General features: G+C 44.9%; 1 long non-coding RNA gene across 1 annotated transcript; it reads right to left on the reverse strand.

The window, feature by feature from the left end:
- Window positions 1–55,459: 55,459 nt before the first annotated feature.
- Window positions 55,460–72,017, reverse strand: LOC116972866. The gene is made up of 3 exons (XR_004411934.1): window positions 72,007–72,017; window positions 55,794–55,800; window positions 55,460–55,618 (listed from the first exon to the last, which is right to left on the reverse strand). It is a non-coding gene; the product is annotated as an uncharacterized LOC116972866 (long non-coding RNA).
- Window positions 72,018–288,358: the final 216,341 nt, after the last annotated feature.

Here is a 288,358-nt window from a genome sequence, read left to right on the forward strand (position 1 = left end):
GTCAGGTACTACGGCCACATCAGTTGGGTACTACGCAAAATACAGATGGATTCTGCTTCAGGTATTTTTATAGTACCCGACTAAACCCACAGTCATGGTTCCCAGTGGTTCTCGACATGGTCATTAAAACCCTAATGATTTTCTTAGTAGCCCAGACTTATCAACTCACCCAGTTTCAGGCATAAGCCACCCATGCCACGATAAATTAAACTACTGGGTTTGTAGATTTGAAAAGACCACTGCTGGGCCTGGGTTGCAGAATTGGGAAGACCACTGCTGGGCCTGGATTGTCAGACAGCACTATCGACACGATGACAGCATCCCATCGCATATCCACAAGGGAACATACTTGGTGAACATCAAGAAGTGGGAAGATACTGTTCAAATACAGGAACTACATATTCAACTACAACAAAACCTGTACTGGAGTTCCTGGCAGGTCTTCACCACAATGAAGGACTCAGCTACTGCATCATAAATACAGCCAGAAGTTCTCTGTCAGCCTACTGAACTCAGGCACCAGGACAACAAGCCATAGGGTACCACCCACTGGTGATCAAATTCAGGAGAGGCATATTCAACTCTAATCCCCAGACCTAGGTACACCCAAATCTGGGATGTCAGTGTGGTTCTGACGTACCTTAGGGGATGGTCACCAGCCAGGTCCCTCACCCTGGAACAGCTAACCCTGAAGACAGTCATGCTGATGGCCTTGTCTCGGCACAAAGAGTCCAGTTCCTCCATCTACCACGATTGGACAATATGGTTATAACACCAGACCGTGTCACATTTACCATTCAGGGGCTGGTCAAACAGAGCAGACCAGGAACATCAGGTCCAGTCATGGAATTCCGGGCACACCCACCTGAACCACGGTTATGTGTCATGACCCACTTATTGAATTACATCGACACAATAAGAAATCCCCGAGGGAGAGAAAAAGCCTTATGGGTCAGCCACAAAAAACCTCATGGTCGGGTGACGAGCCAAACTATCCCAAGTGGCTCAAGCAGGTACTGGGAGTTGCTGGAGTAAATACTAACGTGTATAAATCTTACTCCACCAGGGCAGCATCCACATCGGTGACTAAGAGGATGGACGTGCCTATGGACCACATCCTGGCTACAGCGGGGTGGTCTAGGGAGAAAACGTTCCAAACTTTTATAACAAGCCGCTGGCAGAACCTGTATCGTTTGCAGAAAAAGTATTAGAATCTGCAAATATATAATTTAAGCCCGGGGGAGCATTTTGGTCTTGTTATTGTTAATAACACCATTATTGTTTTACAAACAGATTCATGGTTGATTACGATAACATACTTCCTCCCTCGAATGACTTCGGCAGCGAGTGAAGTATGAACTGTTACACGGTTTGAAATCACAGAGCTTTAAAATCTTCACGTAGTCACTCACGTGACTCCGAAGTAAAATAGTAAGAATAAACGAGCTTACCAGTTTGAAGTTTGATCTGTATTTTATGAGGAATTACGATGAGGGATTACGTGCCCTCCGCTCCCACCCTCAATTATAGAGATCAACTGGTATTTTTAGTTCTCCTTTTCTTTACTATGTTTATTTCAATTATTGTGTTTCCTGTGATTCCACACCGCTGCTTTGAAGTATGTCGCGCATGCGTGCTGGACGGGTTCTTCACGTAATCCCTCATCGTAACTCCTCATAAAATACAGATCAAACTTCAAACTGGTAAGTTCTCATTTAATCTTACTATTTTCTATGTTTCTATGTTTCTATGCTTCTATGGAAATTGTGAATAGAGAATGTTGGCATTGGGTGGAGTGACAGGGGTAGGGTCATGAAGAAGGGGAGTGCGGATGGCAGACAGGGGAATGAGGGTGGAGACGGAGGGGTAATGGGGGAAACTCAGCATCCTCAACATATGCATGGCCCTCATACTGGATCTAAGACCCAATGTGGCCACCTTTAGCCTTAGTCGTATTACTTGTGAGGCCGGATGCTGGTCCCTATTGGATGCCCAGGGCCATATAAATATTAACCCATGCAATATAATTGGAATCATTCCATGTGATATTCTGTTGAAATTGAATGACAGTCCACACAAATTCGTGCTCCAGCATCATTCAAATTCCAGGCAAACTTTACTATGTCATCACCATCATTGCTCTGCACAGTGCAATGTTTTGTCTACATCTAACGTATGTGGACTATATGAGAAACATACATTATGCTCCTGCTGCCAGATCCTGTAAGTAGTTGTATATGTGCATGGCATCAAGCTGATATTATCCAAGTATAGAGCTGTTCCAGCCATATCTACTGGTTGGCTGCACAACACAGAATGGCAGTGTGTGATGATCTTAGTGCCTTTGTTCCTGTTCTCCAGTGCGCTCTGAGGAGGACTGGCTTAATTCCATTTATCTTTACCTCCTCTAAACTCATCTACTGCATTTACATCTCCTGATGTGGCCTCCTTTACATCGGCGAGACTATGCGTAGACTAGGCAACCATTTCGTCAAACACATGTGCTTGGTCTGCCAAGGGATGCTGGATCTGCTGGTTGCTAACAATTTCAATTCCCCTTCTCATCCCCATACTGATCTTTCTGTCTTGGGCCTCCTCCATTGCCAGAGTGAGCACCCATTTATCCCTTTCTCCTTCCCCCCTGACCCCTTCCACCTATATTCCTATAATCAGTCTGAAGAAGGACCCAAATCCAAAATGTCACCCATCCACGTTGCCCAGAGATGCAGCCTTTTATGCCCCTGTCCCACTTAGGAAACCTGAACGGAAACCTCTGGTGACTTTGCGCCCCACCCAAGGTTTCCGTGCGGTTCCCGGAGGTTGCAGGTGGTTGCCGGAGGTTGCAGGTAGTGGAAGCAGGTAGGGAGACTGACAAAAACCTCCGGGAACCCGTGGGAACCGCACGGAAACCTTGGGTGGGGCACAAAGTCTCCAGAGGTTTCCGTTCAGGTTTCCTACAGTAAGTGGGACAGGGGCATAACTTACTGATTACTCCAGCACCTTGCATCTTTTTTTGTAAATCTGCATCTGCCGTTTCTTATTTTCCACCAACATTCCTTCCTTTGGCTTCACATTTCATGCTACTTCTATCCTTATCTCCCTAACTCACACTTTTTGTCTTTCCTTGTCAGGACCTTTGCCCAAATACATGCCAATCATAATGCCCCCCACCCCTATATCCACCTATCACTTGCCAGACTTTGTCCTGCCCCCACCCCTGTTCCAGCTTTCTCCCGCACTATTAAAATGTCCTTGAAGAAGGGACCCGACTCGAAAGGTCACCTATCCATGCTCTCCAGAAATGTTGCCTGACCCACTGAGTTACTCCAGCACTTTGTGTCTTTTTTTTATTACAAATTCCTTGGCTGGCTAAAGTTGGGATTCAGGTCACAAACAGTGCATCTGGCAGGAAGCTAAACCTCTGGGAGGATCTGTCCAGTGATGAATTAATTTGAAATTTGTCATGTTGGGCCCATCTGATCGAGGGAAGTATTTGCTAAACTTTGCCACTGAAACAATCCCCCAAGCCACCTCCGGAAAAGTTTAAGCACAAACTATTCAATAGACAATAGACAATAGGTGTAGGAGTAGGCCATTCGGCCCTTCGAGCCAGCACCGCCATTCAATGTGACCATGGCTGATCATCCCCAATCAGTACCCCGTTCCTGCCTTCTCTCCATATCCTCTGACTCCGCTATCTTCAAGGGGATGAAGTGAGCTGTGAAGAATGAGAGCTTAAAAGTTGTAAAATGGGGCCAGGGCAGTTGGTGCTGTGCAAGCAATAGTCGAGTATTTAGAAGCAGATACCAATTCAATGCATTTCACTCCTCAATGTTCATCAGGGAATGGCTCACAGTTTGCCACCGAAATAATGATGCATTCACTGTTCAATGCTGCATTATTGAAATTGACCGATATCTCACGGTTATAAAGAGCTGCGAATCGCCTCCTTTCTGGATGATGTTCACTGTTCTGCTGTTACAGCTCTCTTTGTTGGTTGTGAAAAACAATCCCATGCTTGCACATGAATTGCTTTTTATATGCAGCCCGGAAAGATTAGGCATGGACGTATTTAATGCAGATGTGTATTCCTGCAAGGAGATGCGTATTACGGGTGGCACGGTGGCACAGCGGTGAGTTGCTGCCTTACAGTGCCAGAGACCCAGGTTCAATCCTGACTACGGCCCAGTCTGTACGGAGTTTGTGCGTTCTCCTGGTGACCGCTTGAGTTTCACTGGGTGCGCCGGTTTCCTCCCACATTCCAAAGACAACAGGTTTGTAGGTTGACAAAAAAGCTGGACAAACCCAGCGGGTGAGGCAGCATCTATGGAGTGAAGGAATAGGCGACATTTCGGGTCAGGACCCTTCTTCAGACTGAGGGTTAATTGGCTTCGGTAAAACATGTAAATTATCCCTAGTGTGTAGGATAGAGTTAGTGTACGGGGAACGCTGTTCGGCGCTGACTCGTTGGGCCGAAGAATCTAGTTGCGTGCTGTATCACTAAACTAATCTAAGCTGAACTACACAACACATAGCCTAGGTGTCTCGGAATGAGAACAATTGAAATAGTGGAGTCTCAATCCAAAACATTTGTTAACTACGGATTTTTTTAAACGTATGTTTTTCATCTATTCCTTTCTAACTCGTTATCTGGGAAGATAATTCCATCCAATGTTAAATGTAAGTTGTTGTTGAAGATAGTCATTGTTTGGCACTTGCGAGGGAAGGAAAAGACTTGCCACTAACCACACCTGAATGTGTGTGCAGCAGTGTGTTAACTGGAACCAGGGTCCACCTGAATGGTAAGTTAGTTTCTGTTATGTTTCTTCAACAGCCCAGAAGTGATTCAGCTGAATCATTCCCTGGATGGGAAGGGATATATTGGCAATTCAGAATGGTATGTGACTGAAAGGGGAACCTGTAGGCGGTGGTGTCCCCAAGGGCCTGCTGTCTTATTTTTCTATTTCATGTTGGACACAGTATTGCCAGATACTGATGAAGAAATCTTAGTAAGCAGCTGTTGTGCATTTTGTAGATGGTACATGTTCCACCAATAGTGGAAGGATTGAATGTTTACAGAGGTGGAAGGGATCCCTTTCAAGACTGCTCCACCGATAAGTGTTGAGTTGCTTGAAAGTTGTATGTGAAGCAGGCACATCAGGAGAATTCCATCATGTTCTTACCTTGTGCGTAGAAAATGGTGGGAAGGCTTTGGTGGTGGGTCCTTCACTAGAAGGACATCCAGCTTCTGACCTGATGTTGTGATGGTAGATTTGACTTGGCTGCTCTAGTTGAGTTTCTAGTCCATGGTGTCCCTATTATATTATTGTACAGACATGAGGATGAGGGGGTGATCTTATAGAGGTGTACAAAACCATGAGAGGAATAGATCAGGTAGATGCACAGAGCCTCATGCCCAGAGTAGAGGGACCATGAACCAGAGGACTGAGTTAAGGTGAAGGAGAAAAGATTTAAAAGGAATCTGAGGGATTACATTTTCACACAAAAGGTGTATGGAACGGGCTGCCAGAGGAAGTAGTTGAGTCAGGGATTATTGCAACATTTACAGTGCCCTCCATAATATTTGGGACAAAAGACCCATCATTTATTTATTTGCCTCTGTACTCCACAATTTAAGATTTGTAATAGAAAAAATCAAGTGATTAAAGTGCACATTGTCAGATTTTAATAAAGGCAATTTTTATATATTTTGGTTTCACAATGTTGAAATTACAACAGTGTTTATACATAGTCCCCCCATTTCAGGGCGCCATAATATTTGGGACACAGCAATGTCATGTAAATGAAAGTAGTCATGTTTAGTATTTTGTTGCATATCCTTTGCATGTAATGACTGCTTGAAGTCTGCGATTCATGGACATCATCAGTTGCTGAAATGAATGAAACTTTACTGTCACATGTGACAAGTCACAGTGATATTCTTTGTTTTGCATACTCCAGGTATGCAAAGAGTCGCCATATAAAGGGCGCCGACGAAGTTACAACGTATCCCAAATTCATTGTAAGGCCATTGTTTAAAAAAGTGCTTGTCCAAATACTGAATAATAATCTAATTTAACTGGTGAGCAACTGTCCATTTTTTTTCTCACTGGAAAAGGCTTTGTTTGGAGGATTGAACAATTTTTCAATTGTTGAAAAGGTCAACAATTGACCGGAAGGTCCTCCATCCTCCATTGTTCTCCCCGCCCCATCTCCCCCAGGGCGGTTTCCCCACACTGGCTCTTCCTTTGTTCTTGGTGGCACATCCGCCCTCTGGTACCCACATAGCCCGACCTTGACCGCCAGGCCAACCTCGACCATCGGCATTCTCAACGTCCATCAACCTTGACTGCCAACCTCGACCACTTGCACCCTTAACGACTGCCGACCTTGACCACCAGCACCCCTCATCGACCGCCGACCTCGACAGCCGGCACCCTCAACGACCTGTACCCAGTTTCCTTGCCTTGCGATCATTCCACACGGCCACTGCTGATCTCAAGGCAGTTTGGTGTGCCTTGCTTCATTAGTGAGGTCACCCATGCCTCATACATCCTGAAGTTGCAAAGGCACTAGAGAGATGCAAGCCCTTCTCTCTATGCAAACAAGCTCCTTCAGCTCCCTGCATGTCAGCAGCATTAGAATGATAGAGTGGAACAGTTTACTAGGCTGCTAATTTCCCCAGGGAGCATGAAACCTTTCACTTCACCCACAATGTTGTTTGTGTCTGTGCACACATTAAGGTGACATATCTAAGTAGTAAGGTCTCTTACAGCCAAATTATCCAGCTAGGACCATTTAGCAATGAACTATCAGTTTTCCTTGGTTGAAGCACTGCCTTTTCTACCTCAATCTTCTGAACAATGCCTTTTCCAGTGGGAAAGAAAATGGACAGATGCTTCCCAGCAACATCTTGTTAAATTAGATTATTATTCAGCATCTGGACTAGAACTTATTTAAATGACAGTCTTTCAATGAATTTCCCATTCCTTGGATTCAAATTGCTCCATGGATCATTCTGAGGTTGCCTCCCCAAACTATTTCACCTCTTAGTTATCTGCCTTTTTGACCATGTTTTTAGTCCGATGTCCTAATAGAGTCAGTCATAGAGTTTTTCAGGTGACTGCCAGTGACTGTCAAGTCGTAGCAGGTCGCTGAAAAACAGCGACTGGAACGGCGACTGTCAGAGTGGAACACACATACACACACACACACACACACACACACACACACACACACACACACACACACACACACACACACACACACACACACACACACACACACACACACACACACACACACTAACATTAACATTACCAGTTCGTCATCATTGGTTCTGAAACCTACTGTTTATGTTTTTTCCCCCAATGAGCCAATGAAATTCACTGGTCAGCACCGGAGAGAACCTGTGACAACCTACGACCTCCTGGCGACCCATAACACTGCACCTACGGCATGAGAATTCTCGCTACTCCCCATGGCGGCTTCATTCTAACATTCAACTAAGTGGGACAGGCCCACATGTCTCATAGAAACATATGAAACATATAAAATTCTTAAGGGATTGGACAGGTTAGATGCGGGAATAATGTTCCCGATGTTGGAGAAATCTAGAACCAGGGGTCACAGTTTAAGAATAAGGGGTAGGCCATTGAGGACTGAGATGAGGAAACACTTTTTCACCCAGAGAGTTGTGAATCTGTGAAATTCTCTGCCACAGAAGGCAGTGGAGGCCAATTCACTGGATGTGTTCAAGAGAGAGTTAGGGCTAACGGAATCAAGGGATATGGGGAAAAGGCAGGAACGGGGTACTGATTTTGCATGATCAGCCATGATCACATTGAATGGCGGTGCTGGCTCGATGGGCCGAATGGCCTACTCCTGCACCTATTTTCTATGTTTCTCTGTTTCTATGTCCTCCTGATCTCGATTCCCCTAATCTGGGCAAGAGACTCTGTGCGTCTACCCGATCTATTCCTCTCATGATTTTATACAGTCAAGTGAAGACAGGTGTCAAACAAGCCTGAGTCATTGTCCCAGCAATTTCCTCAATCATTTTCTCGCAGCAACGTTAGATCTCACCTCCATCAAGCTTCCTGCAGGAGTGGAACTAATCTACAGAGGTAATGGGAAACTGTTCAACGTACCGTGACTTCTCTCCAGAGACATGGTCATTCGAAACTCAGCGGTCCTACTACTGCATGCAAGTAACACTTGCACTTGTGTATACTCCAAGTCTGGGGTCCAAGATACTGAAAGGTTGAACTACTCACATGTAGCTTTACAATGCACCAAGATTGCCGTGTTTCTTCAATTCTGCTGGCTCAAGCATCCCCTGACATAATGGACTTCCATTGGAGACTGACTAAACCTTCCACTGTCAAGGCTTGAAATTGTGGAACTCCTTTCCCAGCTCTCTATCTATTTAACTCTAACTTTATTCCTCAGACTCACTTTAATGCCATCTCTGTAACCAAGTTTCCGGTAAACTTGCCTAATGTGTCAAATGTCGTTTGCCTCTGCCCCTGTGAAGTAGTTTGTGAAGTTTCGGTATGGTGGAGGCGTTACATAGTATCAAGTTGTTGTTGCACTTGTCTGAACAATATTGTCAGCATGCTGGGTTTTCTGAACATTGGAGTAGTAACATTATGTTTTGGTTGAACTCACATTTGCCGTGGGCCAGGTCCCTGTGCTTTCAAGATTTTTCACTGCATCTCGGCACACATGACAATAATCTTAAACCTAAACCTAAATCTTTCTTGACAGTTCCAGGTCTGAGTCTTGTCTGAACAAGGGAATCTTGATGAAGGGTCCTAACCTGAAACGTCACCTATTATTTTTCTCCAGAGATGCTGCATGACCCGCTGAGTTACTCCAGCACTTTGTGTCTATCGATGGGAGTGTTAACATTGTGTGTTCACTGAATCAGCAGCACTATCCATAGCTAGTCTAGACTCTGCAGCCTGCCTGACAGTGACTGGATTAATTTGCACTTTCCATACATTTTGTTGTGTGTGTATTGTCTTGCCAAATCTCATTAGCAGCAGTACGAAGTATGCTGACTGTCCCAGATCGGTGCAAATAGACGTGACCCTTTTATATTTGCATAAATTTACTTGTTTCGATTTGTCAGCGAGTCAATACTATCAAGACATCTGCCTGTAATCAGTTATCTCTGTCAGTGAAATCTGATGAGAAATTGTCATATGGTCAATGGACAACTTTGGCAATGTTTGAATTTCTTGTCTCGTTTTTACAATGGCTGGATTGCCTAAAACATGACATTGGTTAATTACATCAATATCATTAATGGTGACAACAAATACCTGTGTGCATCAATAACTTTGAGGCCTGCTTCTGCCAATGTTGAGCCTCGTTATGGCTGTGTAGCTCAATGCTAGAAGTATAGTTATATGATGCTGCGTAATAACTTTATTTCATGCTACGTAGTTTTATTTTGTATTGCAGGCCCTTTTCCTCACTGGAGTGAGGGACCAGATGAAGAGGTGTCCCAACCCAAAATGTTGTCTGTCCATTTCCATGCCCAGATGCTGCTTGACTTACTGAGTTCATCCAGCAGCTTGCTTTTTAACCCTATTCTTCACTTCTTGTACCTCATGATTAGAGCCAGGATTTTGCCATGAATGCCATGTGCCTTTAAAAAAAAGAATTTCACCAGGATAATGCTTTTTTCTGTCAAAATCAGCCTTTTTTTGCTGTTTTGCTAAAAGGTTGTGCTATTTTCTCTAGTTGTACTGTGATCACAATGACGTTTTCTATGTTAACACGTTAATATTAATGTTATTATTAACGTGTTAACATAGTATAACTTACAAGAAAACTTCCACCACCGGGTCGAAACCTGGGGTGCCACCGTCGGTCGTTCATTCGTTCGTGCTGCTGCCCACTGGTTCAGTTTTCTCTAAGATCTATTTAAGAAAGAACTGCAGATGCTGGAAAAATCGAAGGTAGACAAAAAATGCTGGAGAAACTCAGCGGGTGAGGCTCAGTGGAAAGAAGGAATAGGCGATGTTTCGGGTCAAGACCCTTCTTCAGACTGATGTGGGGGGGTGGGGGGAAGAAAGGAAGAGGCAGAGACAGGAGGACTGGAAGGAGAGCTGGGAAGGGGAGGGGGAGGGGGGGGGGAGGGGGGGGGAGGAGGGAGAAGCCAAGGGCTATCTAAAATTAGAGAAGTCAATGTTGGGGTGTAGACCACCCAAGCAAAATACCCAAGCTTGTCTCCTCACTACATTTACTGCTGGCTCCAGTCGCAAATCTAAGTTTTCGAGTGATCAGTGCAAGGCATTCATTGATGCTGGAATTCCACTGTGGAAATTGGAAAACAAATCTCTCAGAGATTTTTTAGAGAAATACACAGAGGAACATAAACCAAGCAAGTCATCATTATGGAAAAATTATGTTGACAGCAACTTCAACATTGTTGTGCAGAAAATTAGAGATAAATTTGCAAGCAACAAAATATGAATCTCAATAGATGAAACAACCGATGCTGTGGGGAGATATGTTGCCAATGTGGTCATTGGTACACTGGCCATCAAAGGAGTATTTGTTGACATCGCAAGTATTGGAGAAGTCAAACAGCTCAACTATTGCTCAGTTGTTTACATCTTCACTTGCTGTACTTTGGCCAGAAGGTAAAAAACATGAGAATGTTATTCTGTTTGTGAATTAAAGTTTTATTGCCCAAAATGTTGCATTTGACTTGCTTAGCTCAAGGACTTCATAGAATTGCCAAGCACAGATGTAGCTTGTTTCCAAATGTCAATCGCCTAGTTTCCAATGTCAAGAAAATCTTCCTCAAAGTACCGTCACGTGTGCAGTTGTTCAAGGAAATGGCTCCCGAGTTTCCACTACATGGTACATGGCTCTCTGCTGTACTCAACTATTTTGAAAAGATAAAAGAAATCGTCAACTATTTTGCAGAAGAAGAATCTGCAGTCAGGATCGTCAGTGAAATCATGCAGAAAAAGTCCCTCCACCGCAATCGTGTGTTTATTGCATCCAATTTTGCAAACTTCCCACAAGCTATCACTTCCCTTGAGAAATGTGGTGAAACATTAGTGAATAACTTGCAAGTTGTCAACAAAGTAATTCGATATTCATAAAGTTCTTGGCGATATAGGTAAAGACATACAAGAAAAATGTGAGAGTGATTTTCGCTAACAAAGATCTTGAAGAAATACAAAACATAGCTAAAGTTCGCAAAGGTAGTTGTAATGCACAAGATATCGACATGAATATAGAGTCTGTAGCTTGTTTCGGGTGTGCACCAGTGACCTCAAGGCACTTGGGAGAAACAAAGCAACAAAGCCGCTGCAAAATGCTCCAAATTCACTGGAAGAATAAGTAAACCAGCATCAGCCTTCTCTCCCATGCAATCATCTCCAGTTAGCGTGGTGAAGGGCTTGTTTCCATGCTGTATCGCTGCGTCATTCTGCTTATCACACAAAACTAGGGTGGTAACAAATCATCCTTAATCCTGAGAAGAACATGTGTAGGCAGGAACTACAGATGCTGGTTTATATCAAAGATTGACACAAAATGCTGGAGTAACGAATCGCCACTGAACCCAAAGATTCCTCTCTTCAATATATCCACACCTGATGAGCATTACAGAGGGGTCTGCCTAATAGATGCTGCATGTAAAGTCATCGCACACACCCATCTCAACAGCCTACACCCAGTGGCTTAAGAGCTACACCCAGACTAGCAATATGGTTTCAGTATATTAAGAGAAAGGGTGGACATGATCTTCACCCTTCAAATTTTTTTAAAATTATTTATTTATTTTTAAATTTTTTTATTAGAAGTACAATAAGTTACAGTAATACACACCACAAATATCTTATTACATTTGTTGCACCCCTTCATTTTTTGAGCTTTAAGAAAGATAGAAATAAAAGAAGTAAGGAAAGTGAGAAAGAGCCGTGAAAGTGCAGGAAAGTGTTGGAAAAAGAGAGCCCATTAGAGAGAGAGTTAGAGAAGAAAGTTAAGAAATAGACCTTAGAAAAGAAGGAAAGAAAGAGAAACAATCGCTCTATGATAAAAAAACTCTGCAAAAAGGGATATACCAACCATATTTTTCATCCCCCATTACCAGATCCTGGCACCATTTATTTTTTTAATTACTATTGCACCTTATGCTTCTAGTAAGCTCATAAATGCAGACCACGTCTTTTGGAAGAGGTCTGCTTTGCCTGCGAGGAGGAGTCTCATATCTTCCAGGTGTAATGTTTCGAACATGTTTGAAATCCACATTTTTATTGTTGGTATAGAAGCGTTTTTCCAGAATTTGAGTATAAGCTTTTTTCCCGTTATTAGCCCGTAATTAAATAAATTATTTTGAAACACGTTTAGTTCAGGGCTACCTTCCGTTATTCCAAAAATAATCCATTCTGCTTTTGGTATCAGTTTTATTTTAAATAGTTTTGTGAAAATTTCAAATATTTCGTTCCAGAATTTTTGGATTTTTATACAAAAAACAAAAGACTGCGCTATGGTAGCTATGGTAGCTTCTTGAGACTGACATTTATCACAAATGGGTGAGACGTTAGGGAAAAGTTTATTTATTTTGGTTTTTGAATAGTATAGTCTATGTAATGTTTTGAATTGAATTAATGTATGTCTTACGTTGATCGAGCATTTATGCACATAGAGTAAGTGTTTATCCCAGCTCTCTTTTGAAATTTTTATAGCTAGTTCTTGTTCCCAGTCTCTTCTAATACCGTCAGTTGTAGGTATTTCTATATTTAAAATAGTGTTATATAAGTATGATATTAGGTTTGCTGATTCGGCCTTTGTCTTCATTGCTTCGTCCAGTAAGTCTGGAGGCATGTTATGATAGTCTTTTGTGTATTTTTTCAGATAGTCACACATTTGAAGATATTTAAAATATTGATTATTTCTCAAATTATATTTCAGTTGTAATTGTTGAAATGATAATAATTTTCCAAATCCATATAAGTCTCCGAGCATTTTGATTCCTATTCTTTCCCATTGTGTAAATAAATTATCCATAGTAGAAGGTTTAAACGACGGATTATTGACTATTGGCGATAAAAGAGATAGATTTCTTAATTTTAGATTCTGTTTTATTTGTTTCCAAGTTCTAATTGTGCTATGTATAATTGGATATTTATTGTAATTTTTGTTATTCAGATTCATTGGTGAGAGGAGAGTCGCTCCTATATTGCACGGAGAGCAGTCCTCTCTCTCCATTACAATCCAGTCCACCTGCTGGGCAGAGTTGTCCAGCAGGTGAATCATATTTTTAATATTTACTGCCCAATTATAGTACATAAAGTTAGGGAGTGCTAGACCACCCAGCTCTTTGGGTTTACTCAGGTGTGTTCTTTGTATTCTGTGGGATTTATAGACCCATATAAAATTTGTAATGTCTGAGTCCAGTTTTTTGAAAAACTTTTTTGGAAGATATATAGGGATTGATTGAAATAGATATAGGATTTGTGGTAGAAAGATCATTTTTATAGCATTTATTTGACCTATTAAAGACATCTGGAGCGTTTTCCAGAATTTAATTTGAGTATTTAGTTTCTTAAGTAAGGGACTATAATTGGCATTAAACATAGCATGATAGTTTCTAGTAATTTCAATTCCCAAATATTTAAATTTTTCTGTGGCTATTTTAAAGGGGAATTTTAAGAGATGTGTTGAGTCTTTCGGTTTTATGGACATAATTTCACTTTTGTTCCAATTTATTCTGTATCTTGAGAAAGATCCAAAGTCCTCAATTAGATTTAGTATGTTTGGTATACTAATTTGGGGTTTTGTGATGTACAGTAGAACATCGTCTGCATATAAAGATATTATGTTATTTGAATATTTTGTATTATAACCGTAAATATCTGGGTGTGTTCTGATTCTTTCGGCTAAAGGTTCAATTACCAGAGCAAATAACAGCGGTGATAATGAACATCCTTGTCTATTGCCCCTTGTTAATTTGAATTTCGTAGATAGTATATTATTAGTTAATATTCTAGCTGTAGGTTTGTTATATAATAATTTTATCCATGCGATGAAGTTCTCTCCCATTTGAAATTTTTGCAATACTTTGATCATATAATCCCATTCTACTTGATCAAATGCTTTTTCTGCGTCCAATGAAATGATTGATAACTCTTCTTCTTGAGGTTTGTGTGAATGCATTATGTTAAGCAGACGTCTCAGGTTATTAAATGAGTGTCTCTTGGGTATAAATCCCGTTTGATCCTCGTTTATTAATTTACTAACATATTTACTTAGTCTTCTAGCTAGTGTTTTCGCTAATATTTTTTGATCCGTATTTAACAATGCAATAGCTCTGTATGAGCCTGGTTCTTCTATGTCTTTATCTTTTTTAAGTATTAATGTAATCATTGATTCTGCTAGTGTTTCAGGTAGGATTTGTTCTTTAAAAGCATATGTGTACATTTTCTGTAAACGTGGTGTAACTATGTCGTAATTTTTTTTATAAAATTCATTACTGAATCCGTCTGGTCCTGGTGTTTTTCCATTTTTAAGTGTGTTTATTGTGTCTTCTATTTCCTTAGATGTAATTTGTGCTCACAGTTCTTCTTGTTCCTTCAATTCTAGTTTTGGAAGATTACAATTGTCCAGGAACTCTGAAACTTTATTATTGTCTGTTAGCGTTTTGGATGTGTATAAATTCTGGTAAAATTGAGCAAATCTTTTATTGATATCATTGGGTAGTGTTAATAATTCCCCTCTATCTGATTTAATCTTTAAAATTGCTTGGTCTTTTTCCCGTATTTTCAGTTGGCGTGCCAGAAGTTTGTGGGGTTTATCCCCAAATTCAAAGTGTTCCTGTTTTGTAATTTGGAATAGTCTTATAACTTTATCTGATAATAACTTATTTAGTTTAAATTTCAATATTAATATTTTATTATGTTTATCCATAGTTGGATCTTTAGCATTATCTATATCTAGTTGTCTGATTTGTTCTTCTAATTGTCTTTGTTCGTTCTTATTCTTTTTGTTTTGAAAAGCTTGGTATGAGATAATGACTCCTCTAATAAATGCTTTGAAGGATTCCCATAGTAAAGTGGGCGATATGTCTGGTGTATTGTTTATCTCAAAAAATGTCCATCTGTTTTTTTAGATATATACTCCCTTGTGGGTCTTTTATAATTTGCGAGTTAAACCTCCAAATCGATTTATTCGTAGACATTCCTTCCAGTTTTAAAAAGAAAGTTAGCGGGGAGTGATCTGAAATCGTATTGGTGTGATATTTAGGGTTCATAGTATAAGGGATTAGTTTTGTATCCACTAGGAAATAATCTATACGTGAGTATGTTTTGTGTACCATTGAATAAAACGAGTATTCCCTTCCAGTCAGATTCGCGATCCTCCAAACGTCTGTTATGTTTGTATTTTTTGTGTATGTATTTAAGAGTTCACTAGTTTTAGATTTCATAATACCTCTCTGTTTTTGCATCGATTTATCTAAGTATGGGTCTAAAACACAATTGAAGCCTCCTCCAATTATAACATTTTGGTAGTTGAACCCTTCAAAAATAATGAAAATAAATTCAAGAACAGAACTAACAACTATTTTATTTTCATTCTTGCAGATATCTTTGACTTTGTCAACCGAGGGTGAAGATGGAGAATTATTCTCAGATGTAGATATTTAAAAACATTGTGTATATGATGATGAGCAGTTATTTGGACAGGTACACGAGAGGAATAGATCAGGTAAACACACAGTCTTTTGCCCAGAGTAGGGGATTTGAGAACCAGAGGACATAGGTTTAAGGTGAGGGGGGAAAGATTTAATGGAAGCCTGAGGAGTGACCTTTTTACACAAAGGGTGGTGGCTGTACGGAACAAGCTGCCAGAGGAGGTAGGTGAGCTGGGTACTATCACAATGTTTAGGAAACATTTAGACAGGTTCATGGATAGGGTAGGTTTAGAGGGATATGGGTAGGCAGGTGGGCCTAGTTTAGATGGGGCATGATGGTTGGCCTGGGCATGTTGAGAGGAAGGGCCTGTTTTCACACTGTATGACTCTAAGACTCTATCATCAGCAATTTTTTTCTTTGAACCACAGCTGAAAAGTGATGGGAGAGCTGCGACCATGGGAGCAGATGGTAGGGAGAGGAAACAATCAGAAAGAACTACCTTCCACACCAGAAAGAGCATTCGATGGACTAAAATGATCCCAATTTTGAAAAAGTTGGAAGCCTCTAATCAATATGAGATGGGCTTCTAAGTGAGACAACAAATAAATAATGAATTGTTTAAGAAGGAACTGCAGATGCTGGAAAATTGAAGGTACACAAAAAAGCTGGAGAAACTCAGCAGGTGCAGCAGCATCTGTGGAGCGAAGGAAATAGGCAACGTTTCGGGCCAAAACCCTTCTTCAGACTGATGGGTGGCAGGGAGAAGAAAGGAAAAAGGAGGAGGAGGAGCCCGAAGGCTGGGGGATGGGAGGAGACAGCCCGAGGGCTGAGGAAGGGGAGGAGACAGCAAGGACTAACAAAATTGGGAGAATTCAATGTTCATGCCCCCAGGATGCAGACTTCCCAAGCGGAATATGAGGTGCTGTTCCTCCAATTTCTGGTGTTGCGCACTCTGGCCATGGAGGAGACCCAGGACAGAGAGGTCGGATACGGAGTGGGAGGGGGAGTTGAAGTGCTTAGCCACCGGGAGGTCAGGTTGGTTATTGCGGACCGAGCGGAGATGTTCGGCGAAACGATCACCCGGCCTCCGCTTGGTCTCACCGATATAGATCTGCTGACATCTAGAGCAGCGGATGCAATAGATGACGTTGGAGGAGATGCAGGTAAACCTCTGTCGCACCTGGAACGGCTGCTTGGGTCCTTGAATGGAGTCGAGGGGGGAGGTAAAGGGACAAGTGTTGCATCTCTTGGGTGGTGCGGGAGGGAAGGGAAGAATTGACAAGGGAGTTACGGAGGGAGTGGTCTTTGCGGAAGGCAGACATGGGGGGAGATGGGAAGATGGGAAGATGTGGCGAGTGGTGGGGTCACGTTGGAGGTGGGGAAACTGACGGAGGTTACTTGTCACGTTGGAGGTGGCATGGAATTGGTTAACTGGTGTTGGTGAAGTACTGATTATGGAATTATCATTTTTGTGACATCTATTTTCTGTCAAGTGTATTTGTTTGAAGCTCTGTCTTCTTTGTTTAAAAACCTTGACATCAGGGAATTGGCAGATGTATGGGCTTTGATCCCAATGGATTAAAAGAAGGTTGTCTGGAAAAAAATGTTTATTAAACAAGTGGCTGTTCTGAACAGGATAACTATTTTCGGAAAGGAAGATATGCCTTGGGCAACATTAAAAAGTTGAGCAGGAAAAAAAGGATTGAGCTTGCTATGTCATGGTGTATACAATGGTGTACAAAAAAGAGCCTTATGATCTGGGGGAGGTTAGCCCTTTGGGTCTGTCACAATCCCTTTATACTATCTGACTTCTTAGCTGCCGAGATTCGCATATTGTCACATTTCTTAATGTTTGTACTTTTCACTTTTGTGCTTTCAGAAAGAAGGGATTTGTATTAAGAAGCACTTTAAGACAGTGGAATATCCTAAGGTGACTTGGTTCAAAGCAGCATTAGCAGACCAAACCCGACTGCAGGAGACAAAAGGAGATGGTAGGGTTGATGACTCAAAAGCTTGGTCAAAGAGCAGGAGGGAGAGGCAGGAGTCATAGAGTCATAGAGTGATACAGTGTGGAAACAGACTCTTCAGCCCAACCTGCCCACACCGGCCAACATGTCCCAGCTACACTGGTCCCTCCTGCGCTTGGTCCATATCACTCCAAACCTGTCCGATCCATGTACCTGTCTAACTGTTTCTTAGACATTGGGATAGTCCCAGCCTCAACTATCTCATCCAGCAGCTTGTTCCATACACCCATCACCCTTTGAGTGAAAAAGCTACCCCTCAGATTCCTATTAAATCTTTTCTCCTTCACCTTGAAACTATGTCCTTTGGTCCTAGATTCCCCTACTCTGGACCCGATCTATTCCTCTCTAGAGTCATAGAGTGTTACAGTGTGGAAACAGGCCCCTCGGCCCAACCCACCCACACCGGCCAACAATGTCCCAGCTACACTAGTCCCACTTGCCTGTGCTTGGTCCATAACCCTCCAAACCTGCCCTATCCATGTACCTGTCCAACTGTTTCTTAAAAGATGGGATAGTCCCAGCCTCAACTACCTCCTCTGGCAGCTTGTTCCATACACCCACCACCCTTTATGTGAAAAAGGTACCCCTCGGATTCCTATTCAATCTTTTTCCCTTCACCTTGAACCTATGTCATCTGGTCCTCGATTCCCCTACTCTGGGTAAAAGACTCTGTGCATCTACCCGATCTATTCCTCCCATGATTTTGTATCTATAGGATCTCCTCTCATCCTCCTACGCTCCACGGAATAGAGACCCAGCCTACTCAACCTCTCCCTATTGCACACACCCTCTAGTCCTGACAACATCCTCGTAAATCTTTTCTGAACCCTTTCAAGCTTGACAATGGAATTTTGTTTTGCATCACCTCATCCTAACCTTGCACTCTGTGTTTGTACTGATCCTCCACTGCGGGATATAACCGATAATAAACCTCTGCCTTCAAGCCAAAGGTACTGCCCACCTTGCAGTACTTTTGAGTAAATCGAGACCTCACACAGCAAAATCTAGATTGCAACTTTTGTTTGCAAACTAAAAAAAGTATTCAGCCAAGAAGTGCGGAGGGAGGATTCAATAATTGAGTAAATACTCAAAAATATCACTGCCTGTACCCTTTAACAGGAATGTTTGGATACACAAGGAATTGTAGATGCTGGAATCTTGAGTAAAACACAGAGTGCTGGAGTAACCCAGCTGGTCAGGCAGTATCTCTGGAGGATGTGGATAGATGATGTTTTGGATTGGGACCCTTCTTCGGAATGAAAAATTGGATGGTGTGATGCAAAGAGAAGGCTGCTGTCTGGAAAAGTGGGAGCAGTTGAAATCGTTGAGCTCTAGTAGCAGTTGAGTATAGTATGCTGATAGGGTACTGAGATATTGAGAGAGCCAAGGATTAAGGATTCACCGAGACTGTGCCAACCAACAATCACCCTCGACACTTGTTCTATCCTACACTCTAGGAACAATTTACAGAAGCCAAGTGACCTACAAACCTGCAGGTCTTTTTGAAACGTGAGAGGTAACCGGATCACCCGGAGAAAATCCACGCGGTCACAGGGAGAATGTGCAAACCCCGTACAGACAGCACCCGTAGTCAAGATTGTACCGGGGTCTCTGGCACAGTAAGGCAGCAACACTACCACTGTGCCACCATGCTGCCCTTGTTGCGGGAAGTGGTGCTGAAGTAAAATGTTAACCATGATCTTAGTTAGTGGGGGAGCAGGCATGAGGGACTGAATGGTCTGATGCTGCTTTTATTTTGTACGCTGTTCCGTTCTCCGAAACCCCAGCTCAAGTTCATTAGAATTGCTGAGGAGGCTAAAGGCAGAGAGCTCAGCATGGGAGAAGGGCGGGCAATTTAAAGAGTAGTGAACTATGTCACATTTTCAGAGATTTTGCATAGTAAATTTTACGCAATTTTTTTTTTACCTTGCCCAAAGTCAAATTACAATCCAAATTTATTCCAATGGAAAAGAGATTTACTGAGGTAGTGCTTTGGGGTGACGGTGCAGAATAAAAGTGGAAAATATCTAGCGTATCACTGTATCTCTGAAAAGGCAGACATGGAAGCTGATGGAAACATTGCTGTGAATACAGGCATGTGTTTACCCAGCCTTGAAAGTTCTGTCACAGCCCGCGCACAATCATTTTTACTGGGCTTGCTACTCTTTATTGAAGTTATATTTATATATATTTTTTAATGAAATAAAATGCTCCCCGATTTATAATGCTTCGACTTACGATATCTCGACTTTATGATGGTGCAAAGCTCGGCAACGGTAGCGAGCGCTTTTCACTTCCAGCCACGTGATCACATTGTATTAAATGCATTTTCGACTTACGATATTTTTGATTTTTGATGGGTTTATCGGAACGTAACCCCATCGTAGTTCGCGGAGCAGCTGTGTATATATATATATGTATACACAATTCTACATTAGTTACTAAGTAGAGAACAATAATTTAAGTCTTAAGGCACTTGAAGTGCCAATAAACAAATGGCTGTCACACTAGAACAAAAGATCAGTCATTTTTATGCCACCTCTTTATCTGGAGGGTATGGAACTGTCGATGACTCTAAGATTTAATTTAATAAATTCTCCCAATATATGATTGCAAAAAGAAAATAGAAATATCACCCAAGGTGCTTATAGTACATCAAACATTTGTGATGTCAACGAATTTGAACATAATAATTGCAATATTCCCCAAAAATCTTCAGGCAGGCTGGGGTATTCTAAATGAAAAATCCATAGAAAATCTCATGTACACACTTAAGCTTATAATGAGGAATAATGAACTCAAGTACACATTGCTAATAATGATTTTGTAAACCACCAAACCCTGCATATAATCCTCATTATAACAAAACATTAAATGTGTTTTGTATTCACTCAGGCAAAATGAAAAACATGCTCTCATTCTTTTGGAATTGGGTCCAATCAATACAAGTGCTAAACTGACACAAAGCTCTAAGTACAAGCAAATCGTCAGAGCTCACAAGCTTCTGGTGGAAATGACTGATTGCTGTAATTCATCAATCAAACCTGCTCTGACCTCTGTTTCTCTCGATCACAAGCAAATAATGATAATAATGCAAGCAAATAAGTCATTTGGGGCTATGAGGGCAAAGTGACCACAGTACATGAATATAGGGAAGTGGGAAAGGCTTGGGCTATCCTAATTAGTTAAAATAGTCGTGCATTTTCCATTATTGCTGTAATTTCTTGATTAAAGTGGTTTTAATAGTCCATATTCATCAGTAAAAAAAACAACAAGCTACTACTCAGTCGCCTCCACAGTGGAGAAACCAAATGCAGGTTGGACGATTGTCTTGTGGAGCATCACCATTGTGGGCGGCATGGTGGTGCAGTGGTAGAGTTGCTGTCTTACAGCGCCAGGGACCCGGGTTTGATCAGCACAGTGTTTGTACGTTCCCCCTGTGACAATAGACAATAGACAATAGGTGCAGGAGCAGCCCGTTTGGCCCTTCGAGCCAGCACCGCCATTTAATGTGATCATGGCTAATTATCCCCAATCAGTACCCTGTTCCTGCCTTTTCCCCATATCCCCTAACTCTGCTATTTTTAAGAGCCCTATTGTTTGGATAGGCATATGGAAATGTGGGGAATGGAGTAATATAGATTATGTGAAGGCAGATAAGAGTTGGTCTTGGCCTTATGTTCACCACACACATTGTGGGCCAAAGGTTCTGCTCCTGTCCTGTACTGTTTGAGCGGGATCTTGATAAGCTGGGCGAGCGCACGGTGAAGAATAGCCAACAGACTTAACTCAGATACGCATGAGGTAAATCAAACCAGGACTGGACCTTCACAGTTAACTGTAGGGCCCTGGGCTCCGTGGCAGAGTGCAGGAATTTTAGAGTTCAAATACATAGTGGCCTGAAAGTGGCGTGACAGATATATTGGGTGATGAAGAAGGTTTTTGGCAAGTTGGCTGGCCTTCATAACAATATATCCTGTGCTGTGGTATCTTTCTCTTTGCATTACCTGTTGTACTTGTGCATGGCTTAGTTTGTACACATGCACAGTATGAGTGGATAGCATAGACATAGAAACATAGAAATTAGGTGCAGGAGTAGGCTATTCGGCCCCTCGAGCCTGCACCGCCATTCAATATGATCATGGCTGATCATCCAACTCAGTATCCTGTACCTGCCTTCTCTCCATACCCTCTGATCCCCTTAGCCACAAGGGCCACATCTAACTCCCTCTTAAATATAGCCAATGAACTGGCCTCAACTACCCTCTGTGGCAGAGAGTTCCAGAGATTCACCACTCTCTGCGTGAAAAAAGAAGTGTCTAGATAGAAACATAGAAACATAGAAAATAGGTGCAGGAGTAGGCCATTCGGCCCTTCGAGCCTGCACCACCATTCAATATGATCATGGCTGATCATCCAACTCAGTATCCCGTACCTGCCTTCTCTCCATACCCCCTGATCCAATTAGGCACAAGGGCCACATCTAACTCCCTCTTAAATATAGCCAATGAACTGGCCTCAACTACCTTCTGTGGCAGAGAATTCCACAGATTCACCACTCTCTGTGTGAAAAATGTTCTTCTCATCTCGGTCCTAAAAGACTTCCCCCTTATCCTTAAACTGTGACCCCTTGTTCTGGACTTTCCCAACATCGGGAACAATCTTCCTGCATCTAGCCTGTCCAACCCCTGTAAGTTTCTATAAGATCCCCCCTCAATCTTCCCTCAATCAAGATGGCAAGCAAACAAAGCTTTTCACTGTATCCCAGTACATGTGGCAAGAATGAACCAGAACCAAAACCAATGTTGGGGTTATTACCAATCTCGGAAACAGTGAATGGGATAAATTGCGCATTGCGATCCCTGTGCCTGATATTGAAATTTAGTCCCCAGATTAATAGCCTTGTGAAATTACAGGCGAAGAAGGCAAAGAGAAAGTGAGATACACTGATCTGTTATCAGGAGACAAACCACTTGAAATGGTGCTCATCACAGCTTTATAAAACTGGGCGAAAGTCCCCTCTGAAAAGCACATCCCCTGGTAATTTGTGTAGGAAAAACTGCAGATGCTGGTTTAAATCGAAGGTAGACACAAAATGCTTGAGTAACTCATCGGGACAGGCAGCATCTCTGGAGGGAAGGAATGGGTGACGTTTCAGGTCGAGACCCTTTTTCAGAAAGAATGGGTGACGTTTCAGGTCGAGACCCTTTTTCAGAAAGAATGGGTGGTGTTTCGGGTCGAGACTCCTTCTTCAGAAGAAGGGTCACGATCCAAAACGTCACCCATTCCTTCTCTCCAGAGATACTGCCTGTCCCGCTGAGTTACTCCAGCATTTTCTGTTTCTGCTGGTAATTTCACAGGGCGATTAAATCCACCTGTCAGCTTGCCTGTGGAGGCTCAAATACAGTATGTAATAAACAGGCCATCCAGAGCAGTATATATTCAGAGTGCTTGTTGGGTTATAAAAGAGCAATAAAATCCTGACATGAAAATAAATAATAGACAATAAACAATAGGTGCAGGAGTAGGCCATTTGGCCCTTCAAGCCAGCACCGCCATTCACTGTGATCATGGCAGATTATCCACAATCAGTACCCCGTTCCTGCCTTCTCCCTATATCCCTTGACTCTGCTATCTTTAAGAGCTCTATCTAATGCACCTGTCCCACTAATGCCCCTGTCCCACTTAGGAAACCTGAACGGAAACCTCTGGAGACTTTGTGCCCCACCTAAGGTGGCCCTGCGGTTCCCGGAGGTTGCAGGTGGTTGCCGGAGGTTGCAGGTAGTGGAAGCAGGTAGGGAGACTGACAAAAACCTCCGGGAACCTCTGGGAATCGCACGGAAACCTTGGGTGGGGCACAAAGTCTCCAGAGCTTTCCGTTCAGGTTTCCTAAGTGGAACAGGGGCATTACTCTCTCTTGAAAGCATCCAGAGAATTGGCCTCCACTGCCTTCTGAGGCAGAGAATTCCACAGATTCACAACTCTCTGGGTGAAAAGGTTTTTCCTCATCTCCATTCTAAATGGCTTACCCCTATTCTTAAACTGTGGCCCCTGGTTCTGGACTCCCCCAACATCGGGAACATGTTTCCTGCCTCTAACGAGTCCAATCCCTTAATAATATGATATGTTTCAATAAGATATCCTCTCATCCTTCTAAATTCCAGTGTATACAAGCCCAGTCGCTCCATTCTTTCAACAAATGACAGTCCCGCCATCCCAGGAATTAACCTTCTGAACCTACGCTGCACCCTCAATAGCAAGAAAGTCCTTCCTCACTGTTCAAGAAAGGAGCGAGAGAGAAAATGGGGAATTACAGACTAGTTAGCCTGACTTCAGTGGTGGGAAAGATGCTGGAGTCAATTATCAAAGAGGTAATAATGGGACATTTGGATAGCAGTAAAAGGATTAGTCCAAGTCAACGTTGATTTATGAAAGCTAAATCATGCTTGACTAATCTTCAGGAATTTTTTGAGGATGTGACAAGTAAAATGGATGAAGGGGAGCCAGTGGATGTAGTGTATCTAGACTTTCAGAAAGCCTTTGATAAGGTCCCGCATGGGAGGCTGCTGACTAAAATTAGAGCACATGGTATTGGGGGTAGGGTGTTGACATGGATAGAAAATTGGTTGGCAGACAGAAAGCAAAGAGTAGGAGTGAACGGGTTATTTTCAGAATGGCAGGCAGTGGCGAGTGGAGTGCCGCAAGGCTCGGTGTTGGGGCCGCAACTGTTTACCATATATATTAATGATTTGGAAGAGGGAATTAGGAGCAACACTAGCAAGTTTGCGGATGACACAAAGCTGGGTGGCAGAGTGAACTGTGAAGAGGATGTTAGGAGGTTACAGGGTGACCTGGACAGGTTGAGCGAGTGGGTAAGAGGCGTGGCAGATGCAGTATAATATAGATAAATGTGAGGTTATCCACATTGGCGGCAAAAACAAGGGGGCAGATTATTATCTCAATGGGGTTAGGTTAGGTATGGGGGAGGTGCAGCGAGACCTGGGCGTTCTTGTACACCGGTCACTGAAAGTTGCCGTGCAGGTACAGCAGGCAGTGAAGAAAGCCAATGGAATGTTGGCCTTCATAACAAGAGGATTTCAGTATAGGACTAAAGAGGTTCTTCTGCAGTTGTATAGGACTCTGGCAAGACAACATCTGGTGTATTGTGTACAGTTTTGGTCTCCTAATTTGAGGAAGGACATCCTTGTGATTGAGGCAGTGCAGCGTAGGTTAACGAGATTGATCCCTGGGATGGCGGGACAGTCATATGAGGAAAGATTGAAAAGATTAGGCTTGTATTCACTGGAGTTTAGAAACATATAAAATTATAAAAGGACTGGACAAGCTAGATGCAGGAAAAATGTTCCCAATGTTGGGTGAGTCCAGAACCAGGGTCCTACAGTCTCAGAATAAAGGGGAGGCCATTTAAGACTGAGGTGAGAAAAAACTTTTTTACCCAGAGAGTTGTGAATTTGTGGAATCCCCTGCCACAGAGGGCAGTGGAGGCCAAATCACTGAATGGATTTAAGAGAGTGTTAGATAGAGCTCTTGGGGCTAGTGGAATCAAGGGATATGGGGAGAAGGCAGGCACAGGTTATTGATTGGGGACGATCAGCCATGATCACAATGAATGGCGGTGCTGGCTCGAAGGGCCGAATGGCTTCCTCCTGCACCTATTTTCTATGTTTCTATGTTTCTATGTTTCAGGTTTGGAGACCAAAACTGCACACAACACTCCAGATGTGGTCTCACTAGGGCCCTGTACAACTGCAGAGGTCATCTTTGCTCCTATATTTAATTTATCTTGTTATGAAGGCCAACATGCCATTAGCTTTCTTCACTGCCTGCTGTACCTACATGCTTACTCTCAGTGACTGGTGTACAAGGACACCCAGATCTCGTAGTACTTCTCCTTTTCTTAACTTGACACCGTTCAGATAATAATCTGCCTTCCTGTTCTTGCCACCAAAGTGGATAACCTCACATTTATCCACATTAAACTGTATCTGCCGTGCATCTGCCCACTCACCCAACCTGTCCAAGTCGCCCTGCATCCTGCATCCTCACCGCATCCTCCTCACAGTTCACACTGCCACCCAGCTTTGTATCATCTGCAAATTTGCTAATGTTGCTTTTAATCTCTTCATTTAAATCATTGATGTATATTGTAAATAGCTGCGGTCCCAGCACTGAGCCTTGCGGTACCCCACTAGTCACTGCCTGCCATTCTGAAAGGGACACATTAATCCCTACTCTTTGTTTCCTGTCCACCAACCAATTTTCCATCCATGTCAGTACCCTACACCCAACACCATGTGCTCTAATTTTGCCCACTAACCTCTTTTGTGGGACCTTATCAGATATATGAAAGTCCAGGTACACTACATCCACTGGCTCTTCCTTGTCCATTTTCCTAGTTACATCCTCAAAAAATTCCAGAAGATTAGTCAAGCATGATTTCCCTTTCATATATCCATGTTGACTCGGACCGATCCTGTTACTGCTATCCTAATGTGCCGCTATTTCATCTTTTATAATTGACTCCAGCAGCTTCCCCACCACCAATGTCAGGCTATGTGGTCTATAATTCCCTGTTTTCCCTCTCCCTCCTTTCTTAAAAATGGATAACCTTAGCTACCCTCCAATCCACAGGAATTGATCCTGAATCTATAAAACATTGGAAAAGATCACCAATGCGTCCACAATTTCTAGAGCCACTTCCTTAAGTACCCTGGGATGCAGACCACCAGGCCCTGGGGATTTACCAGCCTTCAGTCCCATCAGTCTACCCAACACCATTTCCACACTAATGTGAATTTCCTTCAGTTTCTTCATCATCCAAGGCCACTGGCCACAAATAATGAACTATTTATTTTAGCTGGGTGATAACTTGCAACAGGAGGACCGGGATAGAGCAAAGGGGGTATCTGGTCGGTCATAATATTTCAATATGCTTACGTGATTTAGACAAAGGAATTTGCATTCATATTGTATTGCTCAGCTGCAGAATGATATCAAAGTGCTTCGAGAAGGTTAGTCACCGCTACAATACAGGAAACGCAGCAGGTGGTTAGAGCACATTAAACTCAGATGAATGGCTGCAAGATGAAGATGTGTTCTAGTGATTTTGATGGAAAGATCGGGGTCAGAATGGTGAAGAGGGTACTCTTGCTCTCCTTCAGAACAGAATCTGTCGAGTGTCTTGCGAGGTCAGATGGTGCCTCAGTTTATTGTCTCAACTAAAGGCTGCACTGACAACTCTGTCACACTCCCTCAGTGCTGCCTGCACTGGAATATCAGCCATGATTATGTGTTTAATTCAGAATCAGAACGGGGTAAACATGGACAAAAGGCAAAATGGAAAGCTCCTTATCTAAATGCATGCAGCACGTATTACAGTTTAGATGAATTCTAGAGTCAAGAGTTTTTACGGACATTTTCAACCTCTCACTTCTGAGGTCTGAGGTCCCCACCTGCTTTAAAAGGGCATCAATTATACCGGTGCCCAAGAAGAGTAAGGTGACGTGCCTCAATGACTATCGACCAGTGGCACTAACGCCGGTGGTGATGAAGTGCTTTGAGAGGTTGATCATGGAGCAAATCAACTCCTACCTCGACAAAAACCTGGACCCACTGCAGTTCGCGTACTGCCACAACAGATCAACGGTGGATGCGATCTCGCTGGCCCTCCACTCCGCACTGGACCACTTGGACAACAAAAACTCATATGTCAGGCTGTTATTCATTGATTACAGCTCGGCATTTAACACAATCATCCCCTCCAAACTGGTTACCAAACTCGCAGAACTGGGTCTCTGCGCATCCCTCTGCAACTGGATCCTCGACTTCCTCGTCCACAGACCACAGTCTGTTCGTATTGGTGGAAATGTGTCAGCCTCGATAACAATCAGCACGGGAGCACCTCAAGGCTGCGTGCTCAGCCCCCTGCTGTACTCACTCTATACCCATGACTGCGTAGCGAACCACAGTGCGAACTCCATCATCAAGTTCGCTGACTACACCACTATTGTGGGGCGTATCACTGATGGGAATGAGTCAGAGTACAGAAGAGAGATCGAGCAACTGTCCATATGGTGCCAGCGCAATAACCTGGCCCTCAACACCAGCAAAACCAAGGAACTGATTGTGGACTTTGGAAGGAGTAGGAGGGGGACCCACAGCCCCATTTATGGTTGAAAGGGTCAAGAACTTCAAATTCCTGGGCGTGCACATCTCTGATGATCTTTACTGGTCCGAGAACACTAACGCAATTATCAAAAAAGCTCATCAGCGCCTCTACTTCCTGAGAAGTTTACGGAGAGTCGGATTGTCAAGGAAGACTCTCTCTAACTTCTACAGGTGCACATTCGAGAGCATGCTGACCGGTTGCATCATGGCTTGGTTCGGCAATTTGAGCGCCCTGGAGAGGAAAAGACTACAAAAAGTAGTAAACACTGCCCAGTCCATCATCGGCTCTGACCTTCCTTCCATCGAGGGGATTTATCGCAGTCGCTGCCTCAAAAAGGCTGGCAGTATCATCAAAGACCCACACCATCCTGGCCACACACTCATCTCCCTGCTACCTTCAGGTAGAAGGTACAGGAGCCTGAAGACTGCAACAACCAGGTTCAGGAATAGCTACTTCCCCTCAGCCATCAGGCTATTAAATCTGGCTCGGACAAAACTCTGATTATTAACAACCACTTTCTGTTATTTGCACTTTACCAGTTTATTTATTCATGTGTGTATATATTTATATCATGGTATATGGACACATTTATCTGTTTTGTAGTAAATGCCTACTATGTTCTGTGTGCTTAAGCAAAGCAAGAATTTCATTGTCCTATACAGGGACATATGACAATAAACTCACTTGAACTTGAACTTGAGTGTGTTATTTTCATATATCAAGTCAAGTCAGTTTTATTCGTCACGTGCACATAATCATTGTCCCAGATAGAGCAATGAAATTCATGGAGAAAATATGTTGAATATTTAGACGCAGTTGCAAACCATGACATGAGACACGGTTACAAACTGGTCAGAGTCAAAGTTTGGAATTAGGTTTCCAGGGACTTAGTTTTTGGAAGAGTCAAGAACAATGGAAAAGGAGGTTGGAGACGGGGGTAAAGATAGTGGGGAACTTCATAATAATAAAGGCATAGAAAGACATTTTAACTCCCCTTCACATTCTCATACTGATCTGGGTTAAAGGATTAGTTAACAAGCAGAAGCAGTAATTAGGAATAAAATGCTTTTTTTTTGATTGGGACTTTAAATTAGTTTAGTTTAGAAATACAGCGTGGAAACAGGCCCTTCAGCCCACTCTGTCTGTGCCGACCCGTGGTCACCACACACTAACACTATCCTACACACAACAGGGACAACTTACAAAGATACCAAGCCAATTAGCCTACAAACCTGTACATCTGTGGAGGGTGGGAGAAAACCGGGGCATCCCTGAGAAAACTGGGAAGGACGTGCAAACTCCCTATAAACAGCGCCCGTAGTCAGGATCGAACGTAGGTCTTCGGCACTGTAAAGCAGCAACTCTACTGGTGAGCTTCCGTGCTGAAGTTGAGACTAATGGGATACTGCAGTGATTTGTGCTGAGACCTCAGCTGTCATAATGACAGCGTTGTACAAGAGAACCATGTGTAACGTATCTGGGTTATTAAAGCGGCCTTTTCACGGGGCGACTTGACGCAAGAGTTAACCGGAGTTTAACATCGTGGGAACCTCGTGCGATAACAGTGCGGCATTCGTGGACCACCGTGGACCACCGTAGCGCTAACGGCAGGTCATCGTGTAACTTGGTCACTCGGGAGAAAATTCAAGAAAGTTTGAATTTCTCCAAGAGTGACTTGTACACTTGTGGTTGAGTATTGCAACATTATATGAACGTAGTGGCCAGTGCGATATCCGTAATAACTCTTGCGGGTACCGTGGGAACTCCTGCGAACGGTGAACCCGGAAGCTGGACAGAGGGAACAGAAGGTGAGTAAAAATTATCTTATGTGGGATTGAATTTAAAAAATAAATAAAAATAAAGATTTGCATCCGCATATGGACATCAACTTATTCATGAGTTATGTTAATGAGATTCAAGAAAATAACTATAATCTTTAAAAGGGACTTTAAAAGGGACTTTACTGAAAGGTTACGCATTTTTATGGTCCGTGAGAAATTTTTCACATGTACTTCTTTGAGAGATACAGGTCGGAGTCCTTGGGTCCAGGGGTCCGGAACGCTACCAATCAATGTTGTACAGAGACCCGTGTAAGGAGTGAACTGCACATGCTGGTTTAAACCGAAGACAGACACAAAAAGCTGGAGTAACTCAGCGAGTCAAGCAGCATCTCTGGAGAAAAAAAGCTGATGTTTCGGGACGAGACACATCTTCAGACTCAATTCCGATTAAGCTGTCTGAAGAAGGGTTCCGGTGTTGGGGGAGTCCAGAACCAGGGTCCCAGTTTTACAGTCTACCGTGGGAACTCTTTAACTCAGTAAAGTAAAGTAGCCTTTATTGTCATATCAGCGCACAGGCAGCAGTTGACTGTTGCTCTATTCAGTTTCCCAGGGGGTCGGGACGGGACTGGAGTTGGGAGAGAAAGGTGGGGGAGTCGAGGGAGAGGAGGGGGAGACAGATGGGGGTGTCTTCATTTACTGACGGCGGGTGTCTGTCACTGAAACAGGCAGGTGAGATTTCACATCCACCTTGTGTGTGCCTCTCTCTCTCTCTCCCTCCCTCTTACACAGGCTGAGAGACTCTGCCTCTGTGAGTGTACGTCTCTTTCTCCCCCTCTCCCACACACAGTAAGACCGAGGTACTGTGCTCAGTCCATCTGTGTCTCCCACATACACAGTAAAAGATGTCTCCAAATGAGCCAATTCAACCAAGGGAGGATATATATAGTGTGTGAAAAAAAAAGTTACATCATTTGTGTCACATCTTTTACTGTGTATGTGGGAGACACAGATGGACTGAGCACAGTACCTCGGTCTTACTGTGTGTGGGAGAGGGGGAGAAAGAGACGTACACTCTCTTGGGAGAGGGGGAGAAAGACACGTACACTCACAGAGGCAGAGTCTCTCAGCCTGTGTAAGAGGGAGGGAGAGAGAGAGAGAGGCACACACAAGGTGGATGTGAAATCTCACCTGCCTGTTTCAGTGACAGACACCCGCCGTCAGTAAATGAAGACACCCCCATCTGTCTCCCCCTCCTCTCCCTCGACTCCCCCACCTTTCTCTCCCAACTCCAGTAAGAGTTTTTATAGCTATATAAAAAGAAAAAGGGTGGCTAAGGTGAACGTTGGTCCATTGGAGGGTGAGACTGGAGAGTTGTTGGTGGGGAACATGGAAATGGCAAAGGCATTAAACGAGTATTTTGTATCAGTCTTCACCATAGAAGACACAAAAAATATTCCAACGCTGGATAAACAGGGGGCGGTAGGAATGGAGGAGCTAAATACTATTAAGATCACCAAGGAGGTGGTATTAGGGAAATTAATGAGACTGAAGGAGGATAAATCCCCTGGGCCTGATGGATTACATCCAAGGGTCTTGAGGGAGATAGCGGTGGGGATTGTGGATGCATTGGTGATAATTTTCCAAAACTCCCTGGAGGCAGGAACGGTCCCAGTGGATTGGAAAATGGCCAATGTAACACCTATATTTAAAAAAGGAAGTAAACAGAAGGCGGGTAACTATAGACCGGTTAGTCTAACATCGGTGGTGGGTAAAATGTTAGAGACAATTATTAAAGAAACACTAACGGGGCACTTGGATAAACATGACTTCATTGGACAGAACCAGCATGGTTTTGTGAAGGGGAAGTCCTGTTTAACGAATCTGCTCGAATTCTTTGAGGAAGTAACAACCCGGGTGGATAAAGGGGAACCGGTGGATGTGGTATACTTGGACTTCCAAAAGGCTTTTGACAAGGTGCCACATAAGAGACTATTGCTAAAAATAAAAAATTATGGGATTGGGGGTAATATATTAGCATGGGTAGAGGATTGGCTAACAAATAGGAAGCAGAGAGTGGGGATAAATGGTTCATACTCGGGATGGCAACCGGTAACTAGCGGGGTTCCGCAAGGGTCGGTGCTGGGACCCCAGTTGTTCACAATTTATATAAATGATTTGGAGGAGGGAACCAAGTGTAATATATCAAAATTTGCGGACGATACAAAAATGGGAGGAAAAGTAGGGGATGAGGAGGATAGGAAGAGTCTGCAAAAGGATATAGATAAGCTAGGTGAGTGGGCAACAACTTGGCAGATGAAATTTAATACTAATAAATGTGAAGTCATTCACTTTGGGAAAAAAAATGATAGGGCAAGTTATTTTCTAAATGAGGAGGAGCTGCGTTGTAATGCAACGCAAAGGGATCTAGGGGTATTAGTACATGAATCACTAAAAGTTAGTATGCAGGTGCAGCAAGCAATCAGGAAGGCCAATGGAGTTTTGGCCTTTATTGCTAGGGGGATTGAGTATAAAAACACGGAGGTCTTGCTGCAGCTGTACACAGTATTAGTGAGACCACATTTGGAATACTGTGTACAGTTCTGGGGTCCATACTTAAGAAAGGATGTACTAGCCCTGGAGGCAGTGCAGCGAAGGTTTACAAGATTAATTCCTGCAATGAGGGGATTGACATATGAGGAAAGGTTAAGTAGGCTGGAACTCTACTCTTTGGAGTTTAGAAGAATGAGAGGCGATCTCATTGAAACATATAAGATCGTGAGGGGCCTTGATCGGGTGGATGCACCGAGGATGTTCCCAATGATCGGGGAAACTAGAACTAGGGGACATAGTTGCAGAATAAGGGGGGGCTCTTTTAAAACTGAGATGAGGAAGAACTTCTTCACCCAGAGGGTGGTTAATTTATGGAATTCACTGCCCCAGGGAGCAGTGGAAGCAGAAACTTTAAATATATTTAAGACTAAAATAGATGGTTTTTTAGCTGCCAAGGGGATAAGGGGCTACGGGGAGAGGGCAGGGATATGGACCTAGGCATGGTTAGTATAGTAAGACCTGAGTGATCTCCTGGACAAGTGTCGATCGCCTGGATTGGGGTCGGAGAGGAATTTCCCGGATTTTTTTCCCGAATTGGACCTGGGTTTTTATCCGGTTTTTTGCCTCCCCCAGGAGATCACGAGGTTCTTGGGGTGGAGAGGGGTGATAGCGGTATAAAGGGGAGGGTAGTGTCTTGTGTTTTGTGTCTTGTGTCTACTGTTTGTGGGTAAGTGTGTCTGTTTAGTGTTCAGCCATGAGCGAATGGCGGTGCGGGCTCGACGGACCTGGTGGTCTACTCTCGCACCTACTTTCTATGTTTCTATGTTTCTATGTGTAGTTCACGATGTTCATTCAAGATTTAACGGGAATGCTCGGGAAACGGACAAGTCACTCGCACAAATAGCAGAAATGCCGAGTACCGTGGGAACTCTTTATCTACTGCCGTTATATCGTGCGAGACTCGTGCTGGACCACGACCTCTTCACTCTGGTGACATCTTGCGTCAACTCGCCCTGTGAAAAGGCCGCTTTATGCTACAAAGCAGAGGCTTCAGGGATGTAGATGTTCAAAGTGAAAAGGTAAAGAATGAGCAGGTGGAAAATAATGTGGATAAATGTGAGGTCTAGGTTATGTTTTAGGTTTATTATTGACATGTGTCCTGAGGTACAGTAAAATACGTTGTTTCACATATTATTCAATCAGATCAGATAATAGAAACATAGAAACATAGAAAATAGGTGCAGGAGTAGGCCATTCGGCCCTTCGAGCCTGCACCGCCATTCGATATGATCATGGCTGAACATCCAACTCAGTATCCTGTACCTGCCTTCTCTCCCTACCCCCTGATCCCTTTAGCCACAAGGGCCACATCTAACTCCCTCTTAAATATAGCCAATGAACTGGCCTCAACTACCTTCTGTGGCAGAGAATTCCAGAGATTCACCACTCTCTGTGTGAAAAATGTTTTCCTCATCTCGGTCCTAAAAGATTTCCCCCTTATCCTTAAACTGTGACCCCTTGTTCTGGACTTCCCCAACATCGGGAACAATCTTCCTGCATCTAGCCTGTCCAACCCCTTAAGAATTTTGTAAGTTTCTATCAGATCCCCCCTCAATCTTCTAAATTCTAGCGAGTACAAGCCGAGTCTATCCAGTCTTTCTTCATATGAAAGTCCTGACATCCCAGGAATCAGTCTGGTGAACCTTCTCTGTACTCCCTCTATGGCAAAAATGTCTTTCCTCAGATTAGCCTACAAATAAATCTAGCTGAGCTCAAGTACAATAGGTAGAACTAAAACAAAGATACAGAATACCGAATATAGTTAGCAGCACTGTCCAATGTCCGCAATGGCTTAAAGGTGAATTGGACAGTATCTTAGCTTATGGAAAGACAGTTCAGAAGCATGATACCAAGAGGGCAAGAAGCAGTTTCTGAGTCAGGTGGTATGTGCTTGAAGGTGCTGGGGATCTGGTTCGGGGGGGCTGAGTCGAGTAACAAGAATTGGCTGGAGCGGATAGCCAAGGTGGGGAGGAAGCTGGAGCTGTGGAGGCAACGCTCCCTCTCCATAACCGGGAAAAATTTGGTCATCAGGTGTGAGGTGCTCTCGGGTCTGCTGTACTTGGCACAAGTGTGGCCTGTCGCTCCCTCCTACGCCACGGGGATCACCCGGGCCGTCTTCCAGTTCATCTGGGGGTCGAGGATGGACCGGGTACGACGGGTCACAATGTACAAGTCGGCAGACAACGGGGGTAAAAGCGTGCCCAACGTCGCCCTCATCCTGATGGCCACCTTTGTGTGTGGCTGCATCAGGCGGAGTGTAGAGCCAAGGCACGTGGACACTAAGTGTCACTACCTGCTGAGGTTCTACCTGTCCCCGGTGTTGCGAAGGATGGGCCTGGCGCAGATGCCACGCAATGTGCCAGTCAGCTGGACATTGCCGCCCCATCTGTCGTCTGTTGAAAGGTTCTTCCGGACCAACACCTTTGACCACAAGTCCATCGGGCAGTGGTCAGCACGGAATGTCCTGCAGGCACTGCAGGGAAAGGACTCGATGGATCCGGTGGCGTGGTTCCCAGAGCAGACTGCCCAGCTTGTCTGGCAAAATGCCTCATCGCCAGAACTGACCAACAAGCACCAAGACTTGGCTTGGCTGGTGGTGAGGGGAGCCCTCTCAGTTAGATCCTTCCTGCACCGTCGGAACCTCACTACCAGTGCACGCTGCCCTCGGGACGGCTGCTATGGAGAGGAGACGGTTGCCCACCTCTTTGCAGAGTGTGGATTTGCAAAACGAGTCTGGAGAGATATGAAAGGGTCCCTGGAACGATTTATCCCGAACAGCTCCGTCACAGAGGACTCTGTGATTTACGGTCTGTTCCCAGGGACACATTCAGAGACTGACATCGAGTGCTGCTGGAGGGTCATCAACTCGGTGAAAGACGCTCTTTGGTCTGCCCGAGCGTTGCTCACCACCCAGCAGAGCGAGATGTCCTTCAGGGAATGTTGCCGACTGGCCCACTGCAGACTGCAGGAGTACGTGCTAAGGGACTCGCTGAAGCTTGGTGCAGCCAACGCCAAGGCTCGGTGGGGGAGGGCCACAGTCTAGGGTCCTTCCGCTGCTGGACATGGGGGGCACGGTATGGTGGAGACGCCCCTCAAATTAAATTAAGGGAAGGTATCCCACGCCAGGGGGCCACATGAGTGGCACGGGTGGGGGCTTTTTTTTTTTTTTTTTGTGGAACTTGAAATGTCAGATGGAAATTTTCGCACTGTGTACACATTGTATATATTTATTACTTGGACAGGGGCCACAGAGTGGCACTGGTGGGGGACTGTTTGGTGAAATTTGACAAATGTAAAAAAAATTGTACTGGAAAAGAATTTGTATAGTCTCCGAAAATTTCGGATGAATTTTGTTTGAATGGTTCAGGAATTGTATATATTTACCAATTGAATAAAGTATATTTTGAAATTAAAATAAAAAAAAAAAAAAAAAGGTGGTATGTGCTTCTAAGCTTCTGTATCTTCTGCCTGACTGGAGTGGGGTGTAGAAGGAATGTCCAGGGTGGGACAAGCCTTTGGTAATGTTTATTGCTTCTCCGAGGCAGCATGAAGTGTAGATGGAGTCAATAATGGGGAGTCTGGTCTGTGTGATGGGCATCCACAACTCTCTGCGATTTCTTGTGGCCCTGGGCAGTGGCTGAAATCCCAGGGGGGCCAGGGGACACACGCACCCTCCTGTTTTGAGAGGTGGGGGACGATCCCCCCCCCCCCCCATTTTTTGTAATCTGGATTTTAAAACCCGGTGAAATCTGTGCTTTCCGCGAGACAGTGGGAGTGGGACTGCTGATCGAGTGCGTCGTTTGGATGAGAGAGACGTCGGTCAGCAGGCAATGGGGGCGGGACATGATGATTCAGCGCGATGATTGGAGGAGGGAGGTGTCGGTCAGATGCGGAAATAGGGGGGGTGGGACTAAAGATAGAGTGCGGTGATTGGAGGAGGGAGACGTGCCGAGGTCATAGGGTCACAACGGCAGCCCTGGACACAGACCTGCACCTCATCCGCAGCCAGGATCGATCCCGGCCGGCTCTCCGGCGCTGCAATCGCTGCTGAACCACCACTGGACCATCCCCGTCCCCACCCGAGTGCCTCCCACCCCATGCCCGGGGGTGGCCAGAGACCTCCCAGGCCCACAGCCAGCGCAGAGAAGCAGCGCTAAACCCAGCTCAACTCTGCCTCTCCCGCCGGGTTAACCTACAGCCCTGCCTGGACCTAAGGGAAATATGGCCCAGGCTTACAGCCAGTGCGGAGAAGTAGCGCTAGCTCCACGGCTCCAGACTGGTATTCCGTCAGTTCAGGCAAAGCTGTTGGTTAACCCTGCGAGACAGGCAGAGTTGAGCTGCATTTAGCGCTGGATTGAGCTGTAATTACCGTTCACAGGGCCCACGGCAGAAGCCTTTAAAGCCTTGCGTGTGTGTGTGAATGTGCGCATGCGCGCGCGGCCGCCAACAAATTGTGGCCCCCCCATGTCCCCCAGTCCCCTCCATATTTTGATAGCGATTTCCGTCACTGGGCAGAATTGTTCCCAAACCAAGCTGTGGTGCAACTCCATCGAATGCTGGGGGGTGGGGGGGCGTGAGGGAGGGGGAAGAACAATAGAGGACCTAGCATGGGGGGACTGCCGTGAGGGGGGTAAGAACAAGGGGGCCTGGCGTGGATACTTTGTAACTTTGTAAGTGCCCTTCATGAGGCGACTATTTGCCTACCTACCATGGGTATGCAAGCAAAGAATTTCACTGTGACTTGTCACATGTAACAATAAAGTATCCGATTTTAAAATTCTATGGTGCAGCTGGAAAAATTTGTACGGGTCATTAGAGACATGTTGAATTTCTTTACTCTCATGAGGATGTAGAAGCATCGGTGTGCCTTATTGGCTATCACTTCAATAGGGTTGGTCCATGACAGATTGCTGGCCTTATTAACACCAAGCAACTTGAAGCTCTCCACCATTTCATCCACCTTTGTAGAAAAAATAGGAAGGTGGAGTGTTTTTTAAAAGGTATGAGATTGAGAGATGACCAGAGAGACCAAATGTTCTTGTACATGATCCACTGAAAGTTACATTGCGGGTCTTCTTCTTGCGTATGGCGTGCACAGCCTAAAGTTGTAGGACAACTTGCTCTATTTGATCTTATTTGATTGTGCACACCAGGTTGATTGCATTCGTCGAAACAGGGCAGACCACGTGAAGGTTGCAATCTCCCACCCCACATGGAGGGTGCAACAAGCAATTAGAAAAATAAATGCTACATTGGCCTTTCAAGAGGATTTAAATACAAGAGTATAGATGTTTCACTGTAATTATCTAGGACCCTGGTGAAAGCTAATGAACGGCAAGATTATCAGCGTGTGGACACTATAATGTGTGGATACAGGTGCCGCCTGCCTTACACCTGGTGACCCTGAGAGCACAAGGCCATGGGCTGCCTCGTGCTTATGCTTCCAAAGTTCGTATTTCCAGTTTTTCTAATTATCGCATAAATTTATAACAATTAGCTAACATAAAATTTGGAAAATAAATGTGCTGCTTATAAGATTTAGCGATCATAGTCCTCAGTTGCTCTTGCCCTTTCAACCATTTTCCCTAGATCTTTGCGTTTGCTAATCTATGTTGGCTCACAGTTAAAACAATCCCTTCTTTTTAAAAATTTGACATTTGTTTTCAATGTTTTTTCTGTGGATTCACTCCTTTCCACCACTTTAACCATCCCCACCACTGTAATTCTCAGGTCTCTGGCTCATCCTCGATGTTCAACACAGAATCTTTGAAAGGGTGGTGAATCTGTGGAATTCATTGCTACAGATAGTTGTGCAGGCCAAGCCAATGGATATTTTTAAGGAGGAGATGGACAGATTCTTGATTAGTACGGGTGTCGGGGGTTATGGGGTGAAGGCAGGAGAATGGGGTTGAGAGGGAAAGAGAGATCAGCCATGATTGGTGTAGTAGACTTAATGGGCCGAATGGCCTAATTCTGTTCCTACAACTTATGAACTTATGAGCGGAGCTGTCAGCTGCTTGAAATTCCCTTCCTAAACCTTCTCATGTCTCTTCCTCTCTCTACTCCTTTAAGTCACTCCTTGGACATAACCTGTCTCTGGAATCATTTGGCTACAATACTCCCCTCTGCCCTGAGTCTATTTTTGTCTCCTAATACCCTTGTGAAGCACTTTGGGGTATTTTATTTCATTAACGATGATATATGAAGGCAATATATTGTTCCAACAATATAATACCTTATGGATTTCTTTATTTAATTATGTTGGATGATTGCTGGACTGTCAATTAGGAGTTAATGATTAAAAACCTTTAGAAAGTGTCAATAATTCCATAAATGTGATTTACGTCCACAGTTTTATCTCTTGTTGGTTGGTTTCCTGCATGTTTATCCGATGGGTACAAAATCTTTGAATTTGCCTGTAGGCTTGAACCATATTGATTTTGGAATAAAATAATTTTATTGTTTGCTAATAGGCAGAATTCCCAGTCCATTACATCCTCTCATCTTTTGACCTCCTGTTTAGGAGGGGGTCTTAACATTGTCCGTGTAAAGCCTCTACAGTTTCATCTCCAGATTTTCTTCCAGTGGAAATAGATTGGAGGTAGGTACCCAGGATAAAGAGACAGGATATACACAAAGTGCTGGAGTAACCCCGCAGGTGACGACAAAGTCCGAAGAAGGATCCCCTTCCGAAACGTCACCTACCCTTGTTCCCCAGAGATGCTGCCTGACCCGCCGAGTTAATCCGGGGTCGGGGGATAACGCTAGTCTGAAAGGCTGCAACGTGCCAGCCAAATTTGAAGCTGTGCTTCTGCTGGACCTTGCTTCACTTCAACTTTATCAAACACAAAAGTGAACAGGTGGTTATAGAACTAAAATAGATACAAATATCTGAGAGAAGAGTGAAACCCCCCTCTGGATGGGTAAGACAAGGGCAGCACAGTGGCGCAACGGTACAGTTGATGCCTTACAGCGCCAGAGACCCATGTTCAATCCTGACTCTGGGTGCTGTCTGTACAGAGTTTGTTCGTTCTCCCTGTGACCACGTGGGTAGTCTCCAGGTGCTCCGGTTTCTTCCCACATTCCATAGATGTACATGTTTGTAAGTTAAATGACCGGTAAAATTGTAAATTTTCCCTGGTGTGTAGGTTAGAGCTAGTGTACGGGGGTCTCAGGGTGGCATGGACTAGGTGGGCTGAAGGGCCTGTTTCTATGCTGTATTTCTAAACTGAACTAAAACAAATGATTTTTGCTTTATTCAGCTCCATGCAGTGAATCCACTTTTCCAGTCCCCCCATGCTAGGTCCTCAAGTGAATCCACTTTTCCAATATGTTCTGATTTCCAATGGAAGATTTAAAATACTATTTCCCAAAGCCCTGTGTTTTGGAGACTTTGGTTCACTTCAAAGTGGATTTTCATGGTAGGAGATAAGCAGTCACCTGCTCCATCAGGGTCCCACTGCCCCCCGTCCATGGCAGCGTCTCTACTCCCTACCTTGGCCTCATCAGCCACATCAGAGCCCCGAAACCACAGGGGAAGCAAATCATCTCCAATCCCGAGGGACTGCCTGAGAAGAAGGTGAAGGTAAGCTAAAAGAAGATATGAGGTTGCTTTGGCAAGTAAGGTAAAAGTAAATCCGAAGGGTTTCTACCGCTATATTAATAGCAAAAGGATAACGAGGGATAAAATTGGTCCATTAGAGAGTCCGAGTGGCCAACTATCTGCAGAGCCAAAAGAGATGGGGGAGATATTGAACAGTTTCTTTTCTTCGGTATTCACCAAGGAGAAGGATATTGAATTATGTGAGGTAAGGGAAACAAGTAGAGCAGCTATGGAAACTATGAGGATCAAAGAAGAGGAAGTACTGACACTTTTGAGAAATATAAAAGTGGATAAGTCTCCAGGTCCGGACAGGATATTCCCTAGGACATTGAGGGAAGTTAGTGTAGAAATAGCAGGGGCTATGGCAGAAATATTTCAAATGTCATTAGAAACGGGAATAGTGCCGGAGGATTGGCGTACTGCGCATGTTGTTCCATTGTTTAAAAAGGGGTCTAAGAGTAAACCTAGCAATTATAGACCTGTTAGTTTGACGTCAGTGGTGGGCAAATTAATGGAAAGAATACTTAGAGATAATATATATAAGCATCTGGATAAACAGGGTCTGATTAGGAACAGTCAACATGGATTTGTGCCTGGAAGGTCATGTTTAACTAATCTTCTTGAATTTTTTGAAGATGTTACTCGGGAAATTGATGAGGGTAAAGCAGTGGATGTTGTGTATATGGACTTCAGTAAGGCCTTTGACAAGGTTCCTCATGGAAGGTTGGTTAAGAAGGTTCAATGGTTGGGTATTAATGGTGGAGTAGCAAGATGGATTCAACAGTGGCTGAATGGGAGATGCCAGAGAGTAATGGTGGATGGTTGTTTGTCAGGTTGGAGGCCAGTGACGAGTGGGGTGCCACGGGGATCTGTGTTGGGTCCACTGTTGTTTGTCATGTACATCAATGATCTGGACGATGGCGTGGTAAATTGGATTAGTAAGTATGCAGATAGGTGGGGTTGCGGGTAATGAAGTAGAGTTTCAAAGTCTACAGAGAGATTTATGCCAGTTGGAAGAGTGGGCTGAAAGATGGCAGATGGAATTTAATGCTGATAAGTGTGAGGTGCTACATCTTGGCAGGACAAATCAAAATAGGACGTACATGGTAAATGGTAGGGAATTGAAGAATGTAGGTGAACAGAGGGATCTGGGAATAACTGTGCACAGTTCCCTGAAAGTGGAATCTCATGCAGATAGGGTGGTAAAGAAAGCTTTTGGTGTGCTGGCCTTTATAAATCAGAGCATTGAGTATAGAAGTTGGGATGTAATGTTAAAATTGTACAAGGCATTGGTGAGGCCAATTCTGGAGTATGGTGTACAATTTTGGTCGCCTAATTATAGGAAGGATGTCAACAAAATAGAGAGAGTACAGAGGAGATTTACTAGAATGTTGCCTGGGTTTCAGCAACTAAGTTACAGAGAAAGGTTGAACAAGTTAGGGCTTTATTCTTTGGAGCGCAGAAGGTTAAGGGGGGACTTGATAGAGGTTTTTAAAATGATGAGAGGGATAGACAGAGTTGACGTGGAAAAGCTTTTCCCACTGAGAGTAGGGAAGATTCAAACAAGGGGACATGACTTGAGAATTAAGGGACTGATGTTTAGGGGTAACATGAGGGGGAACTTCTTTACTCAGAAAGTGGTAGCTGTGTGGAATGAGCTTCCAGTGAAGGTGGTGGAGGCAGGTTCGTTTTTATCATTTAAAAATAAATTGGATAGTTATATGGATGGGAAAGGAATGGAGGGTTATGGTCTGAGCGCAGGTATATGGGACTAGGGGAGATTATGTGTTCGGCACGGACTAGAAGGGTCGAGATGGCCTGTTTCCGTGCTGTAATTGTTATATTATATGGTTATATGGTTATATGGTAAGTCTGGAGTAGGACCTTAATCCAATAATGGAAGGCATCATGAAGAAATGCTTCATAGAGTAAATTAAAATGCCAGTGAGATGAAAGGAGGAGACATTTGCCACCAAAATTGATACACAATGATCAATTAGCCAGTTCATTGGCTATATTTAAGACGGAGTTAGATGTGGCCCTTGTGGCTAAAAGGATCGGGGGTATGGAGAGAAGGCAGGTACGGGATACTGAGTTGAATGATCAGCCATGATCATATTGAATGGCGGTGCAGGCTCGAAGGGCTGAATGGCCTACTTTTAATCTCCTCTGGCCTGCACGTAATCCATATCCCTCCCCTCCTTGCATATCCATGTGCCTATCACAAAACATCTTAAATGTCACTATCATATCTGCCTCCACCAACACCCTGGTAACGGATTCCAGGACCATTGTCTATATTTTTACAAAATATGTTTCCGATGGAAATTTGACCAGTTTGGGAGTTAATTTTCCACTGTTGGCCTTCGAATACTAATAATGCAATTATTGGCATACAATAATCCCCACCGTCTCAAATATTCACCTCTTTTCCAGAAGCTTCCCTGGCCCCTACATCAATGGGGCATGTGATCTCCACAGGGAGGCAAGGTATCACTGTCAATTCAGAACAAAAAGTCCATTAAATTCCTCTCCTCAGGCAACTGAAAACAGTGGGGCAGATAATGTGGACTGCAGTTAACATAAGAGGCACACAAATGTTATATCTCTGACATTGTCAGGAACTGATCCCAGCTCCCGCCTGCTTAGACCAAGCTATTAAGGAAAGTGAAGATAGACATAAAGTGCTGGAGTAGAGGGCATGTTCCACTTAGGTGATTTGTTAGGCGACCGCCGGTGACTTGGCTGTCGCCACACGGTTGCCGGGGTGTCGCCTGTATGGTTGTGAGTCGTCTCCTCAGTCGCCCAAAGAGGAGCGTTTTTCTGGTCGCCGCTGGATTTTGAAATGTTCAAAACTTATCGGCGATAGTCGTCGACCCCACGTGGGCTTGTTGTAGCTTGGCTTCTCCTGACATAGGTGCCGTCGTAGGTTGTCACCAGGATGGCGTAGGTTGTTGCCAGGATGACGTAGGTTGTCCCCCCGGTGACATAGGTTGTCGCCGGTGCTGACCGGTGAATTCCATTGTCGTAGTTGCCGGCAGTCGCCTAAAAAACACCTAAGTGGGACAAGCCCATTAGTCCAGTCGCTGGTTTTTCGGCGACCTGCTATGACTATGACAGTCGCCGGCAGTCACCTAAATAATTGCCTAGTGGGACAGGCCCTTCACTCAGCGGGTCAGGTAGCATCTCTGGAGAAAACGGATAGGTGACGTTTCGGGTCAAGAATCTGCTTCAGATTGAACCACAGGGGTGTGATCGCTCCACTGCTGTACTGAGCCTTCCGTTACACCGTCTGAGAACCCTATAACACTCTCTCTGCCTTCACAAGTTCAGGGGGTTAGCTACAGCAGTACAGCTGCTATAAGCTTGCATTTAACTGGCTGGAGAAAGACACAAAATGCTGGAGTAACTCAGCGAGACAGGCAGCATTTCTGGAGAGCAGGAATGGGTGACATTTGGGTCGAGACCCTTCATCATATTGAGAGTTAGGGGAGAGGGAGACACAGAGATATGGAAGGGTAAGGTGTGAAAATGAGAGATCTGGCTGGACCTGGTTTAGCAGGCGTTAGACACTCATGGAATTGATCCTGGCTGAAATGTTCAGCTAATAAACGGCACGACCATCAGCTTGTGGATACTATAATTAGCAGGGAGCTTGACATTTTCTTACTGCCTGCCTTACACCTGAAGAGAACCGGATAATTACAGTTTTCAAGCGATTCAGAATCAGATTTTATTCGCCAAGTAAGTTTTGCAACATACGAGGAATTTCACTGGCCAGGTCAGTCATACAATTAAAAGCAACAGACTCAAAAACACATTTTAACATGAACATCCACCACAGTGACTCCTACACATTCCTCTGTGATGGAAAGCGAAATGAAGTTCAAGTCCTTCCCTTGTGTTCTTCCTTGGTCGGGGGCCTCGTGCCCCCGTTAATGGGATGATCTTGACTCCCGTAGCCGGTTACGTTAGGGCCCTCCGTGTCGAGGCATTCAGCTCCGCCAGTTGGCAGCTCCACGCGCCGGGCGATCAAACCTTGCGTCGGGGCTGGTCGAACCTTCTGCAGCGTTGGAGGTCCCGACTTGCCTCTCCCAGGCAAGGGATCCGCTCCAATGTTAAGTCCGCGCCCCGCGGTGGGGCTCACAACAGTCCAAGGCGGCTTCCAGCTCCAGCGATGATAGGCGGCAGATCCCGGAGAATGTGATCCGAAAAATGATAACATCTCCGGGAAGGTAAGAACCTGAAAAAAAAAGTTTCCCCAGATCCCCTCCCCCCTCCCCCCACATAAAACAAATCGAAGTACATTAAATCAAACTTTTAACAAACACTAAAAAATAACAAAAAGATGAAAAAAACGAACAGACTGCTGGCAGGGCTGGCCATCTCCCCGGCGCCCCTGGTGGTAGGGGATTAATGAATATAGGTTTCACCATGTTGCTAGAAACTGTTTGTTGCATCCTTAGCTGAAGTTGATTCTCCTTCCACACTGGGACATGGTCTGCTGAGCTCACCTTGAATGAAAATGTGAAGGGATCTGATGAACCTCCAAGCAATGCTTTGGTCAAGCAATTAATGCCAGGGAGGATACCTGCACAGAGGACAAGTTATCACCCCGCTGTCATGGAGCACTAATCCATTATATTCACTGACAGAAACATTTGGGGTAATGTGTTGGTTCCAGTGCTTCTCCAGGTTATCGAGTTAACAGATCATCAAGTGACTTTGAAACCGGTTTCCCTCAAGAAGTGGACTTTGTGCCTGGTGCAATCAGCAGGCTTAGTCCCGGTCTCTCAAGTACAGAGCCATCCTAACCCCACTGACCTCCCTTAATCTTAATTAAAAAATTTAAATACTGGGACACCTGGTGAGAAGTAAATGGGATATTTTCATTTGTAGGCAGGTTCAGCATTGAAGTCACAGATTTAAGTCTGTCACGGACATATGATTTGAGGGAAATTAAGAGAAAGATCTTTTCAAAGAGAATGGAGAGAATGCAGTAGTTATTACTGGAGGTAGTGCCTAAGAAAAATAACATCATCATATTTAATGGGAAGTTACTGCAAATAAATATGAGAGGGGAAAGATGAATGAAGGAAATATTGGATTGGACAAAGAAAGGAGCTTAGGATGTTGGTATGGAATAAAGACAAAAATATGAACCATTTAGACTAAGAAGCCCCATTCTGTATTGATGGTATTTTTGTTAAACGATATTGTACCTCAACAATCATAATGTAATAAAAAGCAACTGCAAATGCTGGTTAGTAACATAGATAGGCATAAAATGCTGGAGTAACTCAATGGTGTCAGCAGCAACTCTGGAGAAAATGGATCAGTGACATTTCGGGTTGGGATTCTTCTTCCGTTCTAATCCAAAACGCCACCTATCCATTTTCACCACAGATGTTGCCTGACCCGTTGAGTTACTCCAACATCTTGTGTCTATTTTTGTACCTTAACATGATGCGTATACACTTCAATAGACAATAGACAATAGGTGCAGGAGTAGGCCATTCGGCCCTTCGAGCCAGCACCGCCATTCAATGTGATCATGGTTGATCATCCCCAATCAGTACCCCGATCCTGCCTTCTCCCCATATCCCCTGACTCCGCTATCTTTAAGACTGGCCTCCACCGCCCTCTGAGGCAGAGAATTCCACAGACTCACAACTTTCCGTGTGAAAAAGTGTTTCCTCGTCTCTGTTCTAAATGGCTTACCCCTTATTCTTAAACTGTGACCCCTGGTTCTGGACTCCCCCAACATCGGGAACATGTTTCCTGCCTCTAGCGTGTTCAAACCCTTAATAATCTTATATGTTTCAATAAGATCTCCTCTCATCCTTGAAAGAAAAATAGGGCAGCACGGTGGGTCAGAGACTCGGGGTCGATCCTGACTACGGGTGCTGTCTGTACGGAGTTTGTACGTTTTCTCTATGACCTGCATGTTTTTTTCCCCCGAGATCTTCGGTTTTCTCCCATACTCCAAAGACCTATAGGTTTGTAGGTTAATTGGCTTGGTATAAATGTAAAATTGTCCCGAGAGTGTGTAAGGTAGTGTTAATGTGCAGGGATCGCTGGTCAGTGCAGACTCGGTGAGCCGAAGTACCTATTTCAGCGTCGTGTCTCTAAACTAAACTAGACTATCAAGTCTGCGCCAACCAACATGTATTCACTCCATTCTCCCCACAATCTCCACTTCTTCCCCCATTTCTACACCTAACATCCACACTTGGGACAATTTACAGTGACCAAGTGACTGACCAACCCACAGGTCTTTGGGATGTGGGAAGACACAGAAGCATTTGGAGGAAACACTGGTGGTCATGGGGAGAACGTACTGGAGGTTAGGATTGAACCAGGGTCGCAGGAGTTGTGACGTAGCAGCTCTTCCAGCTGCGCCACTCAGCTGTAGAAGTTTCCCTGATGGAATACGGCAACTGCAGAGGTAGATTTGGAATATTTAATCTATGCACTGGGTATATCATAACCACAAATACAGATGAAAAAGCTGCAGAATGTGGTCCACTACAAGAGCTGAAGGGGAGTCAGAAAGTTGCATTCGCTGGTGAGCGTTCATATTTAATTTGCATTTAGAAATAAATATATCAAGGTTAAAGCCGGCAGTGCGAGGATGCAGAAAAAAAAATCACAGGAATGTTATCTAGACCGGAGGGCTTGAGTTATAAGGAGATTGGATAGGACTGGATTGTTTTTGTTGCAGCGAAGTTGGCTGATGGGTGACCTTATAGATGTTTGTAAAATCATGAGGGACATAGATAGGGGAGACAGTCATTGTCTTTTTCCTGTGATTTTGCCACATAACACTAGAAGGGGTTAGACGGAAGGGGAGAGGGAAAATATATTTGAGAGATTTTCACAAAGAATGTGTTGGCTATCCTGAACGAGCTGCCAGTTGAAGTAATACAAGCAGGTACAATTTCATTGTTCAAAAGTCATTGGGACAGGTAGAAGGATAGCAAATGTTAAGAGTGACATCAGCTAAATGCAGCGGGGGGGGGGGGGGGGGGGGGGGGGAGGGGATTGCAACCTTCACGTGGTCCACCCTGTTTCGACTAATGCAATCAACCCCACGTGCACAAACAAAAGATCAAATGGAACAAGTTAACCTACAACTTTAGGCTGTGCAGGCCATACGCAAGAAGAAGAATCTAAATGCAGGCAAATGGGATTAGCATAGATTGATATTTAGTTTGGCATGGATGAATTGACCCAAAGGCCTATTTCTCTAGAGTGTTACTCTATGAATCCATAAATCCTGTTGCCTCTGTGAGTTAGAGAGGTCTACAGGGATTGCAACCCCATAAGTTCCATTCCTTACTAATTTGCCTTGAAAGTGTTTTCTCAAACATGCCCATTAACAGGGCGGCATGGTGGCGCAGCGGTAGAGTTGCTGCCTTACAGCACTAGAGGCCTGGGCGTCCATCCTGGGTGTTCGACTACGGGTATTGTCTGTACGGAGTTTGCACGTTGTCCATGTAGCCTACGTGGGCTTTCTCCTGGAGCTCCAGTTTCCTCCCACACTCCAACAATATATAGGTTTGTAAAATTACTGAGGGGAATAAATTGAGTCCTTGGAAATTGTACTTTTTATTCTCTATATCAAATAGCTACCGAGTAAGTGTCAGAATCCAAGCAAATAAAATCAATTTGAATGTGCTTATTAGGGTTGATTCTTCCCTTTTCTTGCCTATTTTGGTGCAGACACTCATTCTCTATTGCAAGCACTAAACCTATAGCATTTGCATGTTCTGAAACTTAGCTCCACTAAAACTGGAAGCAGAGTTTGACCTTCCAAAACAAGAAAGAATGGTTCATTGTTGTTGATTTGTAGTCCTTATAATAACAGTAGCCTCACACCATGTCAGGTTAATAGAGTTTATTCGGAACAAGCAACACAAGTTCTCACTTGAGAGGTCACTTTAAGACTAACGGAATGCAGCAGACCGCGACGCTAACAAGCTAGTGGGCGTAACTACAAAAGCATGACTCATAGTATGAGCCATTAATCTACATCCCCCCTCTCTTAAAGAATCAATAACGATGTATACCCATAACTAAGCAAAGCAAATATCACGATGACAGACTGGTTTAAAGTCAAACATAGTCCGGATACTTCACGACCGGCCTGCAAACACGACCTGCACATGTACAATAGAGGCCATCTCCATTCTTTTTCACCGGGGAAAGAGCTGGTGATTTCACCGCCGTGGGGGAGTGGACCAACGTCTCTGGAGTCGAAGCAGGAGACTGGGGCGCAGCCAAAGATGGAACTGACAGAGGAACTATCGCAGGCATGAATTGTTGTGCTGGCAAGAGCATGCGAGGGTCACTAGATGCAGATTGAAAGGAACTTGTACAATCCAGATAATAAGGAGGAGGGATAGGCTCCCTCACAGGAAGAAGTACAAAACAACTCACGGAGCGCTCTCACAGGGCTAAATCTGCCGTATACCTGGATTTGCTCAACTTACGCAACATTTCCCGTGACCCTGCCTTGTGTTCACCTGCTCAATGATTATTGTCAAGGCAGACCCGTAACACATTGTCCGAAGCAGAGCAAACATTAATCCCACTTCTGACACCATGTTGATTTGTAGTCCTTATGATAACAGTGGCCACACACCATGTAAGGTTAATAGAGTTTACTAGACCAAGTAGTTCCTTTCAACTTCAAGCCAAAGCACCCAAGCCATCATTTGCAGTGAGTAGTGCCTTTCAACTTCAAGCCAAAGCACCCAAGCCACCATTTGCAGTAAGTAGTGCCTTTCAACCTCAAGCCAAAGCACCCAAGCCACCATTTGCAGTAAGTAGTGCATTTCAACCTCAAGCCAAAGCACCCGCCAACATTTGCAGTAAGTAGTGCTTTTCAACTTCAAGCCAAAGCACCCAAGCCACCATTTGCAGTAAGTAGTGCCTTTCAACCTCAAGCCAAAGCACCCAAGCCACCATTTGCAGTAAGTAGTGCCTTTCAACTTCAAGCCAATGCACCCAAGCCACCATTTGCAGTAAGTAGTGCCTTTCAACTTCAAGCCAAAGCAACCAAGCCACCATTTGCAGTAAGTAGTGCCTTTCAACTTTGAAACCAAAGCACCCAAGCCACCATTTGCAGTAAGTAGTGCCTTTCAACGTCATGCCACCATTTGCAATTAGTTCCTTTCAACTTCAAGCCAAATCACCCAAGCCATCATTTGCAGTAAGTAGTGCCTTTCAACTCCAAGCCAAAGCACCCAAGCCACCATTTGCAGTAAGTAGTGCCTTTCAACCTCAAGCCAAAGTACCCAAGCCACCATTTGCAGTAAGAAGTGCCTTTCAACTTCAAGCCAAAGCACCCAAGCCACCATTTGCAGTAAGTAGTGCATTTCATCTTCAAGCCAAAGCACCCAAGCCACCATTTGCAGTAAGTAGTGCCTTTCAACTTCTAGCCAAAGCACCCAAGCCACCATTTGCAGTAAGAAGTGCCTTTCAACTTCAAGTCAAATCACCAGCCACCATTTGCAGTAAGTAGTGTCTTTCAACTTCAAGCCAAAGCACCCAAGCCACCATTTGCAGTAAGTAGTGCCTTTCAATTTCAAGCAAAGCACCCAAGCCACCATTTGCAGTAAGTAGTGCCTTTCAACCTCAAGCCAAAGCAACCAAGCCACCATTTGCAGTAAGTAGTGCCTTTCAACTTCAAGCCAAAGCACCCAAGCCACCATGTGCAGTAAGTAGTGCCTTTCAACTTCAAGCCAAAGCACCCAAGCCACCATTTGCAGTAAGTAGTGCCTTTCAACTTTAAACCAAAGCTCCCAAGCCACCATTTGCAGTAAGTAGTGCCTTTCAACTTCAAGCCAAAGCACCCAAACAACCATTTGCAGGCAGTGCCTTTGTACTTCAAATAAACCATATTTTCATTTTCAAACCACATTAAGGGTACTCACAGTTGTGTAGACATTTGTTCAGTGTTATTCTGATCTCAGAGGGACGTGACCCTTGGCTTCATCCCTTGCAGAGACTGTGTGAGGCACACCACTTCCTGGTTTTATCGTCCCTCCCCCTCCCTCCAGCAGGTGCAGCAGAGAGAATGGTGATTTTTTTTAAACTTCAAGCCAAAGCACCTAAGCCACCATTTGTAGTAAGTAGTGCCTTTCAACCTCAAGCCAAAGCACCCAAGCCACCATGTGCAGTAAGTAGTGCCTTTCAACTTCAAGCAAAACACCCAAGCCACCGTTTGTAGTAAGTAGTGCCTTTCAACTTCAAGCCAAACCTCCCAAGCCACCATTTACAGTAAGTAGTGCCTTTCAACTTCAAGCCAAAACACCCAAGCCACCATTTGCAGTAAGTAGAGCCTTTCAACTTCAAGCAAAAGCACCCAAACAACCATTTGCAGGCAGTGCCTTTTTACTTCAAACAAACCATATTCTCATTTTCAAACCACATTAAGGGTACTCACAATTGTGTAGACATTTGTTCAGTGTTATTCAGAGCTCCGAGAGACGTGACCCTTGGCTTCATCCATCTTGCAGAGACTGTGAGGCACACCACTTCCTGGTTTTATAGTCCCTCCCCCTCCCTCCAGCTGGTGCAGCAGAGAGAATGGTGATATTTTTAAACTTCAAGCCAAAGCTCCCAAGCCACCATTTGCAGTTAGTGCCTTTGAACTTTAAACCAAAGCTCCCAAGCCACCATTTGCAGTAAATAGTGCATTTCAACGTCAAGCCAAAGCACCCAAGCCACCATTTGCAGTAAGTAGTGCCTTTCAACTTCATGCCACCATTTGCAGTAAGTAGTACCTTTCAACTTCAAGCCAAAGCACCCAAGCCACCATTTGCAGTAAGATGTGCCTTTCAACTTCAAGCCAAAGCACCCAAACAACCATTTGCAGGCAGTGCCTTTTTACTCAAACAAACCATATTTTCATTTTCAAACCACATTAAGGGTACTCACAGTTGTGTAGACATTTGTTCAGTGTTATTCAGAGCTCAGAAAGACATGATCCTTGGCTTCATCCATCTTGCAGAGAGTGAGTGAGGCACACCACTTCCTGGTTTTATAGTCCCTCCCCGTCACTCCAGCAGGGACAGCAGAGAGAATGGTGAATTAAAAAAAAACATTAATATCTCTCTGATTTGTCATCGATGGGAAAAATGCTCCGCACCCATAAGGCGGAGGGGGGCTCTGAGCGAGGTGGCCAAAAATGACGGCCGTAGGTGGTGGCGTTCTGTCGGAATTCGCAGCACATTGGGCCAAAAGCGGTCAAGATCAGAGATTTAGTAATATAGATTAGGAACAAGCAATACACGTTCTCACTTGAGAGGTCACTTTAAGACTAAAGGAATGCAGCAGACCGCGACGCTAACAAGCTAGTGGGCATAACTACAAATGCATGACTCATAACATGAGCCACTAATCTACAATTGTCATATGTACTGACAATGGAACAATGAAATTCTTAGTTGGAGCAACATAATAGGCATGTAAACACAGTACTCATAGTAAACAAATCATAATAAACAAAAAAGAAAAATCAATAAATTATAAACACCCATATGAGTGCAAAAAGCCTGAAGTCTTCAGTCTAACCACGACAGTTCACAGTTCATAGTTTAGTTAGTATTTGTAGTTTGGAAACAACCTATTCCTGAACATGGATTTCATGTTTTTCAGACTTCTGTACAGTCTTCCCAGTGGCATGAGTGAAATGTGTGACCCGGGTGGTATGACCCCTTGATGATGCTGTCTGCCTTTAAAGAACAAATGCAATAATATAGTTAACTAACATTTCAACGGCCATAATTACCTAAAATTTTTACTCTATACCAGTAACTTTGCAGAATACTAAGATTAAACGAGAATTTACTAGTTCGAAGTTTGATCTGTATTTTATGAGGAGTTACGATGAGGGATTAAGTGAAGAACCCGTCCAGCACGCATGCGCGACATACTTCAAAGCAGCGGTGTGGAATCACAGGAAACACAATAATTGAAATAAACATAGTAAATTGAGGGTGGGAGCGGAGGGCACGTAATCCCTCATCGTAACTCCTCATAAAATACAGATCAAACTTCAAACTGGTAAGTTCTCGTTTATTCTTACTATTTTACTTTGGATTCACGTGAGTGCCTACGTGAAGATTTTAAAGCTCTGTGATTTCAAACTGTGTAACAGTTCATACTTCACTCGCTGCCGAAGTAATTCGAGGGAGAAAGTATGTTATCGTAATCAACCATGAATCTGTTTGTAAAACAATAATGGTATTTATTAAACAATAACAACAATAGAAATTGCTCCCCTGGGCTTAAATTATATATTTGCAGATTCTAACAATCTTTCTGCAAACAATACAGATTCTGCCAGTGGCTTATTATAGAATGTTTGGAACGTTTTCTCCCTAGACCACCCCACTATAGCCAGGATGTGGTCCATAGGCACGTCCATCCTCTTAGCCGCCAATGTGGATGCTGCCCTGGTGGAGTGAGATGTATACACGTTAGTATTTACTCCAGCAGCTCCCAGTACCTGCTTGAGCCATCTTGAGATAGTTTGGCTCGTCACCCGACCATGAGGTTTCTCGTGGCTGACCCATAAGGCTTTTTCTCTCCCTCGGGGATCTCCTGTGTGTTGATGTAATTTAGTAAGTGGGTCATGACACATAACCGTGGTTCAGGTGGGTATGCCCAGAAATCCATAATTAGGCCTGATGTTCCTGGTCTGCTTTGTTTGACCAGCTGAATGGTGAATGAGACATGGTCTGGTGTTATAACCATATTGTCCAATCGTAGTAAATGGAGGGACTGGACTCTTTGTGCTGAGACAAGTGCCATCAGCATGATCGTCTTCAGGGTTAGTTGTTCCAGGGTGAGGGACCTGGCTGGTGACCATCCCCTTAGGTATGTCAGGACCACACTGACATTCCAGATTTGGGTGTACCTAGGTCTAGGGGGATTAGAGTTGAATATGCCTCTCATGAGTTTGATCACCAGCGGGTGAGACTCTATGGCCTGTTGTCCTGGTGCCTGTATTAAGTAGGCTGACAGAGCACTTCTGGTTGTATTGATGGCGCTGTAGCTGAGTCCTTCATTGTGGTGAAGGCCTGCCAGGAACTCCAGTACATTGGTTATAGTAGTAGATGAATATGTAGTTCCTGTATTCGAGCAGTATCTTTCCCACTTCCTGATGTTCGACAAGTATTGTTTCCTTGTGGACATGCGGTGGGATGCTGTCATTGTGTTGATAGTGCTGTCTGACAATCCCAGGCCCAGCAGTGGTCTTTTCATAATCTGCAACCCAGTAGTTTAATTTTATCGTGGCATGGGTGGCTTATGCCTGATACCGGGTGAGTTAATAAGTCTGGGCTACTGGGAAAGGTCATTGGGGTTTTGATGACCATGTCGAAGACCACTGGGAACCATGGCTGTGTAGGCCAGTCGGGTACTATCAAAATACCTGAAGCAGAGTCCATCTGTATTTTGCGTAGTACCCGACTGATGAGGCAGAAGGGGTGAAAAGCATAAAAGAAGAATTTTCCCCAGTCCCCGAATGCATCTATCGCTGCTGCCTCAGGGTCTGGTTCCCAAGCGACATACATTGGTACCTGGTGATTTAGTCTCGATGCAAACAGATCAATATCTGGTGTGCCATTTTGCATTGTAATTTTAGCAAATGCTTCGGGATTTAACATTCATTCGGTGTTATCATTGAATTTGCGTGACCTGGTGTCTGCCACTGTATTTAGATTACCTGGTAGGTAAGTTGCTGATAGCCAAATATGTCTATCGACACACCATTGCCAGATTGTGTTGACCAAATTGTCACATGATATCGATTTTATTCTGCCCATATGGTTAATATAGGCCACCACCATGGTATTATCTATTTGTAAACGAACATGCAAGTGGTGCATATTCGTAGAATATGCTTTTAAACCATAAAATGCACCCAACATTTCCAGATAATTTATGCCCAGTGTCTGTAGTAAAGATGACTCTAGATTAGTCCATCTACCACCTGTGCTGGATATGGTATTAGTTGCTCCCCAACCTTGAGCACTGGCATCTGTTTGTATAATTAACGTTGGGTTATTGATGACGATAGGGCTGGAACTATGCCAAACGTTCCCTACCCACCATTGTAATTCTGATATTGCTTCAATGGGTAATTTCATGATTTGGTCAAAGTGACCTGCATGTCTTTTTAACGCCTGCATTTTTGCTCTTTGTAGGTTTTGATAGTGCAGAGGTCCAAATTGTGTAGCTGGAAATGCTGCTACTATTTTGCCAATTACTCTTGCCACTTGTCGAATGGTTGGTCGATCGTTGACCATTAAATTGTTACATGTTTGTGCCAATTCTGCTGCTTTCTCTTTTGGCAACGTTACAGACATGTGGACTGAGTTAATTGTGAATCCCAGACAGTCCATGGTTGTGGATGGCGTCAACTTAGATTTATTTGGATGTAAGACAAATCCCAAGGTTTCAAACAATTGTTTGGCAGCTGACACAGCTGATTTAGCCAATTCCATGGTTTTGCCTACTATTAAGATATCATCAAGATATGCCATGACAATATGTTTCTGTTTTCTTAATATTGCCAAGGCTGGTTTTACTATCTTGGTAAATAATCTTGGGGCTGATGTTAACTCATTAGGCAACGCTTTAAACTGCCATTGTTGCCCCATCCAGGTAAATTTCAGGTATCTGCGATGATCCTTTTGAATGGGTACTGAATAGTGGGCATCTTTTAAGTCGATGCTTGCCATAAAGTATCCTTTGGAAATCAGTTGTTTGGCAGTTACAAATGTTTCCATTTTGAAATGTATATACTTAACAAATGTATTTAGTGAGGTCAAGTCAATGATGATGCGACATCCACCATCTTTTTTGGTTTTTGTGAATATATTTGAGACAAATTCCAAAGGTTCATGTTTGGTTTTCTCAATGATACATTTTGTAAGTAACCTCATCAGTTCTGCTTGACCCTCTAGTTTTTCTTTAACTGAGAGGGTAAAGACCCTTTGGGGTGTATGCTGAACTGGTGGCATGTTTTCTTGAACAAATTTTATTTTGTATCCACGAATACTGTTGAGTATATATTTATCATTCGTGATAGACCTCCATGCTTCCACAAACAGGTATAATCTCCCACCTGTTAGTATAGATCCCCCACTTTTTATATGCTGGTAGGAACCAGACCCGCCTACCTCCATGGTTATGGGTGTGTTCCCTTCTTCTCTTTCTTCGTTTGACGTTGTGCTGTCGGATGTACTGCTGGTTGGGGGTGGTGCATTTTCCATGGGGTCCGCTCTGGGCCCTGGCCTAAAAAAGGCTTTCGGGGATGGTATGCGGACCCAGAGCTTTCACCAGTCCCATGAGGCTGACGTCGACTGGTGGATGCGGTGGGGTACTGCCGTCTGGGTTTTGTGGGTCTGCTCGTTCCGGGGCCTGCCCTCATGAGGCCAAATGTTTTGGACTCTTCTTCCAGGTCCTTTACTTTTTTAGACAGGGCCTTACCAAAGAGCAGGATTTGTGGGTCTGAGGCCAGCCTTGGCAATATTAAGAAAACAGAAACATACTGTGGGTCTGAGGCACAATCCTGCAAATTTGGGGTTGAGGGCAGGTCTTATTATCTCCTTACGGAGGTTGTTTATCTCGTATTGGGTGTTGCACAGCAGAGCTAATGTGTCTTGCTGGTTTGTGGTCATGTCCACCCCATCCATGGAACGAGCATAAGATGTAATGGCTGACTTCAGGAGCCTGAGAATACGCTGTAATTTCAATTCTTCATTGCGGATGTTCTGCCCAACGTACCCTCAGATTTGGCTGTTGATGGCCGGTACGTTGAGCGAAACACAGTTTTCTGGGGCCGAATAGAGTTCTAGAGCCTCATTGACTACCTGCTCTTGTAGGAGTTTGAAGGACAGGTAGTCTATGCTGGCCGCCAGTTTTGGCTCCAATGGCCGTCCTGCTCGTGGTGTAGCCACGTAGTGGTTGACCACACCCAGCAGCTCTTCCTGGTCCTGTAACCCAAGCGTACTCCCGACATCTTCGGCCAGTGACCCCTGTTCCTGACCAGCCCAGCCCTGGTCGCCAACGCTGCCCTCGGCTGAGGGAGAAGCGATGGCCAGTGCCTTGTAAGGCACTGTGGCGGGAATGCCTGAACTCCCTTGGCGAGACTGCTCCAGCTCCCAAAGCAAGTCTCGCTGGAGCATTTGCTCCATGAGCCTTTCCAAGCGGCTCAGGCGGCTGTCTCTGCCGCTCTCGGGCAGCGAGACTTCCTCGTCGGAGTTGTCAGATGTTACCGGCCGGTTGGTCTACCGTCTTGATTTACCTCCAGTCCGTTGCTCAGGCTGCACTAGCGGTACTGGGCTCGGCTCGGTATCAGAAATTGCGGACCGTAGCGTGTGCGGTCCTGCCGCCTCTCGCCCCCCCACTGATGGAATGCTCCTCTGTTGGAGTCGAACGGGGGACGGTCTTTTTTGCTTGTCTTGCTTTGTTCATTTTTCCCAGTTGTCTCGACCTGGTGTACACAAAGCAAAGCAAAGTTTTCTAATACGACCTCAGAGTAAACTTACCTGACGGTCCGTCTTTTTTAAAGCGGGAGCGCCCTGTACTCCCGTTCGTCGCTGTTGTACTGCGTGAACGCTCATGCCGCGCATGCGTGCTGGACGGGTTCTTCACGTAGTCACTCACGTGACTCCGAAGTAAAATTACATGTTCGAGAGTCAAAATTGTTTTACTGTCACATGTACCAACAATGGAACAACGACATTCTTACTTGTTTGTGCATAACAGGCCGATTGATGCAATAACACATCGATATAACAATCAATAATACAGTGAATTAATAAGGGTAATACTAGGTAACTATAATAGTGCAAAACTAAAGTCTATACTGCAACCAAAGATGTAATCTATAGAAGATCATATTTGCTGAGGTAGTGGTTAGTGTTTACAACGGGAGCACAGACGAACATGCAGAACCTTTCAATATTCAAATACCAGTGGCAGGTCCACTGGTGCAGTGACTGAGCACAAAATATCACGCACCCAAAATAAATCTCTTTTGTCACAGTGTTGAGGGATGGCTCGCTGAATATCAAACAGAATATTAAGTGACAAAACAGATATATCCCAGACTGATTTAAGTAGAAAGGTTATGTCTTTAACCATGTGTTAATACAGGAGGTGGCCACTTAATGAGTGGCCTGTTCTCATCATGGTTTCAATGAGAGTTGATTCATATGCACATTCAGTCATTGTCGTCCCCTGCGTAGTTACAATGGTACAGAATCAGTATGTCCCACCCAGTATTGACAGAGAGTATCAGTGGAAGTTACATTTGCAAAGAAATACTGGGTGGCCTCTGCCTGAGCGGTAATGGAAGCTATGATCATCATCTCCAGAAGATGCACCTTGGTTGGATTTGGTAATTGAGTCCAAGAGGCATAGAGCTGTACAGCATGGAAACAGGCTATTTGTTTTCCCAAGGACTGAGTGGGTTTCCTATGAGTGCGTCGGTTTCCTCCCATATCCCAAAGAGATGCAAATTGCTGGTCAATTGGCAATGCAAGTTGCACCTGATGTGTCAGTGGTATAATCTGGTGGGCGGGGGGGGGGGGGGGGGGGGGGGGGGTCAGTGTAATTGGTTTTTGAAAGTGGGCATGGACTCGGTAGTCTGAAGGGCCTGTTTCCAGCTGTGTGACTGTGACTTCAGCCACATTTAGACCTTGGTCTTTAGAGATACAGTGTGGATACATGCCCTTCGGCCCAGCGAGTCCACACCAACCAGCGATCACCCCGTATACCAGCCCTATGCTACACACTTGGGATAATTTACGATTTACAGAAGCCAATTAACCTACAAATCTATAGGTCTTTGGAGTGTGGGAGGAAACAGGAGCACCTGGAGAAAACCCACGAGGTCACAGGGAGAACGTACAAAATCTGTATAGACAGCACCCACAGCCATGATGGAACTCGGGTCTCTGATGGTATAAGGCAGCAACTCCACCGCTGCATCTCTATGCAGCCTTTTTAAAAGAGAACTGCGGAGGAAGAATGCTGCAAGTTTGAAACAACAGAACCTGCTGTGAATTCCCAACTGGTTAGGCAGTTCCTGAAGAGGGACAAACAGAGCTGGATGGCTCTAATCCCAACCCTCACAGGCACTCTATTTTTGCAAGGTATTTGATAAGTTTCTGCATTGCAGACTGCTCTGGAAGGTGAGATTGCATGGGATCCAGGGAGAGCTAGCTGACTGGATAGAGAATTTGCTACATGGTTTCATTACAATACAATACAATACAATACAATACAATACAATACATTACAATACAATACAATACCGTTTATTTGTCATTTGAACCTCACATGAAGTTCAAACGAAATTTGGTTTCTGCAGTCATACAAGAAAAGAACCAAGACACACACCAACACAATTTACACAAACGTCCATCACAGTGAATCTCCTCCTCACTGTGATGGAAGGCAAAGAGAGTTGGCGAGAGTAGCAGAGGGTGATGGCAGAGGGGTGTGTTTCCAGACTGGAGGCCTGTGACTAGTGGTGTGCCACAAGGATCAGTGCTGGACCCATTGCTCTTTGTGGGGTATATCAATAATTTGGATGAGAACGTGGAAGCCCTGATTTGTAAGTTTGCTGATGATACCAAAGTGGGTGGTAGAGTAGATAGTAAGATGGTTATCAAAAAAAGCAACACCATATTGATCAATTGGGCAAGGGGGCTGAGGAATTGTAAATAGAGTTTAATACAGATAGGTGTGAGGTGTTTGGGAAGTCAAACCAGGGCAGGATGTTCACAGTGAATGGTAGGACCCTGGGGAAGTAGAACAGAGGGATCTAGGAGCACAGCTACATAGTTCATTGCCTGTCATCAGTCAGGGTATCGAGTCTAATGTTACAGTTGTACAAGACATTTGAAGTACTGTGTTCAGTTTTGGCCAACTATAGGAAGGATGTTTTAAAGCTGTAAAGAGTGCAGAGCAGATTTAAGAGAATGTTGCCAAGATTTGAGGACCTATAAGGAGAGGTTGGGCAAGCTAGGACTTTATTTCTTGGGGCTCAGGAGGATGAGAGGTGATTGTACAGTGGTGTATAAGATCACAAGGGGAGTAGATAGGGTGAATGCACAGTGTCTTTCAAACAGAATATGATTATCAAGAACCAGAGGTCATATGTATAAGGTGAGAGGGGAAAGATTTAATAGGAACCTAAGGGACAACTTGTTCACACAGAGGTTGGTGGGTGTATGGAATGAGGTGCCAGAAACAGTAGGTGAGGTAAGCACTATAACAACATTTAAAATACATTTGGCAGGTACATGGATGGGAAAGGTTTAGAGGCATATGAGCCAGACTAGTTCAGATGGGGCACACAGGTCGACACAGGCAAGTTAGAAACATAGAAAATAGGTGCAGGAGGAGGCCATTCGGCCCTTCAAGCCAGCATCGCCATTCAATGTGATCATGGCTGATCGTCCCGTATCAATAACCCGTGCCTGCCTTCTCCCCATATCCCTTGACTCCACTAGCCCCTAGAGCTCTATCTAACTCTCTCTTAAATCCATCCAGTGATTTGGCCTCCACTGCCCTCTGTGGTAGGGAATTCCATAAATTCACGTTGGACTAAGGGGCTTGTTTCTGCGCTGTGTGAATCTATGAATCTATGCATTCTGTATCGCTGCAACAACTCTTCTGCAAGGCAGCGTGTCCGTAGCAGGGACTAAAGGATGCAGGGATCAGGAACCAAGACTCTCCTTGATGGTCTTCCGTAAGGTTTTAAGTGAAAGGAGCAGAATTTGGCCATTCAGCCCATCAAGTCTACTCCGCCATTCAATCATGGCTGATCTATCTCTCCCTCCTAATCACATTCTCCTGCCTTCTCCCCATAACCGCTGACACCTGGACTAATCAAGAATCTATCTATCTCTGCCTTAAATATATCAATCAAACTCCTCAGCATAGGAACACTGCAAGGCTGCGCACTCTCTCCTCTACTCTCTCTACAGCAACGACTGCACCTCCACTGATTCCTCTGTCAAGCTTCTCAAGTTTGCAGATGATACAACCCTGATTGGACTGATCGAGGATGGGGAGGAATCTGCCTACAGACAGGAAGTGTCACAGCTGGCGTCCTGGTGCCATCGCAACAACCTAGAGCTCAATGCTCTTAAGACAGTGGAATTGATTGTAGACTTTAGGAGAGCTCCCCCTCCCCTCACCCCACTCACCATCAACAACACCACAGTCACATCTGTGGAGTCTTTTAAGTTCCTGGGAACCATCATCTCCAATGACCTTAAGTGGGGGGGCTACCATCGACTCCACAGTCAAAAAGGCACAACAGAGGATGTACTTCCTGCGGCAGCTGAGGAAGCACAATCTACCACAGGCAATGATGGTCCAATTCTATACGGCCATCGTAGAGTCTGGCCTCACCTTCTCCATCATGGTCTGGTTTGGCTCAGCCACCAAGCACGACATCCGGAGGCTGCAGCGAATTGTCCGATCAGCTGAGAAGGTTATTGGCTGCAACCTTCCCTCCATTGATGAACTGTACACTGCAAGGTCCAGGAAGCGAGCGGGCAAGATCATCTCTGACCCCTCTCACCCTGGCCACAAACTCTTTGAATCACCTCCCTCTGGAAGGCGACTCCGGACTGTCAAAGCTGCCACAGCCAGACATAAAACAGCTTTTTTCCCCACGAGTAGTAGCTCTACTCAATAACCAAAAATCTGTAGCCTCCTGTTGCTCTGGTATTTTATTTAATTCGCACGTCAATAATGTTTTATTATTAATATTTTATGTGTCATTCCTAACTGTCACTGTATGTCATGTTGTCACTTGTGGGCGGAGCACCAAGGCAAATTCCTTGTATGTGAACACTGGGCCAATAAACGTATTAATCAATTAATTAATTTATTTATTTATTTCTCTATAGTTTCCTTCAGTCCGATCACAGTCTAACATCTCTCTGTTCTTAGCCTCTTGAAGTGCAACCCACTCCTCCACCTTCCCTCCATCATGCCACCAATGGAAACCCTCCCTTCAGCAACCTAAACCCTGGAATCCTCTCCCTCAAACTCCTTGCATCTCAACCTCACCTCACCTCACATCAAGCATTTGGAGTATGCCCTATCGCCCTAATTAGATCATTGTGATTTTTCCTGTCCGATTAAGCTTCCACAAAACATCTTTCAACATTTTACCTTGTTAGACTTTTTAATAGAAATTGTTATATTTGACAAGATTACAATTGCATATGAATCTAAATATCTTGTAGGGCACACGGTCAAGAATGCTCGATGGATTAGTATATATAATGGAGAACTGTCATCAAGCACTGGTTATTTGAGACTTTATTTCAAATTGACGACAACGAAGTCAATACTTGACTAAATACAGTAAACTCTCATTTTTATGGACCTCTTTACAATATGTTATGGTTATAGCTGATGCACCGATCAATCTTCACTGCCATGCCAGGCTGCCGTTGCCAGCCACCGTTTGTACCGCATCCCCAGCAGCTTCCAGGCCATGCTGCCCACGTTGGCATACACTGACTCTCCCGCCACTTCCAGGCCAGGCTGCCAAAGCCACAGCATCCACCTCCGCTGGCCAGCAATGCCACCCTGGTTCCGCTTCCAGTGACGGCAGCAAACGTCCCCGCCAGCCCACACCACCTGCCCCCCACTTCCAAGCTGGACCTACTGCTGCCATCCCTGGCCCACATGGATTCCATGCCGCGTCTAGGGCCACCGCCGCCACCACTAACCTTTGCCTGTAGTCCGGCCTCCCGCGGGTCACAACCAATGACTCCGCCGATCCTCGCCTCAACTCACCTGGATTCCAGGCCCAGTTCCAGAACATGACCCAAACGTCACCTTTCCATGTTCTCCAGAGATGCTGCCTGACCTGCTGAGTTACTCCAGCACTTTGTGTCCTATTGTGTATTAACCAGCATCTGCAGCTCTCAACTGCTTATAATCCCTTACTCGATTATAGTGGACAATCGGCCATAACAGAAATCATTGCCTGCCCGCCCCCCCCCCTTAAGGTCTGTTACAATGAGGGTTTACTGTATGTATGATATTAGATCTAAACCAGACATGGGATAGTGTTTAACCTGATACAGTCTGAAGTGCCATAATCCAAACATAAGTATTTTACGAGATCTGGAGTTTCCTTCCAGCAACAATTAGGTGCCGTATTTAGGGATTAGGTCTTAATTGATATAAACAGAGGTCAAAAATTCTGCTCCGACAGCAGCCTTCAAAACAGAGAGCTTTAAAGTTCAAATTGATTAATAACATTGACGTTAAGTTTCTGGAACATTTAGTGGACGGAGCGACAACAGATAAAACATTCAAAGCTGTCTCAGGCACAGCAGGTGGACAAATTGATTGAATGTGCAGAAAAAATGAAGGATAAAGACAGGATGATTTATTGATGCTATATAGATTAATTTGATGCTACTTTGTCTGAACAGCTCAATGGTACCTATGATTTGTGGTTTCTTTCAATATAGTCAAGAATTATAGTGATGTGGATTTGTCATGGTTTTGGATTTACAAAACAAAGTCATGTAGCGTTTATTCGAAAGAAAGAATAGCTCCAAATACTTAAATGCATCTTCCATCCTCTCCAATCCCCTGCAGTAAGTTCACACTGACTGTCACATTGGTAGTCAGTATCGTTTGAATCAAACAATAACTAGTGGGCCTCGAGTCAGGTTTTGCATTGAACAAGGAGAAAAATGTAGAGCAATAATAAAAAAAGCAAAAATCACTTACATGAGGTGGCAATATATTTACTTAAAGGGTGGCGAGGACGCAAATTGTCAGAATACTGCCGGTAAACTGCAATGAAATTGTTTTTTCAGCTTCACTTCCCAAAGCTTGAGGCTAAGCATGTTTGACCTTTTAACAAATTGAATACTTTCCTCTAGGTCATGGAGCTATGCTGAATGCTGACGGTGGTGTTCAGCTTGATACAATCATTATGGACAGTAAAAAAGTTGCCCGCGGACCATTCTCCTCTGTGTTCAGAACATTTCCAATCCAGCGGCACTTGCACACCTGGTCATGAATAAAGTACGGTTTGTCACATACCCTCTGTTGCAGAAAATGCTTTAGTCAGCGTTCTCATTCTCATTGCAACACAAATAGCAAATCTGAAGACTGAAGAATGGTCCCAATGTGAAACATTGCCTGTTCATTCCCTCCACAGATGCTGCCTGACATAACACTTCATCCCAGCAATGGGGAGGGAGATTGCAGCCTTCACGTGGTCCACCCTGTTTCGACAAATGAAATCAATCCGGCGGGCACAATCAAAAAGATCAAATAGAACAAGTTGTCCTACAACTTTAAGCTGTGCATTCTATACGCAAGAAAAAGAAGATCCCAGCAATTTATGTTTCGCTCAAGATTCCAGCATCTCCAGTTCCTCCATGTACCGAAAATCATTTGGACCAAGTACTCCTGTTACTGACTAAGAGATACCAAATACTGAGGATGGCTCAATGGTAGAATTGCATTGGAGAGAGTGCAGAAGAGGTTCATCATGACAGATGTTTCACCTGCCGCAAGACTGGATGGACTGGGTTTGCTTTTCTTGGAGCCAAGGAGGCTGAGGGGGTACCTGACAAAATGAAGAGATATAGATAGGGTAGATAGTAAGAAGCCTTTCCCCTACGGAGTGGTGTCAAAGACCAGAGGGTATACGTTAGGTGATGAGGTTTAGAGGGGAAGAATCTTTTCACCTAAAGATTCAATGGTCCAATGGTTCTTTGTTGTCACGTGTGCTCTGCACAGTGAAATGTTTTTTTGCATAGCTTACACGTGTACAACTTGCCATATTTTGGCACCATTTACACAAAGAAAGAGTCCAAAGTCCAGTCTATGTGCTGGATGTACTGTCAGATACTTAATCCTGAAACCATTTTTGTTATTGCTGATATTTCAACTAATCGCTACACTTAAATCAAAAGATGTGTGATCACTTCCCGCTCCAGAGAGTTGAACAAGCAACCCTCCTGACACTGCAACAAGGTGGTGGGGAGAACATGCCGTATTGGATGAGATGCTAACCTAAGACCCACGCCGGCCACATCCAGCGCACAGAAGAACAAATCTACGACACCTTATTGGATTCAAGCAAAGGAGTTCACCACATTGTTTATCTTTCTTCCAACATTACTGGAAGAGATCAGAAGTTCAAAATCATATTATTCCTTGTGGAAGTTTGGTGAACACTAAGTGGTTGTTATATTTCCAATGTTGGAATGCTAACACTGTTCCCACTCCAACTTCTTCTGTAGGTATCTTCTCCTGGACACAGGGGTGAGCCCTTTAAACGCTTGAGCCAATTCTGATATTCAATGAGATCATGAATGTTCTGCGACCAAATTCCTTTGTATTTACGACTTTGGACCATATTTCATGCCACTTCTGATTATCAAGCACTATCCTTCTTCCACCCTTTGTAATGCCAATGATCATTTTTTAGACCTTGTCTGTTGCAATCGATTCCCCAAGATTTTGGAGTATTTCATGCACTGCTGATCGCCCCATGACAGGAAGGATGTGGAGGCTTTAGAGATTTACCTGAATGCTGCCTGGATTACAAGGTTTCAGCTACAAGGAGAGGTTGGAGAAACTTGGAATGTTTTCTCTGGATCGTCGGAGGCAGAGGGGAGACTTGTTGGAACTATATACAATTATAAGAGCCGTAGTTAGGTAAACAGTCAGAACCCTTTTTCCCCAGGATGGAAATGTCCAACACTAGAGGGCATAGCTACAAAGTGAGAGGGGAAAAGTTTAATGTCAATGTGCAGGGCAAGTTTTTTTTAAACACAGAGAGGTGGGGACCTGGAACACATTGCCAGGTTGGTGGTGGAGTTAGATATGATAGTGATGTTTAAGAGACTTTTAGATACGCACATGGAAGGGCAAGGAATAGTGGGATATGGATCACGTACAGGGAGGTGAAGTAAGTTTAACCTGGCATCATGTTCGGCACAAACATTCTAGGCCAAAGGGCCCATTCCTGTGCTGTACTGTTCTATACTGCCCTCTCCAAAATCAATATATTCTTCTAAATACATTGTGCCCAAAAATGTCCACAGTCATTAATGTCTGGTACAAATGCCTGTATTTGTTGTACAATGTCTACCTGCCTGGTACTTCAGTACAAAGACGAGCATTTAATTGCCCCTTTTGGCTACTTTCGTATATGTCCACAAAACTGCAATAATCTATGTAAAGTTGTATATGGATGCCCTTCCTCTGTGCAATGTTTTTGGTCTAAACGTAATGTTATTCATGGACTGAAATCCATTTCTGCACCTGTGCTTACTCTGTTAACACCTCTTCTAATTTAATATGTCTATTCATGTTAATTAGAGTGCTGCCTGTTTTAGTATTTTTGCAAAATGTAGGCACATAGCTTTCTATTCCATCATTTAATTCAATTATAAATACATTGAATAGCACTCCTGCCAGTTTAGGTATTTGCTCATTATCTCTATGTTTTGCAGCTCAATCAATTCCTAATCAGGCCAATAATTTACCTTCAATTACATGACCTTTAACTCCAGCGAACCATCTTTTACTAGGGACTTCATCAACTGTCTTCTGGCCTATCCATACACATAATGTCACCTCTTTAAAAATTGAATCAGGTTTGACAGGCATTATAAATCCCCACTCGTTCCATCTGATCAGCAGAAAATGTCTAAGGATTGAGTCACTGTCATTAATTATGGACTCTATCAGTCCCAACAACTGAACATAGGCCATTCCCTGCCCTTCCTCCCTCAACTTCCTTAAATAGCAGACTGTTATTTGCAATTTTCTAACCTGTGCATCGTTTTGCAGATGAAAGGTTGCCGGTACACACAGTTAATAAACATACAAGGCTGGAATACAAAGCAGTGACATTTAACTTCTTACATGTGCTTGTACACCATACCAGTGCTTACTGGTTAAAAAACACTAATAGAAACAATTCCTGACTGCAGAGCATTTTGGAAATTTTGTAAAGCATTTTCAAGCAAACCCCAAGGTAAAACATATCTGGTCTCAAGCATTTAGTTTCTTTTATTTTAGTTTAGTTTAGTTTAGTTTAATGATACCCCATGGAAACAGGCCCTTCAGCCCATCGAGTCAATGCTAAGCAATGATCACCCATTCACACTAATTCTATATTATCTCACTTTCATATCCTACACTCGAGGGGCAATTTATGGAAGCCAATTAATGCAAGTCTTTAGAATCTGGGAGGAAACCAGAGCACTTGGGAAAAAACCCCAAGCGATCACAAGGAGAGCTTACAAACTCCGGGTAGACATCAGTATCGATCCTGGGTCTCTGGCACTGAGGGGCAACAGTTCTACCCCTGGGCCACTGTACCACCCTCCAACTTGTTATTTGTGCCATTATTGTTGTTCTTGTACATTTTCACCACAACCGTGACCCAATATTACCTTTCATCAGATGTGTACAATCAGTTCACTAACAGTGCTGTCAATGGTGAAACAGTGAAGGATCCACAATCTCTTATTTTGGGTTATATAGCACTGGTCTGGTTTATGAGGGACTCGTTTTGTTCCTGGCATTCTATGGCTATTATAGTTGAAATTTATTTGCATTGATTTTGATATGATTGGCAAAAAATGTTATGCACTCATTTTTACAACTGTATTTTCTGCTTTTAGCCAACATTTCTACCATTCACCAATACATGTTTGTTAGTGCCTTGCTTTATACTTTTTCTTTAATGCAATTCCCTCATTACTTCTTTCATTATCCAAGATTGTTTAATTTCAGCAAATAGATCTTTTGTATCTCACGGGTATAAAGAGAAAGTAAATTGTGTTAAATTCGTTTTTAAATACCTTTGGATCATTTTCTGCAATTGCACCATTTGATTGTCCCAGTTCACTGAAGCAACCTCTGTCTGAATGCATATAAATCAGCCTAAAGCTAAATATAAAAACTTGGCAGCTGCTTTATGTATCTACCTTTAGATAGATAGATAGATAGATAGATAGATAGATAGATAGATAGATAGATAGATAGATAGATAGATAGATAGATAGATAGATAGATAGATAGATAGATAGATAGATAGATAGATAGATAGATAGATAGATAGATAGATAGATAGATAGATAGATAGATAGATAGATAGATAGATAGATAGATAGATAGATAGATAGATAGATAGATAGATAGATAGATAGATAAATACTTTATTAATCCCCTTATTCAGGGGAAATTCTGATGTCCTTGCAGCACACTAATAAAAATACAACACAGTATTCATAAAGAAATTCAACACCAAAACATCCCCCCACAGTGATTCCCACTGTGGGGGAAGGCACAAAGTCCAGTCCCCATCCTCTTGTCCACCCATAGTCGGGCCTATTGAGGCCTCCACAGTCGCCGCCACGGCGCCCGATGTTCTCGCCGGGTGATGGTACTCCGGCGTCGGGAGAACCCCCAGCGGCTTAGGGTGCCAGGAACGGCCGCCTTCCCACCGGAGCCTGCGGCTTCCAAGCCAACAGACCACGCCAGACGGAGCTCCGCACACTGGTGATCTCGGCGAGATGTAAGTTCAAACATCGCAGCTGGCCGCTCCGCAGAACCGCGGCTCCACGATGTTTTCCTCAGCGGTACCAAGCATACTGGAGTCCCAGCGCGGCGACCCAGGAAAGGCATTGCCCGCTCCGCAATAGCGCTCCAGCGCTGCACTACCGCCAAAGCCGATGTTCTGCGCCGCCGCCAACGCCGATGTTCTGGCCAGGTCCCCTCAGGGAAACGTCGCTCCAGGACCCGCTGGTAGGCCGCGAGGACAGGTCGAAGACGCTGCTCGGAGGAAGGCAACCCCTCCGACCAGGTAGGGACTTAGAAAAGCAGTTTCCCCCTTCCCCCCCACCACCCCCCACACATAAAAGATTTAGACCCCCTGACTGTACACTTAACGAACTAAAAATAATAAAAAAGAAGGGGAAAAAAAATGCCATAATGAACTTCGCTACATTATGATAGTCTTGAGATGAATGTTCAAGCACCATTAAGCTATTTACTAAAGCTGGCTCATTAGTCAGTACCAAATCGAATATGGCCTCCCCCTTCTTGACTCTGGGATGCGATGTTGAACACACAAGTAAATCACAAACATTCTGCCATAAGTTGGTCTACCTGAAAGTTAAACTTCTCCACAAACTTACTACATGCTTGTCTAGTTTTTATTACACTTCTGAGGGTGCATAAACTTTATTACACTTCTGAGGGTGCATAAACAACACCCACTTGGGTCTTAGTCTAGTTTTAGTCTTTTTGTCACAATTCTCATAAAGTTTCCAATGTCTGCCTATCTTCCAGTGTATCCATACTTCTCTCTGAATTGAGTGACTTCTTCCTTATTAACCACCTCTCCTGCCATTTCCCCTACTTTTCCTGTGGACTTTGTAAACTTAGTTTTGTCTCCTGGCTGTTTTACAGCCACGCGTCTTCCACAGATACCTTCCTACTCCCTAGTAACGCATTCTATTTGTTCCTTACATTGAACACTCCCATACTGCAGATGCTGGGTCCAAAATAAAACTGAAAATCCTGCAAATATGCTGCAGGACAGGCTACCTGACACGCTGAGTATTTCCAATATGTCCTGTTTTATTCCTTGCAATCTCAAGTAGGTGTTGAGCCCTCACCCTCTCTCCTCTCCTGATTTACTCAAGCATTTTTAATCTCTCCCTCACTTTATTTAATTTCTCCACATCTTTTAGTTTTCCCATTATCTGTCGTGTTAAAACACCAAATCTAACAGTAATTTTTTTAGTTTGAGTTTTAGAGATACAGCACGGAAACCGGCCCTTTGGCCCACCGAGTCCGCACTGACCAACGATCCTTGCTCTTTAACTATATCCTGCGTACTCCAGGGACAATTTACACTTACATTAAGCCAATTTAACTATATACCTGTACGTCTTTGGAGTGTGGGAGGAAACTGAAGATCTCGGAGAAAACCCACGCGGTTACAGGGAGAATGTACAACATTTGTACAGACAGCAACCGTAGTCAGGATTGAACCCGGGTCTCTGCAAGCTGCAAGCGATGTAAGGCAGCAACTCTACTGATGCACCACTGTGCCATCCTAGAGTCTACTCTCTTTTGTATGATCTGTTCCGAACTATTATTGATGCGGAACATGGCGTTATAGAGTCACAGAGATATACAGCACAGCAAGTGTGCACTGACCCTCTTATTTACACTCATTCTACAATAATCCCATTTTGTTTTTAATTCTCCCCACATTTTCATCAATTCCTTCTTGATTCTACCACTCACCTACACACAAGGAGTAATTTACAATAGGCACTTTACCTATGAACCTATAGGTCGTACCTATGGGACGACAGATGGCACAATGGGCTAAGTGTTCGGCTGGCGACCGGAAGGTAGCCGGTTCGAATCCCGCTTGGAGTGCATACTGTCGTTGTGTCCTTGGGCAAGACACTTCACCCACCTTTGCCTGTGTGTGAATGTGTGTGAGTGATTGGTGGTGGTCGGAGGGGCCGTAGGCGCAGATTGGCAGCCACGCTTCCGTCAGTCTGCCCCAGGGCAGCTGTGGCTACAGAAGTAGCTTACCACCACCGAGTGTGACTGAGGAGTGAATGAATAATGCGATGTAAAGCGCCTTGAGTATTAGAAAGGCGCTATATAAATCCCATCCATTATTATTATTATTATGAACCCACTCCTCTTTGGAATGTTGGAAAGAAACTGGAGCACCCAGAGAAACACCCAAATGGTCATTGGAAGAATGTGCACATGGAGCACAGACAGCTCCCCGGGTCAATTTAAACACAAGTATCTGGCAGCAGTGAGGCACAAACTCAAACTACTGCACCACTTCACCACATTGCAAAGACTGTAAAAGATTGTAACTATCCACCTTATCTGCACCACTCGTGACTTTATAAACCTCTCATAAATCTATACACTCATAGAGTTGCAGGTAGAAAAGGTGGTCAAAAAGGCTTTTGGCACATTGGCCTTCATCAGTCTATCAAGTATAGAAGTTGGGAGGTCATGTTGTATAAGACGTTGGTGGGACCGCATTTAGAGTATTGTGTTCAATTCTGGGCACCGTGTTATAGAAAAGATATTGTCAAGCTTGAAAGAGTTCAGAGAAGATTTACGAGGATGTTACCAGGACTGGAGGATCAGAGTTATAGGGAGAGGTTGAGTAGGCTGGGTCTCTATTCTTTGGAGCGCAAGAGGATGAGGGGTGATCTTATAGAGATGTATAAAATCATGAGAGGAATAGATTGGGTAGAAGCACAGAATCTTTTGCACAGAGTAGGTGAATCGAGGACCAGAGGACATAGGTTTAAAGTGAAGGGGGAAAGATTTAATAGGAATCTAATAGGAAGGGTAACTTTTTCACATAAAGAGTGGTGGGTGCATGGAACAAGCTGCCAGAGGAGGTAGTTGAGGCTGGGACTATCCCAACATTTAAGAAACAGTTAGACAGATACATGGATAAGACAGGTTTGGGAGGGATATGGACCAAATGTGGGCAGGTGGGACTTGTATGACTGGGACTTGTTGGTCAGTGTGGGCGAGTTGGACCGAAGGGCCTGTTTCCATGCTATCACTCTATAAACCTCTATAGGGTCATCCGAAGTGCCATTTCCTGCAGCCTTTCTCACCACTGCTGTTCATCTTCATCAGAGCCCCAGCCCCTCTCCCAACTGCTGACAGGCTGCTTTGGCACAACCCCTGCCCCTGCATGTTCCAGTAACCATGCAGCCTGCACCCTGCAATCAATCTGTCCCAGAAAGTGTGGCCCGCTCCATAATGCCCGATGTGTGTCCTCCCATTACAGTGACTCCCATAAGTGCAGCCTGTGTCTTTCACATCCCAGTCCTCGCTGCACTACCTCTGGCTCCGAAACACCACAGCTGCCTTTCCAACGATCCTTATCCTCTCAGGCAGCAATTACATTTTATGATCAGTTAGGACAGTTTCTACCAGCGCACATTCCCTTGGAATAACGGTTTTGTTACTGGACCAGTAATCCAGAACCCTGAGCTAATGACCTGGAAACATGAATATAATTCACACTAGAACAGGTAGAGAATTTATATTCATCCATCAAAATAAATCTGGGATGAGTAACAATGATCAAATTGTCGATGAGAAGCCCATCTGGTGCACACGCACCAAGCCTGATGGCACACCTCATAGAGATGCTGCCTCGCAGCACCAGAGATGGGCAGCGCTGTGGTAGACTTACTGCCTTACAGCGTCGGAGATCTGGGTTCGATCCTGACTATGGGTGCTGTCTGTACAGAGTTTGCACGTTCTCCCCGTGACCACATGGGTTTTCTTTGGGTGCTCCGGTTTCCTCCCACACTACAATGACCGGTAGGTTAATTAGCTTTGTAGGTTAATTAGGTTCAGTTAAATAAAAAGTAAATTGTCCCAAGTGTGTGGGATAGTGCTAGTGTACAGGGTGATCACTGGTCAGCATGGACTTGGTGGGCTGAAGGGCCTGTTTCCACGCTGTATCTCTAAAACACTCAGGGTCAATCCTTACCTCAGGTAATTCATGTGTGAAGTTTGCACGTTTAGTCTGAGAGAGAGCACATTTCGGCTGTCTACACTTCACGCTGCCTCGGCAAGGCCACCAACATAATCAAGGACCAGTTTCAACCCCGGTCACTCCCTCTTCTCCCCTCTCCCATCAGGCAAGAGGTACAGAAGTTTGCTAATGCATACCCCCAGATTCAGGGACTGTTTCTTAGTTTTTAAGAAGGAACTGCAGATGCTGGAAAATCGAAGGTACACAAAAATGCGGGAGAAACTCAGCGAGTGCAGCAGCATCTATGGAGCGAATGAGAAAGGCAACGTTTCGGGCCAAAACCCATCTTCAGACTGATGGATAGGCAAAGTTTCGGGCCAAAACCCTTCTTCAGACTGTTTCTTAGTTGTTATCAGGGGGGATCTTATAGAAACTTTCAAAATTCTTAAGGGGTTGGACTGGCTAAATGCAGGAAGATTGTTCCCGATGTTGGGGAAGTCCAGAACAAGGGGTCACAGTTTAAGGATAAGGGGAAAATCTTTTAGGACCGAGATGAGGAAAACATTTTTCACACAGAGAGTGGTGAATCTATGGAATTCTCTGCCACTGAAGGTAGTTGAGGCCAGTTCATTGGCTATATTTAAGAGGGAGTTAGATGTGGCCCTTGTGGCTAAAGGGATCAGGGGGTATGGAGAGAAGGCAGGTACTGAGTTGGAAGATCAGCCATGATCATATTGAATGGCGGTGCAGGCTCGAATGGCCGAATGGCCTACTCCTGCACCTATTTTCTATGTTTCTATGTTTCTAACTGTACCAAGCCATCTCCAACTAGAGAGTGGTCCTGACCTCCTATCCGGCTCATTGGAGACCCTCGGACTATCTTTAATCAGACATTCCACCAGGCCAACATTCCTGAATCGTCCATCATCCTTCCTGTTTACATTCTATCCCTGCGGCAGGACAAACATCGTGAGCAGAGTTCAGATCCCAGGAGTTATCCTGGAAAAAGGGCTTACACCAACATGGAAATCCCCAGCTGATTGGTCTGTACCATTTTAATTTTACTTTTTAGTCCATTAAAATAAGTCACCAATTTGCACTGAGCACTGGACACCATTTTAGATACTAACTCCTGGGAAAGGTATTGTGTCAGAACCCATAAAAAGAATGCGTTAGACAGATAGACACAAAATGCTGGAGTAACTCAGCGGGTCAGGCAGCATCTCTGGAGAAAAGGAATAGGTGACGTTTCGGGTCGTTACCGAAACATCACCCATTCCTTTTCTCTAGCGATGCTGCCTGACCCGCTGCGTTACTCCTGCATGTTTGTGTCTATCTTCAGTGTAAACCAGTATCTCATGTCAAGTCAAGTTTACTCGTCACATACGCACACGAGATGAGCAGTGAAATGAAAAGAATCACATATTCACATATTACATATTTGTGGGAGGAAAAAAAAAGAAAAAAAAAAGCAATTATAAAAAGACACCTCACAACAGTAAATTGACACCGTAAAGTTAGTCCCTGATGAGATAGGAGTTTACAATCCTAATGGCCTCTGGGAAGAAACTCCTTCTCATCCTCTCCGTTTTCACAGCATGGCAACGGAGGCGTTTGCCTGACCGTAGCAGGTGGATCAGTTTGTTGTTGGGGTGGAAGGGGTCTCCCCATGATCTTGTTGGCTCTGGATGTATAGTTCCTGCAGGGGGGGGGCGAGTGTAGTTCCCATAGTGCGTTCGATCGAACGCACTACTCTCTGCAGAGCCTTCTTGTCCTGGGCAGAGCAGTTCCCAAACCAGATTGTAATGTTTCCGGACAATCTGCGGTTCCTCCAGACACAATAGATTGAGTTAACGTGGAGGAGATTTTGCAAACAGTTTTATCTGGATGGAATTGCACTTGTTGTGAAGTCAGATTGGGCACAACAGTGCATGATTCACTTTAGCATGTCCGATCATTCCCCCGTCAGACTTACCCCTAACGCCAGCCCTCCTCAAGCAACGCCCATCTTCACCTTCCTTACACTAACTGGAGCTTTTGGTTACATAGATCAGTCAATGATGAGCCAGGAGCACATCACTTACTATGTAGTTCCACAACCACAACATAAGAGTCAGAGTGAGGCCCAGCGCGAATTGGAGGAACAGCATCTCAGATTTCACTTGGGCAGCTTACACCCCAGCAGTATGAACATTGACTTCTCTAACTTCAAGTAACCCTTGCTTTCCCTCCTCTCCATCCCTTCCCCTTCCCAGTTCTCTGACCAGTCTTAATGTCCCCAACTACATTTTTATCTCTGTTTGCTTTGTTGTTACCTTCTCCCAGCTAACGAAGATCTATTCTACATTTTCCTTGATCTCCATTCCGGTTGTCCCATTTCCACACCTTACACTTCCTTATCTATGTATCTCCCTCTCCCCTGACATCAGTCTGAAGAAGGTCTCAACCCGAAACGTCACCCATTCCTTCTCTCCGGTGATGCTGCCTGGCCCGGTGAGTTACTCCAGTATTTTGTGTCTATAAGGGGCACTTTGTTGACATCAGGAGAGTCGACTGAGTGAACTGATGGTAGACTATACATTCAGCATTTAAAATCCGCAGGGTGTGTTATAACTACATTAAGTGCTCTCTTCAGCATTTAACTGCTCAAGATAGTCGTTCAATGGGTGACTTATTGATGATGCCACTGGCACCATTTCATTCCTGGAGATATATGTGTGGCCATAACTGGTCTCCCAGGTTGTATTGAAGCTCTTGGGGCAAGGGACAAAGATTAGTCCACCAAATGAGAGAACCTTTAGAGACACAACAACCTCCCTGATCTCAGGCTTACGTTGGTTCAAGACCATTGCCACCGAGTCATGTGGCATTCTGTGGGAAGACAGAAGAAACTGTGTTGAAAGAGTTTAAAAGGAGCCCAGGAAACAGAACTGCAATGAGTGTAAAAAACATAGGGAACAGAGATCTGGCAAGTCTAACCATGCTTTTGATTAAACAAATGCCTGGGGAATTAAACATGTTTCTTGCAGGATATGTATAACAGTAAGTAACCTAATTGTGGTTGTAATTCAAGTAGATTTTTTATATCGGTTGAGTTAATCTTCCGATTGCTTCACATAGCTATTTGTCAATAAAGAGTCTGAAGAAGGGTTCACCTAGTCCTTTTCTCCAGAGATGCTGCCTGACCCGCTGAGTTACACCAACTTTCTGTGTCTATCTTTTGTCAATGAAGATTCTCTGCGAGACTGTAAAAATGTGGACTTCTTCCCATAGTTCAGGAGCCTCCCCTTGATGCAGAAACACATCAGTGATGAAGTTCACCTCTACCTTCAATGCAACTGAAACCTGATTGAGGATAAAGACATTTGAAAATCAAGATCACAGACCTGGCACCAGACCCAATAAATGACAGGCAGTAGCAATCTTCAAGGTCCTATGAGAACCAGATTGCCTACCGCAGGCACTTTCAAGCATTGGAAATATACCAACCTTTCCATCTCCACAAAGTTCTCCAAATTCACTGGGAGGAGACGCAAGCCAACGTCAGCCAACGTCAGCGCCGTCTCCCAGGCCAGCATCCCCAGTGTTGTGTGCCTTGTTTCTCTCAGTAGACCATTTCCACTGAGAGTTATGATCTGCAATATTGGCTCAGATATTTATCCCCTCTCCTTTAGAACACCCTGTCCATGGGACTTGTTTGACAGCCCTGCATTTCACAAGGCTTTTAGACTGTCTAAATTCCACCATTTACCATCAATTAGCCACATAACAATCCTGGTCAACTGTGGCCTTGCCCTATCATAGATCTTCATTGTGTCCTGTCTATTCCTCCATTCAGTGTAACAGCAACATATAGAGTCATAGATTCACACAGCATGAAAACAGGCGCTTCGGCCCAACTTGCCCACGCCAACCAACATACCACATACCACTTGCCTGCATTATGGCCCATATTCCTCTAAACCAATCCTATCCACGTAATTGTCTTTATGCTTCTTAAACTTAAAACTAACAGTTTTGACAAAGAGTCCCCACATGCATCAGTAACTCTGTTCTCTTTCCACAGAAGCTTCCTGATCTACTGAGTGTTTCCAACATTTGCTGTTCTTGTTACTCTTGGTTGACTGCATCGGGCAGACTAGTTTGGCCACATATCAAAATTACACTCCTTATAACTCCTGCCCCATCAGTGGAGAGTCTCCAGTTTCCACGTTGGCTTCATCATCCACCTCAACAGGCCCAGAGCAAGAGTGGAAGCAAGTCACCGGATGAGACTGGGGGACAACACAGGTCAAGATCCCCAGGGACTGCTGAAGTGAGAGGAAAGGGGGATAAATTGAAATCGGCAGAGGTTGAGGCACTGGAAGGTAGCATTGAAAAGGAGGAAAGACCGCACTTAAAGGATTAATAAGAGATAAGTAGCATCAGATAAGTAATAGCAAGATTTTAGACAAGGGCCAACTGAGAGAAAATACAAAAGATCCAAGAATGGTTTACGATACGATACGATACGATACAATTTATTTGTCATTTGGACCCCTTGAGGTCCAAACGAAATGTCGTTTCTGCAGCCATACATTACAAACAAATAGACCCAAGACACAACATAATTTACATAAACATCCATCACATTGCTGTGATGGAAGGCCAAAAAAACTTATCTCTCCACTGCACTCTCCCCCCCGATGTCAGAGTCAAAGTCAAAGCCCCCGGCGGGCGATGGCGAATTGTCCCGCGGCCATTAAAGCCACGCCGGGTGATGCAAGGTCGCACACCGGGTTCTTGATGTTAGAGCCCCCGGCGTGCGCTCGCAGAGTCCCCGCGGCCATTCCAAGCTCTTCAACCCCGCAACTCGGGCGGGAGAAGTCGCCGTTGCGGGAGCCCTGAAAAGCGGTCTCCCTCCAGGGACCCGCGGGCTCCCGGTGCCGCCCGCCAAACCCGCAGTTGCAGCCTCCGAACCTCCGGAGGTCGGGTCGCAGCAGCGCTCCACCACAGCTCCACCCGCTCTGGACTCGGCCAGCTCCGCGACGGTCTTCCTGTTGGAGGCCGCTCCTCGTTGCAGCCCCAACGACAACGGAGACCCGACAAAGAAAAGGTCGGGTCTCCCGTGCAGGGAGAGATTTAAAAGTTACCCCCTCCCTCCCACCCCACCCCCACCCCCCCATACACATACCCCAACAAAAAATAACAAAAAACTACATAAAAACATAGACATAAAATAATAAAAACGCAGACGGACTGCAGAGGCCGCTGCTGACGAGAGTCGCGCCGCCCACCATTCTGTATCTGTATATAATTTCATGTCTAAACAAAGTAGGTGGAGTTAAGCAGGGAGTTAACAATGTTATAAAATGGGCAAGAATGGTTTCTAAAGATAAAAGAATGGGCGGCACGGTGGCGCAGCGGTAGAGTTGCTGCCTTGCGCCAGAGGCCCGGGTTCAACCCTGACTACAGGTGCTGTCTGTACGGAGTTTGTACGTTCTCCCCGTGAACGCGTGGATTTTCTCCGAGATCTTCGGTTTCCTCCCACATTCCAAAGATCTACAGGTATGTAGTTAAATTGGCTTTGTAAATTTAAATTTCAAACGGCACAGACCCAGTGGCTGAAGGACCTGTTTCCGCGCTGTATGTCTAAACTAAACTAATAAGAAGTTCAGAATAGATGTGGAAAGGAAGAGGAGGATGGGACGGGGAGGGGTGGGGGAGAAAGAGTGAATGGCAATAGTAATGGAGGAGAATATTACAATTTGAGGGGTGGAGGGGGGAAGAGGGAATATTCTGAAATAATCAGTCATAATCTGTTCAGGAGTAACAGAATGCAATTACACTCGGACTATTCTACAGGCCTTCAACTAGGAAATCGCAGAGATGTGAAAAAGCTGTGAGAGGCTTGTACTATCTGAAAACAGACTGGGATAATAATAAGATAAGGACAAACAGGGAAAGAAGCTTCTGAAGTGTGGTCAGGAGAACCTATACGGGTATATAAAATTATGAGAGATATAAATAGGATAGACAGTCATAACCTTTTTCCCCAGAGTGAGAATGTCAAGGACTAGAGGGCACAGCTTTAAGGTGAGAGGGACAAAGCTTAAAGAAGATGTGCAGGGCAAGTTTTTTTACTCGGAGTGGTGAATACCTGGAATGCACTGCCAGGTGTGGTGGAGGAGAGATATATTATTGTGCCATTTAAGAGGGTTTTAGATAGGTTCATGGATGTGCATCACATGCAGGCAAAGGAGATTTGACATCATGTTCGGCTCGGACATTGTGGGCCGAAGGGCCAGTTCCTCTGCTGTTCTGTTCTGTGTTCTATGTTCCACGTTGGATGATCAGCCATGATCATATTGAATGGCGGTGCAGGCTCGAATGGCCTACTCCTACACCTATTTTCTATGTTTCTATGTTTCTATATTCCCAAAGGGCAAATCATATCTAACTAATTTGATGATTTGATGAGCGCAGAGGATTATTGGGACACAGCTACCAGCCTTGGAGGGCATCTACCACACACGGTGCCTCAGGAAGTCCGTCAGCATCCATAAAGACTCATCACACCCTTGTAATGGACTGTTCGAACTACTTCCCTCCGGCAGACGTTACAAGGCCTTCTACGCCCGAACCTCCAGACTCAGAGACAGCTTTATTCCCAGAGCTATAGCGGCTCTGAACCGGCCCTGCTGAGTGCTCCCCATCCCCCCTGGACTGTCTCCCTCAGATGGTCACGTCACACAGCTTATTTATTTATTTTACTTTTCTTTTACATCGGTTGGAAGCTGCATACTAAATCTCGTTGCACTGACGTGCAATGACAATAAAATATATTATTATTATATTATTATTATTATTATGACATAATTTGACAAAGTAACAGAGAGTGTTGATCATAGAAGTGTTGTATCTATGCATTTCTATAAAGCTTTTGATAAAGTGTCAGTTCATAAGGTTTCCATCAACACTGAAGGCCTTGGAATACAAGAAGCTGCAGCAACATGGTTAGAAACTTGGCCAAGTTACAGAAAACAGTGAGTAGCAGTGAAAGACTTTTAATCAGATTGGACGCAAGTATACAGTGGAGTTTCCCAGGGGTGAGGATTTGGACAGCTGCCTTTCTGCGTCAATATTAAAGAGTTAGACTTGCATTTTCAGGCACATTTTTCACATTTGCCAATGACACAAAACTTGAAAACGTCGTGAATAATGTGCAGGGTCTACACTGAAAAAACAATAAACTTCAAGGAGACATAAGCTGGTGGAATGGACGCACAGATGGCAGGTGAAACAAAATACTGAGAAATATTTAAAAAGCATATTTTGGTAGGAAGAATAAGAAGAACAAATGTAAACCTGATGGCAGAATTTTAAAGGTGGTATAAGAACAGAGTAATCTAGTGGTGAATGTGTAAGTTAGTTCATTGAAAGTGGCAGAGTAAGATGAGAAAGCAATTTAAAAAGCACACAGTATGGGTTTTATGAATAGAAGTATAAAGTACAAGAGAACAAAGTCATAATCAACCATAAAAAAATACAAAGTGATGAAGTAATTTGGTGGGACAGGAGGACATGGATAGATGATGGTTTGGAGTGGGACCCTTCTTCAGACTGAAGAATACTGAAGCAGTCTAAAGAAGGGTCCCAAAGGGAAAAGAGCTGGATCTACGCCATGCCTCCTGTTGCTAATGGCCAACCTGCCCTTCCATGACTCATTGCTGTCTCACTGATGAGAATGGTAAATCTCTTTGACTCTCCATCTTCTGCAGCCACCATCTTTTAAATGGCAGAGGTACAACATGATCAGACCAAGTGGCTGCTCGATGATCAGAGGTGGCTGAATGGTATATTTCCATTCCCCATGACTCCCAATCTATGAATGACTCAAGGGCCTGTCCCACTTGGGCGTCATTTGCGCGTCATTTACGCGAAATCCTAAAATTTGGTTGGCACGTCGTGACGCGACGTGCACGTGGTGAGGCATGGTGGTAAATGCAGTGACGTGCGGTGCTTCCTTATCGCCCCAGGATATTTGGAATGCTCGAAATCCTCGTGCGCCACCAGCGAGACGTATCCCTTACGCAAGCTGACGTACTAACAGCGCACGTGTAGCGCGTGGTGAAGCATGGTTACGCACGGTGACGCACGAACATTGTCTATGCTAATTTATTATGCGTCACTGTGCGTCAACGTCCGTAAACCATGCAACGCTGCGCGGCACCCGTACACCATTGGCGCGCCATTTGCACATAATTTGAGCGCCGCACCATGTGATCACCCGGGTATAAAGTGCGTGTAGTTGAAAAAAATTTTCACTGGGAAAATCCTTGCCACGGAGATCGGACTACGAACGAACGACATCGCAAATGGCTCCCACATGACGCAGGGCCCTCAAGAGCACTTGGTGCGCGACTGTCGTACTGCTAGACGATTTTCGCGCGGCTGTCGCGCGTCAGTCACTACCGGCCTGTCACGTAAATGACGCGCAAATGACGCCCAAGTCTTCACTCTCACCGTCTCACTCGCTCCCTCTGACTCCAGAAGTTTTATTTTTAGAGATACAGCTCGGAAACAGGCCCTTCGACCCACCGGGTCTGCGCCACCCAGCGCTCCCCGCACATTAACATTATCCTACACCCACCAGAGACACTTTTATACATTTACCAAGCCAATTAACCTGTATGTTTTTGGAGTGTGGGAGGAAAGCAAAGATCTCGGAGAAAATCCACGCAGGTCACGGGGAGAACGTACAAACTCCATACAGACTCAGTGGGCCGAAGAGCCGGTTTCCATGCTGTATCTCAAAACTTAAACTAAGATGTTGACTGATCTGGTGAGCTCCTCCAGATTCCAGCATCTGCCGTTTCTTGTGTCTCAGAGCTTTACAGCACATGTTCAGCACATCAAAAAGAGCTGAACTTTCAATTTTGAAGCAAAAAGCAGCACCTTTCCCCTTCTATACCTATTCCCCTCCCAAACTAAATTCTTAACACTGAAGTCAAAGAGACATACATTAAGGATATACAGTATATACAGTATACAGCTCGTTATATATATATATAGCACTATCTGTATGAAAAAGATCCTATTAAACGTTTTTAAAACTACACTCTATTTATAATGCAAAGTTGTAGCAAGGAAGAAAAGCTTCTGATCTTTGGGATATCCAAGAGGGTTTTTAATAAGCAATCTGCTGGAGTGACTTTGAGGCGCAGTTAATGTTACAGCAAAGGCCAGAATTTGTAGAGTCCCGAGATCTTTGGGACTATTGCACAGCTCGAGGAGGTTAATCAAAAGTAGAAGAGGGGAATTGAAGAGGGATTTTAAGTCAAGGCTGTGAATTTCAAAGTGAAGGCTTTGCCAGAGCAGCAGAGCACAACTGTGTAACTAAGACCTATGGCTTTGCATATAGTTTGTCAGCTAAGCACTAACTTTATTATATGATTACATTTTTGTACCCTCGTTTGTTTATATCTAGGCAACATTAAAATCAATGCAAACACATATTTATCTATTGTGTGGTTAATTTATCTAAAAATCAATGCACAATTTCTGTTGCTCGACAAAAGCAAATGTCAGCAACATTTTTTCACAGATGAAGCATTGCCCTGTCTGCTCCACTGCTGCTCATTTCTTTGATTCTGTTTACCTTTTTGATAATCCCTCAATAAAAACAAAATGACAAAACCCTTTTTCTCAATAAAATTGATACGATTATTGGTACAAACAATGATAAATACTTCATTAATGACACAGTCCAACATTAAGTGAATACAGTGGAATGAAAAATGAATTTTTTGACTTATTCGATTTTATCTTTCTGCAAACCATGTACAATCTGCTTAATCAATCCAAACGTACTAACATAATTGTCTGCAGAATGGCTCACCATAATTCTTCCTGCTCCTTATAAATAATGATGAAAAATTAAAGATTCTGAAGGCAAAAAACTGCAGAGGCTGAAACACTGAAGTAAAAACAGATTTAGTTTGGAGATGTAGCTTTGAAACAGGTCCCTTCGGCCCATCGAGTCCATGATCACCCATTCACACCAGTTCTATGTTATGTCACTTTATCATCCACTTAGGGTTTTTTTTTTACAGAGACCAATTAATGTACAAACCCACATGTCTGGGATGTGGGAGGAAACTGAAGCACCCGGAGGGAACCCACATGGCCGTGGGCAGAACGAGCAAACTCCACACAGGCAGTACCTGAGGTCAAGATCGAACCTGGCTTTCCAACACTGTAAGGCAGCAGCTTCTCCAGCTGTACCACTGTGTCACGCTGATAACACTGAAGATCCTCAGCACCTATAGAAAAAGGAATAGATGCATTCCTTTTCTGAAAAGTCATTTCCCCGAAATATCAGCTCCATTTCTCTCTCCACGGATGCTGCCTGATCTGCTGAATATCTCCAGCATTTTCTACTCTTCTCTCACAAATCACAGACAGGTAGTTTGCAGAAAGTATTCTCTCATTTACATTGGCTGACTACAAATAATAAATAACCCCAATTTCTTGACATATCCGTCCACCTCTGGCCTCAAGGACAAGGTCTGCCTCTCAAACCTTCTGTTTGTTTACACCTGCAACCTTGAATCCCGATGTCAACCTGATCATTCTCCCCAACCGAGAGCAGTAAACATGCATGCCTCTAGTTGCCTTTGCTGGGAATCTCCCAACCTGTACCTGATTTGAGGATACAATTATGTTAATCTCTGATTTCAGTTGACATTTTCTGGGTTTGAGCCAGAGTCCTCGATTTAAATACTGCAAAACTTCAGTGGTTCCCATCTATTCTCTGTATGACTCTTCAGATATAAAATAATGGGATAATGCCTATCATAACATATCTAATGGTGGCACAGTGGTGCAGCTGGTAGAGCTGCTGCTTCACAGTGCACGGATCACGAACATCGTAGACCTGGCTTCGATCCTGACCTTGGGTGCTGTCTGTGTGGAGTTTGCATGTTCTGCCTGTGACTGCAAGGCCTTTGTGTGGGTGTTCCCGGTTTCTTCCCACATCCCACAGACATGCGGGTTTTTAGGTCGATTGGCCTCTGTGAATTTCCCCGAGTGTGCAGGAAGTGGATTCAAAAGTGGGATGTAAAATGGAACTAGTGTGAATGGGAGATCGATGATCAGCGAGGACCTGTTTCTGCATTGTGTCTCTCTTCTCTAAGTGTCAAGAGTGGGGGCACCGTCGAGTATGGCTGCGCTGCCTGCAGCTGTTTGTCCTTTCACCCTTTTATTTATTTTTAGTGTGTTGAAAGTGTTTGTTTTGGAGGCCTAGTCTTTTTATGTGGGGGGTGAGGGGGGGAACTGTATTTCTCAGTCCCTACCTGGTCGGAGATGCGGCTTTCCTCCGAGCCGCATCTTCGCCCCTTCCTTGCGGCCTACCAACGGGACTGGAGCGGCGTTTCCTGCCGGGACCGGCCAGAACCTCAGCTTCGGCGGCGGCGCAGCGCTGAAGCACCATCGCGGAGCGGGCGATGCCTTATCCGGGACGCCGTGTGGTAAGCTCTGGAGTGCTGAGACCGCCGACTCCTACACCGCGGAGCTGTGGTCGCAGAGCGTCCAGCTGCAGGCGGCGCTGGGTTTAAACACCGCGGTGCCTGGGATCTCTCACCGAGATCGCCAGTGTTGGAGCTCCGACCAGCGCGGCCTGTGGACTTCGGGAGCCGCGGTCTCCGGGGAGGAAGCGGCCGCTCCAGACATTCCAAGCCGCTGAGAGTGTTCTCCCGACGCCGGAACTCCATCATCCGGCGAGAGGGCCTGAAGCATCGGGCCGCCGTCGCAGCGGCTGCGGAGGCCTCAATAGGCCCGACCATGGGTGGACAAGAGGAAGAGGACTGGACTTTGTTGCCTTCCCTCACAGTGGGAACCATTGTGGGGGGATGTTTTTATGTTCAATGTTAAATTCTTTAATGTTGTATTTTTATTGGTGTGCTGCAAATGGCAACTCAAATTTCACTACACCAATTGGTGTAAATGACAATAAATGTCCTTTGTCCTTTGTCCTTAAATTCTCTTTAAGATGCTGCTCAAATTGTTGAGTTCCTCCAGCAGATTGCTCTTTGCTCCAAATTCCAGCAGGTATAGTCTCTTGCTTCTCCATCAGTTTAAAATGACCGCTCTTGATCCAGGCTGCAGCCTTCGTCACTTGCCTGTCCACTCCAGGTTTGCCCCATGGCCACACTGTGGCCCCACGTGCATGATTACACTGTCGCCTCATTGCTGCAGATGGTCGGTGCTGAGGAGCCAACTGCAGACAGTGGCCACAGCACTGTGGTTGGTCCAGTGGCCCCACGGACCGACAGGCCCAATAGACTTGCAACAGCTTGTGATGCCTGCAGTCCTCTCCAACTCTTGCTGCACGTCTCTGACAACAGAGACATTTGAAAACTGTTAAAATAGTTTTAAATATTTAACAAATTTTAAATATGTAACAGAAGTACTCATAGCCACATTTAAATTGCAGGCATTAATAATGCAAAATTAAAACATTTAAATTAGCTTTTCAATTGACTGTGGAGACCCTACAACTGGTGTGGAGCTGAGGGACTGAAGTACATCCGTCCCCACAGCTCAGGGCGAGGGAGCTCGGTTTACAGACTCTGAACGGCCTCCAACCATGGGGCAGGAGATCAGTGATATGGACAAGGTACAGGTACTTGATGTTAACTTTAGAGATACAGCACGGAAACAGGCCCTTTGGCCCACTGAGTCCTCGCTGACCAGCGATCACCCTGTACACTAGCACTATCCTACACACTAGGGACAATTTACAATTATACCTAGCCAATTAGTCTCGAAACTTGTACATCTTTGAAGTGTGGAAGGAAACCACAGCACCCGGAGAAAAGCCATGCGGTCATGGGGAGAACGTGGTCAGGATCGAACCTGGGTCTCTGGCGCTGTGAGGTGGTGACTCTATGCTGCGCCATTGTGCTGCCTGAGGTACTGTGGTCAGGAAGGCACTGCCGTTACCTGCCTGCTCCTTTGGGAGCTGTCGGTCACCGTTACACATGATCCAGGCCAGTGGCACTAGATCTAGAGAAATATGGGAAGATTTAAATCCATTAGAACTGGGAGCACACTACCCGAAGACACAGTGGAAATTCATTCCATCAATGAGTTTCAAGGGGGCCCAGGATCTGCGAGGATGAGGGACTCGCACCCACTACAGATCTCCGCTGTCTTCATTCCCTTTATTCTCCCGCCCACTCGCCCTCGATGTTCTGTGAGAGGATGTGCTTGGTTGAGTTGAAGACTATGTGGGCCCTGGGGAGTATTTTAGGACAGAGGATCTAGGAGTAAAAGTACATAGTAGTGGTGAAGAAGGTTTTGGGCACATTGGCCTTCATCACTCAGGCAATTGAGTATAGACGCTGGGGCGTTATATTACAGTTACATAGAACTGTACACGTCTGATGTGCAGATTTGTATGTTAATTGACCTCTGTAAATTGTCCCTAGTGTGTAGGATAGAGCTAGTGTATGAGTGATGGCTGGTTGTTGTGGACTCAGTGAACCAAAGGGCCTGTTTCCACTGGATCTCTAAGCAACATTTTAAAGACATTCGGACAGATGCACAAATATAAAAGGTTTAGAGGAACATACATATATAGATTAGTCAAGCATGAATTCCCCTTCGTAAATCCATGCTGACTGGGACTGATCCTGTTACTGCTATCCAAATGCATCGCTATTACATCTTTAATAATCAACTCCAGCATCTTCCCCACCACCGATGTCAGGCCAACTGGTCTATAATTCCCTGCTTTCTCTCTCTCTCTCTCCTTTCCCAAAAAGCGGGATAACATTAGCTATCCTTCTCCACAGGAACTGATCCTGAATCTATAGAACATTGGAAAATCATCACCAATGCATCCAAGATTTCTAGAGCCACCTCCTTGAGTACCCTGGGATAAAGACCATCAGGCCCTGGGGATTTATCAGCCTTCAGCCCCATCAGTCTACCTAACACCAATTTCCTGCCTAATGTGAATTTCCTTCAGTTCCTCTGTCACCTAAGGTCCTTTGTCCCCTAGTACATCTGGGAGACTGGTTCTGTCTTCACTAAGGAAGACACAAACAAAGTACCTGTTCAACTCGTCTGCCATTTCTTTGTTCACCATAATAAATTCACCTGTTTCTGTCTTCAAGGGAACCACATTTGTTGTTAAACATTTTTTCCTCTTCACATACCTAAAGAAGCTTTTACTATCCTCCTTTAAATTCTTGGCTAGCTTAACTTCATCTTTTCTCCTCGTATTGCCTTTTTCGTTACCTTCTGTTGATCTTTAAACGTTTCCCAATCCTCTGGCTTCCCGCTCATCTTTGCTATGTTATACGGCTTATCTTTTATTTTTATACTGTCCTTGACAACCCTTGTCTGCCACGGTCGCCTCTTACTCCCCCTAGGTTCTTTCTTCCTGGGCAAAACATGTGCGAAATAGGGGTCAATGAGATTAGCTTAGTTGGGGCAGGCATCTTGGTCAGCATGGATGAGTTGGCTGAAGATTGACAGTTAGCACAAAGCAAAAACATTTTGCTGTACTTCGGTACACGTGACGATAAACTAAACTAACTAGCGAACTGAAGGCCTGCTTTTGTGCTGTATGACTTTATGACTCTATGTAGTGGCTGTGTTTCTGCATTGACAACAGGCCCAAGGGTCTGTAAACACAATCTTGCAATCTCTGATCATGCCGTGCATGAAGATACTTGGATATGTCTGCAGACACCATTTGTCATCTTCTCGTCAACATTGCCAGACAGTAAAGCATGCCAGGCTGATTAACTACCAGCCTAACCTGACTGGGCATCAATGTGCCGCCTTGGCACCCCAGGAGAATGCCTTTGCAGAGAACCAGCTGTACCATATGCTCCACCCTTTGTGTATGTATCGCTCTGCTACAACTAGTAGCTTGCAGACGCAACCTCCAGCCGGCTATCCTCAGTACTGCTGGAACATGGGACATCCTGGAGTGAACCGACAGCTGAAGCCATTTTATCAAATAACCCCAACTTCAGTAAACACCAGGGAGAGTAGGACAAGTCAGAGGGTTTCAGTCAATGTTTTCCTCGGGACTCATGGAATCTCATTGGACTTTCTGTTCCTTCATTGCTGCCTGTCACTTCTTAACACTCCCTATCATTCTTAACAAGTGAAGCATTGTAAAGGTTTTTGGATGTGTTGTTAAGCTACAAGGGTATAGTCTTCCTGCCCCCAATCTCATTTTACCTCATGGAGTTACAGACCAGTGAAATTGTTGGAGTCAAAAAGCGTGGAAACATGCCCTTGAGCCCTACTTGCCCCATCTACACTAGTCCCACCTACTTGTGTTTGGCTCATACTCCTTTAAATCTATCCTATCAATGTACCTGTCTAAATGTTTCTTAAATGTTGCGATAGTACCATCCTCAACTGCCTCCTCCGGCATCTCAGTCCACCCTTTGTGTAAAAAACGTTACGCCTCAAGTTCCTATTAAACCTTTTGCCCCTTACATTAAACCTAGGGTTTTGATGCAGTTAAGGCACAGAAAGGGACCACGGAGTCCACTGAGTTTATGCTGGCTCTTAGAAACCCTGCCGGTACCACCTTCTTACCCCTTGGCTGTGGAAATTATCCTCAATTGACTGTACGGTTCCCATGCAAAAAACTCACACGTCTAGAGATTTGGGCACATAATCATTTTGAGTCTTTTGAAAGGGATTCACAAAGTCAATTAAGAGTCATTTTCATGGCCAAGAAATAAGAACATGGGAATGGAGCTGATGAGGTTTCAAAGAAACCAAAAGAACTCAGTGGGCTCTGAGGTCTCTTTCTGTACAATAACCGTATTATGAGCCTTCAATGCCACAGGAAATCCCAGCACAGTTCGGGGCTTTTTAATGTGTTGTTGAACCAAGACCAATTCCCATGATCCCAAATTCCACACGCAACCCCTCATCCCAGTCTACCTGCCCTCTGTGGCAAAATATCCTTCTTCTACGAAGAGTTGGAAAATTGTCCCTGGCCAGCTGGCGAATTGGGGAATAAATATTGTCCAGAACACTTGAGATAACTTCCCTTGCCCATTTTTAGAATGGTGCCATGGAATCTCTTCCCAGTCACATGACAATGGTGCCATGGAATCTCTTCCCAGTCACATGACAAGAGACAGACTCCAATGGTGCAGTGCCCCCTCAGGGCTGGAGTGGAAATCAGCCAGGACTACATGCTCAAAGAAAGGCAGAGCTTTTAGTGCAGTTTATATGGATGTATCCCTGGAAAAGCAGTAGCCTTCAGGGTCAGACATCAAGGGAGTAACCTTTTTAGGCCAGGGAGGACATGATGGGTTGAATGGCCTCCTCTTTTTGCATAAATGTGGACGATACTTACACTAATGTAGCATCTTCCATAATACTTCCGTCATCCCACAGTAAGTTACATGCAATTACACATCCTTTCTTGAAGAGCAATTATTGAAATTGCACAAATCAGGCTTACATGAAAAATTAGCTGGACTCATATCCTCTTGATAGCGAGAAGCTCGGAGTTCTTTCACATTGAAGAGTTTGTACCTAGTGTCCTACTTATTATACCTGCACTCACTATCAGGGGACAATGGTCTGGGCTGCTCATTCAGATTTTAATTAGTTGCTGCATTTATTCATTCGATTACCGGGGAAGAGTGCTCAATTTGCAGGAGTGCAGTGGTTTCAATGACCTTCGCAGCAAACTAATTATTAGACCAGACAAGTTCCAAATCTGCCGTTTGTAATATAAACAAGGCATAAGGTAACACGATGAGTTCTCCACGAAAACCAGCATTACCTCCTTATTTTCTTCTGCTAATACCATCAATTAATTAGGTTTATTGGCTCTTTTATTGACTGACATCACAGTGACTGCCCTGACATTGTTTAACAAAATATACGTAGCTTAGTCACACAAGCAAACATTAAACCCATTTTCCCCTCCGACCAAAGAAAATCAATCTATTGTATATATTATATAAAATAACAGATGGCAATGAGCACATAACAAGACAGCGACACAAATCCTGAGGTATCCTGTCATGATTTACACTGTCATTGCAGTCTGTTCTGGCCTTGTAATTCAATTGTAGCCATCCATTATTGCATATCCCCCACTAATGCTCCAGCATAATAACAAAACCATGAGAGATGTGAAGTCATTTTAAGAGTAAATGCCTAAATTACTGGTTGTGGTAATTACTACATTGATTGAAATTTAATCAGAAGCTTTGTGGCATATATTAATAAAATGGGATAATTTAAAAATGCACTCATGAAACCATGACAGAGTATTTAAAGGGGAGAGCTATCCTTTAATAACTTGTGAGTGACTGTGAAGAGGGAGGAGGAAAGGCTTAACAACTAACGGGCTTAAGTACATTCCACAAATCTTTCATGAGAAGTAATGTGAACAAAGACGTGTTGCACAACATAAATAATGGGGAATTAATTTTTCAGATAGCTGCTTGGAAATATCTGGCTCATCCATCTGTTTCTTGTCCTAGTAGGTACTTCATTCCTTTGCTTTCTTAGCAGATGGTGCAAGATAAAAGAACACTTTTCTCCATTCCTTATCATAACTTACACCTGTAATAATCACCAAAATGGAGAAGCCATTAAATGGGCATTATGTTGTCAATTCAAGATTAAGTTCGTCAAAGCAAGGCAACTATACAACTTCCGCTCGGAAAGTGTTACCAAGGCTTTAGACTGACTGCATCCTTATATTTTGGAGCTCACCCAGTGCTTTATCAACAGGTTGTTCTTCAAAGGCTCCAATCTGCTCCAACCTCTTCAGGTCCGACTCTGGGCAGATGCTTTTACGTAGATGTCGTGACACCTTTATTTCTCATCTCTGCTTATACAGCTTCAGCAAAACCAGCCAGAGTTTAGGTAAGGAACAGATTGAAACTACCTGCAGTCATCAGCATATCCACTCTATTTAAGAGTTTGGTCATTTATAGCTATGGCTTCACCACAACCTGTGGAGTCAGTTTCCTCTGATAATTATCAGTTATCATTGTAGTGCATGTTTGCCCACAACACACATTTGCCCACAACACTCATGCAGCCTGTTCTAAGAAGGGGTTCAACATGGAAGGCAAGGCAGTCTTTCAGTCTTACAAAACTAGAGGGGCCAAAGTCCTCTCAGTTTCCATAATAGGCTTAATTTGAAGATAGACACAAAATGCTGGAGTAACTCAGCTGGTCAGACAGCATCTCTGGAGAAAGGAATAGGTGACATTTGTGGTCGAGACCCTTCTTCATACATCACCTATTCCTTTTGCTGCCTGTCCCGCTGAGTTACTCCAGCTATTTGTGTCTATCTTCGGTTTAAACCAGTTCCTCCATACACATTCAAAATAGGCTTTTTCTTTCTCATTGTTCATTGACTCATAGAGCCATACAGAACACCATCGAGCAGTATTGAGTCATAAAGTGCGGAAACAGGCGAGTCCATGCCGACCAGCGACAACCCATTTACACTAATCCTACTCGGATCCCATTTTATTCTCGCCACTTTGCCACCAACTCCCCCCAGATTCTATCACTCACCTACACACGAGGGGAAATTTACAACAGCCAATTGCCCACTGGCCCGTGTGTCTTTAGGATGCAGCAGAAAACTGGGACAGCAAGAAGGAAACCCACATGTTATCAGACAGAAGGTGCAATCTCCACCCGGACAGCACTGGAGGTCAGAATCCAACATGGGTCTCTGGTGCTGTGAGGCAGTAGCACTACTAGCTACTCCACTGTGGTGCATTTAAGATCCAGAAAAGACATTCACTTCCATCTTGATTTCAGGGTTGCCCTACAGGTATGTGCAACTTGGTACATCTTGTTTGTGTTCAGATATTAAGCAACCCGATTAAGGTGATTTATGTGCCACCGAACCTCTTACCTGGTCCCATTTGTTTGCACTATTGCATGTTGTGTAGGCCTTAGAAACTCGCCTTTAGCGAATTATAAAATCTCTAGCTTTGAGTTCAGTGGGTTTTGTTGATGTGTCATTTGGACTTGCAATGAAAACTGTCCAAAAGGTGGCAGTGATCAGATGATGGTCTGTGCATCCTGACAGCTGTATTGTCAGGAGATTGGCTCAGTCAACAAATCAAAATGATTGAACCAAGTACCAACTTTTACATTGCTCGTTTCAAAGTCTGCTTCAGGCCCAAACCGTGATCTATTAGAATTATTACAAACTTAATTTAATGCAACATATCACTGCAGCTCGTTATAAGCTTTATTGAGCACCAATTACATTTGTAATTGGACAACAATTATAATTATATTGATAATTTATAAAATAGATCAGGCAATCAAGAGTGGATGGAGTGACGTTTTAAGCACTCCTGTAAAATATTGCTCTATGTGCATTACATTTAAATTAATCATCATTCTCCCCTCTTCATATTAGTTATGGGGCCTAAAATTCAATCACCTGTTTGGTGCAATCTCTTTTTAGTTTAGTTTATAGATACAACGCAGAAACAGGCCCTTTGGTACACCGGGTCCGCATCGACCAGCGATCCCTGCACACCAACACTATCTTACACACACACTTGGGACAATTTACACTTAAACACCAAGCCAATGAACCTGAAAACCTGTACGTCTTTGGCATGTGGGAGGAAACCGAAGGTCTCGGAGAAAATACATGCTTTCTCAGGGAGAACGTACAAACTCCATACAGACAGCACCCGTAGTCGGGATCGAACTCGGGTCTCGGGCGCTGCAAGGCAGCAACTCTACCACTGAGTCACCATGCCGCCTACTTTTCTTAAAGTGCAATGGATGCAAACTGTTTGTTAGTTGCAAGACAATGTTCACACATTCAACTAGATTCACAACATGTACTGCATTAAGGGCTGGGGCCATAGTATTTGGCTTGGTGGTGTGTTTTGTTTGGGTGCTATCGGCAGCAAGATAGTTCAAAGTCAGCGCAGATGTACTTGCACAATGTGCACAAGACACTTTTGTAGCAGGAACTGCTCAGTCCTCATAGCAGAACCCCACCAGATACATATTGTACAAGCGAAAACTGGTAAGTGGTGACGTTTGCATGCTGATATAATATTTCCATATGAAAGAGGAGATCTTTAGGACCATCCACTTTATGACAGCTAGCAGAGCGATACTTTTCTCTGCACCGTTAGTTTTTTCTCTTTAGTCAGAGGGTGGTAAATATGTGGAATTCATCGCCACAGAAGGCTGTTCAGGCCAAGTCAATGGATATTTTTTAAGGCAGAGATAGATTGATTCTTGATTAGTACGGTGCCAGGGGTTATGGGGAGAAAGCAGGAGAATGGGGTTGAGAGGGAAAGATAGATCAGCAATGATTGAATGACAGAGTAGACTTGATGGGCAGAATGGCCTAATTCTGCTCCTATCATTTATGAACTTATGACCACCTTCTTACCCTGTATAACTTTCTCTCCACATTCCCAACAATTCTGCCACACATCCACATACTGTCCCATTTGCTCATGTTTGGCCCATATTCCTCTAACCTTTCCTATCCATTTACCTATCCAAATGCCCTATAAATGCTGTTATAGCACCTTGCTTTAGTACCTAGTTTAGAGATACAGCATTGAAATGGGTCCTTTGGTCCACTGAGTCCACGCCAACCAGCAAGCCCTGTACATTAGTTCGATCCTACACACTAAGGGCAATTAATAGAAGCCAATTAACCTGCAAACCTGCATGTCTTTGGAATGTGTTCAAGAAGGAACTGCAGATGCTGGAAGATCGAAGGTACACAAAATTGCTGGAGAAACTCAGCGGGTGCAGCAGCATCTATGGAGCGAAGGAAATAGGCGACGTTTCGGGCCGAAACCCTTCCCGAAACGTCGCCTATTTCCTTCGCTCCATAGATGCTGCTGCACCCGCTGAGTTTCTCCAGCAATTTTGTCTTTGGAATGTGTCTTGGAAACTGGGCACCTGGAGATAACCCACATGGTTACAGGGAGAACATACAAACTACATACAGATAGCACCCATAGTCAGGATTAAACCTGGACGCTGTAAGGCAGCAACTCTATGACAGCACCACTGTGCAGCCCCTAGTACTGGGGAGATACCACCAACACTGCAAAATCCTCCAACTCTACTGGCAGGATGGCTAAACCAATGCCAGTGTCTTCATTTAAACCAACGTGCTGGGCATTATGACACACAGTCAACTCCAGCCCACATACCAGCAACAGGCTGCTAAAGCAAGCTCCATTCCAAGCACCATGGTGACGAGAGATTGAGGTGGATTGAGGAAATGATTGGAGGGTTTTCTCAAACCTCTTCTGAAAGGTGTAATATCCCTACTGACTCGTGAGAATCCTTGGCCCAAAATATTAAGGAAGGCATTGAGAACTTTAAGTCCATGCATCAGATGTACCAAAATATCCAGCATACAATAGATAATGAAAGGAGTGCACCATTTTAGAAACAGGTTTTTTTTAGAGTGCGTGGCACAGTGGCGCAGTGGTAGAGTTGCTGCCTTACAGCGCCAGCGACCCGGGTTCCATCCTGACTACGGTTGCTGCCAGTACAGAGTTTTTTTCCATTCTCCCCATGACTGCGTGGGTTTTCCCACAGTCCAAAGACGTGCAGGTTTGTCGGTTAATTTGGCTTTGGTAAAAATTGTAAATTGTCCCTGGTCTGTAGGATAGTGCTAGTGTACAGGATTCGCTGGTCGGCGCAGACTCGGTGGGCCGAAGGGCCTGTTTCGATGCACTAAACTAAACTAAAAAAATCAGCCATTTCAAGTTGCAACTCTGTAACATTGACCATTGTAATTTTCATCCGATTCCTGCAACGCAACACATGATGTTGTTGATCTTGTGAAATTGGGTTCCGACAAGTTCCGTTAACTTCCTCTTCTAAACATGTACACGCCACCACTTAGCTGCATGCACTCCTCCTGCCAGACAATGAAAGGATGGGAGTTCCTCAATTAATCACAAAGTTATGAAAACAGCTGCTCTCCCGCCTATTTCAAGTAAGCCGCGTGGAAAAGGCCTTTGTCCCGCAAGTAGGATGTTTGTCATTTTTTAATAAAGAGACAAAGTGCTGGAGAAACTCAGTGGGTGCGGCAGTATCTATGGAGCGAAGGAAATAGGCAACGTTTCGGGCGGAAACCCTTCTTCAGAGTCTACCTATCGTCAACTATCCATATTCTCTTGGGATGCTGCCTGACACACTGACTTACTCCGGCACGTTGTGCCTTTTTTTTGTTGTAAACCAGCATCTGCAGTTCCTTGCTTCTATGTTTTTCATTTTCTTTTAGATGGGCTCCAAAACCAACCCGAAATGACCAAAGGTTGCTTCCGTTCAGATTTTCAAAGTGTATTTCTCAACTATTATATTTTTAACCTTGTGTTTTACCCGATTTGAATCGCGCTTAAGGGTGATCAAAATATGTAGAGAGCATATTCCAATTTTAATCCACTTTTAGTGTATTTAGCTGGTTCCTAGTAGGTTATGTCTCACCACTTGATCACCCCAGTTTTGTTCCACGATTCCAGCTTTCTAGAATGGGAATTACAAAGTAATTCTATTTTAGATCTCAATGATGTAACTTAATAAAATTTAATATGCGCCATTAAAAAGTCATGCCTCATTTATTATCGATACTATGAAATACTGCACATTAAATGATAAATACATATGAAACTATCCCTGCCTGAGAATGGAACAATATTTAGATTTGCTCTTCACATCTGTGAACTCAAATCTAGAATTATGGCCCACTTGTTGTTCCGAATTTAAATGTGTTTTTGTTATACATTGCAGTTTCATCAAAAATCCTCTTCGCAACAAGTTATGAAGTATTAAAAAAAATCTTTGATGCTGTTGTTCAAAGAGCAAGTCATTATTCAAGAACGCACAATAATAGTTCAATTTTAAATAACTACAAAGGAACATGGAGAACATCATACAGCACTATTCCTAATGTCACACAGACCAATAGATTAATTTCCTCCATGGTAGGATTTCACACAATGATTAATGAACCTCTCAGACCTATAATTGTATTCGCACATGCCGTTAAATAAACTTCATACACTTTCAGAGTCAGAGAACATTTAAGGTATGTTCAGATCTGAACCAGGGATAAGTTCAGGAGGACATTTGCCTTGATTAGAAAGGAAAGAGGTAAAGCAGCTGAGACCATGCCTGAGCCCCTAATGCAAAATAAACCATTAATCCATTCAATTAAATTCCTTGTCCTAACCCCATCCACCTGCCTTGTACAAAATGTCCAAGTAGACACGAATAAAAGAACACCTGCGATAGGCCCAAAGGTGACCCCTTCAGTCTGCTCCACCATTCATTTAGAAAATTAATCAGAACTCTACATATCTCTTTCCCCATATCCCTCGATTCCCTTAGTGACTAAAAAAATCTTAAAGATAATCATTGACTGAACATGAATGAATTAATGTTTATTGGCCACTATTCACATACAAGGAATTTGCATTGGTGCTCTGCCCGCAAGTCACAACATGACATACAGCGACAGATAGGAATGACATAAAACATTAAACATTAATAATACAACATTATCGATTAAACATGTGAATTAAATAAAATACCAGAGCAAAAGGAGACTACAGAAGTTTGGTTATTGTGTGGAGCTACTACTCGTGGCAAAAAAAAAGCTGTTTTTATGTCTGGCTTTAACAGTCCGGTGTTGCCTTCCAGACGGAAGTGATTCAAAGAGTTTGTGGCCAGGGTGAGAGGGGTCAGAGATGACCTTACACGCTCACTTCCTGGCCCTTGCAGTGTACAGTTCATCAATGGAGGGAAGATTGCAGCCAATAACCTTCTCAGCTGATCGGACGATTTGCTGCAGCCTCCAAGTGTCGTGCTTGGTGGCTGAGCCAAACCAGACCATGATAGAGAAGGTGAGGACAGAATATACGATGGCCGTATAGAATTAGATCATCAATGCCTGTGGCAGATTGTGCTTCCTCAGTTGCCGCGGGAAGTACATCCTCTGTTGTGCCTTTTTGACTGTGCAGTCGATGGTGGCCCCCCATTTAAGGTCCTTGGAGATGATGGTTCCCAGGAACTTAAAATACTCCACAGATGTTACTGTGGTGTTGTTGATGCTGAGTGGGGTGAGGGGAGGGGAAGCTCTCCTAAAGTCTACAATCAATTCCACTGTCTTAAGAGCATTGAGCTCTAGGTTGTTGCTATGGCACCAGTACGCCAGCTGTGACACTTCCTGACTGTAGGCAGATTCCTCCCCATCCTGGATCAGTCCAATCAGGGTTGTGTCGTCCGCAAATTTGAGAAGCTTGACAGAGGAGTCAGTGGATGTGCAGTCGTTGCTGTAGAGAGAGTAATAATAATAATAATGGGTGGGATTTATATAGCGCCTTTCTAATACTCAAGGCGCTTTACATCGCATTATTCATTCACTCCTCAGTCACACTCGGTGGTGGTAAGCTACTTCTGTAGCCACAGCTGCCCTGGGGCAGACTGACGGAAGCGTGGCTGCCATTCTGTGCCTACGGCCCCTCCGACCACCACCAATCACTCACACACATTCACACACATTCACACACAGGCAAAGGCAAAGTAGAGGAGAAGGGAGAATATGCAGCCTTGCGGTGCTCCAATGCTGAGGGTCTGCGGGTCCGAGATGTGCTTTCCCAGCCTTACATGCTGCTTCCTGTCTGTCAGGAAGCTGGTGATCCACCGATAGAGGGGTTCAGGCACAGTCAACTTGAAATGTTTGCAGTGTAGTAGCTCTGGCACAATGGTGTTGAATGCAGAGCTAAAATCAACAAAATCCTTGCATAGGTGCCCTGGCGGTCTAGTTGCTGTAGGATGAAGTGCAAGCCTAGGTTGACTGCGTCATCCATAGATTTATTGGCCCGATATGCAAACTGCAGAGGGTCCATGATATTTTTCAGTTTGGCCATGTTCATCCTGACTACAGAGGTCAGTGCGACAGGCCTGTAGTCAATAAGACCAGTAATCCTTGCCTTTTTGGGCACAGGGACAATAGTGGAGACTTTGAAGCAGGCAGGGACAGTACAGGTTTCCAGGGACTGGTTGAAAATATCTGTGTAGACCGGTGCCAGTTGTTCGGCACAGAGCTTGAGAGTAGAGGGGGAAACATTGTCCAGTCCGGGAGTTTTCCGGCTTTTCTGTCTTCTGAACACCTCTATTTTTATTGTTGTTGATGGAGAAGTGATGTTATGCAGCACGGAGGGGGTGGGGAGTGGACGAGGCCGCAGTCTTTTGCAGTCAGACTGTAAATGAGTGTTAAGTGGTGATTGGAGAGGGGTGGGTGGGAATGGGTCCAGTCTTTACAGACTGGGGTCTGGCTGTGTTTGTTGGGAAGGGGGGGGAGGGGGTACCAGGGTTACATTTCTGCTTGTCATACCTGCAGTAGAACTCATTCAGGTCATTGGTCAGCTGATGAATGTCCAAAGAGCGGGGGGCTTTCCTCTTGTATCTGGTGATTTCTTGCAAGCCCTTCCAAACTGAAGAAGAGTCACTAGCTGAGAACTTGTTCCTCAACTTCTCAGAGTATCTTTCCTTGGCAGCTCTGATTCCTCTTCTCAGCTTGTACTTGGCCTGCCTGTAGAGGTCTGCATCCCCGCCCCTGTAGGCCTATTCTTTAGACTGTCGGAGCTGTCTGAGTTCTGCAGTAAACCAGGGCTTGTTGTTGTTGAACCAGGTCCGGGTCCTAGTTGGAATGCAACTGTCCTCACAAAAGCTGACATATGATGATACAGTGTCAGTGTACTCATCGAGGATTGTGGTTGCTTCCTGAACACATTCCAATCTGTGCAGTCAAAGCAGGATTGTAGATTCTCAATGCCCTCGCTTGTCCACATTTTCGTTGTTCTGGCCACAGGCTTAGCAGCTTTTAGTTTCTGCCTGTAGGTCGGAATAAGGTGAACTAGACAATGATCAGAGAGACCCAGACCCGCCCGGGGAACAGAGCGATATGCGTTCTTGATTGACGTGTAACAGTGGTCAAGTGTTCTCTCCCCTCTGGTGGAGCAGGTAACATGAAGTCTGTATTTTGGAAGGTCACAGCTGAGTTTAGCTTTGTTAAAGTCCCCCAAAACATGGAGTCCGGGAAGTCACTCTCTACCCTCATTACCTGGTCAGCGAGTTGCATTTGCGCCTCACGTACGCCGGCATGGTGAGGGGGGGGGGGGAGGTACGTAAACTCCAGTGAGAATCAATGAGTTAAATTCCCTCCGAGAGTAGAAGGGTTTGCAGTTTGTAAAGAAGGATTCTAGGTTGGGAGAGCAGAAGTTTGACCTTACCGTGAAGAACATCCATGCAACATGGTATGACAGATTTCTAAGGATTCACCATCACTGAATCACTGAACTCTTGTCTCCCCAAGGGAAAATATCTTCCCGCTGTCTACCCTAACAGGTCCCATAAGAACTTAAGATTTCAGAGAGGTCTCGTTGTTTTCTTATAATGTTTTTTTCTGTACAGAAAAAGTTGCCTGAAGGCACCTGTAATAGACACATGTGTCATGTAGCTGGTAAACAACACCATGACATTTATACTTTCCGGTGGTGTCGGTAGATAACCCATTGCAAAAAAAAAAAGTTCTGTCTCCAAATACTGGGGAATGCCAGCTTGATCTGCTCACCCCCTCCCCATTGGCAATCCCCTCCACCTAGAATGCGAACATTCATTCCAATATACCCAAAGCTACTGCAGCCTTCCTTAGACAAGGAATACTGTGCAAACTATTTCAGCAGTAATCTCAAAGTCTTACACAATATTATTATTTCTTGACTCGTACATCATTTTATATTGCAATAAAAACTGCCACACCATTTGCTTTGCTTAAAATATGAATGATTATATTTTATAACTCAGAGTACTCTACCTACATCACAGCTTATAGCACAACGTGCTGGAGAAGCTCAGCGGGTCAAGCAGCATCTCTGGAGAAAAAAAAAGTATAGGTGACGTTTGGGGTCAGGACCTAAAGAAGGTCATGACCAGAAACATCACCCGTCCCTTTTCTCCAGAGATGCTGCCTGACCCATTGAGTTACTCTAGCACTTTGTGTCTATCTTTGTGTCTATGAATCAGCATTTGCAGTTCTTTGTTTCGACATCAAAGCTTATACTTTGCTTCACCCTTGCTAGCTTACTCCAATGTTCCATTTCCTTTCCATCTTGATCAGCCTTTGCTGAATTAAAGAATTCTTCCAGTCCCGAGGTTTATGATGCCGTATAGCAATATATAAACCTTTAATCTGATCCAATCTCCTGTTAACCAGAGGCACTTCTCCCTTGCGGTCTCCATTGCAAATTATAAACTATTTATTTAAATGTCTGCCATTACTTACCTGCCATTGTATCTTTTAATCTATTTTCCCAATCTACTTTAGCCAACGTGCTGTGAGAATTTCAAGTATTCATCACTTCTGATGCAGGCAGCGAGTCAGTTTTGTGTTGCCTGTTTGCTTACAAGACTGCTGAACCCAGCCACTGGTAATCATCCTGTTCATTAGCAGTGCCTTCCAATTCCATGTGAGGCCAACGCCACTTAAGGCTAGTCATTTCTAATTAAAACTGACCTTTACCTCTTAAAGAGATGGTGGTTGCAACAGACACGGGCAGGATTTTCTGGAACTCATTTTAAGCGGGAGTGCGGGAGAGAGGCATCGGTAGGATAGACAGTCAGAACCATTTTCCCAGGGTGGGAATGTCAATGTTTAGAAGGCATCGCTTTAACGTGAGGTGGGAAAAGTTTAAAGGAAGTGTGCGGGCCAAGATTTTCACACATAGAGTGATGGTTCCTAGAATGTGTAGTGAAGGACTGATACGATAGGGGCATTTAAGAAGCTTTTGGACAGGCACAAAATGCTGGAGTAACTCAGCAGGACAGGCAGCATCTCTGGAGAGAAGGAATGGGTGACATTTCGGGTTGAGACCCTTCTTCAGGCGGAGAGTCAGGGGAGAGGGAGACATAGAGATAGGGGAGGGTAAGGTGTGAAAACGAGAGATTAAAGTGGACAAAGTTCCAGGAAAATGTAGAATGGATCATTGTTAGCTGAGGGGAAGGTGACAACGAGACATACAATCAGTAAAATTTAATCAGGAGGACAGAGAAGGGTTGGGCGACTGATGGAGAGAGAGGGAAGGCAAGGGTTACTTGAAGTTAGAGAAGTCAATATTCATACCGCTGGGATGTTAGCTACTGTTCCTCCAATTTGCATTGGGCCTCACACAGACATACGGAGGGATATGCATCACATGCAGGCAGAGGAGATTAGTTTAACTGTGCATCATGTCCATCATGGACATTGTGGGTCGAAGGGCCTGTTCCTGTGCTGTAATGTTCTATGTGGCTTGAAGCTCAGAGCCTTCCACTCCCATTGCTACAGGAATGCTCAGGAGCACACAGACAAACATAGAAACATAGAAAATAGGTGCAGGAGTTGGCCATTCGGCCCTTCGAGCCTGCACCGCCATTTAATATGATCATGGCTGATCATCCAACTCAGTATCCTGTACCTGCCTTCTCTCCATACCCTCTGATCCCTTTAGCCACAAGGGCCACATCTAACTCCCTCTTAAATATAGCCAATGAACTGGCCTCAACTACCTTCTGTGGCAGAGAATTCCACAGATTCACAAAGGCCTGTCTACTCGAGGATGATTGGATGTGACTTATGTACAATATGACAGGATTATTGAAAAATTGAGTTAGACTTGTTGCTTTGCATTATCTTTTACTTCAGCAGCAGGGCCAACAACTGTTGAGGTGATCAGCAACATAGGCAAGATGTTGGTGATGGGGAAGTCATTGTTTGCTTCACTGATGGCACAAGTATTGAAGGCAACCTTGGCAGGAAGGGTAGAAACAAGGAACTGCAGATGCTGGTTTACAAAGAAAAAGGACACAAAGTGCTGGAATAACTCAGAGGGTCAGGCAGCATCTGTAGAGAACATGGATAGATCCAGTTATGCATGCTCTATCCGTGCTCTCCCGGGATGCTACTGACCCGCTGAGTTCCTACAGTGCTTTGCGTCCTGTTTCCGGGCGGAAAGGAGCAGTCCAGATTCTTTCCTCCCTACCTGCTCCTCCCTCTATACTTTGTCCCCACCCTGACCTTCTTGCTCTGCATCTGTCCACTGCTTGGCCTGTGGTTAGGGCTGAACCTTTGTGACAAGCTTGTATTAATCTCCGTGAAGAATTACACTAACAAGGCTGGAATGGCAGGGCTGCTGCAGAGCTTTTACCAGATGGCTGTCCAATGGTCTACTCTGTTTGGTTAAGTTATTTCGTTTAGCGGAAACAGACCCATTGAGTCTGCGCCGACAAGCGATCACCGCAAGCCAGTGCTATCCTACACACTAGGGACAATTTCACCAAAGCCAATTAACCTACAAATTGTATACCTTTGGAATGTGAGATGAAACTGGAACATTGGGAGAAAACCCACTTGGTCACAGGGAGAACGTACAAACTCCATATAGGCAGCACCCACAGTCAGGGTCGAACACAGGTCTCTGTCGCTGTAAGGCAGCAACCTTAGTGCTGCGTCACGTGCCGTCCTTATTGTGGTTCTTGTTGTGTGATCAGGGGCTGTGCACCACAGCCATAGCTTGCCACACAGTAGCAACACATTGGTTTGTTGTGATTCAAGTGCAACTCACCCTGTGGCTGCCGTTAAATGAAGGCACCGCGTCATTAGCCAAGGGACTGGCTGTGAACCCGTTGGCCTCATTGTTTATGCAACATACCAGCTGGAAGCTGAGGGAGTTGAAGCCATTTCATAGTGCTACATGTCACAGTCACGGTGGCCGCAAAGATAAGCACGGCTAACGTCAGTCTGCTTCATGGGGAACCCTGCTAACTTTGCAAAACCAGGTGCCCGCTCTGCCTGCTGCTCTTTGGCAAGAGATAACAAAATAAAGTCATCTCTTGTCTCATGGATGCAAACGCCAAGGTTGCAATCCCCAAGTTCGCTCCAGTTCTATCCAGTGAATGTTAGCTCAAAGAGGCATAACTGCACAGCATAGAAACAGACTTCTTGGCCCACCATGTCTATGCTGACCACCAAAGACTTGTCTACATTAATCCTGTTTACCGGCACTTGGCCCTAGACTTCTATGCCTGTGGTGAAGCTGACATCCACGGTAATGTGATACTTATCCTGCTGAATGTAGGATTATGACTGGAGGAGGTGGACGATTCCACAGAGCATGTCTGTGTTGAAGCACAAACATCTCAATCTTTTCCCTTGACTGATGTCCAAGTAGAACTGATCCCTTGCCACACTGGTGTTTGCCTTGCACCTGAGAGCCAGCCTCTCTCTCAAGCTGCTAAAAATGGTTCATAATCCCTCTGGTCATTCCTCCAGCTACCAACTACTTTGGGGAAAAGAAAATGTCCCTCAGTCGCTGGGACACCTCTCATGATACATTTTTACAACTTCAAAGAAAGCAGAAAACTCATGTAGAATCAAAGCAAATGCTGGTTGAAATCAACCAGGAAGCAAGCAAAGGGTAGTTCATTTAAACAGCACCCTTGTGTCCCTTTCAGGACCCGGCCACTTGTCCACCCCTGAGAGGATCAGAGATGACATTCCTGGACTATTAAGAATGTTGCGCTGGTGCAAAATCAACTGTGCTACAATGTTCCCCTTCCTTGCATTCTGTGGCGATAATCTGTGCCTGCACTAACACCCTCACTAATGCAACAGTCGTTGGGACTCATGCTAATAATGTAGCGTTCATGAAACATTTTCTGTAGCTGAAAGTCGTCCGTTTCCCCTTCGAGTAGAGAGAATGGCTGCAATGTTCAGCTCCAAAGATTTTTTTTGGAAGCTGGCCCTCTCCCCTTTTTAGTTTAGTTCTGTTTAGTTTAGAGATATAGCATGGAAACCGGTGCTTTGGTTCACCACGTCCGTGCCAACCAGTGATCACCCGTATATTAACACTTCCCTACTCACTAGGGACAATTTACAGAAGCCAATTAACCCACAACCCGCACGTCTTTGGAGTGTGGGAAGGCACAGGAGAACCTGGAGATAACCCACGCGGTCACAGGGAGAACGCGCAAACTCCATACAGACAGCAGTCATAGTCAGGATCAAACTCTGGTCTTTGGCACATTAAGGCAGGAACTCTACCACTGCGCCGCCACTAAGTGTAGTACGTATTTAGTATTTTACCTATTATATTTAGGTCATTTGCCCTCTGCTACATTGCCCTCATTAGTTACTCTCTAAAACTCACCATTTCATTCGTTTTGCCACTTGATCATCAATTTTGATCTCACCACACCACATTTCGATTTAGTGGCTTTAACAATTTTTTTAAGATATTTTCCTGTTGCTACTTCCAAGCTCTATGTAACATCTCATTAAAGCATCTGAAACGTGGCCAGCTCACAACTAGCAGAAATTCCTAGATGCGTCTCTCAGATCAAAAAGCAACCATGGATTTGCATAAGCAGGGGAACATTTACTTTCTTTCATAATCTGTACAGATTATCAAAAATTGGAAATCAGAATTGGAACTCCATTCTCAGGATGCTCAGTCTAGAATTCAAGTAGTTACTATCAGTGCTTAATTTCTGTGTGGTGGCTTTTTTGGAGCTTATTTTACTGAAAGACTCTGATGAATTTGGGAGGATTGAGGGTTTCTGGGGCTGAATACGACACACAGTAGTCAGTCTGAAGAAGGGTCCCAAACTGGAATATCGTCTGTCCATTTCCTTCTACACATGCTGCCTGCCCTGATGAGTTTTGCACACAGTAGACAAGGTTGATCCATGCCTACAGATGCTGGTTGAGTAGTCAACTCATTCCTCATCTCGGCTGCGGTAAATTCATTTTAGCTAATTATCACCAATTTGTCAGTGACCTCTGTCGAAACTGAGCAATCTACAAGAAAAACAACATTTTGAAATAAATGTTTTGAAATAAATTAATTTTTAAATTAATTCCCAGCTCTTGAATAAGGGGTGGGAATTAATAAGCTTTGGCTTCTTCCTGCTCCTTTTCGGACACATATACGATTTCATTTATTTATAGATATTGTTTATGACACTTTATAAATATTCTTGTTTTGTTCTTTGTACGCTGTTTCACACTTGCTTTTTATTCTTTTATTCTGTTCGAAATAAATAATCAAATAAATAAATAAATAAACAGATAAATAGATAAATAAATAAATAAATAAAGGTGTTAAATATGATCAAAATGATTTCCAAATGACCGAACTAGTTCTTCCTTGCATGGGAGTCCACTAAGAAGAGACATAAGTTCATAAATTCATAAGTGCTGGGAGCAGAATTAGGCCATTCGACCCATCAATATAAGGCAATATTTTAAGTGGCTGCTACACAAATCAATGGTTCAATGGTACTTCATTCTCATATGTACCTAAGTACAGTGAAATGCCTTATTTGTATTAACCCTCAGCCGCAATTGGTGTATACAAAAATATGAATGAAGAGCATGAGCAATCCACTAGTTAATAGGATAATGACTAATCTAGCTGTATTCTATCCTCATCTATCCTTGCTAACATTTTATCACCTGCTTGTCAAGAACCTATCTCCCTCTGCCTTAAAAATATCCAAAGATTCGGTTTCCACCGAGTAGATCCACAGCTCTCTGAGAGAATAGGAAATGCCCAATCGTTGTCATGTGACTGATCCCTTTGTTCTATACAGCCCCTTGTTCTTGTTTCTCCAATAAGAAAATGCTTCCTCTCCACATCCAGCTTGTCTAGATCCTTGGAATCTTATATGTTGGACAAAAATCAATCGAACACTTTGCTAAATATCAGGATAATTATTACAGAAATGATGTGACCTTCAGAGATATATACGGACCACACGGTCCCAGGATTACTTCCAGATTATGATCGATCTATTCAGAGATCTATTCTGACCTGTTGAACTACTCCAGCATTTCCAGCTTTCTCACCCTTCCCCCACCACAATCAGCCTGAAGAATGGTTCCTTCCCGAAATGTCACCTATCCATGTTCTCCGGAATTGCTGCCTGGACCGATGAGTTATTCCAGTACTCTGTGACTTCCAGCATCTGACCAGGGATCTGCACCAGCATCTGCAGTTCCTTGGGTTAAAATTGCACCTGCAGTCAGTCTTCTGCTGTTCAGAGATCTATGGAAGCGGAGGTTATACTCAAAGGGCAATATCGGGTATTTTAGAATTAACACTAAATGCAGGATTGTTGAAGAAGTCAGCTAATAGCACCATTGTGATTCGACTCTTGTGGGCTGTTACTGAATGCAAATTGCCTGCTGCATTTCCTAAATTGCAATATTAATTATGCTTCAAAAGTACACTTTGATGAGTTATGAAAGGAGCTTTACAATTGCAAGTTCTCTTGATCAGGAAAGATTGTTAAGAATGAACTAAGACAAACATCTTAAGGCAAACTTCCACATCAGTGTCATGGAAATGTGGGAAGTAATTGTTAGGGAAATGCTAAATATGACCCTACTCAGTTTATTTTGTTCTGACAGATGGAGTTGAATTAAGTTCCATTACATTGTGCCTACATAAGAATAAATTGTTTTTGCTGGGGAACAAGATTGCTTATTTGTATCATCTGCAAGAATAATTCAAGGGGTTTGTTCTGATGGATTGGTTTAATTAACTCCTTTGTGAGCTGTTTCTAAAGTCGGTCGAGTCTGAACAAAACTCATCATGACCTTGCTGGCTTAAATGATCTTCAGCCCAGCTTCCTGTCCCATGTGTGTCAGAAGGAACTGGATTAAACCGAAGATAGACAGTCCCATTCACACAAAGGGTAGTGGGTGTGCGGATCAAGCTGCCAGAGGAAATAGTTGAGGCTGGGACTTTCCCAACATTTAGGAAACAGTTAGACAGGTACATGGACAGGACAGGTTTGGAGGGGTCTGGACCAAGCAAGGGCAGGTGGGACTAGTGTAGCTGGGACATGTTGGCTGGTGTGGGCAAGTTGGGCCAAAGGCCCTGTTTCCACAATGTATCACTCTATAACTCCCATAGTATCGCCCTCCATCAGCTGGGCTGACTCTCCCGTCATGACTTTGCCTGACTCGGTGCAGAATGATCCTCTTCTATGAAGATAGCTCTCATGGTCCCACCACAGCCGCTCTGAAAATGTCCACTCTGGCACCTGTCTGTCAACCAGCCTAACTGGATCTCTGCCAGTCTTGCTGACAGGGTATAGGCAAAGCTGCATGAAAAAGGCTCAATGTGTGGGAATGATCTGCAGGTGCTGCAGATAGACACAAAATGCTGGAGTAACTCAGCGGGTCCAACTGGATTCTAGTCTGAAGAAGTGTTCCGACATTAAACATCACCTGTTCCTTTTCTCCAGAGATGCTGCCTGACCCGCTGAATTACTCCAGCGTTTTGTGTCTATCTTTAAAAAGGCTCAAGACTGCTGTGCTCATGCCAATGTCCTCAAATGCAGACATAAAGAACGCTGAGTGGGCGGTCATGATGGCACAGCGGTAGAGTTGCTGCCTAATACCCCCGTCCCACTTAGGAAACCTGAACGGAGACCTCTGGAGACTTTGCGCCCCGCCCAAGGTTTCCGTGCGGTTCCCGGAGGTTGCAGGTGGTTGCCGGAGGTTGCAGGTTGTGGAAGCAGGTAGGGAAACCTCCGGGAACCTCCGGGAACCGCACAGAAACCTTGGGTGGGGCGCAAAAAGTCTCCAGAGGTTTCCGTTCAGGTTTCCTAAGTGGGACAGGGGCATTACAGTGAATGCAGCGACGGAGACCCAGGCTCCATCCAGACTACGGGTGCTGTCTGTACGAAGTTTGTACGTTCTCCCCGTGACCTGCGTGGGTTTTCTCCGAGATCTTCAGTTTCCTCCCACACTCCAAAGACGTATGGATTTGTAGGCTAATTGGCTTGGTAAATGTAAAAAATGTCTCTAGTGGGTGTAGGATAGTGTTAATGTGCGGGGATCACTGCTCGGTGCAGACCCGATGGGCCAAAGGGTTTGTTTCTGTGCTGTATCTCTAAACTAAACTAAAAAAAAACTGCATTGGAAGTTTATTCAACATGAGCAGTACTGAAAAACCACACACTGCATAGGCAAACCTTACAATCTCAATCTATCACAAAATCCTACACATTGACGCATCTCAACTCTATTTAATCACTTGAGGGAAAGTTCCACCCTGTTCTCCTTTTGTTCCCTGAGGTAATTAGATGTACTCCAGACTGACTATGTGACCTCCCACCTATATTATTCATCTCTGATTGCCTGCTTCCACGGGAGGATTGTTCCAAGGTCCCATCAGATCCACAACCAAGCATTTGATCATCGCACTCTCCATATTGACCTTAGGACACATTCATAACTAGATACTTCTCAGCTCTATTTAAAAGCAGTAAATGGAAGCTTTATTAACTGGGTTTGTAGGAACTTCATTCCGTACTTCCTGCAATAATAATAGTTACAAGGTTCTCAGAAACATGTGGTTTTGCTTGAGGGCTGTTAATTTTGCACTTTGCAAAGTTGGGAATCAGAATAAATTTCAACCTCCTGGGATGAAGACATCTGATTCCCTGATTTCCAATGTTGTTCCACAGTCCATACTCTACATTTCGTCCATACTGGCTGGAACGGGCTTATTGTTAAAAATGGCCATTCCAGCTTGTTTCTCTTCTTTCCAGGTGAGAGGGCGGTGTGATTCGTGCTCATTATATGAAATAAAATCAAGTTTATTATCCACAAAATCCTGATGTTGTGAGTCATGTTTTCAGAGACTGATTCTGCTGGTTTTTTAGTCTGTGAAAATGAACATTTCCCAAATACCACCGACCTTGGTTGTGTGGCAATTAAATTATTTCAATTCAATTCAACATGCTGCATTTTAAACACAGGAATTTTAAGCATAGGAAACAGAAATAAAGGCGCAAAACAAAGTGTTGATGTGCTGAATAAGCAGGTGCTGATTGACCGAACAAGTAGATTTGAACAACATGCACATTACTGTAAAAACATCAGTCTAGTTTTGATTTAGTTTAGACATATGCACTGCTGGGGTGTTGGTGGAGGCAGATATGATAGTGGTATTTAAGAGGCTTTTGGATTGGCATATGGATATGCAGAGAATGGAGGGATATGGATCAAGTGCAGGCAGAGGAAGATTATTTTAACTTGGTGTCATTTTGGCTTGGACATTGTGAGCCTAAGGGCCTGTTCCCATGCTATAATGTTCTATATTCTATGTCGAATCCATACCCCCCTTATTCTGGATTCATCCACAAGTGGAAAAAAGCTTTCCCACAGCCACACTTTCAAGCTTGTTCACAATATTAAATTATAAAGTAGACAAAAATGCTGGCGAAACTCAGCGGGTGCAGCAGCATCTATGGAGCGAAGGAGCATTTTTCTTCGCTCCATAGATGCTGCTACACCCGCTGAGTTTCGCCAGCATTTTTGTCTACCTTCGATTTTCCAGCATTTGCAGTTCCTTCTTGAATATTAAATGATAAGGTTGGACCTCCACCAGATCTCCCCTTGGTCATACTTTTTCTAGAAAAGATTACAATCTTTTCATTACTCTGTACCCACTATTCGAGTAACATACGTGTAATTATTTCTCGCCTATATTTCAATCTCATTATCATGATATGGAAACTAGAACACGTATGTCTACCTATGTACATCTACATTTCTCAGTTTTTATATTCTACCCCCTCTGGAAAAAGAGATCTTGTTCTTTGAGGAATAACAGATAGAAACATAGAAACATAGAAAATCGGTGCAGGAGTTGGCCATTCGGCCCTTCGAGCCTGCACCGCCATTCAATATGATCATGGCTGATCATCCAACTCAGTATCCTGTACCTGCCTTCTCTCCATACCCCCTGATCCCGTTAGCCACAAGGGCCACATCTAACTCCCTCTTAAATATAGCCAATGAACTGGCCTCAACTACCTTCTGTGGCAGAGAATTCCACAGATTCACCACTCTCTGTGTGAAAAATGTTTTTCTCATCTCGGTCCTAAAAGACTTCCCCCTTATCCTTAAACTGTGACCCCTTGTTCTGGACTTCCCCAACATCGGGAACAATCTTCCTGCATCTAGCCTGTCCAACCCCTTAAGAATTTTGTAAGTCTGTATAAGATCCCCCCTCAATCTTCTAAATTCTAGCGAGTACAAGCCGAGTCTATCCAATCTTTCTTCATATGAAAGTCCTGACATCCCAGGAATCAGTCTGGTGAACCTTCTCTGTACTCCCTCTATGGCAATAATGCCTTTCCTCAGATTAGGAGACCAAAACTGTATGCAATACTCCAGGTGTGGTCTCACCAAGACCCTGTACAACTGCAGTAGAACCTTCCTGCTCCTATACTCAAATCCTTTTGATAATGAGGCAGATGTTTGTGATACTCGTATCTAAATTTATGATCTCCTATCTCATGTCATTTTTTATCTTAGCAGGAATAGATCCTCTCCTTATCTCTCCTGTCAAAATCTCTTCCTCACACTGATATTTGGAAATACACTTCAACCTTTCTTCACCTTTAGAAAGAAGAGGAGGAGGATTTTCTTTAGTCAGAGGGTTGCGATTCTGTGGAATTAATTGCCACAGACGGCTGTGGAGGCCAAGTGAATAGATATTTTAAAGCTGGAGATTGATACACTCTTGATTCGTAATCGTGTCAGGGGTTATGGGGAGAAGGCAGAAGAATGGGGTTGAGAGGGAGAGTTAGACTAGCCATGATTGAATGGTGGAGTAGATTCGATGGGCCGAATGGCCTAATTCTGCTCCTATAACCTATGAAATGAACCTGCTCTGCCACTTGTTTGTGGACTCAAGTAACTACAGATGCTAGTTAACAGAAAGCCACACATTGATGGAGTAACCCAGTGGTCAGGCAGCATCTCAGGAGAATAGATATCGGTGATCTTTTGGGTCGGGACCCTTCCTGCTTCTTTCTTTCTCTGTTATGCTGCAAACTGATACCAACGCTCAACATTGTAGAAAGATTGGTGCAGTGGTAACCTTCTACAAGGGGTAATCTTTTAACACAGAAGGTCAAGGTGAAAGTTAATAAAATGAAGAGGGGGTTTGATAGAACATGGAACAGTACAGCACAGGAATGGCCCTTCAGCCCACAATGTTTGTGCCAAACTTGATGCTAGGTTGAACTGATCTCAACTGCCATTACAATGATCTGTATCTCTCTATTCCTTGAACTTTCATGTACCTATCTGAAAGCCTCTTAATAGTATGATTGTATAAAACAGATATGGGAAATCTATTCCTGGTGCTTGGGGATACAGTAGATCATTGGGTAAATCATTCCTATATCATCATATTTCCTCATATTACATCATATAACAAAATAAAGGGAGGGACTTGGGCCTATGCTGGCTCACAGGAAAATCCCATTTGCCAGCTGCTTATTTCCTTGCAAACTAATCTACGCATATTCCCATCTGTTCTATCACCCACATACATTAGGGGTGATTTTACATGTCCATAGATTCTACTAATAAGCTCCTGTTTGGAATATGGTAGGAAAACAAAGGAGGGAGGGAAGCAGTCACAGGGAGAACTTGAAAACTCCACACAGACAACACTGGAGGTCAATACCAATCCTAGGCTGCTGGAACTGTGTGTTGGCACTCTGCGTGATGTACCACGGTGACCATCCCACCCCCATCCACACCCCCCACTACCTCCCACATTGTCAGACTGGCACTCCAGCTGGTGATTTTATATTGAGTGAGTTAGATCTGGAATAAAAAGATGGCGTCAGCAATGGCGACAGGATTAAGACAACATAAATCGAGTCCCCGTTTTTTGTTTTGGAAAGGAAAATGGCGGATGAATCTCAGCGAGATTAATCTGCTGCAGCACTCGACAGTGAGTGTGAGAGTGGCGGAGGTTAGAAATAAACAGTGCCCATCCAGTCAACCTGCCCTCTAAGCATGTTTAGTCAAAGGACACAAAATGCTGGAGTGACGCTAGAGAGTCCGTCAGTATCTCTGGAGAAAATGGACAGGCAACGTTTCAGGTCTTCAGACTGTAGAAGTGTCCTGATCCGAAAAGATGTATATCCATGTTCTCCAGTGATGCTGCCTGACTGTCTGAGTTACTCAAGCACTTTGTGTCCTTTTGTGTATTAACCAGCATCTGCAGTTCCTTGTTTCAGTACGTTCGGGAGCCTGGTTTTCCACAACACTTTCAGCCCTCTGTTTGGAACTGTTGGAGTTTTGTAAGCAGAGGTTGGTTGCATGTATCCTCCAAAGTGTAATCTTGCTCAATTTATATCAGTTGGGAAATGCTGTTTGAAGCCAGAAGGTGTTAAAATTGAAAATTCCACACTGAATGTAAGTCTGTCACAGGATCAGGTTAATTTAGGTAGCTGTTTAACCAGCCCTATAAAAGACCTTGGTTCATCATTGGCCTGACAGAATGTCTTAACTCGCTCATATTAAATATTCATCAGTCCCTTGATCAATGTTGCTATCAGACTTCACTGACCCCTGGTCTTTAGTGCTGATTTAGAGCTTTCTTAGGCTGACATAGAATGATAACATTAATAAAAGCTTTAATATTTAAAATTTCAGGACAAGCATCATATTTTACCTTCATCTTCTTGCTTGTTTGGAGAATGATGTTAAAATGCATATTTTACAAATTTGTCAGGGAGATTCAAACAATTACCGTTTGGAGAGGATTTATTTTACTAATGTACTAACACCAGTCAACGGGGACTTTTGTGCTTCTAAGCGAGTCTTGAAACTGTGCTGTTATGTTCTTTTAGTATAATTGAGAATAAGCCAATGCGCAATGACAGTATTATGACTGCTTAAATTTCGTTCAGACTTCGGTCTGGATGACAAATAAAAGGCAATTCAATTCAATTCAATTCAATGTGGAAAATCTAAAAAATATATATAAACAAGTGAAAAATATGGAAATAAGGTAGATGTTGCATCTTTCAGGTAATTCACCTTGAAGATAATTAGCAAAAGAGCTGGAGGAAGTTAATGAGAATTATTTTCTGAAGGAATTGTGGTCTGGAGTGCTTTGGCCAAATAAGCTGATTCAATTCTGAAAAAGGATTCCGACCCGAAATGTCACCTATTCTCTTTCTCCAGAGATGCTGCCTGACCAGCTGAGTTACTCCAGCCTTTTGTGTCTGTCTTCGGTATAAACCAGCATCTGCAGTTCATTCCTACATAAGCAGAGTCAATTGTTACCTTCTGGAGGAAATTGGATAAGTATTTGAAGGAAAGAAATTGCAAGAATAATGAATATACAGGAAGGAGGAATGAAAAAGATGGCTTTTCCAAAAAGCAGTGAAAGACATGAGGGTTTCATGATATGACAATAAAAAATCATAATGGCTTCATCCACTTCGTCTTTCCTTTCTTTCCTTTTACATTCTTTTATTTGTTTCTTTCTTGCACCCTGTCAGTAGTGGTGTGCCTCAGGGTTCGGTGTTGTGAAGCGGAGGGGGGAGAGGGGGGAAGTGCCGGGAAGGGCACAGGAACCTTTAAATAAGGAGAAGGTAGGCAAAAATGCTGAAGAAACTCAGCGGGTGAAGCAGCATCTATGGAGCAAAGGAATAGGTGATGTTTCGGGTCGAGAAATAAGGAGAGGCCCTTTATCCTTCTACCATTCACTGGATCATGGCTCGTCCAGCTCCATGTTCTCCAAATTCCTCATAAATTATTTAAGCTCAGGGGTGACTGCGCTTTTGTGGTTGCAGCACCTAGACTGCTAAACAGCATCCCTCTCTTCATCAGAACTGCCCCCTCCATCGACTCCTTTAAATCGAGGCATAAAACCTATTTCTACCTCCTAGCATTTTTGAGGCCCTCTGAGGGGGCGCTGTAAACAGTTTATGTACATATGTTAGGTCTGTGTACCATTGTATGTAGCACATTAGTATCTGCACTGATGTACAGCACTTTGGTCAATGTGAGTTGTTTATAAATGTGCTATACAAATAAAATGGACTGAAATTCAGTTAATGAATCAAATGGAGATTTTACATTGATAATTGGTCCAAACTGATTGGGTTTTTTTGAGTGGGGAAAATAGTGGTGAAAGAAATCAGGACAGGGGGAGATCACTGATTGCAGAGATCACAGGGGAACACTGACTAGGAGTGATCTCAGTGTGGGAGATCCCAGGCTTGCAACTCTTGTGCAGTGTTAATAGTCCAGCTTCATTGTGAAGGGCTGGGGTAGGAAATGCAGAGTGTTACTGGGGAGCTTGGACCCAGAGAAGCCAGCCCCGCTCATCCCGATCGGTGAGTATTGCCAACAGAGGAGTAGCTGCTGCTTTATCAGTTCTCATTTCCCTTCAGCTGCCAGGTTTCAAAAACCCTAGGAATGTCCAAATAGCTTCCTAACCATCTCCCAAGCCAGCACTTTAATGCATTAAGAATCCCACAGGGTTCCTGCAAAGGTAACCCAACCATTCCTTGATCAAATGGAATTGCAGATGCAGATACACAAAAGGACACAAAATGCTGGATTAACTCAGTGATTCAGGCAGCATCTCTGGAGAACATGAATAGGAGAAGTTTCGAGCCAGGACTCGTTTCCCGATCAATCCAGGATAAGTTACTCAATCATTACAGTCTTTTACTTATGTGTTGTATGATTTTACTGGATTGTATGAAATACATAGTTTTTTACTGTATCTTGGTGCGTGATAATTAAGTAACCCCTATTAGTTCTAAAATTAGAAGCGGGTACATTCACAGCAGCCATGCCTGGGCTGAATATTTTTCAAGCATTTAACCTTCAGATCTCACTCCCAACTCCCACAATCCACGGACATCTGTGCTGCTGTCTTTCTGTCAACCCATCTATCCAGCCGAGTATTTTGCCTGGTATTATCTCCTGACTTTATTCTCTATCTATGAACTTCACACAGTATGACCGACAGCAATTAAGCAGGGACGTAACTGATTATGTGCAGTCCTCTCTCTCTCTTGGCTTTATTTTTTTCCCCCTCCTACAGATTTTGAACAGAAAATTGCTTTGAATGCTGGAGGCAAAAACATTCTTCATTCGCATTACTCCATCAAATGCAATTTATTGTCAAAAACATCTTTTGGTTAGTTCAAAAATAATGCCGTGTATGTTGCGCTGGGGGGAATGTCATTCCTGGTTTCTTGAAAGTCAACATGAATGTGTAGATTGTTGCCTGTAGCTGGTGGTTTTAAGACAGGCAATATGATTGTGTCAGTGGTGGTCAGTCAGTTGCTCAGTCAACTTGGAATCAGTAGCTTGTGAGTTTGAATTTCTCTCCAGAAACTCGGGCACAAAAATCAAAGCTGACACTCTAGTGCAGTGCAGTGCAAGTGAAGCATTCAACCAGGGATGCCCTCTCGACTGGATATAATGGAATCTCGTGTATTATTCCAACACGTTGCAACCAGTGTTACGGGCAACAATAATCAATGATATAACGTCACTAAGTAAGCAAATTATCGGCTCTATATCGTATTTCTGACAGTGGAATTTGCACAGTGACACAGTTGGTAGAGCCGCTGCCTCAGAGCGCCGGAGACCTGGGTTCGATTCTGATCATGGTGTTGTCTATGTGGAGTGTGCTAGTTTTCCCTGCAACTACAAGGGTTTCCTCTGATTTCGGTGTTCGGTTTTCTTAATTTTGGTGCCCCTTTTCCTCCCACATCCCAAAACGTATGGGTTTGTAGGCTAAGTTGCCGCTGTAAATTACGAGTGTAAAGTGTGTAGAGAATAGATGGGAAAGTGGGATAACAAGTGGGATAACATGAAACTAGTGCCAACGGGTGAAGGATGGAAGTCGTGGACTAGGTGGGCCAAAGGGCCTGTTTCCATGCTGTATCTCTAAATTAAACTTAATTGGCTGCTGTGTATTGCACTTAACTAGTGACTACATTTCAGAAGTCCTGATGCAATATCTCGACTCCAAATATCAACAACTCCTTACCCCCATAGTTGCTGTTCAACCCACTGAGTTGCTCTAACAGCTTAGGTACACAAAAATGCTGGAGAAACTCAGCGGGTGCAGCAGCATCTATGGAGCGAAGGAAATAGGCTTAAGCCTATTTCCTTCGCTCCATAGATGCTGCTGCACCCGCTGAGTTTCTCCAGCATTTTTGTGTACCTTCGATTTTCCAGCATCTGCAGTTCCTTCTTAAATGCTCTAACAGCTTGCTGTTTCGTTCCAGATTCTAGTATCTGCCGTCTCCTGTGCCTTCAGAAGTACCTCATTGGCTTCTTCACACTGAGGACGGCCGCCATCTTGTTGGACGGCTCTTCCACCATGCAGAATGGGATAGACTCAGGGCAGATCCAGCAGCCCATAACAGGCCGTCAACTGTAGGCCATCTGCAGCACAATCGTATTGCACCACAATCTGTAATGTGTCTCTCATTCTACCATTAAGCCAGGGTGAGTTTGATTGCCTCAGTTGTGCTGTTGGTTTCATGTGCCTGACACAAGGTGTGCAGCTACTTCAGATGTTGGATATTTTGACTCAATGTTCACCTCTGTGCAAAAAAATAGAGCTTCGTTATAACGGAGGGGGTGGTGTCCGTTATTGCCGATTGTCCACTATAACCGAGTAAGTTGTACAAGTAGTAGAAACATAGAAACATAGAAACATAGAAATTAGGTGCAGGAGTAGGCCATTCGGCCCTTCGAGCCTGCACCGCCATTCGATATGATCATGGCTGATCATCCAACTCAGTATCCCGTACCTGCCTTCTCTCCATACCCTCTGATCACCTTAGCCAAAAGTGCCACATCTAACTCCCTCTTAAATATAGCCAATGAACTGGCCTCGACTACTCTCTGTGGCAGAGAGTTCCAGAGATTCACCACTCTCTGTGTGAAAAAAGTTCTTCTCATCTCGGTTTTAAAGGATTTCCCCCTTATCCTTAAGCTGTGACCCCTTGTCTTGGACTTCCCCAACATCGGGAGCAATCTTCCTGCATCTAGCCTGTCCAACCCCTTAAGAATTTTATAAGTTTCTATAAGATCCCCTCTAAATCTCCTAAATTCTAGAGAGTATAAACCAAGTCTATCCAGTCTTTCTTCATAAGACAGTCCTGACATCCCAGGAATCAGTCTGGTGAACCTTCTCTTCACTCCCTCTAGGGCAATAATGTCCTTCCTCAGATTTGGAGACCAAAACTGTACGCAATACTCCAGGTGTGGTCTCACCAAGACCCTGTACAACTGCAGTAGAACCTCCCTGCTCCTATACTCAAATCCTTTTGCTATGAAAGCTAACATACCATTCGCTTTCTTCACTGCCTGCTGCACCTGCATGCCTACTTTCAATGACTGGTGTACCATGACACCCAGGTCTCGCTGCATCTCCCCTTTTCCTAGTCGGCCACCATTTAGATAATAGTCTGCTTTCCTGTTTTTGCCACCAAAATGGATAACCTCACATTTATCCACATTATACTGCATCTGCCAAACATTTGCCCACTCACCCAGCCTATCCAAGTCACCTTGCAGTCTCCTAGCATCCTCCTCACAGCTAACACTGCCCCCCAGCTTAGTGTCATCCGCAAACCTGGAGATATTGCCTTCAATTCCCTCATCCAGATCATTAATATATATTGTAAATAGCTGGGGTCCCAGCACTGAGCCTTGCGGTACCCCACTAGTCACTGCCTGCCATTCTGAAAAGGACCCGTTTACTCCTACTCTTTGCTTCCTGTTTGCCAGCCAGTTCTCTATCCACATCAATACTGAACCCCCAATGCCGTGTGCTTTAAGTTTGTATACTAATCTCTTATGTGGGACCTTGTCGAAAGCCTTCTGGAAGTCCAGATACACCACATCCACTGGTTCTCCCCTATCCACGCTACTAGTTACATCCTCGAAAAATTCTATAAGATTCGTCAGACATGATAACAGAAACAAATAACTGCAGTTGCTGGTTAAAACGCAAAAGGAAGTAGACCAATTCCTAAGGATTTGGTCTCCATTTGTCGACTTCTTACAAGCATATGGTGCAACACAAACGTAGAAACGATCCGTTTCAGGACTGGGTGAATGGTGGTCAAGAATAACAAATAGCGTTCTCTCCTTTATTCTTCTGCTTTCTACCTCTGCTTCTTTTCTCTTCATTTTCTTTCTTTTCTCATTTTCCTTTTCTCACTTTCTGATATCACACAATTCTCCATTTCTTTTCTATTCTTTTTCTGTCTCCTTTTTATTGTTAAAAAAAATAAAAAATAAAATAAAATAAAAAAAACGCAAAAGGATACAAAGTACAGGAGTAACTTAGCAGGTCAGGCAGCAACTCTAGAGAGCTTGCATAGATGATGTTTTGGGTTGGGGCCCATCTTCAGACTCGGTCTGTAACTGGGCCTGTGGACTGCTCCGGCCCTCTGGCAGCCGGGGAGAGTCAAGGATTGGTGGAGTCAATGGTGGCCGGATTTCAGGTAAGGGTTGGCGATGGCAGTGGTGGTGGCGATGGTGCGGGTGGAAACAGCGGTGCAGTTGGCAGTGGTGGTGGTAGCGGCAGGCACGGCCAGGGGGGCAGTTGCGGTGGAGGTGGCTGTGGTAGCGGGAGAGGTGGGCAGCTGTCTGTAGCTCTGTAACCAAAATCTGTTATAAAGAGGTCTGTTAAAACAAGGGTTTATTGTATTCGTAAAGTGGTAACATTTTAAAATTCACACCCTTGTTCTTGCCTCTCTCCATTAACCACCCCATCCTATCACTTCAAAACATCCTACCTTCTTGGTAGATTGTAATATTTAGTTTAGAGATACAGCATGGAAACAGGCCCTTATGCCGCTGTCCCACTTAGGAAACCTGAACGGAAACCTCTGGAGACTTTGCGCCCCACCCAAGGTTTCCGTGCGGTTCCCGGAGGTTGCAGGTGGTTGCCGGAGGTTGCAGGGAGTGGAAGTAGGTAGGGAGACTGACAAAAACCTCCGGGAACCTCCAGGAACCACACGGAAACCTTGGGTGGGGCGCAAAGTCTCCAGAGGTTTCCGTTCAGGTTTCCTAAGTGGGACAGGGGCATAACACAGTGTTTTTGATTTTCTGTTTTTTGGATTGAATTCTGTTTTTAATTTATGTCTCTGTGATGTCTTTATTACTTATTTTATTCTGATTATATGTTTTTATTCCTATTTATCTATGTAAGGTGTCCTTGAGATGTCTGAAAGGCGCCCATTAAATAAAATTTATTATTATTATTATTATAAGTCCCACCTGTGCTGAACGAACAATCACCCGTACAGTAGTTATATGTTATCCCAGTTCTGCATCCTACACACTAAGGCATAATTTACAGAAGCCAATCAACTTACCAAACCCGCACGTCTTTGAAATGTGGGTGGAAACTGGAGTACTTGGAGAAAGACCATGCAGTTGCAGGGAGAACATACAAACTCCATACAGACAGCGCCCATAGTCAGGATTGATCCTGCGACTCTGGCGCTGTAAGGCAGCAACTCCACCGCTGTGCCAGTGTGACGCCCAAGTTTCTCCAAATTCTGGTTTGCGGAACAACTCTGTTTTTATCGCTCCTGCAAGTATCAAGGACGTTCAATTGTCATGTGTACCAGCAACAAGTAAATACAATTTTTACTTCCTGAAGCTTTGTAGACCCATCAATCCAATAACATAAATATAGAATAATCAATAACACAATAAATTAATGATCAGTAATACTAGATAGCCAGACCATAATAGTGCAAAGCAGAACTAAGTTGTGCAACATAGAAACATAGAAAATAGGTGCAGGAGTAGGCCATTCGGCCCTTCGAGCCTGCACCACCATTAAATATGATCATGGCTGATCATCCAACTCAGTATCCTGTACCTGTCTTCTCTCCATACCCTCTGATCCCTTTAGCCGCAAGGGCCACATCTAACTCCCTCTTAAATATAGCCAATGAACTGGCCTCAACTACCTTCTGTGGCAGAGAGTTCCAGAGATTTACCATTCTCTGCTTGAAAAATGTTTTTCTCATCTCGGTCCTAAAAGATTTCCCTCTTATCCTTAAACTGTGACTGTGTGAAAAAAGCAACGAAAATACTAGACAAACAATGTACCCATAGAAGATGACTATTGCTGAGGTAGGGATTTGATTAGGATTGTACTGTTCAAGATTCTGATTTTTGTGATAAAAAGCCGTTTAGGAACCTGGGGATTATGTTATTTCAGGCTCCCGTACATTCTTACCGATGGTAGTAGTGAGATTAGAGCATGACCAGGGTGGTGTTGGGCTTTGATGACAATAACAGGCTTTTTGAGACAGTGCAACCTATAGATCCTTTTGATGGTGCAGAGGTCAATACCCAGGATGGACCAAGCAATGTCTACATTTTTTTTGCAGCTTCTTTTGTTCCAGGATTTTCAAGTAAGTGAACTTGGCCATGATGCAACCAGTCAATATTCTCTCTACTGTACACAGTTCGATAGAGCATTCAGAGACATATCGAATTTCCTCACTCTTCTGAAGAGGTATAGATGTTGATCAGCTTTGGTTGGGACTGGATCAATGCAATAGGACCAGCACAGATCTTCAGATTTATGCAACGCCCTGGAACTTGAAGCTGTCGACTCTCTCTCCACTGCCCTACCATCAATGATGACAGGTTCATGGATCCTTTGCTTTCCGTTTCTGAAATCAACAATCTGGTCCTTGCTCTGAAATCAACAATCTGGTCCTGACACCACTCAGATTAACAATCTCCCTCCTATATGCTGATTCGTCGTTACCTGTTATTCATCCAACAACGATGGCATTGGCAGCAAATTTAAAGATGGCTTTGGAACTGTGTCTGCCTGCACAGTATTGGGCATGGACAGAGAAGAGTAAGGGACTGAGCAAACAGGACGTACCTTTCAAAAGGAGATGAAGAGGAGTTTCTTTAGTCAGAGGGTGGTGAATCTGTGGAATTCATTGCGATAGACGGCTGTGGATGTCAAGGCAATGGGTTTTAAAGTAGAGATAGACAGGGTCTTGATTAGTACGGATGTCAGGGGTTATGGGGAGAAGGCAGGAGAATGGGGTTGAGAGGGAAAGATGGATCAGCCATGATTGAATGGTGGAGTAGACTTGATGGGCTGTGGCCTAATTCTACTCCTAGAACTTATGAACTTACAGTATGTACAGCCTGGAGGTGCTCCTGCAATGATGCTCTTCCAGGAGGAAGTGTTGTTGCCAATCCATTTAATTCAGTTCAGTTTATTGTCATGTGTACCGAGGTACAGTGAAAAGCTTTTGTTGCATGGTAATCAGCCAGCAGAAAGACAATACATTATTACAATCGATCCATTCACAGTGTATGGATACATGATAAGAGAATAACGTTTAGTGCAAGATAAAGCCAGCAAAGTCCGATTCATTTTGATTGTGGTCTGACAATGAAGAAGTTTGGGAATCCTATTGCATAGGAATGTGCGGAGGAACAGGTCCTTCAGTCATTATGTCTGTGCCAAACATGATGACAAGTTAAACAAACCTGCTCTACCGAATTCCAAATCCCCTCATAACCTGCATATCCATAAGCCAATCTAAAAACCTCTTAAACACCACTATCATATCTGCTTCCGCTACCATCCCAGGCAGCGCGTTCGTTATTGGCACCTACCACTCTCGGTGTAAATAAACTGCTCACCACAGCACAGAGTCTGCCTTGTAGAAGGTACATAATGACCTACTGCTCACCGTTGACTCCAGCGACTGTGCAATCCAGCTCCTTCTTGACCTCAGCGCAGCATTTGATACTGTCGACCACACCACCCTAATTGACCATCTCCGGTACGGGGTTGGTATTGATGGCACTGCCCTGAGCTGGTTCATCTCCTACCTCAAAGGTAGGAGTTTCTCGACTAACATAGGCAACACTTTCTCCTCCTCAGGTAATCTCTGCTGTGGGGTTCCACAAGGTTCCATCCTTGGCCCCATTCTCTTCTCCCTGTACATGATCCCCTTAGGCCAAGTCATGAAAGGCACGGCATTTCCTTCCATTGCTACGCAGACGATACACAACTCTATCTCCCCCTGAAGCATAAAAACCAATCAAATCTGCTTAACCTTACCTGCTGCCTTGAGGATATAAAGTGCTGGATGGCCCAGAACTTCCTCCAACTAAATGAGAGTAAGTCTGAGGTCATCCTTCTCGGCCCCTCGGACTCAATAAAAATGATAGCAGGCAGCCTTACCCCACTACTCAAACCTCATGTCAAAAACCTCAGCGTGATATTTGACTCAGCATTGAAATTTGACAAACAAGTCAATGCCGTGGTAAAAGCTAGCTTCTTTCAGCTTCGGACGATAGCTAAAATAAAACAATTCCTCCACTTTGATGACCTCGAAAAGATCATCCACACATTTATCTCCTCCCGCCTAGATTACTACAACTCTCTTTACACTGGCATCAGCCAATCTTCCCTGTCCCGCCTGTAACTGGTCCAAAACACCGCAGCGAGACTCCTGACGGGCACCCGAAAAAGGGACCACATCACCCCGATCCTGGCCTCATTCCATTGGCTCCCTGTGCGGTTCCGTATACATTTCAAGACCCTCCTCTATGTCTACAAAGCCCTCAATGGGCTTGCCCCCTCCTACATTAAAAGTCTTCTCACCCACCACTCCACCTCCAGGTCCCTCAGATCAGCCGACTTGGGGCTGCTGAATATCCCGCGGTCTAGGCATAAGCTTAGGGGCGACCGCGCCTTTGCGGTTGCAGCTCCTAGACTGTGGAACAGCATCCCCCTTCCCATCAGAACTGCCCCCTCCATCGACTCCTTTAAGTCAAGACTAAAATCTTATCTATACTCCCAAGCCTTTCCTGACGTCCACTGAGCGAGGGCTATATGTATATATGTATGTAGTTTGTTTGTTTATACTATTCTTATAACAAATGTAAAGCACTTTGGCCAACGAGAGTTGTTTTTTAAATGTGCTATATAAATAAATGTGACTTGACTTGACTTGACCCATATCCCCTTTAACATTTGCCCCTCCGTCCTTAAAGCTATGCCCTCTAGTCTTTCGCATTTCCACCCTTGGAAAAAGGATCTGACTGCCTACCCTATCGTAGAATTTGATATCCCTCTATCCATTCTCGGATGCTCCAGAAAAACAAGAAAGGTTTCTTCAAGGAAACTCTGATTGGATCAATGTGTAGATGCCTGCTAATAAGATCTGACTGCAATTAGTCCCGAGGAAGTACATCTCAATTTTTTGAACAATAGTTTTGAAGGGTGGCTTGTTTCACCTTACAACATTCTTGGCAAATTTGCTTCATTAACTTTGCAGCTGGGAAAAGCAGGGCTCGAAGCTATGCAATACGTCTATTAAATTGTTTTGCTCTGCTGTGTCAAAAGAATATTTAAAAATGAGGAAAGATTTCTCACTATAGTTATGCACCGCACCATCGATATAACAGTAATGCAATGGATGGATTCAATGTATAATGGACAGGTTAAGTTGATCTGTCACTGCACTGTCAGCTTCACAAGATACTTTAAAATGGTTATATCACATATCAAGTCAAGTTCAGCTGATTCATGTTCCATGTTCAGAGTGACACTTAGCATCTTTATTACGGGGTGGTATAGCATTGTGGTTTCTTTGGTGCTGCAGCAGGGATCAACTATAAGGCTATTAGAAACACGTAGCCAGTTGGGATGAAAAGCCACAGGAAACATGAGATGGCAATTAAAATATAATGTGCGTATGTGTGAAAGACAATGCATCTTGGATATTAACCTATTGTGATGGTTGAAATCAGCTGAACTTGACACCTATTTGTATCACTGCCTCATTTTCTCCTTGATAAAGTGACCATGTATGCGTGCTGGTGAGGGTTTGCTCTGACTTTGAGCAGGTGAACCCATCTTCAAGGAAGAAAAGAGCTTACCACCACCTTTTTGATTCTCATATGTAAGTATATTTGGTCTTTCTAAAGCAACAAGAATAATAAGGTCATAAGGTTGTATGGAATAGTAGAATTAGGCCATTCGGCCCATCAAGTCTACACCATTCACTCATGGCTGATCTATCTCTCCCTCCTAACCCCATTCTCCTGCCTTCTTCCCATAACCACTGACACATGTACTAATCAACCTGACATTTACTAAAAAAAAAACTAAATGACAGTTGTCGTCAGCAATGCATGAGAGTAGAAGTTGGAAGGTGAGCTGACAATGTCTTTAAATGTTAAGGTTAGGTGGTTATAGAGAACCCTCGTTTTAGAGATATCTATTGAAAACATATCCTTTTCGCAATGAGGTCCTAGTCAATAACTACCGATTAGTCACTGTGCCCCAGACGATAAACGGCTAAGTGTAGGATATTTCACTATCAATTTTTTGATTCCAGTCTTTCTCTCACTCTAATTAGAAACATAGAAACATAGAAAATAGGTGCAGGAGGAGGCCATTCGGCCCTTCGAGCCAGCACTGCCATTCATTGTGATCATGACTGATCGTCCCCTATCAATAACCCGTGCCTGCCTTCTCCCCATATCCCTTGACTCCACTAGCCCCTAGAGCTCTATCTAACTCTCTCTTAAATCCATCCAGTGACTTGGCCTCCACTGCCCTCTGTGGCAGGGAATTCCACAAGTTCACAACTCTCTGGGTGAAAACCTCACCTCAGTCTTAAATGGCCTCCCCTTTATTCCAAGACTGTGGCCCCTGGTTCTGGACTCGCCCAACATTGGGAACATTTTTCCTGCATCTAGCTTGTCCAGTCCTTTTATAATTTTATATGTTTCTATAAGAATCCCACTCATCCTTCTAAACTCCAGTGAATACAAGCCTAGTCATTTCAATCTTTCCTCATATGACAGTCCCGCCATCCCAGGGATCAATCTCTTGAACCTACGCTGCACTGCCTCAATCACAAGGATGTCCTTCCTCTAATTAGGAGACCAAAACCATACACAATCATCCAGATGTGGTCTTACGAGAACCCTATACAACTGCAGAAGAACCTCTTTATTCCCTTGCCTAATATTTTCTCAGAAGGTTGAGGGACAAGTCATCTACAATGGGATGCTCCTCTCTGACAAGAACAAATGCAAACAAATGTGATAACTATTTATTTCATTCTTTCATCCCCTTTACTGGGGATTACTTGGATACAATATTGAGAACTCTTCATTTTAAGGCCCTGCTGCTTACACATCCACCTTATCCTTTTCTACATTATTGAACATGTCCTCCAGGCTCTCCATTTTATGAGGATTGCAACAACACCAACATCTAAAAGGGAAAAGGAATCTTCTGCTTTTCGAGGGTTGGTGGCTGACTCTGGTTTGACTATTGCTGAATATTGTATTACATGTCCTTCCATTTCCTATTATCCCACATGGCCAGGAACCTTGTTTATCTTCCTAACCACGCACAATCTCCAATATTTCTCAATCAACAAACATGTTCCAAAAAGTTCATAGTTTGTTCCGAATCCCATCATGGCGTTTTCTCCCTGGCTGTTGCCGGCTGTCAACCATTTGTGATTAATCTCTATTGCTTCAAGATTGCAAGTAACTGCAGGAAGGTTGGTAAATCTAGGCAGAGATGGTTGCGATGAGGAGCGAGCTACCATCCAAAGCCTGGGATGAAGTGTTGACATTGGTTGCATTAATTTATGGCCCAGGTTCTACCTTGCATTTAGCTGCTGCTATCAGGAGAAGATTGATTAAAGGTTGGCTCTCTGTGCCTGTGTAATGTGGAATGGTGTTTCCCAACCAACCCCCATCCCCAGCTAGAGCTGGGAATATTGATTGGATTGGATTGGAATTGATTGGAAGATACTGCATAGAAAGAGGCCCTTCTGCCCACCGATCCACGCTGACCATCGATCACCAGTTCACGCGAGTTCTAAATGATCCCACTTTCTCATCCACTTCCTACACACTAGGGGAAAGTTACAGAGGCTAATTGACCTACAAGCCCACAGGTCATTGGATCGTGAGAGGAAACCGGAGCACCCGGAGGAAACCCATGTGGTCACAGAAAGAACGTGCAAACTTCACACAGACAGCATCCGAGGGTAGGATCGAACTTGGGTCTCTGGCACTGTGCACTAGCGGCTCTACCAGCTGTGCCACTGTGTCACCTGGGAGCTTCCAAGCTAAATTTCTGAATTCATTATCAGACTTTCAGAAGCAGTACCTGAGTCTTAAGACAGCAACTCTCTGACTTTGAAGGGAAATGTGCAGTTCCATCTGTAGTTTTTTTTTTTACTTGAGATGGTTGGAGAGAAAATGATAAGTATGGAATAAAATACTTAAAAAAAACAAACAAGGTGCAAGATTAGATTGATCCACGAAGCAGACACAATTTGAAATAAATAACACGGCAGATGGAGACTCATTTACGAAAATTGATCAGGTATTCCTCAAGTCTTTGACCAACAAGCTGAAGAATTAGTCCAGACTTGCGGTTTGCGTTGTAATTGAAACTCTGCTCTGCGACCTGACATATGATCAAGTGCCAGCCCCAGTTCTTGATAGTTGGTGCAATTATATTTTTCTGAGTGGGCATTGGCAATGAATCACTGCATATAATTGGAAATGGTTTTGTATTTGCACACTCATTTATCACATGTTGATGAAGCATTTCATTTTTCAGTTCTAGTGTGTTCCATTCCGAAGGCAAGATCTTCTACTCTAAAATGCATGAAGTTATACCGTTTTAGATAAATGTTACACTGGGCCAAATCTCGCTGGTAAAATTCCCACAGTCACTTATTTGCAAAGGCCCCAGCATTTGCTGGATCAAATGTAGAAACCCAGAATGTGCTGGAGGATTCTGGACGGTGAGCTAGTCAGTACCTAATTTTCACCTAGCCTATGTGGCCTGTTTCCTTTATCTTCATTACTTGTTTGCATATCATTCATTCATTTAGGAACATAGAAACATAGAAACTAGGTGCAGGAGGAGGCCATTCGGCCCTTCGAGCCAGCACTGCCATTCATTGTGATCATGGCTGATCGTCCCCTATCAATAACCCGTGCCTGCTTTCTCCCCATATCCCTAGACTCCACTAGCCCCTAGAGCTCTATCTAACTCTCTCTTAAATCCATCCAGTGACTTGGCCTCCCCTGCCTTCTGTGGCAGGGAATTCCATAAATTCACAACTCTCTGGGTGAAAAGGTTTTTTCTCACCTCAGTCTTAAATGACCTCCCCTTTATTCTAAGACTGTGGCCCCTGGTTCTGGACTCGCCCAACATTGGGAACATTTTTCCTGCATCTAGCTTGTCCAGTCCTTTTATAATTTTATATGTTTCTATAAGTCCCCCCTGATCTGCCTAAACTCCAGTGAATACAAGCCTAGTCTTTTCAATCTTTCCTCACATGACAGTCCCGCCATCCCAGGGATCAATCTCGTGAACCTACGCTGCACTGCCTCAACCACAAGGATGTCCTTCCTCAAATTAGGAGACCAAAACTGTACACAATACTCTAGATGTGGTCTCACCAGAGCCCTATACAACTGCAGAAGAACCTCTTTACTCCTATACTGAAATCCTCTTGTTATGAAGGCCAACATTCCATTAGCTTTCTTCACTGCCTGCTGTACCTGTAAGCCAACTTTCAGTGACCGGTGTACAAGGACACCCAGGTCTCGCTGCACCTCCCCCTTACCTAACCCAACCCCATTGAGATAATAATCTTCCCCCTTGTTTTTGCCGCCAAAGTGGATAACCTCACATTTATCTATATTTGTTCTATATCTCCGTCTAAATCTCTCGTTTCCCTTCCCCAGACTCTCAATCTGAAGAAGGAACTTGACCTCACCCGTTCCTTCTCTCCGGAGATGCTGTCTGACTCACTGAGTTACTCCAGCTTTTTGTGTCTGTCTTTGGTTTAAACCAGCATCTGCAGTTCCTTCCTACACAGTCCCACTCTGCTGCTGAGAATCACATAGAGTCCCCGGGCAGTGTGAGGCTTGCTGAGATTTCCCAGCGCTTATACTGGGTCTTATCCAGTACTTGATTAGATCTGGGATAGGGTCTCCAAGTCCATTCATTTCAATGGAGTCACAAGGAACTGCAGGTGCTGGAATGCTGAACAAAACACAAAGTCCTGGAGTAACACAGAGGATCAGGTAGCATCTGTGGAGGGAATGGATAGGCGATGTTTGGGTCGGGACCCATTATAGAATAAGGCAGTGTCATCCCAAAATGTTCCAGTAAGGCACTGGACCACATTAGGTCATCCTTCATGGCCATGAGTCACCCTGCTCCATTACAAGGGAGAAAACCGCCAATAACGTGTCTGCCGCCTGAGGAGAGCTATTAGTAAGTCAGGCAAGAGGCAATCGGAAAGATGAGCACAAAGGGAATGCACAAAGTGGTTACATACCGATTGTAATGTGCCCTGCACATGTGGGTGATGAAATGCTTGATAGTAGCTTTCATGTTGTGATGAACAATGATCAGTAACTGGGGAAACTTGAATGGAAACTCAATCAATGCAGCATTTTAAACATAGAAGATAGAACAGTACAGTACAGGAATGGCCTTTCAGCCCACAATGTGTATGCTGAATATGATGCCACGTTAAGCTGATCTCATCTGCCTGTACATGATTCATATCCCTTTTCCCCCTGCACTTCCATGTGCCTATTTAAAAGCCTCTTAAGCACCACTATCATATCTGTCTCCACCACCACCTCTGGCAGTGCATTCCAGGCCCCCATTATCTGTGCAAAATACCTGCCCTGCAAATCACCGTTAAACTATCCCTCTCAGACTTTATAGTTACGCCCTCGAAGTTGCGAATAAAACTTGGCTTGGCTAGTGTTGGACATTTCCATCCTGGAAAAAAAGGTTCTGACTGTCTACCCTATCTATGCCTCATAATTTTATATACCTCTATATGTTTCCCCTCAATTGCTGACGTTCCAGATAAATTAATCCAAGTCTATCCAACCTGTCCCTGGAGCTGAAACCTTCGAATCCAGGCAACATTCTGGATGCATTCTCTGCATCCTCTCCAAAGCATCTACATCCTTCCTGTAATAGGGCAACCAGAACTGAATGCAATACTCCAAATGCAGCCTTGCCAAAGTCCTATAGGTCTGCATCATGACTTCCTGACTCGTATTCAATGCCCTTACAATTAGGGAAAGCATACCATATGCCTTCTTCACTACCCTATCTATTTGTGCTACCACCTTCAGTGAGCTATGAACTGGAATTCCAAGATCCCATTGCACATCAATGCTGTTATGGGTCTTAACATTAACTGTTTACTCTCTCCTTATATTCATCCTCCCAAAGTGCATCAACTCACACTTGCTTGGTTTAAATGGCATCTGCCATTTCTCTGCCCATTCCTCTGCTTCTTCTTCAAACTGGCATGAATAGGTCACGTTTCGGGTCGGGACCCTGAAATTTAGCCTGAGCATGCCCTCCACGGATGCTGCCAGACCTGCTGAGTAACTCCAGCACTTTGCGTTCCACTCATTTCAATGCTGATCTTACATCTCCAAAGAAGAAAGGTCAGAATAAAATAAATAGATTTTACAACGTTATTAGTGCATATTAATCGTGATTATCAGAAGCATTCCAGTGAGTTTGGAGGTAGGGCTTATTCTGGCCAACGCAAGAGTCAAGAGTTTTTATTGTCAATATGCCCCAGACAGAACAATGAAATTATTACTTGCAGCAGCACAAAAGAATATGTAAGGATAGTACTTCGTAAACAATATAATAAGCAAGACAAAAATAGTTATTTACTAGACCAAGTGCAGACCCGTTAGGTCTGTTCCCCCAACATGCGGTTGTGGGGGGGGGGGGGGGTGGCGGCATGCAGCGTCACACACACTAACTATCCCCCCTCCCCCCCCCCACTCATGCTAATTACCCCCCTTGATATTATATTAATATTATTAATTTGCTCCTTTTACCCCATAACCACCCTATCTACTGACGCATAGCCCCCAACTTGCAGTCACATCTAGAGAGGGGGGGGGGGGTAGAGAGTGAGGGCAGAGAGAGAAGGGGCAGAGACAGAGAGAGAGGGGAGGAGAGAGAGGGTGAGAGTGAGGGGGAGAGAGAGGGGGTGCTGAGAGGGGGGTGAGGGGGAGAGGTGGGGAGCAGGTGAGGGGGAGGGAGGGGGGAGGGTGGAGGGACAGGAGGGGTGTGGAGGGGAGGGGGTGGGGGGGGGTGGAGGGGAGGAGAGGAGAGAGGGGGAGAGGGGAGAGGGGGGGAGGAGAGAGGAGGGGGGGGAGAGGAGAGGGGGGAGAGGAGGAGGGGGGAAGAGGAAGGGGGGGGAAGAGGAGAGGGGAGAGGAGAGGGGGGAGAGGAGGGGGGGAAGAGGAGGGGGGGGAAGAAGAGAGAGGGGGGGGGAGAGAGGAGGGGGGAGAGGGAGGGAGAGGGGGGAGAGGAGGGGGGGGAGAGGAGGGGGGGGGGAGGGAGGGGGGGAGAGGGGCGGGGGGGGGGGAGAGGAGAGAGAGGGGGGAGAGAGGGGGGAGAGAGAGAGAGGGAAGGGGTAGATAGAGAGAGAGGGGGAGAGAGAGAGGAGAGAGAGAGGGGGAGGCAGAGAGGAGCGAGAGAGGGGGAGGAGGAGGGGGAGGGAGAGGAGAGGGGAGGGGAAGGAGAGGGGAGAGGGGGGGAGAGGAGGGGGGGAGAGGAGGGGGGAGAGAGGAGGGGGGGAGAGGAGGGGGGAGAGGAGAGGGGGGGAGAGGAGAGGGGGGAGAGGAGGAGGGGGGAGAGGAGGGGGGGAGAGAGGAGGGGGGGAGAGGAGGGGGGAGAGGAGGGGGGGAGCGAGGAGGGGGGGGGGGTAGAGAGAGGGGGGAGGAGAGAGAGAACCCAAACCCCCCAAACAACCATTTGCAGGCAGTGCTTTTTCCCTTCAAACTAACCATAACCATATTTTCATTTTCAAACCAAATTAAGGGTACTTACTCACAGCTGTGTAGACATTTGTTCAGTCATTCAGAGCTCAGACCTCCATGTTGTAGAGACTGATTGGGACACACCATTTCCTGGTTTTATAGTCCCTCCCCCATCCCACCAGCAGGAGCAGCAGAGAGAATGGAGAATTTTGTAAAAACATTAATATCTCTGTCATATTTCATCAACGGGAAAAGTCCTCAGCACACATGCGGCGGAGGGGGGCTCTGAGCGAGGTGGCCAAAAATGACGGCCGTAGGTGGCGGCGTTCCCTCGGAAATCGCAGCACAGACCGCCAAAAGCGGTCAAGAACAGAGTTTTAGTAAAAAATATATAATTTTATGTACCTCTATACATTTCCCCTCAATTGCTGACGTTCCAGATAAATTAATCCAAGTCTATCCAACCTGTCCCTGGAGCTGAAACCTTTGAATCCATGCAACATTCTGGATGCATTCTCTGCAACCTCTCCAAAGCCTCCACATCCTTCCTGTAATGGGGCAACCAGAACTGCATGCAATACTCCAAATGCAGCCTTACCAAAGTCCTATAGTGCTGCAGCATGACTTCCTGACTTATATAATAAGCAAGACCAAAAATGTTATATATATAGAGAGATAGATATATATATATATATATAGGGAATGGAGAATGGGAATGGGAATGGAGAAGTTGGATGGCAAATGTGAGTGCCTTCCCCATTCTGTAAAACCCCAGAGCTTTCCTTGTGGTTTTCAACTTCTCCTGACAACTCTGGCAGATCATACATGTGTACATTCTCACAATTCAATTCTGCATGGCAATCAATAGTCTGAAGAAGGGTCCCGCCCCAACACATCACCTATCCATTCCCTCCACAGATGCTGCCTGACCCGCTGACTTACTCCAGCATTTTGTGTTTTGCTTAGGACTCCAGCACCTGCAGTCCCTGGTGTCACCAAAGGGCTTTTGTATTTTTGACTGGTGCAAGAAGGAGTTTAATTCCTGCACGATCACTGATATATGGTGCAAAAATGAAGATAATTTTCCTCAGGAGATTCAGTGGGCAGGATGCACAGAAAGACCTCTTTAGAGGAGACACACTTGCTGAATTGATCTCTCCTTCCCTGCCCATATATTGTTGTGTCCTTAACCTTGTGTATTTGTAGCTGCTGCTAAAAAAAAGCCCTTGAATTGAGAACCTTCCTTCCCCTCGATAAATGTAATTCTGAGGAGCAAGAAAAAGAGGTAAAAAGCAGAATGTGTCAGGGAGCCTGAATTTAATAAATGAGAGCTGGTGGAACAGGTAGCACAGATAAATCATATAAATGAAATGTGGGCTCACACAGAAATAAATCAAATAGATGAGACATGATTAGAGAGAAAAGTACAACTAATGCGAGAGAGGCAGCGGAAAAAAATAAACAAAATAAATCAAGGCGTACCTTTAAGTAAATGAATCAAATACCTTTAAGTGCTGGATAATGAGTCAAGATTTAAAGGAGAGCATTAAGGAGGCCAGTGTTCAAATAAAAGTGATATTACTGCATAGAAATGCCACCTTGTGTTAGATTGAGTTATGGAGTCATAGAGTGATACAGTGCAGAAACAAGCCTTTCGGCCCAACTTGCTCACACTGACCAAGATGTCCCAGCTACTCTAGTCCCACTTGCCTGCATTTGTTCCATATCCCTCCAAACCTGTCCTATCCATGTACCTGTCTAACTGCTTCTTAAACGTGGAAAGGCTTTGGTGATCTCTTTCCATTTAGATGGCAGATGTAGTTATAAATCGGCAGGATCTTGCAGAAGATAAAAAACATAATTCCCAAAATAAAAAGAGATTCCTTGAGCTCCCACAGCCAAAGCCAGCTTTGTTTTTTTTATGTGTTTGAGATGATTTAAGTATGTCATTGTCTTGGGCTGACTTTTCAGAGCCTGGCTCCAGTTTTATTTGTAAGTAACTTGCTATGATGTGTACTTATACTCCTTTGATCAAAGGGTTCAGAGCCAAAGTAACAGTGTAACTTGGTACATGTAAAATGCTGGACAAAAATAGACTGGACTCCATTAAGTTCCTTTCCTATCTTCTGCTAACCAGGCAATGCTGCCGTAATGGAGTTTTGACTGCCCACAGCAATTGATCGCTATCTATTAGTTGACCACAGAAACAGACTAGACAGGAGCGGACATGGGGAGATAGGGAGACGTGAAAGGATAAAGAGGGAGGTGGCAAATTGATAGATTGAGACAAACAGGACAGAATGCATGGAGAGGGAACAATACGAGAGAGGGAGAGAGTGAGAGGGGGAGAGAGAGGGGGAGAGAGAGTTTTTTTAATCTTGGGCTCTGTACATGATATAATTATGATAATTATAATAAATTTCAGAGATAGAGTACAAAGCATTGACATCATCATATGGGACATTTTTTTAACAGCTGCACCACTGTGCCACCCCTGGTGGTGGGAATGAGTGATTAGGAGTTGGCTGCTCTGTGCTGGATAAAGTCTTAGTGTTATTGAGTAATCCAGCCCAAAAAATAGGCCCTTCAGCCCAACTGGTGCCCCATCTATGCTAGTCCCATCTGGCTGCTTCTAAACCTTTCTTCTCCATGTACCTGTCTAAATATCTTTTAAATGGAGTGCCTGCCTCAACTACCTCCTCTGGCAGCTCATTTCATATTCTCACAGCCTTTGTGTGTGAAAGGTGCCTCTCGGGTTCCTGTTAAATCTTTCCCTTCTCACCTTAAACCTGTGCCCTCTGGTTCTTGATTCCCCTACTCTGGGTAAAAGGCTCTGTGCATCAAATGGATGGTGTTGAACCTCCAGAGAGTTGGAATAGCGTTCGTCCAAGCAAGCAGAGAGCGTTCCCTCATGCTCCAGACTCGGGCCTTGAAGAAGCTTTGTGATGTCAGGAGTTTATTCACTGGAGAATGTACAAACTCCGTACACACAGCACCCGTAGTCAGGATAGAACCCGGGTCTCTGGTGCTGCAAGGCAGCAACTCTACCGCTGTGCCACCGTGCTGCCCTGTGCCAGTCGGTCTTTGAAGAAGCAGCTGAATGTGTTTGGGTTGAGGGCACAGCCCTGAGGAACTCCTGCAGTGATGTCCTGGGGCTGGGATGATTGATCTTCACTGACCATGACTATCTTCCTTTGTACATGGTATCTCCAGCCAATGCAATTCTTCCCCTTTAATACATATTGACCAGTTTTACTGGAGCACCTTAATGCCAGAGTGAAATGCTCCCTTGTCATTACAGTCATACTCATAGAGTGATACAGTGTGGAAACAGGCCCTTCGGCCTAACTTGCCCACACCAGCCAACAATGTCCCAGCTACACTAGTCCCACTTGCCTGCGCTTGGTCCATATGAAATGAAATGTGGGCTCACACAGAAATAAATCAAATAGATGAGACATGATTAGAGAGAAAAGTACAACTAATGCGAGAGAGGCAGCGGAAAAAAAGAAACAAAATAAATCAAGGCGTACCTTTAAGTAAATGAATCAAATACCTTTAAGTGCTGGATAATGAGTCAAGATTTAAAGGAGACCATTAAGGAGGCCAGTGTTCAAATAAAAGTGATATTATTGCATAGAAATGCCACCTTGTGTTAGATTGAGTTATGGAGTCATAGAGTGATACAGTGCAGAAACAGGCCTTTCGGCCCAACTTGCTCACACTGACCAAGATGTCCCAGCTACTCTAGTCCCACTTGCCTGCGCTTGGTCCATATCCCTCCAAACCTGTCCTATCTATGTACCTGTCTAACTGCTTCTTAAATGATAGGATAGTCCCAGACTCTGTCTTCTGTCAGCTTGTTCCATACACCCACCACCCTTTGTGTGAAAAAGTTACCCCTCGGATTCCCATCAAATCTTTTCCCCTTCACCTTGAACCTACGTCCTCTGGTCCTCGATTCCCCTACTCTGGGCAGGAGACTCTGTGCATCTACCCGATCTATTCCTCTCATGATTTTGTAAACCTCTTTAAGATTACCCCTCATCCTCCTGCGCTCCATGGAATAGAGACCCAGCCTACTCAACCTCTCCCTATAGCTCACACCCTCTAGTCCTGGCAACATCCTCCTAAATTTTTTCTGAACCCTTTCAAGCTTGACAATATCTTTCCTATAACATGGTGCCCAGAACTGAACACAATATTCTAAATGCGGTCTCACCAACGCTTTATATAATTGCAACATGACCTCCCAACTTTGACCGATCCTGTCTGCTTTCCAAATGCGCTGCTATAACATCTTCCCCATTACCGATGTAAGGCTAACTGGTCTATAATTCTCCATTTTCTCTCTCCCTCCTTTCTTAAAAAGTGGAGTTACTTTGGCTACACTCCAGTCCACATGAACTGATCCAGTCGAGAGAACATTTGAAAATGATCACCAATGCATCCACAATTTCTATGGCCACCTCCTTGAGTACTCTGGGATGTAGACCATCAGACCCTGTGGATTTATCTGCCTTTAGTCCAAACAGTTTACCCAGCACCATTTTCCGACTAATGTGGAGTCCCCTCAGTTCCTCCCTCCCACTAGATCCTCGGGCCCCCAGTATTTCCGGGATATTTTTTATGTCTTCCTTAAAGCGCTTTTTCACGGGGCGACTTGACGCAAGATGTAACCAGAGTGAAGTGGTCGTGGTCTAGCACGATATCACACGATATAACGGGGTGTAGATAAAGAGTTCCCACGGTACTCGGCATTTCCGTTATTTGTGCGAGTGACTTGTCCGTCTCCCGAGCTTTCCCGTTAAATCTTGAATGAACATTGTGAACTACACGTGGCACAAATGATGTCACTTTTTTTTTCACACACTATAAATATCCTCCCTTGGTTGAATTGGCTCATTTGGAGACATGCCTATACTAAGTAGTTTTGAGTACAGGATGGTGGTTTTTTTCATTGACGCGCTGTATGCAGCAGCCCACTATGTGCATCGAGGACGCTTGCGTGAAGGTAGAAGGGAGAGATTAATTAAAAAGAGAATTAAGAGGAAGTCTCACTGGGTGTGAAAGAGCAAAGAGGCCATCTCTGCGCTTACTACAATTCACAATTGGGGAGTGTGCCGTGGCAGGACAGCTATATTGATGGGTAGCCGACCACAGGAACACTACTGCATGTTAGCAGAAATGCATAGCAAATAAGCTGACTTTCTAGTGTTGTCCTCTGAAAAGTGCTTCCTATAAGATGTTCGTCCGCAAAACCTGCCATTTAGCACATTGCATTGTCCCTTTTAATGCCTGAGTTTAGGCTTGTTGCGGAGGTTAATGAATATAATGTGTTTAAAATAATCTAGCGTGCCTCATTTGTTGATTTTCGTGTTTGCGAGGCCCTTTTATAGACAAATGTTTGGTGTGATGCACCTTCTCTCAATATGTGCAAGAAGTCGTCTTTTTATATTGTCAAATAGGAATAAAGACTTTGTCTCACATTTACCGTGCTGATTGGCTTATTTTATTTTCTACCGAGAGGTGAAACTTTCAAACGTTTAAATAGCTCAACAATTGATGGACCTGAACACTCAAAAATGAAACTTAATGAAAATGTGATTATATCACCTCCCTTCAACTATTTTGTGTTTCAGCATGAGAGGGATTATAACATTAGAGACATTCATCTTGTAGTGATGTGTTAATGAAGAATTGCAGACATCAAGCTGATAGTAAAAAATATATTTATTTAACAATGAGGTAAACAAGCACTGACAATCAAACTGCTGAGGTAAAAGCTTTATCACACTTCAGGCTATCATAAAATGTGGAGCCACCAACAGAAACAAAGTAATGCCCAAGAGGAAAAGACACACATATTAACATACAGACATTTACAGCAAACCCAATCTGTCGAAGATTGACACAAAAAGCTGGAGTACCTCAGCGGGACAGGCAGCATCTCTGGAGAGTCTGAAGAAGGATCCATTTTGTGTCTATCAGTCATATCAATTTACACGCAAATCTTTGATCTTAAACTCATGGTCCAGTTTTGCTGCACAGCGTATTATACAAGTTCACACCAGTGTAATATCCGTGCATAACATAACACAATCAATGACTATCACTGCTGCTGTCCTAATTCCCCATTTACTGGTGCGCTCCCCTAATTCCTCATTTACTGGTGCGCTCCTCTAATTCCTCATTTACTGGTGCGCTCCTCTAATTCCCCATTTACTGGTGCGCTCCCCTAATTCCTCATTTACTGGTGCGTTCCCCAAATTCACCATTTACTGGTGCCCTCCCCTAATTGACCATTTACTGGTCCCCTCCTGTATTGTTATATTTTCTGTAAAATCACCCTTCCCATTCCCAGGTTTAAAGCTGGGCTGGGATATTAAAACACACGCAGACAGGGAATTTTGGAACGGCACTGCGGCACAATAGTGGAGTTGCTGCCTAACCCAGAGATTAGTGCGGGTGTCACAGGTTATGGGGAGAAGGCAGGAGAATGGGGTATGAGGGAGAGATAGATCAGCCATGATTGAATGGCGTAGACTTGATAGGCCGAATGGCCTCATTCTACTCCTATCAGGGAGAGTTAGATTTCGCTCTCAGGGCTAACGGAATCAGGGGAGATGGGGAGAAGGCAGGACGGGGTACTGGTTTTGGGTGATCAGCTATGATCATAGTGAATGGCGCTGCTGGCTCGGAGGGCCAAATGGTCTACTCCTGCACCTGTTTTCTATGTTTCTAAAGCCACACCATCATCTCTCATGGATGGACGGATGCTAGCCACAAGGTAACCTCTAACAACCTCTCTCTCCTCCCATTTCTTACCCTTCCCTCGCCCGCACCCCACCCACCCCACCCCACTGTGGCCCATCTAGACTAGCACCTCTTTCAGCCCTCCCCTCACCCCTCTCACCCCCCCTCCCCCCCCCCCCCCCAAACATTCCTTCCCCATGCTTCACAATCCTATCTTACAGACTATGCTTTAATCTAGGGTCTTTGTCCAAACCATCTGCCCCCTCGCCCGTGTCCATCTATTACCTGAGATAGACACAGAATGCTGGAGTAACTCAGAGGAACAGGCAGCATCTCTGGAGAGAAAGAATGGGTTTAAGGAATGGGTGAGTTTGGGAAACCCATTCCTTCCATCCAGAGATCAAAATGCTGGAGTAACTCGCTGAGTTACTCCAGCATTTTGTGTATCTTCGATTTAAAGCAGCATCTGCAGTTCCTTCCGACACCTGCCACGCTTAATCCTGCCTCCTCTTTCCCAGCTGGAACTGAAACGTCACCTATCCATGTTCTCCAGAGATGTTTCCTGCCTGAGTTATTCAAGCATTTTGTGTCGAAAAGTGGAACTTGCTATGAAAAGTGGAATCAGATACAATCAGCAGGTTTGAGAGACATTTGATTTGAAGTTTGAAATTTCCAAACACTTTTTAATCAACTCGCACTGAACGACTAGTTCCAAAGTTTTCGCCAGTTAAAGGATATTGAGAACACCTTTTTTACTCACCTTCTGTACCCTCTGTCCAGCTTCCGGGTTTACCGTTCGCAGGAGTTCCCACGGTAACCGCAAGAGTTATTACGGATATCGCACAGATATCGCACTGGCCACTACGTTCATATAAAGTTGCAATGCTCAACCACAAGTGTACAAGTCACTCTTGGAGAAATTCAAGCTTGCTTGAATTTTCTCCCGAGTCACCAAGTTACACGATTACCTGCCGTTAGCGCTACGGTGGTCCACGGTGGTCCACGAATGCCGTACTCTTATCGCACGAGGTTCCCACGATGTTAAACTCTGGTTAACTCAAGTCGCCCCGTGAAAAAGGCCTATTAGTGACGGCAGAACCAAAGTACTTGTTTAACTGTTCTGCCATTTCCTTGTCTCCCATTATAAATTAATCTGGCTCTGACTGTAAGGGACCTACATTCGCCTTCACTAATCTTTTCCTTTTTACATACCTAAAGAAACTTTTAGTGTCTATTTTTATATTCCCGCAAGCTTTCTTTCATGCTCTTTTCCCCCTCTTAATTAACCCTTGTCCTCCTCTGTTGAGCTCTAAATTTCTCCCAGTCCCCTGGTTTGCCGCTTCTTCTGGCCAATTCATATGCCTCTTCCTTGGATTTAACACTATCCTTGACTTCCCTCGTCAGCTACGATTGAGCCGCCTTCCCAGTTTTATTTGTTCGCCAGACAGGGATCACATCCATGCAGTCTTTAAATCTTTTCCATTGCATCTCCACTGTCAACCCTTTAAGTACAATTTGCCCGTCTATCCTAGCCAATTCCAGTTATACCTACAAAGTCTCCTTTATTCAAGTTCAGGACCCTAGTTTTTGAATTAACCATTACTCTCCATCCTAATGCAGAATTCCACCAGATTATGGTCACTGTTGCCCAAGGGGCTTTGCACAACAAGATTGCCAGTCTAGGATGGCCTGCCCTCTATTCGGTTCCTCTACATATTGGTTTAAAGATCCATCCCGTATACATTCCAGGGAATCCTCCTCCTCAGCGTTGTTACCAATTTGGTTGGCCCAATCACCCACGATAACCGCTGTACCTTTGCTACATACATCCCTAATTTCCTGCTTGATGCAATCCCCAACCTCCCTACTGCTGTTTGGTGGTCTGTATACAACTCCAACAAGCCCTTGGCTATTTTGCAGTTCCACCCATACTGATTCTACAGCATCCAAGTTAATGTCTCTCCTTGCTATTGCATTAATCTCCTCTTTAACCAGCAATGCCACTCCACCTCCTCTTTCTTTCTGGCTATCCTTCCTGAATATCGAATACCCCTGCATGTTTAGCTCCCAGCCTTGGTCGCCCTGGAGCCATGTCTCCGAAATCCCAATGATATCATATCCCATAACTACAAACTGCACATTCAATTCATCCACCTTATTTTGAATGCTCCTCACATTGAGGCACAAAGCTTTCCGGTTTGTTTTTCTTATCTTTTTTCTACCTTTTGCTTCTGTCCTCCTTCTATGGCCCTCTGTCTCCTTGCATTGGGTCCCATCCCCTTGCCCTGTTTGTTCAAACGTGACCTTTCCCACACTCTCTTTCCCGTTAGCTGCATGGATACGCGCCCACGTTGTTGACACAAGCCCCACCCCACACTTTTTAGGTTAAACCCAGCCGTGTAGCACAGGGTGAATGTACAAACACCATACACACAGCACCTGTAGTCGGGCTCGAACCAGGGTCTCTGGAGCTGTAAGCAGCAACTCTACTTCTGCTCCACTCTGCCACCCCCTTTGCAGCCTTGGCTTTACAGGTTAAGAGAGGCAGTGCAAATCTGCCCATGCTTGGGTGAACAATGCCTCTTTTAGAAATTGCATTTTCTCATTAATTGCTGGCTACGTTACAGGCTGGTGCACGTTGAAGTGCAGCAAATATATATTAATGTCCGTAACTGATGTGCCTGACTATCCCATCGCGGCAATGGATGAACGCTGGGAGCTTGGCTCAACGCGAAGGAAGGGAAGCTTAATGAACCGTGGAAACAAACGTGAACCACCCTCCATACGGCAAGAATGGCTGCTGCATGACAACACATTAATCACATTTGTTAAAAGAGCATAACAGGAATCTTCAAAACGCCAAGAAAGTAATCATTATTTTTGTTTTCACTCACACAAAACACAGTCACCCATTTGGACCAACTTCAGGTTTTCTGGACCAATACAAGGCTAAGCTGTCAGTTCAATTATCTCTCCTACTTTTTGCTCGCCTTCCTATCATTAAAGAGTGTTCTTCTTACATGCAGAACCTTGGCAGGGAATCTAAAAAGTGCTCTACCTATTGATTTTCCAGTTTCTCTGTTGTTCAGTCCATCAATATTGCAGCTCATATTTATAGTTCACACAGTGCGAGTGTTCCCGCCTCTGAGCTTACTTAGTGCTCGCCTCAGATTTGTGTTGATAACACTGACTGTAGTTTCTTGAGCATGCTGGGTGAGGAGGAGGAGGAGGAAAGCACAGAGTCTCTTGCCCAGAGTTGGGGAATCAAGAACCAGAGGAGATAGGTTTAAGGTGAGGGGAGAAAGATTTAATAGGAATCTGAGGGGGTAACATTCTCACACAGAGGGTGGTGCGTGCATGGAACGAGCTGCCGGAGGAGGTAGTTGAGGCAGGTGCTATCGCAAAGCTTAAGAAACATTTAGACAGGTACATAGATAGGACAGGTTGAGAGGGATATGGGCCAAATGCAGGCAGGTGGGACCTAGTGTAGGTGGGACATGATGGCCGGTATGGGCAAGTTGGGCCAAACAACCTGTTCCAACGCTGTAAGTTTCTATGACTCTATGAAATGGTAGAGATAATAAAAAAACATTTAGGCTGGGAATGAATGACTTAACCTATTCAGATGGAATCCCTTGGTCAGTTTTAATTATTCAGCCATTTTTGCATGAACATTTTTGTTGAATTGCAAGGTTAGTTTCTTGCAACCCCATGCAATTGATGTTGCATTTGCTGATATCAAATCTTCTGCATTCGGTTTATTCATATTCATCCATACTAAATAGAAGCATTATTGTAACATGCAGCATTCTGATGTTGCAACTTCTTGTAAGCAGGGCATAGAAGAAGAAGGAGTCAGGGTCACTCTCGGAGTCAAAGAGCAAAATACTTCACGTCCCCAGTGACTGCAATCCTAGCAGATCTTCCTGCCTCATTGCTACACACTGTAAATATAGAAGAAAAGCTAATATTTATATTGTGTCTTCCGTGACCTCAGGTTGTCCCAGAACACAATGCAGTCGGTGCACTAATTCTGAGATCGTAATGCATAAAATGCCGACGTGTGCACAGCGAGATTTCACAAACAACAACGTGGCAGTGATCAGCTCATGTGTAGCAGTTTTGAAAAAAAAAATCAAAAACATACTGCAGATGCTGGAAATCGAATGCAAAATTAAAAAATGCTGGAATCCCCCAACAGGTCAGGCAGCACCTGTGGTAGAGATACAGATTTAATGTCAAACACCGTTCATCAGATCTGGAAAGGAAACAGAAGATGCTAGGACAAGTACAGGGTGGGCCAGGCGTAGACAATGTCTCTGGTAGCGTAAAACAGCAGTGACCAAAGAATGGCTAACGGGGTTTATTTAATTCAGATATACCTGAGGTATTGTATTTTGGGATGTAAAACCAGACCAGCTCCATCACATAAGACATGGGGAACAACCAGGGTCAGGAATAGCTACTTCGCCACAGCCATCAGGCTATTAAACCTGGCTCGGACAAAACTTTGATTATTAATAACCAATTATCTGTTATTTGCACTTTATCATTTTATTTATTCATGTGTGTATATATTTATATTACGGTATATGGACACACTGATCATTTTGTAGTAAATGCCTACTATGTTTTGTGTGCTGAAGCAAAGCAAGAATTTCATTGTCCTATCAGGGACACATGACAATAAACTCACTTGAACTTGAACTTGAACTTGATGTTGTAGAGCAGAAGGTTCAATGGTTCAATAGTTTCTTTAATGTCACGTGTACCAGGTTCAATGAAATACATTTCTTGCGTACAGCTCATCAAAGCTTTCCCAGTACATAAGCACAATCCCCCGGTCAGTACAGTATGCACAGAGCAGCCCACAGAGTCCATATGCAAGAGCCGCCATTTTAGCACCATTTTACAGTCCCAGCTGCAGCTGGCCACAAACGCCCGTTGCAGCCGTCACCTCCATTCCGGTCGTCCCGCGATCCGATGCCCTTCAAGGGATCGAGGGGTACAAGTGCACAGTTACCCGAAGGTGACGACGCTTGGACTGGGGTAAATGGATAAGAAAGTTTAAAGGAATATGAGCCAGAAGCTAGCAAATAGGACTAGCTTAGATGGGGCATGTTGGTTGGCATGGACATGTTGGGCCGAAGGACTCGCACAACCTTTCTGTACGAGTCTGAGTCTACGACTTTAATAAGAGGCGAAAGATTTATACGATCTGAAGAGAAACCAGAGCATACGGCTTTTACATTCATACACAAAAATCAAAAGTCAAAAATATGAAACAGATAAAACAGATAGCATTTTAGACAATTCAATATATTTAAGTAATCCCAAGTGAAAATGTAAATGATAGGAAACTTTCCTCCCTCTCTGGTGCAGGTTCTGCAGGATGTTAACACCCTGTTGCTATACTGCCAGCATTGAGAAACCTCCAGAGATCTGCCATTTCTGCTTTCCCGTGCAATTTACTGAGCTCCGTAACTATTACAAATGGAAATGCCTGCAGTTCCATATGGAACAATTGCTTTTTCTAGGGAAAAGTAGATCACAAGTGATAGCAGTGTAAGGAATTACTTTCAGGAAGATTTTGTTCTGTGGGACTTGTGGTGATTTTTTTGTTTTGGAAGTGTGGATTAGACTAATCTTAAATTAGTCTGTCTTAAATAAAAGGGCAATTCATTTCAACAAGAATCGAGAAGGACCTCACCTCTTAAGGTTGGCACACATCTACAAACACCCTGAGAAATCTATTTATCACCGTGAAAGGCCTGGGTAGAGTGAATGTGGAGAGGATATTTCCACGAGAGAGAGTCTAGGAATAAAAGGACATATCTTTAGAAAGGAGATGAGGAGGATTTTGTTTAGTCAGAGGAAAGTGAATCTGTGAAATTCATAGCACATAGAGGACAAGTCATTGGATATTTTGAATGCGGAGTATGACAGATTTTTGATTCATACGGGTGTCAGGGGTTATGGGGCTAAGGCAGGAGAATGAGGTTGAGAGGGAAAGATAGATCAGCCACTATTGAATGGCGGAGTAGACTTGATGGGCTGAATGTCCCAATTCTGCTCCTAGAAGGTACGAATTTAGGAACTTATGATATGAAAGCAACAACTGTGTGTAATTAAATTTTGTTAGGGAATGATGCAACAGATTTTGAGGCAACGATTCTCTCATTTTGTCATCCAAAGACGGCAGTGTCACTTGAGGGTAATTTGCCAGGCTGACAGAGTATGGCCCAGAGTTATTTTTAAGAAAGAACTGCAGATGCTGGAAAAATCGAAGGTAGACCAAAAATGCTGGAGAAACTCAGAGGGTGAGGCTGGAAAGAAAGAATTGGCAACGTTTCAGGTCAAGACCCTTCTTCAGAGTTAGTCGTTAGTGGGGGAGGAATGGGGCTCTCTGTTCATGTCACTAACTGTTGCTTAGGGAAGAGATTTGCTCTAGTCTGTAGGGTCGCACCATCAACAGGGATCCAGGCATCCATGCTGTGAGCAGCAAAGAAACGGCAGGGTTCCTTCCACCAAACAGACTAAAGACTCTGCAAAGAGTCTTGTCTAAACAAGGCAGCAGGAATATTAATTTAATTTAAATCACACTCACAGGCCAGAGCAAATATTGGGATTAAAAGAAAGGTAATAGAGTTAAATGAGAAAAGAAGTGCGGCAACTAGAAGTTTAGTTTTAGTTTTAGCGATAGGCTATAGGCTGACCAGCGATCACCTGTAAACTAGTTCTATCCTACACAATTGGGACAATTTACCAAAGCCAATCAACCTACAAGCATGCACGTCTGGAGTGTGGGAGGACACCGGACACCAGGAGAAAACCCACATGGTCACAGGGAGAATGTTCAAACTCTGTGTGACCCCTGGCAATGCATTCCAGGCCCCCACCACTCTCTGTGTAAAAAACCTCTGGTAAACCTTTCCCCTCTCACTTCTAGATATCCCTCTAGTGTTGAACAGTACCATCCTAGGGAAAGCTAAGAAAAACCCTACCATGGCACAGTGAGGCAGCGATAGTTGCTGCCTCACAGCGCCGGCGACCCGTATTCGATCCCTGATTACGGGTGCTGACTGTATGTTCTCCCTGTAAACGTGTGGATATTCTCCGGATGCTCCAGTTTCCTCCCACATCCCAAAGACGTGCAGATTTGTAGGTTAATTGGCTTTTGAAAATTGTCCCCAGTGTGTAGGATAGAACTAGTGTACGGGGATCGCTGGTGGGCAAGGACTCGGTGTATCTCTCAAAGACTAAACTAAACTAAAAAGGTTCTGTAGGTCTACTCTATCTATGCCACTCATTGTATATACTTCTATCAAGTCTCCCCTCAACTTCCAACTTCCAGAGTAATCTGCAATAAAAGAAGTTTGCAGCCTGAATGGTGGTAATGAAACAGTTGGATTGTTGTTAAAAATCCATCCTTCCTTTTCTGTCATGCTTAACCAGGCTGGTGTCTAGATCTATGAATGGCCTTGGCCTGTGAAATGACCTTACCTGCCAATTGACTGTGAAAATAGCTGGCGATGGAAAATAAGCAATGACCCTCTTATTGACATCCCGTGAATTAACAAAAAATAAATTGGTGGTTTTAAAAAAGGTTGAACCTACATTTTATTCAAAGCCTTAATAGTGAGATACTTGCTTAATATCATGATGATAAGCTTGGGCAGGCCTTGGCTGTGCCTCTAAAGTCTGATCATCAGTGTCAGTGTGTGGCAGGCATCCTCTGGCGGGAGCTCACACATGAGGCAGGCATGGTTGAGAGGATGAGAAACCTTTTCACGCTGTAAGTTATTGTGATCTGGAGCACACTGCCAGGAATCAGATTAAATAACAGCTATCAGAGGGGATTGCATCCAGAACTGAAGGGAAAACATTTGCAGTGTTATGAGGAAAGAATAGGAGTGGAACCAGTTGAATGGTTCCTTCAAAGAACTGGCGCAGGCACGAGTGGCTGAAGAGCCTTTTTCTCTGCTGTACTATTGATTCTATGTCTGAATTGGAAGCAAGTGATAGGTACTGGGGTGAAATTGCAGCAGCTCTGTAATTTGGCTGAAGACTTCCTCGGTCTAGCTGCGCTGTATTTGAGTCAGATTTTATGCATTGAATTGGCAGAATGTAGGTTGAGACCGCAGAGTTGATGAAGTTGTTCAGGTGCAATCACTGAGAAGTGATGGTCTGCCTAGGCTGAGTCTGAATTGGTCTCACAACAGTTTGAGGATAATATCTTGGTTGTACTCTTGTCAAAACTGCAGATATCGCAAACCCCCTATTTATGTCTCATCTTCAGACAGATTTAGTGACAGTAAGAGTTAAAATGATCTTATCACTGCTCAGAGGGTAACAGCACAGATATAACTTTACAACTTTCTGTATGATTGATACCATTTGACCCCCTCGTCCAATATGTTTTCTCGAGAATGTGTTGGTTTAGGGTAGCGGAGCTGAACTATCTACAAGGCTGGCATAAATTCCTCATTCAAGGATCTGGTGAATGCTCGGTAATTCTGAATTGGTACGAGTGATGAAAATATATCAAAGCAACACTTTCATCAGCTGACCTGCAATTCAACCTTATGCACGTACAATTACATTAAATCGCCAAACAGCAACAGGGCATTGATCACAATCATTCTCTGCAGCTGTTCACACACCGAAAGAACTGATTCCCAATTTTTCTTTGATCATTCAGTGACTGCCTTCTTTTCATGCTCCTATAATCTAGTATTTTCCACTGCAGTAAAATTACCGCACATTGTGATCGACCAAGCGCAACCTTCGCGGGACCGTCGCACCTCAACGCGGCCATGAGGTCGCGTAATTAGCATGCCAAGGACACGTAAGTGGGACAAGGGCTTAACTCAGCTCAGGGCCGGCGTTAAGCCGATTTGACCGATTGCTCCCAATTGGGCCCCGCGCCTAATGGGGGCCCCGCACTAATGTTCAGTATTTCGTACGGAAATACGAATTCTCTTTGTTAAATAAAGATTTTTTTTAATTCGCCATCCGGATTTTTTTTAAACGAACATGCATAACAACCGCTGCACGGCCATCATACACAAACGATTTGTTAACTAGTGCTGTTAGCACTTCTTAACGGTAAGTAGTTAACACCTTGTTATGCGAGGTCATGAATCTGCATCTATCCACATTCCTCAGTAAATGTTATAGTGTTTTGAACAAGTATTAATGACGCCGTGTTCAAAAGGGAACTGCAGATGCTGGAATATCGAAGGTACACAAAATTGCTGGGGAAACTCAGCGGGTGCAGCAGCATCTATGGAGCGAAGGAAATAGGCGACGTTTCGGGCCGAAACCCTTCTTCAGACTCATTTAATGACGCCGTGTTCCTTTGAATAAAATTCACGCGCCGTCATTAATACTTGTTTAAAACACAATTACATTACTGAGGAATGTAGATCGATGACACGTTGAGAATTTCATTTAACTCACCATCATGAGTGAGGGCCCCGGACCGCGAGAAGGGGCTTCTTCCTGGTGTGCAGGTTAGTCATTCACCTACTGACCCACGTTGTGTCTCTCTGTCTTTTGCTCACTCCCTCCCTCCCTCTTTCTCTCGCGCTCTCTCTCCCGCTCCCCATATTGTCTCTCTCTAGCTCTCCCACTCCCTCTCTATCACCCTGTCCCCTCAGCATTCCCGGAATCATTGATGTTTAGCGGTAGACAAAAATGCTGGAGAAACTCAGCTGGTGAGGCATTCGCCTGGCCCGCTGAGTTCCTCCAGCACTCTGTGTTTTTTGTTTGGCTCTGAAGTGGAAGGTGGCTCAGCGGGACGGGCAGCGGCTCTGGGGAGAGGGTTGTGTTTCTGGTCGAGACCCTTCTTCAGACAATCACAAGTACACTCCGGAAGTGGCGGCGCTGTGATACAGCTGCGGCTCGCCTGCAGTCTGTCTGTTTTTACTTTTTATGTCGGTTTTTTTTGTCTAGTTTAGTAATTTTTTTGGTTATTAGGTGGTGTTATGTGTGTGGGGGGAGGGTGAAACAGAGCTTTCTGTCTCTCCCTTCGGGGGAATGCGACTTTTTGTCGTATCCCCCTTCTCTTCCCCCGTCTGCGCTGAGGCCTAATGGCGGAGCTGGCAGCCTCCAACCTGCGACCGACCTCGAGGGTCCGGAGGTAGAGCCAGCCAGGACTCACCAACGCGAGGCTGGCCGACTTCGAGCTGTGGCGACGTCCGGGTAGCGGCACGACTCGGCGCTCCGGTGGGGGCGGACGGTGCGGAGCTGAGACACTCCTGTGCGGCCGGCACGGCTACCGGCTGGAAGGCGCTCCCGTGTGAGCAGCCCGGTGCGGGGCTGAGACGCTGCCTTGTGGGCGGACCGGCTACTGGCTGGAAGGTGCTCCCGTGTGAGCAGCCCGGTGCGGGGCTGAGACACTCCTGTGCGGCCGGCACGGCTACCGGCTGGAAGGTGCTCCCGTGTGAGCAGCCCGGTGCGGGGCTGAGACGCTGCCTTGTGGGCGGCCCGGTGCGGAGCGGAGACGGTGCTACGGCGGCTGAGACCTGGATCCTGGGCTCGGCCGCGGGCCGGTGGAGGACAATGTCGGGAGCTCGCAGGTCACAGGCTGGTGCCTGTTTTCCGGAGCACCCGTTGCAACAGCTGCGGGCAGCTTCGACCACCCCCGGGCCGCCATCGCCCGGTGGGGTATCGCCTCGGCGCAGAGGGAGAAGAGGAGGGAAGAGACAGTAACTCTAAGACTTTTGCCTCCATCACAGTGAGGAGGTGTTTGGTGAACTCACTGTGGTGGATGTTAATTTGTGTTTATTGTGTTTTGTTATTATTACATGTATGGCTGCAGGCAACAGCATTTCGTTCAGACCGAAAGGTCTGAATGACAAATAAAGGATTCAATTCAATTCAATTCAATACTCTCACCGACGCGAGTTCAGTTCGGTCTGAAGAAGGGTCTTCTCTCCAGAGTCCTCTCTAAACCCCTCTGGGACCCTCTGAACACCTCTAAACCCCCTCTAGCCCCCTATTTCCCTCTATTCCCCTCTAAACAATTGTAAACACACCTGAACCCATCTGAAGCCCTCTAAACATCTCTAAACCGTTTAAACCCCCTAAGGCCGGCCATGCACGCACACACACAGACGCATACACACAAACACGCACACTCAGTCACACAGACACAGAGACACAATCGCATACACTCATAAACACACACACACACACACACACACACATTCAATCTTTCAAAGTGCCGCTCATTTTATTAGATGTGTGACACTTTCATATAGTTTTTCAAAATTTTAGTATATCAAGCATTTAATGTTTTTTTTGGTTAAAGACGAGCATACTACACGAAATATAAACATACATAAATTTTTACTTTACTAGAGTAGGGGCCCCGCCATCAATTTTCTAATTGGGCCCGCAATTCCTAGCACCGGCCCTGACTCAGCTGGACAAGCAGCATCTCTGGAGAGAAGGAATGAGTGACATTTTGGGTCAAGACCCTTCTTCAGACTGGTTAGGGATAAGGGAAACAAGAGATAAAGATGATAATGTGGAGAGATAAAGGACAATGAACGAAAGAAATGTAAAAAAGTAACAATGATTAAGGAAACAGGCTGTTTGTTGGGTGAAAACGAGAACCTAATGGGACTTGAGTGGGTGAAGGATCGAGAGAGAGGGAATGCTGGGGCTACCTGAAGTGAGATAAATCAATATTCACACCCCTGGGCTGAATAAACTTTGCATTGGACATTTGGGGAATGATCTAGTCTCAGCAAAAACAACCAGACATCAGTAAACAAGTCAAGAAGTGCTGGGATGAAAGACCAATTGATTTTCATTGAATTCAGTTTCACATTTTAATTGCAATTTGTATTTTATTGGATTTACGTGTCACATTTTATCTTTACTTTTAGTTTTATGGAAGGGTTATTAATTGTGCTTTAGGCTCCATTAACAAATTTATCATTAAGCATTGGGTTTAGGTTTTAATTAGATTTAAAGAAGAATGCTTGATTTTACTTCGGAGTCACGTGAGTGACTACGTGAAGAAGCCCGCCACGACGCAAGCGTGCCAAAGACAGCACCCCTACGCACCCACCAGCAGAACTGGTGAAAGCTCGAAGGCCCGGTACTCAAAACATGAGTCTTTTTTAGGCCATGGCCCAGGCCGGCCTTCTTGGAAGATGCGGGGACCTCCAACGCCAACCAAACCGAAAATCCAGACACCAGCGCAACAACAGCAGCGAAGAACCTACAAAAAGAAGTAAACCTGCCACTGGTAACTATGGAGGTAGGTGGGTCTGGTTCCCTACAAAATACAGGGAGCATGGAGGTTGGGGGGAGATTACACTCTTTTCTGAATGCTTGGAGCATGTTAACAACCGATACTTACATCTTAAGCAGTATCCAGGGATATACAATAGAGTTTATACACAAATACAGCCCTCCAGTTCAACATATACCGAACCGAATGATCGTGCTTTCTGATAAAGAAAAATCAAAAGCGCAAGCTGAACTGGAGCGGCTTTACATAAAAGGTGTAATTGAGAAAACTCAACACGAACCATTAGAATTCGTGTCCAATATATTTACCAAAAACAAAAAAGATGGTGGCTGTCGCATCATCATAGATCTGACAAAATTGAATACATTTGTACAATATATTCACTTCAAAATGGAAACCTTTGTTACTGCTAAACAATTAATTTCCAAAGGTTACTTCATGGCCAGCATCGATTTAAAAGATGCTTACTATTCAGTGCCTATACGAGGTGACCACAGATGTTATTTAAAATAGTAAGATTAAACGAGAACTTACCAGTTTGAAGTTTGATCTGTATTTTATGAGGAGTTACGATGAGGGATTACGTGAAGAACCCGCTCAGTGCGCAGGCGCGGCATACTTCCAAGCAGCGGTGTGGAATCACAGATAGACACAGTTATTTTGAAGTAAACATAGTAAAGATAAGGAGACATCAATTTATTAGTTTGATCCATATAATGAGGGTGGGAGCGGAGGGCACGTAATCCCTCATCGTAACTCCTCATAAAATACAGATCAAACTTCAAACTGGTAAGTTCTCGTTTAATCTTACTATTTTACTTCGGAGTCACGTGAGTGACTACGTGAAGATTTCAAAGCTCTGTGATTTCAAACCGTGTAACAGTTTCATTTCACTCACTGCCGAAGTTCTTGAGGGAGGAAGTGTTATCGTAATGAACCAATGAGTCTATTTGTAGAAAAACACAATGGTATTTTTTAAACAATAACAACAAAGAATTAAGTTGCTCCCCTGGGCTTAAATTAAATATTTGCAGTTCGTAAATCTTTACTGCAAATAAACCAGGTTTTGCCAACGGCTTATTATAAAATTTCTGAACGGTCTTTTCCCTTCCCACCATCCTGCTGTAGCCAGGATGTGGTCTATAGGCATGTCCATTCTTTAGCCGTCGACATGGATGCTGCCCTGGTGGAATAGAATTTGTACATGTTAGTGTTTATCCCAGCAGTTTCTAGCACCTGCTTGAGCCATCTCGCAATGGTTTGGCTCGTACCCCACCATAAGGTTTTTGTGACTGACCCACAAGGCTTTTCATCTCCCTCGAATATTCTGGTTGTGTCTATATAGGATAGTAGGTGGGTCATGGCACATAACCGTGGTTCTGGTGGGTAAGCCACGACTGGATTAGGTGTTCCTGGTCTGCTCTGTTTGACCAGTCGCTGGATAACGACAGATCTGGTCTGGAGCTGTGATCATGTTGTCCAGTCGCAATAGGTGTAGTGACTGGACCCTCTGAGCGGATACAAGTGCCATCAACATGAGCGTCTTTAGTGTAGCTTGCTCGAGGCCGGGGGATCTGGCTGGTGGCCATTCCCTGAGATATGTCAGGACCACACTGATATCCCAAATATGGGTATACCTGGGCTTAGGGCTTGATATTGTAAATGGCCTTCATCAGTTTTACCACCAGTGGATGGGATCCCATCGCCTGTTGTCCTGCCGCTGGTTTGAGATAAGCAGAAAGAGCACTCTGCGCTGTGTTGATGGCACTGTAGCTGATCCCTACATCGTGGTGTAGATGGCCAGGAACTCCAGTATGTTGGTGGCTGTAGCTGTTTCGTATGTTGTCCATGTTTCCTGGCAGTACTTCTCCCTTTTTTGATGCTGGTTAAGTACTGCCTCTTGGTGGATGTTCGAAGGGATGCCGACATGGTGGTGATGGTTTGTTTGGACAATCCCAGTTCCAGGTAAGGTCTGTTCAAACTTGCAACCCAGGCGTTTAATTTTCTCATGGCATGGGTGTTTAGCTTACCTGGTAGGTAAGTAGCTGATAGCCAAATATGTCTTTCGACATACCATTGCCAAATCATGTTGACCAATTTGTCGCATGATAATGATTTTATGCCACCCATATGGTTAATATAAGCCATCACCGTAGTATTTATCAATTTGTAACCGAAAATGCAAGTGCTGCATATTAGATAAATATGCTTTTAAACCATAAAAGGCGCCCAACATCTCTAGATAGTTAATGCCCAGTGTAAGTAGTAATGATGACTCTAGTTTAGTCCATCTACCACTTGTGCTGGATATGGAGTTAGTCGCTCCCCAGCCTTGAGCACTGGCATCTGTTTGAATAACTAAAGTAGGGTTAGTGATAAAGATAGGGCTGAAACTATGCCAAACGTTTTCTGCCCACCACTGTAGCTCTGATATTGCTTCAGTGGGTAAGTTCATGACACGATCATAGTGACCTGTATGTCGTTTTATTGCCCGTACCTTTGCTCTCTGTAAATTTTTTGATAGTGCAAAGGTCCGAATTGTGTAGCCGGAAATGCTGCTACCATTTCCCCAATTACTCTTGCTACTTGTCGAATAGTTGGTCGCTCGTTGACCATTAATTTGTTGCATGATTGTGCTAATTCAACCATTTTTGCCTTTGGCAAGGTAACAGTCATATGGACTGAGTTAATTGTGAAGCCCAGGTAGTCCATGATAGTGGATGGCTTCAACTTAGATTTATCTGGATGTAGGACGAACCCCAGAGTTTCGAGGAGCTGTTTTGTAGCTGATACTGCTGCCACAGCCAATTCCATCGTTTTCCCTACTATGAGAATATCCTCCAGATATGCCATGACAATATGTTTTTGTTTTCTTAGTATTGCTATGGCTGGGTTCAATATTTTGGTGAATAATCTTGGGCTGAAGTTCGCCCATAGGGCAATGCTTTGTACCATCCAGATAAATTTTAGGTATCTGCGATGATCCTTGTATATGGGTACTAGATAGTAAGCATCTTTAAGATAAATGCTTGCCATGAAGTGTCCTTTGGAATTCAGTTGTTTGGCAGTAACATATGTCTCCATTTTGAAATGTATATACTTAACAAATTTGTTTAGTGATGTTAAGTCAATGATGATGCGACAGACACCATCTTTTTTGGTTTTAGTGAATATATTCGATACAAATTCCAAAGGTTCATGTTTGGTCTTTTCGATGACCCCCTTTGTGATAAGTCTCACCAGTTCAGCTTGTCCCTCACGTTTCTTTTTGACGGAGGGAGAAATACCCTTTGGGGCCATTGTTGAATTGAGGCGTTTTTTCTGACATGAATTGTATTTTACATCCTGTAATGTTGTTGAGTATATACTTGTCACTCGTGACCATACCCCATGCTTCTTTAAACAAGTGTAATCTCCCCCCTGTTAATAAAGCACCCTTATTCTCTATATGCTGGTAGGGACCAGACCCACCTACCTCCATGGTTATTGGCGATTCTGTTTCTTCATTTTCCTGAAGATTTTGTTCTGACGTGCTGGCGATGTTGGGGGGAGGCGCATTTTCCAGGGGGTCCGCTGCGGGCCCTGATCTGAAAGATCTTTGGGGATAATGTGCGGACCCCAAGCGTTCACCAGTCCCATATTGCGGACGTCGACTGGTGGATGCCGTGGGGTGCTGCCGCTTGGGTATCGGAGGTCTTGGTTTGCTCGTCCCGGGGCCTGCCCTCATTAGGCCGAAGGTTTTTGATGCTTCCTGCATCTCCTTCAGTTTTTTATTGAAATCTTTCCCAAATAGCAGCGCGTCCGTCTCCGCAGCTGGGGCTTTACACAAGCCAGCAAATTTGGGATTGAGGGCAGGTCTTATGTTTCCCTCCGGAGATTGTTGATCTCAAATTGTGTGGTACACATTAATGCCAGCACATCCTGCTGGCAGGTATCCATCTCCGTGCTCTCCACGGAACGAGCAAAGGCTGTGATGGCTGACGTCAGGAGCCTTAGGATCCGCTGTAGCTTGAGTTCTTGGGTCTGGATGTGTGACCCACATGCCCCCAGATTTGGCTGTTGACACTTTTTACTTTGAGGGCCTCACCGTTTTCTGGTGCTGTGTTGTTTCAGCACCTCAGCGAGCACCTTTTCCAGTAATGGTTGATGCTGGCCGCCATTCTTGGTTCCAGCGGTGCTCCAGCCCGTGGGGTTGCTACAAGCGGTCCATCACACCCAACAGCTCTTCATGTTCCTGCACCCCTGGCATACTCCCGAATTCGTCCGCCTGCCCCTGTTCCAGACCAGCCCAGCCCTGGTCACCAATGCTAGCCTCCAGTAATGAGGGAGCAAAGGGCAGTGCATGAAGCACTGTGGAGGGGGTGCCTGACCTCCCTCCGCGAGAGCGCTCTTTATGCGCATCTCGCTGGAGCTGCTCCAATTGCTGTTGGATGCAGCTCAGGCGGCTGTCTCTCCTCCATTTAGGTGGATACATGTCCCCGTCCGACGAATCGGACGCCACCGGCCGGATGCCTGTTCGGATGGCTAGACATCCAGCCCGCAGCTCAGGCACTAGCGGGACTGGGCTCGGCGCGGTGATGGGGATAGCGGGGCGACCGGTAATTGTTCCTACTGCCTGTTGCTGCCCCCCTGCAATGGAACGCTCCTCCGCTGGAGTCGAGCGGGGGACAGGTTCTTCTGGAGCTTTTGCCTTGTAGTAGCGAGAGCGCGCCTCAAGCAGCGCGTCTCGCAGGCACTGCTCCGTGAGCCGCTCCAGCGGCTCATGCGGCTCTCTCTCCCCCCATGCGGGTGGAGAGACGTCCCGTCCGACATCGGGAAACACCTGCCGGATGCCTCTCGAGTGGCTATGCGTCCAGCCCGCTGCTTCAGGTACTAGCGGGCTGGCCTCGGCACGGTGTCGGGGAATTACGGAACACCGGGTAACGCTCCTACCGCCTGTTGCTGCCCCCCTCCCCAACGGGAAAACGGGGGACAGTTTTGTTCCAGAGCCTTTTTCTCTGCCTGTAAAAAACACAAGCAGAAAAAGGCTCACCTGTAAAAGAAAACCCGACCTCAGGCTCACCTGACGGTCCGGTTCATCCTGTAACGGGACAGCCTAACTCCCGTGGCAGCCGCTGTTGCACTGCTGGCGTAATGCCGCGCCTGCGCACTGAGCGGGTTCTTCACGTAGTCACTCACGTGACTCCGAAGTAAAATTCAACTCGATGGGACCACAGTGGCAGTATAAAGCACTGCCAAATGGGTTATCATCAGCCCCAGGCTGTTCACAAAAATTTTGAAACCAGCCCTAGCGTTTCTACGGAAACGTAAACACATGGTCATGGCATATTTAGATGACATACTCATTGTGGGCAAAACTTTGGAATTGGCCAAACAAACTGTAACAGCCACAAAACAGTTATTTGAAAAACTGGGATTTATTATCCATCCAGTTAAATCTAAACTAACGCCTTCCACTACTATGGACTATTTGGGGTTCACCATTGACTCAGTTCACATGTCGGTGACTCTGCCTAAGGGAAAGGCTAGAGATTTAATAGAGGCTTGCAATAACCTCATTGACATCAGCAAACCATCCATCAGATTGGGAGCAAAAGTAATTGGCAAAATGGTGGCTGCCTTTCCAGCCACACAATTTGGACCTCTACATTACCAAAACTTAGAGAGCAAAAATACAAGCACTCTAAATTAATGCAGGTCACTTTGACAGACCTATGAAACTACCAATCAAAGCTAAAATGGAACTAAAATGGTGGATAGATAACATCTGGCTTTGTTCCAATCCAATCATTGTCAGTAACCCTTCCATGGTACTACAAACTGATGCCAGTGCACTTGGGTGGGGAGCCACCAATACCATCACCAGCTGTGGAGGTAGATGGACTGCTCAGGAGGCATCATTATTACTCACACTGGGCATGAACTACCTGGAAATGTTGGGTGCATTCCATGGCCTAAAGTCATATTGTACTGGGTCATATCACCAGCATGTTAGACTACAGATAGACAATACCACTGTGGTAGCATACATTAACCACATGGGTGGAAACAAACCGACATCATGTGACAATCTGGCTAATACAATTTGGCAATGGTGTATCCAGAGAGATATTTGGATATCAGCCACTTACCTACCAGGAAGACTAAATTTAGTGGCAGACACCAGGTCACGCAAATTTAATGAAAACACCGAATGGATGTTGAATAAAAAAGTATTTGCTGATATTACAGCAAAATATGGAACACCAGATATCGATTTATTCGCATCCAGACTTAACCACCAGTTATCAAATTATGTTTCATGGGAACCAGACCCTGGGGCAGCGGCGACAGATGCATTTTCGCTGCATTGGGGGAAATTGTTGATTTACGCATTCCCTCCTTTCTGCCTCATCAGTCGGGTATTAAGGAAAATACAACAAGACTCTGCGTCTGGTATTTTGGTAGTACCCGATTGGCCAACTCAACCATGGTTCCCAGTGGTATTAAACATGGTATTAGAACCATGTATCACCATCCCACATGGACCAGATTTATTGCTACATCCCGTAACAAGGGATAGCCACCCATGCCATAAACATTTGAACTTATTAATTTGGAGAGTTTAAAAACACCTCTACTACAACTGGGACTGACGGACCGAACAGTGAACATTATCTCAGCAGCCCAAAGACAGTCAACCAAAAAACAGTATCTGGTCTATATCAGGAAGTGGGAGATGTACTGCCATAAAAACAACATCACCTACAGAGACATGAACATCCCGTCTGTTCTGGAATATCTGGCAGGCCTCCACTATGATGAGGGGCTCAGTTACAGTGCCATCAACTGCGCCAGAAGTGCCCTATCGACTTACCTATGGCAGGGGACAGAGCGTTACTCTGTTGGGACTCACCCACTGGTAACAAAACTTATGAGGGGAATTTTTAATACTAATCCCCCAAGAACCAGCTACTCCCAAATATGGGATGTAAGTATTGTCCTGAAGATGCTCAGGAATTGGTCTCCAGCAACAGCTCTGTCCCTACACAGACTGACATTAAAAACAGTCATGCTAATGGCATTGGTCACGGCACAGAGGGTACAGTCACTGCATAAACTAAGACTGGACAACATGACTTCCTCAACAGAAAATATTACGTTTCATATCTATGAGTTAGTAAAGCAGAACAGACAGGGATCAGCAGGCCTCAATATACAATTTAATAATAATAATAATGGATGGGATTTATATAGCGCCTTTCTAGAATACTCAAGGCGCTTTACATCGCATTATTCATTCACTCCTCAGTCACACTCGGTGGTGGTGAGCTACATCTGTAGCCACAGCTGCCCTGGGGCAGACTGACGGAAGCGTGGCTGCTAATAGAAATTAGGTGCAGGAGTAGGCCATTTGGCCCTTCGAGCCTGCAATATACAATTTAATTGCGTAATCTGCGCCTACGGCCCCTCTGACCACCACCAATCACTCACACACATTCACACACAGGCAAAGGTGGGTGAAGTGTCTTGCCCAAGGACACAACGACAGTATGCACTCCAAGCGGGATACGAACCGGCTACCTTCCGGTCGCCAGCCGAACACTTAGCCCATTGTGCCATCTGTCGTCCTAATTTAGGTCATACCCAACAGATGACCGTTTGTGTATAGTAAGACATCTGTCGTTATACATGGAGAAAACGAAAATCCTAAGAGGCAATGAGAAGGCACTTTTTGGTCAGCCACAAGCAACCACACAAAATAGTGACGGTCCAGACCATCTCAAGATGGCTGAAACAGGTGCTAACACAGGCTGGGGTGGATACTAATATTTTTAAATCTCATTCCACCAGGGCTGCAGCTACATCGGCAGCGATACAGTTGGATGTACCAATGGACCAAATCCTCAAGGCAGCAGGATGGTCTGGGGAAAAAACATTCCAATTATTTTACAACAAACCAGTAATGAAACCTGGAACGTTTGCAGAAACAATTTTAAGTTCTGTAAATTAATTTAAACCCATAAAAAGGGGTTATAATTTTGTGTTAATAAATTTTATGATTTCAATGTCCAAATTATGTTAACACAATTCCTCCTACAGTCATCAAGGCAGACGTGATGCATGGACTCGTTTCCACGGCATGAAATCACAGAACTTTAAAATCTTCACGTAGTCACTCATGTGACTCCGAAGTGAAATAGTAAGATTAAACGAGAACTTACCAGTTTGAAGTTTGATCTGTATTTTATGAGGAGTTACGATGAGGGATTACGTGCCCTCCGCTCCCACCCTTGATCATATACTTAACTGGTATCTCTTCTCTAGTCTTACTATGTTTAGTCATTACAGTTATCTGTGATTTCACACCGCTGCTTTGAAGAATGACACGCATGAGTCCTGGTGGGGTTCTTCACGTAATCCCTCATCGTAACTCCTCATAAAATACAGATCAAACTTCAAACTGGTAAGTTCTCGTTTAATCTTACTATTTTATTTGTCATCCAGCGATGTTCCTGGCAGCTTTAGGCAGGTGTCAATAGTGGCTTTCTTGTGATACGATTGGCCTTTTCAACTTTTGAAAGAAAGACTGACTACCTGCACAGAATATTGTTTAGACCAGTGGTGCTCAAATGGGGGTACGCGTACCCCTGGGGGTACGTGAAGGCACTCCAGGGGGTACGTGAGATTTTAAAATATAGGCCTACATATATGTAGGCCTATATTTTTGCGCTGGTTAGGGGGTACTTGGCTGAAAAAATATTTCACAGGGGGTACATCACTGAAAAAAGGTTGAGAACCACTGGTTTAGACAATGGTTTGACTGAACGGGCAAACACTAAGATCGAGAACGGCCAGGGAAAGAATTGAAAGAAAAGGCTGCTGTCAATCTAAAACTTGATTGAGTTGTGGTTTATACTTTATGCTGCAGTTCTCCTGAAGTAAATAAGTGATGAGCTCTGTCTCAGATTCAACTACTTTTGCAATGGGAGACGAGCCAGTTTTTGGTGCTTTCCTGTGGAGAGACAAGATACCTCTATGAGGAGCCAAGAAAATTTAAGGCACGATGTTTTGTGATAATTCATTCTGATTGCAGAAGCTAAACATGCTCTGTGGGAGTGTTTGCGCATTGTTCTCTGACTTTAATGGAACCTGACTTTGAAAGTGGCTCGCCATATGCAAGCACAACCACACTGCGACGTTAGTGCACGTGGCCAAGAGTCCATTTCTATGAGGAGAAGAGACCATAATAGAATAGAATAGAATGCCTTTAATTGTCATTCAAACAGCTTGGTTTGAACGAAATGTCATTCCTACAGTCATTCCTGCATAAGGCATAGGAGCAGGCTATCCTACCCATCAAGTATGCTCCGTGGCTGATATATTTTTCCCTCTCAACCCCATTCTTCTGCCTTCTCCCCATAACCTTTTATACCCTTATGCCCCTGTCCTACTTAGGAAACCTGAACAGAAACCTCTGGAGACTTTGCGCGCCACCCAAGGTTTCCGTGCGGTTCCCGGAGGTTGCAGGTGGTTGCCGGAGGTTGCAGGTAGTGGAAGTAGGTAGGGAGATTGACAAAAACCTCCGGGAACCGCACGGAAACCTTGGGTGGGGCGCAAAGTCTCCAGAGGTTTCTGTTCAGGTTTCCTAATTGGGACAGGAGCATTACTAATCAAGAACAAATCTCTGCTTTCGAAATACCTAATGACTTGGCCTCCATGGCCGTCTGCGCCATTAGAGTCACCACCCCATTGCTACAGAAATTCCTCCTCTGCTGGATGACCCATAAACAAGGGACCTTACCCTTAAAATGAGAGCAGAGGCCTTCAGGGGGTGAATGTTAGGAAGCCCTTCTTCTCACAAATGATAGTGGAAAATGGAACTCTGCTCCCTGAAGCTGGGCATGGGGTGGCGGTGCAGGGTTAAAAAGTTAAAAACAGGGTTAAAAACAAAGTTAAAACAGGGTTGACAGTTACAACATTTCCATGGGCATTTGTCAAAGACTATGGAACCAAGCTAAGCATAAGATACAGATTAGTTATGACCTTCCTTCAATGTGGAACGGGCTTCTGCAGCCGAATTACCTCCTTTTGTTTCTCTGTTACCAGTTATATGGAAGCTGGAGTTCTAAGTGGTCTACTTTACCTTGTTTTCCAACGATCTGCTCCCTCCCAAGTGCTTGTGTTATTGAGTCACATACTCCCTGAAGAGATAACACGCACACTACTGTAGTTGAGGCTGGTATATTTTACCAGTAGTGACCAGTGCATAACAAATGGCCTGACATTGTGACGTCTGGATGAGCAGACAGGTCTTGGTGTCCATATTCATCGATCCTTAAAGTTGAAAACATGCATGAGGAACTTCAGTTATGTGGATAAGTAGGAAACTAGCCCTTTATTTGCTTATGAATAAGGAAGATAAAGAGATGGCCAAATGGAGACTTTCAAGATGCAGATGGTTTCATAGAGGAGCTGGCAAAATGTTATTCCCTGGGGCGAGTGGGTCGGTAATAAAATGATCATGAATCTACAGTAAATTATGGGGACTCACCTGGAGAAAGATGAGGAGAATGACAGAGAACATTTAGTGTGGCAGAGTGGTGCAGTCTATAGGGCTGCTGTCTCATAGCGCCAGAGACCCATGTTCAATCCTGATCACAGTTGCTGTTGTGCGGAATTTGCATGTTCTCCCTAAGACCATGTTAGATTCCTTTATGTGTCGCGTTTTCCTCTCACATCTCAAGATGTGCAGGTTTGTTCCTTGTCATGTTTTAGTTAATTTTGTTTTATTAAGTTGTGTATGTGTGTGGGTGGGGTGGGAGAAACATGCTTTGGTCTCTTCCTTCGGGGGATGCGACTTTTTCTTCCGTCGTATTCCCCGTCCCCGTCTGCGCCGAGGCCTAATGGCGGAGCTGGTGGCATCGGAGCTGTAGCAGTGGCAGCAGCAGCGGCAGCGGAGACCCGACTCGGCACCGAAGCTGTAGCGGTGGCGGCAGCAGCAGCGGTAGCGGAGACCCGACTCGGCCCCGAAGCTGTAGCGGCGGCAGCAGCAGCGGAGACCCGACTCGGTCCTGGAGCTGTGGCGGTGGCAGCGGCAGCAGCAGCGGCAGCGGAGACCCGGCTCGGCCCCGAAGCTGTAGCAGCGGCAGCAGCAGCGGAGACCCGACTCGGTCCTGGAGCTGTGGCGGCGGCAGCAGCAGCGGAGACCCGACTCGGCCCCGAAGCTGTAGCGGCGGCAGCAGCGGCGGAGACCTGACTCGGCCCCGAAGCTGTGGCGGAGATAGCGGCGGAGACCTGACTCGGCCCCGAAGCTGTGGCGGAGGCAACGGCAGCGGAGACCCAACTCGGCCCTGGAGCTGTGGCGGCGGCAGCGGCTGCAGCAGCGGTAGCGGAGTCCCGACTCGGCCCCGAAGCTGTAGCGGCGGCAGCGGCAGCAGCAGCGGTAGCGGAGACCCGACTCGGCCTCGGAGCTGTGGCGGAGGCAGCGACCACCCGCGGAGTTTGAACCGTTGCCTCGGCGCAGAGGGAGAACAAAGAGGGAAGAGACAGAGACTTTAAGATTTTGCCTTCCACCACAGTGAGGAGGTGTTTGGTGAACTCACTGTGGTGGATGTTCAATTTGTGTTGATTGTGTGTTTTTGTCATTTTTTAAATTATATGTATGACTGCAGGGAAACAACATTTCGTTCAGACCGAAAGGTCTGAATGACAATAAACGAATCTAATTTAATCTAATCTAATCTTGTAGGTTAACTGGCCATTGTAAATTGCCCCTATTGTATACCGAGTGGATACGAAAGTGGGATAACAGGACTTAATGTGAACAGGTGATCGATGGTTGGTGTGGACTCAGTAGGTAGAAAGGCCTGTTTCCATGCTGTCTCCTTAAATTAAAAAAACATCTTGCTTGCATAAGTAGTGGAAATTTATTCCGTAAATAGCTTTAAAAAGTGAGTTGGGCAGATATTTGAGGGACTGATATCTGGGGAGAAGGCAGGTGAATGGGGTTGAGAAGAAAAGATAGATCAGCCATGATTGAATGCCGGAGTAGACCTGACGGCCTAATTCTGCTCCTATAGCTTATGAACATATGAACTTATCCGAGTTAATGGACAATAAGTATGGATGTGGGAGAGTAACTGCCCTTTCAAAGAGCCAGCGCTAACACTGACACAAGACTGAATAGCCTCCTCCTATGGCGCAGGTATTCACAATCCTACTGTTCTGCAATTCTACGCAATGCAATGCTTACATTATCAGGGTCAGCAGACAGTGCACCCATGGGGATTCAGAAGGATCAGGGTTCAAGTCCCACCTCACTCACTGAGAATAAAATGTAGGCCACAACTGCAACCACAATGCTGAAGGAGCGGTGAGCTTCAGGATGTGGCCATCCTTGGATGAGAGACTAAACCGAGGCTTGCTTATTTATTTCCTTTCCTTTTTCCTCCTTTCTTCTGCTTTCTTCGAACAACATTGTTAATGATCCAGTTAACTGTAACCGGTAACTGCCTTCAGAGTAAGACACAAAAAACTGGAGTAACTCAGCGAGACAGGCAGCATCTCTGGAGAGAAGGAATGGGTGACGTTTCGGGTCCAGAACATGTCTTCAGAGTAAGTTCTTTTAAAATTATTATTTATTTATTTTTATTAGAAGCGATTGTACAAAGAGAAAATAATCGACATAACAGTTATACAATTTTCGTACTGCTTCAGTTTTAACATTTTATAAACTAATAACTAAATCGGAAAAAAGGAAAAACGAAAAAAGGGAAAGAAAGAAGAAAAGAAAAAGAAAAACACGAAAAAGATAAAAGAAAAACTCCAGAACTAACGAAGAAGTGAAAGAAGCGGAGATATATCCCACTGCCCTTCCATACGCCCGCTCACCCGACCCTAGCGCGGTTTTGAATTTGTGTTCAACCGTTGTTGAAGAAATTCTATAAAAGGAGACCATATTTTGGAAAATTGATCTGGTTTGTCAGTCAAGACGAGCCTTATTTTTTCTAGATGTGGTGTCTCGGTCATTTCTGTGATCCACATCTTCACTGTGGGGACTGTTATCTTTTTACAGAATTTAAGTATAAGTTTTTTCTCAGTTATTAAACCATAGTCAAAGAAATGTCTTTGAGATATCGTTCGATTAGGGCAGCCCTCTGACATTCCTAATATTAAGGATAAAGGGGAAATCTTTTAGGACTTAGATGAGAAAAACATTTTTTACACAGAGAGTGGTAAATCTCTGGAATTCTCTGCCACAGAAGGTAGTTGAGGCCAGTTCATTGGCTATATTTAAGAGGGAGTTAGATGTGGCCCTTGTGGCTAAAGGGATCAGGGGGTATGGAGAGAAGGCAGGTACAGGATACTGAGTTGGATGATCAGCCATGATCATATTGAATGGCGGTGGAGGCTCGAAGGGCCGAATGGCCTACTCCTGCACCTATTTTCTATGTTTCTATTAGTCTTCAGAGTAAGTTGAGTGAGAGTGTATTTCTAACATCCTTAGGAGCACCATAGAAAGCATAATATAGAAACAAAGAGCTGCAGATGCTGATTAATACAGCAGATGCTGGTTAAGCAGATGTTCAGCAAATGCTGGTTAATACACAAATGGGCACAAAGTGCTGGAGTAACTCAATGGGTCTCAACCTGGAATGTCACCTAAGGATGTTTTCCAGACATTCGGCCAGATCCACAATGTCCTTTCTCACTATAGAAAGCATACTGCCGGGTGCCAGTATGGAGAGCGGGGAGAGAAACCCAGTCATTCCTTCTTTTCCTCGCTCCAGTCAGGTAGAAAGTAGAGAAGCTTGAAAGTACACACCATCAGAATCAGGAACAGATTCTTCCCCTTTGTTATCAGACTTCTGAAAGGTCCTTCAACAAGTTAGGGTACAGTCCCGATTTTTCCAACCTATCTCATTGAAAACATAGAAACATAGAAACATAGAAAATAGGTGCAGGAGTAGGCCATTCGGCCCTTCGAGCCTGCACCGCCATTCAATATGATCATGGCTGATCATCCAACTCAGTATCCTGTACCTGCCTTCTCTCCATACCCCGTGATCCCTTTAGCCACAAGGGCCACATCTAACTCCCTCTTAAATATAGCCAATGAACTGGCCTCAACTACCTTCTGTGGCAGAGAATTCCAGAGATTCACCACTCTCTGTGTGAAAAATGTTTTTCTCATCTCGGTCCTAAAAGATTTCCCCCTTGTCCTTAAACTGTGACCCCTTGTTCTGGACTTCCCCAACATCGGGAACAATCTTCCTGCATCTAGCCTGTTCAACCCCTTAAGAATTTTGTAAGTTTCTATAAGATCCCCCCTCAATCTTCTAAATTCTAGCGAGTACAAGCCGAGTCTATCCAGTCTTTCTTCATATGAAAGTCCTGACATCCCAGGAATCAGTCTGGTGAACCTTCTCTGTACTCCCTCTATGGCAAGAATGTCTTTCCTCAGATTAGGAGACCAAAACTGTACGCAATAGACCAAAACTGTACGCAATCATTCAACTTTTCTCTGGAACTGTTAAGCTAAAATGTTGAGTAACTATATATCTGCATACTGTTTAAGAAAGAACTGCAGATGCTGGAGAAACTCAGCGGGTGAGGCAACATCTATGGAACGAAGGAATAGGCGACTTTTCGGGTTGAGACCCTTCTTCAGACTGATGTCGGGTGGGTGGGGGGGGGGGGGCGGGAAAAAGAAAGGAAGAGGCAGAGACAGTAGGCTGTGGGAGAGCTGGGAAGGGGAGGGGAAGGATGGAAAAAGCAAGGACTACCTGAATTTGGAGAAGTCAATGTTCATACTGCTGGGGAATAATAATAATAATAATAATAATACATTTTATTTGCGGGCGCTTTTAAAAGTCTCAAGGACACCTTACAGAGATTAACAAGAGAGAAAAAAACATATAGTCGGAGTAAAATAAATAATAAGGACATCACCAATACACAAATCAAAGACAGAAATCGCTCCAAAGACAAAAAGTCAAAAACACAGTGTGAAGAGAGAGCAGCGGCAGCTAAAGCGCGCCAGCGTCCACTCTCCCTTCCAACAGCCATCTTGGACGCAGACTAACATATTAACTTACACACAAAAAAAAATCATCCCCCCACAATGATTGCCACTGTGGGGGAAGGCACAAAGTCCAGTCCCCATCTCCAGTTCTCCCAAAGTCAGGCCTATTGAGGCCACCGCTATGGCCTCTACGGAGGCCCGATGTTCCTGGCCGTTCTGGCCGGGTGGTGTTGCCCGGGCTTCGGGAGAGTCCTCTCAGCGGCTGGGCCACCTGGAACGGCCGATTCGTAACTGCCTAAGCAAAATATGAGGTGCTGCTCCTCCAATTTACCATGGGACTCACTCTGGCCATGGAGGAGGCCCAGGACAGAAAGGTCGGATTTGGAATGGGAGGGGGAGTTGAAGTGCTGAGCCACCGGGAGATCAGGTTGGTTATTGCGAACTGAGCGGAGGTGTTGGGCGAAGCGATCGCCAAGCCTGCGCTTGGTCTCACCGATGTAGAGCAGTTGACAGCTGGAACAGCGGATGCAATAAATGAGGTTGGAGGATGTGCAGGTGAACCACGGTCTCACCTGGAAAGATTGCTTGAATGGAGTCGAGGGGGGAGGTAAGGCGACAAGTGTAGCATTTCCTGGTATTTTTCTGTTTTTTTTCTCTCTGCTCCACCTGGTGTACTTGTGTTTGACTTGTTCCATGCAAAGTATTATCTGATTTGATTAAATAACACACAATGCACATGACAATCATAAACCCAACCTAATATACATGGGATGTTGCACCTTAGTTTAGTTGGTGGATCACTATAAGATGTGACCAACTGTAGATCTTGGGTCAAGTGTTCAGTGGTCACTGTGATCCTTGCCATCATTTCCATCCATATCTCCCAGGGTGTATCCAGCCACGTTGACATCTGCTTCAAAATGTAAGTTTATGCACAGTGATCCTTTATGTTTCGTTTGCTGTACGATTAGGACAATTATAGGAGTGATATTTTTACAAATTACATACTCAGTAAGGGTCTGTAGAAGGATCTCAACCCGAAGCGTCATCTATTCCTTTTCTCCAGAGATGCTGCCTGACCCACTGAGTAGTTACTCCAGCTTTTTGAGTCTATCTACTCTACAATATTGCTTTAGCTCCATATATAACCATATAACCATATAACAATTACAGCATGGAAATAGGCCATCTCGGCCCTTCTAGTCCGTGCCGAACACTTATTCTCCCCTAGTCCCATCTACCTGCACTCAGACCATAACCCTCCCTTCCTTTCCCATCCATATACCTATCCAATTTATTTTTAAATGATAAAACGAACCTGCCTCCACCACTTCCACTGGAAGTTCAATATAACAATATAGAGGGCCTGGTGCACATTTCGAGGGCCTAGTGTACATTTCAGATCGCTTCAAAAGGAAGATAAGTTTATCAATTCAACAAGCACGTAGGTTCGGCGGATCATTGGAGGTCTGTAAGTGTACGGACCGATCAAAGGATTAATGGGAGGGTAACTTGCAGGTGCTTCAGCGTATTGTGAAGACTAAAAGCCTCAGTATTGATCCGCTACTTAGTTCTGTTCAGTTTGTCAGCAAACTGCTTAATCAATCCTTCTGCTGTAAGGTGTGGAAACTGTTAATGAGCAGCAACATATGTTCAACCCTTCCTATTTAGCACACAGGCTGGTTGTATCGGGAAATCAATGACACAAGGGTCTGGTGATTGCATGAATGAATATTGGTTTCTTCTCATTATACTTCCTATTGTTTCACATTGATATTGCTTCAATCTTTAAACAGGCTTCCATTTTGCAACTAAGCATTTCATAGGTCCTTCCACTTTCTGTCACTTGCATGCATTGAAAAAAGGACGGGGGGACTTGCAGTTATATAGCACCTGTTCCTGGCTTCATGTCATCCTAACGACTTTAGCAGCCAATGGGGGATATTCCAGGGAATTTGGACACAAACTGCTTCCTCAAATGACCAGATATTGATGTTGGTAAAGAGATTTAAAAAATGACCAGGATGGCAAAAGACTCTATTACAGTACAACTGCATGCCCATGCAGCATAGACATCACCAGCTCTGACCTTCTTGTGAAAAGCAACTACACTAGTGCAGTGCAATATCACGTGGTCACTATGTTCATGAATACCTTCAGAGGAAAAGCAATGCACTAAGGAATCTTCTATATTTCTCTGGAACACTAGCAAGTGGCACAGCTAGTAGAGGTGTTACATTGCAGCGCTGGAGACACGAGTTCAATACTGACCTCAGGTAGGTGCTGCCTTTGCGGAGGTCGCACGTTCACCTCGTAATGCTGTGGGTTTCCCCTTGGTTCTCCAGTTTGCTCCCGCATCCCAGGGAGCTTCAACAGCGGGCTTCAGCATCGGGAGAAAAATAGAGAGCAGGGGAGAGAAAAGACTTTGCCTTCCATCACAGTGAGGAGGAGGTTCACTGTGATGGATGTTTGTGTGAACTAAATTGGTTGTGTTTCTAGTAGGAATCGTTTTTTGTTTGTATGACTGTAGAAACAGAATTTCGTTTAAGCCTCACTGAGGTTCAAATGACAATATATATTGTATTGTATTGTATTGTATTGTATTGTATGTGTAGGGTGGTAGACCAATTGGCCAATGTAACTTGCCCCTAGTGAGCTCGTGAGTGTGGGGTAGCTGATGGGAATGTAGGACAATATAAGGCACAATATGCTGGAGTATCTCAGGGGGTCAGCCAGTATCCTTGGAGAACCTGGGTAGGTGACGTTTCGGATCGGGACACTTCTTCAAACTAGGAAGGAGGATATAAAATGGGATTGATGTAGGATTAGTGTAAGTGAGTGGTTGATGGTCAGTGTGGACCAAAGGGCTAGTTTCCCTGCCGTATCTCTCTACAACTACAAGAGCTGGCTGTCTTAAAGAGTTTATCGGTTCCGAAAGGGAACACACTCAACACTGGAGACACAGTCCAGGTTTTGAAGTCTGCTCCTCTGTACTGGCCTTTAAACCTTCTAATGCCCCTGTCCCACTTAGGAAACCTGAACGGAGGTTTTTGTCAGTCTCCCTACCTGCTTCCACTACTTGCAACCTCCGGCAACCACCTGCAACCTCCGGGAACCGCACGGAAACCTTGGGTGGGGCGCAAAGTCTCCAGAGGTTTCCGTTCAGGTTTCCTAAGTGGAACAGGGGCTTAACTCAGGGATAGGAAAAATGGTTCTGAGCTCCAGCTGAAACCTGAGTCCTGAGGCTTCACTGTTCTATCGCCAAACAAAATCCGCTGCACTACTTCTCTTCATCAACACCGCAGTCTCCTGGAATTTCAATTTCCCATCAAATCAACTTGCTGTGAAACTGAGCTCTCCCAAGGGGGAAGGTGATTACCACCACAATTGCTGCAAAATTAAACTGCAGGTTACTTAGCGCACGACACTGCACTGTGAAAGGGTCACGGTGAATAACAGGGTCATTGTGGACTGCCCGGGCACCATGGACACTTCAAATGGAGGCAGTAGTCCAGGAATGAGAGATGGAATAAGAAAAGCAGGGAAAGGACACGTCAAGTCGAGACGAGTCGAGACAAGTCGAGTTTCTGCACAGAACAGTAAGATGCAGATACAATGAAAATCTTGCTTGCCGCAAGATCTTAGATAGATAGATAGATAGATAGATAGATAGATAGATAGATAGATAAATAGATAGATATGCCTTTATTGTCATTCAGACCGAAGTCTGAACGAAATTTCAGCAGTCATACATACAATACAATAAAAACAACAATAAACACATATTAACATCCACCACAGTGAGTCCACCCAGCATCTCCTCACTGTGATGGAGGCAAAAGTCTTAGGTCGGCAGTCTCTTTCCTCCTCTTCTCCCTCTGCGCTGAGGCGATACCCCCCCGGGCGATGTTACAAATCAGTCCCGCGGCTCAAACACCGCGGCCCGGGGTGGTCGAAGCTGCCGCCCACCAGTCCTGCAGATGCAGCCGCTGGCCCGCGGCCGAACCCCGGACTCAGGCCACCACCGCCAGAACACCGTCCCAGCCACCCTCACGTGAGTACCGTACCGTCTTCAGCCTCGGGCTGGGCCGCCTCGACATGGGCGCCGAACCTCCCTCTGGCCGGGCAGCCCCGACTTGGGCGCCGAATCTCCCTCTGGCCGGGCCGCCTCGACTTGGGCGTCGCTTCTCCCTCTGGCCGGGCCGCCCCGACTTGGGCGCCGAACCTCCCTCTGGCCGGGCCGCCCCGACTTGGGCGTCGCTTCTCCCTCTGGCCGGGCAGCCCCGACTTGGGCGTCGCTTCTCCCTCTGGCCGGGCCGCCCCGACTTGGGCGTCGCTTCTCCCTCGGGCCGGGCCGCCACAACATGGGCGCCGAACCTCCCTCGGGCTGCGAGCGCCGCACCTCCCCGAGCTCGGCCACTCCGACGGGAGCCTCGTTCCACCCTTGGGCTGGCCGCCCTCACGGGAGCGTCACAACCTCTCACGGGAGCACTGTTCCAGCCCTGAGCCGGACCGCCCTCACGGGAGCGAGCTCAGGGCGAGTCCTGACGGGCTCTGCCTCCGGAGCCTCGAGGTTGCCAGCTCCATTAGGCCTCAGCGCAGACGGAGGCAGAGAAGGGGAATACGACAAAAAAGTCGTATTCCCCCGCAGGGAGAGACTGCAAACCCCGTTTCAACCCCCCCCCCCCCCCAAAACACAAACTAAGAACCAAAAACTAGACTAACCAAAACGAAATAAACAACACAAAAAACACAAACAAACGGGACTGCCGGTGAGCCGCTGCTGCCAGGGCAGCGCCGCCACTCCGAAACACCAACAAAAACCATCAATTATACATAAATTCTACAACTCAGTTAAAAGAAAAAGATTGCAAAGAACTTGACATTGTTGCAAAACATAATTTGAAAACAGGTCCTTGGTTGTGCAAGAGGTGGTCCGTAGTGATCTGTTGCTGAGGCAGGATTAAGGTTGTGCAGGTTGGTTCAAGAACCTGATGGTTGTAGGAAGCCCACTCCTGAACCCAGTGGAGTGGTCTTCTGTACCTTCTGCCCAACCATTTCACTGTGCAATGATTGTTTTTCTTTTCATATAGGGTTACGAGGGGTGCATGATTTTGTAAATGCCTGTTTAGGCGAACCCTAGGGATCGAGGATCACTTGCTTCCATTCCAACTTTATGGGTTCTGAAGCGGCCAATGAGCCCAATTTAGGAACCACGGATTCTTCCACAGATGGGATAGGAGCAGCTTTATGGGATAGGCCAGTGGGGGGTTGGCAGGTGTATGCTCCTAAACAAAACTAAACTAAACTAAACAGTGCAGTGTGTTATATTGGATGTTGGTGTAGTACTGTTGTGGTTTAGTAGGTGATGGTTCAATTATTTGAAGAGTGAGACACAGGAAAATGTGGATTCCAATCTCACCGCATTAGTGAAAGGCTCTTTAATGCTGTCTCAGGAGGCAAAGGAATCCATTTAATTTTGGGGTGAAACAACGAAAGAGAGATGTCAATGAGATTACCATCATCATCATCATCATTGTTGAAAACATTAGCAACACAGTGTAAGTAAGTAAGTAAATGTTAATTAGATAGCACGTTTAAATCAACTCGTGTTGAAACCAACGTGCTTTACATAGAAGAAATAATTAAGTTTCCGTACATCCGTAGAAAAATAAAAAATAAATAAAAATGACGCAACACATTACAGAATTTAACATGAACGTGGTGCTGGTTTCCGACAGGCACGGTGAAGTACGCACCACACATCTCTGTCCTCCATGCAGCTGGCAAGCTCCTCTTTTGTCTCCACACATGCGCTTTCCATCAACGTCTTCAGCATCGTCTTGATTACACTCTAACACATTCATTGTCTGTAACCTGGTGCTGTATCCCTTCACAACAGTGGAAAATGTCCACAGCATATTGACAACTGCATTGTTTTACTTCTCAAACGCATCATTTTGGAATGCACACTTAAATCGCACCAAAAGCAGTACTAGAGTGTTGGGGTTAGATATTGCACTTCAGGTATTTGCCAAACATCCTTGCAGGTGGTAAAACAGTTAACTGTATCTTGCGTTTCATTTTGGCGTTTGGGGAAAAGAAGCTTGGAAAAGGGAGAACAGCCTGGAGAAGAATTGGAGAACTTTCACCTTTCTATATTATTCATTCCCTTCTTCTGAGCAGGTTTACGAGTAGCCACAAATAGCTTGAATAAGCACATCTTCGGGTCAGGAATTGGAAGGCTGGCAGTTCCTTTGCACAGCGCACAGTTATTCGAGCAAGTGGGGGGTGACCGGGGGGGGGGGGGGGGGGGGGGGGGGGGGAGGAATTACTCTGCAGCAGGGAATCAGTGTGTTTCAGTCAGGGCTGCCATCGCTCTACCTTGTGATGGACCACTGTGTTGTCAGCTTCAATCCAGGGATGTAAAAGTTGAGTTGGGAACAAGCACCTTGGTGCTGATTGAGGAAAGAAACCTTGGCTCCTGTGGGAGGCTGTAAAAATAGCGCGGTGCAGGTGCTGAGTGACAAACGGCTGAGCTCTCATCCCCTGCCTGTATTTCATTATTAATGATGCCACTCTGAGTAACGTTCTTGTTTAAGCCACTAATCCCTTATCTGAATACGGAGCGCCGGGAATTCAGTTACTCTGGCTGTTAATTTGGGCTTTTTAGCAGCTGGTTGTTAATGTCGAGGCATTGACTTTTGTCTTTAGAACTCTGCTATCCGCTCACAAATATAAACAAAGTCCTGTCCACCTGTTGCCTATTAATGCGCGCTCCCAGTCTAGATATGTTAAGCCTGGAATGCAAGCAGAAGCCTCCAAGTGGCGCACCCCAGGCAATGCTGACGACAGAAACTGTACCACAGTGACTGACTGAAGTAGCCAATTCTGCAATCTCCGACCGTCAACCGTCACTGACCGACCGGAAAGAAGTGATACAGAAGATGGCCGGACACGAGGAAGAAGAGTGTTAATCCTGGCTGAAACCGAGCAGCCATAGTACCCAAACTTTAATCAGGACTCATCTGTTGCTAGGCCATTTTGGTCAAGTCAGGTGTTCTCTGTAGAAATGGGACAAGCTTCTGATGGTGCCAGCGAGTCTGTGGCCCAGATCAGTGTTGCATAGTCAGTTGACAGATGAATGAGATTTCTGCAAAGAACATCATAGGAAATGTAAAATGCATGAGGTGAATTGGTTCTCTGCAAGAGCCTTGTATATGTTGTAAATAATGTTGCAAGACAGTTACCCGGTTAAGTGTTGATTGGTTGAAATGTTAAGCATTGTCTGGTTTGTTTGAATCCCAGGGCAAATGTTGCATATTCAAGGTTCTGTTAGCCTCTACTGGAAGCTTCACCTGTTTCTGTAATTGGCCTGTATACCTGTCAGTAATGTGTTATTGTAATTTGTTGCACTTGATTCGATTGTAAACATACCACCCCTCTGTAGTTCGGCCCCTCAAGTTTCGGGGACCTATAAAAGGCAGCCCCCACGAGGTCCGTTGTCGATCTTCTGGAAGAGCGCTTGGGACTGCGTGACCTTTTGTAGTGTCTCTGCTTGCACGAGGCTTAAAGGCTTGGGCAGGCAGATACAAGGATCGAACCTGCAGTGGTTTAGGTATTGTATAGGGTGACTTGTTGTTTTCTCTAAAAATAAAGTTTAGTTGTTCCGGTACTTGAATCAGTGGTTTATTGACTGCCCTAGACTGGGGGGAGGCTTAGAAAGAGCTTATTTACAGAAACCCCTCAGTTTTGGTATTGTTCGCCATTGATTTCATGCCACTCCCTGTCTCTGTACCCTTGTCCAGCTCCAAGATGCTCTTCCGTTCCTTGCAAGTTGGATGATCAGCCATGATCATATTGAATGGCGGTGCAGGCTCAAAGGGCCGAATGGCCTACTCCTGCACCTAATTTCTATGTTTCTATGTTTCTTTCTTGATTTTGATCTGAAGAAGGGTCTCGACCCGAAATGTCGCCTACTCCTTTTCTCCAGAGATGCTGCCTGACCCGCTGAGTTACTCCAGCACATTGTGTCCTTCCTGGTTTTGATCACCGAACCATCAGCGGGTGAGGCTTTTAGCCCCAGGGATACAAAGCTCTGGAATTCTCTCAAAATTAACCGCTTTATCCAAGCTTTATGTCACCTGTCCTGCTTTCTTCTTTGTGCCAAAGTGAAATTACTCTTGACAACACTCTCGAAGTAGTAATCCTGCATGAGAGCAGCATACCAGTGCAAGTTGGTCATTTGTAACGACCAGTGCTGATGGTAGTGTCATTGATAGCCGACACAAGAGTCCTTGTTCACCATCTGCTTACTACATAAGTGTTTCTTTGTGTTTTATTTGTTTCTTCAGTTTTTCTCTCCAGGAGGTTGCTCTCGATTAACAATAGGATGGAGCATGGGAACCACCACTATCTCCCACCCCCATCACCGTACCCCCAGTATTTTGGCCATAGTAGAGTCCCTAGAATGTAAGATTGAGAATGTAACGGTAAGATTGCTTTACCAAAGGAACACGAGGGAATGTTATGCACTTTGTGTCACAGAACCATGGCTCATTCCCATCTCTCCAGAGAGAGCCCTCCAGCCCGAATGTTTCTCCATCCATTGTTTTGTTTAGTTTAGAGACACAGCGTGGAAACAGGCCCTTCGGCCCACCGAGTCCGTGCTGACCAGCGATCCCCACATATTAACACTATCCTGCACACACTATGGACGATTTCCATTTATAGAAAGCCAATTACAAACCTATACGTCTTTGGAGTGTGGAAGGAAACCGAAGATCTCGGAGAAAACCCACGTGGTCACGAGGAGAACATACAAACTCCGGACAGACAGCACATGTAGTTGGGATCAAACCCGGGTCTCCGGTGCTGAGAGCGGTGTAAGGCAGTGACTCTACCGGCTTGGACTCCTTATACTGGCCAATATTCAACAGCTCTGCAACAGACCTGAAAGAATACACCACTGTTGTCACCGACTTCTTGAGGAAACGTGTGGAGGCATGTGTCCTAACAGGACTATAGAAACATAAAAACATAGAGAATAGGTGCAGGAGTAGGCCATTCTGCCCTTCGAGCCTGCACCGCCATTCAATATGATCATGGCTCCAACTCAGTATCCTGTACCTGCCTTCTCTCCATACCCCCTGACTCTCTGTGTGTCCCCAAACCTGGAGTCTTTGGTGAACAAGGAAATCTGCAATCTGAGAACCAGATCTGATGTGTTCAACTCAGGCAATCCAGACTTGTAGAAGACGTCTAGGTATGACCTGCGAACGGCCATGACGAATGCAAAGAGAAACATCTAGACTAAACTGGAGGCTCGGGAAACTGGCATGGTTTGCCTGCCATCATTTCCCATCAAACAAAACCGAGTAGATCAAGTGACAATTACGTGTCACTGCCAGATGAGCTCAATGCTTTCCATGCTCCCTGTGAAAGAGAGACCAATGTTGTACCTTCAAGAGCCCCACAGCCTCTGAAGACCCTGTGATTACATGGTAAATGGTAGGGAATTGAAGAATGTAGGTGAACAGAGGGATCTGGGAATAACTGTGCACAGTTCCCTGAAAGTGGAATCTCATGTAGATAGGGTGGTAAAGAAAGCTTTTGGTGTGCTGGCCTTTATAAATCAGAGTATTGAGTATAGAAGTTGGGATGTAATGTTAAAATTGTACAAGGCATTGGTGAGGCCAATTCTGGAGTATGGTGTACAATTTTGGTTGCCTAATTATAGGAAGGATGTCAACAAAATAGAGAGAGTACAGAGGAGATTTACTAGAATGTTGCCTGGGTTTCAGCAACTAAGTTACAGAGAAAGGTTGAACAAGTTAGGGCTTTATTCTTTGGAGCGCAGAAGGTTAAGGGGGGACTTGATAGAGGTTTTTAAAATGATGAGAGGGATAGACAGAGTTGACGTGGAAAAGCTTTTCCTACTGAGAGTAGGGAAGATTCAAACAAGGGGACATGACTTGAGAATTAAGGGACTGAAGTTTAGGGGTAACATGAGGGGAAACTTCTTTACTCAGAGAGTGGTAGCTGTGTGGAATGAGCTTCCAGTGAAGGTGGTGGAGGCAGGTTCGTTTTTATCATTTAAAAATAAATTGGATAGTTATATGGATGGGAAAGGAATGGAGGGTTATGGTCTGAGCGCAGGTATATGGGACTAGGGGAGATTATGTGTTCGGCACGGACTAGAAGGGTCGAGATGGCCTGTTTCCGTGCTGTAATTGTTATATGGTTATATGGTTATTATATGGTTATTACGGACTTTGAGCAAGATGTCAGAAGTCCCCACGCAAAGGTGAAGCCTCAGAAAAAGTCCTGACCCGATGGTGTATCTGGATGCATTCTCAAAATCTACAACCATATTGTGAACTGGTTGGACCTTTCATGGACATTGTCAACCTCGCACTTCTATGGTCCAAGAGCTCCACTTGACATCCATAATACTGGTGTCTGACAGGAGCAAGGTGACATGCCTAAATGAGCACCGATCGGTAGTACCACTCACCTCCACCGTGGTGAAGTGCTTCAAGATGTTGGTTGTGACGGAAATCAACTCCTCCCGCAGTAGTGATCTGGTCCCACTTCAATTAACCAGCCACCACAACAGAGGGACAGAAGATGTGATCTCACTGCCTCTCCACTCTGTGCTGGAACACCTAGACAATAGAAGCATAAACATTAAAGTATCGTTCATCGACTGCAGCTGGCACACCATCATCCCCTCTAAACCTATCGTCAAACTCAACAAATTGGTTCTATTCCCCTCCCCATGTAACTGCATCCTCGATTTTGAGGTAGACAATAAATGCTGGAGAAACTCAACGGGTGAGGCAGCATCTATGGAAAGAAGGAATTGCTGACGTTTCGGGTCGTTACCCTTCTTCAGACTGTCGAGGGGGGACGGGAAAAAGAAGGAGGTAGGCGGAGACAGTAGGACTTATGGGAGAACTGGGAAGGGGAAGGGAAGGAGGGAGAAAGCAAGGGCTATCTAAAATTAGAGAAGTCAATGTTCATACCGCTGGGGTGTAAACTACCCAAGCAAAGTATGAGGTGCTGCTCCTCGAATTTGCTCTGGGCCTCACTCTGGCAATGGAGGAGGCCCAGGACAGAAAGGTCAGAGTGGGAATGGGAAGGGAGTTGAAGTGCTGAGCAACTGGGAGATCAGTTGCTGGGAGATCAGGTTGGTTAAGACGGACCGAGCGGAGGTGTTCAGCAAAGCGAAAGAAACAGGTACAAATAAGTCAAGCTATTTGTTTGCTCATCGTGCACACACTTAAGGGCCTGTCCAACTTGGGCGTCATTTGCGCGTCACGTAGGTGGCGTGCGAAGGTTTTGTGAAACCCAAAATCCTGGGGTGCCGCGCATCACTGCCTATGCCACCACGCCTCACCATGCGCGTGTAATGCACGCCATGCGCACATCACGTGCGTGCCACAATGCGCGCATTGTGCGCCGTGACGCGTAAATTATGTCGCGTAAATGACGCGCAAATGACGCCCGTGGGACGGGCCCTTTAGATCTTGAGAATGGATTACGGCAATACTGCAGCATCCAAGAATACTGAAGAAAAAAGCATCAGAGTGAAACAGCACATTCTTTATAGAACAAAGATGTGCTGGAAGGGTCAATAGAGTTGACCTTGAGTTTGTATTTCAACCACTAATGGTTGCTGCAAATTTGTCAAGACATTGCACTTGTGAATTTATTACTAGTTCATCGACACTTGAGTCGATCACTAAAAGCAGATGGCTTTGAAATTAATTTTCTGTTAATGCCTGAGATTTTGAGTATAGCTGGATAGTTGCTGATGATGCAATGATATAAGGAGTGTAAATACATCTGGGAAATTCTGGAGATTGAGCAGGATTCAAGTAAATTCAAGGGACTTCATAATGTAGTTGCCACTACTCACCAAAGTGCTGAGTTAATCCCCTGAGCAGCAGTTCACACCCGCATCATATTCATATTCATTCCAATAGTTAGATACCAATGAAAATCTTTTCACAAAATTGCAACTAATGTGCAGAAGTGGGTGTACAAGTCCACCACTGATTTTCCGACAACTTTGGTTCCAGAGCATTGTGTAGGATGAAACTGCAGATGTTGGTTATACAGCGAAGATACTGTAGACACAAAATGCTGGAGTAACTCAGCGGGATAGGCAGCATCTCTGGAGAGATGGAATGGGTGATGATTCGGGTCGACACCCTTCTTCAGACTTCTTCAGAGAATTTCTGGATTATCCATTTTGCCCGACCAACGGAGGTCACGGCCTCCGAGACGATTCGAAACGTACTGGAACGGTCTGCCTAGGCCGGGATACCTAGGCCGCCAGTGCCGGGATACCAGCCTGCAAAGTCGGCCTCAGAATTCGGCTATGGGAACGGATCTGCCAACTCCGGCTGAGCCAGAGATCCAGAGACCTGGCCGCAAGGAGCAAATTTGACCCATCAATCAGCTGCGGAAGTCCCAATGAGGCCTCGCCCAGCCTAAGCGCCACATTTTCGTGAGGAACCGCTGATGTGGGTTTCAAGTGCGCTCTTGTCATTTTTTTCTGGATTAAAGGACGTACCAGACCACCAATGCCAGAAGATTGGTGGTGAACCTGGAGTGGGAGAGGATGAACAGAAGAGGTTGAATGGAGATTTGATTACAGAGTTCAAAATCGAGTAGGGAAAATGAAGGGGTAGTCACCACTGTGAGGAGAGTCAGTAAAGAGGACAATGATTTGAGGTAATTAACAAAAAAAGAAAGGGAAGATAGGGGAAAGAGTTACTAGGAACTGAGGGCAACTTTTTTACATAAAGGGTGGTGGGTATAAAGAGCTTTCTGTCCATCATATCTATGCTAGCATATGGAACAATCCCATCAATCTTATTCTTCCAAGACCCATTCTCCCTCAGTTGTTAGTTCCTAGCTGTTATCAGGCAACTGAGCCATCTTCCCAACAACTAGAGAGCGGTCCTGAGCTACAATCTACCTTTATTGAAGACCCCCGGGCTATCTTCAATCGGACTTTCCCGGATGTTATCTTGCCAGACCCTGAACTTACCCCTGAGGGAAATGGGTCTCAGCAGAAACCTGTGTCAGTTTGGGAGGGAGGGCCAGTGGTGCAAATCAGACTGTAAAGATATGCCTTTTTGACTCAGCTATAGGAATATAGCTTGCAAAACTCGATTTAAGTAATTCGTTTCTCTGGGATCCCAATTGAGCATCGGGACTCTGCAGAGACCCATTCTCTCATGCACATCAAGTTCTGACAATCCATCATCTCATCCTCATACTTTGCTGACCTACACCGGCCAAATGTTCAAATGTAAAATTCTCATCCTTATGATCAAATCCTTCACATTCGTCACCACCACCAATCTCCAGGCCCACCAGCATCCATCTATCTCAACTCTTCCTGCGTTCCAGATATCCACTCTTTTGGTCCTGACCTTTTATCCATCTCTTGCTACAAACAGCCATGCCTTCAACCATGCACACCATAATGCATTGAATGTCATCACTCTTCATCTCTCTCCATCTGCTGTAGTTTTGGGAGCAACAGCAGGAGGAGATTAGCAAGAGATAAGACTGAATGGCTCTAGCCCGAGTGGGAGGAGAGAAGTGAGTCAGAGGGGTGAAAACAGTTGAAAAGTAGAAGCCAAGCACAGGCAGACTTTACTCAGAACTGCTGTAGCTTTGGGAGCAACAGCAGGAGGAGGTTAGCAAGAGATAAGACTGATTGGCTCTAGCCCGAGTGGGAGGAGAGAAGTGAGTCAGTGCCGGGAAAACAGTTGAAAACTGAGGAATTTGGTTTGTAAATTGGTAAATCAGGCAATTTATCAGTCAATTTAAGCAAGACTGCTCTTAGCAAGCGGCAGTGAGGAGCGGCCTTGTGAGGGAAGTGTGAGTCTTTGGCTCGAGAGTCTTAGGAGAGGAGACCACGCAATACGCTTGAGAGGTAGAGACGAAAGAAGGAGATGTCAGGCAAGCTGATTCAGTGCGATGCTTGCAGTATGTGGGAGGTCAAGGACACCGCTGGTGCCTCTGGCTGCTACAAATGCAAGAAGTGCATCCAGGTAGAGCTCCTGAAGGACCGTGTTGGGGAACTGGAGAAGCAAGTGGATGACCTCCGGTTCGTCCGAGAAACTAAGTCGTTCCTCGACAAGTCCTACAGTAAGATTGTTACACCTAAGGTACTGGAAGAGAGAAGGTGGGAGACAGTGAGAAAGGGAGGGAAACATGGAATGCCAACGTCCCCGGGTGTTGTACCTCTTGTGAACAGGTTCACCCACTTAGAAGCTGTTGAGACAGAAGACATGTTTACACTGAGCGGCGGACTGGCTTGCGATGCGAATAGGGCTGTTGAGCCAAAACCAAAAAGGCCTAAGGCAGGCAACGCCATTGTAGTGGGAGACTCCATTGTGAGAGGTACGGACAGGGGTTTCTGCGGCAACAGACGGGATGCGAGGATGGTGTGCTGCCTTCCTGGTGCCAGGATCCAGGATGTCACGGACAGAGTGCAGAAAATCCTCAAGGGCGAAGGTGAACATCCGGAAGTGGTAGTGCATGTCGGCACAAACGATGTCGGAAAGAAGGGGATGAATATTCTGCAACGTGACTTTAGAGAGCTCGGAAAAATGCTGAAAAGCGGGACCTCCAGGATTGTTATCTCCGGTTTGCTTCCAGTTCCTCGTGCTGGCGAGAGCAGGAACAGGGAGATACAGGACCTGAACGTGTGGCTGAGGAACTGGTGCACGGGGCAGGGATTTAGATTCTTAGATCACTGGGATCTGTTTTGGGGTAAGGGGGAACTGTACAAAAGGGACGGATTGAATCTTAACAGGTGTGGGACCAGCATTCTGGCAGGCAGGTTTGCCACTGCTACACTGGTGGTTTTAAACTGAATAAGGGGGTTGGGGTGTCGAATGGGATAGTGGAGGATGGAGTTAAAGGGAAAGGGTTTCTTAAATGTGTGAGCGTAGAGACAGAGGGGTGTAAAATGAGGGTAGAAGCATTAGGTGGCAAGGTGAAAAGTAAAAGTGGCAGGCCGGCAAATCCAGGGCAAAAATCAAAAAGGGCCACTTTTCAGCATAATAGTATAAGGGGTAAGAGTGTTGTAAAAACAAGCCTGAAGGCTTTGTGTCTCAATGCAAGGAGCATTCGTAATAAGGTGGATGAGTTGAATGTGCAGATAGCTATTAATGACTATGATATAGTTGGGATCACGTAGACATGGCTCCAGGGTGACCAAGGCTAGGAGCTGAACATCCAGGGATATTCAATATTCAGGAGGGATAGACAGAAAGGGAAAGGAGGTGGGGTAGCGTTGCTGGTTAGAGAGGAGATTAATACAATAGAAAGGAAGGACATTAGCTTTGAGGATGTGGAATCGACATGGGTAGAGCTGCGAAACACTAAGGGGCAGAAAACGCTAGTGGGAGTTGTGTACAGGCCACCTAACAGTAGTAGTGGAGTTGGGGATGGCATCAAACAGGAAATTAGAAATGCGTGCAACAAAGGTAAAACAGTTATAATGGGTGACTTCAATCTACATATAGATTGGGTGAATCAAATTGGCAAGGGTGCTGAGGAAGAGGATTTCTTGGAATGTATGCGGGATAGTTTTCTAAACCAACATGTAGAGGAACCAACGAGAGAGCAGGCTATTCTAGACTGGGTATTGAGTAATGAGGAAGGGTTAGTTAGCAGTCTTGTTGTGCGTGGCCCCTTGGGCAAGAGTGACCATAATATGGTTGAGTTCTTCATTAGGATGGAGAGTGACATCGTTAATTCAGAAACAAGGGTCCTGAACTTAAAGAAAGGTAACTTTGAGGGTATGAGACGTGAATTGGCCAAGATAGACTGGCGATTGATTCTTAATGGGTTGACGGTGGATATGCAATGGAAGGCATTTAAAGACTGCATGGATGAACTACAACAATTGTTCATCCCAGTTTGGCAAAAAAATAAATCAGGGAAGGTAGTGCATCCGTGGATAACAAGGGAAATCAGGGATGGTATCAAAACAAAAGATGAAGCGTACAAATTAGCCAGAAAAAGCAGCCTACCAGAGGACTGGGAGAAATTCAGAGACCAGCAGAGGAGGACAAAGGGCTTAATTAGGAAAGGGAAAATAGATTATGAAAGAAAACTGGCAGGGAACATAACAACTGACTGCAAAAGCTTTTATAGATATGTGAAGAGAAAAAGATTAGTTAAAACAAATGTAGGTCCCTTGCAGTCAGAAACGGGTGAATTGATCATGGGGGACAAGGACATGGCAGACCAATTGAATAACTACTTTGGTTCTGTCTTCACTAAGGAAGACATAAATAATCTGCCTGAAATAGCAGGGGACCGGGGGTCAAATGAGATGGAGGAACTGAGTGAAATCCAGGTTAGCCGGGAAGTGGTGTTAGGTAAATTGAATGGATTAAAGGCCGATAAATCCCCAGGGCCGGATAGGCTGCATCCCAGAGTACTTAAGGAAGTAGCCCCAGAAATAGTGGATGCATTAGTGATAATTTTTCAAAATTCTTTAGATTCTGGAGTAGTTCCTGAGGATTGGAGGGTAGCTAATGTAACACCACTTTTTAAAAAGGGAGGGAGAGAGAAAACGGGGAATTACAGACCAGTTAGTCTAACGTCGGTAGTGGGGAAACTGCTAGAATCAGTTATTAAAGATGGGATAGCAGCACATTTGGAAAGTGGTGAAATCATTGGACAAAGTCAGCATGGATTTATGAAGGATAAATCATGTCTGACGAATCGTATAGAATTTTTCGAGGATAGAAACATAGAAACATAGAAATTAGGTGCAGGAATAGGCCATTCGGCCCTTCGAGCCTGCACCGCCATTCAATATGATCATGGCTGATCATCCAACTCAGTATCCCGTACCTGCCTTCTCTCCATACCCTCTGATCCCCTTAGCCACAAGGGCCACATCTAACTCCCTCTTAAATATAGCCAATGAACTGGCCTCGATTACCCTCTGTGGCAGAGAGTTCCAGAGATTCACCACTCTCTGCGTGAAAACATTTCTTCTCATCTCGGTTTTAAAGGATTTCCCCCTTATCCTTAAGCTGTGACCCCTTGTCCTGGACTTCCCCAACATCGGGAGCAATCTTCCTGCATCTAGCCTGTCCAACCCCTTAAGAATTTTGTAAGTTTCTATAAGATCCCCTCTCAATCTCCAAAATTATAGAGTATAAACCAAGTCTATCCAGTCTTTCTTCATAAGACAGTCCTGACATCCCAGGAATCAGTCTGGTGAACCTTCTCTGCACTCCCTCTATGGCAATAATGTCCTTCCTCAGATCAGATGTAACTAGTAGAGTGGATAAGGGAGAACCAGTGGATGTGTTATATCTAGACTTTCAGAAGGCTTTCGACAAGGTCCCACATAAGAGATTAGTATACAAACTTAAAGCACACGGTATTGGGGGTTCAGTATTGATGTGGATAGAGAACTGGCTGGCAGACAGGAAGCAAAGAGTAGGAGTAAACGGGTCCTTTTCACAATGGCAGGCAGTGACTAGTGGGGTACCGCAAGGCTCAGTTCTGGGACCCCAGCTATTTACGAAATATATTAATGATTTGGACGAGGGAATTGAATGCAACATCTCCAAGTTTGCGGATGACACGAAGCTGGGGGGCAGTGTTAGCTGTGAGGAGGATGCTAGGAGGCTGCAAGGTGACTTGGATAGGCTGGGTGAGTGGGCAAATGCATGGCAGAAGCGGTATAATGTGGATAAATGTGAGGTTATTCACTTTGGTGGCAAAAACAGGAAAGTAGACTATTATCGGAATGGTGGCCAATTAGGAAAGGGGGAGATGCAACGAGACCTGGGTGTCATGGTACACCAGTCATTAAAAGTAGGCATGCAGGTGCAGCAGGCAGTGAAGAAGGCGAATGGTATGTTAGCATTCATAGCAAAAGGATTTGAGTATAGGAGCAGGGAGGTTCTACTGCAGTTGTACAGGGTCTTGGTGAGACCACACCTGGAGTATTGCGTACAGTTTTGGTCTCCTAATCTGAGGAAAGACATTCTTGCCATAGAGGGAGTACAGAGAAGGTTCACCAGACTGATTACTGGGATGTCAGGACTTTCATATGAAGAAAGACTGGATAGACTTGGTTTGTACCCGCTAGAATTTAGAAGATTGAGGGGGGATCTTATAGAAACTTACAAAATTCTTAAGGGGTTGGACAGGCTAGATGCAGGAAGATTGTTCCCGATGTTGGGGAAGTCCAGAACAAAAGGTCACAGTTTAAGGATAAGGGGGAAATCTTTTAGGACCGAGATGCGTAAAACTTTTTTCACACAGAGAGTGGTGAATCTCTGGAATTCTCTCCCGCAGAAGGTAGTTGAGGCCAGTTCATTGGCTATATTTAAGATGGAGTTAGATGTGGCCCTTGTGGCTAAAGGGATCAGGGGGTATGGAGAGAAGGCAGGTACAGGATACTGAGTTGGATGATCAGCCATGATCATATTGAATGGCAGTGCAGGCTCGAAGGGCCGAATGGACTACTCCTGCACCTATTTTTTCTCTCCCTCTCCCTCTCCATCTCCATCTCCATCTCCATCTCTATCTCTATCTCTATCTCTATCTCTATCTCTAACAAGTTGACATGCAACTTTAGGCTGTGCATGCCATATGCAAGAAGAAGAAGTTAGCAGGAAGTGAGGACTCTGTTTCTCTTTCTGCCGATGGTGCCTGACTTATTGAACAGTTGGTCGCCACATGTTCGCGGGTGGTTGACGGGAATTCCCGCATTCTGGGAACTAGTCGCGGCCTCATTATGGTCGCCGTGAATTTTTCAACGTTGAAAAATTAGCATTGACTAGAATGAAGCTGCCATGGAGAGTAGGCAGAATTCTCGAGCTGTAGCTGGGTCGCCAGGAGGCCGAAGGTTCTCATAGGTGTTCGTAGGTTGTAGTCGGTGCTGACTGGTGAATTTCATTGGCTCATTGGAAAAAAAAGGTAAGCAGTAGTTTTCCATTAAATAACCGACTGGTAATGTTAAATGTCCGTCGAGCTTCACAACCGTGTATCTCTGGCTTCTTAAAGGTTATTTCAACTCCTTCTCCCCCTTCTACCCCCCTCTCTCCCCCCCCCCTCTTTTAAAGGACTTACCGTATACTGTGCTTTAGCCGTCTTTTTACAACGCCAACCTGTTCATCGTGGTGTGTGTCTGTTTCACCTTGGCTTTGCACAATGTGAATTTTTTAAACAGCGCTCCCCCCGCTTGCCCTGTGCCCTGCCTGCATAACTGGCTGGTGAAGAAAGTGAAGTGTTTATGTGTGTTCCACTCTGACAGTCGCCGTTATAGTTGCCAGTTTTTCAGGCGACTGCCGGCAACTGCCCATAGAGGTTCCTTAGAAATGCAAGCTGTCATTTCCCTATGCCTGATGCACCAGACACAGATCCTGGTGGCCATGTGGAGGCCAGATGTTCTATGCAAGCCGAGAGGTTCCTTCAGATACACACCCCCAACTAACTGCGTAATGTAATGAAGCAGACACATCAACTCTGAAGGAGACCCTGGTGAATTTCAGAGATTATGAATGAATTGAGCTCGTCCAATTAGGCTTTGCTTTAGACATTAGAGATACAAAGTGGAAACGGGCCCTTTGACCCAACGTGTCCACGCCGACCAGGGATCACCCAATACACTAACACTATACTACACTCTAGGGATAATTTACAATTTTACCAAAGCCATTCAACCTACAAACTTGCTCATCTCTGGGTGTGGGAGGAAACCAGTGCACCTGGAGAAAACCCACATGGTTACAGGGTGAACTTACAAACTCCATACAGACAGCACCCATAGTCAGGATCGAACCTAGGTCTCTGGCGCTGTAAGGCAGAAACTCAATCGCTGCGCCATTGTGCCGCTCCTTGTTCATTTACTTTATGGCAGAGTTTTAATTTGCAGTGGTTCCCAAAGTGTAATTGCCAGGTGTAAAGGGAACTGGTGCTTGGAAGAAGAAACCGCCTAAATTCAGATCTTACAGATATTTGACAGTAAGTAAGTAGAACTGGAATTTGTCAGAACCATTGGCACTGAATCACAATATTAGAACTAGATCACTCAGTGGAGATTTTAGGCAAATCTTCTTCAAACAAAAGAGACAGGGAGCTAGAGTTTCCATTAAGTATATATCGAGACTGCAGGGTAAAATTATGATTTCAAACCTGCTTACCATGTATCTATACACTGTAATTGTGCAATTGTAATCATGTATTGTCTTTCTGCTGACTGGTTAGCACGCAACAAAAGCTTTTCACTGTACATCGGTACACGTGACAATGAACTGAACTGAACTGAAATTGATATTTTGTTGAAGAAGAGCAATAAGGAACCAAGGGGATGAAGCTGTGGTACAGATCTGCCATGATAGAGTCATGAAGTGATTCAGCATTGAATTGGGCCCTTGGCCCACCAAGACAATGCTTGCGTTTTGGCCCATCTGCACTAATCCCATTTGCCTCCATTAGGCACACCCTCTCAAAGATCATCATCTTGATTAGTACGGGTGTCAGACGCTATGGGGAGAAGGCAGGAGAATGGGGTTAGGAGGGAGAGTTAGATCAGCCATGATGGGTCAAATGGCCTAATTCTACTCCTGTCTCTTATGATCTTATGATCCCATGAACGGTGAAATACATTTGAGAAAAGGCAGAAAAGGGAACGGGCAGTACTGGATCTAAATTTTGAAACCTGAAGGGTGTGTCAGCAGAATAGCACTTTGGAGGTGGTGGCCATATGTCTGTAAATGTTTAGGTGTTATAAAGGTGAACAAGGATAGACTAGAAATCAAGGTCTTGAATATGGGGGAGTTTGGCAGGGTGGATGATTTTAAAAAGGATAATGTAAGAACCAACAAAAGTGGACATTGAGGGATTGGGTGGAGGTAATTCAACAGGTAACCATTCAAAAGTGAACAAGTGAGCGATTGGGGGTTAACATGTGTCTGAAACGGTAAAAGGTGAGGCCAACAAGTCCAAGGAATTCTGGATGCCAAGTGATAATGCGGATATTGAAAAGAAAGGCAGATAATGGTGTGTTTAGAGAAGTGAAAACAGGCGTGGTCCTGCACAAGTATAAAATGGTAATATGGATATTTAAAGGGTAATTGGGGAAGGAAGAAAGGTCACAAAATAATACTTGCAAGCAAGAAATATCCCAGAGCATTTTATATATATTAATGGCAAAATGGTTACTAGGGAAAAATAGGGCAGATTAGGGACCAACGAGGCAATCTGTGTGTGGAACTAAAGGATGTAGGTGAGATATCAAATAAATATTTATTTTCTGCATTCACTAAAGAGAAGAACATTGCATCTAGAGAATTCAGGGAGTGGGATGGTGATATCTAGATCATGTTATCATTCGGAAGAAGAAGGTATTAGATGTACAGTATTAGTGAGCTTGAAGGTGAATATATCCCTGGGGCCCAATGAAATGTATCCCAGGCTGTAATAGAATTAAATGAGGAGTTTGATGAGGATTTTTAAATAATTGTTAGCCACAGAGGTGCTTTGACTGGAGGGTAGCGAATGTGGTACCTTTATTCAATAAGGGCAGCAGGGAAAAGCCAGGCAAGTACAGGCCAGGTATTCTAACAGGCAGGGAAATAATTAGGAAACAACTTAAGGGGCAGGATTAATCTATGCTTATTGAACCAGGGATTGATCAAGGATAGTCAACATGGATTTGATAAGGGGAGATCATATTTGACTATTTTGATTGAATTTTCCAAGGAGGAAGCTAAAATGAGGATGATGCAGATGACGTCAACTATGTGATACCTTTGACAAGATAGGGCGGCATGGTGGTGCAGCGGTAAAATTGCTGCCTACAGCGCCAGAGACCTGGGCTCAACCCTGACAATAGGAGGCGCTGTCTGTACAGAGTTTGTACGTTTTCCTTTGACCGTGTAGGTTTTCTCTGGGTGCTCCGGTTTCCTTCCACATTCCAAAGGCGTGTAGGTTTGTAAGTTAATTGGCGTCTGTAAATTGTCCATGGTCTGTAGGACAGAACTAATGTACTGATGATCGCTGGTCAGTGTCGACTCGGTGGACCTGTTTCCGCACTGTAACTCTAAACTAAACTAATCCCACATGGGCATTTGGACCAAAAAGTAAGAGCTCAGTGGATCCAAGTCAATTTGACAAATTGCATGAAATTTAGGAGACAGAGATTGATGGCCTGGGGCTGTTTTTGCCTCTGGCTGGTGATGTACCACAAGGTTTGGTGCTGGGACCTTCTGCTTGTTTTATATGTGTTAACGATCTAGAGGGAAGGAGGGTCTCGACCCAAAACGTCACCCATTCCTTCTCTCCAGAAATGCTGCCTGTCCCGCTGAGTTATTCCAGCTTTTTGTGTCTACCTTAACGATCTGGATGTAAGTGGTATGATTTGTGAGTTTGCAGATAACATGAAAGTTACGGCGGCATTAATCGTGAGGATGGTAGTCTTCAACTACACAATAGTATTGATGATTTGCGAGGTAGAAATGTGACGGGTGGGAGTTAATCCTGAAAAATGTGAAGGGCTTGTGGGTTGTCCAACAAGACTAGAATATACATAATGAATGGTAGGACCCCAGAAAGTACTGAGGTCGTAGATCTACAAGAAGTCGGCAGTACAGTTGTGCTTAAGAGGCAAGTGGAATACTTGTCTTCATTATCCAGGCTCAAGGAAACATGGAAACATACGAGGGACAGGGAGAGGGTAGGAGTGGAAGTTCTCCCTTCAGCAGAGGCGTCCACAATCAGAAGGTGTGGGTTTTAAGGTAAGTGGTAAGAGTTGTGGATTGGACTTAAGGAAGACTTAATTCACCCAATGGGCTGTTTCAACCTGGAACACACTGCCTGAGGGAATGATGGGGGCAAGTACTCTCGTTATATTTAAGTAGCATTTAGATTAACTCTTGAAATGACAAGACATAGAAATGACAAGTCATGCTGGAAAATGGGGTTAGTGTAGATGGTATAGTTGCTGCCTTAGAGTACCATTGACCTGGGTTCGATCATGACTATGGGTTCTGTCTGTATGGAGTTTGTACGTTCTCCCTGCGACCTGCGTGAGTTTTCTCTGGGTGCATCGGTTTCCTCCCACACTCCAAAAATGTACAGGTTTGAAGGTTAATTGGCTTCAGTAAAAATTGTAAATTGTCTTTAGTGAGTGTAGGATATTGTAACTCTGCCGGGATCGCTGGTCGGCACGGACTCAGTGGGCCGAAGGGCCTGTTTCACTAAACTAAACTAAACTTTAAAAAAATGTAGCCTAGTCATTAGTTCTTCGCGGTAGAACATTGTCAACATGTCTGAAAGTGGCTGTAAGATGATTTTGAAGTTCGAACGGCACTGTAAAAATTATAAGTTCTTTTGGACTCTTAAACATCTTTTGCAAATCTGATGATGCAGTCAACATTTTTGCCAAACAGCTTGGCTGCCCCTATAACAAAGATGTTGAATGGATGGGATCAAGGTCAATTTTCTGAAATATGATTATCAATCAGCACAACACAAATGCCCATATCACACCTCACAGGTAACTCCACACTAATTGCCTCATCACGGAGCTGTATGATTGAGGAGAGATTGAATTGCTAAAAGCACAGGAATAAATCTCTAGCCTGCCAATCATTTGACATATCCTCACAAGGACAAACAATATGCTTTCATTAAATATACTCAATCAAGCATTTATTAAAACACTTTAATTTAAAGGGGAGATCATATTACCATTTCATTTCAAATAGAGGAAAACGACAGGCAGGAAAAAGCAGGCTGGTTTGTTCACCTCCATCTCGAGCATATGGAGTCACATCATAGGAAACAGGCCATCAGGAACCATTCACCACTCACCCTATACTAATCACAAGCAAAACACAATGTGCTGGAAGAACTCAGCGGGTCAGGCAGCATCTGTGAAGGGAATGGACAGACGACGTTTCGGGTCAGGGTCCTGCTTCGGACTGATCAGTTTGAGTTCCTCCAGTTGCACAAGATGCTGGCATCTACAGTTCTGCAGTTCTTTGCGTCTCCGATACTAATCCTATTCTGCTCTCCGTGCATTTGCGGGTTCATTGGCCATTGTGAATTGCCTCCAGATTTTACCATTCATCGCCACAGTAGGGGGCAATTCACAATGGCCAATGAACCCGCAATTCTGCCTGTGTTGGGGGGCGGGCAAATAATCCACGCCTGAAGAAGGGTCTCGACCCGAAATATCACCCATTCCTTCTCTCCAGAGATGCTGCATTTCCCACTGAGTTACTCCAGCATTTTGTGACTACCTTCGATTTAAACCAGCATCTGCAGTTCCTTCCTACATAAATAATGCACACAGTCGTACTCCACACAGAGACCCCCAGAGATTAGGTTTGAACCCAGGTCGCTGGTGTACTATCTCCACTGTGACCACTGGGATTCCCATTTTTGGTGGATTATTCCCATTGACCAGTTTTATCAAAGTATCTTTCAGTTTCCCATTCTCCCCAAGTGCATCACGTTGTCTTCTGAATATATTTAAATTTTGATTCACCCATTATAGATTTATGATAATGTCAGATCAGTAGTGGCCGGCACAGCGGTAGAGTTGCTGCCTTACAGCACCAGAGAACCAGGTTTGATCCTCACTACAAGTGTTGTCTGTACGGAGTTTGTACATTCTCTCCGTGTCCGTGTGGGATTTTTCTGGGTGCTCCGGTTTGTAGGCTAATTGGCTTTGGTGCAATTGTAAATTGTCCCTAGTGTGTATAGGATAGTTCTAGTGTACAGGGATTGCTGGTTGCCATGGACTCAGTGGGCCGAAGGGCCTGCTTCCACACTGTATCTCTCAACTAAACTAAACTAAACTAAACTAATAGGGGTTGGCAGGATATGTGTGTGTACAGCCACGATGTGGGCGGAATTCTATTGTGATTTCTATACTCTTCTTCTTCTTGCCAATTAAACATAAACCAAAGGAATAGTTATATCTCAAGCCGGGTGTTGAGCAGCCAGGTTGTTGTGTCTGCGTCAATTTCTGCCAGGCCCTGAGCTCCATTTGGTGGGTGGTAGAGCGGGCACCCAGAGATGACATGGTTGGTTGTTTGTTGTTCTGCTCCACATTCACAGGCTGGGCTCTGGCAGAGTCCCATCTCCACATGCTGGCATTGAAACGCCCAACTCCAGTACAAAGTCTATACTTATAAATGTTATCTCTCTACTTGTTCTCTGTGGTATCTCTCTCAAGTGAAGCATTGTTTTAAACCAGCCCTAAAGTGAGGATACATAAATAATTTGGAACTCTCCAATCTAGCACCATTGGGTCCTGGCTGATGCGGACCACAGAAAACGCCTGAGCACAGGAATTTCCTCAAGAATCCCCTACATAGAAACATAGAAACATAGAAATTAGGTGCAGGAGTAGGCCATTCGGCCCTTCGAGCCTGCACCGCCATTCAATATGATCATGGCTGATCTCCAACTCAGTATCCCGTACCTGCCTTCTCTCCATACACTCTGATCCCCTTAGCCACAAGGGCCACATCTAACTCCCTCTTAAATATAGCCAATGAACTGGCCTCGACTACCCTCTGTGGCAGAGAGTTCCAGAGATTCACCACTCTCTGTGTGAAAAAAGTTCTTCTCATCTCGGTTTTAAAGGATTTCCTCCCTTATCCTTAAGCTGTGACCCCTTGTCCTGGACTTCCCCAACATCGGGAGCAATCTTCCTGCATCTAGCCTGTCCAACCCCTTAAGAATTGTGTAAGTTTCTATAAGATCCCCTCTCAATCTCCTAAATTCTAGAGAGATCTCCTAAATAAACATAGGCCTATCCTACTCCAGTTCATTTTGCATGCCCCTTTCATAGCCTCCCATTGTGAACCACAAATTGTAACTATCAGTAGAAGGGAATGCCTTGTCAGTTTCCAAAGCTATTTCCTTAAGTCATCTTACATTGTGCAATGGCAGCCTGCAGAATTTTAAATTTTGTTTAGAGATACACCGAGTCCACACTGACCAGTGATCTCTGCACATTAACACAACCTTACACACACTATGGACAATTTACACTTGCACCAAGCCAATTTACCTACATACAATACAATACAATACAATACAATACAATTTATTTGTTGTCATTTGAACCTCATTGAGGTTCAAACGAAATTTGGTTTCTGCAGTCATACACACAAGAAAAAGAACCAAGACACAACACAATTTACACAAACATCCATCACAGTGAATCTCCTCCTCACTGTGATGGAAGGCAAAGTCTTATCTCTCCTGTACAACTTTGGAGTGTGGGAGGAAACCGAAGATCTCAGAGAAAAACCCACACAGTCACGGGGAGAGCGTACAAACTCCGTGCAGACAGCACCCGTCATCAGGATTGAACCTGGGTTGCCGTGCTGTAAGGCAACAATTCTACCGCTGCGCCACCAGGCCGCCCTCCTCGTCTTTATCCACTTACTGCTTGCTTTCTCTCCCCACCTCGTCAAACCAGCTACTTCCCTTCTGCCCCATCAGTCTGAAGCAGGTATCCCAACCTATCTTGATTGAATGATTGATTGAAAGATACAGCAAGGAAACAGGCCATTTGGTCCACCAAGTCCATGCTGACCATCATTCACACATGTGCGATGTTATCCCATTTGAAATGTCAACTGTCCATTTCCTTCCACAGGGATTTTGTGACAGCAATTCCACTTTCCAACATAACGTCACCATTTTCCGGCCCAAAGTCAAAGTAGGTCATAAGCAGCGGGAAAAGGAAATTACCAGTATGTAGGAAAGAACTGCAAATGCTGGTTTCAATCGAAGGCAGAAACAAAATGCTGGAGTGACTCAGTGGGACTGGCAGCATCGCTGGAGAGAAGGAATGGGTGACATTTCAGGTCGAGACCCTTCTTCCTTCTTCCTTCCAAGGAAATTAGGTCATTAGCCCTTAGGTCAGAGCAGAATTACACCACTCGGCCCGTCAAGTCTACACTTCCATTCAATCATGGCTGATCTACCTTTCCCTCTCAACCCCATTCTCCTGCCTTCTCCCCCAAACCATTGACACCCTCACTAATCACGAACCTGTCTATCTGCACTTTAAAAACACCCAATGAGTTGGCCAGTGAAGTTTTCATTTCCTCAAGACAAATCCTGCCTTGATGTTAAGCTGCCACTTAGGAAGACAACTTATATTTGAATGTAATGAGCTCTGGAGCCGAGCGATCCAAGTAGAATCCAGAGTGAGCACCAGCGAGCGGGTTCTGGTGAGTGCATGCCGATGACACATCCCATCACTTTACTGATGATTAATAGTCTGCTATGTGGATTGTAATTGTCTGCATTAATTTTCTTTTTTTACTCTATGATGGCAAGGCCAGCATTTATTGCCTAGATCCAATTATACTTAAGTATGTTGTGGTCGGCTGCCTTCATTAACTATCAGAGTGCAAATGGTTCTTGCTGCTTTGCTGGGTTTTGATGCATCAACACTGGTAAATTTCTAAACTACGACGTCTTGTAATTTGAAAGTAATCTGACATTAAGTTTCATCTTCCTGATGTTCGTGTCATCTAGGTCCTGGTTTGAGAGCAGCGCTGCTTCTGGTAGAGCTGCTGCCTCACAGCGCCAGAGACACGGGATTCACACTTCGCCTCAGGTACTGTCTGTGGGGAGTTTGCACGTTCTCCCTATAACTGCCAGGGGTTTTCCTTGGGCACTCCAGTTTCCACCTGTATCCCACAGACATGTGGGTTGAAAGTGGATAAGTCTCCAGGTCCGGACAGGATATTCCCTAGGACATTGAGGGAAGTTAGTGTAGAAATAGCAGGGGCTATGACACAAATATTTCAAATGTCATTAGAAACGGGAATAGTGCCGGAGGATTGGCGTACTGCGCATGTTGTTCCATTGTTTAAAAAGGGTTCTAAGAGTAAACCTAGCAATTATAGACCTGTTAGTTTGACGTCAGTGGTGGGCAAATTAATGGAAAGGATACTTAGAGATAATATATATAAGCATCTGGATAAACAGGGTCTGATTAGGAACAGTCAACATGGATTTGTGCCTGGAAGGTCATGTTTGACTAATCTTCTTGAATTTTTTGAAGAGGTTACTTGGGAAATTGATGAGGGTAAAGCAGTGGATGTTGTATATATTGTATTGTATTGTATTGTATTGTATTGTATTCAAATTTATTGTCATTGTCTCAGTTAGAGACAACGAAATGAATTTCCCTTACAGGCAGTAGCATAAAAATAAAAATAAATAAATAATAATAAATAATAAAACATATTAAAAATAAAATAGAATTTAAAAAAAAGCACAAACAGTGAAAGTCCACGACACAACATAACACAATGGCACCAAGGTGAGGAAGGCACCATAGTCCAGCCAGCCTCCACTCCGTTCTTCCCAGATGTTCACTCGTGGTCGAGGCCTTCCTAGCACCCGCAGTCACCGCCCCGGGTGGCCCGATGTTCAGGCCCTCACGCCGGGCTGGTGGAACGCCGACGCCGATCCCCGATGGTGAACATCCTCCTCCTCAGCGGCCCGGACCTCCTGATCAGCCGTCTCCCGCAGCCGGAGTCCGCAGCCCCCGAGTCCGCATGGACTTCAGTAAGGATATATGGACTTCAGTAAGGCCTTTGACAAGGTTCCTCATGGAAGGTTGGTTAAGAAGGTTCAATGGTTGGGTATTAATGGTGGAGTAGCAAGATGGATTCAACAGTGGCTGAATGGGAGATGCCAGAGAGTAATGGTGGATGGATGTTTGTCAGGTTGGAGGCCAGTGACTAGTGGGGTGCCACAGGGATCTGTGTTGGGTCCACTGTTGTTTGTCATGTACATCAATGATCTGGATGATGGTGTGGTAAATTGCATTAGTAAGTATGCAGATGATACTAAGATAGGTGGGGTTGTGGATAATGAAGTGGATTTTCAAAGTCTACAGAGAGATTTATGCCAGTTGGAAGAGTGGACTGAAAGATGGCAGATGGAGTTTAATGCTGATAAGTGTGAGGTGCTACATCTTGGCAGGACAAATCAAAATAGGACGTACATGGTAAATGGTAGGGAATTGAAGAATGCAGGTGAACAGAGGGATCTGGGAATAACTGTGCACAGTTCCCTGAAAGTGGAATCTCATGTAGATAGGGTGATAAAGAAAGCTTTTGGTGTGCTGGCCTTTATAAATCAGAGCATTGAGTATAGAAGTTGGGATGTAATGTTAAAATTGTACAAGGCATTGGTGAGGCCAATTCTGGAGTATGGGGTACAATTTTGGTCGCCTAATTATAGGAAGGATGTCAACAAAATAGAGAGAGTACAGAGGAGATTTACTAGAATGTTGCCTGGGTTTCAGCAACTAAGTTACAGAGAAAGGTTGAACAAGTTAGGGCTTTATTCTTTGGAGCGCAGAAGGTTAAGGGGGGACTTGATAGAGGTCTTTAAAATGATGAGAGGGATAGACAGAGTTGACGTGGATAAGCTTTTCCCACTGAGAGTAGGGAAGATTCAAACAAGGGGACATGACTTGAGAATTAAGGGACAGTAGTTTAGGGGTAACATGAGGGAGAACTTCTTTACTCAGAGAGTGGTGGCTGTGTGGAATGAGCTTCCAGTGAAGTTGGTGGAGGCAGGTTCGTTTTTATCATTTAAAAATAAATTGGATAGTTATATGGACGGGAAAGGAATGGAGGGTTATGGTCTGAGCGCAGGTATATGGGACTAGGGGAGAATACGTGTTCGGCACGGACTAGAAGGGTCGAGATGGCCTGTTTCCGTGCTGTAATTGTTATATGGTTATTATATGGTTATATGATACGCTAATTGACTGCTGTGAATTGCATCTAGTGTGTTGGTAGGAGAATTAAATATTGGATTAATGCAGGATTAGTGTAAATGGATGGTTGATCATCAGTGCAGTCTCAGTGGGCTGAATCTCCCTGTGACTCTATATATTGTCAAAGGTTTAGTTCATTTTTAGTTTAGAGATACAGCGGGGAAACAGGCCCTTCGGCCCACTGAGTCTGCGCCGACCAGCACTCCCCATACACAAGCACTATCCTACACACTAGGGACAAATTTTACCGCGTCCAATTAACCTAGAAACCTGTACATCTTTGGAGTGTGGGAGGAAACCAGAGCACCCGGGAAAAACCTGCACAGTCAGGAGGAGAACGTTCATACTCAGTGCAGAGAGCACCCGTAGTCAGGATCAAATCGGTGTCTCTGGCGCTCTAAAGGGCCTGTCCCACCAGCATGCGACTGCATGCGGCAAGCACGACCTAACGTGGTCGCTTGAGCCGTACGGCCTCGCGGGGCCAGTCCCACCTCGATCGCCGGAGCCGTATGGAGTTGCATGCTCGTGGGACAGGCCCTTTAGTCCTGACATCGTGCGGGGCTCCGAAAAACTGACACTGTCCAAAAATTCCACGTGGCAACGGCCTGCCATCCCGCAGCCGCATTGAGGCCGTACACACCGCCTCGACGGGCGTGCGCAGCATCTCGACGCCGTACGCAGCATCTTGACACTGTACGTCACGCACGAACTTCCCGCTGACTTCGCTCGAACTTCACGTCAACTCGTACGGGATCACTCGACCTCCGCGCGGCCCTCGCTTCCGGTTTGGTCGCGCTCGCCGCATGGCCGTGGGACAGGCCCTTAAGGTAGCAACTCTACCCCTGCGCCACTGTGCCACCCACACGACGCGTGTTGTAATGCATTTCAAAGATGGTATGAACTATAGTTCTGATGAGTCAGTGGAGGAGGGAGAGAATGTTTATGATGTTGGGCGGTGTAAAAATCAAATTGGCTATTCTGCCCTGGGCGGCATTTTTCCTACTCTTGCTGATATATTGTTCCCTCTCAAGCGTCAAGATTCAAGTCAAGAGAGTTTATTGTCATGTGTCCCAGATAGGACAATGACATTCTTGCTTGCTGCAGCGCAACAGGATATTTTAGGCATAAATACAGATCAGATCAGTGTGTCCATATATCATGGAATATATATATATATATATACGTGATATATTATACACATAAATAAACAGATAAAGTGCAATAGGCGGTTATAGTTCAGAGTTTGTTTGAAGTTGTGTTTAATAGTCTGATGGCTGTGGGGAAGAAGCTGTTCCTGAACCTGGATGTTGCAGATTTCAGGCACCTTCTACCTGATGGCAGCGGTGAGATTAGTCTGTGGCCAGGATGGTGTGGGTCCTTGATGATGCTGGCAGCCTTTTTGAGGCAGCGACTGCGATAGATCCCCTCGATGGTGGGGAGGTCGCAGCCGATGATGGACCCCATTCTCAACCCCATTCTCCTGCCTTCTCCCCATATCTTTTGATACCCTAACTAATCAAGTACCTATCAATCTCTGCTTTAAAAATACACAAAAATACACAAATGACTTGGCCTCCACGGGTCTCCACGGGCACACATTCACCATCCTCTCACACAAAAAAGATCCTCCTCATCTTCATTTTAAAGGTACATCCTTTTATTCTTGTACCCAGCAGAAATCCTTGTGATCAAAAGGATAAAACCCAAGCTCCAAACAGGAAGCACCAGGGATCAGGATTGTACCTATGTGGCAGCAATTCTACCAGCACAGCTAAGATGTTGTTAAGACCTTACGCCTGCCCCTATGGTGTAATTTAGGTAGAAGGATTAGAAACAAATGTTCACGGAAACTACGCCGTGCGGTAGGAAATTGCGTAGGAAGTTCCTGAGATCTCTCCATTGGGAAGTAAAATAGTAAGATTAAACGAGAACTTACCAGTTTGAAGTTTGATCTGTATTTTATGAGGAGTTACGATGAGGGATTACGTGAAGAACCCGCTCAGTGCGCAGGCGCGGCATACTTCCAAGCAGCGGTGTGGAATCACAGATAGACACAGTTATTTTGAAGTAAACATAGTAAAGATAAGGAGACATCAATTTATTAGTTTGATCCATATAATGAGGGTGGGAGCGGAGGGCACGTAATCCCTCATCGTAACTCCTCATAAAATACAGATCAAACTTCAAACTGGTAAGTTCTCGTTTAATCTTACTATTTTACTTCGGAGTCACGTGAGTGACTACGTGAAGATTTCAAAGCTCTGTGATTTCAAACCGTGTAACAGTTTCATTTCACTCACTGCCGAAGTTCTTGAGGGAGGAAGTGTTATCGTAATGAACCAATGAGTCTATTTGTAGAAAAACACAATGGTATTTTTTAAACAATAACAACAAAGAATTAAGTTGCTCCCCTGGGCTTAAATTAAATATTTGCAGTTCGTAAATCTTTACTGCAAATAAACCAGGTTTTGCCAACGGCTTATTATAAAATTTCTGAACGGTCTTTTCCCTTCCCACCATCCTGCTGTAGCCAGGATGTGGTGTATAGGCATGTCCATTCTTTAGCCGTCGACATGGATGCTGCCCTGGTGGAATAAAATTTGTACATGTTAGTGTTTATCCCAGCAGTTTCTAGCACCTGCTTGAGCCATCTCGCAATGGTTTGGCTCGTACCCCACCATAAGGTTTTTGTGACTGACCCACAAGGCTTTTCATCTCCCTCGAATATTCTGGTTGTGTCTATGTAGGATAGTAGGTAGGTCATGGCACATAACCGTGGTTCTGGTGGGTAAGCCACGACTGGATTAGGTGTTCCTGGTCTGCTCTGTTTGACCAGTCGCTGGATAACGACAGATCTGGTCTGGAGCTGTGATCATGTTGTCCAGTCGCAATAGGTGTAGTGACTGGACCCTCTGAGCGGATACAAGTGCCATCAACCTAAGCGTCTTTAGTGTAGCTTGCTCGAGGCCGGGGGATCTGGCTGGTGGCCATTCCCTGAGATATGTCAGGACCACACTGATATCCCAAATATGGGTATACCTGGGCTTAGGGCTTGATATTGTAAATGCCCTTCATCAGTTTTACCACCAGTGGATGGGATCCCATCGCCTGTTGTCCTGCCGCTGGTTTGAGATAAGCAGAAAGAGCACTCTGCGCTGTGTTGATGGCACTGTAGCTGATCCCTACATCGTGGTGTAGATGGCCAGGAACTCCAGTATGTTGGTGGCTGTAGCTGTTGCGTATGTTGTCCATGTTTCCTGGCAGTACTTCTCCCTTTTTTGATGCTGGTTAAGTACTGCCTCTTGGTGGATGTTCGAAGGGATGCCGACATGGTGGTGATGGTTTGTTTGGACAATCCCAGTTCCAGGTAAGGTCTGTTCAAACTTGCAACCCTGGCGTTTAATTTTCTCATGGCATGGGTGTTTAGCTTACCTGGTAGGTAAGTAGCTGATAGCCAAATATGTCTTTCGACATACCATTGCCAAATCATGTTGACCAATTTGTCGCATGATAATGATTTTATGCCACCCATATGGTTAATATAAGCCATCACCGTAGTATTTATCAATTTGTAACCGAACATGCAAGTGCTGCATATTAGATACATATGCTTTTAAACCATAAAAGGCGCCCAACATCTCTAGATAGTTAATGCCCAGTGTAAGTAGTAATGATGACTCTAGTTTAGTCCATCTACCATTTGTGCTGGATATGGAGTTAGTCGCTCCCCAGCCTTGAGCACTGGCATCTGTTTGAATAACTAAAGTAGGGTTAGTGATAAAGATAGGGCTGAAACTATGCCAAACGTTTTCTGCCCACCACTGTAGCTCTGATATTGCTTCAGTGGGTAAGTTCATGACACGATCATAGTGACCTGTATGTCGTTTTATTGCCCGTACCTTTGCTCTCTGTAAAATTTTTGATAGTGCAAAGGTCCGAATTGTGTAGCCGGAAATGCTGCTACCATTTCCCCAATTACTCTTGCTACTTGTCGAATAGTTGGTCGCTCGTTGACCATTAATTTGTTGCATGATTGTGCTAATTCAACCATTTTTGCCTTTGGCAAGGTAACAGTCATATGGACTGAGTTAATTGTGAAGCCCAGGTAGTCCATGATAGTGGATGGCTTCAACTTAGATTTATCTGGATGTAGGACGAACCCCTGAGTTTCGAGGAGCTGTTTTGTAGCTGATACTGCTGCCACAGCCAATTCCATCGTTTTCCCTACTATGAGAATATCCTCCAGATATGCCATGACAATATGTTTTTGTTTTCTTAGTATTGCCATGGCTGGGTTCAATATTTTGGTGAATAATCTTGGGCTGAAGTTCGCCCATAGGGCAATGCTTTGTACCATCCAGATAAATTTTAGGTATCTGCGATGATCCTTGTAAATGGGTACTAGATAGTAAGCTTCTTTAAGATAAATGCTTGCCATGAAGTGTCCTTTGGAATTCAGTTGTTTGGCAGTAACATATGTCTCCATTTTGAAATGTATATACTTAACAAATTTGTTTAGTGATGTTAAGTCAATGATGATGCGACAGACACCATCTTTTTTGGTTTTAGTGAATATATTCGATACAATTTCCAAAGGTTCATGTTTGGTCTTTTCGATGACCCCCTTTGTGATAAGTCTCACCAGTTCAGCTTGTCCCTCACGTTTCTCTTTGACGGAGGGAGAAATACCCTTTGGGGCCATTGTTGAACTGGCGGAGTTTTTTCTGACATGAATTGTATTTTATATCCTGTAATGTTGTTGAGTATATACTTGTCACTCGTGACCATACCCCATGCTTCTTTAAACAAGTGTAATCTCCCCCCTGTTAATAAAGCACCCTTATTATCTATATGCTGGTAGGGACCAGACCCACCTACCTCCATGGTTATTGGCGATTCTGTTTCTTCATTTTCCTGAAGATTTTGTTCTGACGTGCTGGCGATGTTGGGGGGAGGCGCATTTTCCAGAGGGTCCGCTGCGGGCCCTGATCTGAAAGATCTTTGGGGATAATGTGCGGACCCCAAGCGTTCACCAGTCCCATATTGCGGACGTCGACTGGTGGATGCCGTGGGGTGCTGCCACTTGGGTATCGGAGGTCTTGGTTTGCTCGTCCCGGGGCCTGCCCTCATTAGGCCGAAGGTTTTTGATGCTTCCTGCATCTCCTTCAGTTTTTATTGAAATCTTTCCCAAATGGCAGCGCGTCCGTCTCCGCAGCTGGGGCTTTACACAAGCCAGCAAATTTGGGATTGAGGGCAGGTCTTATGTTTCCCTCCGGAGATTGTTGATCTCAAATTGTGTGGTACACATTAATGCCAGCACATCCTGCTGGCAGGTATCCATCTCCGTGGTCTCCACGGAACGAGCAAAGGCTGTGATGGCTGACGTCAGGAGCCTTAGGATCCGCTGTAGCTTGAGTTCTTGGGTCTGGATGTGTGACCCACATGCCCCCAGATTTGGCTGTTGACACTTTTTACTTTGAGGGCCTCACCGTTTTCTGGTGCTGTGTTGTTTCAGCACCTCAGCGAGCACCTTTTCCAGTAATGGTTGATGCTGGCCGCCATTCTTGGTTCCAGCGGTGCTCCAGCCCGTGGGGTTGCTACAAGCGGTCCATCACACCCAACAGCTCTTCATGTTCCTGCACCCCTGGCATACTCCCGAATTCGTCCGCCTGCCCCTGTTCCAGACCAGCCCAGCCCTGGTCACCAATGCTAGCCTCCAGTAATGAGGGAGCAGAGGGCAGTGCATGAGGCACTGTGGAGGGGGTGCCTGACCTCCCTCCGCGAGAGCGCTCTTTCTGCGCATCTCGCTGGAGCTGCTCCAATTGCTGTTGGATGCAGCTCAGGCGGCTGTCTCTCCTCCATTTAGGTGGAGACATGTCCCCGTCCGACGAATCGGACGCCACCGGCCGGATGCCTGTTCGGATGGCTAGACATCCAGCCTGCAGTTCAGGCACTAGCGGGACTGGGCTCGGCGCGGTGATGGGGATAGCGGGGCGACCGGTAATTGTTCCTACCGCCTGTTGCTGCCCCCCCTTGCAATGGAACGCTCCTCCGCTGGAGTCGAGCGGGGGACAGGTTCTTCTGGAGCTTTTGCCTTGTAGATGCGAGAGCGCCCCTCAAGCAGCGCGTCTCGCAGGCACTTGCTCCGTGAGCCGCTCCAGCGGCTCAGGCGGCTCTCTCTCCCCCCGTGCGGGTGGAGAGACGTCCCGTCCGACATCGGGAACACCTGCCGGATGCCTCTCGAGTGGCTATGCGTCCAGCCCGCTGCTTCAGGTACTAGCGGGCTGGCCTCGGCACGGTGTCGGGGAATTACGGAACACCGGGTAACGCTCCTACCGCCTGTTGCTGCCCCCCTCCCCAACGGGAAAACGGGGGACAGTTTTGTTCCAGAGCCTTTTTCTCTGCCTGTAAAAAACACAAGCAGAAAAAGGCTCACCTGTAAATGAAAACCCGACCTCAGGGTACTCACCTGACGGTCCGGTTCATCCTGTAACGGGACAGCCTAACTCCCGTTGCAAGCCGCTGTTGCACTGCTGGCGTAATGCCGCGCCTGCGCACTGAGCGGGTTCTTCACGTAGTCACTCACGTGACTCCGAAGTAAAATCAACGGATATGGTCAAACTTTCCACTTCCAGCCAGCAGATCAGTGTGGCTAATGTTCCAGGGAATACCATCCACAGATGACCTGCACTGTGCCAAGGTATTCCTCAAGGAATTCCAAGGGGAAACAGAGACCTGCTCAGATTCCTCATTTCTCAGGGAATTTGAAATGAGGACCAGCGGCCCATCAGAATGACGTCAGCCTTTTGATTTGATCTCAGTCAGTCAAATGCCTTTCATGATTTTTTACATCTATCTTCATGTGCATACGTCATAGGAGCAGAATTAGGCCAATCGGACCATCGAATCGAATCTGCCATTCAATCATTGCTGATCTACGCCAGTGTGTTTCAGTAACGCGGCTTTTAAATGATGGAGTAATCTTATTTTTTTACATATATATTTATTTTTCAATAGCTGCCACTGGATGTTTGGATGTTTGTGAATATTCGGTCTCATTTACGGCTTCGACAGACGGGTGAAGTCAGGGTAGGGCCAAATGTATACCAGAGGAAGGGTCAGCCACATGTACTTGTGGGGCCCTGTACATCTGTGGGCCCTCTAGAAAGTTAACCCAGCACTTTATGTTCTAACCAACATTACAAGAACAGAACAAGAAGGGTGGAACAGTTGTGTAGTGGTAGAACTGTGCACTTGCCAGCCTGCTGGATTACACACCATCACCTAAGGACGGACCAGCAATCAGTCCCTTGCCTTGTCAGGCAGCAGATCTGCTCCGCTCATTCCGCTACTGCATCAGAATAATCTGTGCAGTATTGCAGCACTAGAGTCATAGAGCATAGAGTGATACATTGTGGAAACAGGCCCTTCGGCAACATGTCCCAGCCACACTAGTCCCACCTGTCCGTTTTTGGTCCATATCCCTGCAAACCTGTCCTAGCCATGTACCTGCTTAACTGTTTCTTAAATGTTGCATTAGTCCCACCTGTCCGTGTTTGGTCCATATCCCTCCAAACCTGTCCTATCCATGTACCAGCTTAACTGTTTCTTAAAGGCCCTGTCCCACTGTACGAGGTAATTCAAGAGTTCTCCCGAGTTTTCCCCTAATTCGAACTCGGAGAATGTATGTAGCGGGTACGTCGCAGCTCGTGGATGTCTCATAGTGGCTCGTAATGCTACCGGCAGGTACTCGGGAAGTGCGGTAACTCGTGAATTTTTTTCAACACTGTGAAAAATGTCCAAGAGTAAAGAAATCCTCGTGATGAACTTACCACAAGTTTGATTTTTTTTTTAACTCGAGAGAGCGCTTGGGTAAACTCGCATAGTGGGACAGGGGCTTAAATGTTGCGATAGTCCCAGCCTCAACTACCTCCTCTGGCAGCTTGCTCCATACACCCACCACCCTTTGTGTGAAATAGTTACCCCTCAGATTCCTATTAAACCTTTTTCCCTTCACCTTAAACCTATGTCCTCTGGTCCTCGATTCAACTATTCTGGGTAAGAGACTCTGCGCATCTACCCGATCTATTTGTCTCATGATTTTATACACCTCAATAAGATCACCCTTCATCCTCCTGCGCTCCAAGGAATAGAGTCCCAGCCACATGTGCTTGTGAAGCCCTGTACATCGGTGGGCCATCTATGACCTATTATTTATTATTCTTGTGTATGACTGCAGGCAAGGAGAGGGAGAGGGAGAGGGGTGAGGAGAGGGAGATGGAAAGAGGGAGGAGAGAGGGGTGGGGTACGGGAGGAGAGAGGTGTGGGGGAGGGGGGTAAGGGATGAGGGAGGGGAGGAGGGAGATGGGGTAAGGGAGGGAGGGGGAAGAGTGTGGAGGGAGGGGTAGGCGGAGAGAGTGGGAGGGGGAGGGGGGGAGAGAAGTGGAAGAGTGGGTAGGGGGAGTGGTGGAAGAGGGACAGGGGAAGGGGTGGGGGGAGAGAGGGGAAGGGAGGGGGAGAGAGAGGGGTGGGGGAGGGAGAGGGGTGATGTAAGTGGGAGAGAAGTGGAAGTGGGGAGGGAGGGGTAGGGGGAGAGGTGGAAGAGGGACAGAGGGGTAGGGGGATGGGGAGAGAGGGATGGGGGTGGGAGGAGGAGTGAGGAGAGGGAGATGGAGAGAGGGTGGGGGAGGGGAGGGGGAGAGAGGTGTGGGGGAGGGGGGAGATGGGGTACCACCATGAGGTACCACCTCCAGTTTAAATTCCATTTGGAATATTTTGGAGGACCAAGAAACCAAGAACCAAGAACCAAGACCTCTGCGGAGTTTACCCAGCTCTATCTCCAGTTATTCTGGTATTTTCTACATTTCCGTTTCATAACTGTTCTGCTGCTTCTTATCATAAACAATTTTTCACGTGGGCTTAAATCTCTTCATGAATGTTTTACCAGTGACAAATGTAAACTGGAGAAAACAAATCAGGCAATCTTCCCATTGTTTCTGTGGAAACAAGGCACTGCAGATGCTGGTTTACATGGAAACAAGGAACTGCAGATGCTGGTGAAGCAAGGATGCGAGTCTGGAGAAGGGTCCACACCCAAAACAGTGCCTGTCCACGTTTTCCAGAGATGCGTCTTGACCCTTTAAGTAACTCCAGCACTTTGTGTCTTTTTTCCCCATTGTTTCTGTAAGCTGTTCCTATGACTGTGTCTTTCTTGTAAGAACACTTTGCATTGCAAAAGTTAATTTGTTGACAACACCATCATAGAAAAGCTTTTGAAGTGCACTCACCAAAGATGAGTGTCTAAGCATTGCAAGCTCCCATAAACAGCAATCTGATGAACTAATTTAGTGAAAGGACACAAAGTGCTGGAATAACTCAACGGGTCAGGCAGCATCTCTGGAGAGCATGGAGAGGTGACATTTCAGAACGGAGAAGGGTCCCGACCCTAAACATCACCTTTTCATGTTCTCCAGAGATGCTGCCTGACCTGCTGAGTTACTCCAGTACTTTGTGTAAAACAGCATCTGCAGTTCCTCGTTTCTACCACCGATTTAGTGATGTTGGAACCATCCTAATGAAGGCTTGAGAGGGATTTCCTTTTATGTTCTCCAAACGATTCAAAAGAGCCTTTTACGTCCATCTGAAAGGCAAAACTTTAGAGGGAATGCAGCACTCTTTTGTAATGACACTGTTATAAACCTGATGAACTGGGACATGAACCCACATGTTTCTACCTCAAAAGCGAAAGTTCACAACTAAATTCAGAAGGACATTTAGACGATTAGTTATCAACTTTTTTATTTGCCAAGGAAGACTGAGTTACTATAAGTGCTTCATAACATATTGAATCTTTATCTTCTCTGTACCACCGCTCATTCACTGTTTACAACCTCTTTCTGCAGCTGATAGTTGAGGCCACCATGTGAAAGAGAGTTTATTTCGCGGAGCTGGCCGAGTCCAGAGCGGGTGGAGAGGTGGTGGACGCTGCTGCGACCCGACCCCCGGAGATTCGGAGGCTGCAACTGCGGGTCTGGCGGATGGCGGCACCGGGAGCCCGCGGATCCCTGGAGGGAGACCGCTTTTCAGGGCTCCCGCAATGGCGACTTCTCCCGCCCGAGTTGCGGGGTTGAAGAGCTCCTGGAGCGGGGCCTACATCACCGCCCCGCGCGGCTTGGAATGGCTGCTGGACTGCGAGCGCGCGCCGGGGGCTCTAACATCAAGAACCCGGTGTGCGACCTTGCATCACCCGGCGTGGCTTTAATGGCCACGGGACAATTCGCCATCGCCAGCCGGGGGCTTTGACTTTGACTTTGACTCTGACATCGGGGGGGAGAGTGCAGTGGAGAGATAAGTTTTTTGGCCTTCCATCACATTGCTGTGATGGATGTTTATGTAAATTATGTTGTGTCTTGGGTCTATTTGTTTGTAATGTATGGCTGCAGAAACGACATTTCGTTTGGACCTCAAGGGGTCCAAATGACAATAAATTGAATTGTATTGTATTGTATTGTATTTCTGGAGATCACAAGGAGGGTTATGTTATATTGAGCTACCTATGGGTTGTGACAAGGGCTTTCATTTTGATCTCTTGAACTTCTCATAATACCTGATGGGCTTGCTTGCAAATGTGCTTTGGGATGTTGAGCACCAGGGGAATATCTGAATAAGAAAAACACACAGAAATTCACATCTGAAGGATTTATTCAGAAGTGGGATGTCTGCCTTGGTCGCCAACATGCAAAGAGTAGAACATTTGCATTTATACTTTTTCTTTCACAACTTCAGAATGGTTCAAGTTGCTTAACAGCAAAAAAGTTCCTTAGCAAATGTAATTAATTTTGTTCTTGAGGAAATCCTTCAAGCATGGTGATATGGCCCAGAAATTTTTAGACTTTTAGACTTTAGAGGTACAGCGCGGACACATACCCTTCAGCCCACCAAGTCCGCGCTGACCAGCGATTCCTCCGTACACTAATACTATCCCACGCACTAGGGACAATTTACAATTAACAGAAACAAACCTGCTACAATTAACAGAAACCGGAGCACCCGGAGAAAACCCACACAGTCACAGGGAGAACGTACAATCTCCATACAGACAGTACCCATAGTCAGGATCGAACCCGGATCTCTAGCATTGTAATGGGCCTGTCCCACTTAGGCGATTTTTCAGGCGACTGCCAGCGACTGTCAAGTCGCCGGCAGTCGCCTAAAAAAACGGCAACTGGAATGACGAGTGTCAGAGTGGAAATCACACACAAACACATCGCTTCCTTCACCATCCTGTTATGCAGGCAGGGGACAGGGCAAACAGGGAGAGCGTGTCTGCGTGAAATTCACACGGTGCAAAGCCAAGGTGATACTCGGCGAACAGGAAGGTTGGTGCTGTAATTAAGACAGCTAAAGCACAGTGTACGGTAAGTCCTTTAAAAGAGGGGGGGGAGAAGGGGGTAAAGGAGGGAGAAGATGTGGAGACAACATTTAAGAAGCCAAAGATACACGGCTCTGAATCTCGGTGGACATTAGCATTATCGGTCGGTTATCCTTGGTTCTGAAAACTACTGCTTACGTTTTTTTTTCCCAATAAGCCAATGAAATTCGCCGGTCAGCACTGTCTGCAACCTACGGATAGTGTGTAGGATAGTGTTAGGGTGTGGGTATTGCTGGTTGGCATGGACTCGGATGGCCAAAGTGCCTATTTATGCGTGGTATCTCTAAACTAAACTAGATTAAATCTAAACCTCAGCGGAGTTAATAGATCATAAGGTCATAGTGTCATAAGTGATAGGAGTAGAATTAGGCCATTCAGTCCATCAAGTCTACTCCACCATTCAATCATGGCTGGCCTATCTCTCCCTCCTAAATCCATTTTCCTGTCTTCTCCCCATAACCTCTGACACCTGTACTAATCAAGCATCCATCTATCTCAGCCTTAAAAAATATCCACTAATGGCCCCCCACAGTCTTCTCTGGCAACGAATTCCACAGATTCACCACCCTCTGACTAAATAAATCTCTCCTCATCCTCCCCTTAAAAATCGTCCTTTAATTCTGAGGCTATGACCTCTAGTCCAAGTCTCTCCCACTGGTGGGAACATCCTCTCCACATCCACTCTATCCAAGCCTTTCACTATTTCAATGAGGTCCCCCTCATTCTTCTAAACTCCAGCGAGTACAGGCCCAGTGGCGCCAAACGCTCATCATAGGTTAACCTACTCATTCATGGGATAATTCTTGTAAACCTCCTCTGGACCCTCTCAAGAGCCAGCACATCCTTCCTCAAATATGTTGCCCAAAATTGCTCACAATGTTTCAGGTCAGGACCCTTCTTCAAACTGATTGCAGTGGGGGCGGGGGTGGTTTGGGGGAAGTTGGAAAATACAGGAAGGTGAGGGTAGGACAGAGGCTGGCAATACACAGGTGGATACAAGGGAGTGATGGATGGACAAATAAATAAATAAAAATGAGAGGAAAAGCTGACAAAAGAAGACAAAAAAGTTCATGGAGTTAAAAGGGTGCTCAACATGATTCCAGCATCAGCAGTTTCATTGTGTCTCCTTGTGGTATTGGTTGTGTGTCAACTAATATTCACGCCACCAAGGAAAACTGCCCACGTCTAGTTTTCAGAGATACTTGGGTGTGCACTGCAGCTTCTAGGTAGTTTGCTTTATCATGTATTAATCTGGGGAAAGCATGTTTATAGGCTTTTAATTGACGTCATTAGTGGTCCACCACCACTTTAGTCTGTAATAGTGATGCTTCTACAAATAGACCCATCCATCTTCAGCTGCTTCATCAGTGAAGTTCCCTCCTTCAGTTCAATTAAACGCTCAGGTAATGAAACAGTTTAAGTTGTTATGCAGTATAACCTGGGCAAGCTTGGGCTAACATGGCATTAAAACCAGTTGCAGGCAATAACTATTTCCAACAAAAGAGATTATAACCAATTATTGTTGAAGCAGAATGGCATTACCACCTTTCACCTCCATCTAGAGATTACTATTGACCAAAAATATAACAGGACCAGCTTCACATATACTGCAGTTACAAGTGCTGTGCCTCTGTCTCTCCCTTTTCCATCATCTATGAAGCCAATATGATGGAATACTATTCACATTTCTGGATGAGTGCAGCTCCATAAGATTCCGGGATGAAGCAGTTCACCTGATTGTCAACTGATCCACAATGTTCCTTTCATGTTGGAGTATGGGCCATCTCCTAGATGAACCAAAATCTCTTCCACAGCATGCCTCAAACCTGCTACACAGTTTATGTCCACCTTTGCCTCACCTGGAAATATTTCACCCATTTCTTCATTACTTTGGGCCTAAGTTCCTGGAATTTCCTGCCTTTCATTATTGAGGAAGTACTTTCACAACAAAGAGTACCCCAGTTGAAGATGGCAGCTCACCAGCACCTTGTCAATTTAGGAACGGGTCATTAATGCCTGCATGTCAAGAATGAAAAAAAAAACATTGATGCATCCTGGAGTAGTTTACATCAACGTCACTGACTTAACTGTTGTGACCTGCAAGGCAGTGATAATCGATCTCATGGAGCACTTGGACTTGTTCAAAGGTCTCCAGGGCCTTGTTCCTCCTCATTTTCTCTCTTAACTTAATCCTGGACTGGTTCTCCCAACATGTCTGTGGTTGTAAAGCTCTGTAATTTCCAGGTCTTTGTGTTCCGATCCTTCCGTGGTCTTCCTTACTTCAACTCTGCAATGTCCTCCAGCTCTGAACTCTCAGGGACCTTTGTACTCCTGACCTCTGAGGCATCGCGATTTGCATCCCTTTATTATTGGCCTTTAGCGGCCAAGATCTTAATCTTTGGAGTGACCTTCCGAGACCTCTCACCCTCCATCCTCATATAAGAGGCATAAGTGTTGAGGTCTGGGGTTTCTTTAGAAGTCGGTTGACGAACATTTTAATCACCAGCCCTTATGTTTCCTTATGTGGTTCAGGGTCAAACGTGAAATTCGCGCTCCCATCATTACCATCACATCAGGGAAGAGAGAAAAATAAGTAAAGTGGGAGGTATTAAGAAATACAAGCTGGCTGGAAATAAGGGCAGAAACTAGAAGCATCCAGCGATGAAAAATGGTTTTATGCACTGTTACCGGTGTTCAAATCAAAAGCCAGATTTATTTTTAGTTGCTTCTGACAGAGCATTTCAAAACATAAACCCCCCGTCAAAATCCCATTTTTTTTTCCGCCTGAGCTGACGAGACTAATCAAGTAACTATGAGTGATTTAATGGAGCAATCAGCCCGCTGACAAATCTGATTGATGCTTCACTTCAGGAGTCCGACAGTTATCCAACCCATCCAGACAAATATCCCCACCAATGTGCCTGCCAATGCCCCAGCATTTGAGGAAGATTATTCCATCCATTGCTGCTTTTTGTGCTTGACTCAAGGTAATCTTTATTTTAACCTGATGCCTTTTCCTTTCGTGTTATGGAAAGATCGTCACTTTCAGCAACAAATCTGATCCTGGATTATAATCCAGTGCCTATTGAGTGAAAATGCTTCACAATGAAGGATGATGGTGGCTGTATTCCCACAGTAGACTTGCTATTATACTTTTTAGAACATATCTTTCATAGAGTAGTAGAGTCTTATAATGTGGAAATAGGCCCTTCGGCCCAACTTACCCACACCGGCCAACATGTCCCATCTACTGTGGTCCCACCTGCCTGCTTTTGGCCCATATCCCTCTTAACCTATCCTATCCATTTACCTATATAAATGTTCCTTAAAAATACTTTGCGATAGTACCTGTTTCAAGAAACTCCTCTGGCAGCTCGTTCCATGCACCCATCATCCTTTGTGTGAAAAAGTTACTTCTCAGGTTCATATTAACTCTTTTCCCTATGTCCTCTGGTCCTCGATTCCCCATCTCTAGGCAAGAGATTATGCATCTACCCAATCTATTCCTCTCATGGGCAGGGTCGGTGGCCGTCCGTCAGAGCGAGCATGGCTTCGTCGGGGTGAACAGGAATCTGGTGAGCGAGATCATCAGAGCAAGCGGACAGCTTCCGATCGCCGAGGCCGTCCATGTGGAGCAGGCGGGCGGCGAGATCGCGGCGGCTGAGCTCAAAAGTGCGGGGCAGCAGGACCTTGATGCCCTCGTACTTGTCGATTGCTGGAGGATCCTCCAGGTAGGGCAGCAACCGGGTGGCCGTTTCTTGGTTAAGCGCCCCGACCACGTAGAAATACCGGGTTGCATCCGCGACGATATTTTGGAGGTGGAATTGGGTCTCAATGTGGCTGAACTGCACTTGAGGCTGCTCCGCCCACTAAACGGGCAGTTTCAGGCCCACAACGTTTAGCTGGGGAAGATGGGCGTCGGGGTTAGCGGCGGCTGCATGATCGAAGTCCGAATAAACGATCGGACTGACGGGGTCACCACTTTGGCGAGTTGAGGCAGTCGAGTAAATTAAAATTCTTTATTTTTTAACGATAATAAAGCGATTTACTCGAGCGATTTTTACACAGCCAAAATAACGAAGCTCCTTCGAACAGGGTGGAGCTTAGATGATTGCCTTATCAAAAACCCCGCAAAAACACTCCCGCGATCACGTGACTGCGCCAGCCAATAGCGGGGCTTTGTCATTCCCCAGGCCACCACTAGGTGCCGCTACAACTCCAACCTTTACAAATAGCTCATCTGTATTTAAAACTAAACTATTCTCACTAGTCCATCTTGGGCCATTGACATTAAAATTTATATAGTATGTGTTAAATGTATGTTTTAGTGTTCTTTAGCTTATTTATGTAGGGGGTGGAGGGGGTGTGGTTGGGGGAAACTTTTTCTAATCTCTTATCTTGACGGTGATGCGATTTTTCTCCTTATCGTATCTCCGGCCTAACATCGAGGAGTTGGCTGCCTTTGTTGGATACTGATTTTGAGAACTCCACCACGGGCGCCTGTGGACTTACCATCACGGATCTCACCATCCCTTTGCCAGGGATCGACCTCGGAGCTCGAACCGTGGGTGCTTGTAGACTTAACATCACGGAGCCCGCAGTCTCTGGTTAGAGATTAACTTTGGGAACTCCAAGCCGTGGGAGCTTCGACCACCCCGACATGGGAGTTTCGATCGCCCCAACGTGAGAGTTTCGATCGCCCCGATGCAGAGCTTCGATCGCCCTGACGCGGAGGCTTCGACTGCTCCGATGGATAGTTCGTTTGTCCCGACCGCAGGAGGATAAAGAGGAAGGAGATTCGACTTTATTGCCTTCCATCACAGTGAGGAATGTGGGGAATCAGCTGTGGTGGATGTTTATGTTAACTTTTATGTAGTTGTGTGTCTTGGTGAATATGTGATTCTGTTTCATTCTGTTTGTAGTTTGTTTGGTTGTTTGTTTGTTTATCTTTTTGCACAAAGTCCGCGAGCATTGCCACTTTTCAATTCACTGCACATCTCGTATGTGTATGTGACGAATAAACTTGACTTGACGGTGCTTTTTTTTCCGTATGGCTGGATTGCATATCACTGTACCTTAATTAGTACATGTGACAATAAAAGACCTTTGAAACCTTTGAAAATTGCACAGAGGAATCTCTATCAGTGGCAATCAGGTAATAAGACTGAAAGACCTCTCCACCCACCAGCCTCCAAGTCATCATTGCCTTTATTTTGCAACTTTGAGCCACTCTTTGAGAACTGCTCTGTGCACCAACTCATCCCTTACAATAAAATCCAACCCACCCAGGAGCTTTATATGAAAATTTCACGAGGAGGTCCTGGGGAAATCACCTGGTGTCAGCGGTATATGATACCAGCAAGCTGGGCAAGATCAGAAGATACACCCTCAGGTGATTTCTGGAGAAATTGCAGAGCAGACAGGTTCGGCATTCATTTGTTCAAAGCCCTGCTGTGAGATCTTTCTGGATTTTTATTATTTTCTCAGCACCTTCCTACCTTTGAAAACTCTCCCAGTTCATGCATCATTAAAAACCTGACAGGGCAGAGAATGTTTTTTTTTAATGTTTTTATATGTTTGTGAAACTAGACAGTTTAACTATTCCACCCCCAGCGACTCAGTTACTCCGTGCGTAGATCTGACAGTCGAGTATACAGAACGGTCTTGGCAAGCCTGCTGATTGAGCATGTCCAGCAATAGGGCAACAGCCTGAGTAAAAGAACACCAGTCCTATAAAAGGACACAAAGTATTGGAGTAACTCAGCAGGTCAGGCAGCACCTCTGGAGAATATGGATAGGTGACATTTCGGGTTGGGACCCTTCTTCGGACCCGAAACATCTCCTATCCATGTTCTCCGGAAATGCTGCCTGACCCGCTGAGTTATTCCAGCGCTTTGTGCGTTTTTTTTTAACTGCCACCTGCAGTTCCTTGCTTCTGCATACCAGTTCTGAAAAGCTATGTGAAGGAAAACTGTACTGGATTGCCAGACAAAGACATCTTGTGCATGAGGCACCACGATTGAATGAGTCATATTGCTCTTTTAGGTCATATCGCTAGCTTGCACTGCATTTTTAGAATGACAATGAGTCTGTGATCTGTTAAGTCAACTAATCCTAATGGAGTCGAGTGAATGCATCGTGTTGTCCCGGTGTGAGGGGTCAAGCACCTGCTAAGGAAAAGTTCATACCACGATAAGCTTGATAAACTTGATAAACTTGTCACATAAACATGCGGCATGTGTAAATCTTGTCCTCACAATCCCTCGGGATTGAGAATTACTTTCTTTCCACTCTGTGAAACTGTGGGTTCTGAGGTAGCCGGAGAGGCCAATGTGGAAATCATGGATTCATCCAGGGATGGGGCATTGATGGTGGGTGGGTAGTTGGTGAACTGGTGCATACTGTGTCGTCATCATCCCCCCCCCCCCCCCCCCCCCCCCCCCCCCCCCCCCCCCCGCCCCCCCGCCCCCTGTTTATGTAGCGTTTCTTTTCTGATGTATGTATGACTTTTGCAAATATGTGCAGCGTGAAATAACCAAGTTGCACATGTTTCTGCAGTTCCCCATGTCTGTCAGTGATTCAGAACATTACAGGTATGGTGGTCAGTTAGACAAAGATACACATAGATTCATAGATTCATAGAAAATAGATGCAGAAGTAGTCCATTCGGCCCTTCGAACTTGTACCGCCATTCAATATGATCATGGCTGATCATCCAACTCAGTATCTTGTACCTGCCTTCTCTCCATTCCCCCTGATCCCTTTAGCCACAAGGGCCACATCTAACTCCCTCTTAAATATAACATGTGCATTACTGTCTAAGCTGTGAATATACTCTCAGCTAAATCTGGTGGCAATAAAAAGGGTTGTGTGGCTACCATGAACTGAACCATTCAGTGATTTAATTTGGTTTATCAATGTCCCTCAGGTTAGAACATTTGCCATCCTTTCCCAATGTGGTAAAAGGTGACATACAGATCCACCACTGAGGGAAATCGTTAACTGCTCCCGGAATTTGGAGTGGGGTGGGCAAATAATGATGGGCAATAAATGCTGACATTGATGGGGGTGTCCACAATCAACATGTGTGACCAACATGTGTAACGTAGCCCAGAGACATGAGAGTGGACTTGGACGATGGCTTCCACCGGGCACACTACAGGAGGAGGCTCTAGGCTTTCCACAAGGCTCAAATTTCATTCTTTCCAGCATGAACATGTTGACCAACTCCATTCACAGCCATGACTCGAGCATGATGTAATGCCTCACAGCCATGACTCGAGCATAATGTAATGCCTCACAGCCAATCCTGCAGCTTTGTTGCAATGTGGCACTGTTTTTTTTAAATCGAGATATAGTGCGGAAACAGGCCCCTCGGCCCACTGACTCCGCGCCAACCAGCGATCCCCGTGCACTAACACTATCCTACACACTAGGGACAATTAAACATGTTTACAGAAGCCAATTAACCTACAATCCTAGCAGACTGATTCCTGGGATGGCAGGACTTTTATATGAAGAAAGACTGGATAGACTCGGCTTGTACTCACTAGAATTCAGAAGATTGAGGGGGGATCTTATAGAAACTTACAAAATTCTTAAGGGGTTGGACAGGCTAGATGCAGGAAGATTATTCTCGAAGTTGGGGAAGTCCAGAACAAGGGGTCCCAGTTTAAGGATAAGGGGGAAATCTTTTAGGACCGAGATGAGAAAATCATTTTTTACACAGAGAGTGGTGAATCTGTGGAATTCTCTGCCACAGAAGATAGTTGAGGCCAGGTCATTGGCTATATTTAAGAGGGAGTTAGATGTGGCCCTTGTGGCTAAAGAGATTAGGGGGTATGGAGAGAAGGTAGGTACAGGATACTAAGTTGGATGATCAGCCATGATCATATTGAATGGCGATGCAGGCTCGAAGGGCCGAATGGCCTACTCCTGCACCTATTTTCTATGTTTCTATGTTTCTTAACCTGTAAGTCTTTGGAGTGTGGGAGGAATCCGGAGATCCCCGGAGAAAATCCAGGCAGGTCATGGAGAGACCACCCAATCTGCGTACAGACAGCACCCGTAGGCATCATGTTTGGCACAGACATTGAGGGCCGAAGGGCCTGTTCGTGTGCTGTATTGTTCTATGTTTATGTTCATACAGGAGGGTACACTCTGCAAGCATACTCTCTGGATCCAGTTTTGTTCAAAGTCTTTCTCCAGGATAATTATTGAATAACTAAGCATCGTTCTACATCAGCTTTTATTTCCTACAGTATGTTCCATCTTAATGCAAATGTGAAGTTCCTTCTGCAGAAACAACATGATTAGTGTTTATTTCTTCCAATTATTCCCATGGTCCATAAAAATTAATCGTTGCAAATGAGGGTGTCCTATTCGTTCAGGTATTAATTGTCGACGGAAATTTAAAATTTGAAATAAATGTTATATTTTAACACATGGTCACGAGCTGAAATTACAATACATCACACCTCTAAAATTACTTGCATTATCAGTGGGAAAATAATGTTCAAATTTAGCAAGTGCTTAAAAATAATGGAGAAGTTAATGGTGAGATGCCTCTTCTGTAAACCAGCGAGGCCTCGGCTTGTACTCGCTAGAATTTAGGAGATTGAGGGGGGATCTTATAGAAACTTACAAAATTCTTAAGGGGTTGGACAAGCTAGATGCAGGAAGATTATTCCCGATGTTGGGGAAGTCCAGAACTAGGGGTCACAGTTTAAGGATAAGGGGGAAATCTTTTAGGAACGAGATGAGAAAAACATTTTTTACACAGAGAGTGTTGAATCTGTGGAATTTTCTGCCACAGAAGGTAGTTGAGGCCAGTTCATTGGCTTTATTTAAGAGGGAGTTAGATGTGGCCCTTGTGGCTAAAGGGATCAGGGGGTATGGAGAGAAGGCAGGTACGGGATACTGAGTTGGATGATCAGCCATGATCATATTGAATGGTGGTGCAGGCTCGAAGGGCCGAATGGCCTACTCCTGCACCTATTTTCTATGTTTCTATGTTTCTATGTAAGGAGCAGATCGGAACATACTTAGCATTGCTTTTGCTCAGAGTTTGCTGGTTGATTCACATCCCTGGGCATCAATGGCCTGGATCGTGTTGGTCTCGTGTTGGACTGGTGGTTACGCAGAGGTATACATGCTGGCTGAGTGTGGTGTGTGTGTCAGTGCGTTCCTTATATTTAACAACACAGTTAGCTCCAATAATATGTTGAAGATAGACACAAATGCTGGAGTAACTCAGCAGGTCAGGCAGCATCTCTGGAGAAAAGGAACAGGTGAAGTTTCGGGTCGAGACCCTTCTGAAGTCTGAGTCTGAAGAAGGGTCTCGACACAAAACGTCACCCACTCCATCAATCCAGACCCGCTGAGTTACTCCAGAATTTTGTGTCTATCTTCGGTGTAAACCAGCATCTGCAGTTCCTTCCTACACATTTTGTCCAATAATTTGTTGCCAGCTTAATGCTCACCAGGTAATATTTGCCACTCTCACTTTAAGCACCCTTGGGGACCCACTTCCTGGGCCATTTTAAATAATCAGGGCCCCCTTTAACTGGAAACTTTTAACATTTAAGAAATAATAAATGTATAGTGTTTTGGGTCATTAATAACGTCCAGAAAATTGGTGTGTCAGACATCAGCAAAGTCTCGAGAGTGCTGGATACCCGGAGTTTTACTGTAATGATGGTCTAATTGCTACTCCTAATGGAAAAGACACCGAGTCTCTACGGCATCTCAACTCATTGCGAACAAAATATTTTGGCTCCTTGGGGTATATTTGAATTCAGGTTTTTAGCTGGCTGGAATAATGTTTTTTTTTTAGTTTGCTACAAACTAAGTATTAATCGTTCACATTTTAAAGCTTTCCAGTGGAGAGGTTGATACTTTTCTCTTAATGAATACTATATGTACCTGCAGGCGGCTTGGAGTAAATGACTGATTGACTGGTATTGTTGGCGTGGGTTCTCCTCCCACTGTTGCAATGGAAAATGAAACAAACCTCTCTGTCCAGAGCAACTCTAGTGGCTTCAAGCTATTCTGAAATATTTCAAAGCCAGTGAAGACCATGACTTTAATTTCGTTTAGTTTCGAGATACAGTGCAGAAGCAGGCCTTTCGCCCCACCTAGTTCACACCGACCAGCGATCTCCGCACATTAACGCTATCCTACACTCAGGGCCGGATTTACATAGAAGCTAGGCAACCTTAAGCTTAGGGCCTCGAGATCTAGGGGGCCTCAGCCCGCTCCACCAAGGTATAAAACTTTTGACATATTCGTATTTTCTGAGCCTTGTCCTTTCAACAGTCAGGAGTGTTCGAGTCGGTGCAAGTTTAACAATGTCAGAACCAGCTCCGACTGTGCCCGACCTGCCTGCTTCATGGGAGAAGAGATAAGACGGGGTAAAGGCTGGGTGGGAATGAGCAGCCACCTGCTACGATAGGTGGGATGGTCCTTTCTATAGTTAACCCTTCTCACTGTCTCTGATGGGCCTGGTTTCCCGCCCATCAGGACCTCCCACGCTTTGCCCGCTGACCCTCGCTACTCCACTGCCCTCCAGCAGCCCGCAGCCGTCACCTTACCTGCAGCCTGGACTCAGCACCGGGCCTGGAGTTTCCACGCTTCAGACTCCAACTCCCCTGAGTTTGACTGCGCTGGGTCCTAGTGCTAGTCTTCCCAACCTTGGTAACCTCAGTGGCTGTTCCACTGGGTCTTCCCCATCCCCTCAAACCATGTGACCCCAGCTCTTCCCCAACCAACTGTTTAATGACAACATACAATAGGATCTAAAAGTGTCACACTGTCACTGCCGGATAGTCATGGTCCTCTAGTCTTGGGGGTGGAGGATTGGGAGGGGGGGGGGGGGGGGCTCACAAGTGAAATAGCTTAGGGCCTCTCTTCATCTAAATCCAGCCCTGCCTACACTAGGGACAATGTTTACATTTATACCAAGCCGATTAATCTCCAAACCTGTACATCTTTGGAGTGTGGGAGGAAACCAAAGTTCTCGGAGAAAATCTTTGGTGTGTGTGGAAAACAGTAACTCTACCGTTGCGGCACCCTGGATTAATGAGTGGATTTAATTGTGCACATCATGACCCTATATATCATAAGGTGATAAATGGCACGTTAATTAGGTGTCAGTCTGAGGTTAAATAACGCGCAAAAATCCACCACCAACTTCCTTCAATCTGCACTTATTATTTTTTGCACTCACTTCAGAGAGCTGGGCCCTGCAATCTGTATGACAAATGCGTATCTCCTCTCATACCCCATTGTTTAGACTTCAGACTTTAGAGATACAGTGTGGAAACAGGTCCTTAAGCCTGCTGAGTCCGTGCTTACCAGCGATCATCCCATACACTAACACTATCCTACGCACTGGGGAGAATTTTACCATGTATAGAAGCCAATTAACCTACAAACTTGTACATCTTTGGAGTGGTGGGAGGAAACCGGAGCACCCGAAGAAAAAACACGTGGTCACAGGGACCATGTACAGACAGCACCCATGGTCAGGATCAATAGACAATAGACAATAGGTGCAGTAGGCCATTTGGCCTTTCGAGCCAGCACCACCATTCAAAGTGATCATGCCTGATCATCCACAATCAGTAGCCCGTTCCTGCCTTCTCCACATATCCCCTGACTCTGCGATCGAACCCAGGTCTCTGGCATTGTAAGGCAGCAACTTTACTGATGGGCCACTCTGCCACCCGTTGAAAGGGGAAGCAGTAACAGTAGTCACTGGTGGATTGGAGTCAGTAATAGTGATGATTCTTTCATCCTCCAGCCTGATCCTGCACTAAACTTGCTCAGGTTGCCTGCTGGGGCTCATTCACGCAAGTCAGGCAGAATGGAAGCTGGCCCTTCGGCCCATCTAGTATAACCCAATCGTCAACCACCAATCCTATGTGAACCACATTTTAATTTCCCTGCATTCCCGACTCCCTAGATTCTACCACTCACCTGCAGGCAAGAGACAATTCGCCTGCCTACGTACACATTTTTAGGGCACGGGAGGAAACCGGAGCAGCCGCACAGAACCCATGTTGTCACAGGAAGAACATGGAACATAGAACAGTACTGCACAGGAACAGGAACAAAGTCTGTGCCAAAAATGATGCCTCATGATGAACTAATCTCTTCCTGCATTTGATGCATATCCCTCCATTCTCTGCGTAATCACAAGTCCATTTAAAAGCCTCGTAAACACCACTGTTGCATCTGCTTCCACCACCAACCCTGGCAGCACATTCCAGGCCCCCACAACTCTCTGGGTGAAATCCTGTCTCCCACATCTTGTTTTAAACTTTTTCCCCGTGACCTTAAAACTATGTCTTTGACTCTCGTCGTTGACATTTCCACACTGGGAAAATTGTTCTGATTGTCTACCCTATCTAATAACGTTTTAAATAAGAATAATAATTTTATAAACTCCCCATCACGTCTCCACTCAACCTCCGACGATCCAGAGAAAACAATTTGTGTTGTCCAACCTCTCCTTACAACTAATACCTTCTAATCTAGGCAGCATTCTGGTCAACCTCTTCTGCATCCTCTATGAAGCCTCCACATCCTTCCTGTAATGGGGAGAACACGGCAGCACACAATATTCCAAATGTGTCCTACAAATGTTTCAGAAAACTGCAACCTGATTTCCTGACACTTGTATTTCATGTCTCAGCTAATAAATGCAAGCATACACATGCATTCTTTATCACTCTATTTGCTTATGGTGCCACTTTCAGGGAGCTATGGAATTGGACCACAAGATCCCTCTATACTTTGTGTCTTTGCTTCTCCCTCTCTACATCATTGCTGTTAAGGGTCTTGCCATGAACTGCATGCTCTCTCCTTACATTTGATCTCTTAAAGTACACCTCACACTTGCTCAGATGAAATGCATTCATTTCTCCACCCATACCTGCAATTGATCTATATCCCGCTGTACCCTTTGATATCAGTCCTCGCTGTCTGAAACCATCCATATTAATGTTGTTGGCACAGTTACTAAGCAACCCATCTACATTCATGGCAAAGTTAGTTATAATTATATCTTACAAATAACAGAGGCTTTAGCACAGGTCCCCAAGGTACACGCACTGTTCACAGACCTTCAGCCTGAATAACACCCACCCACCTCTACCCTCTGTCCTTTATGAATGAATGAATGAATGAAATTGTATTATCACATGTACAGTATCTAGGGTACCTAGGAACAGTGAAATGTTTTTCTGTGGGATCTGAGGAAAGACATTCTTGCCATAGAGGGAGTACAGAGAAGGTTCACCAGACTGATTCCTGGGATGTCAGGACTTTCATATGAAGAAAGACTGGATAGACTCGGCTTGTACTCGCTAGAATTTAGAAGATTGAGGGGGATCTTATAGAAACGTACAAAATTCTTAAGGGGTTGGACAGGCTAGATGCAGGAAGATTGTTCCCGATGTTGGGGAAGTCCAGAACAAGGGGTCACAGTTTAAGGATAAGGGGGAAATCTTTTAGGACCGAGATGAGAAAAACATTTTTCACACAGAGAGTGGTGAATCTCTGGAATTCTCTGCCACAGAACGTAGTTGAAGCCAGTTCATTGGCTATATTTAAAAGGGAGTTAGATGTGGCCCTTGTGGCTAAAGGGATCAGGGGGTATGGAGAGAAGGCAGGTACAGGATACTGAGTTGGATGATCAGCCATGATCATATTGAATGGTGGTGCAGGCTCGAAGGGCCGAATGGCCTATTCCTGCACCTATTTTCTATGTTTCTATGTTTCTATGTTTTGTTTTGCACACAACCTAGACAGTATACAAGTGTACAAGGCGCAGACAAACCAGTTCCGAATCCAGGCTACCAATTTACCATGGACATGTGCCAAGAATGTGCAAACTCCACATAGACCCATCAGGTCAGGATTGAACCTGGACTGCTGCAGCTGAGAGGCAGTGGCTGCACCAGCTGCACTGCTGTGTCTCTCATTGATTTTTGCAAAGCCGATGGTAAAATATTGCCTCTTACTTTATTGCGAGTCACGGTAGCTAATGTTGCTGCGATCTTTTTGAGGTAATAAGAAAGAGACGACTTGTTTTTCTCTTGTGCCTTAGCTAACCTCAGGGCATTCCAAAGTATTCTACAGCCGATGAGGTACGGCTTGGTGTGCAGTCACTGTCACACTGTGTCATTAAGGGATTGCGGTCCCTTTTACAAGCAGTGCAGGAGTGCTTGATGTTCAGAAGCAATTCCACAGTGACATTAAAGCACAGTGGCCCATGTTACTGATCCCAGTGACAGCAATACTCGAAAAAAGATGACACGGGTACAGAAAATCCAAACTATAGCAGAACCCACCTGTTTCAATAGCATTTTTTTGTGGTTTATGATAAGCTGATAATGTAATGCAGTGTGAGAAAGCACTACATGGACTTTATAATGCAGCAATAACCAACTGATCCAGGTTGGAGTATATTTTCCTCATGCTTCTCCTCCAATACCCCTTCATCTCATTCTGTCAGCATGTCTTTCCGCTTTTTTCTCCTTTCTGTGTTGGAGATTTCCACAATAAAATAAATTTTTTGTCTGAGCATTGTGCTTTGTTCTTTTAAAACCAAGGTATTCGTAAAATTATGTGTCGGAAGGAACTGCAGGTGTTGCTTCAAACTGAAGATAGACACAGAAAAGCTGGAGTAACTCAGTGGGTCAGACAGTGTCTCTGGAGAGAAGGAATTGGTGACGTTTCGGGTCTCGGCCCTTCTTCAGACTAAGTAAATCATTGTTGGCTAAACATAATTAGGATGTTTACTATGTTTCTTACCTGGAATTCTAGTTATCCTATCCCCCCCTGGTCTTCACCACCTCTAGACTTGGTGCTATCTCCACCCTTCTGTCCCCGCCTGACACATCTGCCAATAGACCCTTTCTCACCTCGGTAGAGTCGCTGCCTTACAGCGCCAGAGACCCGGGTTTGATCCTGATCTTAGGTGCTGTCTATACAGAGATTGTACACTCTCACTGTGACGTGGATGGGTTTTATCGCAGGGTACTGGTGCTACGGGGGAGCGAGGGTAAAAGAAGAAGGGAAGTTGCTTTATCTATTTAGGAGAACATCACTGCGGCAGTCCGAGATGACATTATTGAAGGATGCTCCAGTGAGACTATACAACTGGAGCTGAGAAACAAAAAGGGGATGATCACCTTGTTGGAAGTGCACTATAGGCCCTCACATAGTCAATGGGAAATTAGAGAAACAAATGTGCCGGGAGATTGTAAGCAGCTGCAAGATCAATAAGGTCGCCATGGTACAAGATTTTAACTTTTCCAATACAGACTCAGAATGTTTATATTGTCAAGGGCTTAAATGGGCAGAATTTGTCAAATACATTCTGGAATGTAGAGGGACCTACATGGGAGAGGGCAATGTTTGACCTACTTTTAGGGAATTGGGCAGGGCAAGTACTGAAACATTAGTCGGCAGCCCTTTTGTGATCAGTGGGTGGGCCTTTTTTTAAATATTTGTGGATAGGGTCAGGGCTAGTCCCCAAACTGAGGCAAGACCCACTTTGATGGTATTGACAGGAACTTGCAAAAAAATAATTGGAGTAGATTATTTGTGGGCAAAGGGCCATCTGGAAAGTGGGATAATTTAAAAAATATAGTGTTCTGCATGTCCTTGTCAGACTGAACGGCAAGGCAGGTGAGAGCACAGATCCCTGGATGACAAGAGAAATTGAGGATCTGGTCAGGAAAATAGAAAGCATGGATCAGGTATAGGCAGCTGGGATCAGGTGTACTCCTGGAAGTGTATAGTGGGTTGAGGAGCATATTTAAGAAGGAAACCAGGAGGGCAAAAATGGAGTCTGAGATAGCTCTGGCTGATAGGATTAAAGAGAATCCAAAGAAACTTTAGGGTAATTAGAGAAGGAATAGAAGCAAAAGCAGTCATCTGTGTTTTGAGCTTCAGGTCCTCAATTAATCTGTCTTCAGCATGGAGCATATGAAGACTAGGGAACTTGGGACAATTAATGGAGGTGTCTTGAGGATAGTCCATATTACAATTGAGGAGGTGCTGGACGTCCTGAGATGTTTGAAGGTAGATAAATCTCTTGGACCTAATCAAATATGTCCAATGACATTGTGGGAAGCAGCAGAAGCAATTGCAGGAGTCCTTGGTTGAGATATATGAGTCATCATTAGACTCGGGTAAGGTGCCAGAAGACTGGAGAGTGGCTTCTACTGTGCCTCTATTTAAGAAAGGCTGCAAAGGAAAACCTGGGGAACTATAGACCAATAAGCATAAAATCTGTAGCAGATAAGCTAACGGAGAGGGTTTCAAGGGATAAGATACAGTATGCATGTACTTAGTTATTCAGGGGTTGATTAGGGATAGTTAGCATTGTTTTGTATGTGGGACATCACATCTCATGAATTTGAGGACATTTTTTGAAGTAACCAAGATGGCTGGTGAGGCTGGGACTAAATTAACTTCAGCAAGGCCTTTGATAAGATTCCACATGGTAGGCTGCTGGGGAAGGTTGCATGACTCCATGACTCGACGACTCTACCTCTCCTCTACTCCCCTCTATCCTAAGAAATCACATGTATAAATTCATTTGCAGGATAAATGACTCTAAAAATGTAATTATTGTGGCCTTGTCAAACATAAGGGTTAACACTACACGCTACGAATGCTAGCTGTGGAGACACTGGTATCGTTGTCTCATTGTAGGACATTGATCATTCTTTTAATCTGGATTTTTAACTCATGTATTGTGTTTTTTTAAATATAATTTATAATGCTTTTATAAGTGATATACTAAGATTTTATATGTACTTTATGATATTTTTTAATATGCAATGCATTTTTTAATGTAATGTTGCCCCTTGTCTGGACCTCGAGTCCATAATAAAATTTATTATTATTATTATTACTCCATCAGTCTGAAGAAGGATTGCCACCCACATTTGTCCATTTCTTTCCTGAGCTGCTGCCTGACTCTCTGAGATACTCCTGCAGTATGTTATTTTGCTAATAATTCCTAGCATCTACAGTCTACATTATGCTGAATCTAACATGCCAGCATGTTGGATTGAATTGATTGAAAGCTACAGCATGGAAACAGGTCCTTTGACCGATTAGGTCCACGTCGACTAGCGATCAGCCATTCACACTTGTACAATGTTATCCTGCTTCCTTCTCCACTCCCTGCACATTAGGGCACATTTTTACAAAGGCCAATTACCCTGTAAACCTGCAGTCTTTGGATGAGGGAGGAAACCGGAGCACCCGGATGCTACCCACGCAATGCGAGGGAGAAGGTGCAAACCACACGGACAACATCGGAGGTCAGGATCAAACCCTGGATCTTTGCCACTGTGAGATTGTAGCTCTACCACTGCGTCACTCAGCTGCCCTATTTGGACTCATCCAAGCTTTAAATTATATTTGCTTATTGCAAATAAGCAGGTGAGGAGGAACGTCTTTAGTCAGAGGGTAGTTAATCTGTGGGACTCATTGCCACAGAGGGCTGATGAGGCCGCCAGTGGATATTTTTAAGGCCGGGATAGACAAAATCTTGATTAGAACTGGTATCAATGGTCATGGGGAGAAGGCAGGGAAATGGGATTAGGAGGCAGAGATCAGCCATGATTGAATGGCGGAGTAGGCTCGATGGGCCGAATGGCCCAATTCTACTCCTATAGCGTGAATTTGTGAATGTGCTACATGTTTTTGATTCTACCATAGGTTCTCTATGTTCACTCCCTTAAATTGTTGCTGTGGTACATCCTTGTTTTATTCTGCCTCCACATAATTGCATACAGCGCTGATTAGATTGTGGCAGCGGCAGGAGGTGAGTCATATCATGAAGAGTAACCATTTTTGTCTCTCAGTTTTGCTATAGTTGATTAACAATGTTGGCATGTTGTTTAGTTTCAGAAATAATAACTCACAACTCGGCTCCCTTGAACTAAAATGTAAAATCACTTACACCTCCCCGACTGTGTACCTGACACAATCATTTATCACAAAATGGGCAAAGTGCCTACTTGCCATTGAAACTGCCAAACTGCCAAAGAATTGCAAAAACACACCGTTTCCTTATTGTTCATGAAGCCTGGCAGTTAGTCTCAACGCGCTTGCAATAATTAACTTCTAATGCACCTTGAAGCAGACTTATGAAAGTCAGGAGCAGCAAAAAGCTAGCTGGTTCATCCAGCCTGCTATACCGTCAGGACGGCACACGTCTTGTCATGTAATCTCTTGCGAGAGAGAAAGGATGCAGGTCCAAAACTGAAAGTTTCCAAAGGCTGTCATTCCTTCCATGGAGACCGCAGTATATTAGATGGTTATTCATAAGGTCCAGCACCAGTCAGCCATAGTGATACAGTGTGGAAACAGGCCCTTCGGCCCAACTTGCCCACACCGACCAACATGTCCCGTGTACACTAATCCCACATGCCTGTGTTTGACCACATATCCCTCTAACGCTTTCCTATCCATGTACCTGGCGAAATGTTTCTTAAACATTGTGATAGTACCTGCCTCAACTACTTCCTCTGGCAGCTCATTGCATACACCCACCACCCTTTGTGTAAAAATGTTAACCCTCGGGTTCCTATTAAATCTATCCCCCATCACTTTAAACCTGTCTTCTGATTCTTGATTTTCCCTACTCTGAGAGACTGTGCATTTACCCAATATATTCCTCTCATGATCTTTTACACCTCTATACGATCACTGCTCATAGTTCTGTGCTCCAAGGGATACAGTCCTAGCCTGCTCAACCCCTCCCTATAGCTCAGGCCCCTGAGTCCTGGCAACATCTCGTAAATCCTCTCTGCACCCTTTCCAGCTTGAAGCCCTGACTTATCCGTGTGGTGTGTCAAACTGTTCTGTTGTATCCTATTTGGGAGCCAGCCACTGCCTTCACATAAACGCAGGCATCTTTGGAATGAGGAGCATTCCTTCCAGTATATCTCCAAGTATCAGGGTTAGCCCCCTTCTCAAAATCTTAACTAACCCATCTCAAGTGTGAATTCTTCAGGGGTTGTGAGCTAACCTGATCGAGTTGATCCATAGGACTCAGAGATGCCTCCAGAACTGAGAATTGTATTTGGTTATTGGTGTTTTTGCCTCTGCTGTCATGTCTCAATGCTGTACAAGAAAGCAATATAAACTGCAAATGGATCACCCCTCTGCAGAAGTTGATAGAGGCTGCAGGAGTTCAGCATGAGTTTAGTTGGCAAAACCACATGCACTGGATCTATATGTCTAGAATTTCTTGAATGCTGCTTGGGTTGAGCTCCACACCATTCATCATCTCGACTACTGGTAGACCTTTGCGCAATTTCATGGGTTAAACCGTACCCAGGACTGAGGTCCACACTGAGTGCCTGAAGAAGAGAGAGGATGTTGGACTGTGGTCCAAAGATCGGGGTCTGGAATCAGGCAGCAAATGGACAAGTGAATGGGGTGAAGGGGTTGTCATCAAGGGCATTGGGATTAATTAAAAAATTGCTGTGTCAGGGGCTTCGGACTCAGGTCATGGTGACCGTTAGGTGGTCTGTAAGAACATGGGGATGGGTGGAGGTGTTGATAGGATCGTAGGGTGATGTCAGGGCTTGGAGCTGGACCTTGGGAGAATGCTGAATTTGTGGTTGGGACTGTATTTGGAGGGTGGGAAGAGGGTGGGGTGCAAAAGAAAGTGTGGTATCAAAAGTAGAATTATCTCAATCCAGCCATGTTTAACTAAATGGAAAGCAAAGATTATTTGCTACTAGAAATAACAGTTTCCTGTATCTGAACCAATGATCCAGAGTGCTGTTATTCCAGTAACTAAAACACTATACTCCTTTGCCATGCAGGCAAATGGCTTGTTGTGCACCCTTATTTTACTGAATCATTTTAAATTTAGGTCACACAGATAAGGATAAAGGGGAAATCTTTCAGGACTGAGATGAGTAAAACATTTTTTACACAGAGAGTGGTGAATCTCTGGAATTCTCGGCCATAGAATGTAGTTGAGGCCAGTTCATTGGATATATTTAAGAGGGAGTTAGATGTGGCCCTTGTGGATCAGGAGGTATGGAGAGAAGGCAGGTACAGGATACTGAGTTAGATGATCAGCCATGATCATATTGAATGGCGGTGCAGGCTTGAAGGGCCGAATGGCCTACTCCTGCACCTATTTTCTATGTTTCTATGTGCTTTGAAACAACTTAATTGTTATTTAATTTCTGTACATATATTGTTTTATTTAATATTTAAAAAAATATTTTAAGACATTTTAAAATATTATTTGAAATGTCTCTGCTCATCAGCAGTGAGTGGTCAAAAGGATGTTGGACCGGTTCTCGAGACAAGCCTCAGAATCTGCCTCTGGAGGCTGAGTCGCCACTTGGTCCAGTTACAGCACACCATGTTCATGTCATAGGAGCAGAATTAGGCCATTCGTCCCATTGAGTCTACTCCGCCATTCATTCATGGCTGATGTATCTTTCCCTCTCAACCCCTCTCTCCTGCCTTCTCCCCATAACCTCAGACAATTGGTAATCGGTCAATTGCCACCTTTATAATTGTATCATGATCATTGTATCTGATCATTTCAACAATAATACCCAAAATTTGACCTCCACAGCCCGTCTGCAGCAATGAAGCAGTAAACCCTCCAGGACAATTGGACTTAGGAGGCTGCAAAAATTATGTGCGGCTACAGGGAAAGCAGACCAAGGGTGCGAGCAGACTTGTGTATCTTTACACAAATACTACCCGACTTCCTGAGTATTCCAGCACTTTCTGTTTTTACTTCAAGTTTCCATCAGCTGTAGATTTTTCCTTTCGGGCCATTCAGCCATACATCCAATACTGCTGAGTCGAGTCAAGTCAAGTCATTGTCATTTGTACGAACACAGTCAGATATAGGTCCAATGAAAGTCTGGCTTGCTTGTAGCAGCATCACGAGCACATTGTAGATTGAGACCACACACAAAAACATTAATTATGTATTATTAAATACACAAAATTCATCAAGGCATAAAAAAAGAGGGAGGAAATTTTGCAAAACAGCAAGACATTTGTGCAAAACACAATCAGAAACAAAAACAAGTCCAAAAGAACGTCCTTTAATTCTGAGGCTATGACCTCTAGTCCTAGACTCTCCCACTAGTGGAAACATCCTCTCCACATCCACTCTATCCAAGCCTTTCACTATTCTATATGTTTCAATGAGGTTCCCCCTCATTCTTCTGAAATCCAGCGAGTACAGGACCAGTGCTGGCAAACACTCATCATAGGTTAACCCATTAATTCCTGGGATCATTCTTGTAAACTTCCTCTGGACCCTCTCCAGAACCAGGACATCCTTCCTCAAATATGGTGCCCAAAATTGTTCATAATATTCCAAATACAGCCGGACCAGCACCGTACAGAGCCTCAAGATTACATCTTTGTTTTGTATACAAGCCCTCTTGAAATAAATGCTAGCATTTATTGTGCATGGTCTTTCAAAAACCTGATGCTTATATGAAAGTAGCAGTTCCTGAACCTGACAGTGTGCAACTTCAGGCTTCTACACCTCCTGCCCAATGGTAGCAGCAAGAAGAGACTCTACCTAGATGGTAGAGATCCCAGATGATAGATGCTTCCTTCTTGAGGTAGTACCTCATGTAGATGCTTTTGATGGTGGGGAGAGCTGTGCCTGGATGGACCTGTCAATGATTTCCTGATTCTGCCCTTGCCTCAGCTCCTCTGTTACGAATACTGTCATGTATGCCCCTTCTAAGCTAGATTGTCCACAAAGCTAGCTCCATTTCCCCACTTTGAGTGCAACATTGACTTAAAACCCTGTCCCACGGTACGAGTTCATTCCAAGAGTTCTCACGAGTTTTGCCCCGATTCGAACTCGGAGATTTACGGTAATGGCCATTCGTCGGTACTCGGGGCTCGCGTGGACATTTTTCATCGTGTTGAAAAACCTTCACGAGTCTTCCCGTGCTTACCTGCCGTTAGCGAGTCTTCCCGAGTACCTGCCGTTGGCGCTAAGAGACTTCCCCGAGCTCCGACGTACCCGCTATGTTCATTCTTCGTGCTTACCACGAGTTTGATTTTTTTTAAACTCGGGAGAGCTCTTGGAATGAACTCGTACCGTGGGACAGGCCTTTTATTGAATGCCACCAACGTTTTCTGCTTTTATTCCTGTTTTTGAATGTTTTGTGATGATAAAGTTGCTGTAGAAATAATGGTGTCACTATTATTGTTTGTGTTTAAATGGTGCAATTAAAACCATACTCAAACCAACACTAAACATGTTTAATTCATCCTTGATCAAGATTTCCAAGCCAGTGACAATTAGTGCAGAATTATAGTTAGCTCTGTACAGAGAGTTCTTATCTGTTAGGCTCGGAGTTAATATTGCCTAAGCTAATCTGATTCATACGATTACTGTAAAAGGAGGCATTGTTACAATACATCTGCTCTGTGTTCTTACCCCCTGAACCAGGGCTAAAAAAATGGTGTGTTAATTCAGTTATCAAACAGCACGCTGAAGTGTTTTGTCTTTGAATTTGAATATCATTCATGGGCATTTGTTTGATTAGGTAGCTTTCCCATAATGCATCGACAGTTCCATCACACACTGTTGATGAGTGGAAGCGCATTTTGTATGCAAATTACTTGTGTTTAGTGCAGCATTACATGAATAAACCTGGTTACTGAGTGCTGATTAGTCCGTTTGCGACTGTTTCATGTCGCCAGGGTGATACTGCTGACTTTTTGGCGCTTACAAACGAGGACCTGTGTTGAAGAAAGTTCTACGATGCCTCTAATTTGCTCTCCGTGCAAAAATATAAACTATAAACAATTCCAGAAATTATTATATTTTACTCTCATGCAGTGGTGAAGGTAGTGGACCCTGCTGCCTCACAGCTCCAGCGGCCCGGAGTCAGTCCTGACCTCTAGTGCCGTCTGCTTGGAGCCTGTTCTTTCTGTGATCACTGAGTTTCTCCCTGGTTCTTCACTTTCCTTCCACGTCAAATAAATGTGACTTTTTTGGTAGTTTAATTGGCCATTGTAAATTGCCCCCAATGTGCCAACAATAATTATAATTGGGTTTTGTGTTGGATTAGTGTAAATGGGTGGTCGATGGTCAGCGGGCATAGGTTTGGTGGACCAAAGGACCTGTTTCCACATTGAATCTCTCTCTGACTATAACTCCTAAAAAGACAGAACTGAGCACCTTTTATCAGCTTATCCCAAATTCTGCTGCCCGTAAGTTAGGCGGCGCGACTCTCGTCAGCAGCGGCCTCTGCAGTCCGTCTGCGTTTTTATTATTTTATGTCTATGTTTTTATGTAGTTTTTGTTATTTTTGTTGGGGTATGTGTGTGGGGGGGTGGGGGTGGTGTGGGGGGGGAGGGGGTAACTTTTAAATCTCTCCCTGCACGGGAGACCCGACCTTTTCTTTGTCGGGTCTCCGTTGTCGTTGGGGCTGCAACGAGGAGCGGCCTCCAACAGGAAGACCGGGGGCTGTGGTGCCGACTACTCACCTCACCGTCGCGGAGCTGGCCGAGTCCAGAGCGGGTGGAGCTGTGGTGGACGCTGCTGCGACCCGACCCCCGGAGATTCGGTGGCTGCAACTGCGGGTTTGGCGGACGGTAACACCGGGAGCCCGCGGGTCCCTGCTGGGTGACCGCTTTTCGGGGCTTCCGCAGCGGCGACTTCTCCCGCCCGAGTTGCGGGGTTGAAGAGCACCTGGAGCGGGGCCTTGGAATGGCCGCGGGACTTTGCGAGCGCACGCCGGGGGCTCTAACAACTAGACCCGGTGCGCGACCTTGCATCACCCAGCGTGGCTTTAATGGTCGCGGGACAATCGCCATCGCCCGCCGGGGGCTTTGACTTTGACTTTGACTCTGACATCGGGGGGGAGAGTGCAGTGGAGAGAGAAGTTTTTTTTGGCCTTCCATCACAGCAATGTGATGGATGTTTATGTAAATTATGTTGTGTCTTGGGTCTATTTGTTTGTAATGTATGGCTGCAGAAACGGCATTTCGTTTGGACCTCAAGGGGTCCAAATGACAATAAATTGAATTGTATTGTATTGTATTGTAGCATGACTACCAGTTCCTGACAACCGTACTCGCTGTCGGCACTGTCCCACCTCTTCCCAGAAACACTGGCATCCCATACTTTGGTGTGAATCCCTCCATGCCCTTACCTCTCCCTATGTTGCTAAACCCTTCCAGCCCTACACTTCCCTAAGATCTTTGTGAACTTCAGTCCTGGCCATACACATCCCCGCTGGGGAAGCTTACAATCCAGCCCCTTTTTAAAATTTTAGATTTCTCTAACTTCAAGTAACCTTACATTCCCTCTCTCTACGTCCCTCCCCCACCCAAGTCATTGTACTAGTTTCAAGTCTTCTTGTTGAGTCTCATTGTCTGTAACTCAATTTCATCCAGCCCACCGCTAAACTATTCCAGTGTCTTCTACTAAACCATTCCAGATTATTCCACTAAACTATTCCACTATTCGAAGGGCCGAATGGCCTACTCCTGCACCTATTGTCTATTGTCTATTGTCAATGGCCTGTTTCCTTTATCATTGGTACTTTTTTTCATATATTTCATTCATTTGTTCTATATTTCTCTATTTCACCGCCTATATCTCTAATTTCCCTTTCCCCTAGCTGGCAGAGGTAGCCAGCTGCACTCCCAGCAGAGGTAGCCAGCTTCACTCACATGATAGCTGTCACAGCCAGCAAAGCCCCATCTACCTGGCCCAATGGTCTTTAACATTCAGAAACATTCCAGTGACTTCTGGAAAATGAACTTAAAATAATTAAAGGTACAACAAAAATGCTGGAGAAACTCAGCGGGTGAGGCAGCATCTATGGAGCGAAGGAAATAGGCAACGTTTCGGGTTGAGACCCGAAACGTTGCCTATTTCCTTCGCTCCATAGATGCTGCCTCACCCGCTGAGTTTCTCCAGCATTTTTGTGTACCTTCGATATTCCAGCATCTGCAGTTCCTTCTTAAGCATAAGCTAAAGATGGCTGCAATACAGGCCTGGCAGAGCATCACAAGAGAAGACACCCAGCAACTGGTGATGACCATGAATCACAGACCTCAAGCAGTCATTGCATGCACAGGATATGCAACAAATTACTAAACATGACTATTTTAATTTACATGACATTGCTGTGTCCCAAATGTTGTGGTGCCCTGAAATGGGGAGACTATGTATAAACACTGCTGTAATTTCTATAAGGTAAAATTAAAATGTATAAAAATGGCCTTTATTAAAATCTGACAATTGCGGAGTACAGAGGCAAATCAATAAATGATGGGTCTCTGTCCCAAACATTATGGAGGGCACTGTATATCAAGAAGACTGGAATACAAAAACAGAGATGTAACGCTGAGGCTCTATACGGTGCTAGTCAGACCGTATTTGGAGTACTGCGAGCAAAATTGGGTCATATCTGAGGAAGGATGTGCTGGCTCTAGAGGGTCCAGAGGAGGATTACAAGAAGGATTCCAGGAATGAGTGGGTTAACATATGATGGGCGTTTGACAGCACTGGGCCTCTACTCACTGGAGTTTAGAAGGTTGAGGGAGGACCTCCCTCAACCTTCTGTCTACCTTCGATTTTCCAGCATCTGAAGTTCCTTCTTAAAAACTCAATAAAGGCTGGCAGTCGCTTTGCCAGCATCTCCTCTTCTCCCATTCGCTTTGATAGAGGCTGCTGGTCCATGTTTAGTCACTGTGGGCTCAATCGGTAGGTTTCCCAGTCTGTGACCTGGTGGGTCTGTGCCACCCAGGTGGAAACCGGGACTTCCATGAGGAAATGTATCTGTCATGGCAGTAGCACTTGAGTCCAGAACAGAAGTTTCCGACTACTATTATGCCATTAATTAAGCACTGTGAAGTAGAGCTCGTAAATCACGTTGGCTTGGGAGCAACCTTCATGGGGGTCGTCCCTTAGTGAAAGCTTCTTCCTGATGAACCAGCCTGCTTATGGTAATGAGAAACCCGATCATTCAATGCTGACCTGAAAATGACCCTTTACAAGGTTAGCAACCAGAGCCAATCAACCCAACACCAACGACTTAATCAAAACAAAGTGTAAATTATGCACTGATTAATTCTGTAATCATGTGGGCATCGCCTCCTGTGAGGCAGCTATGGAAAAACATGAAGCATTATTAGGAAAAATACAATTTGAAAGGAGTTATTCAAAGAAGTAGGATTAAGGTAAAATGGGAAAAGTTGAGTGTGGCATGGTGGCGCAGTGGTAGAGCTACTGCCTTACAACGCCAGAACCCGGGTTCGATCCTGATTATGGAGTTTGTACATTCTCCCCGTGACCTGCGTGGGGTTTTCCCTGAGAAATTCGGTTTCCTTCCACACTCCAAAGACGTACAGGTTTGTAGGTTAATTGGCTTGGTATAAATGTAAAATTGTCCCTAGTGTGTGTAGGATAGTATTGATGTGTGGGGATCGCTGGTCGGTGCGGACTTGATGGGCCTGTTTCTAAACTAAACTAAATGTGCAAGACACGTTCTCTGGCATAGTAGGTGGTGGGTGCCTGGAACATGTTGCCAGCAGTGGTGGTGGAGGCTGATATGATAATGGTGTTTAAGAGACGTTTGGATAGGCACCTAGTAGATATGCAGGGGATTGAGGTGTGTGGATCATGTGCAGGCAGGTGAGATTAGTTTAGCTCAGCGTCATGTTCGACACAGACATTGTGAGTCGAAGGGCCTGATTTTGTGCCGCACGGTTCTACGTTCTGTTCTATTCGATAGTAGAACTTTTTTTTTTTAAACATAAGCTTGAACGCTTGGTCAAAGAAAGAGGTGTGGTGAAAAGCATGCACTTGGATAATGTTATAATGCTTAAGGTTCACAACTAAGAATGGAATGGCTCGTCTCCTTTCATGACCAAGCTCACAAGCAGTGCAAAATCCATCCATGTCCGTGGTCTTTCTTCCCAGCTCTATCAAAGTCAAAAAAACATGACAACCCCTTGTCACACCTATAGCTGACCATGGGGCTTCTTGAAATGGAACGAAGCATGGAAGAGCGCAAAAAACACACACCTTGCCCTCAACATTGAAGAGCAACACAGAAACACATTACCTGTAAAGTGAATTGAGAAACAAAGAAATTAGGGAGGCCCCAGGATGCAGAAGTAATGGATTTATTTAACTTTTATATCAACATACTGTGGGCATGACAGTATATATTCCCCACCCCTACTTAACTAACTAACTTTCCAGCCCCCTTTAAAGAATAGTTGACAGCAAATGCATTGGTGTGGATCTGGAGTAGACCAAACTGAGTAAAGACCGTCCATTTCTTTTTACAAAGGACATTTCTTTTCACAACTGCCCTTCTATAGATTTAGAGTCGTACAGCTCCAAAACAGTCACTTCAGTCCAACAATTCCATGGTGATGAAGATGCCCAATCTAAGCTAGTCCCATTTGCCCATATTTGCCCCTATTTCTCTAAACCTTTCCTCCATGTAACTTTAAATATTGTTATACTTGCTACAACTACCTCTTCTGGCAGCTCGTTCCATGTACCCACAAGCCTCTGTGTGAAAAGAGTCACCCTTCATCCCTATTAAATCTTTCCCCTCTTACTTTAAACCTCTGCCCTCTTGAATCCTGACCCTCACAATTCTCACCCATGACTTCTTGTGTTATCACCCTGTTTATTTCCTTCATGATTTTAGACACCACTATAACATCACCCGTAAGATCACAAATATTATTTGCACTTGTTCCAGCTTAATGGCATCCATCCTATAGCAGGGTGACCAAAACTGAACACACATACTCTATGTGTGGCCTCACTGATGTATTGTACAACTGTAACATAACGCCCTGTAGATTGATTATGCATGTTAACCAATCACACATAGTTAGCATCATTAACCCCACCCCGCTTTAACGTTTATATTAACACTTGTTTCTGGCAATACTCAGTTCGAGCAGCAGTTGGCATGCTCTGACATCTAACCATCCTTCATGCTGTTAAAGTTTAAGTGCTGATTAAAGATGATTTTGGATCGCATAGTGTGACTGGAGATTGTGTACACGCCCCAACTTCTAAACGCAATTCTCTGACTGATGAAAGCAAACGTGCCAAAAGCCTTCTTCACCACTGTTTTCTGCATCACCATTTTCAGGGAACGATGTACTTGTATTTCTCAGTCCCTCTGTTCTACAATGCTCCCTAGAGCCCTACTAGTCACTGCAAAGGTCCTGCCCTAGTTTGACTTCCGAAAGAGCTACACCTCTCACTTATCTGAATTAAACTCCATGCGCCATTCCTTGGCCAACTTGCAGTTGATGAAGATCACAATGTAATTCTTGATAAACATCTTCGCTGTCTAAAATATCACCTATTTTGGTATCATTTGCAAAATTATGAATCATACCTTGTATATTCTCATCCAAGTGTTGATATAGATGACATTTATTGCATTGCATGTTTGTGAGGACCATTGTATTCTTTTATTACTTATTCGCCGGACTCATCCAATGCTGACACAGCCGACATTCCTTTCCAAACTGCTAAGAAGAAGTTGGTGGGGAACGGACTTCCTGGCCCATTGTAGGTATCAACCAGTTCTTTAGTGGGGTACTGAAGGAAATTATGCTTGACTTGGGGAATTTGCAAATGTTTGCGTTGTTGTATGTGTTGGTTGCATTTGTCCTTCTGAACCGAAGAAGCCATAGGTTGCAGACACATTGCAGCCAAGGTGAAATAGAAGTAAAGGTACCTATCTTAGTGTCATTTGCCAATGTATAAATCGTGCCTCGTAAATTCTCACCCATTGATATATCGTTGATATAGATGACATAGCAATGGGCCAAGCATCAATCCCTGAGGCACACCACTAACCACAGGCTCCTAGTCCTAGAAAGCAACTTTTTACCACTATCCTCTGCTTCCTACTGTATCCAGATACCCAGCTCTCCCTAACATTCCAGATTGGAACCTTTGCTAAAGTCCATAAAGATGAAATCTACACCCTTTCCCTCATTAACCTCCTTTGTTACATCTTCGAAAAACTCAATCAAGCTTGTGAGACACGATCGCCCTTGCGCAAAACATTCTAACTATTCCTGATCAACCCCTGTCTTTCCAAGTACATGTATATCTTATCCCTCAGAATCCCTTCCAGGGGTGTTCCTACCAGATGTTATGCTTACTGTTCTTACTCTTCACAAGTTTATCTTTGTAATCCTCCTTAAATAGAGGTGATGATTCACATTTCTCACCCATGAATCCTGCAATTTTTTCTTTAGCTTCCCACAGTCCAGTTGTTGCGTGGTCTCCCTAAATGAAACTATCATTTTAGAATCATAGAGTCTTACAGCGTATAAACAGGCCCTTTTGGCCCAACGTGCCCACACTGGCCAACATGCCGCATCTGTTCTAGTCTTACCTGCCTGCGTTTGGTCCATATCCCTGTAAACCTTTTCTATGCATGTATCTGTCTAAATGTTTCTTAAACATTGCGATAGTACCAGCCTCAACGACCTCCTCTGGCAGCTCGTTCCACACACCTATTTTAGAGTATTTGATTCACTGAATTTACAGTCAATGGACACATTGGCCATTGGACCAGATGTCTGGATTACTCCAGAGCCACAAGATGTCGTAGGTTCGGATTTTCAAAAGGCATTCGATAAAGTTGTTACTCAAATCAGGGCCTCAAGGGGTTTAGAATAACGTATTAAGATGAAGAGAAGATTGATCAGTGGACAGAAGTTAGCGAGTTAAAAATAAATAGGTTATTTTAAGGTTGATAGACGAGTGGGATCAGTGCTGGGCCTTGGCTGTCTACAAAATGTGTTAATGAGCCAAAAGGAAGGGCAGAGTGTAGCATGTTGAAGATCTCTGATGAAACCGAGCTGTGAAAGTAACATGAGGAGTCTGCAGATAACGTAAATGGGCAGGAAGGTGGAGAGCTGTGTGAAGTAATGCAAGGTGAAGCTAGGATGAATAGACAAAGGTTACTCCTGGAAACAGCCAGTAATTGTCAATATGTTGGATCTGGAAATGAATCTTTGGGGCCAGCCTAATTTCCTTGCGGTTTAGATTGCTTTACAGTTAAAAGGTTTTCAGAATACACTTTGATAACAGATACAACACGGTGGTGCCGCGGTAGAGTTGCTGCCTTTCGACGCCAGAGACCCGGGTTTGATCCTAACTACGGGTGCTGTCTGTACGGAGTTTGTACGTTCTACCGGTGAACTAGGGATCTCCGGTTTCTCTGGGATCTCCGGTTTCCTCCCACACTCTTAACACGCACAGGCTTGTAGGTTAGTTGCCTTGGTATAATTGCAAATTGTCCCTAGTGTGTGCAGGATAGTGCAAGTGTGTGGGGATCGCTGGTCGGCGCGGACTCGGTGGGCCAAAGGGCCTGTTTCTGCACTGTATCTCTAAACTAAACAAAACGAAGATACATTTGGATCACCACTATGTAGAAATACTTGGGTTTAGTTTAGTTTAGTTTAGAGCTGGGTTCAATAAAATCATGGCTTCTGTCCACTGGACTGTTGACTTCCTAATGTGCCTTTTGTGGACCTGGTGCAATGGCAATGTTACAGTGAACGTTGCTTTGTTCAATATTATTAATCTTTGTTAAAAGCTAATTTCAAGTTGTGTGCTTATTTTCTGTTTGGCACCTAGCATTTACATCTTGCACTTGTTACTGTCCCTGCACTACAGAAATAGAAATTAGGATGACTCGCCACCTAACCCTCAATCCATTATTACAGTGCATTCAGAAAGTATTCAGACCCCTTCACTTTTTCCACATTTTGTTACATTACAGCCTTATTTTAAAATGGATTAAATTCTTCTTTTTTATAATCAATCTACACACAATACCCCAGAATGAAGAAGCGAAAACAGGTGTTTAGACATTTTTGCAAAGCAATTAAAAATAAATAACTGAAATATCACATTTACATCATTATTCAGACCCTTAAAATTGCGCTTAGGTTCATCCTGTTTCTATTGATTATCCTTGAGATGTTTCTACAACTTGATTGGAGACCACCAGTGGTAAATTAAATTGATTATACATGATTTGGAAAGGCACGCACCTGTCTATATAAGGTCCCACAGTTGACAATGCATGGTGTGCCAAGCTTGAGTGAGAGTCGTGGCCTCTCCCTCGCAATCTTGCAGAGAGACTGAGTCACGTCCAGGCATCAGGGGTTTTATAGACCTGCCCCCCCCCCCCCCCCCTCCCCGTAAGGTGATTGACAGGAGAGAGGATCTCAAGGATTTTAAACACTCATAACCCTTTTATTTTTAATCGATCAGGAAAATCCTCGGGGCATGCGCAGCGGAGGTGGACTGAGTAAGATGGCCAAAAATCACAGCCATATATGGTAACGCATTTTCTAAAATCAGTATACAGCGCAGCCAGGAAGTGATCAAAATAAGACTTTTAAATATATAGATAGAACAGTACAGCACAGGTCAGGCCATTTGGCCAACAATAACTGTGCCGAACATAATGCCAAGGTAAACTCATCTCCAGTAGACACAAAATGCTAGAGTAACTCAGCGGGACAGGCAGTATCTCTGGAGAGAAGAAATGGGTGATGTTTCGGGTCAAGACCCTTTTTCAAATTAGTCTCCTCTGTCTGTATCCATATCTGTCCATTCTCTGCCTATCCTCTTAATTGAAAATCCTCTTAAATCCCTCTATCATATCTGCCTCCACCACTACTCCTACCAATGTATTCCAGGCACCCACCATTCTAGGTAAAAATAACCTGCTCTGCACATCTCTTTTAAACTTTCCCCCTCTCACCTTAAAGCTATGCCCTCTGGTATTTGATATGTCCACCTTGGGAGAAAGATTCTGACAGTCTACTCTATTTAGGCTACTTATCATTTTATATACTTCTATCAGGTCGCCCCTCAATCTCCACCAATCCAGATCAAACAATCGAAGTTTGTCCAACCTCTCCTTATAGCTAAGATTCTCAAATCCAGATGGTATTCTGGTAAACCTCTTAGAAACATAGAAACATAGAAATTAGGCGCAGGAGTAGGCCATTCGGCCCTTCGAGCCTGCACCGCCATTCAATATGATCATGGCTGATCATCCAACTCAGTATCCCGTACCTGCCTTCTCTCCATACCCTCAGATCCCCTTAGCCACAAGGGCCACATCTAACTCCCTCTTAAATATAGCCAATGAACTGGCCTCGACTACCCTCTGTGGCAGAGAGTTCCAGAGATTCACCACTCTCTGTGTGAAAAAAGTTCTTCTCATCTCGGTTTTAAAGGATTTCCCCCTTATCCTTAAGCTGTGACCCCTTGTCCTGGACCTCCCCAACATCGGGAGCAATCTTCCTGCATCTAGCCTGTCCAATCCCTTAAGAATGTTGTAACTTTCTATAAGATCCCCTCTCAATCTCCTAAATTCTAGAGAGTATAAACCAAGTCTATCCAGTCTTTCTTCATAAGACAGTCCTGACATCCCAGGAATCAGTCTGGCGAACCTTCTCTGCACTCCCTCTATGGCAAGAATGTCCTTCCTCAGATTTGGAGACCAAAACTGTACGCAATACTCCAGGTGTGGTCTCACCAAGACCCTGTACAACTGCAGTAGAACCTGCCTGCTCCTATACTCAAATCCTTTTGCTATGAAAGCTAACATACCATTCGCTTTCTTCACTGCGTGCTGCACCTGCATGCCTACTTTCAATGACTGGTGTTCCATGACACCCAGGTCTCGCTGCATCTTCCCTTTTCCTAATCGGCCACCATTTAGATAATAGTCTGCTTTCCTGTTTTTGCCACCAAAATGGATAACCTCACATTTATCCACATTATACTGCATCAGCCAAACATTTGCCCACTCACCCAGCCTATCCAAGTCACCTTGCAGTCTCCTAGCATCCTCCTCACAGCTAACACTGCCCCCCAGCTTAGTGTCATCCGCAAACTTGGAGATATTGCCTTCAATTCCCTCATCCAGATCATTAATATATATTGTAAATAGCTGGGGTCCCAGCACTGAGCCTTGCGGTACCCCACTAGTCACTGCCTGCCATTGTGAAAAGGACCCGTTTACTCCTACTCTTTGCTTCCTGTTTGCCAGCCAGTTCTCTATCCACATCAATACTGAACCCCCAATGCCGTGTGCTTTAAGTTTGTATACTAATCTCTTATGTGGGACCTTGTCGAAAGCCTTCTGGAAGTCCAGATACACCACATCCACTGGTTCTCCCCTATCCACGCTACTAGTTACATCCTCGAAGAATTCTATAAGATTCGTCAGACATGATTTACCTTTTGTAAATCCATGCTGACTTTGTCCAATGATTTCACCACTTTCCAAATGTGCTGCTATCCCATCTTTAATAACTGACTCTAGCAGTTTCCCCACTACCGATGTTAGACTAACTGGTCTGTAATTCCCCGTTTTCTCTCTCCCTCCCTTCTTAAAAAGTGGGGTTACGTTTGCTACCCTCCAATCCTCAGGAACTACTCCAGAATCTAAAGAGTTTTGAAAGATTATTACTAATGCATCCACTATTTCTGGAGCTACTTCCTTAAGTACTCTGGGATGCAGCCTATCTGGCCCTGGGGATTTATCGGCCTTTAATCCATTCAATTTACCCAACACCACTTCCCGGCTAACCTGGATTTCACTCAATTCCTCCAACTCGTTTGACCCACGGTCCCCTGCTATTTGCGGCAGATTATTTATGTCTTCCTTAGTGAAGACGGAACCAAAGTAGTTATTCAATTGGTCCGCCATATCCTTGTTCCCCATGATCAACTCACCTGTTTCTGACTGCAAGGGACCTACATTTGTTTTAACTAATCTCTTTCTTTTCACATATCTATAAAAACTTTTGCAGTCAGTTTTTATGTTCCCTGCCAGTTTTCTTTCATAATCTATTTTTCCTTTCCTAATTAAGCCCTTTGTCCTCCTCTGCTGGTCTCTGAATTTCTCCCAGTCCTCCGGTATGCTGCTTTTGCTGGCTAATTTGTACGCATCATCCTTCGCTTTGATACTATCCCTGATTTCCCTTGTTATCCACGATGCACTACCTTCCCTGATTTATTCTTTTGCCAAACTGGGATGAACAATTTTTGTAGTTCATCCATGCAGTCTTTAAATGTCTTCCATTGCATATCCACCGTCAACCCTTTTAGAATTAATTGCCAGTCAATCTTGGCCAATTCACAGTCTCATACCCTCAAAGTTACCTTTCTTTAAGTTCAGAACCATTGTTTCTGAATTAACAATGTCACTCTCCATCCTAATGAAGAACTCAACCATATTATGGTCACTCTTGCCCAAGGGGGCACGTACAACAAGACTTCTAACTAACCCTTCCTCATTACTCAATACCCAGTCTAAAATAGCCTGCTCTCTCGTTGGTTCCTCTACATGTTGATTTAGATAACTATCCCGCATACATTCCAAGAAATCCTCTTCCTCAGCACCCCTGCCAATTTGATTCACCCAATCTATATGTAGATTGAAGTCACCCATTATAACTGTTTTGCCTTTGTCGCACGCATTTCTAATTTCCTGTTTGATACCATCTCCAACTTCACTACTACTGTTAGGTGGCCTGTACACAACACCCACCAGCGTTTTCTGCCCCTTAGTGTTTCGCAGCTCTACCCATACTGATTCCACATCCTCCAAACTAATGTCCTTCCTTTCCATTGCGTTAATCTCCTCTCTAATCAGCAACGCTACCCCACCTCCTTTTCCTTTCTCTCTATCCTTCCTGAATATTGAATATCCCTGGATGTTCAGCTCCCAGCCTTGGTCACCCTGGAGCCATGTCTCCGTGATCCCAACTATATCATAGTCATTAATAGCTATCTGCACATTCAACTCATCCACCTTATTACGAATGCTCCTTGCATTGAGACACAAAGCCTTCAGGCTTGTTTTTACAACACTCTTACCCCTTACTTACCCCTTATACAATTATGTTGAAAAGTGGCCCTTTCTGATTTTTGTCCTGGTTTTGTCTGCCTGCCACTTTTACTTTTCACCTTGCTACCTATTGCTTCTACCCTCATTTTACACCCCTCTGTCTCTACGCTCACACATTTAAGAAACCCTTTCCCTTTAACTCCATCCACCACTATCCCATTCGACGCCCCACCCCCCTTATTCAGTTTAAAACCACCCGTGTAGCAGTGGCAAACCTGCCTGCCAGAATGCTGGTCCCCCACCTGTTAAGATGCAATCCGTCCCTTTTGTACAGTTCCCCCTTACCCCAAAACAGATCCCAGTGATCTAAGAATCTAAATCCCTGCCCCGTGCACCAGTTCCTCAGCCACACATTCAGGTCCCATATCTCCCTGTTCCTGCTCTCGCCAGCATGAGGAACTGGAAGCAAACCGGAGATAACAACCCTGGAGGTCCTGCTTTTCAGTATTTTTCCGAGCTCTCTAAAGTCACGCTGCAGAATATTCATCCCCTTCTTTCCGACATCGTTTGTGCCGACATGCACTACCACTTCCGGATGTTCACCATCGCCCTTGAGGATTTTCTGCACTCTGTCCGTGACATCCTGGATCCTGGCACCAGGAAGGCAGCACACCATCCTCGCATCCCGTCTGTTGCCGCAGAAACCCCTGTCCGTACCTCTCACAATGGAGTCTCCCACTACAATGGCGTTGCCTGCCTTAGGCCTTTTTGGTTTTGGCTCAACAGCCCTATTCACATCACAAGCCAGTCCGTCGCCCAGTGTAAACACCTCTTCTGTCCCGACAGCTTCTAAGTGGGTGAACCTGTTCACAAGAGGTACAACACCCGGGGACGTTGGCATTCCATGTTTCCCTCCCGTTCTCACTGTCTCCCACCTTCTCTCTTCCAGTACCTTAGGTGTAACAATCGTACTGTAGGACTTGTCGAGGAACGACTCCGTTTCTCGGACGAACCGGAGGTCATCCACTTGCTTCTCCAGTTCCCCAACACGGCCCTTCAGGAGCTCCACCTGGATGCACTTCTCGCATTTGTAGCAGCCAGAGGCACTAGCGGTGTCCTTGACCTCCCACATACTGCAAGCATCGCACTGAATCAGCTTGCCTGACATTTCCTTCTTTCGTCTCCTCGCCAAAGACTCACACTTTTCTCACAGGGCACTTCCCTCACAAGGCCGCTCACTCACTGCCGCTCGCAAAGAGCAGTCTTGCTTAAATTGACTGATAAATTGCCTGATTTACCAATTTACAAACCAAATTCCTCAGTTTTCAACTGTTTTCCCAGCACTGACTCACTTCTCTCCTCCCACTTGGGCTAGAGCCAATCAATCGTATCTCTTGCTAATGTTGCTCCCAAAGCTACAGCAGTTCTGAGTCAAGTCTGCCTGTCCTTGGCACCTACTTTAACTGTTTTCACTTCTCTCCTCCCACTTGGGCTAGAGCCAATCAGTCGTATCTCTTGCTAACCTCCTGCTGCTGTTGCTCCCAAAACTACAGCAGTTCTGAGTCCCTCTTCTGCCCCCTTTCCAAAGCCTTCACATCTTCCCTCTAATGGGGTGATCAGAACTACACACAATATTCCAAATATGGCCTAACCAAAGTCCAATAAAGTTGCACCATGAACAGCTGTAACAGCTTTGTCCCAACTCCCACCTCTTCATTTGGTGTTGGTGTTGATATTGGTATTGACATTGGTTTATTATTGTCACATGTATCAAGCGACAGTGAAAAAATGTATGTGGCATGCTTTGAGGCAAAACATACCATATTTCAATACATCAGCATATGAGAGCACCGTTTAACAGTCTGAGAACTGCAGGGAAGAAGCTATTCCTGAATCTGGAGGTACACATGTTTGCAAGCTTTTGTAATTTATGCCAAACAGGAGAGGGAATGACCGAAATATGAGTGGTCATTGATTATGTTGGATGTTTTCTGCTTTCCAGAGATGGTGTGAACTATAAGTTGAGTGAATGGGATGGGGGGGGGGGGGGGGGTCGGTTTGTGTAATGACTAGCCATGATGCATCCAAGTAGGATGCTTTCAGTAGTGCATCTGTAGAAATTGGTAAGAGTGTGGTTGGACCAGGACAAATTGTTGATGATATGAACATCTAGGAACTTGAAGCTCTTGACTATTTCCACTTCAGCAACAATACAGACTGGGGCATGTAATCCACCCTGTTTTCATGACTAACTCCTTTATTTTACTGACATTGAAGGAAAGCTAGTCTTGGCAACATGCTACTAAGCTCTCAAACTCCTTCCTGGACTCTGTGTCACCATTGTTTGAGAACCGGCCCACTACGATGGTATCATCTGCACACGTGGATGGAACTGGAGAAAATATGGCCGCCAAGGGAGTATAGTAAGAGGCCGTGAGCACAGCTTTGCGGGGAAACAAGGTTGAGAATTATCATGGAGGATGGTTTGTTGTCTATCGTTATGGATGGCACTCATTTGGTCAGGAGGACAAGGATCCAATTGCAGAGGAGGTGGGGGAATGTGCTGGGTCTTAGGTCCAGGTGTTTGGAGATAAGTTTGGTTGGAATTATGGTGTTGAAGGTGTAGGTTTAGTCAATATGTAGGACTCTGAAATCCATGTCCTTGTTAGCCAGATGTTCCAGTGATGAGTGTGGGTGGGGGCAGGGAGATGGCATCTGCAATGGAGCAGTTGCGGCAAAGGTGAATTGCAGTGGAACAAGGCAGTCCGGGAGGCTGGAAATGTTATGCGCCATGACCAGCCTCTTAAAGAACTTCATGGTGGTGGACGTCAGAACCACTAGTCATTAAGGCACACTGTCTTGGGTATGGGGGCTTTCCATTTATCCACCTACGATACAGTATGTTATTCCCAGCACAATCCAAAGTGGACTGGCTATAATTCTACACCTCCCCTTAACTCCTTTAGTCATTTTAAATATCTCATTCAGTTTTCCCTTTTCAGGAATTACCAGCCTGGTCTGTGCCAGACGTAATCTCTTTTAGCCCCAGTATCATTCTGGTGGATCTGTGCTTCAGTCCCTCTAGGACCAAAATATACACACTGAGGTGTTGACCTTGATGTTTGGTACATTGAAGATTAGTCACTGCTTTCCCACAGGTTCAGGTGGGTGCATGTAAACCAGGTCGCCGCAGTGTACTCGTTGAGCTATGGAGAGGCGATCCTTAAGGTAGCTTTAGCTTGCTTATATTCTTCCATGTGGAGCAAGGTAATCTGCAAAACTGACAGTGATTTATGTGTTTGCTATTGTTTTAAGGAAGGAGGTTGCAGAAATACTCAGCCTTTCGTTGACAGGGATTGTAACTAGTTCCCTTCAGCACTATAATTGGATCTGCAGCATACATATTATCCTTCATCTTGAAGTGTTCTTCCTTTTAGCAGCTCTGTTAATATCTTCTTTCATCATTCAGGAGGCGAAACTCTTCACTGAAATACTGTTCAAAACAGCAATGACAGATTTTTTTTTAATCAAATAGTTACTTGGTTTAGTGCACATTTGTATTTATCAGTGCATAAGCTGCGTTAAAGATAACAGATTGTATTATTATCATCGTGACAAAATTGATCTTATCAGAGCTTTTACTTACAGGAGCAAATTGGATTCAAGTAAGTACAGAATTTGCAGGCAAAAATAGTAAGATTAAACGAGCTTACCAGTTTGAAGTTTGATCGTTATTTTATGAGGAGTAACGTTGAGGGATTACGTGAAGAACCCCGCCAGGACGCATGCGTGTCATTCTTCAAAGCAGCGGTGTGAAATCACAGATAACTGTAATGACTAAACATAGTAAGATTAGAGAAGAGATACCAGTTGAGTATATGATCAAGGGTAGGAGCGGAGGGCACGTAATCCCTCAACGTTACTCCTCATAAAATAACGATCAAACTTCAAACTAGTAAGTTCTCGTTTAATCTTACTATTTTACTTCGGAGTCACGTGAGTGACTACGTGAAGATTTTAAAGCTCTGTGATTTCATGCCGTGGAAACGAGTCCATGAATCACATCTGCCTTGATTATGGGGAGAATAGTGTTAACATCATTAGACATCAATACGATATTGAAAACCCAACGATAAATATATTAACACCAAATTATAGCCCCTATTTATAGGGTAAATTATATTACAGAACTTTAAATTGTTTCTGCAAATGTTCCAGGTTCAATGACAGGTTTGTTATAAAATCGTTGGAAAGTTTTCTCCGTTGACCATCCTGCTGTCTTGAGGATTTGTTCCACAGGAACATCCAACTTCATAGCTGCCGATGTAGCTGCAGCCCTGGTGGAGTGAGATTTAAAATGCTATTGTCTACTCCAGCCTTTATTAGGACCTGTTTTAGCCATCTAGAGATGGTCTGGACTGTCACTGTTTTGAGTGGCTGTTTGTAGCTGATTAAAAGTGACATTTCTTTCCCTCTGATGATCTTAGTATACTCCATATATAATAGTAAGTGTGTTACAATACAGAGACGATCATCTGTCGGGTATGCCCTGAATTCTGTTTTTAGACCTGCTGATCCCTGTCTGTTCTGTTTGACTAATTCATTGATGTGAAAGTTAAATTTCCAGATGAAATAGTCATGTTGTCCAGCCTTAGTTTCTGTAGTGACTGGACCATTTGTGCCGTGACCAAGGCCATCAGCATGACTGTTTTCATAGTCAGTTTCTGTAGGGACAGAGCTGTAGCTGGAGACCAGTCTTGGGGGATTAACATTAAAAATGCCCCTCATGAGTTTGGTTACCAGGGTGTGTCCCAACAGAATGCCGCTCTGTTCCTTGCCACAGGTATGTTGACAGAGCACTTCTGGCGCAGTTGATGGCACTATGACTGAGCCTCTCATCGTAATGGAGGCTTGCCAGGAATTCCAGAACAGACGGGATGTTCATAGATCTGTGGGTGATGTTTATTGTTGTGACAGTACTTCCCATTTCTTGATGACACCAAGTACTGTTTTTTGGTGGACTGTCTGTGGGCCGCTGAAATAATATCCACTGTTCGGTCCGTCAGTCCCAGGTGTAGTAGAGGTGCTTTCAAACTCTACAAATTAATAGGTTTATATAATTATGACATGGGTTACTTCCCCTTGTTGCGGGATGAACCAGTAAATTAGGTCTATGATGGATGATGATGCATGGTTCTAATACCATGTCGAGTATCACCGGGACCCATGGTTGAGTAGGCCAATCGGGTACTATCAAAATACCAGACGCGGAGTCTTGCTGTATATTCCTAAATACCCGACTGATGAGGCAGAAAGGAGGGAATGCATAAATAAACAATCCCCCAATGCAGCGAAAATGCATCTGTTGCCACTGCCCCAGGTTCTGGTTCCCATGAACATAATTCGACAGCTGCTGTGAGCCTGGATGCGAATAGGTCGATATCTGGTGTTCCATACCGTGCTGTAATTTCAGCAAATACATTTTTATCCAACATCCATTCAGTGTTTTCATTGAATTTGCGTGACCTGTTGTCTGCCACTAAATTTAGTTTACCTGGTAAGTAGGTAGCTGATATGCAAATATCTCTCTCTGGATACACTATTGCCAAATTGTGTTGGCCAGATTGTCACATAATGTCGATTTGTTTCCACCATATGGTTGATATATGCTACCACGGTGGTGTTGTCAATTTGTAGTCTAACATGCTGGAGATATAACCCAGAACAATATGACCTAAGGCCATGGAATGCACTTAACATTCCCAGGTAGTTTATGCCCAGTGTTTGTAATAATGATGCCTTCTGTGCATTCCATCTCCCCCACAGCTGGAGATGGAATTGGTAGCACCTCATCCAAGTGCACTGGCATCAGTTTGTAGTTCCATAGACGGGTAGCTGATAATGTTTGGATAGGAACAATGCCTAATGTTATCTTCCCACCATTTTAGTTCCATTATGGCCTCTGTTGGTAGCTTCATTGGTCTGTCAAAATGATCACCATAATTTTTGAGTGCTCGTATTTTAGCCCTCTGTAATTTTTGATAATGTAAAGGTCCGATTTGTGTGGCTGGAAACACAGCCACTATTATTCTTAAGGGGTTGGACAGGCTAGATGCAGGAAGATTGCTCCCGATGTTGGGGAAGTCCAGGACAAGGGGTCACAGCTTAAGGATAAGGGGAAAATCCTTTAAAACCGAGATGAGAAGAACTTTTTTCACACAGAGAGTGGTGAATCTCTGGAACTCCCTGCCACAGAGGGTAGTCGAGGCCAGTTCATTGGCTATATTTAAGAGGGAGTTAGATGTGGCCCTTGTGGCTAAGGGGATCAGAGGGTATGGAGAGAAGGCAGGTACGGGATACTGAGTTGGATGATCAGCCATGATCATATTGAATGGCGGTGCAGGCTCGAAGGGCCGAATGGCCTACTCCTGCACCTAATTTCTATGTTTCTATGCCAATTATTCTTGCTACCAGTCTGATGGATGGTTTTGTGATGTCAATGATTTTGCTGCAAGCCTCCATTTAGGCTGTAACCTTTTCTTTCGGCAAAGTCACTGACATGTGAACTGAGTTAAGGGTGAACCCCAGATGATCCATTGTGTTAAATAACATCTGTGGTCACCTCTAATGGATACTATATAGTAAGCATCTTTTAAAACGATGCTTGCCATGTAGTAACCTAGGAAATCAATTGCTTAGCAGTAACAAAGGTTTCCATCTAGTAATGGATATATAGTACGAAAGTATTCAAATTAGTCAAATCTATGATGATGCGGCAACCACCATCTTGTTTACGATAAAGATTTTGGACACGAATTCCTGTGATTCGTGTTGGGTTTCCTCCATTACTCCTTTTTTATATGGCCACTGTAGTTCAGCATGCGCTTTTGATTTTTCTTTGCCTGTAAGCACGAACATTCAGTTCGGTACATGCTGAACTGGAGGATTATGTTTTTGTATAAATTCTATGGTATAACCCTATACTTCTGAAAATATAAGTGTCGGTAGTTAATTTATTCCATGCATCCAGATAGAATTATAATCTCCCACCAACCTCGTAAGGAACCAGACCCACCTACCTCCATGGTTACTATTGGTAGGTTTGTTACTTTTTCGGCATCCTCCGTGGACGTTGAGGCGCCGGTGTCTGGATCTGTAGTTGGGTCGGTGTTGAGGGTTAACGCATTCCCCAGGAAGGCCGGTCTGGGCCATGGCCTAAAAAGACCGATGTTGAGTGTTCCTGGCCTTTGAGCTTTCACCAGTTTGTCTTGGCCGACTGGTGGTGCGTAGCGGTGCTTTTTCTGGCTGAAGTAGTTTTTAGACGTTGCTTTAATGAGCCCCGGGGTTTTACCCTCTTCGTCAAGTTCTTTTACCTGTTTTGATAAGTTGCCTCCAAATAGTAATATTGGTGGTTTGGAGGTTCCAGGTTTGCATAGGCCTGCAAATTAGGGTCTAAAGCCGGTTGGATGGCACTTCTTCCTAATGCTGTTTACTCGTATTGGTAGTTGCAAAATAAAGCCAGTGCATCCTGGTGATCTTGTGTCATGTCTTTTTTGTTTATTGTGCGGGCGAAAACCGTAATTACCGCTGTTAGGACTTTCAGAACTTTCTGTAGTTTCAAGTCCCTGGCTCTGATTGAGACTCCGACATGTTTTCAAATACACTGGTTGACACTGGGAACATTCAGTGTTTTGCAGTTCCCTGGTGGTAAGTGTCTTGCTGTGGTGTCCAATAATGCCTGTCCTTATAGCTGGTTGAATGACAAGTAGTCGATACTTGCAGCTATTTTAGGTTCCAGGTTTTGGCCAGTTTGGTCGGGTTGAATAAACTGGGACACCATATCCAATAGGTTTTCTTGCACCCCATGTGCACTAGGGGTATGTTCTGCACCCCTCTTCAGGGTCAGCCCAGAATTGACCCCCTGTACTCCCCTCTGATGAGGGAGAAACACTGTGCAGCCCTACAAGAGGTACTGCTGTAGGACTTATTAGCTGCCCACTGTGACTAGTCTCCATCTCCCGGAGCCTGTCACTTTGGAGTATTTGCTCCAACAGCCGCTCCAACTGGCTCCAATGCTCTCGGGCACTGGCCACTCGCGGCTGCTCCAGTTCCTGCAGCCGTTCCAACTGGCTCTAATGCTCACGGGCACTGGCCGTCGCGGCTGCTCCTGAAGCCGCTCCTGCTCCGGTTCCTGCAGCCGCTCCAACCGGCTCCAATGCTCACGGGCACTGGCCGTCGAGGCTGCTCCTGAAGCCGCTCCTGCTCCAGTTCCTGCAGCCGCTCCAACCGGCTCCAATGCTCACGGGCAATGGCCGTCACGGCTGCTCTTGTTCCCCGCTCCCAGCCGCTCCAACCGGCTCCAATGCGCACGGGCACTGGCCGCTCGCGGCTGCCCCTGAAGCCGCTCCAACCGGCCCCAATGCTCACGGGCACTGGCCGCTCGTGGCTATTCAGAGTCGGACTCATCGGAGTCAACGACTCTGTTAATTTTTTGCTTCGCTCTACCGCCCGGCCGTGGCCGGTGCGGGAGCGAAGTCGGGCACAGCTGTTCCCATTACGGGAGATTGGCGTGCCGTTGGCTGCTGCTGCTGGCTGCCCGTAACTCCGCGGTTCTCCCCCGCCAGCTTTTTCGCAGCCTTCGTGGATCTGGTCCATGTCTCCACCTGTAAGGTAAGTGGAAGGAATGCAGAGTCTCCTTACCTGCTGTTCCCGGCTTTCAAATTCTGCCGCTAAGGGGAACGCCGTTCTCCCTGCTGTGACTCGTTGCAATGCGTGTAGCGATATATGACACGCATGCATCCTGGCGGGGTTCTTCACGTAGTCACTCACGTGACTCCGAAGTAAAATGATTGGATTTCAATGCAAAAAAAACCCTTTTGAGTCACACATAAAGCCGCATGCATCGTGAGGCATTTTAGTAAATCTGGACAAGTTCTCGTCTCGATCCTCAAAATACCTCGGGCTGCTCTCCTGCCAAAATGTGGCTGATGTGGCTCCTCAGGGATGTCCCAGCCTAGTTAGTTGAATTGCAAATCAACATTAGCCTAGATCTGATTCGGCCTGAGTGAGCTTACTCAGAACTCACCTGTTATTGAGTGGAATCGTGGTTACAATTTTTTGTGATGTGGTTGTAATTGCACATGCATTTGGCTCTTGTTTCATAAAACATGTTGAGTTGAGGTATAGAGCCACTTCATTGATCACAGAGATACTTCTGGCATGGATAAGCCATTTCCTACATCAATGTTTCAAATGCATTTTATTGTCACAGGTATCTGGATAAATTATTATTTTGCATGCAATTCAATAATGTCTTGCTAAACAAAAACACAATCATAAATAAGTACCAAATTGCAATGATCTAATTTGATTTATTGTCATGTGTACAAATTATTTGTTTTGTGCTATCTGGTCAACGGAAAGACAATACATGATTACAATCCAGCCGTTTACAGTGTATAGAGACATGATAAGAGAATAATGTTTAGTGCAAGGTAAAGCCAGTAAAGTCCGATCAAGGATAGTCCAAGGGTCACCAATAGGGTTGCCAAAGTTCTCACTCCCAAATAAGGGACACAAGGTCAAAATAAGATAGCATCCTTCAGCTGAAATATTAAACCAGGGTCCATTTTTTGCCCTCTTGGTTTTAATGGTAAATCACCCTTGGTGTAATTTTGAAAGGAAATTGGTGCCGGTACAAATGAGCCTCATATAATATTTATCCTTCACTCCACATTCCTATTAAAATACATAATATGACATTATCACATTGCAGTTGGCGAACAATGCGGGCAAATTGACTGCCATGTCTCGTTACTTTACAGCAGCCAGTAGCAATGATGAGTTTAATTGGTTTAAGAATATTCTGAGGTCATGAAAGGTGTTGCAAGAACTGTTTATTTTTGTAAAGCATCGTCTGCTGAAAAATAAAATTAATCAAAAAATATTATTTGGAACTGGAGCACAACTAATGCCGCTTTTGTGTTTTTTTGCAATGATATATGACTTGGCCCTGAATAATTTGAGCAGAGAACAGTTGTCTGCAGAGATGAGCACATTGAATGCATAAGTATGCGTTGTATAATTTGTTTTTGGATTAATTAGTTCCATTAAACAACATTGATAAAACATGGCCAACAAACCCCAACTAAAAGTTCATTCAGAAAATATGCTTCTCAATCTCTGAGGGTATTTATCTCGTTTTCATTATTACCACAGAATAATGATCCCAATATGTTTTTCTAAATCAGCACAAGGCTTAGAATTTATCACTTTCCTATAGTTGACATATTTTTATGGAATTTCTCTATTGGCATTCATCCAAACATCATAGTATGTGAAGTGATGGTGACAGGAAAGATTGTTGTGAATATTTTTCTGCATTTTTATTGAATTTAATTATTTTCATTCACATACCGGTGTGAAAGACTGTCGGTCTCCTGAACCTGTATCATGGAGGTTTGAATGTGATATGCCTTCAATTAGAGTGAATTTCACAATAGGACTAGCAACTCTTAATGACAATTAATATATTTTTTTAATCCTGGCTTCTTTACTTAATGAGTTTGGTTAATTAGAAGGTTTGAAATTGAAACTGTTAATTAACTCGGGTCATTCTGTGGAAATAGCTGTCTCCAGGGTTTTGCTACTCTCGTTAAATTGGAAATTCCCATAAGAATTAAAACAGTGCTGATGATCCTCTTGGTGCAAATTAGTTCCTCTCTGACTCTTTTCAGTTTGGACATAGCATCAAATGGATATTAATTTCATTATTGATATCAAATTGGTTGAAATTAATTTATAAGCTCATAAGGTCATGAGATAGGAGTAAAATAAGACCATTCGGCCTATCAAGTCTACTCCGCCATTTAATCGTGGCTGATCTATCTCTTCCTCCTAACCCCATCCTCCTGCCTTCTCCCCATAACCTTTGACATCTGCACTAATCAAGAATCTATCTCTCTGTAATTACCTGTAAATTCAAATATGCATTTAAGTACATCCAAGAAAATGGGACCAGGTCATGGTCCAATGGGCCAAGCACAGATGGGGCACCTTAGACAACATGGACGAGTTGGGCCGAAGGGCCTGTTTCTGTATGACTCGACTCTATGACTCTATGGCTGCTAATACGACTCTCACAGGGGTGGAAGATTGCAACCTTCACGTGGTCCACCCTGTTTTGACGAATGCAATCAACCCAGCATATAAGATGAAATAGAACAAGTTGTCCTACAACTTTAGGCTGTGCAGCCATACGCAAGAAGAAGAATACGACTCTCACACATGTATTTCCTACAGGAATAATTTGGGACAACAGTGCAGGATTTCTCAGCTCTATTAATACTAAGTTGTTCCAACTTTGGTGGTGAATTCATCGAACATAGAACAGCACAGCACAAGAACAGGTCCTTCAACCCATAATATCTGCGCAGAACATGATGCCAAGAACATATACCAAGGAAATACTAATACAGTTCATTCAGAAAATATTCAGACCCCTTCCCTTTTTCCACATTTTGTTACATTACATGCTTATTTAAAAATGGATTAATTTTTTTAAATCAACAATCTACACACAATACCCCAGAATGAAGAAGCAAAAACAGGTGTTGAGAATTTTTTTGCAAAGTAACTAACAAGAAATAACTGAAATATCACATTTACAGAAGTATTCAGGTCCTATGCTATGACACCCCAAATTGGGCTTAGGTGCATCCTGTTTCCATTGATTATCCTTGAGATGTTACTCCACCAGTGGTAAATTAAATTGATTGTACATGATTTGGAAAGGCACACCCCTGTCTATATAAGGTCCCATGAAGACAAAGGAATTGTCTGTAGACCTCCGAGACAGGAGACACAGATCTGGGGAAGGGTATAAAACAATGTATGCAGTATGCAGCATTGCAGGTCCCGAAGACCACAGTGGCCTCCATCATTCTTAAATGGAAGAACTTTGAAACCACCAGGACTCTTCATAGAGCTGGTCGCCCGGCCAAACTGAGCAATCGAGGGAGAAGGGCCTTGGTCAGGGAGGTGACCAAGTACCCGATAGTCACTCGAACAGAGTTCCTCTGTGGAGATGGGAGAACCTTCCAGAAGGACAACTATATCTGCAGCACTCCACCAATCAGGCCTTTATGGTAGAGTGGCCAGACATGACAGCCCACTTGGAGTTTGCCAAAAGGCACCTAAATGACTCCCAGACCATGAGAAACAAGATTCTCTGGTCTGATGAAACCAAGATTGAACTCTTTGGCCTGAATGCCAAGCGTCACGTCCGGAGGAAACCAGGCACCGCTCATCACCTGGCCAATACCATACCTACGGTGAAGCATAGTGGTGGCGGCATCATGCTGTGAGGATGTTTATCAGCGGGAGGAACTGGGAGGCTAGTCAGGATCGAGGGAAAGATGAACGGAGCAAAGTACAGAGAGATCCTTGATGAAAACCTGCTCCAGAGAGTTCTGGACATTAGACTTGGCGGAGGTTCACCTTCCAACAGGACAACGACCCTAAACACACAGCCAAGACAACACAGGAGTGGCTTTGTGACAAGTCTGTGAATGTCCTTGAGTGGCCCAGCCAAAGCCCGGACTTGAACCCGATCGAACATCTCTGGAGGGACCTGAAAATAGCTGTGCATCAACGCTCGCCATCCAACCTGACAGAGCTTGAGAGGATCTGCAGAGAAGAACGGGAGAAATAACCCAAATACAGGTGTGCCAAGCTTGTAGCGTCATACCCAAGAAGACTTGAGGCTGTAATCACTGCCAAAGGTGCCTCAACAAAGTACTGAGTAAAGGATCTGAATACTTATGTAAATGTGATATTTCAGTTATTTCTTATTAATTACTTTGCAAAAATTTCTAAACATCTATTTTTGCTTTTTTATTATAGGGTATTATGTGTAGATTGATGATAACAAAAATGAATTTAATCCATTTTAGAACAAGGCTGTAACGTAACAAAATGTGGAAAAAGTGAAGGGGTCTGAATACTTTCTGAATGCACTGTATACACTGTTCAGTAAATTGAAAACTGGACAACTAATTAAATCACACAAGAGCAATTTTATTTTAAAAAAATCATTGAGTGCACATGGTTTACTTGTCACAATTTCATGGATACTTTTTTCGACTAATATTTGTAACATGCAGTTCATTATTTTGAGTGTGATTCATGTAATTTGCTCATATTTGTGAGCTTTTCATAAATAAATTCCCACCCCAGTCATTCCTTCTTTTCTCTGCTCCTGTCAGGCAAAAGAGTCAAAATCTTGAAAGCGTGTGCCACCAGACTAAAAGCCCTGTCCCAGGGTACGAGTTCATTACAAGAGTTCTCCAAATTTGCCCTGATTCGAACTCGGAGATTTACGGTAATGACCACTCGTCGGTACTCGGGGCACTCGTGGACATTTTTCATGGTTGAAAAATCTTCACGAGTCTTCCCGAGTACCTGCCGTTAGCGCTAAGAGACGTCCCCAAGCTCCAACGTACCTGCTACGTTCACTCTCCGTGCTTACCACGAGTATGATTTTTTTTTAAACTCGGGAGAGCTCTTGGAATGAACTTGTACCGTGGGCTTTCAGGAACAGCTTCTTCCCCTCTCATCGGGCTTCTGAACGGTCATTCCATAAGCTGGAGTACAGTTCAATTCACCTCTAACCCATTGCAAACATTGGACTTTGATGCAAACTATATTCTGCACTGTGTATCTTCACCTTTGCTCTAAGTATTGTACTTGAGTTTGACCTGATTGCATTGACGTATAGTATCATCTGAGCTGAATGGATAGCATGCAAAACCAGGGTCTTTACTCTACCCCAGTGCATGTGACAATAATAATCCTAAAGCTAATGAAATACAAGTGCAATATAAGGAAAAACTTTTTTTTACGCAGTGAGTCTGGAATACACTATCTGAAAGCAGATTAAATTGTGGTGCTGTGGAGAGGTATCAGGAAATTCACTCTACAGTTGTGCAGCTGATAGAGCTGTTGCCTCACAACGCCAGTGCGCCAGAGATACATGTTCGATCTTTACCTTGTGTGCGGGGTCAAAGAAAGAGCGTTCAAGTCGCCGCCCTGTTTCCACCAATCTTTCCACCACCTCGCACAAGAAGCGCAAGACGCCATTGTATGCAGATGCCGAGAAGTGTGTTCAGCTCTGACTGAACAATTTCTAATCTTGTGATGTGGACTCGATAAGAAGACCTTGTGTGCTATTTGTGTGGAGTTTGCACGTTCTCCCTGTGACCGCGTCGGTTTCCTGCAGGTACCTCCATACCTCAAAGACATGTGAGTCTGGAGGTTTAATCACCCTCCGTATATTGCCCCTAGTGTGTAGGAAGTGAATGTGAAAGTGTGATCATGTAGAACTAATGGGAACAGGTCGATCGATGGTCGGCGTGGACTCAGTGGGGCAAAGGGCCTGTTTCCATGCCGTAACTCTAAGGCTAAGAACTAAAACTGGACAATTTTTTTATAATGCAGAAAGCGTATAATGAATGAGCATTCATTGCAATCAAAGACTGACATTTGAAAATATGCAGTAGTCTTTGTGGGTTATTTTGGTGATTGCTCTTAAGTTGTGATCAACTATTAAAGACATTTAAGCTGATTAGATTTCATTGTTTTGCACAGAGCTGTGAAACAACACTGTGAAAATCACAGACGATATATCACTTTGATTGTGCAATGAAATGCCTCCATTAAAATAACTAATGGGACCTGCTATTCTTTTTTCAATCCACAACTATCAGAAGTCCCAGATGTGTTAAAAAAATAAATAGTCTCAGTAAGTCTTGATTGCTGCAATAGTGAGCAAGTGACTTGGGCCTATAAAGTATGCAGGTGTGCCACTTCAGGATTTATTTGTTTCCTTTGTCAACCTGAGGGGAAATACAATTTTATAGACAATAGGTGCAGGAGTAGGCCATTTGGCCATTCTATGTGATCATGGCTGATCATCCCCAATCAGTACCCCGTTCCTGCCTTCTCCCCATATCCCCTGACTCCGCTATCTTTAAGAGCCCTCTCTATCTCTCTCTGAAAGTATCCAGAGAACCGGCCGCCACCGCCCTCTGAAGCAGAGAATTACACAGACTCACAACTCTCTGTGAGGAAAAAGTGTTTCCTCGTCTCCGTTCTAAATGGCTTACCCCTTATTCTTAAACTGTGGCCCCTGGTTCTAGACTTCCCCACCATCGGGAACATGTTTCCTGCCTCTAGCTTGTCCAAACCCTTAATAATCGTATGTTTCAATAAAATCCCCTTTCATCCTTCTAAATTCCAGGGTATACAAGCCCAGCCGCTCCATTCTCTCAGCATATGACAGTCCTGCCATCCCGGGAATTCACCTTGTAAACCTACGCTGCACTCCCTCAATAGCAAAGTTTAGTTTTATTTCTATTCCCTGGTCCGACTTTACATTCCAAATTCAAATTCAGATTCATATTATCTCTCAGATGGGATGGGGAAATAGAGTTACAAGCAGAGATGGGCATCTATTAAACAAAGCATCCAATGCAGAAACATACTCTTACATCATGACTCCAGCAAACATCTGCACCTTGAGGCTTTCCGCCTGAATGATTTTTCATCTGATGTACAGCCATTGTTGCATCTTGGAGGAGAGAAGGATAAGGGTTCAGTTTTAATCAGCAACTAGGGGACCATGCCCACTGCAGAATTAGTCTTCTTTCAGGCCAATTGATCTCCAAGGGTAGGACAACGGGTCGTCTCAGAGTCACCGAGATCGGTCCCAACAAATTACCTCCTCGTGCAGCAACGATGAAGATTGCCCCCAAAAGTATTATGTCTGTCTTCTCCTGCTGCAATTGCATTCTGTTAGTGCAATCTTCCATGGCAATGGAATTAATACTGTTCTCTGACCCAGTGAGACTTGAAATGGAAACTCCAGTACAGTACTAAGTCACCTACCCCCTAAGGGGGTTGCACATTTGCTGATGCACCGTCTTTCCGATGAGTCATGGAAACAAGTCTCAGTCTGCTTTCTTTCTAAGGGTGGAAGTAAACAAGCCCATGGCAGTAGTTTAGAGAAGAACAAGAAGTTCTCTCCTGGGCCATTGACACCATTTCCCTTTATTTAACTCCATTGCAGAAGCAAATGATTCCACCATTATCACAGTGCAGGACATAAAAGCTTGCTGTGCCCAAATTAGTTGCTATGTTTCCTAAACTGCAACAGGGGCCACATTAAAAAAAAATGTATTTCCTTGGCTATGAGGGCTTTGGGAGATCCCGGGAGTTTTAGTTAAGGACTATACAATGGAACAATTTGGACTGATTGAAGAAAGTCAACACAGAGCTCTGAAGAGTCGATCACATCGGAGCAACCTGCTGCATTTTTGGGATGTAGAAGGAATAAGGAAACACATTTGGGTTCAGTTTATCTAGATTTCCACATGAGATTGGATAAGGTGACATATGACTAGTCATTCATCTGAAGGCAAATGATTGGTATCAAGAGAATGGTTAGGCACTTGGCAGGCAGCGAGTAAGAATCGTAGGTGTGCTCAGAAATTCATTAATAGAGGGGAATACATATCCAAAACGTATCAAATATACAGTGATAGGTGACTTAGTAAGTATTGTAAAAGAAAGCGCAACATTGCAATTATTAATAGTTTAATGAGTGGATGTATTTCATTCATTCAAGTACGAAGCATTCAACTTTAGACCAGAATCGGAAAGGATTAAGCTTTATTTAAGTAATATAAAACTCAGAAAAGTGAAGTTCAGAAAAATGGCAGTGATTGTGTATAATAAAAACAATCACAAATGTTTACTGGATGTGATGCATTATGTCGAGAGGAGTATAAATCTGCAAGATTTATTGCTGGAGCATTGTGCATAATTCTGACCACCACGCCTCGAAGGATATGTTGGCCAAGGAAGATCAGAATATTACAGTTACATTTCACGAGGCGTTTATATAACCAGACTTCTGTTGTCTGATATATTTTTAACAGTGTGTAGGAAGGAATTGCAAAAGCTGGTTTATACCAAAGATAGACACAAAACGCTGGAGTAACTCAACGGGTCAGGCAGCATCTCTGGAGAAAAAGGATGGGTAATGTTTTGGGTCAGAACCCTTCTTCAGACTGAAAGAAGAATGGGGAGAAAAGAATAGATCCTTTCAGCCTGCCTATAGTACCCCCCCCCCCCCCCCCCCCCCCCCCCCCCACCTCGAATCTTCTTTCAAGGCTCTACAAGGCACACGTCAGTAGAGTTAAGGAATGCTATCTGCCTGTATGGATGAGGACATCTCCATTTACACACACAAAGGATGCCAGCATTCAAGATAAAGGAGTCCAGCCAAAGGGGCATTTAAGCCCTCTGCCATCAGTGCACCAGGGCAGTAGCCTGCATCATCTACAAGATGCAACGACTGGGAGAACAAGAGGATCAGGGTCACCTCCAAAACTTCTTCCATGTCATAGATCATCTTGTCTTGAAAATGCGTCACCATCATTAAAGATGCTGGAGCACATTGCTACAGTACTCAGGGGTGCTGGGGTCAGGATGCTGAAACCTCCACTGAGCCGATTCATAGGTTCATAAGTTATAGGAACAGAATCAGGCCATTTGTCCCATCGAGTCTACTCTGCCATTCAGTCGTGGCTGATCTCACCTTCCCTCTCAACCCCATTCTCCTGCCTTTTCTCCATAATCTTTGACACCCTTACTAATCAAGACCTGTCAATCTCCACTTTAAAAATACCCATTGACTTTGCCTCCACAGCCGTCAGTGGCAATGAATTCCACCATCTCAATGATCACCACCCTCTGACTAAAGAAATTTCTCCCTATCTCCTATCTAATGGTACGTACTTTTTATTCTGAAATTGCAATGATTCAAAGATCATCACCTTTTGAAAAGCGGTAATGGATGAGCAGTCAATGTTTCCTGTAAAATAACTATAAATTGGCATGTGATTGAAACCTCCTCCTCCTGTGCTATTGGAAGCCACCTCTTAAATGGAGGCAGAACAAAAACAAAAGCAAAAGCAAAAGAGTCCAGAATCAGGGCCCACAGTCTTAGAATAAAGGGGAGGTCATTTAAGACTGAGGTGAAAAAAAACTTTTTCACCCAGAGAGTTGTCAATTTATGAAATTCCCTGCCACAGAGGGCAGTGGAGGCCAAATCACTGGATGGATTTAAGAGAGAGTTAGATAGAGCTCTAGGGGCTAGTGGAGTCAAGGGATATGGGGAGAAGGCAGGCACGGGTTATTGATAGGGGACGATCAGCCATGATCACAATGAATGGTGGTGCTGGCTCGAAGGGCCGAATGGCCTCCTCCTGCACCTAGTTTCTATGTTCCTATACCTTAACTGGTGCTGACCTTAACCAACACGCACCAGACCTCTAGTACACCATTCTAACCCCCATCTCCCATCCACCCACACAGAGCCAGCAGCGGCAATGTAGCCCAGTGGTAGAGTTGCTGCCTTACAGCACCGGTTTCAATCTCGATTACGGGTGCTATGTGTACAGAGTTTATACTGAGTTTCTCCCCGTGACCTGCGTGGGTTTCTTCCTCCCACACTCCAAGGACGTGCAGGTTTGTAGATTAATTGGCTTCGGTAAAAATTGTAAATTGTCTCTAGTGTGTAGGAGAATGCTAGTGTACGGGGATCGATGGTCGACGCGGATACGGTGGGCCGAAGGGCACTGTATCGCTAAAGTCTAAAGTCTAAAGAGCCAGCTTTTCTGCTTTTGATGTAATTGGCAGCGGTATTTTAGGTTGTGTACATAAAAGTGCAGGAAGTAAGGCACTGGCTTTAGTGCCAGTGTGTGGAATTCAACCACCACCTACCGAGACACCATCTGTTACAATGCTGTTTTCTTTCTGAGAAAAACAGATTAGCACTTTCAGAGAAGAAATTTATGTTGTGTGTGAATTCTCTTACATTTCACCCAGTGGAGCTTTGGGAAAGGTTTATTTGTCTTGGAGGAGAGGGCGGGGTGTGGATGTCGCGAGCTATTCATTGACATTAAGGTCCATCCGAACGTCACTCTGGACAACTTCCCGAAACTTCCAGAATAAGCTTCTCCTCTAGTTTGCAGATCGAAAACTAGGAATCATAAGCATGGATAGACACAAACAACTGGAGTAACTCAGCAGGTCAGGCAGTATCTCTGGAGAAAAGCAATAGTGACGTTTCAGATCGCGACCCTTCTTTAGACCATGGGATGACGTGAATAAATCTTGCAGCCAGCAGTAATAAACAGTAATTGAGGGAAATAATATGGGTAAAGGGAAGCTTAATAAATACGTGCAGGAAAAACGTAGCAGAAGGGTAGGATACAGATGAGGAGAGATAGAAGAAGCCTCTTATGAAACAGTCCATCTCCTGACCAAGAGGATTGCTACCTTGGCGACACTGTGGTTCCATATTTATTCCCCTGGATCAGATAGTGTTAAGTGGGTGATGGTAAACCAGCAGCTGGTCTACATCACTGCCCTTTATTTATTGCTTCTTCATTCTAGTGGACTACTGTCCATTTTGCCGTGCCCTGTTTCACCCAGTGCATGTTAGATTTGAGGCTACAGCTTCCATCGGTGCAGAGTGGCTTGGTGACATTCCTAATGGGGTGGGTGCAAAGCAAACGTGCACAAACTGGAAACAACCCCAGTCATAAATGCTTGAGCTTGTCAGCCACAGCCAGTGCGATCCCTACGCTGAGAGTGGTTGCAGTAACTATCACAGTTCAGCAACAGTTTCTTTGGAGATGTGAAGATGACTCGCACATTGCAGTTTTGCAAACAAAGTCAATTATCCCTCCGTGTGCAAGAAGGAACTGCAGATGCTGGTTTAAACCGAAGATAGACACAAAACGCTGGAGTAACTCAGCGAGACAGGCAGCATCTCTGGAGAGAAGAAGTGAGTGATTTTTCAGGTCGAGACCTTTCTTCAGACAGTCTGAAGAAGGGTCTCGACCCGAAACGGGTGATCGAGCTGAGAAAAGCAGAGAGAGCCCGGGGACAGAGAGAGAAAGCTCTTGTAGAGGGCCCGACTCTAGTAAAAAGTTCTCGGGAAAGCCGAGCCGAGCCGAGGCTAGCGTGCGTCGACCTCGGAAGCGCTCTGAAACTCTCGAATCGCCTTCGGGATCTGCAATACAGAGCCCACATGCTCGTTCTTTCCACGTCTTTTGAAGAACCGGGGAGGGAGGGGAAGAGCGGTGACGTAATTCACGGAAAACAGTGCCCAGCTGGCAGCGCGTTGAAAACTGCGCAGGTGGCTGTGAGGAGCAGAGCCATTGTGACATCATCAGCTCGTTAACTTCAGCTCGTGAACTTCAAAAAAGATCTCAGATTGGTGAACAATTTTGGTAACAAACTCGAAAAAAATGAATCAAATGTTCAGATGAGGCGATTTTCGAGATCATGAGGTAAATCGCTACTGGAGTATGTAAAAATGTCACCATTAGCGCGTCGGGTTTTCGAGGAGATGTGAATCACAGACGAACAAATACACACACAAATAAATACATCCACATCCAAGATCAGAGTTTTATATTATAATAGAATAGATAGATATTTAGACGTCACAACAAGGGTCAGATGAAGGGTCGGTTTGTTGTCTATGTTTGGATATACAAAGTATTGTCAAAATTGATGGAGTGGTGGAAAGGATTTAATTCTCTCTTTAATATAAAGTGTGGGTGGTCTCCACAGAAAAAGAGGTTGAGAAATATTAAGGTTGTTCTTTTATGGTATTCTGAAGGAGACCAGTCAAGATGAACTGTTTCATCTACAGAAGCCTGGGTTCGAAAGGGTACGATTCAAAGCTCAACTGAAGTAACATTATTTCACAGAGTGAGTTAGCAATCCTTGGCTAGGCTTGCAAGGGAATTGGGAGGAGTAGATAATAATGATACGTCCCACAGCAAATTCAACAGATTTCTTCCAGAAAATATTAATTTGGATGCAGTTGAAGTATAATTTGAGATGATAATATGCAGCATATTTGCACAAAGCTGCTGATTGAGGGAAATAATATGGGTAAAGGGAAGCTTAATAAATATGTGCAGGAAAAACGTAGCAGAAGGGTAGGATACAGATGAGGAGAGATAGAAGAAGCCTCTTATGAAACAGTCCATCTCTTGACCAAGAGGATTGCTACCTTGGCGACACTGTGGTTCCATATTTATTTCCCTGGATCAGATAGTGTTAAGTGGGTGATGGTAAACCAGCAGCTGGTCTACATCACTGCCCTTTATTTATTGCCTCTTCATTCTAGTGGACTACTGTCCATTTTGCCGTGCCCTGTTTCACCCAGTGCATGTTAGATTTGAGGCTACAGCTCCCATCGGTGCAGAGTGGCTTGGTGACATCCCTAATGGGGTGGGTGCAAAGCAAACGTGCACAAACTGGAAACAACCCCAGTCATAAAAGCTTGAGATTGTCAGCCACAGCCAGTGCGATCCCTACGCTGAGAGTGGTTGCAGTAACTATCACAGTTCAGCAACAGTCTCTTTGGAGATGTGAAGATGACACGCACATTGCAGTTTTGCAAACAAAATCAATTATCCCTCCGTGTGCAAGAAGGAACTGCAGGTGCTGGTTTAAACCAAAGAAAGACACAAAATGCTGGAGTAACTCAGCGAGACAGGCAGCATCTCTGGAGAGAAGGAACGAGTGATTTTTCAGGTCGAGACCCTTCTTCAGACAGTCTGAAGAAGGGTCTCGACCCGAAACACCACCAAATCTTTCTCTCCAGAGATGCTGCCTGTCCATCTGAGTTACTCCAGTGTGTTGTGTCTATCTTTATTTATACCTCCCATGCATACCACACCATTTGTGCAGTCAAGTCTTAGATTACACCTGCACTCAAAGTGGTATTTTCTGAATATGATGTCTCTAAGCTTGCCTCTGCACAAATTAATATTATTTGGTCCACCCATCTCTCTTCCGTAGGTTGGCAACATGCTCACTTAACTAATCATCTGGTACATTAATTTGGGATTTTACCCCTTTAGTTGAAGGAGAGACATTCTCCCTGAAGTGTGGAAATAATTCTCTGCCTCCCTCTTCCTTCAGCAGTGACAGTACTATTCTTCCTCCTAATATTCACTTTAATCTTCTTTGACTACACTCTACACACTGACATCTTTCTCTTTACCCTACTTTTTGTACTTTTGTTTGGCTTGATAGAAACATAGAAACATAGAAATTAGGTGCAGGAGTAGGCCATTCGGCCATTCGGCCCTTCGAGCCTGCACCGCCATTCAATATGATCATGGCTGATCATCCACCTCAGTATCCCGTACCTGCCTTTTCTCCACACCCTCTGATCCTCTTAGCCACAAGGGCCACATCTAACTCCCTCTTAAATATAGCCAATGAACTGGCCTCGACTACCCTCTGTGGCAGAGAATTCCAGATATTCACCACTCTCTGTGTGAAGAAAGTTCTTCTCATCTCTGTTTTAAAGGATTTCCCCCTTATCCTTAAGCTGTGACCCCTTGTCCTGGACTTCCCCAACATCGGGAGCAATCTTCCTGCATCTAGCCTGTCCAACCCCTTAAGAATTTTGTAAGTTTCTATAAGATCCCCTCTCAATCTCCTAAATTCTAGAGAGTATAAACCAAGTCTATCCAGTCTTTCTTCATAAGACAGTCCTGACATCCCAGGAATCAGTCTGGTGAACCTTCTCTGCACTCCATCTATGGCAATAATGTCCTTCCTCAGATTTGGAGACCAAAACTGTACGCAATACTCCAGGTGTGGTCTCACCAAGACCCTGTACAACTGCAGTAGAACCTCCCTGCTCCTATACTCAAATCCTTTTGCTATGAAAGCTAACATACCATTCGCTTTCTTCACTGCCTGCTGCACCTGCATGCCTACTTTCAATGACTGGTGTACCATGACACCCAGGTCTCGCTGCATCTCCCCTTTTCCTAGTCGGCCACCATTTAGATAATAGTCTGCTTTCCTGTTTTTGCCACCAAAATGGATAACCTCACATTTATCCACATTATACTGCATCTGCCAAACATTTGCCCACTCACCCAGCCTATCCAAGTCATCTTGCAGTCTCCTAGCATCCTCCTCACAGCTAACACTGCCCCCCAGCTTAGTGTCATCCGCAAACTTGGAGATATTGCCTTCAATTCCCTCATCCAGATCATTAATATATATTGTAAATAGCTGGGGTCCCAGCACTGAGCCTTGCGGTACCCCACTAGTCACTGCCTGCCATTGTGAAAAGGACCCGTTTACTCCTACTCTTTGCTTCCTGTTTGCCAGCCAGTTCTCTACCCACATCAATACTGAACCCCCAATGCCGTGTGCTTTAAGTTTGTATACTAATCTCTTATGTGGGACCTTGTCGAAAGCCTTCTGGAAGTCCAGATACACCACATCCACTGGTTCTCCCCTATCCACGCTACTAGTTACATCCTCGAAAAATTCTATAAGATTCGTCAGACATGATTTACCTTTTGTAAATCCATGCTGACTTTGTCCAATGATTTCACCACTTTCCAAATGTGCTGCTATCCCATCTTTAATAACTGACTCTAGCAGTTTCCCCACTACCGATGTTAGACTAACTGGTCTGTAATTCCCCGTTTTCTCTCTCCGTCCCTTCTTAAAAAGTGGGGTTACGTTTGCTACCCGCCAATCCTCAGGAACTTTCCAGAATCTAAAGAGTTTTGAAAGATTATTACTAATGCATCCACTATTTCTGGAGCTACTTCCTTAAGTACTCTGGGATGCAGCCTATCTGGCCCTGGGGATTTATCGGCCTTTAATCCACTCAATTTACCCAACACCACTTCCCGGCTAACCTGGATTTCACTCAATTCCTCCAACTCCTTTGACCTGCGGTCCCCTGCTATTTCCGGCAGATTATTTATGTCTTCCTTAGTGAAGACGGAACCAAAGTAGTTATTCAATTGGTCCGCCATATCCTTGTTCCCCATGATCAACTCACCTGTTTCTGACTGCAAGGGACCTACATTTGTTTTAACTAATCTCTTTCTTTTCACATATCTATAAAAACTTTTGCAGTCAGTTTTTATGTTCCCTGCCAGTTTTCTATCATAATCTATTTTTCCTTTTCTAATTAAGCCCTTTGTCCTCCTCTGCTGGTCTCTGAATTTCTCCCAGTCCGTTATGCTGCTTTTTCTGGCTAATTTGTACGCATCATCCTTCGCTTTGATACTATCCCTGATTTCCCTTGTTATCCACGGATGCACTACCTTCCCTGATTTATTCTTTTCCCAAACTGGGATGAACAATTTTTGTAGTTCATCCATGCAGTCTTTAAATGTCTTCCATTGCATATCCACCGTCAACCCTATTAGAATTAATTGCCAGTCAATCTTGGCCAATTCACGTCTCATACCCTCAAAGTTACCTTTCTTTAAGTTCAGAACCATTGTTTCTGAATTAACAATGTCACTCTCCATCCTAATGAAGAACTCAACCATATTATGGTCACTCTTGCCCAAGGGGGCACGTACAAGACTGCTAACTAACCCTTCCTCATTACTCAATACCCAGTCTAAAATAGCCTGCTCTCTCGTTGGTTCCTCTACATGTTGATTTAGATAACTATCCCGCATACATTCCAAGAAATCCTCTTCCTCAGCACCCCTGCCAATTTGATTCACCCAATCTATATGTAGATTGAAGTCACCCATTATAACTGTTTTGCCTTTGTCGCACGCATTTCTAATTTCCTGTTTGATACCATCTCCAACTTCAGTACTACTGTTAGGTGGCCTGTACACAACACCCACCAGCGTTTTCTGCCCCTTAGTGTTTCGCAGCTCTACCCATACCGATTCCACATCCTCCAAACTAATGTCCTTCCTTTCCATTGCGTTAATCTCCTCTCTAATCAGCAACGCTACCCCACCTCCTTTTCCTTTCTCTCTATCCCTCCTGAATATTGAATATCCCTGGATGTTCAGCTCCCAGCCTTGGTCACCCTGCAGCCATGTCTCCGTGATCCCAACTATATCATAGTCATTAATAGCTATCTGCACATTCAACTCATCCACCTTATTACGAATGCTCCTTGCATTGAGACACAAAGCCTTCAGGCTTGTTTTTACAACACTCTTACCCCTTATACAATTATGTTGAAAAGTGGCCCTTTTTGATTTTTGCCCTGGTTTTGTCTGCCTGCCAGCCCCTCTGTCTCTACGCTCACACATTTAAGAAACCCTTTCCCTTTAACTCCATCCTCCACTATCCCATTCGACACCCCACCCCCCTTATTCAGTTTAAAACCACCCGTGTAGCAGTGGCAAACCTGCCTGCCAGAATGCTGGTCCCACACCTGTTAAGATGCAATCCGTCCATTTTGTACAGTTCCCCCTTACCCCAAAACAGATCCCAGTGATCTAAGAATCTAAATCCCTGCCCCGTGCACCAGTTCCTCAGCCACACGTTCAGGTCCCGTATCTCCCTGTTCCTGCTCTCGCCAGCACGAGGAACTGGAAGCAAACCGGAGATAACAACCCTGGAGGTCCTGCTTTTCAGCATTTTTCCGAGCGCTCTAAAGTCACGCTGCAGAATATTCATCCCCTTCTTTCCGACATCGTTTGTGCCGACATGCACTACCACTTCCGGGTGTTCACCTTCGCCCTTGAGGATTTTCTGCACTCTGTCCGTGACATCCTGGATCCTGGCACCAGGAAGGCAGCACACCATCCTCGCATCCCGTCTGTTGCCGCAGAAACCCCTGTCAGTACCTCTCACAATGGAGTCTCCCACTATAATGGCGTTGCCTGCCTTAGGCCTTTTTGGTTTTGGCTCAACAGCCCTATTCGCATCACAAGCCAGTCCGCCGCTCAGTGTAAACACGTCTTCTGTCCCGACAGCTTCTAAGTGGGTGAACCTGTTCACAAGAGGTACAACACCCGGGGACGTTGGCATTCCATGCTTCCCTCCCTTTCTCACTGTCTCCCACCTTCTCTCTTCCAGTACCTTAGGTGTAACAATCGTACTGTAGGACTTGTCGAGGAACGACTCCGTTTCTCGGACGAACCGGAGGTCATCCACTTGCTTCTCAAGTTCCCCAATACGGCCCTTCAGGAGCTCTACCTGGATGCACTTCTCGCATTTGTAGCAGCCAGAGGCACCAGCGGTGTCCTTGACCTCCCACATACTGCAAGCATCGCACTGAATCAGCTTGCCTTACATCTTCTTCTTTCGTCTCTACCTCTCAAGCGTATTGCGTGGTCTCCTCTCCTCAGCCTCCTCGCCGAAGACTCTCGAGCCAAAGACTCACACTTTTCTCACAGGGCACTTCCCTCGCAAGGCCGCTCACTCACTGCTGCTCGCTAAGAGCCGTCTTGCTGAAATTGACTGATAAATTGCCTGATTTACCAATTTACAAACCAAATTCCTCAGTTTTCAACTGTTTTCCCAGCACTGACTCACTTCTCTCCTCCCACTTGGGCTAGAGCCAATCAGTCGTATCTCTTGCTAAACTCCTGCTGCTGTTGCTCCCAAAACTACAGCAGTTCTGATGTATAGTATTCATGCATAGTATTATCAGAATATTATCTGATTGATTGGATAACACACAAACACATCCACAAACAAAACCTTTTCACTGTACCTCACCACTCGTGACAATAAAAAACACAAATCTAAACCTATTGCTATGAGGATTATTTCTTCTGCTCAGTTTACACAATGAAGGTTCTCCAAAATAAACAGTCATAATAGAAAAAATAATTAGGAATTTATATTCTACTCGACCAAGGGCGACCCGTGGGTTCCGTCCCCTCAACGTACGGGGGGGGGGTGGCAGCCTGCAGCATCACACACACACTAACCACACCCCCTTGATATTATATTAATATTATTCATTGGCTCCTTTTACCCCATCCCCGCACTATCTCGAGAGGCGAAGAGAGTGGGGCAGAGAAAGAGAGAGGGGGAGGGGGGTGTAGAGAAGGGGGGTTTGAGAGAGGGATTGAGAGGGGGTGGAGAGATGGGATGGTGGGGGGGGGAGGGGGAGAGGGGGGGAAGGGAGGAGTGGGGGAGATGGAGAGGAGGAGGAGAGAGGGGGGGGGAGGGGGGGAGAGAGGGATGAGGGAAGGGGAGGGGAAAGAGAGGGAAGGGGAGGGAGGCGGGGAAAGGGGAGAGGGGGAGGGGGAGGGAGGTAGAGAGGGAGGGGGAGGGGGATGGAGGTGGAGAGGGTGGGGGAGGGGGAGGGGGGATGGAGAGGGGGAGGAGAGAGGGGGTAGAGGAGGGGAAAGGGGGAGGAGAAGGGGAGGGGGGGAGAGGGAAGGGGAGAGGAGAGGGGGGAGGGGGAGGGGGAGTAGAGGGGGAGGGAGGGGAGGAGGGAGAGGGAGGAAGGAGAGGGGGAGGGGCGGAGGGAGGGTGAGAGAGGGTGAGAGATGGGGAAGAGGGGGGAGAGAGGGGTAGGGGAGGGAGGGGGGAGAGGGGGGGCGAGGAGGGGGCAGTGGGGGAGAGGAGGGGGTGAGGGGGAAGTGGGAGAGAGAAGGGATGAGGGGGAGAGGAGCGGGGAGGGGGAGGGGAGGGAGAGGGCAGACTTGAACTCGGCGAGCGGGGGGGGGGGGCTGCGGAAAGACGTTCGAGTGCGAGTTACGCGCCGGGGTGGGGAGGGGGGTTTCGTAAATCGCTGCTCATGGAGAACAGTGGCCATCAGGCTGCACATTGAAAACTCTGCGCAGCTGGCCACGATGAGCAGAGCCATTGTGACGTCATCAGCTCGCTTCAGCTCATTAACTTACGGGCCTGTCCCACGGGCATGTGACTCCATGCGGCAAGCACGACCTAAAGGGCCTGTCCCACCAGCATGCGCCTGCATGCGGCAAGCGCGACCTAACGTGGTCGCGTGAGCTGTACGACCTTGCGGGGCCGGTCCCACTTCGATCGCCGGAGCCTTATGGAGTTGTGCGGAGCTGGTCCCGACATCGCGCGGGGCTCCGAAAAACTGACCATGTTCAAAAATTCTGCGCGGCAACGGCCTGCCAGCCCACAGCCGCCTCGACGCCGTACATCACGCGCGAACTTCCCGCGGACTTCGCTCGAACTTCATGTCACTTACTCGACCTCCGCGCGGCCCCCGCTTCTGGTTTGGTCGCGCTTGCCGCATGCAGTCGCATGCTGGTGGGACAGGCCCTTTAATAAAAAATCTGATTGTTGAACAATTTCAAGCTATAACTCGGGAAGAGAGGGGGAGAGAGAGGGGGGGAAGAGAGGGGGGGAAGAGAGGGGGGGAAGAGAGGGGGGGAAGAGAGGGGGGGAAGAGAGGGGGGGAAGAGAGGGGGGGAAGAGAGGGGGGGAAGAGAGGGGAGAGAGAGGAGGGGAGAGAGAGGAGGGGAGAGAGAGGAGGGGAGAGAGGGGGGGAGAGAGGGGGGGAGAGAGGGGGGGAGAGAGGGGGAGGAGAGGGGGGGAGAGAGGGGGGGAGTGGGCGGAGAGAGGGGGGGAGGGGGGGAAGAGAGGGGGGGGGGAAGAGAGGGGGAGAGAGAGGAGGGGATCTTTCAAAAAAGATCTCAGATTGGTGAACAATTTTAGTAACAAACTCGAGAAATAATGAATTAAATTTTCAGATGAGGCGATTTTCGAGATCATGAGGTAAATCGCTACTGGAATATGTATAATTTCACCATTAGCGCGTCGGGTTTTCGAGGAGATGTGAATCACAGACGAACAAATACACACACAAATAAATACATCCACATCCAAGATCAGAGTTTTATATTATAATAGGATAGATATTTAGACGTCACAACAAGGGTCAGATGAAGGGTCGGTTTGTTGTCTATGTTTGGATATACAAAGTATTGCCAAAAGAGATGGAGTGGTGGAAAGGATTTAATTCTCTCTTTAATATAAAGTGTGGGTGGTCTCCACAGAAAAAGAGGTTGAGAGATATTAAGGTTGTTCTTTTATGGTATTCTGAAGGAGACCAGTCAAGATGAACTGTTTCATCTACAGAAGCCTGGGCTCGAAAGGGTACGATTCAAAGCTCAAATGAAGTAACATTATTTCACAGAGTGAGTTAGCAATCCTTGGCTAGGCTTGCAAGGGAATTGGGAGGAGTAGATAATAATGATACGTTCCACAGCAAATTCAACAGATTTCTTCCAGAAAATGTTATTTTGGATGCAGTTGAAGTATAATTTGAGATGATAATATGCAGCATATTTGGACAAAGCCGCTGATTTTGTTCTGAGAGTTGGGTTGGGACCTATGTTATGTAATGGTTGGGGCCGATGTAAATTGTTTGATAGAGAACAAACTCCATGATTCATCAGCAGCTGCAAAAACTGAAAGTAATGGGAAAAGTAATGGGAAAACTCTAACAGTTACTGCCAAGGTGGAAGTTGAAGAGATGGTGTTTAGGTTGGCAATTTGAGTGCCAAGCTTGAGTGTCAAGTGGCATACTTCATCGGGATGATGCAGAGCATCTTGTGTGTTATTGAAGCTGCACTCATGCAGACAAATGGAGAGTATTCCAACACACTGCTCATTTGTGTCTTGTAGATGGTGGAAATATCCTGGGTATAAGGAGGTGGGTCCATTGCAGCTCAATATGTAGCACCTGACTGGTCTACGATATTTAGCCACGATATTTAGCTCCATTTGGACACTGGTCCATAGAAATGCTCAGAATGACATTATTGAAACATATAAGATTGTTAAGGACATGCTCGAGGCAGGAAACATGTTCCCGATGTTGGGGGACCTCCAGAATAAGAAGTAAGCCATTTAGAACGGAGATGAGGAAACACTTTTTCTCACAGAGAGTTGTGAGTCTGTGGAATTATCTGCCTCAGAGGGCGGTGGAGGCCGGTTCTCTGGATACTTTCAAGAGAGGGCTCTTAAAGATAGTGGAGTCAGGGGATATAGAGACATAGAAACATAGAAAATAGGTGCAGGTGTAGGTGTAGGCCATTCGAGCCTGCACTGCCATTCAATGTGATCATGGCTGATCATCCAACTCAGTATCCTGTACCTGCCTTCTCTCCATACCCCCTGATCCCTTTAGCCACAAGGGCCACATCTAACTCCCTCTTAAATATAGCCAATGAACTGGCCTCAACTACCTTCTGTGGCAGAGAATTCAAGAGATTCACCACTCTCTGTGTGAAAAATGTTTTCCTCATCTCGGTCCTAAAAGATTTCCCCCTTATCCTTAAACTGTGACCCCTTGTTCTGGACTTCCCCAACATCGGGAACAATCTTCCTGCATCCAGCCTGTCCAACCCCTTAAGAATATGGGGAGAAGGCAGGAACTGATTGGGGATGATCAGCCATGATCACATTGAATGGCGGTGCTGGCTCGAAGGCCTGAATGGCCTGCTCCTGCACCTATTGTCTATTGTTTAATGATGGTAATGTTGAATGGCAAGAAGTAATGAGCACAAGGAACTCCAAATGCCGGAATCATGAGCATAAAACACAAAGTGCTGGAGTATCTCAGCAGTTCATACAGCATTCCAGGAGAACATGGATAGGTAACATTTTAGGTTGGAACCCTTCTTCAGGCTAAGTGTCGAAGGGGGGAGAGAGCTGGAAGACCGATGAGGCTGGAGAAATCCAAGCAAGTATTAAGGGTGATAAGGTGAGGGAGATAGATTAGCAAATGGGTGGTCAAAGGCCGGAGATGAAAAGAGACAAAAGACTGGGAGATAAGGAGAAGTATGAATGTTGAGGTCAGAGGAAGAGTTGCAGGTGCAAGGGGACAGACAGAAGGAGAAAGGGGTGGCAGGGGAAGGGGGGGGGGGGGAGGAAACGGGATACTGGAGGAAATGAGTGCGTATCCAAGTGGGGCAGAGGGAAGATAGGAAGGGGGAAAAGAGGAGGTAGGGTTATTTGTTGGTTACCTAACATTGGGAAATTCATGTTCATACCATTGGGTTTTAGGCTACCCAAGCAGAATATGAGGTGCTGTTCGTCCTGATTGCATGTGGCCCAACTTCGGCAATGGAGGAGACCCAGAACAGAAAGGTCAGTATGGGAATGGGAGGGGGAGATGGTTGGCAACTGGAAGATCCAAGAGGCCTTGGTACAAGTGTTCAGCGAAACAGTCACCTAGTCTATGTTTTTTAAAGTTTAGTTTAGAGATGCAGCGTGGAAACAGGCCCTTCGGCCCACCTAGACCTCATCAACCAGCGACCTCCTCACAGTAACACTACCCATCACACACTAGGGCCAATTTTACATTATACCAAGCCAATCAACCTACAAATCTGTATGTGTTTGGAGTGTGAGAGGAAACCAAAGATCTCAGAGAATATCCACTTAGGTCGTGGGAAAAACGTTCAAACTCTGAACAGATAACCACCTGTAGTCAGGATCGAACCTGGGTCTCTGGCGCTGTGAGGCAGTAGAAACATAGAAACATAGAAAATAGGTGCAGGAGTAGGCCATTCGGCCCTTCGAGCCTGCACTGCCATTCAATGTGATCATGGCTGATCATCCAACTCAGTATCCCATACCTGCCTTCTCTCCATACCCCCTGATCCCTTTAGCCACAAGGGCCACATCTAACTGCCTCTTAAATATAGCAATGTTTTTCTCATATCGGTCCTAAAGGATTTCCCCTTTATCCTTAAACTGTGACCCCTTGTCATGGACTTCCCCAACATCGGGAACAATCTTCCTGCATCTAGCCTGTCCAACCCCTTAAGAATTTTGTAAGTTTCTATAAGATCCCCCCTCAATCTTCTAAATTCTACCCAAGCAGTATCTCTACTGCTGTGCCACCGTGTTTTGTCTCGACAATGTAAAGGAATCCTCATTGGGAGCACCTTAGTGGATCCCCACTGTATCCATTCTCATCTGCAATAGATGAGGTTAGAGAAGGTGCGTGTAATGATTAGACTTCGTTCTTTTGAGAGGTGACTGACTAGAACCTTTTTTTGGCACGCCAGTTACAATCAGCGCAGGCCTGGATATTGTCCCGCTCTTGCGGCAAGGGGGCATGAATCGCTTCATTATTGGTGGAGTTGCGAGTGGAATTGAACACGGTGCAATTAGCAAACATCCCCACTTCTGGCTGTGCGGTGGAAGGAAGATCATTATTGAGGCAGTTGTGCCAAGGGCACTGCCCAGAGGATCTCCTGAAGCAATGCCCCGGGGCTGAGGTGATTGCCTTTCCAACAACCACAATTTATCTTTCCTTGTATAAGGCATGGTATGTTTCCCTGAAGGGCTTTAAAAGTGATGAGAGAAATGATCCACTTCATTCTCTGTAGATCCTCGGTAAATCAGCTGTAGATGGTATAGTTTTGCTACTCAGCACCTGGCCCATCCACTTCTTGGCTGTTCAGTGATGTCCATCTGCAGGCTATCCATCCGCATCTGCAATCCATCAGCAAATATTTGGGCACTCTTGCTGTCCTCGATTTTGACTGATGATGGCATTCAGCTCAGCTGAGACTCATTTGATCGAATCTTCTCCAGCAATCTGCCTTTGTGCTTCTTCTGGATGGACCATCACAAGACTCGAAATCACACTACATGGGGAATGTTTTCAATAGACAATAGGTGCAGGAGTAGGCTATTCGGCCTTTTGAACCAGCACCACCATTCACTGTGATCGTGGCTGATCATCCACATTCAGTACCCCGTTCCTGCCTTCTCACCATCCCCTCACTCCGCTATCTTTAAGAGCTCTATCTAGCTTTCTCTTGAAAGCATCCAGAGAATTCAATACTTCCTTCAATACTTCAGAATATGTTTCCGGAAACTATTCTTCTAGATGCCATAAATTGTATATATTTTGATGCACTCCTTACTTTTTTGGAATTCTCCACCTGGTGGTTATGGAAGTTAGATCAGAAGATATTCAAAGAGGAGGAAGATAAAATGTTAAAAGATAAGCAAATTGTGGGTTATCTGGCAGTAGGCTCAGAAGAGGAATTGAGGCCTCAGCCATGATTGTATTGGATGGCAAGGCAGGCTTGATGGATCGAATGTTCTACTCATGATCCTATGTTTTAGTGTTCTTGATGAATGATCACCATGTAACGCTCAATTTTACTTCGGAGTCATGTGAGTGACTACGTGAAGAACCCCGCCAGGACGCATGCGTGACATATCGCTACACGCATTGCAACTAGTCACAGCAAGGGGGAACGACGTTCCCTTAGCGGCAAAATTTGAAAACCAGGAACAGCAGGGAAGAAGACTCTGCGTTCCAGAATTTGAAAGTCGGGAACAGCAGGTAAGGAGACTCTGCGTTCCTTCCACTCACCTTTAGGTGGAAACATGGACCGGATCCATGAAGGCTGCGGGAAAGCTGGCAGGGGAGAACCGCGGAGTCGCGGGCAACCGGCAGCAGCAGCCAAAGGCACGCTAAACTCCTGTAATGGGAACAGCCTATGCCCGACTTTCGCTCCCGACTCGCTCCCGCACCGGGCCCGGCCGGGCGGGAGAGGGAAGCAAAAATTAATGTTACCCCGCGCTGGGTTTTTTCCACAGGAGGGGAAGCTGGACAAAGTGGTGTCCACAAATGCTGCTAGTGAAGCTGGCTGGGGAGGACCGCGGAGTCGCGGGCAGCCGGCAGCAGCAGCCAAAGGCAGGAGCCAAAGGCACGTTAATCTCCCGTAATGGGAACAGCTGTGCCCGACTTTCACTCCCGACTCGCCCCCGCACCGGGCCGGGCGGGACAGGGAGCAAAACTAATGTTTCCCCGCGCGGGGTCTGTACAGGAGGGGAAGCTGGACAAAGGAGTGTCCACAAGTGCTGCTAATGAAGCTGGCTGGGGCAGACAGCAGAGTCACAGGCAGCCGGCAGCAGCAGCTGAAGGCACGTTTATCTCCCGTAATAGGAAGAGCTGTGCCGACTTTTGGTCCCGCGCCGGCCAGAACACCACGGCCGGGCGGGAGTATTTAAATGGGGCCGTTGACTTTTGACCAGTCAATAACGGCAGCAGAAGGGGTGGAACGACGCTCACCCGTAGCAACAATTTTAACTTGGACCTGCAGGGAAGAGCTGCGGTCTTTTTTGTATTACCATGCTGATTGCAGGTGCAGAAACCAACGGGCTGCGACAAAGCTGGTGGGCTAGATGGGATCAGATGTGCCAGATGCCCTCCACACCGGCCATATCCACTCCACGGAAGGACAGTAAGGACAAAGCTGGAGAAGGGGGACCGTGGAGCAGCGGGCAGCCAGCAGCAGCCAGCGGCACTTGGATCACCCGTAGTGGGATCAGCTGTGCCCGATGTCGCCTCCGCACCGGCCAGATCCACGCGGCCGGGCGGAAAGGCTAGACACAAAACAAACAAGGTCAGAGGAGTCCGACTTTGAATAACCGCCGGCGGCCAACACTCGAGAGCGCTGGAGCGGGAAGAAGCGGTGTATGGAGCTTTCCTCCTTCTTGGAAGATGCGGGACCTCCAACCCAACCAAACCAAAAATCCAGACCCCAGCGCTACAACAACAGCGAAGAACCTACAAAAAGTAAACCTGCCACTAGTAACTATGGAGGTAGGTGGGTCTGGATCCCTACAATATACAATGGGCACGGAGATTGGGTGGAGATTACACTCTTTTCTGAATGCATGGAGCATGATAACAAACGATATCTACATCTTAAGCAGTATCCAGGGATATACAACAGAGTTTATACACAAGTACAGCCCTCCAGTTCAACATATACTGAACCGAATGTTCGTGCTTTCTGATAAAGGGAAATCAAAAGCGCAAGCTGAACTGAAGCGGCTTCACATAAAAGGTGTAATTGAGAAAACTCAACACGAACCATTAGAATTCGTGTCCAATATATTTATCAAAAACAAAAAGATGATGGTCATCGCATCATCATAGATCTGACAAAATAGATACCTTTGTTACTGCTTAACAATTAATTCCCAAAGGTTACTTCAATGGCCAGCATCGATTTAAAAGATGCTCACTATTCAGTGCCTATACGAGGTGACCACAGATGTTACTTAAAATTCAACTGGATGGGACAACCCTGACAGTATAAAGCACTGCCAAATGGGTTATCATCAGCCCAGGCTGTTCACAAAGAAATTTGAAACCAGCCCTAGCGTTTCTACGGAAACGTATACACATGGTCATGGCATATTTAGATGACATACTCATTATGGGCAAAACTTTGGAATTGGCCAAACAAACTGTAACAGCCACAAAAAAGTTATTTGGAAAACTGGGATTCATTTTTCATCCAGTTAAATCTAAACTAACGTCTTCCACTACTATGGACTACCTGGGGTTTCACCATTGACTCAGTTCACATGTCGGTGACTCTGCCTAAGGGAAAGGCTAGAGATTTAATAGAGGCTTGCAATAACCTCACTGACATCAGCAAACCATCCATCAGATTGGTAGCTAAAGTAATTGGCATAATGATGGCTGCCTTCCAGCCACACAATTTGGATCTCTACATTACCAAAACATACAGAGAGCAAAATACAAGCACTCTAAATTATGCAGGTCACTTTGACAGATCTGTGAAACTACCAATCAAGCTAAAATGGAACTAAAATGGTGGATAGATAACATCTGGCCTTGTTCCTATCCAAGCATTGTCAGTAACCTTTCCATGGTACTACAAACTGATGCCAGTGCACTTGGGTGCGGAGCCACCAATACCATACCACCATGGTAGCATACATTAACCACAGGGTGGAAACAAATCGACATCATGTGACAATCTGGCCATACAAATTGGCAATGGTGTATCCAGAGAGATATTTGGATATCAACCACTTACCTACCAGGAAGACTAAATTCAGTGGCAGACACCAGGTCACGCAAATTTAATGAAAACACCATATGGATGTTGAATAAAATAGTATTTGCTGATATCACAGCAAAATATGGAACACCAGATATCGATTTATTCGCATCCAGACTTAACCACCAGTTATCAAGTTATGTTACACAGGAACCAGACCCTGGGGCAGCGGCGACAGATGCATTTTCGCTGCGTTGGGGGGGGGGGGGGAGAAATTGTTTATTTACGCATTCCCTCCTTTCCTGCCTCATCAGTCGGGTATTAAAGAAATACAACAAGACTCTGCATCTGGTATTGGTAGTACCCGATTGGCCTACACAACCATGGTTCCCAGTGGTATCAAACATGGAATCAGAGACATGAACATCCCATCTGTTCTGGAATATCTGGCAGGCCTCCACTATGATGAGGGGCTCAGTTACAGTGCCATCAACTGTGCCAGAAGTGCCCTATCGACTTACCTATGGCAGGGGACAGACCATTACACTGTTGGGACTCACCCACTGGTACAAAACCTATGAGGGGAACCAGATACTCCCAAATATGGGATGTGAGAATAACCCTGAAGATGCTCAGGAATTGGTCTCCAGCAACAGTTCTGTCCCTACACAGACTGACATTAAAACAGTCATGTATAATAAGACATCTGTCGTTATACATGGAGAAAACGAATATCCTAAGAGGGAATGAAAAGGCACATTTTGGTCAGCCACTAGCAACCACACCAAGAGTGACGGTCCAGACCATCTCAAGATGGCTGAAACAGTTCCTAACACAGGCTGGGGTGGATACTAAACTTTAAAAATCTCTTTCCACCAGGGCTGCAGCTACATCGGCAGCGATACAGTTGGATGTACCAATGGACCAAATCCTCAAGGCAGCAGGATGGTCTGGAGGGGAAAACATTCCAATTATTTTGTAATAAACCAGTAATGAACCCTGGAACGTTTGCATAAACAATTTAAGTTCTGTAAATTAATTTAAACCCATAAAAGGGGTTATGTCGAATCATGTCCAAATTATGTTAACTCAATTCCTCCCACAGTCAAGGCAGACGTGATGCATGGACTCGTTTCCACGGCATGAAATCACAGAGCTTTAAAATCTTCACGTAGTCACTCACGTGACTCCGAAGTAAAATAGTAAGATTAAACGAGAACTTACCAGTTTGAAGTTTGATCTGTATTTTATGAGGAGTTACGATGAAGGATTACGTGCCCTCCGCTCCCATCCTGATCATATACTTAACTGGTACCTCTTCTCTAATCTTACTATGTTTAGTCATTACAGTTATCTGTGATTTCACACCACTGCTTTGAAGAATGACACGCATGCGTCCTGGCGGGGTACTTCACGTAATCCCTCATCGTAACTCCTCATAAAATACAGATCAAACTTCAAACTGGTAAGTTCTCGTTTAATCTTACTATTTATGCCACTGCCCTTTCACTGTAACACAAAGCATGGGTCTCACAAGCCAGCCACCTCCTGCCCCTTCTGTGGAAGAGCCTGCTGTTCCCACCAGGGCGTCATCAATCACCTCAAAGACCATAAAAATGATGTGGAAACAAGTCATCCTCAATCCCAAGGGACAGCCTAGGAAGAGAAGGAAAAGTTGGAAACTAATGGGATCAAAGATGTTGACATCATTTTGTCACGCTTGGTTTTACTCTTCATTGAAAGCAAAGGTTAAAATTGTTAATTTAACTCTAATTGTTGGTATTAGTTTATCATTGTCATGTGTAGCAAGATACAGTGAAAAGTAAAAGAGGAGGTAAGGAGTTGGTGGTAGATGATTTTCAGATGCCTAGCTGGAGAAAATGTCACCTCATCCAAGATGAGGTATCAGAGAAGCAGTACTGCAGCGAGAGAGCTGGTGAGGGGTTGGAGTGGGGGGAGGGTACCCATGCCTGGACTGATGTTCAAGTTAGACACAAAGAACTCAGCAGGACAGGCAGCATCTCTGGAGAAAAGGGAGAGGTGACGTTTTGGGTCGAGGCATTCTTGATTAATACAGGTGTCAGCGGTTATGGGGAGAAGGCAGGGGAATGGGGTTAGGAGGGAGAGATAGATCAGCCATGGTTGAATGGAGGCATAGACTTGATGGGCTGAATGGCCTAATTCTGCTCCTATTACTTATGACCTTATGACCAACGAGACAGTTCTTTAGACGGAGAGTCAGGGGAGGGAACATCCTGAAGAAGGGTCTCGATCCGAAATGTCCCCTATTCCTTCTCTCCAGAGATGCTGCCTGACCCGCTGAGTTACTCCAGATTTTTGGGTCTATCGTCAGCGTAAACCAGCATCTGCAGTTCCTTCCTACACATGATGTTCAAGTTCTCTGTGCTCACCCACTCCACGTCATGCACTTGAATCCCAGCTTCCACCCAGCTGCTTCTCCAGTGCAAGCTGAGATCTCACATTGAGTGTTTAATTGAAGCCGGTCCCAGAACATTCACGGGATTCGCTGTGCACTCCTGTGCCAGACACAAAGCTCCTGCCCTACTGTTCTCGTCAGTGCGTGACGGCATGGCCGTTTTCTCTCACCTCCCTGATTCAGCTGAATCACAACCCTTGCAGACTTTCCTATCAAGCCTTCTCACGAACATTTCATTCAACCCACCCTTCGAAGCAATTGCACATCTTCCATCCTGAGGGCTTTATTAAGATTAATATTATGATACAAGTATTTCTTACATACCTTCACATTTCAGCGGGCCAGCATTAGCGTTGAACTTTCTGAATCCAGGAATAATCTGATTGTCAAATCCAACCAAAGGCAACACTTTTTATGACAGTAATAAACTGGAGGCATTAGGGAGAATTGTTCAAACCAAGAGCCTTCATTGTAAATCATAATTTAACTCGTTTTTATCCAGTTTCCTACGTGAGAGCATACTGCCCTCCTCAGTAATGCTTTGCATTAATAACCTATCTGCTTTCTTCTCTGAATTTCTCTTCCTTCAAGGTTTGTGGCAGCTTGTTTCTTCTGATTGCATCACCTCTCACTCCACGCTGGAGATAATGTAATTTTGTCATAAGGTCATAAATGATAAGAGCAGAATGAGGCCATTCAGCCCATCAAGTTTACTCCGCCATTCAATCATGGCTGATCTAACTTTCCCTCTTAACCCCATTCCCCTGCCTTCTGCCCATAACCCCTGACACCCATACTAATCAATAATCTATCTGTCCCTGCCTTAAAAAATATCCAATGATTTGGCCTCCAACGCCTTCTGTGGAAATTCTTGTCCAATAAAGGAACCAATAGTAAACTGGCATGTAGGAAAGGGCTGCAGATGCTAGCTGTGATATCTTGTGCTCAGACACAGAATACGAGTTGACTCACTGGTGACCGGAAATCGACTGCATAGTTTGGCGTAGTTTACTCAATAATTTGCAATCTTCCGACCAAAGGTGGCGCTATTACAACTCCTCCCACCTTAATGAAAATGGTATCGCCTTGTTGACATTTTTGAATATAATAAAATGGTATGAATTTATTACTATCTTGTCTGATAGTTTACTTGTGTATATAACCTGAATAAAATTAGGGCATCATGCATATATGTTGCATATACAATAGTAAGATTAAACGAGAACTTACCAGTTTGAAGTTTGATCTTTATTTTATGAGGAGTTACGATGAGGGATTACGTGAAGACCCGGTCGTTCGCATGCGCGTCAATCTTCAAAGCAGCGGTGTGAAATCACAGATAATAGTAATTGAAGTAACATAGTAAGATCAGAGAAGACTAGAACTACGAGATGACCTTTATGAGGGTTGGGAGCGGAGGACACGTAATCCCACATCGTAACTCCTCATAAAATAGAGATCAAACTTCAAACTGGTAAGTTCTTGTTTAATCTTACTATTTTACTTCGGAGTCACGTGAATGACTACGTGAAGATTTCAAAGCTCTGTGATTTCATGCCGTGAGAAACGAGTCTACACAACCACAACTGGTCCATTGACAAATGAGGGAAACATTCTTAACGCATACAGTCATGACATAGATTTAAAACATGCTGATGCTGTTAAATGATGTAATAATAATAGTCACACCTCTCATCCGGATGGACACTATGAATAGAACGTAAAATAGAGTTGACAAATACCCCTGGTCTGGCAACGGGTTATTACAAAATGTTTGGAAATTTGTTCATTTGACCATGCTGCAGCCGTTAGGATGTGGTCCAGCGGAACATAAATAACCCTTGCTGCTGATGTTGTAGCAGCCCTGGTAGAGTGAGATCTGGAATCAGTATCTACTCCTGCATAAATCAACTCCGTTTTATCACCTGGAAATGGTCTGAACGGATACGTCTTATAAAGTTTTTTGTAACTAACAAGCATAACTAGCTCAGAGCCTCCAAGGCTCTTGGTGACCTTGACATATTGTTGTATATGTGTGCCCTCACATAACCAAAGGTCCCTGGATATGCCTTGAACTATTTTGAGACCTGACACCCCTTCTGCTCTGCTTAAGTAAATTATAAACATAAAATACCATACATATTATTTACAGATGTAATCATCCTGTCCCTTCACAATTATGTAGTGACTGACCTGTTACGCTCAACCAGCGCCAGGAGTATATTACCTAATGAGATCCGGCCAAAGCTAAGGATGTAGCTGTTAACACAATGTCAACATCACATACTGCATTGTACTTGTCCTGGGAGAACTTGTGTTAAAAAATATCCTTTACAAACTCGATATCCGGGAAGAACCCCACAGAGTGGGTCTCGTTTGCTGCAGCAAATATGATGGGAAGGCACGTTGGCACAGTTAATGACCCTATAACTCAATTATTGTCAAAAGACCATTTGAATGAACTCCAAGACGTCAGTAATCTGTACCATTTAAATGTTACATGAGCATTAAACAAACGCTTTCCACCTCCTGAAGAAGCAAAGTACTGCTTTTTTGGTGCTATCCCAGCACTCTGAACACATACAAGGATAGGTGTGATAACCCAAGACGTAGGGCAGTCTATTGAGAATCTGCAGAACATAAACTATGAAGCCTTGCTCATCGTTGGCCTTGATTGGTCCAACAGCTTGTGCTTCATCCTCCGGGTTTTGCCTGTTGAATAGGTCCTACCTGAATAGAAGATTCGACGGCTGGCTCTAATGTCCCCCTGATAGCGGTGTTCACTGCATTGTGTTGGGATGGCAAACCTTGCTGCCAGGAATGGTACCTCTGACACGTGCCCTTCATCCCTTGGGGTACGCTAACTTTTACAACATTCAACCAATCGGAAGGAAACTTGCAGCACAGGAGAACAGTGAGTGACCTGGTGAAAAATCTTAGGGCTATCGCAAACTGTTTTTGCGCAAACAGAAAGACCGCCAAACCAGAAGATAACAAGATCAGAGTTTTAGTTATGTACTAGACCAAGTGCAGACCCGTTGGGTCTGTTTCCCCAACGGCGTTTGGGGGGGTGGGGTGTGTGAGAAGAGGGGAGGGAGGGGAGAGGAGGAGGAGGAAACGGGATAGATTTGGGAGGGAAAGGAGAGCGGGGTAGGGGGTGAGAGATGGGGGGAGAGATGTGGGGGAGGGGGGATGGGGAAGATGGGGAGGAGGGAGGGAGAGGGATGGGGGAGAGAGGGGAAGAGTGGGGAGGGAGAGTGGAGGGGAAGGGGGAGAGAAGTGGAAGTGGGGGGGGAGGGAGGGGTAGGGGGAGTGATGTACCTGCCTTCTCTCCATACCCCCTGATCCCTTTAGCCAACGCAGCCGTTCCTTACCCGTAGCCCCCACTGGGGGGGGGGGCGGCATCACACACACTAACCACCCCCACACACAGAGTTGGAAAAGTGTATAAAGACCGTTCCCTACCTGTAGCCCCCAGGGGAGACGTGGTCGTCGAAGTCGGGTCCCGGCCGTCTTAAAATAGCATATCTTGACGTCGTCGAAGTCGGGTCCGTCTCGGCAACGCGGGGGGGAGGGGGGGGGTGGCGGGGCGGCATCACACACACGAAGCATCCCCACACACAGAGCCTTAAAAGTGTAATGCCCCAACGCAGCCGTTGCCTACCCGCAGCCCCCATGGGAGACGTGGTCCTCGAAGTAGAGCCGTTCCCGAAAGGCCGTTTTTAAATGGTGTCGCTTGAGGTTGTGCTGCGGGCGCCAGCAGCCGTTATGGTCGCTGGCCAGCAGGAGGTGACAAAATGAGTGAGTGGGGGGGGAGAAGGTTTTAATTTTAAAAATGGACATAAACATAACGAAATGTAATGAGGAGTGGATAGCTGGAAGGGAAAGTGAAATGTCTACCGAAATGGCTGCTTGTATGGGTGAGAAGACAGTTTATTTTTGAAAAACTGGGGGGTGGGGGGGGGGGGGGGGGGGGGAGAAGAAGTTGATTAAAAACGTGTACTTAAACATGACGAAATGTAATGAGGAGCGGATACTTAGAAAGAAATGTGAAATCTCTACCGAAATGGAAAAGATTTTGGAGATTCTGCTTTCCCCCTTATCCTTAAACTTTGACCACTTTTTCTGGTCTTCCCCAACATCCGGAACAAATTTTTTTGCATCTAGCCCGTCCAACCCCTTTAGAATTTTATACGTCTCTATAAGATACCCCCTTAATCTGCTAAAATCTAGCGAGTACAAGGCGAGTCTATCCAGTTTTTCTTCCTATGAAAGTTCTGACATCCCAGGAATCAGTCTGGTGAACCTTCTCTGTACTCCCTCTCTATGGCAACGATGTCTTTGAGCATTGGGCATTGTGACATCACACGATGGAACGTTCACCATTGGCTGGGGCTCCTGCATAGGCATATGTAAATTAATCCATTCCGATTGGACATATGTGAACATTGGGCATTGTGACATCACACGATGGAACGTTCAGCTGGGGCTGGTGCAGCTTCTGTGGGTGAGAAGCCAGTTTATTTTTGAAATATTGGGGGGGGGGGGGGGGGGGAAGGTTTTTTGTAAAAACGTGTACTGAAACACGACAAAATGTAATGAGGTGCGGATACTTAGAAAGAAAAGTGAAATCTCTACCGAAATGGAAAAGACGTCGGCGAATCTGCGTCTGGTTTCGGAGTTGCAGGGAATCAAAGGAAGAAATGCGGTCGGAAGCCGTACATGTAAATGGATCCATTCCGATTGGACGTCTGCGAGCGTCGGGCATTGCGATTGGACGTCTGCGAGCATCGGGCATTGTGACATCGCACGGCGGGAACGAATCGAAAGGCAGAAAGGCAGCCGGACGGATGTCGGACGGATGGGGCGAGAGTTTTAATATATAATAGATAGATAATTGGTTACATAAATAGACAGTGAAATGCTGAGGCAGTTAGCCGTACCGAAGTATAGTTATCTTGAAGCTAATTTTTATCTGCTGCCTACTCAGTATGAAAGGTTCGATCGAGTCAGAAACATATGAAATTTGCAATAAAGAAGCATCTGGAAAGTGTTCTTTTCCTTCATTCTTATTCCTTTATCTTTTCTTTCCATTCTCCCTCCCACTCAATTCATAATAAATCTCTTAGACCTCTCTCCTAGGTCATCTGCAGGCATTGTAGTCACTGTAGTCACTGTGCAGTATATGGTAGGTTTGAGACCATAATACATAAGACATAGAATTCGGCCATTCAACCCTTTGAGTCTACTCCGCACTCAATCATGGCTGATCCATTTTTCCTTCTCAACCCCATTTTCCTGCATTTTCCCCGTAACCTTTGATGCCCTTCCTGATCAATTTCCACCTTAAAAATACATGATGTCTTGGCCTCCACGGCCATCAGGTGAAATGAATTCATTTGATGAAAGGTCCCAACACGAAACGTCACCTATTCATTCTCTCCACAGGTGTTGCCGGCCTCGCTGAGTTCTTCATGAGCTTTGTGTTGTCTAGATCATAAGTCTGTGCATACATGGACTACTTCATTTGGTTTCAAATGGTAAAAAAAAGCCCTCTGTTCCGCAAGCCTGAGCAGACATACCTACTTCTGTCCTTAAAATGGAAGAAAGGTCACTGATGAAAAGGACGATACAGTGTCCCCACACTGTACTCACACAATTAATCTACTCAAATATCTTATTATCCTTACATGTGAAACCTGATTGACATTACAGTAGTGACTGCATTTGGTACTAAACTATCTGCAAAGAGGATTGGACCACTTGCTTTATAAACAAAAATGCCATCCTCCATATTTTGGACTTGTAATTGTAGAGTCATAGAGTCATAACATCATATTGTGTGGAAACAAGCCCTTTGACCCAATTTGCCCAGGCTGACCACAATGCCCCATATACGTTAGTCCCACCTGCCTGTGTATGACCCATATTCCTCTAAACCTTTCCTATCCATGTACCTGTCCAAATGTCTTTTTAATGTTGGCATAGTACCTGCCTCAACTAAGTATAGCACCTGCCAAAATGTTTGTTTAAATATTCCTAAATATCAGAGAGAGATAAATCTACTTCGTAGGTCTGACAGCTGGCAAAGCTGAAGTGGGATTTCAACGCTAGAGTTGCTACCTTACAGCGCCAGAGACCCAGGTTCGATCCTGACTACGGGTGCAGTCTGTATGGAGTTTATACGTTCTCCCTGTAACCGTGTGGGTTTTCTCTAGGTGCTCCGTTTTTTTCTTCTACATTCCAACGTCGTGCAGGTTTGTGGTTTGTGGTCATTTAGCTTCTGTAAATTCCACACTATATATCTAAAACTTGAATTAAAACTAGCCTTACAGTGTAACTGGAATGGCCGGCCCTGCCAGAGTCTTATTGCTGGACCCGGGGAGTTCAGGCCAAAGAGATTGGGTGTCTGCATCTGGGTTGGGGTAGTCAAGGGCAGTGAGTCCATACCAGCAAAACGCAGGCCAAAACCTGTAGTGAACAGACTATGCTGCTGTTACAAAGAAAGAAAAAACAGTAAATGGCTTTTGTACATCTTATGTACCACAACCATATTGAGTCCTTTAAATAAAAATTATGGAGCAAGTTTCTTAAAAACAAGCACCTGTTCTGTATTCACAGTAAAATAAAACATGAAAACTTTGGCTGTGGCTGTGAATAATGACATTGCAGACTACCGGGTTCAGAAGTTCATTTCCTTTTGAGTGTCTTAGAAGTCCTCCAGGGACATCATCTGTAAATAGGTTGCTTAATGAGGTTACAACCCGACATAGTGGCTGACCTTTCTTTCCCACAGTGAAGGCGATGATTAAATTTGGAGAGATGCACACAACGAGGTGAGGTGATGGGTGCCACGTTGTGGAGCAGCTTTCCAATTGAATCATGCCCGCGAGAAAAAATATCCCAGCTGATGCTGGGGGAGAGGCAGGGAAGGACTCCTCGTGAATAAAAGCACCCAACGTCTTTATTACTCAAAGCAGAGAAAAGGTACAGCATGTCATATCAGTTGCCGATCACCTGTCCCTTCATAGTTTATTTCACCCTTGGCTAATCAGGCCCCTGTTAGCTTCCGTCGGGGGTTAGATGGACACAGATGACTTTCAGTCTAGGTTATTACCAAGGTGCTCGGACTCCGAGAGAGCCTTGAGTCAAGTGCTTCCCTTGTGTTGTGTTAATGTATCGCAACCTGCTGGATCAATCCTGCCACTGCAACAAGGCTGCCCAAGCCTTTGTTGAGTGAACATTCATCGTTGATTGAGGTAAACTTAATTAAAATCTGCGTTACATTTATATTGAGCAGAATCCATTTCAAATGCCCTTTGTTTTTAAAGTTGCATGGTATTAAAGTTTGGCGAACTGAAGATAATCTTTTTATAAGTAAATTCATCTCATCAGACTCTGACACTGATAATTAAGATCTAATATACTCACAATGTGGTCTATTCTGGAAATAGGAACCAGTGTCAGAGAGAATATGATCCTTAAGGTGTGAATCATAGAAGGAAAGCCAAAATCCCGCACTGCAACAATTAATAGCGTTATCCAAAGAAGCGTTTTGCGGCATTTTAAATAAATTTAGTCAGGATAGCATGTAAAATAAAATTAGATTTTTAAAAAGCTGTAGCTGCTAGAAATCTAAAATAAAAGGTAGCAAGTAAAAAAATAAGATCAAAAAAGTTGTAGATGCTAGAAATCTAAAATGAGTCAGAAAATGCTGGAAATATTCAGCATAACAGGCCATATCTGTAGGAAGAGAAACAGGGTTAAGGGCCTGTCACACTTACGCGACCTTTACAGGCGACTGCCAGCACCCGTGATAGGTCGCCAACATTTTCAACATGTTGAAAATTCAGCGGCTACCTGAAAGACGTTACGACTCTTTGGAGCCTGTATGGTCGTGAGAGGTCTCCTGTGGTCGAGAAGGGTCCCACTCGACATGTCGCCGTGGGTCGCCTGTATGGTCGTGAGAGGTCTCCTATGGTCGTGAGAGGTCTCCAAATAGTCGTAGTGTCTTTCTGGTCGCCGCTGAATTTTCAACATGTTCCAAAATTTCAGCAACCTATCACGGGTGCCGGCAGTCGCCTGTAAAGGTCGCGTAAGTGGGACAGGCCCTTTACTATTTCAGCTCAAAGAATCAGCCGCAACCTGAAACATTGACTCCGTTTCTTTTCCCACCGATGGAGATTGACCTGCTGAATATTTCCTGCAATTTCTGTTTTTATTTTTACCAGGATGGCATAAAGTACAGCCAATAAATTAGAGAGTGGATCTTTCACTAGTTTTGCAGACTTGACGGTGCCGAAGCCAGGCGACTCTTTGCCTGCAGATCATAGAAGTGAATTTGCAATCTTGCATTACAATCACTCCACTCTTTTAAATCTTTATTCCCTTTAACCTGTGTCTGTACATTGTGGATGGCTTAATTGTACGATACGATAGAACTTTATTTATCGCAGGAGGGAAATTGATCTGCCAATTGTCTTAAAACACAAAATACATGAAACATGAAATTAAAGTGACGAGTGGAAAGGTTTGGGGATGTGCAAAGATTGGGGGAGGGGGAGGGGGGGGGGGGGAAATGGGAGTCAGTCTACCCCACGACAGATGAGGGAGGAGTTGTACAGTTTGATAGCCACAGGAAAGAAGGGTCTCCTGTGGCGTTCTGTACTGCATCTTGGTGGAACCAGTCTGTTGCTGAAGGTACTCCTCAGGTTGACCAGTGTGTCATGGAGGGGGTGAGCTGTATTGTCCAAGATACTCCGCAGTTTGAGGAGCGTCCTCCCCGCCAAGACCACCTCCAGGACAGAGCCAGCCTTCTTGATGAGTTTGTTAATCCTATTAGCATCCGCGACCTTCGCCCAGCTGCCCCAGCACACCCCAGCGAAGATGGCACTGACCACCACTGATTGGTAGAACATCTGCAGCATCTTACTGCAGACGTTGAAGGAACGGAGCTTTCTCAAAAAGTAATCATGTATCGCCCTTCATTGACTAGATAGCACGTAGCAACGGAAAAGCTTTACACCTCACCTCAGTACACGTAACAATTAATGAACTAAATTAAACTAAAAATGAACTAGATTTTGTTTTTACTTACCTTTTATTAACAGTTTTGTCTCCCAAAGCAGACATAGTCTTTAATGCAGTGGAAGAATCCAAAGCAGCATGAGGGAACATTTATCCACGTGTGACACAACTGCACAAAGAGATGTTATGACTGTTGGCTTGTTGACTCGGTTGGGTTTCAGGGTGAAAGGGAAAAAGGTGATGACAATCAGGGTGGGAAGGCTTGTGGAAGTGGGTCTGAGGGGAGATAATGGTAGAGATTTCCTTTGTTATTGCTTGGACTTTGGCCTATGTGTACAGAAAACAGTGAGTGTAGAGTGTAGATCCCATTGGTGCTGGTGGAGATTGCAGCGGTAGGGAGGGCTGGGCTCATGGAGGCATTTGCAAACAAGGCTGAGAAACTTTAAATGGAGGCTGTGTTTATCTGGCATGGGCAACGAGAATACGGAGATCGTGGAGAAAACCCACGCAGGTCACGGGGAGAACGTACAAACTCCGCACAGACAGCCCCCATAGTCAGGATCGAACCCGGGTCTCTTGCACTGTAATGCACCTGTCCTACTTAGGGAACCTGAACGGAAACCACTAGAGACTTTGCGCCCCACCCAACGTTTCCGTGCGGTTCCCGGAGGTTGCAGGTGGTTGCCGGAGGTTGCAGGTAGTGGAAGCAGGTAGGGAGACTGACAAAAACCTCCGGGAACCTCCGGGAACCTCCGAGAAACCTTGGGTGGGGCGCAAAGTCTCCAGAGGTTTCCGTTCAGGTTTCCTAAGTGGGACAGGGGCATTAGGCAATAACTCTACCGCTGCGCCACCGTGCCATCCTAGATATATTGGGCAATTCGCCACATTGTCGTATAGATGTCAGTGTTCCAACTAGATTGTAACAATATAGAGGCACAGCTTGTTCTGAGCAGCTTCAGGACAGTTGAAGTGCAATTTTTCACTTCCCACACTGATGCTATTATTACTTTGTTTCATATGGTTCAAAGGCAGTGTTGACTGCGTTCAGTATCCCTTTCCCAGGCTGATATAAATAAAACACAAGTGGCGTTGTATGAACGAACTCAGCCCTCTCTCCTACACACTATGAAATAAGATGACAAGGACAAAGCTGTGGAGTTTGTTAAGGTGCTGGATGCAGTGAGCGCTCCAATTCCATTCAGGGGCACACTCAGTCTGCCAAATAATGGGACTTGATTTCGTCAGCTTGCAGTATCCGAGAGTAGATGCATGACAAATTAGCATAGCACAGGTCGTTCCTTCAGGGATTATGTTCACTCAGCCTTTACAGTTATATTGCTATCTAGGCTCTTTGGTTAACCTGGTTGTAGTTTTACAAGTAAGCCATCAAGTTACAAGGTCAGAGACAGTTACTGGAGCTTCCTTGTGCCTGGTAACATTAGCATCTCAAGTTCTCCCTCAATATGCAAAACCTGTATTAACTAACAGAGCAAATTAAGGGCGGCAGTGGTAGAATTGCTGCCTTCGAGCGCCAGAGACCTGGGTTTGATCCTGTTTGTACGGAGTTTGTACTCCGTTCTCCCCGTGACCGTGTTGGTTTTCTCC

The sequence above is a fragment of the Amblyraja radiata genome, chromosome 5, assembly GCF_010909765.2.
Source record: "Amblyraja radiata isolate CabotCenter1 chromosome 5, sAmbRad1.1.pri, whole genome shotgun sequence".
In the NCBI taxonomy this organism is placed as follows: Eukaryota; Metazoa; Chordata; class Chondrichthyes; order Rajiformes; family Rajidae; genus Amblyraja; species Amblyraja radiata.